General features: G+C 45.3%; 2 protein-coding genes and 1 pseudogene across 2 annotated transcripts; 1 reads left to right on the plus strand and 2 right to left on the minus strand.

Moving 5' to 3' along the window:
* The first annotated feature begins 842 nt into the window (after nt 1–842).
* NMNAT2 (nicotinamide nucleotide adenylyltransferase 2) lies at nt 843–136,500 on the plus strand. Its single transcript, XM_069459737.1, has 11 exons — nt 843–927; nt 101,075–101,163; nt 101,993–102,060; nt 104,384–104,462; nt 107,831–107,957; nt 108,970–109,050; nt 111,203–111,247; nt 115,505–115,581; nt 128,348–128,449; nt 128,588–128,655; nt 136,398–136,500. Exons 1-11 carry the CDS (start codon nt 843–845, stop codon nt 136,498–136,500), a joined length of 924 nt encoding a protein of 307 aa, XP_069315838.1.
* Nucleotides 123,475–124,774, minus strand: LOC138375853 (small ribosomal subunit protein eS1-like; annotated as a pseudogene).
* Nucleotides 136,501–143,245: 6,745 nt separating the features above from the next.
* On the minus strand, nt 143,246–198,286 carry LAMC2 (laminin subunit gamma 2). Its single transcript, XM_069459334.1, has 23 exons — nt 198,134–198,286; nt 179,796–179,984; nt 171,993–172,128; nt 169,910–170,008; nt 167,515–167,651; nt 166,599–166,721; nt 165,548–165,737; nt 163,283–163,395; nt 162,112–162,330; nt 161,295–161,477; nt 160,395–160,640; nt 157,885–158,030; nt 156,350–156,506; nt 155,837–156,042; nt 154,725–154,804; nt 153,466–153,615; nt 152,810–152,954; nt 151,942–152,091; nt 151,322–151,436; nt 150,237–150,436; nt 148,419–148,577; nt 148,226–148,325; nt 143,246–145,174 (listed from the first exon to the last, which is right to left on the minus strand). Exons 1-23 carry the CDS (start codon nt 198,210–198,212, stop codon nt 144,921–144,923), a joined length of 3,576 nt encoding a protein of 1,191 aa, XP_069315435.1. The 5' UTR covers nt 198,213–198,286; the 3' UTR covers nt 143,246–144,920.
* Nucleotides 198,287–229,038: the final 30,752 nt, after the last annotated feature.

The raw sequence follows: 229,038 nt of genomic DNA on the forward strand, positions 1-229,038 counted from the left end.
GCACCTAACACATAGTGAGCATTCAAGAAACACTTGTTTAGTGGTAAATCTTTGTCTCAACTTTGGTAGCTTATGTAAGATCACAATAGTTTTCTAATACAGCGTTAGTAACTTTGCCCCTTCCCTGTTCTCTGAAACTGATAGCATTGCTTCACCCACAAAAAAGACCAGCATAGCAGAGGAAAGGTTCAAGTCCCCCCAGTCTCTTGGTAGCCACTAGGTCAAGATTTGGATTCAGCTCAATAGTTTGGAATCATCAGATAAGGGGAAAAGGTTAAGGCAAATTCTACTGAAATTAAAAGTCATTTCTCATTTAAAATTTTGAGGAAGAGAGAAAAAAATTCTTAAGATCAAACATTTTTGCAGTTGAAGATGTTAGAGAAAGTAGATGGGGACAGACAAATGTTAGGGAGGAAAACTAAATCAGAAGGAGGCAAGAGAAAGAGCTCACATCGTGCTGTAAGCATTCGTGGTTCTGGGCTTGGGTACGACTTCTTGCCTTTTAGATAAATTTCAAGCAAGAGAGAATGATGGAGTGAAGTGCGGTGGGGACCAGAGAAGGAGTAGGGTAGGGCACCAGGACGAGAGACGAGAAAGAAGCTAGAAGAAGAGAGAGGGACGAAGGGAGGAGAGAGGCGAGCAATACAAAAGCAGCCTCGGATCTCGCCGGCGCTGCAAGCGTTAAGGGGAGGCGGGGAGTGACGCGGTTTGCGTCTGGAGCGGCTCCTTGGAGTCCACAGCATCCACAGCCCGAGCCTCGCCTTCCTTTCTCCCTCTGCAGACATATCGAGACACAAAAAGAGAGGCAACCCCTAGACCAGCGCTAGGGACCCACCCGCACCATGACCGAGACCACCAAGACCCACGTCATCTTGCTGGCCTGCGGCAGCTTCAACCCCATCACCAAAGGGCACATTCAGATGTTTGGTGAGTCCTCCCGCCCACCCCCGGAGGCTGCTTCCGCTCCGCTCGGGTCCTCGGCACCTGTGTTTTCCCGGCGACTGAACGGGAAGGCGTGCGCCCCTCCGGAGGGGTCTGCCGGCCGATCCCGCCGGCGGGGGCTCAGCCCTTCTCCTCCCGACTCGGGGGAGGGGACGCAGGCTGCGTTTCCCGGGCGTCGCTCGCTCGCTCGGGCCAGACCCGGCTCGCAGGGGCGGCCGGGGGTGGGGGAGGGAAGAGGGCCGGAGGTGAGTGTCGTTTTGGGGTGGGTAGGGGTTCGAGGTTGGAGAACTGGAGTGCCGCGGTGCGGTGGTTCGGCTCCGTGGCCGGCGGGGACCGGGATGGGGGCAGAGGTTGGGGCGCGGAGAAGGGAGGAGGGGGAGGATGGAGATAACGTGCTGTTTGTTTAGGATGGGCTGGAAGCTCGAAGGAGTTAAATGATGTATCAGCCTCGGAGACATACGCTGGCACACAACACGCCAGTGACAGGGGCTGAGGCTTCAAGGAGATTGATTCAGGGTTTGGCTGATGGTTCGGGGCGGCGCAGGGGCGAGTGTTGGGGACTGTGGACCGTGTATCGCCCGCGCGAGGCGGACACTGAGTGAACGGGGAGGGGAGGGGGCCTTGGTCCGCCCCGGCTTGGCCGCCGGGACTCGCTGCCCAGGAAGGGGAGGAGGCGGGGCGGCTGCTGCGGGAGGCCCTTCGCGAGCCGGTGTGGACGGATTGGGGCCCAAGTTGGCGGAGGCTCTGCCCGGGGAGGCGATGGCACCCGGAAGGCTGGCGGCGTGTGAGTGTGTGTATGAATGTGTGCGAGTATGTGCGTGTGCGCGTGTCGGGGGGAGGGGAGCGCATCATCGAGCGTTTGTTTCTTAGAAGCTTTGGGGCGTGGAGCGAGAGGCAGCTATGGGGGCTCCTGGCCGCTGGTTTGGGGTCCAGCGGGGGCAGGGGAAAGGCGACTGACCAATGCCCATTGGAGATTTCGCGCCACGGGTGGGGAAACCACGCGGTTTCGCAGCTGCTCCGGTAGGACCCAAAGGCGCGGGGGCGTGCGCGTTTGGACCCTTACAGAGGGACACGGAGGTCACTTTAGAACCAGGAATCGAGGAGAAGTTAGAAGTTGGAGGTGCCTTTTCCTGGGCCTGAGGGCAACAAGGAACAGGGGAGAGCGAGGGCTGGGATGGATGAGACCGGCGAGGGCCTGACCCGGCCGGCTGGCAGGCGCTCTCCGGAGGCGGCGGTGCTGAAACGCAGGGCGCGCAGCAGCTGGCTGCGGACACACGTGTCCTCCCCGGGCCTGAGCATTGCGTGAGCCCTCCTAGGGCTGTTTCATGAAAGCCACGACATATTGGTAAGGACCAGGCGAGGTAGCCTAGGCTAAAAATATTCATCTTTAAACCTAAAAGGTGCGCCGAACTGGGCCCGCTTGTTATTACAAAAACCTCATGAAAAGAATATAGAACTACTTTGAGCAGAGGGCAAATCAGGTAGGCACATTTACACGATCGAAGGAGGGAAACGGAGAGAGAGCCATCCCTTCCTCGCCATTCCTTCAGCTTTTAAAAGTGTTTTATTGGGAACTAATGCCAATTTGCCTATTAAATAAAGACTTTTGTGAAAGTATCAGGGTAGACCAGAGCATCCGTCTTCTAAAGGAATATCGGTACCTTAGGAACATTCTACTTTCACTTTCTTTTCATTCTGGTGTCTTCACCCCTCTCCTTCTTTTCCTCAGTGTCCATATTTCCTCTAGCCATTTAACGTGGATGTACTTTATTCCTCTCTCTTGACCAGGCAGGGATGGGCTTTCCTTTGGACCTCCTTGGCTCTAGGAATCTTCAGTGACCCAGCAGGTACTCCCCCTTTATCCCTGAGCTACGGACGTAGTTATTCCCACTTGTTTTAGATTAGAAGAGGAACAGATCTGATTGAGAACCAACGATTCTGTCTTGCAGCAGAAGATACTTCGGTGACAGTGATAAAGGCTTTTGTTAAGTGGATGCTGACCTGCCAATTCTCCACGAGCTCCGAGGATAGAATATGTGGAAATAGGCATGGATTTCAGCAGAAGGCTTTATGACACAGAATAGGTGAAAGGAGACTTGGACAGTAATGATTCTTTACTTGGTATTAGAACTGAGGACTACGGGAGAATATCTGTCAACAAAGCCCTTTGAGTGTCCATTAGTTACGTATCGTCCAAAGAACATCAGGGAAAGAGGATGTGATGTGCTCATTATGGCTTTAAGGAGCTTCTCACTTAATGAAGAATTCAGCACATAAACACGTGAAAACCAAGCAAGACTAAGAACACAAAATGCATATTAAACAGGTTTTTTTTTGTAGAATCTCTTATTGAGCTCTTCATAAATCTTTGAGCTCTTGATAAATTTTGTGCTTTATTTTTATAGAGCAGTTTCTGGTTAACAAAACCTTTTCATATATGCTACGTCACTTATTCCTATTAACAACCTTATAAGAAAGGTGTCATTATCTCCATTTGACAAATGGGAAATTGGCAAAGGTTAAGTGACTTTCCTTTTTTTTTTTTTTTTGAGACAGAGTCTCACTCTGTTGCCCGGGCTAGAGTGCTGTGGCATCAGCCTAGCTCACAGCAACCTCAAACTCCTGGGCTCAAGCAATCCTTCTGCCTCACAGCCTCCCGAGTAGCTGGGGCTACAGGCATGCACCACTATGCCCAGCTAATTTTTTTCTATATATATATTTTTTTGTTGTCCATATAATTTCTTTCTATTTTTAGTAGAGACGGGGTCTCGCTCTTGCTCAGGCTGGTCTTGAACTCCTGAGCTCAAACAATCCACCCGCCTGGGCCTCCCAGAGTGCTAGGATTACAGGCGTGAGACACCGCGCCGGGCTTAAGTAACTTTCTTATGAGCCCACAAGGAGGGTGGGTGGCAGAGATGAGACTTGAGCCCCACATTCCTGATTCTTCTTGCAGAGGTCTTTGTACTGCACCAAAGGCTGGAGGAAGTGCCCATAATCTTATGACTGCATAATTCCATGAACACTCTATTTCCTTCAAACATATACTAACAGATTAGAATTAAATTGGCCATCAACTAAATGAGATTCCTAAATATGCACTTCCTTAATATCTTTTCCCCATCTCTAGAGAAGCTAGAATGATTTCTGCTTTTTAAATCGCTTTTAAAAATTTCTCCCCAACAACACAGAAATAACTAAAGTAATTAAATTACCAAACTTTCTTTAAGATGCCCAAAATTTGCAATAAAATTTTTTAAAAAGACACAAACAGGACTTTGAAATTAGATACTTTTAATAGAACTCATATATTTTGAAATGCAATTGCTTACCAAAAAAAGAGAAAGACCATACACAAAAAGAGAAGTGGCATTCAGAACTAAAGACTCACTCTTTATCTTTGGAAAGTAGCACTGGTATAATTCTTCATATTTGTAAAATTTTTTAGAATGAGATTTTCTTTTACTCTGAAAGGGAAGTTGATATTATTCCTCCTTTTGTGACTATAAAAACATATAGAAAAAATAATATTTGTAATAGAGATAGTTGACAGGAATGTTTTCAGGGGTGAATAAAAGTTTTGGCAAAGGAAACCTATAAACTAATGATGTCATATTTCATGGGTCCACTTAATTACATAAGGAAATGTGAAGCTAGAAGTTGTTTTTTACATACAAGTTCCTAGTTTTTAAGTACATAGAGATTATACTTTAGTATAACTTTCTTTACAGTTATATTGCTATATTTGTCAACAAATGCACCACTAGGAAGCCAGAAAACAAGTTTAAATAGAAAAGTAAGAAAGGACTAATAGATTGGTTTGGCCATAAAGAATAGAGGAAATTGGGGGATTTCATCACAGCAGAAATACATCCTGTTTTTTGATGATTGCAAAATAACTGAATTTTTCAGTTTTTGTATTTCAAAATACTTTTGCTTTGAACAATGGAATCTTTTCTGTTCCTCTTGAAGGATAATGAAGAGGGCTCTTTACTTGCTATGGAATTGGAAATGCAGCCCCTATTGCTATAGCAAGAAATCATAAGAAAAATGAATTTGAGTTGCTGCTAATGTAAAGGGAACTACCAGAAATCAAGAAATTGTTTAATGTGCTTGAAACGCTTATATAAAAAAAGCCAGTAATCACAGTATTTTGTGCTTTTGTGCCACTATCTCATTGGATCCTATCCTACAAAGTAAACTGGATAATATTATCTTTCCCCTTTTACAAAGGCAAAGCAGAGGTATATGTGTAAGTCATTAGATCAAGATCATAAGAAAAAAATCAGCATAGAACCAGTTTATAGGTATCTGGACTTTCTCTCTCAGTCATGGTGCTTTTTCTTTATTCCCTTGTAATTGCAATGGCACCTATGAAAGAAGGAGCCATCTGAAATTAGCTGCCAATATAAGGTAATGAGAACCTCACAAATTTTTTCCCTTGGCCAACAAAATATATTCAACAAAGACATCTGTACCCAATATCATATGCTCATGACAAGAAGAGACTATTTCTTTTCTCAATATTTTATATTTTCCATTTAACTGTGTCATCAGAATATTCCTTCCACAACTCCCCCAACCCCCTCTTTTCTCCCCACTCTTTTGTTACCCCAGTGAACACCTATTCATTCTTCATATTTTACCATCAACAGTACTTTCTCAGGGAACCTCCACTGACCCCTAAATTAAGTCTGGCTACCCAGAGATTTGCTCCCACATCCCCTTACTCTCTCCATGCTATAACTCTCATCTCATATGTTTCATGACTATTTTCCATGCTAGACCTTAAGCTCTATGAGGACAGAAACAATGCCTGGTGTCATAACTGATGTATTTCTTAGTACCTAGTATGAGATATGCTCTCCATAATAATTGTTGAATAAATTTAAAAAGTGAATGTAAAGAATCTTTTTCCAGACAGAGGAATCAGCCACGTACAAGGTCAGGGGTGATGAGACAGTCGTGGTATATGAGAACAAAGAAAAGTTCAGGATGGCTCAAGGAGGAATGGAATGAGAGATAAGACTAGAGAGGTATGTGGATGTCTGATCAATTATGAAGGCTTGTAAATCATGAAGAATTTAGAATTTATTGCAATGACAATGAGAAGACATTGCATTGTTTTTTAAGTAAAAAGGTAACATAGCCATACCTTTTAAATTATTATTTATTTATGTATTTATTTAGAAATAGGGTCTTGCTTTGTCACTCAAGCTGGAGTACAGTGGCATGATCATAGCTCACTGCAACTTTGAATTCCTGGGCTCAGGCAATCCTCCTGCCTCAGCCTCCTGAGTAGCTGGGAATACAAGTGCGTACTATTTTATCTGGCTAATTTTTTGAAAATTTTTTTTGGGTAGATACAGGGTCTTGCCATGTTGTCCAGGCTGGTCTTGAACTACTGACTTCAAGCAATCGTCCCACCTTGGCCTCCCAAAATGCTGGGATTACAGGCATGGGCCACAGTGCCCAGCTTAAATTATGATTTAACTGAATTTTGAACATAGATTTGTGAGGGGCAAGAATGTGATGACCAGTTAGTCACATATTTCAGCAATAGAGTTCAAGCCAGAGAAGGTGGTCACCTGGCCCAGGTTGGTGGCAGTTGAAATGGAGAGTGAGTGTATTTGAAGGTTATTTAGCAGGTAAAAGAGATCCTCATTTGGTGATTTGATGAATGGGTGATGGTGAAGCAGTCCAGAGTAATTCGTAGATTTCTGTCCAGGGTGGATGAGTAGAGAACCCTGGAGGAGAAGCAGGTTTGATGGGGAAAGATTTATATTTCTTACTCTAAAATTTTGGAAATATATGTTCTAACCAAGCACTGATATAAAAGAAAGAAATACCTGAATTCAAAGTGTCTCTGTAGCTTGGAACATCTGAGTCTTGTAATGAAAGATTCCAGTGGGTTCCAGTTGACTTATTCAAATTTCTTTATGTAAGAAAGATATTAGGCTGGGCATGGTGGCTCATGCCTATAATCCTAGCACTCTGGGAGGCCGAGGCAGGAGGATCGCTTGAGGTCAGGAGTTTGAGACCAGCCTGAGCAAGAGCTAGACCCTGCCTCTACTAAAAATACAAAAAATTAGCTTGGTGTGGTGGCAAGTGCCTGCAGTCCCAGCTACTTGGGAGGCTGAGGCAGGAGGATCTCTTGAGCCCAGGAGTTTGAGGTTGCTATGAGCTAGGCTGATGCCATGGCACTCTAGCCCAGGCAACAGAGCTGAGACTCTGCCTAAAAGAAAGAAAGAAAGAAAGAAGGAAAGAAAGAAACAAAGAAAGAAAGAGAGAGAGGGAGAGAGAGAGAGAGAGAGAGAGAGAGAGAGAGACATTGAGATTCATTAATACTATGGAAATAAAAAGATAATAGAAAGGTTTTCTGGGTTTTTTTTTTTCCTATTGGAGAGAATCGAGATCCTAAATTTGACTGTTTTTAAATGTGAGATTGGAGACAGTTCACAAAACCATTGCAAAACAAAACTTGTCCATCACAGTGATGATGATTGTAATATTAACTCAAGTAGATGCTTGGGAATCCTACCTAATGCATTAGTAAGTTGAAGGTCCACTAATGGAAACTCATGGATCACTCACAGTAGTTCCACCGGCAGGAGCTATGTCTACTCATGACACAAGAAAAATGGGCAGAGAAAGAAAATTTAGACATTTTTGTTCACACAGACAGGTGGCTTGATTTACTTTCTTCTGCTGCATTGACTGAGCCGCATATGGACACAACTTACCTGTACGAGGCAAATCTCCCATCTAGGATTCATCTCAAACCAGGATATAATCAAAAAGAGCATTGATGGTCTATGAGTTTTGCAATGAAGAAATATTTATTTTCAGTTTCTCTTCTCTTTTTGTTTTACTTGATTCTATTCTGTATACCTGAGCCTTTTTGCTTAGAACTATCAGAATTAAGATAATTCAAAATATTTAATTCAAACTCTAATTCAAAATGGTTTAAATTATTGCTTAGTAGGAACATCCTTTGAATGTTATGAATCTCAGAGAAACATTTCTATACAAATTTCCAATTTTAGATCGAGTCAAATGAACGCCTAAAGTGTGGAGGCAAACTAAAAAGCATAACCTGCCAACACTCAAGTTTGAACCTCTCTGTTTCAAAGATATCCTCAGACACAGAGAAAAATACAAAAGTAGAGGGATTACATATATGTTAATATATATATTTTGTTAGTTTTCTATTGATAGGCAATAGCTGTGAAAGTAGTCTATGCATGACTGGAAAAGAGAATGAAAACCGTTTTGAAAGTGTTTCTTTGAAAATATTTAAGTCTAAATTTTACAATATCATTTTCCTTTCAGCCACCAGTACAGTTTCTGTATGTGGTGGTTGCTTAATTAATATTTAATGATGCTGTGGATTATACTTTCTAGTACAGTTCTTGCTCAATCTTAGCATTTTCAGATTATCCTGAATTGCTCAAAAAGCTCTTAACTATACAAAAAAATACATTAAATATTTTTTTCAGTATCTTTTTTTTTAACAATACTCAACACAAAATTTTGGTTAAACAAAGACATTTAAAATAATTTTTTAAGATTTGATGTTACAGACTAAGACTTGGGATATAGGAATTCATTTTATAGAGAATTGCATAACTCTATGGATATGTTCCATATCTCAGTATATGTAAACGCAGCATCAGTTTACAAGGAAGAAAGTTTTCCATTGCTAGAGATCTTCCAATTGTAAGCATTCTGTTGCATGGAACACATTTACTTTTTTTGGATACAGTTTGGCAGCCAGCCTCAGAAGTCTTTCAGCTTAAAAAGACGTTTGAATGGCTTACTTATATGGTGTGACCAAGGCCATCCTCCTGACGTTGGTTCCCTCCTCCTTTTGTATCTTGCAATATCTTCATGATTTATGAACTCTACAGCAAAGGCAAATGTTATAACCACTACCAGCATCATCATCTTCTCCATTATCATTCTAATAATGGAACAATCTTCTTTGAGCTTCTTTAAACCCTACTGCCATTAAACTGTTTTCCATTATATTTACCACATAATTCTTTTTCGTTTTGGATGAGTGAGCCAGCCAGGAAAATTCTTATAATTCTGGGGAAAAGGGCTTAAGAGGTTAAGGTAGCAAGGGAGCAAGACTCTGAAGCTAACCCCTGGAAGTGATGGCAGCTGAACTGCATCCGTTTCCTACTCTTTCTCCTGCATATTGTCTCCACGTGATTAGCCGTGCTGCAGCATGCTGACTTCATTTAATATTTATCAGACATTAGGAGGGTGAGTAAAATATAGCCCCTAGATAAGACTAAATGCCTATAGTTTTTCTCTTGTTCCAGTTGCTTAGGCCAAAAACCTTGGACTAATTCTTAATTATTCTGCCTTTTGCACACCCCATCTATGTCAGCAAATGTTTTGGAATCTATTTTCAAAATATGACTTAGACCAACCATCTGTCCCCATGTCCAACCCTGGTACAAACCACTCTTATCTTTCATTTGAATTACTGCAGTAGCCTTTTACTGGTCTTCCTGGTCTACTCTTGGCCTCATCACTCAATTCTTAACAAATAACTAGAGTGATCCTTCCAAAATTTAAGCCAAATCTAAGGCAGATCATATTGCTGCTTTGCTCAGAATCCTCCAATGGCTCCTTGTGTCACTCAGAGTCAAAGTCAAAGTCATCGTAATGGCCTCCAGGCCTCCATGATGGGCCACCTTCCCTCAACTGCCACCTTAACTCTTTCTGCCACCTCTTTCTGCTTCATTCTTAGCCAGCCCCACTGACCTTGCCTTAGAGTCTTCCTACTGAATATTCCTCTGCCTGGACTGCCCTCCCCCATGTCTCCCCATGTCTCATTCACTCTCCTTCTTGAAGTCTTTGCTCAAATGTAACTTCTCATTGTCCACTTGGCAGGTCCTACTCCCTTGATCACACAATTTAAAATCCTACCTCACACGCTCCCAGTCCCCCTTATCCTGCTCTATTTATATCTTTTCCCTTTAGCTCTTATCACCTTTTAACAGAGTATGTTATTTCCTTAAATGTTATGCGTATTATTTAACACTTGTCTCCCCAGCTAGAATGTGAGCTCCTCAAGGGCAGGGCCCTTTGTTTACTCTGCTCATTAATGTATCTCAGGCTCCTAGGACAGTGCCTGGGCCATAGTGAGTGCTCAGTCAATGTTTGTTGAATGAGTGAATGAATGAAATGTTAGAATTACCTAACATCCTTACCTTAAGTCTATAGTAGACTTGTGGGCAGGAAGGGTAGAGTCAGGAGGGCTCCATGGTGGTTGACTTGTTTGACAAGTGTCTATTGAGTTATGAATGAATGTGCTTCAGGCACCGTGCTAGGCCTAGAGATATGAAAATTGATGACACTCCTTCCCATGCCTTGGGGAGACCATTTTCTAGATTATCTCTAGAGGAGAGAAACAAACAAATTTAGCAATGTTATGGAAGAGGTGAGAATGGGGTGAAGTGGGAGCATGGGGGAAGAAGTTATCACTCTGGACATGGTAGGAAGGCCATCAAGGCAGGTGTTAGTGAGAGTTTGAGCTTGAAAGTCAAAGCTGCGTAGTGGAGAGGACAGAGCATGGCATTCTGGGTAGAGAGCAGGATATGTTTGGAGGCCCCAGTAGCACTGCACGTGAAGGAGTCTCCAGGGAGCTTGCTATATGGCTGGAGGGTAGGTGGGCACAGGGAGAGGCAGGAGATGAGAGAGCCAGAAACAGGTTGCGGGGGGCAGTGCCAAGTGGTTCAGACCTTCCCAGCACTTTTAGTGAGCCTTGAAGGGTGATGGGCAGAGGGGTATATGGCCGATGCTGGGCTTGCACCCCAAATGTCAGTGTTCCCCCTATTAGCAGTTCATTAGGGATCTGCCAACATGCTTTCACCTAAACATTTTAAAGTTACTATTTCTGCATTACTCTTTTAGATAAAGAGAGTTTTTTTCTTTTCTTTGTCATGATTTTATTTTTTGAAACGGAACCATGGTACAAGCCATATCTACTGATGGAATAAATATTAAATAAGTGAAAGATTACACTGCTGTACAACCTACCAAAATAACAACAAACAAATCACTCCCTGATGAGAAGTTGTTCTTGTCTAGGTTCTAAATTTATCTCTTATTGTGCTTTAATGAGATGCCCCTGTTTTTCAAGTATTCTCAGATTTGGTGAACTCAATTCCCTCTAGTTTTATCTTCTATGAGTTTTTGGAATTTGGATATGTGCCTGCCCTCTTTTCCACAGGCTTAATTGTCTGAAAAGTAAGTTCTATGGAAGCTTTCACACTTGTTTTTAGCTCTAATCCTAGAGGTCTTGAGCAAGTATATTTGCATTCTTGCAATAAAAATCTGGTTTTCTCTGACTTTTAAAATTATCATTATATCGTTTTAAAGACTCAAATAAGTTAGATTGCAGTGAGGGGTTGGATTTTCTGATGCTTTATTCTTCGACAATTTTCCAACCCTTTATCTGGGTACCCACAGAGGGGTGGAATATTCATTCCATGGAACTGAGATTAAAGTACATCAGTGACTATTCACATGTCTTTTGAAATATGTATGTGCTGATAAATATTTAGCAGTATGTGAATTATCACAAGAACTACAACATTTTTAAAATAAGGCATTTAAAAAAACTTAGAGACTGCAACTCATTATAAATTAAAATTAAGAAAGACAATAAAATAGTGTCCATGTAAATTCAAGCCATACTTGCTTCATTTACCATGAACCAATTTTGCTAAGCATGATTTAAAAATTATTTACTTGTTATGCCCCAGGGAATCAATATTAATAGATAATATATGTTCCCCTGCTGGGAACAATGTTGATAAAGGGTGGGTAAATGTCCCAGTTTTTCCTATCACTTCATTTTTTCTCTTTATATGGAAACTAATAAACTGAAGGGCTATTGATGGGAATACACTTAATCTCTTGGAGCCTTATTTTTTTCATCTGTAATAAAGGGTGATTGATATAACTCTGAGGTCAACAGACTGTGGCCTGCCGGCCAAATGTGGCCTGCTGCCTGTTTTTGGAAGGCCTCAAAGCTAAAGATGACTTCTACATTTATAAATGGTTAAAAAAATGTAAAAGAAGTATAATATTTTGAGACACACAAAAATTTTATGAAATTAAAATTCTAGTTTTCGTAAATAAAGTTTTATCGGCCCATAACCACACTCATTCACACATGTCTTACCTATGGATGTTTTTGCACAAGAACAACAGAGCTGAGTAGTTGCGACAGAAACTTCACGACTACAAAATCTAAAATATTCACTGTCTGGATATTTACAGAAAAAGTTTGCCGACTCCTGATAGAACTTAACTCTGGGTGTTGGAGTGAGAGTGAGTCTAAAAAGTTCTTAAAATAGCAAGTCCATGGAAGTCCATTACCCAGAGGAACTGTTTAATGAACAATTTTCAGTCTAAACCGAATCTCTAAAAAGACTCATTTAAGGAGCAAATGTAATTTCGATATCATAATTGTAATTTTTCTGGCTGACTGGGTAAATGACCATGCTCACAGTGGGGATGATTTTCTGGTGTTTGGTTTGCAGTAGACATTGACCGCCCACTCTGGCTAATGGTGGACGTTTATCTGCTGTTGAACGTTGGATATACTTTCCCAAAACACGTTTGTCCTTCTCTTGATTCACAGCTTCCTCCTTCTTTAAATTTAATATATTCATACCTTATAGTTGAGGATTAAAAAATTAGCACACCAGTGGCATCAGGCTTTTGCGGGCTGCTCTGGCAGTCACATCTAGATGTTTTTCTGCAGCGTGTCACCTCCCTCTGAACTTTGATAGCACTTGATTTGTACCTCTCTTATAGCACTTAGCACATTGTGCTGTGGGTTGTAGCTATTTCTGTTCGTGCTTCATATTCTCTATCCAATTTAGGCTCTTGCCAGGGTTGTATGGCTCTTTGTATCTATCTCCCAAGGTGCCTAGCACAGTGTCCTAGGAACATGGAAGATACTGTAAATATTGAGCAAATGAAGGAATGATTAAATTGTAAGGAATATGCAGAATCTCTACATCTAGGCAAAAGAGTTGATCAGAAAAAAGACAAACATTTGGGAACCAGGAAATACAGGAAAAGAGATTCAAGGAAGACAGGGCCAGAAAACAGGACAAATAGCAAACATGTGTTGCCAATGGCTTAGGGACTTCAAAACTGAGACAGTTCTTGCCTCCAGATAGGAGGGCTCATGCTTCCTAGAGGGGAACCCTGTCCCAGAGTGTAGTCTTTGGTATCCACAGTGGGACCCGCAAGTCATGGTTGGGAGCTACGAAGGATGTAACTTGGCAGGACTGAAAAATGTGGGGTGACGGGTGAAGGTGAACCCTGATATTGTCCACTGGCTTCTTCAGTCAGGTGTGCAGGACGTCTGGGAACGGTTTCCCAGGGAGGCCAAAGGAAGTTTGAGAGTGGCAGAGGGGTTGAGTTTTATTTTTATTTATTCACAGTTTGAAAAAGGTTCTATGACCATGGCACCTGGTAAAGGGAAGTTTTGTAAATTATTTACTCTACTTCAAACAAACAAAATGAACAAAAAACCCTTGGTTTATCAATTTTAAGTTTTCACCTTCAAACATCACAGAATCTCCATTCGAAGGAGATTTCAAAATCATGCAGATATTTGCCCAGTTCTGAAATCCCTTTATAAAATCTTTGTAAGTGTCTGTTCAATCTCTGCTTGAGATCTTTCAGGTCCAGAGAATGCACTGTTTTCCAAAGCAACCAAATAGCCTTGGCACAACTGTACTTTTTTCAAGATTGTTCCCTTCACCAGCTGACACTGGGCTTCCTGATACTCCTAGGTATTCCTTGACATCCCTGGGGCAGGTCTGATCTCTCTTCTACTCTGACACACAGCTAGCTGCTCCGTCCTTTCCACTAGACTTGTCCTTGGCTTGGCAAGCCATAGTTCCTTCGGCTGGGCATTCATTACCATTTCTAGTGTTCGTAGCACCCCCGGCTCATCTCCTTTAAACATATTCTCGCTGTCTGTATCCCTTTTACGTCCAATTCATGACACGGCAGTCTGATATGATCTGACTGTGCTGTCGTATCTGTTATTGAGCTTAGCATAGGGAATATTCCCTTTACTTGGGATGCTGTGTCTCTTTTTTTCTTTTTATTATTTACGTATTTATTTATTTATTTTTGAGACAAGGTCTCACTTTGTCACCCAGGCTAGAGTGCAGTGGCATTATCATAGCTCACTGCAGTCTCAAACTCCTGGGCTCAAGTGATCCTCCCGCCTCAGCCTTCCGAGTAGCTGGGACTACAAGGCACACACTGCCACACCCGGCTAATTTTTTCCATTTTTTTAGAGACAGGGTCTCGCTATGTTGCTCAGGCTGGTCTTGAACTCCTGGCCTCAAGCAATACTGCCTTGGCCTCCCAGAGCACTAGGATTACAGATGTGAGCCACCACGCCTGGCCTATCTCTTTCTAATTGAATTAAGTAAAGCAAGCTATGACGACCTGTATGCTAAGATGTCCTCACATTGTGAATAATTGGTCAATTTGGTGAACTAAACTGCTAAACTAGTCCAATTTATTAAAAAAACTAACTAGTATATTGCTGAAATGTGCTATCTTTTAGAACATTGCAGGTCAGAGCACATGCTTAGTTGTATGAGATGTTAACCACACACTAGGAGTGACAGCCTACCTGTGGAATAAGAAAGAAACTTTGTAGTTCCCAGCCAGGGCTGAGACTAAGAGTTTCTGAATTCTGAAATTATCAAGTTTTTTGATATTTTGCTGGAGGGGCTGTTGTATTTTCAATGAGTTCCTTTGAAAGCTCCAAGTCAACTTGTCTGTGTTTAAAATTCCTGCTTTTGTCAGACTCCTCCCCTCATGGCCATGCTGTGGACACTGCCCTATCCCCAGGGCTCCCACAAGAAAGCCCTTGTTCCCTGCAATGGTGACTTTGTCCCAACAGAATCATATTTAAATTGGGTAAGATAGAATCTTCAAAAAAAAACCCAAATAATAAAAAAACATTTTCTTATGAAAAATTCCAAACATCTGCAAAAGTAAAAAGAATGATACAAAGAACCCTGATGTATCTATCACCTACCTTCAATAATTATCAATTCATTGCCAATTTTGATTTATTGACATCCTTACCTACTCCGCCACCCCTGCCCTATATTATTTTAAAGCAAATCCCCAGAATCTTATTGTTTCAAGGTGAGCTCTTTTCAGTGGGTGCATAATTGCTTCTCTGTCTATCTGACCTCCAGTTACAGACAGAATCTTTCTCTTCCCCGTCTCATGTTTGTTTGACCGTTCAGGTTGCAGACAGATCTGGCACGGGGACGATGTCTAATTCCTATCTTTGAGCAGATATAATAATGCCTCCACGCCAGTCAACAGCGGGTGACACTTTAGCATCCGTGTTGCCTTTAAAGCATGGGATTTGTGGTCATTCCCATCTTTGTCACGTCATAGAGGACCTGGGAGGCTTCCCTCCAGAGTGGAGCTCCCACTGGCCACCGTGGGTCATTCTTCCCCTGCGTGGAGCACGGAGCTCTTCATCCCCATCTTTCAAAGCCATCGGTGTCTGTGTTAGATGTTCCTGTGTCAGTGGTTCTCAGCCTGAGGGCCCTCCACAGCCAGGGTTTCTCATAAATCAGAAATGTTTCCAGGATTTCTGAGCCTGCGCATTCACCCCCAATATGGCACGGGCTCGCTGAGTATCAAGCTTCTGGGCTTTTGCTGGAATTATTATCAGTTTGGTGACATAAACTCCTACTGGCCAGGAGTCCACATTGGTAGCTATAGATATCTTTGATGAACAAAAAAAAAAAATGGGACCTTTTTTCCTTCCATTCCTTCCCAAGAGGAGAAAAATAATTAAACGGATCCTGTTTGGTGACAAGGTTGGCCCCTTGTAATAGCATTTAAATTCTTGGCTTCTATTTGGCCCAACTCTAACCTCTGTACAAAATTAAAATAAAATCCTTCTTGCTGGTCCCTTAATCCTTCCCTTATGCTGCATTAAACCACCTTTTCCAAGTGTGTTATCATGCGATTTTGTCATGCTTTGCATTTAAATGTAGTGAATAAAGAACTCCCCGCTGAACCCCTTAAGGAATCTTTAAACCCAACATCCCAGTTTGCCCAGTAAATCTTACCGCTATGAATATTCATAAAAAAGGCCCAGAACAACTTCTCCACGTGGAATTTGCCCTTCCTGCTACACCTACTTGGTTAAGATTGGTTCTTTGTGGTTTCATCTGTGGTCATGTTGAGCTTGCACAAAGGATGGGGAAAAAATGGGGAGAGAGAGTAAGGGCAGGCTCCCCAACGGCTACAGAGGTTCCTTGACACTATTTTCCTGGCTTTGTGTCCCACCCCTACCTGCTCCCGCCCCCCACTCTGGACAACCTGTGGTCATTTACACACACACATTTCTTTTAGATGCAGATTGGTTTATTTCAGGCTGCTGAATGTAAAAAAATTTTTGTTCTTTAAAGAAATGCAAAAATGATGTGGTTCTGCAGTCTTGAAAAGTCAGGGAAGGGAGAAGGAGGAACAAGATAGGGCATTTATGAGGAAGCCATGCATAGCGGATGTGTTTCTGCAGTGACGAAAAGGCTGGGAAGTGGGGAAGAGGAAGAAGATACCATGTTGTTTATGGGGTATTGTTTTCTTGCATGATGACAGCTTTGGGGTAAAGTCTAAACTTTAGAAATTAAAGGGATAGGGAAGTGGAAAGAGAACTCGACTTGTCAATTAGGTGAGGTTCTCTTGCCAGCCTTCACAGAGCACAAGAGCCGACTGTCAGCCCCAGACCCTTCAGCAGGCAGGTTTGGCGCCCCTGTCGGTGGGGGTTTGGGGAAGCGGCTGAAAGGCAAAGGAGGGCGGGTTATTGCCATATAGGGACATTATGAGCTGGCTGGGATCTCAGAGAGGCCTGCGGACATGTAGACATTGTCAGTGAGCGTCCAGAAGTCACCAGAGAGGCAGCTTGGAGTCCAGGACAATTTGCCCTTTTCTTTTCTGTAACTGCTGGTGGCTTAATTGTCAGTGGGAATAGGGTGACTGGTGAAGACATCTGCCTGGGCCCACTGGGCAGAGGACCTTGTTGAGACGCCAGCCCTTGGTGGGTTCTGTAGGAGAAGGCTGGGGGAGGCTATGCTCCTAAGCTCCCTGGAAAAGAGGCAGGTTTGGCGCTGCTGAAGGGTCTGGGGCTGACAGTCGGCTCTCATCCTCTGTGAAGGCTGGCAAGAGAACCATGGTTTTTGGCCAGATTTCTGCTCCTGCCCTTACCCCCTTGCCTTTTCTCACCCTCACAGAGCCTCCTGCTGGAACTGATGGTGACTTAGGGTAGAGAGAGGCTCCGCAGAGTGGAAAATAATCAGATTTGCAGTTGGAAGAGACTTCTGAGGTCATTTCTTTGCCTCTTGGATACTTTCCATGACAGGGAGCTCATTTCCAGTTTCTTTCATTGCTAGGCAGCTTCATTTGCTAGAAAGCTCTTCTGTCATGAACAAAATCTGTGCTCATAAAACTCAGCGTTTGTCTTAGTGCTGTCTTCTGAAGCCGTCAATCAGGCTCTGTTTTATTTAGCTTTACTATCACTCCATTCCCTAGCACCGGGACTGGAATCTTGAACACCTTTGATACCCAAATGCACAATAATACATTTGTAGCGTCCCTGGCCAGCATTTCCAGCACGGACCATCCCAGTATGAGATGGAGGATTTGTGGGCAACAACTTAGTAAGTTATCACGGGGCATCTCTAACATAGCTCACCTGCTCTGCTCCCATTAACCTCCAGCCCTTTCCCCTTGACAGCACCATCATCCCCTGACATATTTTCGATGATTTATTTATTTGTCTATCTTTTCTCTAAGAATATAAACTCCATCAAAGTATGACCTGTCCTGATTTGTATCATCCTGCACTGTGTCCCATGCTGAGAACAATGCTGGAATCTAGGAAGTGCTGGATTAATATTTGTTGAACGAAGCAGGAGCCAAATTAGGGGAGTGAAGGTCCCAGAGCTGTCAGAACTCATCTGAGCACTGCAGAGAAGGGCAGGGTGTTATTTTAAAGGTCGACTGGTACAAGCAGCAATGGCCCTGGAGTCAGGGGACTTAGGTTCACCCTGACTTTGCACTCACCATCAGAGTGACCCTTAAGCTGGATATTTAACTTCTCTGAGGCTTAGCTTCCTCATCTATAAAATGGGATTGGCACTCTCTGCCTTGTTTAACTCACAAGGTTGTCCTGAGGATCAAATATCACTATAGAAGAGAAAGAATTTTGTAAGCTAGAAAAAACTATATATATATATATATATATGAGTTATGATGATGATGATTGAAGTTATAATATATACTCTTGGTCTAGTGAAAGTATATTTAGCCTGAGGATGAATTTATCTTCCATTTGAGGTGAATTAATTTCTGGAGCAACTAGAGCTCATGTGATTTCCAGAGATGCACTTTATGAGCTTGTTAACCACCACCAACCAATAATTGAGCGCCTACTGTGTGGAAGCATTAGTCTAGTTGCTAGAAGTGCAGCAGAGAATAAAATACACAAAAATCCCCGTCCTCGTGATGTTTACAGTCTAAAGGAAGCAGAAAGACAGTTAACAAGTAAATTAGTAGTATGTTAGGGCGTTAGAGTTCTAAGTGTTGAGAGATTTAACAAAGGGAAAAGCAGGATAGAGGAATAGTGAATGTAGGGGTGGGGATTGCAGTTTCAAAGGGTGGTCAGGGGAGACGACATGAGAGGTGACACCTGGCCAAAGACTTGAAGGACATGGGGGACTTAGCTCTCTGGATTCTCAGGGAAAAGCATTCCAAGCAGAGGAAGCAGTAAGCGCAAAGGCCTTAAGCTGAGAGCTTCCCTCCCATTTCCAAGAGGAAAATGAGACTCGTGAGTCCAGTGTGGAGGAAGAGAGAGGGAATGGCAGATGGGGTGAGAGAGAGAATGATGGTCAGAGTGTGAGGCCTCACAGGCCATCACGAAGGCTTTGGCTTTTCCTCCAAGGGAGAAAGAGTCATTTGAAGGTCTTGGAAAGGAGTGTTACATGATCTGACTTCCGATTAGACTTAATCTGGCTGTAAGGATGGGAATAGACCATCAGGATTGGGCATAAAAACAGCAAACCCAGTTAGGAAGTTGATGCATATAATCTGGAGGGCAGATGATGGTGGTTTGGACCAGGGAGGTGGAGGTGAGAAGTAATAGGGTATTAGGTATATTCTGTAGGAAGTGGCCACAGGATTTGCTGATGGACGTGTTTTGGTGATGGAGAAAAAGGAACTAAGGATGAGCCCAGGGCTTCGGCTGGGACCCGGGAAGAACGGAGCTTCCATGTGCTGACATGGGGTGACTGTGGAAAGAGCAAGTTTGAAGGGAATAGCAGGATCTCAGACTTGGACATCTTCTGAGAAGATGATGAGACATTCACGTGGAAATGTTGAGTAAGCATATTCCAGCCTGAGCCGAAAATATAAATAAATAAATAAATAAATCCGAAGTCTTCATGTAGAGCTGGTATTGAAAGCCACGAGACTGGCTGAGAATCCCAAGACAGTGAGTGCAGCTCGAGAAGAGGTCAAGGACTGAGTCCTGGGATGCTGCCGTGGACAGGGACCGGGGAGACGGGCAAGAGGCAGTGAGTGACGTTGGCTGTGAAGAGCAGCCGGTGGGTAGGAAAACCAGGAGGGTGTGGTGTCCCGGAAGCCAAGTGAGTCAGTGTGGCAAGGGGCGTGATCAGCCCCGTCAGACATTGCTGAGAGGTGAGTTAGGGGAGCGTGGAGAACTGACTGTTGGTGCCTCCAAGTGGAGGCCCCTGAAGGCTTTGGCAGGAGCAGAGCTGCCCGAGTGGTGGGGGCAGAAGCTGGACTGGCGTGAGTGTCAGTGAGCAGGAGGACTGTCACGGAGAGAGCGTATTCTATACTCTTTACTCTATAGGGGTGCAGAGATCCGGTACAGCTGGTGGAGGACAGGGGTTAAGAGAAGGTCTTTGGTTTTTGTTTATTATTTTTTTTTTAAGATGGGAGAAATAACAGCATGTCTTTATGCTGATGGGAATCATCCAATAGATGTGGAAAAACTGCTGTTGCAAGACAGAGAGGGCAGAGATCTGGGAAGAGTGTCCTTGAGTAGGTTAGGGGAGTCGGGCGAAGGCAGAAGGAGGAGCTGGCCTTGCCCACGAGTGCCGGCCACTCTTCCAGAGCAGTAGAAGAGAGTAGAGCGTGTGGAGTCCCATGCAGGTAGGTGCAGAGATGTGGTGCTGGCGGCATGGCGGGATTCTCTTCCCAGGGCTCCTGTTTCCTCAGTGAAATATGCAAAAGGAGCAGGGACAGCGCCCAAGGGATGTGGCCGTGCAGGCAGTCCTCTGAGGCCCTCGGCATGTCACTCGTGTGTGGGAACTCTCCTGTGCTCATCGATGCTGGGAAGTGCCAGACGTCCCTGTCCCTCCTTCAAGCTTTCGTGGTCAGATTTGTATCGATTTTTAGGCATCAGTTTTGCCTAAAACTGACTCATGCGTCACCCCAAATGATTCCAGGTTGTGGAAGGTGTCAGAATTGTCATGCTCTTTTCAGAAATTGACTCCAAATAAAGTAAAAAGAAGCAAATGTTATGCTCTGACCCAAGCTGACCTTCACAATGTTCCAAAGGGATGTGGCATCACGTGGTTTAATTTCGCCTTCACGTCTCCAGTGAGGGAGTCAGTTCTGGCCTGAGAGAGGAAATATTTATTTCTTTTGTTTTGGACAAATGTGTTTCCCTTTACATTTCTCCCTGGAAAAACGACTTTGGTTTATCTGGCCAGGCAATCTGAGTTATTATTTTATGTTTTTTTCAAATTGTACATGTTCCCTTGAATCACTACCTTTTAGATAGCGGCCAAGAGTCTTCAATTTTGGTTTTAAGTATAATTTGTATAACTACCATTAGGATCAAGCAGTCAACAAGTATTCGGGAGGCAGAATGATGTGCTGGCTTGGAAGTCATGCTGCGCTGGGATGGCATGGACGCACTTGGCATGAACACAGTGCCCACGAGGGTAGGACGGATGCCTTCTCCGGCGCAGCTCCTTCATCACAAAGAAAGTGAGGACTGAGGGAGTGGTGACAGGATGAAGATGCGAAAGTGACCTTGGCTTTCGATGTTTTCTCACTGTAAGCACAAAAGCATGTTCTTTTTGGTCATTAGGATCTGTGTGTCTCCCGTTCCAAGGCTGGCTGGTACCATGTGCATTTCTGATTAACTGTTTTAACAGTGACGTGCATGCAGCTCACCCTGGTCAGTAACTGCTGATTTATAAACAGCGCACGCAGGGAGAAAGCAGCCATCTCCCCCCACCTTCCCTCTCCACCACTGCCCACAGGCACCCTGGCACCAGTGTTCTAAAGGGTGGTGGGTATCTATTGTGCTATTCTGTGAAACCCCAACTCCCCTTGGTTCATGGGTTCTTGTAGATAGTTGAGAATATACTTCGAGGACAAAGAGAGGATGAACATCATCTTTCATACCTACTCTGCACCAGGGGCTTTGGCCTACTTTGTCCCATTTAATTCTCAGCACAGTCCTGGCAAGTCGATTTTAGCCCCATGTTTATAAGATGGGAAGACTCGGGTGGTGAGAGGTATGTAATTTGACTGAGTTCGTGCAATTGCAGGATGGTAAAGCTTGGATTCAAATTCAGGTCTTTGTATGGGACAGAAAAAATAAAGATTTTTTAAAACAGAAAAATTATTTTTCATTCTCATGTTTCCTTCTTAAGAGGATGGATCCCGAGGGGGCATGTCCTTTGCTCAATAGGAATGACGGGGGGAGGTGAACTGGAGCCCCCACATTGCTCAGCAAAATAAGGAGGCCAATATTGGGTCTAGTGCGGTGGCTCACACCCGTAGTCCTAGCACTCTGGGAGGCTGAGGCTGGAGGACTGCTTGAGGTCAGGAGTTCGAGACCAGCCTGAACAAGAGCGAGACCCCGTCTCTACTAAAAATAGAAAAATTAGCTGGGCATGGTGGCACATGCCTGTAGTCCCAGCTACTTGGGAGGCTGAGGCAGTAGGATCACTTGAGCCCAGGAGTTTGAGGTTGCTGTGAGCTAGGCTGACGCCACGGCACTCTAGCCTAGGTGACAGAGTGAGACTCTGTCTCAAAAAAAAAAAAAAAAAAAGAAGGGAGAGATAGCAAGCCTGCAATGCCAGAGGGGTGGCACGGTGAGAGGGTACTGGGATGGCCAACCGGCAGGCAAGGAGCTCGCTGGGGACAGAGATGCCCTAGTGGAGATTTAGGGACGAGCAAAGTGCTGCGCTCTGTGTGAGGTTGCTTCCCTCCTCCACCCACTAGCCTCCTCCCAAAATCTCCAGAAAATACCCTTTTTTTCTTTATGCTTCATGGCATGGCATTTGCTGTGAGGATCATGCAATGTGTTGATAAGCTAAGTCAAGGCTGGCTGGCAGGAGCAAAGGCTGCCCACGAGGTTCTGGTGAGCATCCTCGAGGTCCATTCTTTTTCAAGTATTCACTGCATGAATATTTACTGAGTGATTTCTATGTGCCAGGCATTGTTCTAGGGTGCCAGAAATACAGTGATAAACGAGAATGAAGTCTCTGCTCTTGGGTAGTTTATATATGAGTTGTGGGAAATAGACAAGAAAAAGGACGAACAAGGAAGTGCTATAAAGAAAAATATAACAGAAAATTATTTTGAAAGTGTGGCATAGAAATCTCCTTAAACATCTTTGACATGTGTCTATTTTATTAAAGAAAGACCACCAAACTGAGGACTAATGGTTTGTGGACATTTGTTTGACAGAGTTTTATTGATTAATTGCAGTGTGCAAAGTCCAGTTCTAGATCCTGTAGGAAGTGAATTGAACATGGATTCTCAAGAAGCACCTGGTTAATACGGGAGGTGTGACAAGTTTATTAGCAATTTAAAGAGTGATGAAGTATTATATTTAAAATGCTACGAACCTTCCAATGCATTTGGCAGGGGCGTTTTTCTTTGGACACTGAAATCAGCCCAGAAAGGGGAGAAAGCCCTAGATGGACACCCCCAGCCCTACCCCTGTGCCCTCACTTTGCTACATCCCTGCCTACTCAATGGTTCACCTTTCCTTCCTCCAACTGAATGTATGTGCCTCTGCATTCCCCAGTTTGCCAGCCTGTCTGCCTGCTCACAGCTGGTCTTTTCTTCTGGTTAGTCTTCACTAAGGTAGGAGAGCATAGTGGTTATATCTATTCAGTTCTGTCACTCGTAGTTGGGCCACCCTGGGTAGGTTACTTAACCTGGCTGTAGTTTCCTTATCTATAAACTGTAGCTATTATAATATTGTATCTGCTTCATGGTGTTCTTGTGAAGATCAAATGAGTTAATTTATGTCAAATGATTATAAGAGAGTGCCTAGCACATAGCAAATTTTGAGTTAGAGCTAGCTATTATTACTATCATTCTGGTGTCATCAAAATGTTCACTATTGTTATTTGGACTGATCTCACTCAGCAGGGCCTTAAGACCACCTCTGCTGAGAATCTACCTCCCCGCTCCCACCCAAGCAGAAAGGCCACCAGGGCTGAGCTCTTGACACTTCAGATTTGGGATTACAAAAAAGAGGTTTACTTGTCTTTGAGACATGAAATGACGATGAAGTGGTATTTCAGCTCGGTCTTGGAGATGGGAAAAATGCAGAAATTTGGTGGAAGGGGCGGGGAAAGCCATGGGCGTGCAGAAGCCAGGCAGGTGGGGCCAGAACTGAAATGCTGAGTGGTTTGATTGGTCTCAACACTGAATGTGCAAACTTAAGAAGGAGAGAGGTGTGGAAACGTGGTAGGTTAGTTGACAAATGTGTAGGCATTTGAATGTGAGGGTTGGTATCAGACTTTGTAGGCAAATTGTAAACTACTGTGGATTTTTAAGGATCTGGATCCTTAAAGAGGTGTGTGGGTGCGAGGGTTGTTTATCCCAACGTTAAATGACTCTGTAATTTTTTTTGACTCTGTAATTTTTTTAATTCTCCAATTTTTTTTTTTTTTTACTGAATTTGTCCACAGGGATTGGGTAAGAAAACCTAAATGAATTAATTACATTTTCCAAATCAAGAGCATTCCATATTTTCTCAATAAGATGTAAAACATAGGGATTTTCCATCATAGATATATAAACTTTTAGAGCTATAGATGACATTTTAAATAACATTTAATTCATGAATATAACTACTTATGCAGATTTAGAATTATACACTCTATGAAATAATATATTAATATATAAATATTGCCTTTCTTCATGCACATTTCATTAAACAATTTTGTTCAAACTCATCACAGACATCCTCACTGTTTCTGTCATCACTAAACTGAATTTTTGAATCATCAAAACATTTTTGAATAGTTTTCCAGAGCATAATATCTTCACATTTATTTGTTTGATATATAGTACTTCTTGCATCTGTGTATAATAAAATTTTGTCCTAATTACAAGTGTCCATTTGCATAACATAAAAACAGTTTTGGGCCGGGCGCGGTGGCTCACGCCTGTAATCGTAGCACTCTGGGAGGCCGAGGTGGGTGGATCGTTTGAGCTCAGGAGTTCGAGACCAGCCTGAGCAAGAGCGAGACCCCATCTCTACTAAAAATAGAAAGAAATTATATGGACAGCTAAAAAATATATATAGAAAAAATTAGCCGGGCATGGTGGTGCATGCCTGTAGTCCCAGCTACTCGGGAGGCTGAGACAGGAGGATCGCTTGAGCTCAGGAGTTTGAGGTTGCTGTGAGCTAGGCTGACGCCACGGCACTCACTCTAGCCTGGACAACAGAGTGAGACACTGCCTCAAAAAAAAAAAAAAAAAAAAACAGTTTTGATTTTTCATTTTAACTGTTAGTATCTTTTAACTACTATTCATGATCACCACAACATAACTACATACTATGTTGCTTTTTGTAATTGTTAAAGAATTTGTCGTTTGTGCAAAATGTTGACACAATAATGCCAAATGGAAAAGGCAAAATAAATTACAGAAAGGTAGTATCACCTCACTTATGAAAAAATAATATTCAAACACATTAATTTGCTTTTTAAAAGTGATCTTTCAAAAGCTCATACACAATGCCCAACCCTTCCTATAGTGAGAGTATATCGCCAAGAATATTTATTACACTTGTGTTAAATTGCTTTGCTTTTGCTTTCAACCAATTTCATCAGACGTTTTCTATAAGCACCCAAACTTAGCATAGGTAGAGGCTTTCTTTTTTTCTTTCTTTCTTTTTTTTTTTTTTTTTTTAAGGTTTTGCGTCTTCTGACATAGATAGAGGCTTTCTTAGGTAAAAATAACTTCCCCCAATGGGACATCACACCATTCAAAATAAAGTAATTGAAAGAGCACCTAAAAAATACGAGAGACTTTGTAAGGATTTATACATAAGATAACCCTCTCTTTCCTGAGGGACTTTTTTAGTGGGGGGAGCCTCACCTTGTATTGGACGTATACATACAGTCCCTTCTCTCCCCTCGACAGTGGCTCATCTTGTGATTCCTTTGCTCACGGCTTTGATTTTCTTTCTCTAAGTGGGTATAATTTTTGCTTAAAATTATAGTCCTTCAGGTAACAAAATGCTATAGGAGAGTTAGATAAAAAACACACGCACACAAAATTTCAAGCCCCTAGCATAATCCTTCTGAGGGGTATCGGGTCTCAGTTTTTATGTCTCCCCAACATTACGGCTCAGTGCCCTCCTGTGCTCTCGGCACCCAGGACTTGTCCCCTCGGGCCCTCATCAACTGACCTCATGGCCACCGATTTACTCGCCCGGCTCTGTCACCAGACACGAGGTGGGTGTGCCCCAGTCCCTGGCACAGTGCCCGAGAAATGAATGAACAAATAAGAGTCCAACAGGCTCACAGAATCAGGACTCTTTCCAATATCTTAGAGAGTTGGTACAAATTTCAGATGATACCATATGCAGACTTGAACGTTTGTTGATTCCAACTATGTACACACATTCGGATGGCTCCCATCTGCTGTCTAAATGTATGGGTGGCCAGATCTCCTGCAGGAGGTGAGGGAGGGAGGGCAGTTTAACTGTGGAGGCTTTTCTGAAAAAAAATCCAGGCTCTTTGTGTTAGTTTGTATCACATGGCTTTGGTTTTGTGACGGTGCCGGGCCAGACCCCTGTCATCACAGAATATGTGCAAGTTCAGCATGTCTATGGACTGGTAATCCACTTTGGTATTGTTTTAATCTCCACTAGACTTGTGCCCACCGTCTTCCAAGATTGTCTTATGTAGGTGTATTTTTAGATTGTTAGATAGCTGGTGAATGTTTTTCTAGGAATTTCTGATGTCTGTGGGTTTTAGGCCATTGCTTCAGCCAACCTCAGCCATCGCCCAAACACGCAAGCACACCCATGCGCATGTACACCTGTGGGTGTTCATTTTCACGATGTCTTTGTTGCATCTGTTGCATATTTTGTAATGGTCTTAGTCATTCTATATACACAACATCCTGCCCCGCGGTCTGCTGAGTCGTGCCTGGTGGCTGGCAGGGCACCAAACACACCGCAGACATGAATCTTTGGTGCCTTCTCTCGCCCTTTTGTTATTCTCCCAGCCGGGAATATCAGCGCCTTCTGTCTCAAAGGAGTGAGAGACACTCACCACCTCAGTAAAGATGTGAGTTGGGCAATTATCACAGGACCAGAATCATCAGCATGAGAGCATCACGGCAGAGCGTGGACTCTGGAATGAGGTGCCTTGTTTGGGTCTGGTTCTGCTGTTTACCAGCTATGCCATCTGGGGCAAGAGTCTTCAATTCTCTCATCTCTTAATGGGTATATAATAGTTCCTGACCCCTAAGAATTCAGGATAAAATATGTGAAGTGCTTAGAACAGTGCTCACACGAGTAACTGTTATTTTAAGTATCAGTTATTATCACTTTCTTTCTTTTTTACGGAGGTAAAATAGTAGCTATTATTATTATTGTTGTTATTATATATGCTGTTGGCTCTGCTTAGCTGGAAAGGAGCTAAGCATGACCGGCCCAGATTGGGTTCTTCCCTCCCTGGGAAAGTAGGGGTTGGTTTTTGGTTGGTAACTCGTGCTTTCTCTGCTTGCAGAGCTTGGGAGGGAAGACCCAGGGCTTGTCAGTCTTCTGTTCAGAACAGGAATACATGGGAATGCCCATCGTCCTGGCCACATATGTAATCACTGTCTCTGTCATGCATCCTCATGACCGCCATTTGACTCTTCCTGGGCATCTCCTGCCACAGGGTATCCCATTTAATCTCTTCCACATGCTCACAGTGGTTGGTCCAGGTCCTCATTCTGCCGCCCCTGGACCACTAAAGATGCCTCCCTTCTATCTTCCCCACCTCCAGCCTCAACATCTCCTCCACTCCTCACGCCGCCTCCAGAGTGGTCATTCTAAAACACAAATCTCATTTTGTCTCTCCTGAGCTGGGAATCTTCGCTGGCTCCCTAATGCCCTCACAGTCCCGTGAGAAGACACTGTTCGGCTTTAAGAACCTCCTGCACTATGACAAGAAGCTCATTTCTCTATGCCGTTTTCCCGCTCCCCTTCCAATCCAGCCAAACTGAAAGTGCCTATCTCTTGCTTCATGCTTTCATTTAAGCTATTTCCTTTTTCCAAATGACCTTTCTTGCCACTTTGATCTGTTGAATGTTCCCTTTCAAAATTTCAGGAGAGATTTGCTTTTTATAATGAGAGTTATTTTCCAAGATCTCCACCTCTTCCACTCCCGTTACCTGTCCAGTCAGAATTGTGCATCCTCTCTCATATTCCCACGGTCATTTGTTTGTATCTCTATGACAATGCTTAGTGCAGACTGCCTTGTGGAATTTATATTTTCTTTTATTTCAGAACTGCCTTTAGGTGGCTAACAAAAAATGATATGGTGGGCCGGGCGCGGTGGCTCACACCTGTAATCCTAGCACTCTGGGAGGCCGAGGAGGGTGGATCGTTTGAGCTCAGGAGTTCAAGACCAGCCTGAGCAAGAGCGAGACCCCATCTCTACTAAAAATAGAAAGAAATTACACGAACAGCTAAAAATATATATAGAAAAAATTAGCCGGGCATGGTGGTGCATGCCTGTAGTCCCAGCTATTTGGGAGGCTGAGGCAGGAGGATTGCTTGAGCCCAGGAGTTTGAGGTTGCTGTGAGGGAGGCTCATGCCATGGCACTGTAGCCTGGGCAACAGAGTAAGACTCTGTCTCAAAAAAAAAAAAAAATATACATATATATGGTGATACTTGTCAAAACTTATTCAACCGTACACTTAGGATGGATTTGTTTTATTATATACAAATTATATCTCAATAAAATTGATTCTAAAAGAAAAAATACAGTAAAGGCATAGCAGAATAAAAATAAACAGATGGGAAAATTGGGATGAAGGAAAATAAAGATAGGAAAGTAAAATAAATTCATTTTTTATACTAACCAGTTAGTATAAAAAAGTGCCATAAATTTCCATTGACTAAAAACTTTCCTCTGTGCTTCCCAGCTGCCAAAGGAGATAGAAAATTATGATCAGAGAAATAGAAATTTTCCTAGGTCTGACACCTGAGCAAAATCTCTCTCATGGGCCCTTGTGAAGAAAACACTGTGATCTAAGGGACAGCTTTGTCAATAATAACCCTATTGGCAAAGGGTTAATAATAACCCTTAAACTCAATGAGGAGTTGTATACATTGTTTCTTATAACATCTATCAGTTCAAGTTGCCTGTAAACACAATTGCAACTAAAAAATCAGTTCCATGAAGGACTAAAATAGTACAGTTCAAGTGCACAGCTTTCTAATGGTTTGGCTGAATTAGAAAATAAAATTTATTTGTTTATTTATTTATTTGTAGAGACAGGGTCTCACTCTGTCACCCAGTCTAGAGAGCAGGGCCCTGATCACAGCTCACTGCAACCTTGAACTCCTGGGCTCAAGTGATTCTTCCACCTCAGCCTCCCGAGTAGCTAGGACTACAGGCATAGGCCACTACCCTTGGCTAATTTTTTTTTTTTTTCTGTAGAGACAGGGTCTCACTATGTTGCCCAGACTGGTCTCAAACTCCTGGCCTCAAGCTATGCCCCTGCCTCAGCCTCCCAAAGTGGTAGGATTATAAGCATGAGCCACCACGCCTGGCAAGAAAATGAAATTTAAAGTAACTATAGAAATGGGTAGACTGCTTATCTTTCAAGGAATCCCTTGAATTAATCTTACTATATAACTGTGAATATATCTTTGTTAGTATTTGAGAGAGTTCAAAGCTATAATGTCTCTGATTAAACCTTGGAGTGCAGGTGACTGACTATTAGCAATTAAGGGCAGAATTTTGTTTTGTTTTGTTTTGTTTTGTTTTGAGACAGAGTCTCACTCTGTTGCCCAGGCTAGAGTGCCGTGGCGTCAGCCCAGCTCACAGCATCACAGCAACCTCAAACTCCTGGGCTCAAGCAATCCTCCTGCCTCAGCCTCCCGAGTAGCTGGGACTACAGGCATGCACCACCATGCCCAGCTAATTTTTCTATATATATTTTTAGCTGTCCATATAATTTCTTTCTATTTTTAGTAGAGACGGGGTCTCGCTCTTGTTCAGGCTGGTCTCGAACTCCTGAGCTCAAACAATCCGCCCGCCTCAGCCTCCCAGAATGCTAGGATTACAGGTGTGAGCCACCGCGCCCAGCCCAGACCTTTGTTTTTGAAGCTCTGTTGTTAGGTGCATACACATTTAAGATTGTTATTTCTCCATGTTGACCAAATCCACTTATCATTATAATCTCTCTTTATCCCTGATAATATTCTTTGACGTGGAGTCTACTTTGTCTGAAATTAATAGAGCTACTCCAGCTTTCTTTTGGTTCATATTTGCATGTATATCTTCCTCCATCCCTTTACTTTTAACCTATCTATGTCTTTATATTAAAAGCGGGATTCTTGAAAATGCTATAGAATTGGATCTTTTTTTCTCTTTAATCCAATATGATACTATCTGTTTTTTAACGGGTGTGCTTAGACCATTTACATTTAAAATGATTATTGATGTAGTTGGATTAAAACTTACCACCTTGTTCAGTGATGTCTATTTGTTCCAGTTGTTCTTTGCTTATATTCTCTAAGTTTGAGAATTTTTTTGTGATTCTACTTTTATCTTTTTTTTTTTACTGATGTATTATTTATATTAGTGATTGTCCTAGGGCTTATAATACATATTTTTAAAGTAATTTGCATCTACCTTAAAATAATATACCACTTCAAGTGAAACGTAAGAACCTCATAACAGCGTATTCTCAATTCCTTCTTCCCATCCCTGGGCCATTGTTGTTATATATTTCACTTTTACATATGCTACAAACATATAATACATGGTTCTCTTTTTGCTTGAAAACGTCAAATATCTTTTAGAACAATTAAAAATAAAAAAAATATTTTTTTTTCCTTCTTCATTTCTTTTTGTACATTCAAGCTTCTGACATATATTGTATTTCTTTTGCCTAAAGAACTTTCTTTACTACTCCTTATGCTGGTATTAAATTCCCTAAGTTTTTGTTCATCTGAGAAAGTCTTTATTTCTCCCTCACTTTTGAAAGCTGTTTCAGTTGGGTATAGAATTATGGGTTAATATTTATATTTTTTCTTTCAGCAGTTGGAAAATAGCACTTCATTGTCTTCTTGCTTAAGTAGTTTCTGACAGTAAGTCTGCGGTAATTCTTATCATTGTTCCTGTGAGGTAATGTGTCTTTTTCTCTGGTTATTGTCAAGAATTTCCTCTTTGAGCTTCTTGGATCTGTTGTGGTTTGGTATCTCTCACTAATTTTGGAAATTTTGGGTCTTTATTTCTTCAAATATTTCTTTTGTCAATTCTCTCTTTTTTTTTTCTCCTTTTTGCATTCCAAATACACATATATTTAATACTGTCTGTTTAATATTACCTCACACCTCTTGGATTCTCTTGTCTGTTGTCTTACTCTTCTTTCTCTTTGTATTTTAAGTTTGGGAATTTCTATTGACCTATTTTCAGGTTCACGGATTTACTGATATGTCCACAGGTGAACTCACTGATGACATTGTTTATCTCTGTTCTCGTGTTTTGGTTTCTAGTATTTTCATTTGATTCTTTCTTATAGTTTTCAACTTTCTGATGAAATTACCTATCTAGTCTCCCACGTTGCTTGCTTTTTTATTAGAGCTTTTAACACCCCAGGTGTCTTTGAGGCTGGGTAGAGCTTGGATATATGGATGTGGAAGAGGGGAATTTGCCGCTGGGAACAGCCTGGTAAAGGCATCAAGGAGGAAAACGCAGGTCAGGATCAGGGAATAGAAAGTGATGAAGTGGGCCGGGCGTGGTGGCTCACGCCTGTAATCCTAGCACTCTGGGAGGCCGAGGTGGGCGGATTGTTTGAGCTCAGGAGTTCGAGACCAGCCTGAGCAAGAGCGAGACCCCATCTCTACTAAAAATAGAAAGAAATTATATGGACAGCTAAAAATATATATAGAAAAAATTAGCCGGGCATGGTGGTGCATGCCTGTAGTCCCAGCTACTCGGAAGGCTGAGACAGGAGGATCCCTTGAGCTCAGGAGTTTGAGGTTGCTGTGAGCTAGGCTGACGCCACGGCGCTCACTCTAGCCTGGGCAACAGAGAGAGATTCTGTCTCAAAAAAAAAAAAAAAAAGTGATGAAGTGGGGAGTAGGGGGGTGGAGAGGAGGGGGTGGAGTAGAAGATATGGCTGGGGAGGCTGGCCAGGACCAGACCGTGGCTGGCACAGAGCAGGTGCCTGATCAACATTTGTCAAATGATTGGATAAATAAATAGAAGCACTGAACATGGGTTGTTATTGTTTATTTATTTGTTTTGGTAGCTAGTGGTGAAAGATTTTGAATAGGGAGGTGATATAAGATGATTATATTAGGATGGCATCTCTGTGGAGGACAAGTGACAGACAAAGCCGACAAGGGGTGGGGACATGAGTCAGGAAGCTGTGGCGATTGTCCTGCGTGGCCTTCCTGCCCCAGCCCCAAGGCCTGATTCTCTGCCTCTGTGCAAAGCCAGGCTGGAGTGCTTCCCTCTTTTGAAACAGTATGGATCGATGCATGTCAGCACTCGAGCTAAATGCAGAGTGAGTTTGGACACACACTGGGAGCAGCAGCCACATCCTATTCCTAGGGAGGGGACTGAGGTCTCCCGATTGCATTTGTGCCAAGGTCAGCCTGACTGCGAGGGAGCATCTGGGGAGCTGACGGCTAGTGTGACCGTCAGCCCTGAAGTGTCCAGGCCTCTGAACGTCCTGGGCTTGCTGGTTCCCATCCTTGCTTCCTAGAGGGAAGAGGAAAGCCATCTGAGGCTCCTGTCTCAGCACTCCTCATCTACTCGGTATTGACATCAATAAACAATGAAGTCACAGGATCCTGATTAAGTAAATCTATTTTCCTTGCATGTGGTGCAACATAGTTTGAAAATAAAAATAAATCAAATGCTCTGAAAGCAAAATGCATGCAAATTAAAGTCTGGAGAAATCGGTCAGCATTTGAGCATTTATTTTGCTTTCATCTCCCCTTTAAATTAAACTAACACCATTTTCCGAAGCTCAGATGTGAATCACAGCCCCTTCTGGAATGAATGCTTATGACTCTGGCCTAGTTGAAGCAGATGATCCCTTGTAAGTGGGGAGAGAGAGGCTTTTCTCCGCTGGGTAGGAGGCTTTCGGGCTCTTGAGGGCCTGATGTGGGATCGCACAGGTGAGGTGCCCGGAGCCAGGGGCGTGAAAACACAGCCCTGAAATTTGTCTTTCCTTTCGCTGAACCGTCACTTGTGCTTTTTCCTCTTGTTAATGCTTTTTGCTCAAATTCTTAAGTGGTGCAATAGTGTACTGATTAGGAGGATTAGAGAGAACTGGTTCAGGTTCTCATCCCTAGACGTGCGACCTAGGGAACATTTATTTAAATTCTCGGGACTTCAGTTTCCTCACCTAAAATTTGGGGGCAGTAACACCCAACATAAGGGTTATATGGAATAATACACAAGGTGTATTTAGCAAAGTGGCACAAAGTGAGTCCTCAATACAAGGTAGCCCTTTACTTTTAATAAATAATAAGCTCAACCATCACGAAGGAGAAGGCAGAGACCTTAGAGGAAGTGCAGATGCTTGTTCTGGACACTTATTCTTTCCTTGGTGACTCTGGAATTTAGTGCATACTCTGAAGCTTTTCCTCCAGCAGTCGTGATGGCAGGAGCCCAGGGGGCCCTGTCAGCCCTGGGGCTGCCCCAGGACCGTCAACCCTGCTGTAGTTACTCTCTCTTTACTGGGTCTCGGAGGGGAGGAGAAGGGAGAAGGAACTGGGGGTGCACTGAGCCCCAAGTTAAGGGACCCTTTGCAATCAGGCCCCACAGACAGGACCTCAGGTGTCTGATTCACAGAGGGAATTCTGAATTTTAAAGAGAGCCAGACATTTTATTTGGCAATGATGCCCTCCCTTTTCCTATCAAAGACCACCAGGAGATGACAACTTGAAGAGCATGCTGGAGTGGATAAAGAAGTTACTCTCAGCTAGAGGGGACGGCCTGGCCTCTTCTCATCAGACCTAGGACCGAGTGCCTCAGTCACTCAGCTCACCTGGCCCTGTCCTGCGCACTCTGGCACCCAGTGGTTCTGTTTAGGGTCTGGCAGCTGCAGGAGTGGGACATCTGGGCTTTGAAGTGATGGCCTCCTTGGGGGAGCTGGTCCTTCCTACGTGGAGCCCAGAAGATGTAAGACACTTGGGCCCTCTGGTTCACAAGCAGAATCCATGGAGAGTCTCCCCCACCTCCAGGGCCTGGGGTATTAACCTTGGACACTGGTTCCTGCCCCAAGTCCCAGGCTGAGCTGCGCACATGGCATCAGGGCCACATTCTCTTTGATGTCATAGAGTATCTGATCTCTATGGTAACATACCTTCAAACCCAGTTGTTCAGCTTGGTCAATTTCTGGGGTCACACTTTTAGATTTTGATTGCCAAAAATCTCTTTGAAAATTCACCATTAAATAAAAGAGAGGGGGCATTTTTGCTGTTTTGTTTGTAGAAGCAAAACATCTGAAGAAGAGGACAAGGGACCAAGAAATTTTGCAGTAGCTTCTAAACGGTAGTTTCACTGCAAATTGGAATGTGTTTCATTTTGAGGAGCAGGAAGAACCTGGGCTTCCATCTGCGGTTCCACACAGGTGACTCATGCAGCCGATAGTCAATTTCTGTAGCTGAAGGCCAAGGCTTGTTTGTCTCACTCTCCCCAGCTCTGTGTTGCTGCCTTGCTGCGTTCCCTTGCTCCGTCTCTACCGCTGGCTTTGCCGTTCCCTCCTTTGACACCCCCGTGCCCCCACTTTCTGTAGGGTGCAGCCCATTTCTCTGTCGTCACTGTTCTGCCTTCTCTCTCTCTTTCCCGTGTCTCTGTTTTTCTGGATTGATGAGCATCTCTTGCTCCTATTTTTTTCCTCCAGCCAAATGACCAGCAGCCCGGTTCCTTGAGAGGCACAGCCTTGTCTCCGGAGCCCTTACTTGTTTCAAACGTCCTCCTGAAGCTGCCCAGTGTTTTTCCAGAGAAGCCACCATAGCTCCCCTTTTGTTTCTTTAATACCCCGCCTTGCCAAGGAGAGGAGATACCTGGGAAGCACAGCGGCTTCCTCTCTCCTTGCTCTCTGGCCACCAGCAGCCCCAGCAGGTTCATAACACCCTGGAGTTCCAGGCCCTTCCAATTCCTTGTTAAAAAAAGACTTTATTTTTCAGAGCACTTTTAGGTTCACAGCAAAATTGAGAGGAAGGTACAGAGATTCCCACATCCTCGCTGCCCAGCCAATGCACAGCCTCCCTCGTTGTCAACACCCCCCACCAGCGGGACACCTGGTGACAGCTGATGAACCTGCAGTGACACGTCATCATCGCCCAGAGTCCACAGTTTATGTTAGGGCTCACTCTTGGTGCTGTGCATTCTGTGGGTGTGGACAATGTATAATGACATGCATCCACCATTATGGTATCATACAGAGTAGCTTCGCTGCCCTGAACATCCTCTGTGCTCTGCCTGTTCATCCCCTCTCCCCTCACCGCCTGGCAACCACTCATCTTTTCATTGTCTCTATAGTTTTGCCTTTTCCAGAATATCATATAGTTGGAATCAGATGGCATGAAGCCTTTTCAGTTTCAGATTGGCTTCTTTCATGCAGCCGTAAACTCCTTGGATTTACAGTTTCAGGAAGTTTGTTTCATGCCCCGGGTGGCTTGAAAGCATCCATCAAACTCAATCTCTTCCCCGCCCCCTGGCCTTTTCTTTTTTCCTTGTGGAGGGCACAAAGGAATTTATCCTGAAATATTTGTCCAGGTATTAATAGTTTGTTTGCTTCCCCCCCCCCCCAGTAAAAGCACGTGGGCACCGTGATCAGGTGACACGCATTCCCTCGCTCGCTCACTCATTGGCTCAGCACGTATTTACCACGCCGGCCCCTGTGTGCCAGCCCTCTGGGAGGCACCCGGATACAGTGGGAGGTGTCCGGGGCTGGGCAGGAGCTGTCCAGCCTGCCTGCTGGCCGAGGGACGGACAGTCAGGGGTTTGGCTTTTTACAGCATTGATATTTCTGGGGGAGCCACCGGCATCCCCTTGTTCTGATATTTCTGCTGGTACTTGAGATGCACGGGGCAGCACGTATGTTTCTGGGGATGGTGTTTCATTACTGGGTCCCAACCAGTTCCTCCCTTCAACCATGCCTCTTCCCCTTCCCCATTCCCCGCTCCCAGCGCAGGTGATAGCGAGAGCAGCCCCGGGCTGGCCGGGCTCCAGGGCGTTCGTGCAGGTTTTTCGGTTTCCTTTCAGGGAAGGGTGACGTGGAGAAGGGGCACTGGAGTTCACAATTGCTGAGTTTCTGCTCTGCGTCAGGCACTGTGCCTGGGGATTTTACAAATTCATTTCATTTAATTCTTGCTCTCAGCTTACTTGTAAGATATTATAGATATTGAATAATATCATTCCCACATTAATGAAGAAGAAATAGAAGCTCAGAAAGGGGCAGACAAATTGTCCAAGAGCAGACATTTAGCACATCACGGAACGGCACCTGGAACCCAGGTCTGCCTGGATCCAGAACTCAAACTCTTGCCACTCCAGCCTGCGCGTGTGCATGAGACTGCGGGCAGGTGTGTGCGCGAGCGGTGGGTGTTGGTGGCACCGTGGGAGGCGCTAGAAGGAACTAAATCAAGCAGCAGGAATCATCCCAGGCTCTTTCTCCCACCTTGAGTCCTGGACCTGTGGAGCCCCCTACCACTCTCCTGCTACTGGTCAGGCTAAAGCCATGTATCTGGGACACATGAGCCTTTTTTTTTTTAATTATTTAATTAATTTATTTGTTTTTAATTTCAGCATATTACAGGAGTACAAATGTTTAGGTTACGTATATTGCCTTTGTCCCACCCGAGTCAGAGCTTCAAGCGTGTCCATCCCCCAGACAGCGCGCACCGCACGATTAGGTGTGGATACACCCATCGCCTCCTCCCACTCCCACCCCCGACACCCAATGGATGTTCCTACTATACGTGCACTTAAGTGCATGAAGCTTTAAGGAAATGAGGCACCTGTTCCTCTCCCCAGAGGGACCTCTATTCTTTTTCGCCTGGCCAAGTGGGCTCCAGAGCCAGACTTCCTGAATTCTTACCCCAGCTCTTCTGTTCGCTAATGCTGTTACCGTGGGCAAGTTATTTAAACTGTCTATGCCTCAGTTTCCTCTTCTGTAAAGAGGATAATAGTAGTAATACCAAACTCATTCCTAGAGTAGACAAGTTCACAGGGACAGAAAGTAGAACTGCCAGGGACTGAGGGGAGGAAGGAATGGGGAGTGACTGGGTACAGAGTTTCAGTTTGGGAAGATGAAAGAGTTCTGGAGCTGGACAATGGTGATGGTTGCTGAACAATGTAAATGTACTTAATGTCACTGAACTGTTTGCTTAAAAATGGTTAAAATGGGGGGGGGCATGGGCAATATGTATAACCTAAATTTTTGTACCCCTATAATAACCTGAAATAAAAAAAAAATAAAGAAAGAAGCATTCTCAAATAAAAAAATGGTTAAAATGTTAAGTTTTATGTTATGAATATTTTATGACAATTTCAAAAATCTCCTCGAAGGATTTGGGGAGGCTAGAATGAAATCATACATTTTAAGCACTTAAGACTGTTGTATATGCTCCATAAATGTGAGCTGTCACATACTGCAGGCTTCACCTCCACAGAGGCCCTGGAAACGGGGGCGGGGGTGGAGCTTTGTCGCTTGGCTCAGGGTTGCCGCGAGGAGGGGCCTCACAGCCGGTGTCTGGAGCGGTTCCCTGTGCCCGTGATTAGTCAGCTGTTAGGACAGGGACCGGTGGCTGTGCATCCTAATGGCAGAGCTCTCGCTGCCGTGTCGAGTGTCGAGGTTATAAATGGAACACTACTTGCTAAGTGGCCCCATTTTGCACAGACTCATTCCACGCGTTGCCGGCTCTGACGTGCGGCTGCACTTGGTGGTTAAGCTAGAACAAAAGAATTATGAACCGACTGAGGAAAGCATCCAATTAAATGGCATCAACTCAGTATGTCTGAGAAGAGAATGATGTTTTAATGTTTTCACGGGCCCTGTCAACAAATATTTATGAAGTGTCAAGAGAGAGGGTGAGAAGGTGCAAAGTACTTAGAGTTCAGATCAGGAATGGCAGGTGACACATCATGGAACAGAGGAGGGAAGGCAGACGCACACAGTTGATCTGGGGACAGGATGAGCACCCCTGGAAGGGGCTGAGCTCCTTCCAGCCTGCAGACTTCCTGCGTGAACTCTTCCCAAACTCCTCAATTCCGTGCAGACCAACAGCATGTATTGCGTGGTGCACGGAGGCCTCAGGACCTTGGAGGACAGCAGGCAGCCCCGCCCGGGGGCCGGGAGCAGTCAGGAGAAAAGACTTCCCTGTCCTTATTGCAGCCTCCAGGAACCCTCCCCAGCCCGCTGCAGCGGCCATGCTGCCCCCCAGTTCTGACCCCAGGGGACCCTGCCACTCTGCGGGGACTTGCTCCCCAGGGTCCTTCCAGCTAAGGGCTCTCAGACTGACCGTCGGCTCTGGAGTTTCTCAAGCTCTCTGTGGTGAAAGGCCAGGTTTTTACCTTGTTTTATTTTGGTTTTAGTTTCCAATCCATGGTGGGACCAAGGCTTTTATATAATAAACACAAATTATTAAATTTATGTAGCGAGCAAAGAAATAAGTTAGAAAAATGAAACAAGAAACAAAGAAATACAAAGCACAAGACTATGTTTTTTAATTATTATATTCAGCAGAGATACGATGATCCAGTCGTATTGCTATAGAAGTTTCCAGGGGCTTACTCTCCATTTTTGTGCTTACATTGTTGCAGACTAGCAACAACATGGGTTATGCCTGGTGGGGGGACCCCCTTCTGGATGGCTGTGCTCTAGATCACTGGTCTCCAAAGTGGTGTGCCTCGGGGCACAGGAAGAAAATATTGGCCCTTCTACTTATATTTTAATAGCATTCTCTTTTAATTTTTATTTTCTCATATATTTTAAATGTACACAGCACAATAATAAAATAAGACACATATATAATTTATAAGTAGATAAATTATATATGGTGAGTTGTACCCAGAATCTTTTTACTGAAAGAGTTATGTGGTCCACATTGGAAGTTCCTTGCCCTCAACTGCTCAGGTAGGAGTTATTGCTGTGCCTTTTTGGAACATCTCCTACCTTGCACTGAGCTCCTATTATTTAAGATTTCATATAGTTATGCTTGTCCTAAAAGTATACATTCTTTAAGGAACTGTGTCCTATTTATGCTTATTTATTTATTAAGCTGAGAAAAGCATGGATATGATCTGGGCTCTGTGCCAGGATGTGGAAATCTGAAGATGGGTAGAACTCAATCTCCATTTCTCAGGATGGACATGTCTAAGTGAGGAACAGAGATTTGCAAATGGATCATTGCTTTTAGTGATGTAACATGAGCAACCAAGTGAGCGTGTGTAAACGTGCACACCTGAGGCATAAAGAGTGGTTAACTCTATTGGGTTTGGTGCTCAGATAAAGATGCCCAGAGAAGCAGATGCCTGAGAAGATGTTGGGGAATGACCGGGCTTTGCAGGTTGACAGGAGGAGATAGGATATTTTGGGTAATATTAGCACGTAAAAAAGGCATGGAGGTGTTCACTCCCTTTGCTGGCTCTCATTCCCTCCTGCAATGGTTTAAATTTCTGGGACTCCCAAAGCGACATCTCTGTTCCAGCTCTCTCATCTAAGCATAAGATCTGTTTATCCTCCTGTCTCTTAACTGTTTCTCGGTGAGCTCACGCCCAGCGTATCAGTGGCACCACCATCGATCCCTGCACCCCCCCAGACTCCTCCCCTGTCACCCCCACACACCCGTTCTGTTAGTATCTGTTCAATTCTACCTCCTCACCATGTCTCAAATGCATTTCCTACAATATCAACAATACTAATACTTTTCATAAAGCTACTAGTTTTGACAATTGTGTGCTCTTCTAAGTCAGGGACTGAGACTTAATCATTTTGGAATCCCCAGTGGCCAGCAGAGTGCTTAGCCTACTACATAGTACTAATATTAATAAATAATAATAGTGATGATTATGATAATATCTAATGCTTCTATGGTGCCTAACGTGTGCCAGTCAATGTGCTCTTCACATGAATACCTCACTTTATTCTAAAAATAACCTTATGGGGTAGATACTGTCATTATCCCTTTTTACAGGTGAAAAAAACTGAGGCACAGAGGTTAAGTGACATGGCCAAGGCCTATAGCTCATTAAAGCCCAATGTTGAATAAATGAATGAATAAATCAGAACATGAGTGGAAGAATGAATGAACGAGGCCAGAAAGACGGGCTGGGTCATACAATGATCATTCTGCCAAGAGTGTAGTTGGTAGATTTGGAGCCATTTCTTGGGTTTCTTTCAAAGGAGGCAGTAATCGTTGTTGTAGTTGGACCCAGGCTGTAGTGGTATATCAGAGGGAGTAGGACTCTGATGTGTATGATCCAAAGAAATAAGGGCATGAAACATTCTTGGTGGAGAAGGAAAGGAAGTTGGCTGGCTCAAGGTGTTATTTCGGTTGGAGATATGAATCAGAAGTGGTTCATCTGCAGTCTGGGCCTGCAGAGTGACGTTGGCAGCCTGCCGCATCCAGCCCTTGCTACAGAAACATCGTGACAAGTGTCCCCCAGGGAGCCACATACCTGGGGTTTATATGGCAACTTGTCCCGGACATCTACTGGGGGCTAAGGGCCACCTGTCATTGTCCCTTATTTTTAAAACCCATTCTTGATCCCCACATCTCTTCTATCACGTTGGGGCCCGGTTACCACAAACTGTTGGCTGTACATTTTCCTAATCTAGAAAAACGATGCTGCTGGACCTGTTTGCTGCCTTCCTCAATTCCTAGTCCTCCCTCAGCTTCCTCTCAGTTGCCACAGGGCTCTGTGCTTCCGCCCCCACTATTGAGAAAAGCAATGAAAAGGGTCCTTCTGGGCAATCAAATTAATGTCAAGACAACCCCACCTTTTCTGCTATTCATATTTCCTTCCTTTCTCCCAGCTATAAATAAATACATGAATACACTGCCCACTCTGATTCATAGGCTGTCAGAACTATAAGGAATCTAAAGGACACGCTGGTTCAATCTCTTCATTTTAAATATGAGCAAACAGTCTGGGCGCGGTGGCTCACGCCTGTAATCCTAGCACTCTGGGAGGCCGAGGCGGGAGGATAGCTTGAGCTCAGGAGTTCGAGACCAGCCTGAGCAAGAGTGAGACCCTGTCTCTATTAAAAATAGATAAAAATAGAAAAATTAGCTGATGTGGTGGTGCGTGCCTGTAGTCCCAGCTACTCAGGAGGCTGAGGCAGGAGGATTACTTAAACCTAGGAGTTTGAGGTTGCAGTGAGCTATGATGATGCCACTGCACTCTGCCCAGGACAACAGGGCATGACTCTGTCTCCAAAAAAAGAAAAATGAGCAAATGGTTTAGAGAAGGTTGAGGATCCTATCCATGGGGCATGGGCTGGATGGGAACCCTTGGCAGGTTCTGGGGAACATGGGAGTTAGAAATCATTCTCCCCTTGCCTAAATTTCTCCCTGCAGCTTCTACTCATATATAACAAAATTAAACTGTGAATTGACTTTAATACTTTCCTGTGATTTTTATTTTTCTATTTAGAAAAACCATTCAAAAATCTGTTCCATTTCATTTCTTCTCTTCTGATTTCCTTCTCCACAGTATTCTTTAACGCAGAATAAGAAGAAATGTGTTGTTTTTCAATCCTCTCTTCTAATGATAGTATACAAATGGAGAAATTTCCCATGGGGCACCTGAAGAAAGATGAAACTTCAGTGTCTGCTATTCTTCCAAATCCTACCCTGTGAGCTCCAATGGTGAAAATTGCTTTAAAGCAATTGAAATTGATATTTCAATTGAGCATTGAAATATCATGTCATTTGTAAATATATGTTTACATGCCCATTTTGCTCAACGCATTATGAACTTTTTGTAGACACAGACTTTGTCATACCCACTTTCGTTTTCCTAACACATAGCACAATGTCTCACACATAGTACATGCTCAATAAATGATTGCAGGATTAGTGACTGAGTGTGGTTATCAGTCTGGCCATGCATTCAGTGCTTATCCTGCCCTAATTGGGAAGACTACTTAGAGGAAATGGCCTTTGAGCTGTGCTTTAATGGAAAAAAAGACAGCACATGATAGAGGGAGGAAGAAGGTTTTTTTTACGCATATGGAACAAGCCAGACAAAGACTTGGAGTGGGGAGACTAAAATTACTAGGTTGCCCATCAGGAAATTAAACAGCCTATCCATTCATTAGAGAAAGAACAAATGACAGGCCTTGTGCATTACCAGACTGTTAATAAGCAGGAGCCAGACTGCTCTTATGGGAAGCCACGTTCTGAATGTCATGTTACCCAACCCTCTCAAGCCACCCCATTCTTAAAGTCTTGCTATTCAAAATTGCAAAGATCGTACAGAGTACTGGTGCTGGAATAAGGGGTTACAATCCCTCTTTCATCATTGTCTCTTTCCTCCTATTTCTCAAGCTACTGAGATGGTTTGTATTTGTCCAAATGATCTCATGCTGAGTGGAGGCATTGTGTGTGCATGTGTGTGTGTGTGTGTGTGTGTACACACACATGTGTGTATGTATATGGAGGAGAGACCTCATAATAAACTCACTGACCTCTTCCAATTGGGGCCCTGCTCTTCAGACTTCAACTCACTCCACTGACCATGTTGAAATTGATCTGCCAGGGTCAAGTACAGCTTCCTGAGGGAAAACGTGTTTAAACTGAGGGCAGAGGGATGAGAGTGTATAACAAAATGTTGAGTGTCTATTGGGTGCCCCAAACTGTGCTTGATGCTTTATACATCTCATTTGTTCCTCATAACAGCCCTGGGAGGGAGATATGACCCCCTTTTATGTAAATAATAAAGCTAAGGTTCAGAGAGATGAAATAATTTTTCCTGCGGTCACATAGCTGAGTGATAGAGCCAGAATCAAATACGGGTCAAATACAGGTATGCCTATGATCCTTCCAACGTATCATATTTACAACAGCAGTTATAAAAATATCTGAGGCCAGCAAATAACCCAATTTAAAAATGGGCAAAGAGTTTGAACAGACATTTCTCCAAAGAAGACATACAAATGGCCAATAGGCTCATGAAAAGATGTTCAGCATCGTTAGTTGTTAGGGAAATGCAAATCAAAACCACAATGAGACACCACTTCCCACTCACTAGAATGGCTATGATAAGAAACACATAATAACAAGTGTTGGTGAGGCTGTGGAGAAATTTCAGCTCTCATACGTTGTTGGCTGGAATGTCAAATGGTAAGCAGTCTGTCAGTTTCTCAAAAAGTTAAACATAGAGTTACCCTAAGTCCCAACAATTCCACTCCTAGGTATATACTCAAGAGAATTGAAAACACATGTCTGCGTGACAACTTGTACATGAATGTTTATAGCAATATTATTTATAATAGACAAAACGAGAAAACAACCCAAATGTCCATCAACTGATGAAAACAAACTGTGCTGTATCTATATAATGGAATGTTATGTGGCCATAGAAACAAATGTAGCACTGATACATACTACGTCATGGATGAACCTCGAAAGCATTATGTCTTAAGGGAAAGACGCCAGTCACAAAAAGCCACACGTCGTATGATTCCATTTACATGAAGTGTATAGAATAGGCAAATCCATAGAGACAGAAAATCATTAGTGGTTGCCCGGGGCTGGGCGTAGGAAAGAATGACAAGTGACTGCTAAGGGGATGGGGTTTCTTTTTGGGGTCATGGAGCATTCTAGAATTAGATAGTGGTGATGGTCGCACAGCTCTGTGACTACACGAAAAACCACTGAATTGTACACTTTAAAATTAAGGATCAGTTTTATGGTATGTGAATTCTGTCTCAATAAAGCTATTATAAAACATGTATCTGAGGCCAGAGGGCTGGCTTGAGCAGGTGTCAATACTTACTAAGCAAGTAACCATACTTAGGAAAAACTCTACACATTAAGCACATGCTACCAAGACTTAGGATTTAACAATAAAATGCCTGACAGAATGCTTGCTGGGAGTGTCTGTACATGATAGGTTTAGAAATGAGGTTCTTGATAAACAGCCACCAAGGAGAAAGAAAGTCACTTTTGGTTTGGTTAGGAGACACTTCACTCAATAGCAGTGATATTAATGTATCTCACAGAGATTAAGGGGTTAGGGGATATGCAATCACCAGGAGACACAGCTGTCACTTATAATACAATAATGTCATAAAGGTAAACTTAGTTCTAGGATCCACTATTGCCACCTTCATTTCTTCATTTATTTTAAAAATATTTCTTGAGCATCTACAGTGTGCCAGGTACTTTGCTAATTGTGTTATAATTTGTTACATTTCTTCCCTCACAGTCACTTCATGAAGTATTAGTCTCCCCATTTTACAGATGAGAAAACTGAGGCTCACAGAGGTTAAGAAAATAGCCCAAAGTCACACAGTTGGTGAATGGTAGAGACATAATTTGTGCCAAGATTTGTCTGACTCCAAAACTGAGGGTCAGAGGGTTGGGATGGAGAGTCAAGAGCAAGCAGTGGCTTGCCAAGTGGGGACGACCTAAGGACAGGGGACAGGGGCAGTGGGGGAGTGAGGAGTGTCCAGCCCAGACTCTGTGGTCACGTGTATGGGTTTGAATCTTGCCTCTGCCAGCCCATGGGAATGTCGTGCAGATTTAATAAGTGCACGCATGCAAGAATGTGCACAACAGGGCTTGGGAGCCAGGTGTGGCGGCCCGTGCCTGGAGTCTCAGCTACTCCACAGGCTGATGTGGGAGGATGGCTTGAGCCCCGTTTGAGGCTGCAAGGAGCTATGATCGTGCCACTACACGTTCCAGCCTGGGGCCAAAAGTGAGACTCTGTCTCTGAGAACAAAAAGTGGTTGGCACATAGTGAACACTGAATCTACAGAGGTTTTATTATTATTGCCTCTTATGCACACATGCTTGATGCCAGGGACTGTCACGAAGACGGAAAAGCCTCTCTCAGCTTTGCAGTTAAAGCAGGATTAACTCTGGAGAATGGGTCCGGAGGAGGTTTAGGGTAAATAAAGAAGAATGTTTTCTCTCTTCCTTATTTTTCTAAGGTTTAAATATTTTTACAATTGTACATTACTTCTTAAAATAAAAAAAATAAACACAGTTGATAAAAATGCTTCTACCAATAAAAGAACACTTGCACTTGGGGAAAAAAAAAAACCCTGGGGGATCTGTGTTTATCGTAATTCTTGGGGAAGCCCGAAAAGTCAGCCTTGAATATGCAACCTACATACAGCCAGAGTCTTTGCAGTGAGGGGCACAGTGCCAATTTGATAGATTCACTTACTTTGCTCCTTCAGCCTGTTTTCCACTCTAGGCAAATTTGCTGTCATTTGATCTTAATAGATGACCTGGTAGATGTTTCTAGACCTCAGCTCTGCACAGGGCACCTCTCAGATTCCTTTCTGCTGGATACTCCTAGAGGGGTGATGTTTACAGAGTTTGCAAGCAGGGTCTTCCTCTAGGAGACCCGTGGGTGGGTGGGTGGTGCAGACCTGTGGATTGGCAGCCTGAGAATTTTCTATCATGAGTAGAATCTGGGGCTAAGCAGAGGGAGGAAGAGGAAGAGGTGAGCAGCTAGTATCCTTCTGGATGTGAAAAGACAAGCTGTCTTCATCTTCTCACCCTGGGGCACCAAGTGAGGCTGTGTAGCTTCCATCTTGTCCAGCCTGAATTTTCCGTGTCAACTTCAGATGCCTGTTTTTCCTTGGCGGATGTTTGGCTTTCTCATCTATGAAATGAGCTTCATATTTCCTCTGTTCCTAGGATTTGGGGAAATCCATTTAGCTTTGGCCTGAAATGCATTGTCAATCTTCTGGGAGCAAAGTATTGAGCGTTTTCATGATGACAGTGAGATGATAGTGCATTAGGGACAGAGTACAGTTGAGTGACTCGTTGTCAGACTTGGAGAAACCCAGGGGTGTGAGAAGGAACTTAACTCACATTTAGACTTAGCCCACCAGAATAGAATCCAAAGCCAGCAAAAATGCAATGTTTTACACTTAACATTGTGTAAGGACAAGGGTATGCTTGGAGCCAACATCAGGGACCCAAAAAGAAAGGTTCTGGAATATTGTAAGAAAAAAAATCCATCATCTTGCAGGTCTTTCTATAAGAGTAATTAGACATTTTTACATCCAAGCTAAAGTTTTAAGAACAAACACCTCCAGGGCTTCCTGCCTTTTCAGCCACACCTGTATTCTGCTTCCACTGGACTCTGAATCATACCGTCTCCGTGTCCCCTCTTCTAAAGCTGAGCCAGAGCTTGGCATGGGAGCAAAACAGAGACAGCCCCGAGGGCTATGTTCCACCAGCCTGAGCTGTCTGCATCTCACGCATCCCTTCCAAGGACCAGATGCCTCTGTCCTGCTCGCCTAAGCACAGACAAAGGTTTGCCCAAGGCCAGCGCAACCTTGCACAGAGGAGGAGCAGAGTCCAGAGACCACATGGCTCAGGTTTATAAAATGATCCCGGACATCAAGAGACAAAGACCATTGACATCTGCTTTTCAGAGCTTTTCTTCCGTTATCTCCCCACGTGCAAGCGGACGGGGCGAGATGGGCTGGAGTGTCGGTCCAGCTGACAAACAAACCTGGTGGTGCACACACCACTGGGTTTTCTTTTCTTTCCTGTCTGTTGGGTGGGCGCCAGGGGAAAGAGGGCATTTCCTTTTCCTGACTTCTTCGTCTCCTTATGGAAATGTTCCCAATGGCAGCACAATAAGTGTGTTATGAAGTTCTCATCTTACTAACATAATCCGTTGGTGAGTGTGGCACTGGGCAGGCCTAAAGGAACCTAGGATGTGCCCTGGCCTCCATTTCCAAAAGGAGGGGACAGTTTTGGAAAAGTGATGGAATTATTTATAATTATATAATAAAATCAACTGTACGATGAAATCAGTTTCATGTGTCCAGTAATTGGTACTAAGTCAGGCTTTAAAGAAAAAGTCAAAATAGAAGGAAATCCCGTGAGTCCATTTGAACCACTCAACCAGCAATGACACTTTAAGTGAACCATCTCTGCCCAGTGGTTTTCTACCGGCCTATCTGTGTGAGCTTTGTCCAGATTAGCCTGTGCTTAGCTCTGTGTCATCAGGATGGAATGTGAGAAGGCAGAAAAAGAGGAAAGCTGCACACTTTTGGCATGCTGGAAGATTCTAGAAACATTTAGGACCCATTATACTTAGGAAACTGAAATTGGCAGATGACATCATGAGGGGAAAAAAGTGATGGGGAAAGTGTCCCTGGAGTTCCCTCTGGTGGCTGCCTCCTCCCGTCCCTTCTGGCTTGTTCTCCAGTTCTCGGCTCCAATCCGGACACTCAGATCATGGATGTTGCAGATGTTCAGGATGATGCAGAATGTGTTTGCAACGTTTTCACCTTTGCCCTTTTACTTGAACCTTCCCTGCCTCCTCCCCACCCTTGGAGGCTCAGTTCAGAAAATCCTGTTCTTCATCAGGGCTCCCTTGAAATATTCTGTTGAATTTGATGTCTCCCTCCCCTGAGCCACCAACGCCCTTGGCCTTGGCACCTATATTCTGCCGTATATTATTTAGTGTGCTTTTTCTACACCTCACCAACATCCTTCACACTCTGCCCCCTGCCCCACCACAGCCATCCCATATAATCAATTATAAACTTTTTGAGGACAGGAGTTATGTCTTACTCATTTTTATGTTATCCGTCGTATGGTATACTTTTTAGTGTCCAGACCACTGTGGACACTAAAAGGTAAATATGAATTCTACTAGTAGGCCTGATTTTATTAGTGAAAGTTGCTTGGATTTTAGAGGCTCATTTTCAGACAGATCTAGTTTGATCTAGAAAATTCCTCTTGCACTGCCCATCAATGGCCTGGCAGCCTGAAGAAGTTTCAGCACCTTCCTAAAGTTAACATTTCTCACCTTGTTAGTGAACTCAGCTTGTTTATATACCATGAACACAGATAGTCATAACCAGTGGGCTCAGGCCCATAGTTTATCCAACCGGTCTTGTCCCTGGCGTGACATTTGGGAAAGCCGTGGTCTAATGGGAGTTGGGTCTGAGCTCCAGTTTAAACAAAAGGTTTGAGATCCAGGACAGTTGCACATGATGCTGGTGCTACATTTTCATGCTCTGTAAGTTGGTAGGTATATGCTAAACTGCACACCTGGCGGGGTGGTGCCCAGGTGCCCTGGGTCCTTCCCTAGTGTTGCCAGGTAGAAGCCCTCAGGAGCCAATGAGCTGGCTGGCTGTGCATCTGAGGTGGCTCTAAGCGTCTGTGGCTTTCTCTGACGTACAGGGAACAGGATAGCATAAGGGCCATGCATGAGGAGTCTTTTTGGACAGAACTAGGTTAAAGTCCTGGCCCCACCACTCCTAAAGGATCGATGGAAGACAAAATATTTAATCTCTTTATGGCTCATTTTAAAAACTCTGTAAAATGGAGAAATAGCCCACTTCGTGGTATTGTTTTGAGGATTATAGGAAGTTGTGCGTCTCTCAGTAGTGTCGGGCACACAGTAAATGCTCAATACATGCTGGCCGTCATGAGCTGACCAGCCCCGGGGGCTGGATGACAGATGCCACACCTCCTGGCGGCAGCTCTCCATTGGCTCTGGCTTTTAAGCAGGAGGCTCCGCTCTAGGGAGACTCTGCTGAGCTCGCTGTACCCTCAGTAGAGCTCTGATACTTCCAAAAGATGGATTTAAAAGGTGAAGGGGATAAGGGTACAACTCTGATTGTCAAAAACCTTTCCTTGCATGTCTGAGTGTGGGGGAAGGGCGGCAGGTCCGCTGTCTCTGCAGCAGAGGCTCCACGGGTCGGAACAGCAGCACGACCTGTACGGGCCCAGAAACAGAATCCGGGCGGGCACCTGCTGGAGAGGCAGCCATCAAAGTCCGTGGAACAGAGTAAGTTGCAGGAGCAACTGATCTTGGCCTCATTAGCATTTTTCCCAACCAATCAATGTCATTCATTCACTTAGCAAAGTTTTGTTTTTTTTTTTGGAGACAGAGTCTCACTCTGTCACCCCCGCTAGAGTGCCATGGCATCAGCCTAGCTCACAGCAACCTCAAACTCATGGGCTCAAGCAATCCTCCTGTCTCAGCCTCCCAAGTAGCTGGGACTACAGGCATGCACCACCATGCCCAGCTACTTTTTTCTATATATTTTTAGTTGTCCAGCTAATTTCTTCCTATTTTTTAGTAGAGACAGGGGTCTCACTCTTGTTCAGGCTGATCTCGAACTCCTGACCTCGAGCGATCCTCCCGCCTCGGCCTCCCAGAGTGCTAGGATTACAGGCATGAGCCACCGTGCCCGGCCCCTGCTTAGCAAAGTTTTATGAAGCGCCTGCTCTGTGCCAGGCCCTGAGCTCATGGAGTTTTCATTCAAGCAGGGGAGACGAATGGAATCAGTTTGCCATAGGAATGACAACATAGCACTGGTTCTCAAACCTTAGTGTACATCAGAATCACCCGAAGCGTTTGTTAAAACACAGATCGGGGGCCGCCCTCAGCTTCTGATTCAGTCCGTGTGGCACCGGGCCCAATCATTTGCATTCCTAATAAGCTTCCAGGTGCTGCCGGTCTAGGAACCACTATTATATAATAACAAACTGTGATAAGTTCTCTGGGAGGAAAGACGTAGGAGCTTCTGGGTGAGCATACCAGGAGGTCCTAACTCAGATGGGAAGTGTCTTAGGAGGCCTCGCGGAGAAAATGGCACTTAGACCAAGCCCCGGGAGATGAGCAGGTGGGGAGAGGATACGGAGGCTGTGAGCAGGAAAGAGGCCAGCATGGCTGCAGCACGGCAGGTGGGCAAGTGGCACAGGTGACGTCTAGGGGCCAGGGGCAGGCGGGACCTGAGGGCCTGTGGACGAGCAGAAGGGCTGTGGGTCTATGCCAGGCACATGGGGAGCCTTTGTTGGGCAGAAAAATGACATGTTGTGATTTGTGTTTGTAAGATTTAACTTAGTGCCATTGTGTGAGGATGGATCAGAGAGAGGCGAAAAGGAAGCTTCTTTATAGAAGTCTTTATAGAAGGTGGCCTGGACAGGGTGGTGCCCGTGGTGCTTGAGAGAAGTAGGTGAATCTGGGATATTGTTTGGAGCTAATATCGGTATAATTGAGTGATGGATTGCATATGAGAGAGAGAGAGAGGAAAAGGAAAGAGTTAAAAATGGTTACAGGTATGTAAGATGAACTTATAGGGCCAGGTGCAGTGGCTTGCTCCTGTAATCCTGACACTTTGGGAGGCTGACTGGCAGGAGGATTGCTTGAGGTCAGGAGTTCAAGACCAGCCTGAGCGAGAGCGAGATCCCGTCTCTACAAAAAATAGAGAAATTAGCTGAGTGTGGTGGTGTGCACCTGTAGTCCCAGCTACTCGGGAGGCTGAGGCAGGAGGATCACTTGAGCCCAGGAGTTTGAGGCTGCAGTAAGCTATGATGATGCCACTGCACTCTAGCAGGGACAACAGAACAAGGCCCTGCCTAAAAACAAAACAAACAACAACAACAACAACAACAAAAAAAACAATTATAACAGCAGGACAAATCTGATGGTCTTCCTCAGAAAATGGTGAAAAGTTTTTGTCCACACCTGCTGACAGTCTTTAGTTAACCCTACTCCTTGTCTTTTCTCTCTTTTTCCTCTCTCGTCTCTTTGTCTTCAAGCCAGCCTATGTCCACCTGCCACTTCTTTGGGCCAGTTAAGCTATTTACGGTGGCAAGTTTGGCAAGACCTGTGGGTTCGGGCTCCCAATTTGACAAACATGGTGGGGAGAAAGCATTGTCCAGACGTACACACTCTGCATCCCTTTCACACTTTATCTACTAAACTCCTGAAACATTCATCAGAGAAAGCTGAATGTTGTCATCCTCTAACTGCGGCAACACTGCACCGTAGAGCGACACGCGACCTGCCGCGCTGTCTGCTGGAGAGGGAACAGAGCAGGGATTGGGCCTTCCTGGCTCCCAGGTATCTCACCGGGGCCTCGCGCTCCAGCACGTAGAAGTAGGTCATAAGCTGCAATCAGGGACAGGAACGGGATGTTCCCAGCTGGAGGTTTGACTAAAAACTGGTGAGTCAAAGTGGAGGTTCCCATGGCAATGGTACTGCCACCTCTTTTTTGAGACCAGCCACCCGGCGATATGGGGGTGAGTCAACTGCTGCTTTGAAAACCTATTGTATTTCTTCACTTTCATGTGTCAGACTGGAAATATCTGTGATGACTTGGGTGCTGGGCATTTGGTAGGGTTTCAGATGGTTTTCCACGTGGTGGTGTGGTCTTAGGACAGAAGCCCCTGGCAGTGTGTCTTTCTCCTCGTCCACTGCGTGAGCCCCAGAGAATGACTGACCGTAAGGCTCCAGTGGAGTGAGTTTTTCTACTAGCTTACGCTTTCAGGGCATTTCAAAACCTTTGAACTTTTCCGATTTTAAAAAATAGCAAGAAAAGAGGATGAATGGAAAAGATCCTTCTGGCTGTTTCCAAAAGATCTCTGAGAACCTTTGCCCTGGTCTCCATCTGTTTAAGAGGATGTATTCAGAAAAAGACGGTGTGAGCCTCCTCCCCCGCCCCCTCTTCATATCCCTTTGCTCATCTGGTCAGTTGCATGCCCAGGCCTTGCAGACCCCTTAGTGTTCCATTTCAGGACGAATCAGGGAATTCTTGAATCGCCAAATCTCAGAGCTGGAATCTACTTCGGTCAGAGAGAGGTGGGCACAGAGCTGCCTGAGACTCTAAGGCTTCAATCAGGTGAGGCCCTCCCCACGGCCTTAGTGTGGTCCCTGTGTTCCTGGGACCAGCCATTAGTATTATAGGTCCTGGTCTCATAGACTGACTCACAGTAACCAGGCTTGCAATAAACTGATCTATAAACTCAAATGTCCACATTTGCATCTTACAATGCAGGATATTCTATTTCAGTGACCAGAAGTCTCATACATCTCTCATCCAGTGTCAGATATTCAGAAGATTGACTTGGTAATCAGAAGCTTGCTTAGTGATCAGAGCCTCAGAAAAAAGGGAGGTGGATGCCCTGGAAGGATCCTTGATCTGGAATAGAAACCCCTGATGAAGTATCCCTGCCCAGCAATGGACGATGTTTTGGGTTTATAAGCAGAATGCTCGGGTGCCCCTGAACTAGCCATTCTCTTCCCAGGACAGCCCTGGGAAAATAAGTACTGAGAAGTCTGTTCCTTTGGACTTACATGGGAGCCACTCAGACCGTATCCCTGTTGGTAGTACTTACATTTCACTGGGTTTCAACTGTCTTGATACTACTATCATTTGCAGTTATATCCCCTCAAATCGCACACTGGTCACCTGTCTCCTGATTTACTGATGTTCTCTTAGCATGAGTTGATTATTAATAGCATCCCTTCGAAGGGTACCCTATTTCTATATTCTTACAGGGAGCCTAAGAGAGCCTCCTCCAGGCCTGCGGGGGGACCAGCGGCTCACCCAGTCCAACACTTTAGGACATGAGTTCCCAATGCCATATCCCCAGCCTGGCTTGGCTGGAGCACTGTCAACAATGGGAGTTCACCACTCTCCTGGAGCCTCAGTCCTTTCTGCCAAGACGCTAGGCTGAAAAGGGTGAACCAATCAGAAGATATTATCCAGCACCTACCCTGTGGAGGAGGTTTTCTAGGTGCCGTGGGGCGTACAGAAGAAGAGTAAGAAGATCAGGAATGGGTAGCTGGCCTGTTTCCAAAGTCCTGCAGGCGAGGAGGGTTCAGACGTTCACAGACTTGGCAGTTTGTGTCCTCAGCATCCCTGGAGCTCATTCAGTCACCTAGAGCGACACTACTCCTGTCCATCCTGGGCTCTGTCCGTCCAGGACTCTGGGTGTCTGTCACTTTGGTGGGGAAAGCTGAACGGTGAGGCCCATGTGAAGAGTTGTAAGGGCAAGGTTGGGTCTAGCATGGAGGGAATGGCCTTCTGCTGGGGACCCACGAGGCTTGTCACAGTGTCTGAAAACCCCACCGGGCCTTTGGACTTTTTTACTTGTTGTTGCTGTTGTTACAGCATTGTTTCCAGAACATTCCTAATACAGTGCAAATCATTTTATATGAAATCAGAAACAGATAAAGGCATATGTGGCTGTGCAAAGAGCAAGACCTCAAGAAATGGGACCTGCAGTAGGAGGCACCGTTCGGAGGGGAGAACGGAGGTTTTGAATGATGATCGGTTGTCTGATAACGGTGACGGGACGTGCGGGACATGGTCCCTCGGACCTCCCAACCCCCAACACAAGATTGCACCCTGAGATTTTATTGTCATTTCTGCTGACACAGTTCTAGAACTGGGGAGTTTTTCCTCCAGATCCATCTTGCACTCAGTGAACGAGCTAATGGGTCAAATCTCAGCTTTGCCACTTGATAACATTGGGATCTTAGAGGAGGTGCTTAATTTCTCCGAGCCTTAGTTCACCTCGGTGTGAAAGAGAGAAGAGAATACCTACCCAGAAGGACTGTTTGCGAAGATGCAGTGAAGGTACGCGCGATGTGCGGCACGTGGTAGACACGCCATAAATGGGAATTATTATTCCTCCTTTTATTTCTATAGCAGCTTCCGTTAATGATGTCCATAAAGAATCCCTTCTGCTCCTCTCCCAAGGGTCTTATCTAGATGGGAAATTGTTCACTCGAGTATTCCAGGAACTGAGTGATGATAGCCTAATAATAAAAGCGAATTTTGACAAATGAGCATTGGCCTTTGAAAGTCCGACAGTGCATGTTCCTTGCTAAAGACAACTTACGTGCTTTGAAGGGGAAAAGTGTGCTAATGACCTTTTTCTCTTTCTGAAGGAGGATGCCATTCCTTCCTTCTGCTCTCCTTTCCCCTTTTCCCTTCTTCCTCTTTGCAAGCTCTCCAGCCTGCAAGATATATCTTTGGACAGATTTCTCCCAATTTTCCCTCCCAAATTGATAGAGGCTGGCTAGGACAGTTCCCTGATCTCCCCCAGTGAGTAGGAATGGGGGTTCCCTGTTCTCCTGGACACCCTGGATCACGGTTCTTGCTTGGTGTGTGCAGGAAGAGAAGAGAGGACCCTTTTGTGGCTCTCGAGTTATGTATCCATAGCACTTACCCCTCCACAGGTATCCCTCTTGGAAGGGGAGCTCCCTGAGGGCAGGGACTGTGTGTGTCTTGGGTATCTTTATATGCTCAGTGTCTGCACAGTGCCTGGCGCATAGGAGGGACAAATAGATTGAGCAAATGCACAAATGTGTGGGATTGTGGCCGGGGGGGTGAGGGCAGGGTTACACAGCAAGCCTGGGAAAGAGCCCAGCTCTGAGCCCCAGGCTCCACTCCGCTGGTCCAAGCAAGGGAACCCCTATTTTGGTCTGACACTCGCATCTTCTAGCAAGGTCAGCAGCGGGATGGCTCCTGGGTTTTCCTTCCCAGAGGGGTGAACCTTCTAGTTCTCCCTCCCAGGCTCCCAGTCGGCAAGACCAAGACCCATTTCCGGGAGGAAAACATTATTCGATGTTCCCTTCCTTCCCCCGAGTTGATCCACAGCTCTAGAAATCTCATGCTGTCCTCACACCACCCAGATGGCTTTTCCCTGCTGGCCCAGGCCACCCACTGCTGCAGTGGATTTTAGCCATATTATTTTCTGCTGCTCCGAGTGCCAACAGTGCACTCAGCACTAGACACAAACATGCAAAGAAACAGCTCTCGCCCGCCCCAGAGGCTCGCTGGGTAAGTTAAACAGACAATAAAATGCAGACTTCAAATATGCCAGAGGAGAAGGCATTTAAAATTCTCAGCGGGGGCTGGAAAGAGAATGTGTTTAAAGTCTTTTCATTTCTTTCTCTTCCCTTGCCTTCAGCATCCGAGCTGCCTGAGAGTTGTCCTGCCTCTTCTCCGTCTGTATGGCCATTTAAGGATGACTGGTTCTTTTGTGAGCAGGCAAAGGCTCTGAGATGTTGGCTGCGAGTGTGGACAGCTCCTCCCAGGTTGCCCGAAGGAGCGCAGGCACCTAAACTTGGCAGCAAATATTTCCAAGCCTATTTTCCCTTCTACCATGCCCAATGTTTTTTTTTTTTATTAATAAATCGATGATTCAGGATTGCAAACCAGCAGAGCTCTGTCCTTTGGGAGAAACTTAATCCATATGACAGATTTCACTTGGGCTATTTCTGAACACCAGAAATCAGTGCCTAGGACAGTGTAGATCCAAAAGCAGGTGCGCCAGGCCCCTTGGGTCAGGAGCCATCTGGGCTGGACATACTCTGGTCAGCCTGGTGGGCTGAGTCCACGCTGTGTCCTTTTTGATGTCCCTTTCTCCTAGCGAAGACCTAACCTGGTGTCCTCTCTCTCCTAAGCAGTGTGAGGAAACACTACAACTTCCAAGGATTTGCTTCCTGGTCTTTTGGTAAGGATGTCATTCCAGGGAAAAGTCATGCTCACTGGCTAAAGAAAGGATCAGGCCTGAAACAGTGAACTCCGTAAGTTAGGCATCAAGATCTCACCAAAACCCAAGACCTCAGAAAGCATAATCCCGTCCTCCCATCTGGAATGTGTGGCAGATGGAGTATAGGAGAGGAGGTTTGTTTTCTGTTTTATTAAGGCAAAGGGACCTTGCCTGAAATGCCCCTTATCATGCATGTATCAGGAAGCAAATCCCCAAACACTGGGCTGCAAGGCTGGCCTGGCGTATTATGCAAAAACATTTACATTTTCTCTGTCATTCCCTTACCCCCCACCCCCAGCCCCCATCTCCTTCTCTTATTTTGTTTCCGGGATATTCACATCAGCACCAAGGTCTTAGGGGCAAAGAACATAAATATCTCGGTGACTCTAATATTGTCTGTGCTTGGTGCACGCCTTGGTACAGAGGGGAGCTCAATGGGAGGGCGCTGATGGTGCGGGAGATAGAAATGATTTAATAATAGCTCAGCATTCCCAGATAAATTATCTCTATTCCCATCATGGTCTGTGCACCGCCTGTGGGTGCAACTCACACACTCACGCCTGCGTACACATGCACACACGCACGCACAGCTCAGGAGCAAACAACCGTGTTGCTTATTCAAGGCACTGAAAAACCTCTAAAACATGCCTTTGCTGGGTTGACTGTTTTAACTGACATTCAGGTCAAATTGAAAAGGGGAGAATGTATCATCCGTGTTGAGAAAATAAGGGAGCAGGGTGTTTTATATATAGGTCCTGTCTTTTCCAGAAAGGCAGCGGTGGACAGACTTTTCTAAATGGGGAAGGGGAGCCTGGGGATGGGGAGATGCATCAGGAATCCCCTTGGGGGCACCTGTGTTCATGTCCCCATTCACTCTTCCCAGCCCGAGCCGCTGTCGAAGGGAGCACGTGCTATCTCTCAGGGCGTGTTGTGGGATTCAAAAAGAAGGTTTGAAGTCAGCTGGTCTAAAGCAGCGTGAGGATTCGGGGCCATCTAACACGAGGAGAGTGGTAGCACTCGAGAAAAAATAGTTTCTGTTCAAAGATCTGGGACTTCCTGGGAGCCCCTGCCACGTGCTACACAGACAACGTCAAAGGACAGTGCTGCTGCCGTCACTCCCTGAGTCAAACAGATTGTTGATATTAACAATTCCTATGTCCAGTGCTAAGTGCTTCGGGGACACAAAGATAATACTGTACTAACAACAGCAGACACTTTTATAACCCTTGCTTTGTGTCAGCACTTTCCCAAGCGTTTCCATGTCATAATTTATTTAATCTCGTTTAATCCTCTCAACAGCCTGGTGAGGGAGGTACTAATTATACCCATTTTACAGATTATGAGCCAGAGTCTGTTTTCTATAGTAACGACAGAACAGTTACAGGAGAAAGTAATAAAGTGCCAGAGAAGATACAAAGGAAGTGCTGTAGTTGTTGGAAGGAAATATCACTTCCCACCTGGAAGGTCAAGGAAGGCTTCACGGAGGAGGTGACATTTGAGCATGGTCTCAAAGGGTGGGGAAGGTTTCTTTGTGTTAGCTCTTTGCTTTGTCATAGAAAGAAAGGCGGCAGGAAATGACTATCATGGGGGTAGAGTGGGGCGCAGGGCTGCTCCAGGCTGTAAAAGACAAAATTACAGCAAATTTAGCTTAAAGATCTTCATTGGGGCCGGGCGCAGTGGCTCACGCCTGTAATCCTAGCACTCTGGGAGGCCAAGGTGGGTGGATCGCTCAAGGTCAGGAGTTCGAGACCAGCTTGAGCAAGAGCGAGACCCCGTCTCTACTAAAAATAGAAAGAAATTATATGGACAGCTAAAAATATATATATAGAAAAATTAGCCAGGCATAGTGGCGCATGCCTGTAGTCCCAGCTACTCGGGAGGCTGAGGCAGGAGGATCGCTTGAGCCCAGGAGTTTGAGGTTGCTGTGAGCTAGGCTGACGCCACGGCACTCACTCTAGCCTGGGCAACAGAGTGAGACTCTGTCTCAAAAAAAAAAAAAAAAAAAAAAAGATCTTCATTGGGCTTTATCTGCGATTCTAGAATCAGGCAACACCTCATTCTATATGAAACAGAATGAGTATTCCAATGAGCGTCAGCTTTAAAGACAGGAAAGGAGAAACAGAACAAAAAGCAAGTTGGTTGTTTCCAAGTTACTTTCCTCGTAAAGGTTAAGGCAGAGGGACTTCCTTATCCTGCTGGCTAAAACTAGCCTGTTGGGGGATTTGGCTCTCAGCTCGCTCTATCCTGATTTCTGAGGTCAGACAGCTGAGCTTTGGCTCAGTGGCGTGAAGCTTCAGTGTGCGTGACTCCACTGTGCTCGGGTCCGCTGTGCTTGGTGCAGGAGCTCAGCTCAAACCAACGGCCGCGGTGAATTCCATTTAACAGTGCGGAGGGCAGTGAGAGCAGGGACGCAGAGCCGTGGGCCACCGGGGATGACAAAATGTTTGCTTTGGCCGGGGAGTAGCAGGACAAGAGGCTGGAAAGGTAGAGGAAGGGTAAGTCCAGGTGAGTCTGGAGTGTGGACTCAATTGTGCTGACCTTGAGGGTGAGATCGGAGGTGTTCGGTTTGGTGGCAGAGGGTGTGTGGAATCCAAGGGGAAGAGCTTGGAGGCAGCCGCAGAGAGGGTCCACCGGTAGTCCAGGAGCGAGGGAGGAGACCCCCACAGCAGAACTGGGGCTGGCAGTCAGGGACAGATGTGAGAGATGACACATGATTGGATGTGAGGGGACAGATTCATTCCTTTGCTGTTGCATATAGCACAATACCTGGAACTGGGTTATTTATAAAGAAAAGGAATTTATTCCTTACAGTTATGGAGGCTGAGAAGTCCCATGTTGAGAACCTTCTTGCTAGTGGGGACTCTGGAGGTTCCCAAGGCAGCCCAGGGTATTACGTGGGGAGGGGGCTGAGCGTGCTGCCCCGGTTGCCCTTCCTCTTCTCGCAAAGCCGCAGTCTCATTCCCATGATAAGCCAGTAACCCATGAATCTGTGACCCTCAGAGCCCTCATGGCCCAGTCACCTCTCAAAGGCCCCACCTCTGAATACTGCCACACTGGGGACTAAATTTCAACGTGAGTTTTGCAGGGGACAAATACTCAAACCATAGCAGAGGTTGTGCTGAATCTGAGCTCCGCCATCACTAGCTGCGTGGTCCTGGGAGGGGGGCTCCGCCTTCTCAGCTTCAGTGTCCACATTTGGAAAACAGGGTTTAAAAGTGATAAGGTACAAAATGCCTAGTACAGCGCTAGTACTCAGCGGAGGCTCTAAAAATTCCGTTCTGCCTTGTCTGGAAATGTTTCCGGAGTTTATTTATGTTTATGCTGTTAAACATCTTAGATGCGCAGGACGCCCCCACAGCAAAGAATTATCCGGTGCAAAATGTCAATAGTGCTTAGGCTGAGGAGGCCTATATTAATCTCCTCATCTATTATTTATAAAGCACCTACTAAGTGCCGGCTCTGAGGAGAGTGCTGAGAATATAAAGATGAAAAGACGAATGTGTATTGTCAAGGGCCTGACAGTTTTGTGAGGAGACAGGCACACAATCAGACAGTTCCATCGAAACGAGACATGTGTCACCGCGGGGCCCATGCAAAGGCCAGTGGGACAGCGGAGAAGCCACCCGCATGGTGGCTGAAAGCAGCCTCTTTGGAGTTGGTCAGCCCCGGGTTTGAATCCCAGTCGTGCCCTTTTTTGTATCACCCGGGACAAGCTACCTAACCCTTATGAGCCTCGGTCTCCTCATCTTAATACAGATAGTGATACTTGCGTCACGGTGCGGTTGTGAGGATTAAATACGTTGAGCGCAGTGCTAAGGCATCGTGATTGGCCAGTCGGTGGTAACGATGATGATGAGGAGGAGGAGGAGGAGGATAACATTGCTGCTGGTAATGATGATGAAGACGACGTCTGCCTGCCTGGGGACCCGGGGAAACTCCATAGAGCAGTGTGTGATCTGAGGCTTGAAGGGGGAGTAGAAGTCTGCTAGGTAAGCAGTGAGGAGAGGCATTTTATTTTATTTTATTTTTTGAGGCAAAGTCTCTCTGTCACCTGGGCTGGAGTGCTGTGGCGTCAGCCTAGCTCACAGCAACCTCAGACTCCTGGGCTCAAGTGATCCCCTGCCTCAGCCTCCCCAGTAGCTGGGATTACAGATGTGCACTACCACGCCCAGCTAGTTTTTTTTTTTTTTTCTATTTTTTATTTGCCCAGCTAATGTTTTTCTATTTTTAGTAGAGACGGGGTCTTGCTCTTGCTCAGGCTGGTCTCGAACTCCTGACTTCAAGCAATCCTCCTGCCTCAGCCTCCCAGAGTGCTGGGATTACAGGTGTGGACAACCACACCCCACCTGAGAGGCATTTTAGACAGAAGATCATGGACAAAGACCCTGAGAGAGGACAATTACAAATAGCTCGGTGCACCTAAGTTTAAAGAAAGTGGGCTGCTCTAAACTTTCTTGTGCAAAAAAAAAAAAAAAAAAAAAAGTGGGGTTATTGGCTAAAAGTGGGGTTAGGGCCAGTAGGATAAGAGGCTGAGTAGGGAAGTGAGTTCCCATGATGAAGTGTCTTTTGGTTGATGCCAAAGAATGCTATTGTACTTTTTGTACTATACAAAAATATAGCATTTGTACTATAAATTGCGGAGTCACTGGAATATTTAAAACAGGGAGTGACAAGATCGGACTTATAAGTTGGGGAAAATAAATCACTTTTTCTGAAATCTGGAGGATTGACTGGAGGGGACCAGGAGACATATGAGGAGACTTGCAAAAGTCCAGGAGAGAGGAGTGGTAAGTGGTAGTGCCTTATCTCCAAGTGTAGTCTCCGTTCATTCCAATAATTTTTATTGAGCGTCTCTGAAGTTCTTGGTGTTTGGAATACTGAGAAAGACATCTCTGATATCACAGAAACTGCATTTTGGTGAGATAGACATAGAGTAAACAAGAAAACAAATGAAGACATTAAACATTGAGCAAAGGCTTGGTGCAGTGGCTCACGCCTGTAATCCCAGCATTCTGGGAGGCTGAGACAGGAGGATTGCTTGAGCTCAGGAGCTGGAGACCAGCCTGAGCAAGAAGAGCGAGACCCCATCTCTGCTAAAAATAGAGAAATTAGCTGGGTATGGTGGCACATGCCTGTAGTCCCAGCTACTTGGGAGGCTGAGGCAGGAGAATCGCTTGAGCCCAGGAGTTTGAGGTTGCTGTGAGCTATGATGATGCCACTGGACTCTACCTGGGGACACAGAATAAGAGTCTGTATTAAAAAAAAAAAAAGTTGTCGAAAAATTAAACTGGGCAGTATGAAGAAAGTGACCGGGTTAGAGAAGCAACCTAAGACAGGATGGTCAGGAAAGGTCACTCTGGGCAGGTGACAGGTAGACTAAGACATGCATGATGAGAATGTTGTGGTTTTTCCATAGGTATTTGTTGAGTGAATGAATGACCACATGAAAGAGAATGAGTGAATTGGAGCGTACATGACCATGAGTAGTGGTAGTGAGGAAGGAGAAGAGGGGACGTCTATTAGAGAGATTCCGGGAGAAGGATCTCTGGTACAGGACTTGGTGACTGCTTGGATGTGGAGTAGGAGAGAGCATCCAGGACAGCTGGCCTCAATGGCCCAGTGGCGAAATCCGCTGAGATAGGAAGGAGAGTGAGACACAGACATGAAGACAAAAGGTCTTGCATTACACTTTAGTTAAAATGAGTTTGAGGTGACTTTAGAATGCCCAACGGGCTGTGTTAAGCAACCATCGGAATTGTGAGTCTGGATACCAAGAGAGAGAACTGTCTGGGGAGGAGGATTTGGATTGCCAACATAGAGGTGGCCCTAAAGTCATAGTGTGTAGAACAGGCAGCATGTATAGGGTAAGCAGAGAGTGGAGGACAAAACCCTGGAGAACCTGACAGGCAAGAGGAAGCATCTAGTTCCTTCCTAGAAAAGTCTTAAGCAGTGCCCCTCACAGAGGTAACACACAAAAGAAGGATGTGCGCTGTTGTTTTCTGGCTGTGGGTTCAAGCTTCTTCCAGCCTGTCTCAGAAAGGCTTTACGTAGCTCTCTTTAGAAGTTATCAAGTACAAGCCTGAGAACGGGGAGCCACCACTGCTGAGTGTGGCAGGTTTCTCCCTCGGAGATACTGCTTTGCAGGTTTGGGCCACAGCAGGGGAGCGGGCAGGGGTCCCTAAGTGGCAGAGGGGTGGTGGAAAACATGAGGAGGGAAGATAAAGCAACCACATGGATGTGATCGATCTGGAAAGACCCCCCGGCCCCCGCCCCCCGGCCCCACAAAGAATTCATCGATGAGCTTCTACCCCATGTAATTGTCTCTGGAGCAAATCGCCTGAAAGAATGAAACCCAGGTTCTATCAATTAGTTTGGTAATCGTGTGTCCAGACAAAAAGCATGTTAACAGAATTGAGGGTCTATGAATGCATATTTTGATATGCTTTCCTGTGTGTTCCTGAAATGACTTTTTTCCTCTGGGTGCTCTTGATGTGAATTAAATAATCTTAAACATACAACTCTGGAACGTGAGCTAAATTGGAGGAAACAGTTTCTTATATTTAACAACAACCAACATTTATTGGATGTCTATCATGGGTGGCCAGTTGGCCCCAAATGCTTCACTGCTATTATTTGATCATCTTGCACTTGCCATTTCCGAGCTAGGGCAACTGACCAATAGGTACCTAATAAAGACCCAATATTCCCGGGGTCTTGAAGTGAGCCACAGTGACAGGCCTTCCTGTAGCTCGCAGCACTGGGCCCTACCAACGTGAGCAATCCCCCCAGAGGCAAGGTCCTAGGACTTGGAGTGAGCAGACCTCGGTTCAAGTTCTTGCCCAGCTGCCCATTCACTGCATGACCTTGAACACATCACTTAGCCTGTTGAAACCTCAGTTTCGTCCTCGGTAAAATGAGGACAAGTCTTGCTTTAGTGCACAGCTTGTCATCAGGATCTAATGAAGTAATGCACAAGGAGCCTTGAGAACTACAGCCTACCCGCAAGTACAGGATATTAGTCTAATAACCACTACCCCACCCTTTGTATAAATCCAGGCTGTTAGGTGGGGTTTCTGGGTCACAGTCGTTTTGCTCCCCTGCCATTAGGGCACTTGCTGGATGCTGTAATTAAACCAGCAACCTGGCAGGTCACCTTTGGATTATGCTTCCTCAGCCCAGTGTGGTAGGCCTGGGAGAGCAATAGCTCCTAGCATCCAGGCAGGTGTGTTTACATCTAAGCCAAGCAAGTATTTACAAAAACTTCCCAGTCTGGCTGCACATGAGAAGCAGCTAACCAGGGGAAACTGTGTCAGGATCCAAATGGCCATCAGCCACTTCACCTCCTAGGCACTAAGCAGCTGTGGCTATCTGAGGTGTGTCTTCTGAGGAAGCCATCGTGAGAGGCTGGCTTTGCTAGCACAGCTGCCTGCTCTTCAGCACTGGGGCCCCCAGCAGGGAGGCAGCCCCCCAGGACGGGGGGGGAGCCAGAAGGTGTGATTCTCTAGCCTGAGGCCCCGTGCAGGACTGGATGGCAGTTGACCTCAAGGAAGGTGACGGGACCAGGCTCTCTACGTTTTGGCTCCCCTGACCTTCCAAGGGCCTAGGGCCACCAACACTCCCCTTTCATGTGTTTGTGTTTCCAGGATCTTGATCTTTAATAATAGTAATGGTCTGACCTCCCAGGACATGTCTGGGGGTTCCAGGCCTTAATGAATGCTTCCAACACGCCCCTGAGGCCTCTTGCCGGGCCACCCAGAAGGCAGACAGAAAGGTGCTCCCTCAAAAGGAGCTTCATTTGAGGGTGCACATGGTACTTCTCTGGCTGCCAGGGCAGGTATCAAAAATGCATCGTGTAACAATTCATTGAGATAGTCCAGCACATGGTTAGTGTTTGATTAATATTGGCCATTATGATTACCTTTCTCACAACACCCCTATAAAGAAGGTACTGTTATTAACCCAACATTAAACGGGAGGACATTGTCAAGGGGCCACTGGCAGGACCCTGTGAAATTAGCCAATGGTGAAATAGGGCACGTGGCTCTGATCCCCTCAGACATTTGTTCTCTCCTCCCAGCCCTGCCCTTCCCTCCCTCCCACCCCAGTCTCAGGGTAAATAACAGATCGCCCTCTGAGGTCAGCTGGGTAGCCGAGGAGCAGTTTTTCAGGCAAGTGGAGTGCACCCAGGAGACCTGAGTTTGAGTTTTCACCTTCCCATTTACCAACTTGGGCAATAGCAGTAACAAGCATTAATATAAGGTTGATAAAGCACCTTCTCAAACCTTATTTCATTTGATTCTCATAAGACCGGGTGAGTAATCAGGACAGGCTCTCTTATTTTCATTTTACAGGTAAACCGAGGTTAAGCACTTGCTCAAGATTGTACCTCTAATAAATCAAAGCCAGGGCATAAACCTAAGATTTTTAAATGGAAATTCCAATACTATTTCCACACTATTGTCATTTCTCCCCCTCCCGCATACGTATTTTTTCATGTGTAAAGTGAGGGTTTTGGAATAAATGATCTCTGCGGTCTCTACTAGCTCTCAAACAGAATCCAGTGTCTTGCAGTTTTCCGAAGCACCCTTGTTCATCTGAAGAACTCGAAGTTAACAATACCTGTAATGGGGTTATGATCTTTCAAATCTGTTCCCATCTGTATCTTGTAACATTTCCATTTTTAATTAATTAACTAATTAATAAATTAATTCAGAGATGAGGTCTCCCTATATTGCCCAGGCTGGGTTCCAACTCCTGGGTTCAAGAGACCGCGCTGCCTCAACCTCCCTACTAGCTAGGACTACAGGCATGTGCCACCGCACCCAGCAATATGTTCCCATTTTTACAGTTCACAGCATACACCTAATGGGAGGGGACCTATTTGAAATCAATAATAAGAGAACTACCAGTTTGTTCCTTAGATTTCACTACCAACTAAATACACAGCCCTACCAGTTTGTGCACGCCCTAGCATTTCCATTACTTTCGCATTCAACATCTAAGCACAGCCCAGGCCTCTCTCTATAAAGAAGCCAGCTTTGTGACATCTTCTAGAATCATCTACAAGGCATTTAGATCCTTGGGAAATGGCAGTGAACGTGCAAATGGATGAAGAGTATTGATGGCACAAGGTATCTAAGTGATTAAGTATTTAAAAATGGAGCAGGAAGTGATTGTTGGCAGCAGAGAGAAGCTTCGGCTGAATCCTTGGTGCATTACTCTTGAAGGAGTAATTGTAAAAGCCCACAAACTGATAGCAACTCTCAATTACAGATGCTTCTCAAACATGTGGTATTTTTTGCTGCGGAGAGGAGGTGGTTCAGATCATTGCTCGTAAAAAAGCCTAGATTCGAGAACTTACTTTTTTGTAAATGACTTAACCTCTTTATGTCTTAGGTTTTTGGTTTACAAAACCTATATTATAATGATAACGCTAAATAATGTATCAAATAGTGATGTGAGGATTTTGAAGTTTAAAGAGATAAATTTGTATGTGTATTTTCATCAAAGCAAAACATACTCATGTTTTAAAAAGTGTAATACAGCTGACAGTGAGCAGCAGGCTGCTTCTCTCTTTCTCTGTCTCTCTCTCTCTCTCTCTCTAATTTTTTTCCTTAATTCATTCCCTCCATTATCTCATTCTCTATCTCACTGTAAAAACCTTTTTTGCCCATTCTTTTCATTTTTAAAATTGAAGGAAAGATTTACATAGAGTGGCAAGTATAGATCTTAAATGTACAGTTCAATGAATGTTGATAAATACAACTGTGTCACCAACTGCCCACTCAAGATATAGACCATTTCCATCACCCCAGAAGGTGTTCTTGTGCCCCCTTCCAGGCAATCCCTATCCTTAATGGCAGCCATTGTTCTGATTTGGTCACCATAGATAGCTTTGCATTCTTCACCCTCAGATAAGTGGAATTACGCAGTATGTATTGTTCTGTATTGGGCTTTCTCTGCTCAACAGTTTTATCTATGTTCTTGTGAGTAGCATAGTTTACCCTTTTGTATTGCCGAATAGTATTCCATTGTACGAATCTACTACAATTTGTTTATCCATTTTCCTATTGATGAACATTTTGTTTTTGCCGGGTGTGGAGCTATTGTGAATATGGCTGCTATAAACATTCTCATATAAGTATTTTTGTGGGCACATGTTTTTATTTCTCTTAGGTAAGAATTTGGAAATAGAATTGCTGAGTCATCTGGTGTTTGTTTAACTTTGTAAAGAACAACCAGGTGGTTTCCAAAGTGGTTACCATTTTACTATCCCACCAGCAATGTATGAGAGTTCCAGTTTCTCCATATCACCACCAATGTTTGGCATTCTCAGTCTTTTTAATTGTAGGTCTTCAAGTTGGTATGAAGTCATATAAGACGTAACCAGTGGAGGACATTGGGTGAAGAGTACTCTCTCTGTACTCTGTTTGCAACTTCCTGTAAATCTATAATTTTTTCAAAATAAAAAGTTTTTAAAAGATATTGTTTTTTAAAAAAACTGGTGTGAAGTGGCATCTCATTGTAGTTTTATTTTGCATTTTTTTGATTTCTAATGATGTTGAATACTTTTTCATGAGGTTATTGGCTGCTTGTATATCTTCCTTTGTGAAGTATCTGTTCAAGTGTTCATACATTTTCTTTTAATTGGGTTGTTTATCTTGTTATTATTTTAGGAAGTAAGTAGCTTCCTAATCTAGTCTAGTAGGGTTAGGTTTGATCATGGTACTACTCTAGTAATACCACAGTGCTGCTGCAGGTTTAAACAAACAGACTGAAGTTCACTGTGCTGATTTAGGAAATCTTAAAATTTGTTACCAGGGAGTAAAGGTGTGAGAGGAAAGCACTTAAATTTAGGGAGTTATTTTTGACTATGCTTTAGTGCCTCCCAGAAATGAGTTTCATAGAGTTCAGATACTCTTATTGTGAAAGTCTCTGCCTCCTACTCTCCTTGGAAGCCTCCTTATCTCCTGAGATCATCCTGTGCAATAAGACCAGCTTTTTGTATTCATAGATTATTTATCCAGCAAACGTTGATGAGTACCTATGACGTGCCAGGCCCTGGCTAGGCTGGGGAGTCCAAGATAAATTAGACATGGTTCTGACTTCTGAGAGCCTACAATCTAGTTGGCAAACAATATATAAAAAATAATGAAATAACTGGTGGTACACAGGGAAAACTGCAAAAAGGGGTGTGCACAAGTTAACGTGGGAACACAGAGGCATGATCAACTAACTCCACCCTGGGAAGTCAAATTTATTCCCAAGCGCCAGGAAGGAATCATAGAGATGGGAGAAATGTCCATCCCAAGGAGACATAGCCACGCTGTAACTGAAGATGACTAAAGCAGAAACATCTTCAAGCTTGGCTGCAGGAAAAGCATCCATGGATCAGAAAAAGAGCCTCCCCACTCCCACCCCCTTCACCTCGCCACAGAGCGGGGTGCAGAGGAAACTCAGGCACTGGCCATGTAGGTGGTGGTTCGTTCACATTTTACACTAGCAAGTGAAGGGTTATCTCCTTTCCACCTGCATCCACAAGAAGAGATGTGGATTTCCCAAGGCACAGGGATGGCTTAGTGGAGAGGTGCAAAGTTGGAGGAGGCCACATGTTTTCTACTAGACATTTCTAACTTGGACATCTGAGTAGATGGTGCTTTTATTAACAGAGATGGGATCTAATGAGGAGGAGGAGACTTGTCATTTTGGGAATTATTTTGATTGTGGCTATTTGGTGACTTTTCACAGAAGCCCAGTAAAATAGGACTAATGGACTAGTTGAGTGGATTAAATGAGAAGGCGTCTGTAAAGTACCTGGTAGGTAGTACTTGGCAATTATTAATCAACAGGGTAAGAAGTTGGGAGACCTGGTTGAGTCAGATTTTTATGGCAACCTAATTCCAAGTTGTGCTCTAGTTCCTTAATTCTCTCTGCTGACAATAATATCATGTGATCTATTCCTGTGCCCCTGACCAGAGCAGACAGGAAGTAGGCCCGGAGCTTCCTCACTGGGGCACCTGGACTCTCCCAAACGCCAGTGCTCAGCTGTCCATGGGTGTTTGAGTCAGGACTTGAAGAATGGGTGGTCTCACTCGTACTCACCTCAGCTACCTTCCATGGGGGCCTATAGCCAGGGCAGATGCATTTAGACTCTTGAGTGTGTTGAAGTGAATTCAGTTGAATCTCGGTTGTCGGACTCAGTAGGCTCTCATGGAAAGCATGGAGTATGTTGAAATGCAACAGGAAGCAGCTTTGTTGGTGAGGCCCTGCGGGCTGCGAGCTGCCGGCTACAGCGGGAAAGTTGGAGTAGAAGACTGACTTGAGCCAGCTGCAGCTCAGAGAATCCTGAGACGGGCTTCAGCCTATGCCGCGGGGAATAGAGACACGTGCCTTTCCTTTGAGGAGGCTGTGTAGAAGGCCAAGGAAAGTCTCCTTTGATATTTGTTAAACCAGATTGCCCAGGCGATGGTTGGGAATGAAGTGGGGATGGGGGAGTCTGGAGACACATAAGCTTCTTGTCCCAGCACATCTCTGGGTTGGCCCTGGGCCCTGCACATCCCCAGGGACAGCAGTGCCTGACAGACAAAGCGCAGTCTCCATGGCGTGGCTGGGGTGGGTGGTAATGGAGAAATCTTGGGTAAGCGGTTTTGCTGGAGGGGATCCTTCTCAGAGCTGTCTTTATGCAGGGAGGAGTGGGCACCGTGCGTATTTCCCAAAGTCTCTGGACTCGTGTTTATCATCTTCTCCTTTCAGCTTTCTTCCTTACTGGGAGCAATTAGACTATACTGGTGGGTCCCTGAGATAGCTGAGAACAAGTTCACAGCTGACAATGACAGAGCTAAGGGCAGTGTTTCTAAGTCAGGGGGCAGCACCAGCCACAGAGCATCAGTGAGGAAGGCAAAGAGCAGCACCTCGCTCCAGGGTGACCCCCCAGTGACTTGAGCCTTGGGGAAGTCGAGCTATTTAGCAAGTGTGTTGGTTTCCTATTACTGCTGCAATACGTTACCACAAAGTCAGTGATTTAACATATACATTTACTATCTTACAATGCTGGGGGCCAGAAGTCTGAAGTGGGCTGCATTCTCCAGAGGCTCTAGGGGAGAACCCCAGAGGCTGCCTGCATTCCTTGGCTCATAGCCCCACGTCACTCTGACCTCTGCTTCCTTCATCACATCTCCTCTGACTCTGACACTCCTGGCTCCCTCTTATCAGGACCCTTATTTTAGATCGGTTAGGGTTAGGGTTAGTCATCCAGGATAACGGCCCCGTCTGAAGGTCCTTAATTTAACCATATTTGCAAAGTTCCTTTTGCCACGCAAGATAACAAATTCCCAGATCCTGCGGATTAGGATGTGGACGTCCTTGGAGGACCATTATTCTGCCTGCCACTGTAGAGGTGACCTTCTCACCCCACCTCCAGTGTGAGTTTTCTTTTGGCCCAAAGGCCTATCTAGAGGTGGTCAGTAAGCACCTGAGCACTAGGGGTATTGGGACCTCTCCAGGACAGCACTTTTACCAGCTCTGAGTGTCTTCGGAAGGGTTCCCAGGGCACTGGCTTCCTCCTGCGCTTTGTTCCTTCCCCTCAAAGGGATTTGTGGAGCTGGTTGGAGTCCTTCTCTATGGGATTTCCCGGTGGGAGCCGGATGCATCCTGGCTCCATGCCAGAGTAGGTGTCATCACATGATAACCATGACATCACAGACTGGCCCTGCCATAAGGCCGAGGGACAACTTCCTGTGATCACTCTGAGTGCTGTTCCCCGGGGTTCTCAACAAGCTCGTGGCCATCATTGCTGCAAACCAAACGAGGAGAAACATGCAGAGTTTTCAAAGGCCCCTAAACAAGCAGGGAGGGTGGGAGGGCGGCGCAGCCAGCCCTGGGAGAGGCTGGGAATTTTCCGTGGTGAGTTTGGATTCCCCAGAGAAATGGGCAGATCCAAGGAAGCTGTGGAATTTCCTTCTGGTCCAGAATAGTTTAAAAGTGACTCTGGGGTGGTCCTCCCAGGCTTGGCCAGCACGTTGTCGGTCACGCTCGAAGGCAGGCAAGTGTCTTTTCAACTTTTTAGAATCTCTGTCCTGCCCTCTACTTCCCCTGCAGGGCTGGCTGGCAACGGTATCTGACTGAATGTCACTTTTACCCCACACGCTCATGCAGGTCCCAAAACTCATTGTAAGTCTATTCTCCATCGTATGTGTCCTCAGTTTCCCCTCCCTTTGGTGCCTGTCTACATGACTGAGTACTCTAATCTATTCAGCATTTGGTGCTTTTTCAAACTGAGTATTCTCAGTGATGAATATCACATCCTGCCTTTTCTAATTTAATCCTGAGGTGCATCCTGGGTTATCACTTCCCCAAAAGACAGTTGATAAGATAAAATAGTCTATAAAAAAAAATCCCACATTGTTGAGATCAGGGAACACAGAAAGGAGAGCCTTAACCCTAAGCCTGTGGTCCCTGTGTACAAATTCTAGAAAAGGCCCACTGGCCCTTTGTTTGTTCTCTATCAGAAAGCCGGCCCTTCTGGCAGGGAGGCACGTGCAGGGCCTTGGCAGAGCTCGTATCTGGGGATACAGGGTGAATGTGGAGGGTGACAAAAGGGTGCAAAGCGGGGTGTGCTGCCGGGGTGTGCTGAGAGAGTTGCCTGGTGCCGAGCGGCAAACTGTTCCCACGGGGAGGACAGGTCCTGACTTACCAGCGGCTGCATGTGCCTGGCTGTCCGGCCCGAGGCAGCAGTGGGAGCAAGTCACTGCCCCCACAGGAGAGAGCAGGGAGCCCTGGAGCAAAGAGGAAAACCTGGTGGCTTTTCATTATGGAAAAAAAGGTGTTTACATTCCGGGCCCCTGAGTCCCTTGGCTGCCCTTGAGAACAAACCTGCCTCTGCTTCCTCTGCCTCTCAGGTCCTGGCCTGTGTTGTCTGGCCCCTCTCCCGTGTCAGGGACCTGCCAACTCAGTGTGCTCCAGTGGCCGGAGTCTCGCTGCAGTGCCAGGCGGTCTTCAGTCCCGAGACCAGGTGATGGTTTCCTCGTGTGGCCCCTTCCTCTCTGCTCTCTGGCCCGCGTGCCGGCTGCAGCAGCCTCCCCGCCTGCCCTGGAAGCTGCGAGGGCCGCTGACGTTGATGAGCCACCGACCTGGAGACTTGGCAGGAAAGCTGCTTGCTAAGGCGGAGAGGAGCCAGCTCTTCCGAAACCTGGGGGAGCTGGGGAGGAGCAGGGAGGGAGGCAGTAGCTTCCCAGGGCAAAAGAAGAAAAACAGCAGCCAAAAGGACTATTTTCATTTCCAGTTCTCCAGAGAGAACTCCCAAGAGATCTGCCCAAGTGACTTCAGAATGTCCTTGTGGCAGGGAGCAGTCGCCTGGTGTGTGAACACAGAGACCTCTGTGCTGGCCGGTAGACACCCCCACCCTTCCGCAGCCACTCACCCCTACCCGCCGCTCCATGGGGAACGATTCTGGGAAGCGCTGGTATCCAAACTTGTTACTGGAAGCACTGGGACAAATGAACTATCACGGTAACAAGGAGGAACGCTGCAGTAGGGTCCATTTGGCGTGCTGGGGTGGCGATTCTTGAGGCAGCACATCTCCATAGTTTGCTCTGGGAATTTCTGTCTCCACTTTTCTATTTCAAAAAGAAGAAACTATGAACAGTGTTGGGAACTGATAATGGGGGTAGCTGTTCCTACTTTTTCTTTTCTGTGTTGGGCGATTGGAGACTAATTCTTTTTATTTATTTATTTATTATTTTTTTTAAATCAACCCTAAATGTCCATCAGTGGAGACTAATCCTAGTCATCTCTTTCTCTTGAACCCCCTAACCCTGCAGGCAAAGCTTCAGCTCCCCTGGCGATTCTTCCTGCAATGTGTGTCTTAAATCCACTCTCTCCTTTCCAGCTCCATGACAGAGCTTCAGATTGTCCATTGCGGCCTCATTCCCCCGGCTTCCCAGCCCACTCTCCTCACAGCCCGGGGCTCTTCTTAGGAAATAAGTGGATCGCATCACTCCCTTTCTTAAATCTCCTCGATGATCCCACTCCTCCCTTAGAGCACGCACGGCGCGATTCACTGCCTACCGACCACTCCAGCAACGCTGGACTCTTCATGTTCTAGAACACGCCAAGCTCTCCCCCGTCCTAGAGTCTTTGCACACGCTGCCATCTGCACTTGAAAAGCTAAGCTCCTCAGTCTCTGCCCCCTGGATCTTCCTCCTCATTCGTTCATCAAAGCGCGATTTATTTCTTCCAACTTATCTCCCCTGACAATCATATCTGCATAGTTCTTCTCCCCCGTCCCGTGCATGTCCGATTACTGCATGCTATTCAGTACTTTCACACCATTTTCTCAATTTGTATGTATGTGTGTTTGTGTGTATACCTACAAATAAATACCTGTGCTGTCTCCCTTCCCCATTGTAAGTCCCACAGGGCAAGGACCGCATCAGTGTGGCCCACCGCTGAACACCCAGGCTGAGCACCCAGGACGCAGAACAAGTGCTCGATAAATATTTATTCCCTCCTTCTTTGAGCACCTACTATGTGCCATGTGCTGGTAGTGAGGAAATTAAACACTTAAGCACTTGAGCCCAGGAGTTCTGGGCTGTAGCGCACTATGCCGGTCGGGTGTCCACACTAAGTTTGGCATCAATATGGTGACCTCCTTAAGCAGGGGACCACCAGCTTGCCCAAGAAGAGATGAATCGGCCCAGGGTGGAAATAGGGTAGATCAAAACTTCAGCACTGATCAGTAGTGGGATCGAGCCTGTGAATAGCTACTGTGCTCCCACCTGGGCAACACAGCAAGACCCTGTCTCTAAAAAAAAAAAAAACCAATGTACTTGCTTTCCAATCCTGCTCTCTAAGCTCATCCCCTCGGTCATCTATACCAGACAGTCACTTGGAGTATGGCGATGGCCGTGGAGATGAAGGGATCTGATGGCTTTTACAGGCTATTGATGGATCGGATGTGGGGGTTAAGGGAGAGGGAGGAACCAAGGCTGACTCCCTGGCTTCTGGCTTCAGCAGCAGAGCGCTGGGTGGTGTCGTGGTCGCAGAGAGGGAGGGAGTGGTGGTGCAGATTCAGGGATGAACCCCAAGAACCTAGTTTTATGTGTATTGAGATGTTTGTGAAAGACACCCAAGGGAAAAATGTCAAGCAGGTAATTAGATTTCTGAGATTAGGGCTCAGAAGAGAGGTCTGCAAGGTGATATAAATTTGGGAGATGTCAGCAGACAGATGGGATTTTAAATCATGGGAATGAACCTCAAATAGTCTCAGGACTAAGCCCCTTGGGTGGGGCTTCGACTTTGCTGTGTGGTCCTGAAAATCTCACCCTGTGATCTGGGTAAGGAGAAGAGCTTAGGCTCCAGGTGGTTTCTGCAGCGTCCCCGGGGCCCCAGGTGTTAGATCACAGATCCCCTGACAGCCGCGGCTGCTCCCTCTGTGGACGCCGGTCTGGTGATGTGTGGGAGCTCCCAGCTGTGGGCAGCGGTTGGAACAGGCCCGGCTTTGGAGGAGCAGGAGTAGGACAGGGAGAAATCTGCGCAGCTGGACGGGGCAGGTGAGGAGGGTATGTCTAGATGAGGAGGCAGCAAGCCCTGTGTGGTTTCAATTTTTCATTGAGCTGCAAGGCTGTGGGTGCAGTCCAGGCTAGTGAAGGACCGTGCACCTGGATGTGTCCTCCCCTTAAGGATCTCAGTCAAATGACACTATCCCCTACAATCGTAACCCTCGTAAATCCAGAAACCCACACAGTTCAGTCTCAGAGGGGTGTCATGTTCAGGAAAGTCAGTTCAATCTTCACTTATAATTTACAAGGAAGTTCATCTTTACTGTGAAGGATATTAAAGGCATTCAAATATATCATCCAAGTATATTAATTACAATCTTACATCCGTTTCTATTCATGTATTTTACACACTAAGCGGCTCTGGCGCTACCATTCTCTAATGTCTTTCACTCACCTAAGTATTAATGGACTCCTCTTCACCCCAGCCTAGCAGGCTGCTTCTCTCCTGCCTTTCTCTTTCTCTGAGGCCTTTGTTATGCAAATGGCTTTGGCCCCCATAAGCATAACAAAGGAAAGAGTAAAGGAAATGGATGAAAGAATTCATCATTTAGTATGTGAGAAAAGAGGTTTATGGAATTAGGTTGAAATTAAAGGATTCTCTCTGCTGAGATGAAGGAATGGGCATTTTTGTTTCAGCACCCACTTACAAGTCGAATTACACTTCTATGATCTCATTTGAATGTCCCCCAAATCTTGCGGGGCTATTCTTATTAATCCAATTTTACAGAGGAGGACGCTAAGGTTCAGATAGGAGGCGATTTGCCCAAAACCACGTAGCTTAAAAAGGGCAGAGAAAGGACTAGAACTGCTTGCCAGCGTGAAGGTGGTTGAGATGTGAGATGTGCCAATGAAAGAAATAAAAAGAGATCTCTTCCCTCGCTTCTCTCCTCTCCTCTCTCCGTCCTGCTCACAGGCTGCCCTTCTTCCCTTCAGCAGCAGCAGAACAGAAGCAGTTGCAATCTTTGGTCAGGAAAGAAAGAGCTGGCACCTGCCTGGCTCCCAGCTTCCTTATCTGCAGAATGGAGAGTTTAGAAAGATGGCTTTAGATCAACCTGAGTGAATGTTGGTGCGACCACATCAAACACAGCTGCCTCGTGACTCAGTCCTGACGTGGTAATAATGTGCTCAGAGAAACAACTGTCAGGTATCCAAAAAAGTAATTCACAAAAAAATTCTAATCTCTGCTAACATCTCTCAAAGAACACCAAAAATGTATTCTGTTCAAACTAGAGCAGCACTTCAAAGCCTTTTTCTTTCTCTATACGCTTCAGATACACTATCTCTCAAATACCGTCAGCTCTCTCCACACTCCTAAAAACTCTCTGTAAACCCAGAAGGTTCTCATCTTTCTTCTCCTCTCATCTCGCCCTCAGGATCTGTTTATTTCTCCCCACTAGTAACTCAGAGAGTTACTTTCAGAGGAAATCAATTCACCTGGTCTGGTTCCATCAGTTCTCTCCTTTCCCTTTGTCCTGGGTCAGCCAGGGAGACAGTGGCTATCCCAGAATTCCCACCCACAGGCAGAGGAGGGGAGAGCCTGTTAATAGAGATGAAGAAAGAATTTCCCTCCCACAATGGGACAGGTCCAGAAAAAGGCAAATGAGAGGAACTCTTTTACATTGCAGATGCTCAAAGACAGGGAAGATCATGGGAAACTCCCTCCTAGGGTCTCCTTAGGTTGCATCCAACCCTCAACCCCACAGCTTTGTACAATCCCCGGCTGCCGACTCTTGTCGGATGGAGGAGGAACATGCTGCTGGTTTCCCTGATGAGGACTCATAGAACAGTGGGAGCAAAGAAAGAAGGAAAGAAGGAAGGAAGGAAGGAAGGAAGGAAGGAAGGAAGGGGACAGAAGATGGCACTGTCATTAGGGCAGATGAAAGCTGGAGGCAGCCCTGGCCTTGGTGTCCAGAGGCACAGCTGAGAAGGGAAGGATTGCCCTGAGATACAATTGAAGAGTGTCCCATCCTGCTCTTGGTTTTCCTGCTTTTGAGAGAGCTGGCCCCGCCTCGGGGAAGTCAGGGCAATCCTTGGATTTGCTAAACAGTTGCGTGCAACGCCTTGTTTAGACTTTACAGCCACTGGGGCATGCAGGCGTTGTGCTGAAATGATCCGCTTATAAGTTGTTCTCCCTGACCTGTATATAAACTCCTCCAGGGCAGGCCTTTCATTTTATAAATCCCGCATTTCCGGCACCTGGCCTTGTGCACGGGCACGTGGCAGCTGCTTGGTGTTGGTGGAATGGAGGTGCGCAGAGCAGACAGTCCAGAGCCACCAACTAGTTTCCGGTGGAGTCAGGACCAGAGCTCAGCGATCTTGCCTTCTACCTCAGCGTAGTTTCCACTGTGCCGCAGTCCTGGGCAGTCAGTGTGTGTGTGCGCGCGAGATGCGGGGTGTGCACACACCTGTGTCCCCACGAGGCAGTAGCAATAGCAGCAAGGATAACGTTTGGGCTCTGAGTCCAGACCTGGTACGATTCCCGTTTCTGCCCTTATAAGCAAATCTTTAACTTCTCATCTGTAAACTGTGCTTGATGATGCCACTCCCAACAGAGCTGATGTGGTGACCCAATAAATAACAACGACAAAGGGTGATTTGGAAAATCCTCAGCTGGCTTGCACTTCGTAGCCCTTCACTCCCTCCTGTCCCGGGCTCCCAGGCCCCAGACCAGGCGGGCATGTATATGCCTGGTCGCAAACACCCTCGGCTCCTGCGGCAGATTTTAGGGCGTCCAGCAGAGGTAAGAGCGGAGGTCAGCAGCGCGGGGTGCGTTTGGCGTGTGTCTCTGTAGGCCCTCAGCAGATGGAGCCCGTGGTCTCTGGCTCACTCGGAGCAGGAAGGGCTCCAGGGCTTTTCCCAGGGAGGAGCGGGTTGTTCAACGGTTCTCCTGCCCTGGCCTCCCTGACCCTTCGCCTTGCGGCTCTAGAGAGTCCCTGCCCTCAGAAACTCCTCCCCTGCCACCCTATCTGGGGGAGTCCAGGGAGAATAAGACGACCTCTCTGTGGTTTTGGAATTCCCAGACTAGCTGGGAACAAATCCTCCAGGGCTGCCCTGGCTTCCAAACGCAGGACTCAACTTAATTCCCCGGGGGGCCGTCGCCTCCACATCCCCCTTCTCCAGCGCCAGGGACGGAGCCCCGTTTCCCCAGCTAGCCTGGACGTTTCCTCTGACCCTCTGGGCCGGGGGCTGCAAACGGGCAAGACGAGATGTCGTGGGGGGGGGGGTCCCGAAGGCCCAGTGTAACAAAAGCGAGGGGAGCTCGTGGGGTCGGGGCTCAGGTTATGCCCCTGGGGCCCTAGGGCCCGCTGGGGAGGGGATGCAGAGACCTGGTCAGCCCAGGGCCAGTGCTCGCTGCCTGGGATTTGAGGCTCAATGTCCCTACTCTGTAAATGGCACTCAGAGCTCCCACGGCGCCAGGAGTTTACCTCTGTCATTCAGATAACTAGTCCGTGCAAAGCCCGTGCAACAGTGCCCAGCACTTAAAACTTCTGGCTGTTATTGCAGAAATTGTGGCTGTTACAACAACCCTGCTAAGACTGCGCTGTATTTGTCTGAGTGTGTGTCTCTCACACTGGGCCCTCCATTGCATCTCCAATGTCAGCACAGTCTCCAGCTCACAGTTGCTCTAATTAAAAAAACTTTTTTTTTCTTTTGGACACTGGTCAAGAATCTTTGAATAGCTCCTGGCATGAACCTGGGTAGAAGCCTGTCTAGTGGCTTCTGACAGGCTAGTGACAAAAGCCCTGGGGTTAATAGACTTGGGGCGGGAGGTCATGAATCATTTTCTAACCCTTGGGGTTACCTTAGGGAGTCTCTGGGCCTTCACTTGTCTGTCAATAAAATGAGGGGGAATCGGAGTCACTCTAAAGGGCCTCTCTGCTTCCAAAGACTGACAAGAGGTGACTTGACTGTGGGCAAAGAGGGAAGGGACCAGGGAGGGCGTAGAAAGCCAAGGTCAGGCTCAGGCTGGGGGTGGGGGTGGGGTGAAGCTGGGCCTACGTTCTGGGAGGAAAGGGCGGACCAGCCCGGCCCACACCACCCCTCGGCTTCCGCTTTGAGGAGCCTACACCACTTTGACACAGGTGACTGAAATTCCCATTTTAGAGTCACTCTTTTGGGGAGATACATAGGGGGCTCTTGTTAAAGTGTATGCATTTGGGCCGGGTGTGGTGGCTCATGCCTGTAATCCTAGCACTCTGGGAAGCTGAGGCGGGAGGAGCGCTTGCGGCCAGAGGTTCAAGACCAGCCTGAGCAAGAGTGAGAACCCATCTCTACAAAAGATAGAAAAATCAGCCGGGCATGGGAGCATGTGCCTGTAGTCCCAGCTACTCAGGAGGCTGAGGCAGGAGGATCGCTTGAGCCCAGGAGTCTGAGGTTGCTGTGAGCTACGATGATGCCACTATACTCTAGCCCGGGCAACAGAGTGAGACTCTGTCTCAAAAAAAAAAAAAAAAAAGTATGTGTTTGTCACAGATCAGATAACGTTTATCAAATACACACATGTCAGGGATTGGTGGTGTCAGATTACTAAGTAACAGTTAGCTGAGGGCACGGGGCACAGAGGTCTGGAACCCAGGGATGCCCAGGGTGCTGAATTAGAGTCCCCAAATGCAGGGCCAGGGACTGGCCTGAGGCCTCAGTGCTGCTGGGGAAAGACCTCAATTTCTGTAAGTGGACAGAAGGGGAATCAGATAAAGAGCTACTGCCTACAAATTTTGCCTGTTCCCCGTGGAAGGTCTGCTTGTGTTCACGCACTCAGTGAATCGCCGTTGGTTGAGTGTGGGCAGTATTTCGGGTGCTGTGCTGAGGGCTGGGGCTGGGCTGGGCAGCAGGCGGGATGAGGTGCAGCTCCTGCCCTCCAGGACACAAGCAAAGCGTCCACACCCCTCGACCATCCATCAGGCACCCACGCCTGGCCAGCGTGGAGGCCCACGTTGCCCAGCGGGCTGGCCTGCCCTGGCTCTGGAGCTGGCTCTCCAGCAGCCTTGGAAGAAATCTGGGGCTGTCGTTTGGCCTGGCACATCTCCACAGCCGTGAAAGAGAAAATGGGTCAAAAAGAATGCGTGCTGGGGCGGGGAGCGAACCTGCTCCCTTTTCGAGCTGGAGGGCCTGCAGGGGAGAGGGGTCCAGCCCTCCCCTCTTGACTCCCCACCCCACAGAGCAGCCGTTGATCTCAGGGAGGAGTTGGGGGTGACGGACCCCGGGTGACACAGATGCTCAGCCCTGCCACCCTCTTCTTTTTCACACGGCTCTCCATGACCCGTGCCAAAATGAATTCCAGATTCCAGGAAGGAAGGTTCCTGGGAACCAGAGCACTCGAGGGACTCTGGGCCTGTGATGTCACCACCAATCCTGAGGAAATCGAGCCTCACTGCCTCAGAGCCCCCACGTGCAGACGATGCCAGGGACGGGCAGAAACTGAGCCCGGGAGACAAAGCCAGGCTGAGCCCTTCCTCACCATGGCTGTTTCATTTCAATAGTCATTAAAGAGAAAAAAACTCTAAAAGTCAAAGATTAAAGACTTTGGTTTATTCCACATTTGGTGGTTTCCTCAGTTCATGGGCTACTCTAATATTGTAAAGTAGTTTGGATATGATGTCTTTCATTTGAATTGGATTACACACACACACACACAGCTTGACCTCTGTGGATTGTACCCTCTAAAGCAGTGGTCCCCAGCATTTTTGGCACCAGGGACTGGTTATAGAAGACAATGTTTCCATGGATGGGGGTGGGTGGCAAGGAAGATGGTTTCAGGATGATACAAGCGCATCACATTTATTGTGCAGTCAAACCTCTCTGCTAATGATAATCTGTATTTGCAGCCGCTCCCCAGCGCTAGCATCACCACCTCAGCTCCACCTCAGATCATCAGACGTTAGATTCTCTTAAGGAGCCTGCAACCTAGATCCCTCGCATGCGCAGTTTACAGTAGGGTTCACACTCCTAAGAGAGTCTAATGCCACTGCTGATCTGACAGGAGGCGGAGCTCAGGCTGTGATGCGAGCGATGGGGAGCGGCTGTAAATACAGATGAAGCTTCACTCCCTTCCCTGCTGCTCACCCCCTGCTGTGCAGCCCGTTCCTAACAGGCCTGACTGGTACCTCCATGGCCTGGTGATTGGGGACCTCAGCTCTAAAGGAATTCATGACTAGTTACTGCACATGCTACTGAACAACTGTGATGCATTTCTGAGTGTTTACTAACATGGAAATACTGTGTCAATGGTGAACTTAGTGCCTATTCTCTATTTTGTTAAAACAAATTGAGATATAAGTGGACTTTTTAACATGTTTTACTTCTACCTATACGTCTGCCCCTAGTGATTTCAGAATCAGGTACCAATGGCCGTCACAGCATGATGGATGGCCCAGTGAATATTTGCTTCAAATTTTTTTTTTTTTTAGCAGTAGCAGCACATTTTTGTTGCGGTAGATCAATGGTCTGAATAACAAGAGAAAAAATATAATTAGTTGGAATATTAATATGGAGTGTTAATATCAACTTTTGATTATTTTATCTATCCTTAAAATCTGCATGAGGTGATGTTGGGAATTTAAATTCACAAAACTAGCACATACAACGTGTATAACTTTTTTTTCCCCCATAAGATACTACACTTGTATGTGAAAAACTCCCCTGTAGACTGGGACTTCTAGTTTTTAAGATGCCTGCACTTTTACACACATATGTGCTATAGTTGAGCATATGGCTGTGCGCATGATGAGTGCTTATTAAATATTGTCGCATGTCTAGTTGATAAGAAGGGATCAGAGATAAAGAAACGCATGGCCAAGGCAGCGTTGCCCCTATCCTGGGTGTGCTCTCTAGTGTAACCCAGAGAACCGTAATGGAACATCAGTTGGGTGCCAGACACTGGAGCAGGTGCTGGGGTTGCAAAGTAGAATAAACCACAGCCTTCACTTGGAGTCCCCCAGGACACTGTGATGAGACCTGTTATGGAGAGACATACAGAGCTCTGGAAGGACAGAATCGATTCCATCTCTGAAGGTCAGAGACGGGGTCTTGGGGAGTTGAGTTTTGACGGGTTGGCAGGTGTTACCAAGGTGTAGGAGGGCATATGAGGCAGAAGGAACCCAGGGGTGAAGGCATGTGCTTCTGGGAGGAAAGAGCATGCAGGAGGGACAGAGAGAAACTTCTAAATATGCTTCTCGGGAGTTTGGCCCTTGTCCCGCAGGCAAGCGGTTGTGGAAGGTTTGTGGGCATGTACAAAGGCGAATGGGCACCTCTGGAAATGGGCAGAAGATTCCACCTAGGAGACAGCAAACACTGCTTCTGATGTTCAACTGCCATTGCCGTTGGTAGAGTCCGCCTCGTAAACATGTGGCCCGAAGCTGTTGCTTGGCAAGAGCCACCCTCTTCCCAACAGCAGCAACCTAGCAGGGCCCTGGGGGCAAACCCTGGCTGCAGCTGGGGCCCTTCAAATCAGAGCTTTCTGCTTCGAGGCCTTTCTTCCAGCCTTCCTCTTTGGGGCCGCCCACTGGTAACAATTAGTGATTAATTAGTATGTGCTGTTGCTAGATCTTAGAAGATGTATTTCTCAAAAAGAAATGCTTGGAGGTGAAAATATCTAAATGTCTAGTGGAAGTGGCAGGAATATTATAAGTGTATATTAAACATTGGTTTTCTTTTTTTCCTTACTAACCAATTACCCAGCTCTCCATGCCTAGGGAAAGAAAGTTCCAAATGCCCAAACACCCGGAAACCAGGTGTCTCCCTCTCTTCAGTGGTAATTACTCAAATGGCAGCCTACTGCCTGCTAAGGGGTATGTGATCTCAGGCGTGCTAGATTCTGTGTGGCTGTCCTGCTTTAAAGCACAGGTACTTTAATGACCTTATATGAATGACTCTTCATTCTTTGACAGTCCTTTGTATGCTTACAAATTTCTAGATTTGTCGTGGTTAAATGGAACAGAGGGCCAGGATGTGTGCGTGTTGGGGAGCAGGGGCAGGGGTGGGGAGCTGGCAGTGGGACAGAAAAATTAGGGAAATTATGTGTTGAGTAACAGCTCCCCCAGTGAAAACTGGGATTGGGCTTCACCTGGACAGGATGCTGGTTGGGGAAATATTAGAGAATAACAAGCTTGAATAATTCCAAGAAAATGAGAAGTAGAGAGAAAAGGAGATGCTAGTATATGATAATGAAGCAATGTTGTTATTGGGCCTGGTTAAACCTGTCTGTGTTTATTTAGTGACTTAGTTCGTTTGATCCTCACAGCAACTTGTGAGAGAGATACTGTGATCATCCCCACTTTCCAGGTAAAGAAACCGAGACTTAAGAAGGTATCCAAAGTCGCACTTCTGCAAAGTATTACAGTACAGTCAGGATTTGAGAAAATCCCATCTTGCAGGCCCAGACTTTTAAGCCCTTTGCCAAATGTTCATCCTTTCCTCCACTGGAAAAAGACAAGGCTGATAAACTGTCATTACTATGTCCTCTTCCTCAGGAAATACACATTGAAGTATTTAGGAGTAAAGAGGCAAACTTACTGTTAAATACTTTAAAAAGTAATAATAATATCAATATACAGACAGCAAAAATGATAAAATGCATGTGGTAAGATATTAACAAATGGGAAAGCTAGTATGAGAGTTCACTGTACTATTCCTGCAACTTGTTTAAAAGCCTGAAATTATTTAAAAATAAATTACAAAAAAACCCCACAAAATTTGTGGCAAGGTACGTCTAGAAAAAAAATGACTCTTTGTCCTTCTCTATTTCATAGTATGTTTATAAATTTCTAAATTTGTCCTGGTTGAATTGGGCAGATGCCGGTGTGTGTGTGTGTGTGTGTGTGTGTGTGTGTGTGTAGGGGCCAGGAGTCTGAGATGAACTGCACGACTCTTCCTTTCGCTCTTCGGAGGAGAAACCCACTGCTCAGGCCGGTGTGAGAAAAGCAGTGAGATTTCCCAGGGGCTGTTGATCCCCCAGGTTATAGAGCAGATCCCCCTGCGAGGGGTAGGCAGGTCCCGTCAGAGAGCTCCACTGGGGACAAGCCTCTTGACCACCCCTGCCCGGACGGTGCCAAGAGGTCCCTGCCATTTGCACTTTCAGGAGAACAAATAAATCCTTGCCGGCAGAGTGCCAAGAAACCCGTGCAATGACTTTCACCTGATTATTATACAATAATGTTTTGCAACTGGAAAGTAGAAGACTGCTGAAAAATCCCTTTACTGCTGTGTGTCTGACACAGTTTCTCATAAAGAACCAATTAATTAATTAGAGCCTGTAAGGAGAATTCCCCAAATCTCCTAGTCTGCTTGTTCCAAAATCCTGTGCTCTTAACTACTGGGCCCGCAAACCATTCATCCTGTTGGGGGTTGGGGGGGATGGGGGGACACCCTCCCTGGGATTTGGTTTGTGAAAGCAAAGGGGAGGGAGCAGACAGAGCAGGAAGAATTCAGGGGAGCGGGAGCTTGTTCCAGATCATGGCCCTTCAGTCAAGCGGGAGCGAATCTCCATGTGCAGCCTCATGGGGAGAGTGGGGACCTTAGAACTGATCTCTTACAGCCTCTGGGATGGCTTGGAAATCCCTTTGTCATACAGGGCCATTTGTCATCATGCTATTTGACTGGGTCAGTTTTTCCAATAACAGTCCCTGTGCTAAAAGGGGCGCAAAGGCAGATTCTGAACTTCCAACGCCCTTGTTTTTTCTGTTTGTTTGTGTTTCCTCTGGGGCCATAGTTCTCCCATCAGTGTTAGCATTCTGAGTTTGCGCTTCACCTTTAAGACAGAGGCCTTGTTTTTTGTATGTACAACAAGGTTTTCAACCTTGGCACTATTGACAGATTGGACCAGGTGATTCTTGGTTGTGGGGCTGTCCTGTGCATTATAGAACGTCAAGCAGCTTCCTTGGCCCCTGCCAACTAAATGACAGTAGTACTCCCCTTTCCAATTGTGACAGCCCAAAATGTCTCCAGATATTGCCAAATGTCCCCTGAGGGGTAATCAATGATGGTTGAGAGTGATTGATCTAGAACCTGCTTAGGACTAGAATCTTTGTGGTCTTCTTGGGAAACCACTGGAAACAGGAGAGAGACCGGAGCAGGCTGGATGCATTTGATGAAAACTCGGGCTAGTGGAGGGAAGAGAAGTCGTTTTGATTTGGTATCTGGGGTATTCTGGAAGACGAGGTTTGCTGTATTGCTCTGGTGCTAGTTCCAAAACACTGGAACTATGTTATACTCCGCATTTGCTGTGAACGCAAGGAGTTTTTGAAAGCAGTCCCAGCATCAGGGCAGTACAGGCAGCTGACCTAGAGATATTAATACTGCGGTCCAGATTGCCAGGCCAAGGTCTTTGAACAATTGGAAATACGGCATCTTAAGAATGTTCGGGAGAGTCCATCTGAGCCCCACCCAGGTCGATCTCCAGATCTGCCTAATCCGGGCAGTCTTGCTCCTTCCTCTCTAATTAAAACTCCCCTCTCGGTGAAAGGTCACCAAATTAATCTTTTACATTCCAAGAACAGAGCTGTGGACCGCCCGGGGTGAATTTCCATGATTCTTCCGATGTCCACCCTGTATTTTCAGGAAAGTGCTGAAGAGTTTCACCTGAGAGAAAATATTTGCAATGCTTTAAAATACCGTGAAAAAATAAGGTCTGTTCTTCTAGGGGGCACTGCAACTTCAGCTAAAAAACGAACAAAAGCAAAGCCAGAGGGAGAAGTGTGCTGAAGCGCATGCGTAATCCACCTGAGAGCATGAGGACGTGGGACCTTGCTCCTTACTCGGGAATTGTGTGCAGTTTTCGTAGGGTCCCCTTTTGACTCTTGGGCTGGGGGGCACAGCGCTGCCATCCATTTCATAAACCAACAACATAAAACCAGGCTGTTGGATAAACTGTTCTGGGGACAGGATTTGACCAGGTCAGATACAGCCGTAACAAAATAATCTATGTAACTAATGAGCTGTAACAAAATTCAGTTCTACTACAGCAGTACTCTCCACTTAATGTAGATCTTTTTACTTTTTTTTTTTTTTGAGACAGAATCTCACTCTGTCACCATGTGTAGAGTGCAGTGGCCTTATCATAGCTCACAGTAACCTCAAACTCCTGGCCTCAAGCATCCTCCTGACTCAGCCGCCTGAGTAGCTGGGACTACTGGCATGCGCCACCACGCCCTGCTAATTTTTCCCTTTTTAGTAGAGATGGGGTCTCATTCTTGCTCAGGCTGGTCTCAAATTCCTGAGCTCAAACGATCCGCCCACCTAGGCCTCCCAGAGTGCTAGGATTACAGGCATGAGCCACCGCGCCCGTCCTACTTTTTAAAATAATATAGTTGTCAACCACTTTCAGATGCATATTAATGTGTCTGGTCAGAGGCAGGTGCCGCAGGCCTGGATGTGAGGGGCTTCGTGCCTGTGTTGTTTCTCGCCGGGACTCCTGCAGTCGGCTTCCCATTGCTCCCCTACAATTCCGTTTCCACCCACAGTCAAACGATCTTTCAGAAATGTAACTCAGGTCACTCTGCTGCTTCAAACCCTCCAAAGGCTTAGACTAAAACCCCAGCTTTTCCCCAGCGCTCGCCAGGCCCTTCCTGTGCGCCCCTCCGGTCCTCCCTGACCTCGGTGTGGACCATTGTCCCTGTGCCGCAGCCGCGGCGGCTCTTCCGCCTCGAGGACTTGGTGCCAGCTGTTCCCTCGCTCTGCCGTGCTGCTCCTGATGGTCGTACGGCTGACACCTTGTCCCTCACTTCTCAACCCACTGTCACTTCTGCAGAGAAGCCGCCCACCCCACCCTATCTCCCCGTTTTCTTTCTTCACTCATCTGATTATCACTCTCTGAAGTTACTTCACATTCCCATAGTTTTATTTGTGTCACCAGCCCATAGGTATTGTTCTGTGACTTGATTTTTTTCCCCACCTAACAACGTGTCTTGGAGATCTTTCCGTGTCAGACTAGATGGGTCTACCTCATTCCTTCTAATGGCTACATAACACTCCTTCAAATGTGTATACCAAAATTTGACAGCTTCCTTATTTATTTCTGATTTTTTACTGTTACAAATAATATCGAAGCGAGACCTCCTTTGGGATGCATTTCTGTGCACATGTGCAAGTTTTTTCTGCAGCATAGATTCCTGGAAGTGGAACTGCCAGGTCAAAGGTTATGCCCATTTGTCATCTTGATAGGTGCTGACCGCCATATCGCTCTCCTAAAAGGCTTTATCAATTTACTCTCATCACTGTGTATTAGGATGTGCACTTCCCCTCATCCTCACTGACACTAATTAATATCATTTTAAAAACTTGTGCCTTAATCAATACACGACAATGGTATCTTATTTCACACCATAGCCCTTAAGGCCGTTCCGAGATCGTTGCACGCTGGTGTCCCCTGGAATCGGGCCTTCAGGTCAGTCGGGGGAGAGGCAGCAAAGCCCTCTGTGAGCTCTGAGAGTTTCAGGAGACAAATGAAACCTTTCCAAGCAGCCTCATCCATTGCAGCTGAAACCTCCTCTGTCCCGCCGCCAGCAGAGCTCAATCAATAACCCCAGAGCAGTGGGCCAGCCCGACATTTCCTGCATGCGGCTCTCCCTGCCATCCATCATCCACACACCGCAGCTGAGGCTCTAAGTCAGCCGGAACCTGCCCGAGTGCAGCACAACCCCCTCCCCCATCCCAGCCTTGGCTTCTCTGACCTCACTCGGAACCCACTGGTTGGTTTCACTTAAAGACAAGAGAAGATCACGGTCGCAGTCAGACCCTCAGTGTCTGGAGGTGGTTTTCCAAGCCAGGAAGGGAACATCTGCTCTCTCTGGGGGAGGGCAGGACAGAAGAGCAGCGAGCACCAGCAAAACATCTCACTGGGGCCAGGGACAAGCAAGGCTGGCCAAAAGTAAGGCTTCCTAGACTTAATACTTCCACACGAGCAAGCTGCTAATTTTCCCCATGAGTCTCTGAGTTTTTCTTGTCCCCCTCTGCCTTCCTCCCCGAAGGAGTTGTTGGACTTCCCCAGGAAATGAAACTGTCCCCTGAGTGCCAGTGCTCTGCTCCACTCTTTGCGTCATTTATCTGACAACAGTGTGAGCCAGATAGCATCACTATCTCCAGCTTAGAGACGAATCAACAGCCGAGCAGCTGAGTAACGAGTTGGGTACCCGAGGTCACCCAGCTAGTCTCCCAGAACATGGGCCGTTTGATGCTCAATTCAAGAAAGTCCCATGCAAACCTGGACAGCTGGTCACCCTAGAAGGGAGCTCTCATTCCAGAAAGATACTTCTACTAGGAGAAGTAGAGAGGGAAGAGGAACACCAGTAACAAAGCTGTAAAGGAAATGGTGTTTTTCCAGGAACATTCTTTAGGGGAAGAGCAACGTTCAACGTTTAAAAACTCCCAGCACCACAGCCTCAGCGTGACCCCATCCTCACAAAAAAGGAAACTGCCATGCTGAACGCTGTCCCGCCTGTTTCAACTGATAAAAACCAAGCTATTTCCCAGATAAACTCTCTTCCAAAGCCTGAGTTATCCCTAAGTAAGAAGACTACGGTAAACTTGTATGCAAAAAGGTTAATAAAATGTAGAATAACAGAATCATAGTTAAAAACAGAGCCGGATGCCATGCAAATGACACAGATTTGACACCCCAATGTGAAGCCACAGTGAGTTTTCTACATCGAGTGTCCCCTCCTAGTCTTTGTTCCTCCCCCTCACCTTCCATTCTGTCCCCCCGGCTGCCCCCCGCGCAGTTATATTTAGTATTACAGTCTATGGGGCTCTAAAATAGTTCTCGCGTGCTTTGGAGTCTCACTGAAGGGGAAACCTTCATTCCGTGTCATATTTTTATGTATATATTTAGTTTGTGTCATAGTTTTACATATATATTTAGCTTTCCATTTTTAAAGAAATAAATACAAAAAAGCACTTTTTCAACAATGGGTGAAATCCAAGAAGCTGGGAGCCTGGTTTGGAAAGGATGGGGGATGGGATCAGGGAAGCTTTTCCAGTGGGAAGGGTTGGACGGAGGCCAGGCTGCCGGGGCGTCGGGTACCTGCTGGGGACACGGGAGAGGTTCCCTGGGCGCGGTCTGTCAGCAGTGACAGCGGCGGGAGTGGGGGTCATAAATCATTCCCCAGCTGTGAGGACAAAGGGACTCCAGTGCTCCGGAGCTGGATGTGGTGGAGCAGATGCCATCAGCAGTAACGAGGGAGCAGCTGGGCCACTCCGTGTGATTCCACGACTGCCACTTCGGGGCTGCAGGTGGGGGCTGCAAAAGCCAGACGCGTGGACGGGAATCCAGGGACCAGATGAGGGGTCGTGGGCAGCCTCTGTTACTCTCGGGTGCGTCCAGACAGCCGGAGGCACACGCAGGGGGGCTGCCGCAGCTGGGGGGCACAGACGGTCAAGGAAGTGGGATTCGGCGTCTCCAGGGGAGCTTCCGAGCTTTGCAGGGCTGCTCTGTGCACGAGTCCGCGAAGGTCTCTCAGCCTGATCCCACGTGCCTCCCAGCCTAGCCCACCCCTCCTGCCAGCTGCCACTGGGCCTGCATAGTGGCCCTGAGTGTGACAGCCCAACAGAGGAGGTGGTTGGGGCTGTGCTTCCTCCCGAGATTGGCTAGTTTGCATTTGAAACGTGTGCTCTAGCGCCACTTGTTTTCTATCTCAAGGAATCACTAATTCTGAGAGGGGCAGTACCCCCAGGGTCAGCAAAGCCCCAGGTGTCAAAGCATGGGAATACAGAAAATGAAAAGCCATGGTTAATACACCTTCCTCTCTGCTGTCAGTTCCCAGCTCAAGTCTCATCTAAGAAGACTCCCTAGGCCACCCCATCCCACTGGGATCGCTCCCTCCCTGAAGTCCCAATGTCCCTGCTGTTCATTTTGGTATCTACTATCTAAGCAAAGCATATGCTGTGCTTCCCTGCCAAATCAAAAACCTAAGCTCCTTGGAGATGGGGATTGTGTCTTTTACTTCTCTGTGTTCCTTAGAGCAACCGGCACAGAGCCTGGAGCATAAGCACTCGTTACATTTTTGTTAGGAAATGCTCAAGGTTCAGTTTGGTCAGCCACAGGGATGACTCCTTTAAAAAATTTTTTCCTAACCCCTAAGCAGGAATAACCCTCCACTAGAGGCACGCACAGCTTGGTTTCTTCCTTTTTTATCCAGTTCTTGATCTTTCTACAATCTAGAATGTTTAAAAATCCAGACAGCCTTGGTGAAACTCACAAACAAGGAAAATACAGGCAGCTCCAGCTGTGAATACAACTCGGAAGGGGTCATTTCTAATTGCCACTGAAAAGGAAAAATTGAGTTAGTATTGATGCCCTGACCAGTGTCTCCTCCATTAACTCCCTGGAAGGGGAGAGTAGATCACACGTGTCAGCCAGGTTTGCTGAGTAGCCAGGAGGCAGATGAGACATGTCTGTCTAATACATTTTTATTAACGGGCAAATCATCCATATTGTATCCATTCTCGGCTGCTCAGTCCAGCATAGGCCACCAGGAAGGGAGATTTACCTGGTTCCATGTGGCCTGGGATGAGCTGTGAGACGCAGCGGATCCCCAGGGTACTGAGGACAGGATGGGGCCCTGCTGCTGCTGGCCATGGGCTCCTCCTCCATGAGCACAGGTGCAAAGACTGCGGACCAAATGCAGAGTGGGTCAGCCCCGAGTGTAAAATGTTAGAGTAATCTGGCTCCTTCCCTGGGGCAGAACTGATGGACAAAAATAAAACACATTTTGGGAAGTCTGGCATGAAATTAAATTCCAGGGCCCCTAGCTACAGCTTTGCCAGTGGGCTGGCTTCCTCCCAACGTCCGGAAATGTCCTTGTCACTCGAGTTAGAGGTGGCGGAGGAGTGGGGGAAGGAGGGGAACTTCCTCTGTGGGTGCCCTGACGTTGCAGGGCCTGCCCCAGCTGTCTTTAGTCCCCTTGCTGTTCACAATGTCGTCCACAGCCCAGCAGTGCTGGTCTCGTTTGGGAACTTGGTTAGAAATACTGGATCTCAGGCAAGGCTGGTGCTAGGATGAGGCAAGGGGCATGCCCTTCTAGTGCCCCAACACTCAGTAACCAAAACAAACAATATTTTAAAATATCCAAATCAATGCAAAAAAAATTCAGGATGAACAAAATATCAGAGTTTTCAATAAGGGAAGGATGTGACCCTGTGCTTGAATGATCCCACCTTACTTGCCTCATGCCAATCTTGGCTCTGATCTCGGGCCCCAACCCAGACCTACAGAATCAAAATCTATATTCCAAAAAGACCTCTGGAGGATTCACGTACACATCAAAGTTTGAGAAGCACAGCTTTAGACAACATCCTGGCCCACATTATACCAACCCCAAATCTTGGAATCCAGACAGTAGCAAAAATGGAAAGATACAAGCAATGATAACATTCCAGAAGCAACTCCACCAGCTGGCTTGCCACTGGTCTGGATTTGCACACCACCACCCTGAAATTGTAGTGCTTTGTAATTTACTATGAACTTAAAAAATGTTTTATTGTGAAATTTTTATAGATTCACAGGAATTGCAAGGATAATACAGAGAGATCCTGTATACCCTTCACCCTGTTTTCCCTGGTGGTTACTGTCTTAGTCTGTTTGGGCTGCTATAATAAAATACCTTAGACTAGGTCATTTGTAAACAATATAAATTTATTGCTCACAGCTCTGGAAGTTGGGAAATCCAAGATTGAGGCCCCAGTAGTGTCTGGTGAGGGCCTGGTCTTCATAAATGATGACATCTATGTGTTCTTACGTGGTGAAAAGGCACAAAAGAAGCAGATGAACTTTGTCAGGCCTCTCTTGTAAAGACAGTAATCCCATATACAAAGGCTCCACCCTCATGACCTAGTCACACCTAAAGGCTCCACCTCTTAATACCAACACTTGGGAGATTAGATTTCAACATATGAATTTTAGAGGAATGCAAACATTCAGATTCTACCAGTTACATCTTATGTAACTATAGTACAATATAAAGATGAGGAAATTGACATTGCTATAAGGCACATGTATAGTTCTATGTCATTTTATCGAATGTGTAGATTCACACAACCAGCACAAGTAAGATACAGAACTAGTCCATTACCACAAAGATCTCCCTTGAGCTACAGTTTTATAGTCACATCCACCCTCTTCCCTGACCCACCATCCCTAACCCCTGGCAACCACTAATCTTTTTGACAACATCTTGACAATGTTATATAAGTGGAATCATATCATATGCAACCTTTTGAGATTGTCTTTTTCCGCAGTCAGCATAATAAACTTGAGATCCATCCAAATTGTTGCATGTATCATTAGTTTGTTCCTTTATATTGCTGAATAGTACTCCATGGTAAGAATGTTCCATAGTTCGGTTAACCATTTACCTATTGAAGGACATTTGGGTTGTTTCCTGTGTTTGAATATTACAAATAAAGCTTCTATGAACTATTCTAGTTCCTTTAACTTTCCATATAAGTTTTAGAATTATATTACCTATGTTTACATGAAAAAAATCTTGCTGGGATTTTGATTTTGATAGAAAGTACATTAAATTTATATATCATTTTTGAGGAGAATTAACATCTTTACTGTATTGAGTCTTTTAGTCCGTAAATATGGTTTGTCTCTACATTTATTTATATATTCTTTGATTTCTTTCCTCAGCATTTTATAGATTTTAGCATATAAAACCTGTATATATTTTATTATTATATATTTATATGTAAGTATTTCATTTATTTGAGTGATTACAAGTTGGCTTGTATTTTTTTTTTTAATTTAAGAGATGGGGTCTTGCTATATTGTCCAGGCTGGACTCAAACTCTTGAACTCAAGCAATCCTCCTGACTCAGCCTCCCAAGTACAAGTAGCTGAGACTACAGGGACCTGTCACTGTTCCTGGCACCTTGTGTTTTGATTTCAATTTCAACATGTTTGTTGCTAGCATATAGAAATACAATTAATTTTCTTATGTTGATCTTATATCTTATGACCTTGCTGAATTCATTTATTAGTTCTAGGAGTTTTCTTACAGATTTCTTGGGATTTCTAAGTAGAACATAGTGTCATCTACAGTTTTTTTTTAATTTTCCTTTTTTGATCCGGATGCCTTTTATTTCCTTTTCTAGCCTTATTCTGCTCCCTAGAACTTCTGGTACTATGTTAAATAAGAGTAATGAAAGCAGACATCTTTCCTAGTTCCTGATCTTAGGAAGAAAGCATTCAGTGTTTCACCATTAAGTATGATGTAATTTGTAGGTTATTGCAGATGTTCTTTATCAAGTTGGGAAAGTTCCTTTCTCTTTCTACTTTACTGAGAGTTGTTACAATGAATGAATGTTGAATTTTTTCAACTGCTTTTTCTGTATCAGTTGATAGGATCATGTGATTTTTCTTCTTTAGCTTGTTGGTGGATTACATTGAACGATTTTTCAAATGTTGAAACAGCCTCGCATCCCTGGAATTCACACCCCTTGGTCATGGTGTTTAATTCTCTATATATACCTGGATTCTATTTGCTAACATTTTGCTAAGAATTTATGTGTGTATATTCACAAGGGATATTGGTCTGTAGTTTCTTTTTTCGTACTACCTTTGCCTGGTTTTGGGTACCAAGGTCATACTGGCTTCATAAAATGCATTGAAAAGTACTCTTTCCTTTCCTATTTTCTAGAACAGATTATGTAGAATTGATTTTAATTCTTCTTTAAATGTTTGGTGAAATTCTTCAGTAAAACCATCTGGTGTTATACACTTTTATATTCATAATTTGACTTGATCATCATAACAACCTTGCAAAGAAGGCATTTTACAGTTATGGAACTTAAGGCTCAGCAAAATGAAGTGACTCGCCTGAGATGTAGACATCTTCTGATCCCAAGTTCAGTGTCATTTCCACTATACCACAGTTCCCAAGTTTGTCCAGGCAGAGTTTCCAGGCATTTGCAATCTCTTTGGGACACAAGGAAAGAGAAAAATCTTACCCGCTCCTGGCCACTTTTGTTAGCTGGATGCCAGTTTCTTTCTTGCCTGACATTCCATTCAAGTTAGAGCATAATAAGGCAGCTAGCAAACTGCAAAGTATAAAACCTAGTACTATTAGCACAATGATGAAGTTACAGTTTAAAAGATTGGTGGGAGAGAGGGGGTGGAGCAAGATGACCAAATAGAAACATCCAGAGATCGTCCCTTCCCATGAACACCAAATTCAACAACTATCCACCCAAGCAAGCACCTTCAAAAGAACTAAAAATCAGGTGAGTGATCATACTATCTGGTTTTACCATTATATTAATAACCAGGAAAGAGGCACTGAAGAGGACAGAAGAGACAGTCCTGCATTGCGTATGCCACACCTCCCCATCCCCCGGCAGTGCTGCACCAATACACCCAGTGGAGAGAGAATCTGTTTGCCTGGGGGAGGGGGAGTGCAATGATTGAAGGATTTTGCACTGAAACTCAGGGCTGACCTGGCACAGGGGAACACAGCACAGGGCAGAATTCTGCCAGTACCCACAGGGGGAGCATTTAGGCCAGATTTCTCTGGCCACAGAGAAATCCCCCATCCCAAAACTTGAGTTCCAGCTAGTCCTACCGCTGGCTGACAAAAAGCAGCCTGGGGCCTGGACTGGATTCGTAAGGCAGTCAGGCCACAAAGGCTGCGGTCCTTGGGCAATTCCTGCAGCTGTGCTGGCTCGGAGCCAGTGGACTTGGGGTGCATGTGACCCAGTGAGACACCAGTGGTGATGGCCAAGCCAGTGCCTGTGTCACTACACCCCACTCCCAACTACAGGCAGTGCAGCTCAGGGACTCTTCTTCCACTTGGGGAAAGGAAAGGGAAAAGTTCAGAGGACTTTGTTTTGTAACTTGGGTACCAGCTCAGTCACAGCAAAATAAAGTACCAAGCAGACTCCTGAAGCCCCTGGGTCCAAGCCTTAGTTCCTGGAGGGCATTTCTGGACCCACCCTGGGCCAGAAGGGAACATGCTGCCCTGAAGGGAAGGACCCAGTCTGGACAGAATTCACCACCTGCTGACTAAAGAGCCCTTGGGCTTTGAATAAACAGCAGAGGTAGCCAGGCAACAGTCACCATGGGCTTTGGATGAGACTGGGCTGGCTTCAGGTGTGACCTGGCACTGGTGGCCATGAAGGAGATCCACAGCACTCCTCCCCCACCTCCAGCAGCCCAGCACAGAGAGGGAAGAGAGTGAGAGACTTTGTCTGGTAATTCAGGGACCCAAGTCCACCAAGGTGGGACCAACAGGATTCTGCAAGAGTCACAGCTTTAATGGGCATGGGACACCCCAGTGCTGATATGGCTACAGTGACCAAAGATCTAAATGACAACATTCAATTCCTTTTAACTATCTGGGAAACCTTATCAAGGAGGATAGGTTCAAACAAACCCAGACTGTGAAGATTAAAATAAAATTAAAATACCTAATTCTTCAATGCTCAGACACAGTGAATATCCACAAGCATCAAGAACACCCAGGAAAACATGACCTCACCAAACGATCTAAATAAGGTACCAGTGAGCAATCCTGGAGCAATGGAGATATATGACCTTTCAGACAAAGAATTCAAAATGGCTGCCCTGAGGAAGCTCAATGAACTTCAAGACAACACAGAGAAGGAATTCAGAAGCCTATCAGAGAATTTAACAAACAGATTGAAATAACAAAAAAAATCAAGCACAAATTTTGGAGCTTAAGAAATCAATTGACGAACTGAGGAATGCATCAGAGTCTCTCAATAGCAGAATTGACCAAGCAGAAAAAAGAATTAGTGAGCTTGAAGACAGGCTATTTGAAAATACAGTCAGCAAAGAAAAATGAAAAAAGAATGAAGCACACCTACAAGATCTAGAAAATAGCCTCAAAGGGGCAAATCTAAGAATTATTGGCGTTGAAGAGGAGGTAGAGAGGGAGATTGTGTAGAAAGTTTATTCAAAGAAGAAATAACAGAGAACTTTTTCAAACCTAGAGAAATGTATTAATATTCAGATACAAGAAGGTCATAGAACACCAAGCAGATTTAACCCAAACTACCTCAAGGCATTTAGTAATCAAGCTCCCAAAGGTCACAGATAAAGAAAAGGTCCTAAAGCAAGCAAGAAAAAAATAACATATAAAGGAGCTCTGATACATCTGGCAGCAGACTTCTCAGTGGAAACGTTACAGGTCAGGAGGCAGTGGCATGATGTATTCAAAGTGCTTAAGGAAAAAAAAACCCTTAACCCAAGAATATTATATCCTGCAAAAATATCCCTCAAACATGAAGAGGAGATAAAGACTTTCCCAGAGAGACAAAAGCTGAGGGATTTCATCAACACCAGACTTTTCCTGCAAGAAATGCTAAAAGAAATTCTTCAGTCTGAAAGAAAAGGATGTTAATGCACACAATAAATCATCTGAAAGTATACAAATCATGATAACAATAAGCACACAAATACACAATACTCTATCACTGTAATTATGGTGTATAAACCACTTATATCTTGAGTTGGAAGACTAAAAGACAAACTTATCAAAAGTAATAGCAACAACTTTTTGAGAGATAGATAGTATAAAAAATATGGATGGGAACAACAAAATGTTAAAAAGCAAGGGGGGGAATGGAGTTAAAGGGTAGAATTTCTGTTAGATTTCTCTTTGCTTATTTGTTTCTAAGCATAGTGGTCATATGCTTCAAATAATTGGTTATATTAGGTCACAAAATATGAAATGTCCAATTTCGAATCAAAAGTGTAGTTTATTATATCTCAAACTAGAAGCAGTGCAATTAATCAAAGTATATGCCTAAAATATTATTTATTTATTTAATTTTTAATTTTTTTTTTTTTTTTTGAGACAGAGTCTCACTCTGTTGCTCGGACTAGAGTGCCGTGGCGTCAGCCTAGCTCACAGCAACCTCAAACTCCTGGGCTCAAGCAATCCTCCTGCCTCAGCCTCCCGAGTACCTGGGACTACAGGCATGTGCCACCATGCCTGGCTAATTTTTTCTATATATATTTTTAGCTGTCCGTATAATTTCTTTCTATTTTTAGTAGAGACGGAGGGTCTCGCTCTTGCTCAAGCTGGTCTCGACTCCTGAGCTCAAACGATCCGCCCACCTCTGCCTCCCAGAGTGCTAGGATTATAGGCGTGAGCCACCGCGCCCGCCTGGCCGTGCCTAAACTATTGACACAGTTTTGCCATCTTAACGGTAGCTTGTTTATGCCAGCAGCAAAGAAGGCTAGAGAGTCAGTGGTGATGAATCACAAAAGGTGTTTTCCACCGCTTGTTGAGAATTGAATATTTTTCCTTGCAAGAAGTGGTCCAAAGCCTGGAAGAAGTGGTAGTCAGGAGAGAGGTGCAAAGTCTGGTGAATATGGTGGATGACAGAGAGTTTCCAAGTCCAGCCTCTGTAATTTGAGCAGTGTTGTTGTGCAACATGTGGTTGAGCTTGTCTTGCAAGAGGATTGACCTGTCTCTATTGACCAATCTCAGCTGCTTAATGGCAAGCATTCTCATCATTTCATCCAACTGGTTGCACTAGACATTCACTGTAATCTACTTTCCAGGTTTCATGAAGCTGTAGTGGATCATACCAGTGCTGGACCACCAAACAGACACCATTAGCTTTTTTTGAAGAATATTTGGTTTTGGACTGTGTTTTGGCACTTTGTCTTTATCCAACTCTTGTGTCAAATGCTTGCAAGTTTCAAAAAGAGTCCATTTTTCATCACACATAACAATATGGTGTAGAAATGATTTGCCTTTATGTTGTGACAGCAAAGAAAGGCAAGCTTCCAGACGATGTCTCTTCTGATGCTTGTTTCATTCATGTGGAACCCGTCTATCCAGCTTCTTTACCTTGCCAATTTGTTTCAGATGGTCCATTATTGTCGGAATAGTAACATCAAACCTTGCTGCTAATTCACACATAAGTAGAGATGGATTTATTTCCATTACAGCTTTCAGCTCATCATTATCCACCTTGGTCTCAGCTCACTCACATGGCTCATTTTCAAGATTAAAATCACCAGAATGGAACTTCTCCAACCATCGACGTACTGTGCATTCATTAGCCACATCCTTCCCAAACACTTCTTTGATATTTTGAGCTATCTGCACTGCATTGGTTTCATGACAGAGCTCATATTAGAAAATAACACAAATTTTTTACTTATTCATGGTTTCACAAAAATTGCTCTTAAAAAATGTGAAAGATAATCACAAGCCAAAACATGCATTTTCAAGGCTGAGGATGTACCTTCACAATAAAAATAAAACAAGAAGTGTCAAAGTGAAATGTCAGAGATACCAACTGTCAAACTTAGTACTTAAGGAAATTGGACATTTCATACTTAATATCCTAAATAAAAATGTTTTTTCCAAGCCTCATAGTAACCTCAAATCAAGAAACCTACAACAGATAAAAAATAAAAAGCGGGGGGGGGGTGGGGAAAAAAATATGAAACTATTGTTTTTAACTTGCACTGTTCACTTAATAATTTATCATGAATATTTCCCATATTATTTCATATCATTGTACAAGAAATAATGTATACATTATGAGGACATACTGTATCTAACAAGATATACTGTTAGACTCTTTGATTCTGTAAAATTAAATTGAAAAAAAAAAGAATAAAAATAATACAATTAAAAAAAAATAAATAAAATACAAAGCAAGAAACTAAAACACACTACCAGAGAAAATCACTTTTAACAAAGGAAGACAGGAAGGAAGAAAGAGAAGGCCACAAAACAATCAGATATCAAATTATAACATGGCAGTAGTAAGTACTTATCTATCAATAACCACATTGAACGTGAATGGACTAAACTCTCCAACCAAAAGACATAGAGTGACTAAATGGATAAAAAAATAAACAAGAGCCAACCATATGTTGCCTGCAAGAAACATACTTCACCTATAAAGACTGAAAATAAAGAGATGGGAAAATATATTCCATGCAAATGAAAACCAAAAAAGAGCAAGAGTAAATATATTTCTATCCGATAAAATAGATTTCAAGACAAAAACTGTAAAAAGAGACAAAGAAAGTCATTATATGGTGAGAAAGGATTCAATTCAACAAGAGGATATAACAATTCTAGCAAATGAGGAGGGTGTAAAAAGAAAAAAAAAATGCAGAATGTTAAATCCCAACCGCAGAGATTCTGATTCAGTTACCCTGGCCTAAGGCCTAGGGATCTGCATTTTAATAACCTAACCTTAGTGATTCTGATGCAACTAGTCCACGGAACACATATAACAAAATAGTGATCTCTGAGATAAAGAGACATTCCTTGGCCTGGCTTTCAGGGCCCTCTACAGTTTGATTTCAACCTACTTAGCCAACAGCACCCCTCCCTCACCCTCATCCCAACATCCCAACCACAGTAGTTGAGACTAAACCAGTTGGAGACATGCTTTCCATCCTACAGTTTCTGGGTATTTGCTCGAACTCCTCTCTCTGCTTGGAAAGCTCTCTCTCACTTTGTCTATTGAAGCCCTTCCTTCCCTCAAGGCCAAACGAAAAGTATACCCCCGCCAAGACGCCATTCTCAACTTCCCCAGGCAAAATTAATCTCTCCTGTCCCTTTTTCTCCTTGCCCTAGTATCTCAACTATAGCACAGAATTGTTCAAACTATAGGTTGTCACCCAGTAGCAGGTTGTGACCAGATTTTTATTTAAATGTATGATTACTAGAATGTAATACACTAGAAAATATCCATGTGTGATACCGTAGTAAGAGGATTGTAAAATAAATTTATTTCAGTTAAATATACATAGGTATGTTTCGTGTTATGATATAAAATGTATTTCTTGTGGGTTGCAGTAAAATAACAACAGTGAGAGCCACTGCTATAGTGCTCATCCCAATTTGCCTCCCATGAGAGCCAAAAGTGTAGCCTTCTGTTTCCCTTTACTGTGAACCTTTGGAGAATAATAAATAAAGTCATCTCTACCCCCTTATCACTCTAACTCCACCATGGTGTTTTGTGCTCAGTAAACATTTACTGAATTGAAATGGAATTCTCAGGAATGGAGTGAATGTCTCTCCCGGCCGAGATGGCTCAGTGGAAGCACACCCTAGAGGCCAAGAATAGGGACCAGCAGCTACATGAGCTTTCTAGGTGTGGGCACTTACTGAGCATCCGTTGCTCAGTAAACAAGTCACTTTGCTGGGTGCTTTTGAGCCAAAGAAATCTTCAGCATAGGTGATAGACTGGGCCACATCTGGAACAGGGATGCATTTTCTGAAGCACACACAGTGGTTCAAAAGGCAATGTCAAGGTTGTTTGACCTACAAGTAGCTGAATGCAAATCCTCTTATATCCAGCTTGCTTCTCACATGCATTCATGTCAACTGCGCATCTCCATTAGTTGTGAGTTTGGGACCTCTTATCTACAGCAAAGCCCCTGCTTTTGCAGAACCCATAGTACAGAAGAGGAGTTGAGACAGAAACTTCCAGAAACAGTTTTCAGGTCCCTTGCACTGGATGCAGGGCAATAAGGCCAGAGGCGGAGAATGATGGGCAGGGCAGGCATGCCGGACGTGGGGCGGAGCTGGGCTTTGAATGCAGTGCTCGGGTGAGTGGAGAGTAAGGAGAAGGTACTTTTTGGAGGACAGGGGAGTCAGGGAGGCCTGGCTCATTGCAGCAGAGAGTCTGTGACAGCCATGGGCCAGATGTAAATGATCCTGAGGAAGACTGGGGTGTGAAGGGCCACGAGAAGGAAAGAGGGGCTGTGGAGTTTATCCAAATATCAGACAAGTTTTGCTACAAGGCCTTTAACTTGGTCCCAAAATAAGACTTGAAAACAAGCAAAGCAATATTACTCTTTTAAAAAGCAAACGTGACACACCTATTAGAATGGCCAAAATCCCCAAACTCAAATGCTGGTGAGGATTTGGAGCAACAGGAGCTCTCATTCACCGCTGGTGAGAATGCAAACGGGCACAGCCACTTTGGAAGACAGTTTGTCAGTTTCTTGCAAAGCTAAACATATTCTTACCATACAATCCATATGGCTCCTAGGTATTTACTGAACTGAATTGAAAGCTTATGTCTACACAAAACCTGCATATGAATGTTATATCATCTTTATTTATAATCACTAAAAACTGGATGTAGCCAAGATGTCCCTCAGTAGATGAATGCATAAACAAACCGAAGTACTTCCACACAGAGGAATATTGTTCAGGGATAAAAAGAAATGAGCTGTCAGTCCATGAAAAGATACGAGGAACTTTAAATGCATACCACTTAATGAAAGAAGCCAGTTGGAAGAGGCTACATACTAGTATGATTCCAACTATATGGCATTTTGAAAAAGGCAAATCTATAGAAATAGTAAAAAGATCAGTAGCTGCCAGGGGTTGGGAGGAAGTGGAGGGGTGAATGGGCGAGCATAGTGGATTTCTAGGGCAGTGAACTATAATGATGGATTCATGTCACACATTTGTCAAAATCCATAGAACTGTACAGCACAAAGAGTGAATCTTAATGTAAACTGTGGACTATAATTAATAATGTGTTAATATTGATCATCAATTGTAACAAATGTGCCATACTCATGCAAGATTATTAATATAATGGGGGAAACTGTGGGTGGGGGAGGTAAAAATGTGTGGGGGCAGGTGCTGAGTATATGGAACTCTGTGTACAATCTGCTCAACTATTCTATAAATCTAACACAGTGCTAAAATTAGCCTATTAATTTTTTTTAAATCTAAGAAATTTCACATTGGAAGAAAAAAAAAAAAAGAAAGAGGCAAGTGTGGTGAGAATTCTAAGTGTTAAGGGAGCTAGCAAGTTAATCCTGGAAACTTGCTTGTAAACCATACAGCCAGCCTTGCTGCTTAGGCTTTTGTTCACTTAAAAATTCCCTCACTGTAAAATCCATGCCAAATTTCCTCTGCAGTACAAGCTCAGGCCGTGTTGGGTTTGTACAATGAACCCCCTGGGGGGGGGTTCATGTTGGAAGGCCGCATTAATTTAGCCGTAATCAAATAAGGCCATATTCAAGAAATTTCAGTTAGGTATACTTAAAAATGTACATTATTTTGTAAAAATCTAACTTAATAATTCCAAAAAATGAAAACTATTTGTTAATTTTAAAGTTAACTGATCTTCAGTGTCTGCTTTTTGTTGGAAAGCATGTGAACATTTGGCTGCAGCATGGAGGGCCACTGTTTCAGTTGATCATCTAGATAGATATTAGCCATTTGTGACGTCAGGGGCATCTTGATTTGGGTTAGGTAGGAGAATGTAGATTCGCAGCAAGAAGTGATTGAAAAGCAAGAAAGCATTTTTTAGGCATGTTGCCCGAAGGTGTGGATATTCCACTGCATGTTTTAGTGTTTCAGCTGGATCTTTCTTAGCATCAAACAATGACTTTAAACTCATCTACTGCCGGGGCATGGTGGCTCACGCCTGTAATCCCAGCATTCTGGGAAGCTGAGGCAGGAGGATTGCTTGAGGTCAGGAGTTCGAGACCAGCCTCAGTAAGAGCAAGACCCCATCACTACTAAATATAGAAAGAAATTAGCTGGGCAACTAAAAATAGAAAAAAAAATTAGCCGTATATGGTGGCGAACGCTTGTAGTCCCAGCTACTCGGGAGGCTGAGGCAGGAGGATTGCTTGAGCCCAGGAGTTTGAGGTTGCTGTGAGCTAGGCTGATGCCACGCAGTCTAGCCCAGGCAACAGAGCCAGACTCTGTCTCAAAAATAAATAAATAAAATAAAATAAAAAAATAAAAGGATTCTTCCTGTAAAATTTGGGTTCAATCAAAAGGCCGAACTTAAGGACCTAGAAGGTCACATGTGGCCTTAAGGCCCCATGTCCCCCACACCTGCCTTAGGAAGTGAGATAGAAGTAGACTTTGCAGCCCCTTCCGAGTTTGCTGAACTTTATCACAAAAATGAAATTGGGCTTGTCTGATACATTTGGAAAAGCAACATCGCTTTTCTTCCAAAGGGAAAAATGGTTTTTCTCTAGTCAAACTTTTTTCTCAACCAGCTGTAATGGTGGTGGTCTTCTGTGTTGATTGCCAATTCTCCATAATCATGTGCAAAGCCCTTTAAATTTGTTTGGGTGGTTTTTCTCTCCTGAATAATTAGGGGAAGCAATCAGCACATCTTTCATATTATAAGGAGGCTTTTTTAAAAAGAAAACATTCCTCCACATTGACAATAGGGGTAAATTCCAATCTGTATCTCTAATGGTTCTTAATGAGGTGCTTGTTTTAAACCCCTCTGAGCTACAGAAAGGACCCACAGAGGACCTTTAAAACAGGATTAATCCCCGTGAGTTCTAAATCCTTTTGTGCTGAAATCTGGTTCCTTAGTTTTTTGAATCACCAGTGTTTGCTTTGAAAGTTGACACTTTCTATTTAAATGGCAAGAAAGATGGGAAATAAACCTTAGCCTTACAGAGCTGAACATATTGATTTCAATTATCACCTTTAATCCACACTTTTCCTCTTTATAATGTGTGGGTTTCTTCTCCTCCTTAGAAAGAGCCAGAGATTATCTGCACAAGACCGGAAGGTTTATTGTGATTGGCGGGATTGTCTCCCCTGTCCACGACTCCTACGGAAAACAGGTGGGTTCCTTCCTTTGCCCCCTCTCCTCCTTTCCCCCCTCCCTGGCCTGATAGCTCCTCCAGCGTAAAACTGCCCCACTGCCAGCTGTGCTAAGATTCCTGGAAACACAAAATGCCCCTGAGCAGCGTCCGTCCCGCCCCCCATCTCAGGACCCCAGTCGGACCTGAGCGGGTGGGTGTCGGAACAGCAGCCGGGAGGCCCCACTGCTCACAGCGCCAGGCTGGTCTGGACTCATCAGCGGAGGAGCAGGCGCACCTGCTCGATCTGACTTGGCACGATGGATGCCATGTTGGCAGCTGCCTATGGGTTGAGCTGCATTGAGCAAGTCTTCCTGGGGATTTTAGGAGAAAATGGCTTATGCCTCTTCTAATCTAATTTAAAATTCATTTCCCTGCCCCTCCCTCCCTGCCACATGTCCCAGGAAATCTAGGAGTTCTACCAGACATTCCCCCTTTCTCCCGCAGATGCAAGTTGGTGGGCCCCCCGGGGAAGTCACCTAACCAGCCAGACTGAGCCATGAGACAAGGCAACATTTGCTGAGTTAAGTCTCATCTCTGTGCAGGGCACACGGGGCTGCTTCGTAGATGGAGGCTCATCTGTTGGCCCTGTTGGGGGGGTATATGCCGCACACCCTCCATTCCTTTGCCTTCCCTCTGCCACTGCACGCCTGTCTGTGTGGCAGACGGACAAGCGAAGGGGTCACGTCCCTCATTCCCTCTCACCACCGAAAACTGGCTGCACTTTTATACTGGGCTGGCTTGGGATGGTGATCTGGGGCGCTGTGGGGAACAGAGGGAGTCTCCCAATGATTGCTCTGTCACTCCCCAGGGCCTGGTGTCGAGCCGGCACCGTCTCATCATGTGCCAGCTGGCGGTCCAGAATTCCGACTGGATCAGGTAGGGCTGGCCTGGTGATGCCAGGGGCAGGGGGTCCTGGGACTCACGGGGCAGTGGGAGGGGGGGAGGTTGGAGAGGTGGGGGGCTGAGGAAGAGTCCCAACAGTGATTTGGATCCCGAAGAGTTTGGGGGGGGATGTTCACTCAGTTCGGGCAATAATTAGGTAGACCTCCAGGGGTGGCCCAACTGATTATTTTTGAACCAAGCTATGGGGCCCATGAAATTAAAGGAGGAGCTTTAAGTGTTTCATCTGCTTTGGCACCTCTGGGTCCTGGAGTGACCCTTAGAGCTTCCAGAAACATCACTGGGTTTGGGATGAGGTATGGCCAGAAAATCCAAAACGCCTCCCACTCCCATTCCCACTAACGTCCATTAACCTTCACTACCTTTCAGGGAATGTCCTCTGGCCTCAGCAATTTTCCGTTCCCCAAACTCAGGCTCGCTAAGGGCCCAACACGGACTCCAGACAGTGGTGCAGCGTGGGGCCTGCAAGCCCTACCCTTTTTGGCAGCCAGAGTCCTACCCAGCAGGTCCCTATCCTGCTCACTGCCTTTCTGGTCAGAAAGTGCAGCTAAGATGGCAGCTCCCCCCACCCTCACCATCAGCTGAGCTTGCAGTGTAATTAAAGCAAGCTTCCGCCAATTATGCTAATTATGCTCCCCAAAGTTCCTACCATTATAATTTGCATTAGAAGATGACGTTTTGAAAAAATAATGGCACACCATTTGTGCTGTAATTTCTCCCTGTGGAAAAATAAGCAGCACCTAGAGGCTTCCATGGAAGGGGAGAAGTGATGGGAAGCCGACCTCAGAGTGAGGGATGCAGAGAGTCAGGCCAGGAAGAGACAGGGCGGCGGGAGCGGGAGCGGGAAGGGAGGGGACGATGGTAATTACACAGGGATCCGTGCCACTTGTGTGCAGTGATGTGTGTGAGAAGCACATGCCCTTCGCAGACTTTCTCCTCCTTGAGACAAAGGTCAGGGTCAGGTAGGGAGACAGCCGCTTTTTCTTAGGTGAGAAGCAGGCCTGGAGAAGGCAAGGGGTTCGAGCAACAGTATGTGGGTGGTCGAGTCAGGATGAAAACGAGGCCACTTAATGTTGTAACTCCTGGTCGCCTGGGGAAAGTGGGGTCCAGTGGGGAAATCACTGGGCAGGAGGCTGTTACTGCTTGGATGTGCTTAGAAGATTCTAGAATAATTCCCTCATTCATTCAACAAATATTTACTGAGTGCCCGCCACCTGCCCCGGGCTGTTCTGGGCACTTGGAAAATCATAATTCCCAGAACTGAGATCACTGGGGATGCCCAAGAGCTCGCACCAGAGATGGGGTGGGCTGTGGCCGGGCCCCCGACACAGGGGTCTGGTTTGGCCGGGTCAAGTGTTTGTCCATCTCTGGGGACGTGTGCACACCTGGGGCGGGGCAGGGGGCGGTCAGGGATTTGGGAGGAGCCAGCTCAGAGCAAGCTGACTCTCTAAGGGTTTTCAGCGAGTGAGATCCCATCTCTGGGAACCTTAGGTGTGCATATGTGTGTAGGGGCGGGGGGCGAGGGTAGATAGGGAATGCTTGACTGCTAACAGAATGTTTGAGAAATATCCCGATTTAGCGGCTCATTAAATGGCAATTAAGCCCAAGTGCTGCATCAGGCTGGGGCTGGGTCCCTGCTCACTTTGAGACCGGGTGTGTGGTGGGGGGCCTGGCTGGCCTGTGAGTCCCTGCCTGCTGGTCTGCACGCCTGGCCGCCACGCCCACAGGGCACCCCGTGCACAGGGAGGCAGCCAGGGCTGATTCTCCAGGGCTTGTGGCCTGGCAGGGACAAACACAGCCACCGCTCCATGAGGTCCTGGCTCATTTAATCCTTGTCAAAATCCTAGAGCGCCCAGTGGAGAATTTCTATTTGATGGTAAGAATAAGAGCAAGAGACTGTCCTAATCACTGTATAGGTAAAGCTTCCTGAGCCTTTCTAACAGAGCCGTAAGATAGTTACTGCTGCTGTTCACATTTTACAGATGGGGAACTGAGGCACTGAGAGATCACGTAACTTTCCCAAAGTCACCCCCTGGAAAGTGCTGAGGCTGGGTTAAACCCAGGCAGACTGGCACCAGCGTCTGTCCTCATCAGCGCCTGCCATGCTCCTCTCATTTTGAAGACGAGGAGACTGAGGCTCAGAAAAGTGTTCCGTGCCCAGGGTTTACCTGATTTGTGATCTAAGCTCAGGGTATGGCTAAGGCTGCAGGCTCCCTGGGCTACGGTCTTGTGCAGGAGACGGTAAGGAAGGAGCGTGGCAATGGAAACCAATGGAAACTTCTCTCTCTGATGATGTTAGGGTGGACCCCTGGGAGTGCTACCAGGACACCTGGCAGACGACCTGCAGTGTGTTGGAACACCATCGGGACCTCATGAAGGTAAGCGGGGCCACGGCCGAAGGGTGAGTGAACCACTAGGGTGCAGGGGAGGGGCCGCGCCCTCAGGAGCCGGGCAGGGTGAGGAAAGGGTGCTCTGGCCTTGCACCCGGCCTGGCCTGCTCTTTCTCTGCCAGCTGTGGGAGAGACCAGCCCGTGAACGGCACGAAGGAGGGCCGTGAATTAGGAAGCTGGAGCTGCCCCCGCCTCCCACCCCCGAACTTGGTCTCCCATGAGGGCGCAGCTGCTGGGTGTGACTCAGACAGCTTTCCCCACTGGGAGCAAGTGGGGTGAAGGAGAGCACAGCTGTAGGACTTTAGAAAGTGCGAAGTAGAGACAGGGAAAAGAAAGGCAGGAAAAGGGAGGAGCACTCGGAGGGGGTGCAAGCAGCCAGGCCCCCTGCCCCACCTGTTGGGGACCCCCTGGTCCCCTAACTCCAGGACAGGCTGCCGCAGCTGTGGCTGGGGCACTTCACGCCCGCCAGTCATCACACCCTCATTCCCACTCATCACCAAAGCCCCACGGGCCGAGGGTGGCAGAGCCCTGTTGTGTCGTTGGGTAGAGAGGAGCCCACGTACCTGAGGACGTACTTGAGGGCCTCGTGACACAGGTGGGGAGAACGCCTGGATTCCCCACTGGAGCCGGGGCCTGGGGCGGCTGCTGACACTCCAGGGCAGTTTGCCAGGTTGTAACAGGCCCCGCGCCAGCCAGCAGCGCTGCCAGAGCGAGCAGAGCTCTGCCCTCCCCAGATCAATACCAGCCATCGGCTCCCGCAGTGACAGGGCAGAAAGCAGAGCCACCAATGACAAGAAGCCTGACCGCCCAAGACAGCAGTGAGTCCTGATCACCCCAGCTGCTGCGGAGCCCTCCCCAGCCCCCGGTTCCACCCAGCCTGGCGTCACTGTGCACAGGGAGACCCTCTTCCCTGTCTGTGTCCTTGCTGTTAGGGGGCCCGTCATGATCTCCTTGGGGAGCAGCCCCCAATGCTCCACCAGCCACGCAGCCGGGCTTCACTTTAACAGATGTGGAGCTTCAGGCTCCAGACCCTCCTGGGGCGTCAAGGGCAAGAGAGGCAGAAGGGACCAGCTGGCTGTTGCCACACTTAATCTGTTAAGTTTTTCCCCCGTGGAATACTTAATCTGTTAAGTTTTTCCCCCGTGGAATTGAAGAAAACATTTCCCTTCCTTTGGCTTTTAGAACGCTTCATACACATCCTGTCTCTCCTGGTCCCCCTGAAAGGACTCTGACATGGGGTCACACTGACTTGCTCTCCTGTGCTGGCCTCCACGACAGCCACGACAAGAAACGCCCATCTTACTGTAGAAGGGTGTACCAGTCAGAATAGGCCAGGATATGCCATGGAACAAGCATCCCCCAAGTTTCAGTGGCTTCACACAGGTTTATTTCTCAGGCTACATGTCACATCATCTCAGGGGATCACCTGGGGGGGCACCTGGGGGGGTCACTTTGGGGGGTCACCTGGGGGGTCGCCTGGGGGCCTGTGCTCCTTGTAGTCACACAGAAGCCTCAGGCTCCGTGGAGGAAGGGAGGAACCTGAACCCTGCAGGCACCCCCGAGCAGTGGCTATACTGGCCATAAAGCCCAGCCATTGTTTGCTGTCCAAATGTCTGGGCTCCCTGAGCTCTTCCTCTGTCACTCATGCCCTGGGCGTGAGTCTGGGCCAGCGAAGCTCAGCGGGAGCCCCAGCTGTTGCAGTGATGGGCAGAGGCTGGCGGAGAATGTAGGTCTCGGATGGCCCCGGCCTTGGAGAGAGCTCGGAGCTGCTTCCTAGTAACTCCCAGCCCTCCCAGTCCTAGCGTGAGGCCAGACCTGCCAGGGAGACAGACATGTGACTTAACGGGTGACTCAGGGCAACGTAGGGAAAGGCCTCTGAGAAGACGGGAGCCTACGGGGACCGATGAGGGCAGGAGCAGGTGTGCAGCCAGCCGTTTTCTCCTCTGGGACAGCACAAGTGGAATGGGACTTACAAGGCTGCAAGAGGAAGAAATTCTTCAGCTACTGCCCAGTCATTGAAGGGGAATGTGGTGTTTTCTTTTCTGGTGGGGAAATAAAGGAGGCAGACCACTCCTTCCACCCCAGCATCCGCAGCCGGGCAGAGACGCCCACAAAGCAGGCTGAGAAGGTCCCACGGTGCCCGTCCCAGTGGCTCCCAGTGGCTCCCAGATGTGGCTGCTGCTGCTGTGCCCTGCTCCTGCCAGGAACATTACAAAGGTGACAGCTGATCCCACGGGACAAACGCCTGCCCTGCCAGGGCTCAGAAGAACTCACTGCAGTTCTGCTCACAGGGTTGTCTGTGGAAGAGGTGCCCAGAGGGTCACCCCAGCCCTGGGGTCGGGGGTCCTCTGAGCAAGACTCTAATCCGGAAAGAGCAGCGGCAGGAGTGGGTGGTGGGTGCTGCCCCATGACTCCCGAGACACTGGCTTTCGGGAAAGGAACATTGAATAAGCGGTGGCCCTCGTGAAGCTAAGCAGGCTGGAAACTCGTCCTTTGTTTTTCTGTGGCCCAGTCCCCACTCTCCCTCTCTCCCCTGCGAGTGGGGTTGCCTCTGGGTCAGCTGGGAGGAATGAATGCGGTCTTATCAGCGCTGTGTTTTCTGCAGCCCTGGAGAGAAGCACCCGGGCAGATAACGCGAGACAATGGATAATACACACAGAATTTCCGTTTGGCTCTGGAATGTGTGTTCACACTGAGCAGGCGAGGGGGCGCCCAGAGCCCACCCACCCCCCTTCCTGCAGCGCAAACACATCCTGCTCTCTTGCTTGGCTGCATTACTGACATCCCTGGCCCGAAGTAGCCGCAGGTGGTGGTAGAGCCCTGTGTGTGTGTGTGTGTGTGTGTTTGTGTGTGTGTGTGTGACTTTTCCCGAGCTTACGAGCCCTTTTGCAGACATGATCTCATTTGAGCCCCATAAACCGGGCAGGGAGGCTAGAGATTCGTGTTACAGGGAAGGTTGCAACATTGGCTGCTGTTTGCTACATTCCTCTCGTGCGTCAAGAGCTCTGTAGGCACTTTGCATACGCTCGCTTGTGCAATCTAACCCGATTGAAAAGGCAGGCATATCGTTAGACTTATGAATTGAAGTTCAGAAGAGATTAGGTGACTCTCTGAGGTCACATAGCTAGAAGGAGGCAGAGCCTGAATTCAAACTCAGGACCCCGTGTAGCACCACGTTCTACGCTTGAGCTACTGTGTCTCCTGCCAGCCTGGTGACCACGTGGTGCAGCTGGGTCTAAAACCCACCTCAGCTCAAGGTGGCCTCACCATGATGGAGAAGCCTAGAGAAAAATGGGAAGCGCTTTGCAGAGTCACTTCACTAATGACACTGATTTAGCACTTCTCTCTCTCCCTAGAGGGTGACTGGCTGCATCCTCTCCAATGTCAACACACCTTCCATGACACCTGTGATTGGACAGCCACAGCATGAGACCCCCCAGCCCATCTACCAGAACAACAATGTGCCCACCAAGCCCACTGCAGGTAGGGGGATGTTGACACTGTGGTTCTCAAACTTCAGAGTCGTCTGAAGGGCTTGTTTAAATACTGACTGCTGGGACCCACCCTGGAATTTGATTCAGGAGGTCTGGGAGGGTGAGGAGGACTTGTCTTTTTAATAAAGAGACGCTGATGCTGCTGGTCCCGGGATCATGCTTGGATAACCCTTAATATAGAGCATCAGAGCAACATAGTTGCAATCGCAGTGAGAGAGAGAGCGGGGCGGGGAGAGGCAGACAGGTCGGGGGTAGTGTGCACTCTTCTCCTGTATTCAAATATAAATATAATATTGCCTTAATTGGGAATTAAATATACAAAGTAGAGCGTTTTTCTCTGCCTCTTCCAGGGAGGTTGAGGATCTTGCCCAAGGTCTCACCGGGAGGACTAGCAGGGCCATGAGTCACACCCTTGCAGGCTGTACCCAGAATTCCCACACCCTTAGCCACCTCCACAGTGACAGAGAACAGGGGCCACCAACACTTACCCGACATCGAGGACGATGTGCCTGGATGTGCTCAATGCTTTACCTGTGTTCTTATATAACGCAGTAATGTTGTGATATAAGATGTTATATTCCCATTTACAAATAGAAAACATACCTGCACAATATCCAGTTAAAAAATGAAAGAAAATAAGTAATATACCACCGTGTTAGCAGTGGTTACCTCTAGGGGTGGGATAATGGTTGTTTTTTTATTTTCCTCTTTATATTTCCTTCTCCTATATTTTCCAATTTTTTTCAACAATGTAATAAACATGACCAGAAAACGGATTCCAGTCTGTGGCTCACCACACTCGTGCCTTGGACTGCGAGTGAGAAGGAGGAATCTTTGCTGTCATATTGCTGTTCTTTCTCTCCACCCTCCTCTGCCTCCCACTCCCCAGCCCCTGCCCGCCCAGTGCGCCCTGTTGTTTACGGCGGCCCCGGTGCCGGGCTGCGTGTAAGTTGTGCGTGGTTCTCTCCCTCCGTCCCTGTCTGTCTTGCTCTCTCCCACAGCCAAGATCCTGGGCAAGGTGGGAGAAAGCCTCAGCCGGATCTGCTGTGTGCGCCCGCCCGTGGAGCGCTTCACCTTCGTGGGTAAGGGAGCGGCCCTTCCCCAGTCCTGTCTCTTTTCTTTCCCTCCTCCCTTTTTTTTTTTTTTTTTTTTTTTTTGAGACAGAGTCTCACTTTGTTGCCCAGGCTAGAGTGAGTGCCGTGGCGTCAGCCTAGCTCACAGCAACCTCAAACTCCTGGGCTCAAGCAATCCTCCTGCCTCAGCCTCCCGAGTAGCTGGGACTACAGGCATGCGCCACTATGCCCGGCTAATTTTTCTATATATATATTTTTAGTTGTACATATAATTTCTTTCTATTTTTAGTAGAGACGGGGTCTCGCTCTTGCTCAGGCTGGTCTTGAACTCCTGACCTTGAGCGATCCGCCCGCCTCGGCCTCCCAGAGTGCTAGGATTACAGGCGTGAGCCACCGCGCCCGGCCCCCTTTTTCATTCATTCAGCAAAGACCCCCAAGCCCAGGGCTATGGTCTAAACGTTTGTGCCCCCAATTCATATGTTCAAATCCTAATGCCCAAGGTGAACGTGTGAGGAGATGGGGCCTTTAGGAGGGGACCGGGTCACGAGGGTGGAGCCCCCCTGAATGGGATTAGACCCCTTGTAAGAGGGACCTCAGGGAGGTAGCAGTCCCCTCCACAGCTGGAAGGAGCCATCACGAACCAGGAAACAGGCCCTCACCAGACACCAAATCCCCCAGTGCCTTGATCTTGGACTTCCAGCCTCCAGAACCGGGAGAGATACATTTCTGTTATGAGTCACCCAGTCTGTGGCATTTTATTATGGCCTTCCAAATGGACTAGGATAACCTATTATGGGATGACCACATGCAGAGCAGTGATTGAGACCAGAGGTAAACAGGAGTGTCACCAGGCCTACCGTGCCGATGACATGAGAGCCCGGGGGCATGTTCCACCTGGCCCGGGGACCTCCTGCTTCGTCTCCCCTCCCCAAGCTGTGCCTATAACCCTCCCTCCCGTTGCCCCAGCTCCGGTGGTGTCTGGGCTCCGGCCCGGAGGCAGTGCCCTTGCCTCCATTCCCTCAGTTCTTGGCTGCTCCCCCGAGGACTCAGCATGGTTGAGAATATCAGAGTCCCTGGGGCACATTCTCCTACAAACCCCAAATTCAGTCCAAGAGCTGAAGGCCTAGACCTCATTCCTTTTACTCTTTGGACCAATGACTTCTGCCATTTCTGACATTTCCAATTTCAGGCATCCTGGAAAGGCACTGAGAGGGGTTGAGGAGAGAGGCAGGGGACTAGACAGCATCTCCGTGGTTTTGGGTGTGTGCACACGTCTGTGTGTACCACACCCTTAAGAGCAGATCAAAAGCTCTGCCTTGGCCGGGCGGGGTGGCTCACGCCTGTAATCCTAGCACACTGGGAGGCCGAGGCGGGTGGCTCGCTTGAGCTCAGGAGTTCGAGACCAGCCTGAGCAACAGTGAGATCCCTGCCTCTACTTAAAATAGAAAGAAATTAGCTGAACAACTAAAAATGTATAGAAAAAATTAGCCGGGCATGGTGGCGCATGCCTGTAATCCCAGCTACTTGGGAGGCTGAGGCAGAAGGATTGCTTGAGCCCAGGAGTTTGAGGTTGCTGTGAGCTAGGCTGACGCCACGGCACTCTAGCCTTGGCAACAGAGTGAGACTCTGCTCCCCGCCCCCCCAAAGAAAAAGCTCTGCCTTTCACATCTTACTGTCGGCTCTTGCTACATCCTGCCACGTGAAAAATCTCAGCATCCCCAGTTTTGCTTGTTGTTTAAACCAGGTAACCCCTAAGGAGAGAGGGCCACCTCCCCTGACTCCAGAAGCTGTCTCCCTAGGCATGGAGGATGTTGCTCTTGCGGGCAGCCTCCCTGAGACAGAGAAACAGAAGGCACTCAGCATGAGTGTGCATGTGTTCGTCATCGGTTCCCCAGCGAGGCTGTCTAATTCTGAAAGTCCCAGAAATGTGACGTCCTGCTCCTGGAGCAGGAAAAGATGCTCCCTCTCCGTTTAATGCTGAACTGTGCTCTCCGTTCACTCTCTTCAGATGTCACCCGTGCAGGGAGGCACACAGCCCCCCACATCCACCCTCCCCACCCCATCCCAGCCACTCCCACCGAGGAGGCCCCTGGGCAGACCGCGCGTTGGGTACCAGAAAGCCAGCTCCCTAATGCCTCTGCCTTCCGTCTTTCCTCCTCAGATGAGAATGCCAATCTGGGCACGGTGATGCGGTACGAGGAGATCGGTGAGTGGGACTGCAAAAGCGGGGACATTGGGAGCCCTTGCCTCCAACACAGGTGACACGGGGGAGGGGAGAGGCTGGAAAACCCTGGGCTGCGGTTTGCAGCAGTGTCTACTACAGGGAGCCAGCGAGGGTGGAGGGCGGTCACACCGCTGTCAGGGTGGGAAGGAGCTCACAACCCTAGAAGCTAGCGGAGAGGCAAATCAGAAAATTGACATCTTTTCCGGGTTCCAGAACGGATGAGAGACACAAGTGGGAGACCCAAGTGTCTGAAGTTGGGGAAAGGGCAGAGAGACACCACACTAGAGCTGGAACTGGCATAGGTACCAGGGGATAAGAAGTATCAGTGACAACAGGAATGCTTGGATCTCTAGGATGAGAGGCAGATTGGTGTCCCTCAGACACGCTCCGTGTTCCACAGTGACCAGGTCTATGCAAACCTACCCCCAAAGGCCGAAGGGGCTGAGAGGCTGAAGAAAGAGGCTGACAAATCCAGTTTTTCAAAAAGAAACATTTAATATAGGGACTTAGAAGCAGAAGCCATGTCTCCAGTGGCTATAAGACGGTGGATCCCTGCACCCACCCTCCGGAAAGGATTCTTTATGGAGCAAGCTTCTTTTGGTAAAACATGTGCAGCTGGTCATGGCTCAGACTTTCTGAAAAACTCATCACCACTGGGGAGGTTCGATAAACATCTTCCTGAGGGGTGATCTATGCTATAGGCACTGTTTCTTGACCTTGCTGTGGGAACACCTTGGTATGCAGGAGTCAAACATCAGTCCTTAGGGCGGTTTTGCTTCAAGATGGTGTTACTCTTGCCATGCCACAGGCTGTTTTCCTACACTTAATCTTAAACTTCCAGCTGAAAAGATATCCCCAGCATCCCCCTCCTGGAGCTCCTCTGTCTAAGGACTAGAGGCCAGGCCTCCTCCCATGATCCCGGCAGGCACGGAGTTGTCCTGAGCACCTGGTTCTCCCAGCAGGCCCCGCAGACGTGACGTCATTTCAAGGGGCGTCTCTGAGTCTCGCCCCCCGATCTGAGGAGCAGTGGTGTGCCTGAGTCAGCTCACACTAGATTGCTAGAACTGTTTGTAAAATTTTCAGGAATGTTGTGAACCAGTTGTTAAATACAACCATTACTAAAAATTGTTAATATAGCTTAAATAAATTGTTCCCAGGTGTTTCTCCGTGACCAGCAGAGCTCAGAACCGTCATTAGAATTTTAACAGTATTCCAGTGTATGCTTCTCTCCTGGCTTGTCCCAGAGAATTTATCATGCCAAACTTCGGCCGTGGCCTGGCCTTCCCAGGACCCAGGGCCATATATCAGACCATCCCCGCCCCGACTGGGGGAGTCCCCTCCTGCAGAGGACAATGCCACCACGCTGCAGAGGGCAATGCCACCACACTGCACAGGGCACTGCTGTTGTCACTTGCAGCCTTGTAGGGGCAGGAGCAGTCGGCCCCCTCCTGCTCACTCTTCTCGCTCCATGGCGGTTATGGTGAGAAGGCCACCACAGGACCCAAAATGGAGCCGGGGGGTGGCCTGTCACCTCTGGCTTCTCCGAGGCTCTGCCTGCCCACCTCCCCAGCCCCCGTGTCACTGAGAAGGAAGGAGACTCCAGGATCTGCCGGGAAGGGACTGTGGCGGGTAGGGAATGGAGGACACTTAGGTTCAGAGAAAGGAGCTGGGTGGCCACAGCTGTGAGATGAATTCACGGCCCGCGTGGTCTCGGTGGCGGCTGCAGGGGCTGCAGGGGCAGCAGGGGGAGCTGGGCTGGGCCGTACATAGCCAGGATTCCTGGGAGGGGAGTGTGGAGGGAGAGCCTGATTCTGGCTCCAGGCCCTGGATCAGGGCGCCCTGGGGAGATGGGGGCCCAGGAGGGGGAAGGGGGCTCCCCTGCTTCCTGACCCCTGTGCTCTGGGAGGTCCTGGGGCTCACGTGTCCCCCCTTTTGAAATCCCCTTTCACACTAAACAAGAAGGAAAAGCCATTTTCTCCTGGCTGCATTAGCCTCTGTGACCCCATTTACACGTTCCTGGGGCTGCCCCAAGCCAAGGACTGGTGGGCTGGAAAGGGTTCGGCACGTCCCATAAACGGAGGGGAATCCCTGCTGCCCTCCAGCGGCCGCACGCGGCACCGCGGGCCCTGCCCGCCGCCGTCTGTGACCAACGCGTCTGTGTTGGTTCTGCGGGGAAGGCGGAGGAGACTCCACCCTTTAACTTTCTGTGTTTTGCCTTAAAAAAAAAAAAAAAAAAAAAAGTCCCACATTATACTCGAGTGGGAAAGTGAGTCCCTGGCTTGAGTATACAAAAGAGATTCATTGTCTTTGCTCTAAGCAGAGTTTCTCAACCTTGGCACTACTGAGATTGGGGACCAGGTAATTCTGAGTCGTGGGGGGCTGTCCTCAGCAGCATTCCCGGCCTCTGCCCACTAGATGCCAGCAGCATGCCATCTCCCCCTCGGTCCTGATGCCCCAAAATGTCTCCAGACATTACCAGATGTCCCCTGGCAATTGCAAAACTGCCGGCAGCTGAGAACCCCGGATGTGGAGAAAGCTGAGGGCCAGCACGTCCTCTGGACGTGACGACCTCGCTGAACGTTTAGCAGCCAGAGTCACGGAGCCTCGCCCTCTCCACAGATAACTGGCCTAGAGCACTGGGGGCGCTAAGGGGAGCATGGGGACCCACAGAATCCCAGGAGTGGGCCCAGTCTGGCTCCTCTCAGCCCTACCTGCCTGGTCCAGCTTCACAGCTGGGGAGCCAGGCCAGCAACCTGGTGGTGGTAGGATGGGGGGAGGGGGTGCCACAGACTCGGGCAAGCATTTCCCACCCCACCCCCCCGTGTCGCTATGCTGTAAGAGCAGAGGCCATGGTGACCACCAGGGCACCCCCAGATTGCCCTATAGGCTCTCAAGCAACCTGCAGGGCCTCTCTTGTCAGCTTGACTGTTGGCTCACCCATGCAGCATGTCTGAGCACCTACTGTATGACGGTCACTCTGCCACACTCTGGGGATGTAAAGATAAATTAAGGTCCCTGCACATAAACAGATCATCAGACTATGGTACGAGAGAGAGGAGGGAAGAGAGGCTGCAGGAATGTTTAGTAGATAAGATCCTAGCCTTCAGTGGGGCTCCTTGGGGTGGGGGGGGCTGCCCAGACCGGGGAACGATGAGACAAGATGCTGGCATTGCCCATTGTCAACATAGCAGCCTCGCACAGGCCTCAGAACCATCTGGAGCCTCCTTCCGCAGCAGGAGCCAGCTCACCATCTGAAAGTCCTCGTCAGGTGCCTGGGCTGTGGGGTCTGGGGCAGGCAGAGCTGTCAGCAGCCTCTCTCACACCTCTCGTGCTCAGGGTCCTTGGCGGCCGCTGTCTCTGGAAGGCTGGTGGTGAGCTCAGTGCGGGGCTGTCTCCCTGTTTCAGATAAGATGCCCACAGCCTCTGCCTGTCGGGGGAGGAGATTGCAGCTGGGGTGCCCGGGAGCCAGATACGGACAGCACTCTGAGTCACATCCTGGGCGAAGAGTCTCCCCACGGTATTCCAAATCCCAGGCTTCTTTTTTCTCCATTGCTCAGTTTTAATAAGGAAATCACTTTGGTGCCTGTTTTAAATGACAATGGGCCTCCCTGGGATAATTCAGAGAGGGCTTAATGAGGGAAGAAAAACAACTGACAAGCAGGAAGTGTGCCTGGGTGCCAGGAAGAGGACAGGATGGGGCGGGGGCCTCGCTTCTCAAGCCCTTTGCTGAGGACAGTGGCCGTGTAGAGGACACATCTGATAAACTCAGCTATCTCATGAGTATACTGAGGGTCCCCCCACTCCCCCTACCGTGCCGGGGAGACAAGCCCCAGATAATGCACAACAGCGGAGCATCCAGACTTTGCCCACCCTTGAGCTCAGTAGGGAGCAAGAGAGGGGCCCTTAGACCTTAGACAAGGCATGTGGCTGGCTTGGTCTTTGTTAGGGTGACCAACCATCCTGGTTGAGCCCTGAAAGACCTGTCCCAGGCAACCCAGGACACTTGGTCACCCTCTCTGTTCACTCTCTGCACGCCTGATTCCTCCCACGGGGTGGAGAGAAGGAGGCGAGCAGAGGTTTCTGCACGGCGTACACCCTGGCGCAGGGGTGCCTGGGAGAACGGGGCCCCGTGGCTCCAAGGGTGCAGGACTTCTGTGTCCATCAGGGGCAGAAGGCTGAGAGTTGAATGCTTCCCAGCTCTCCACTTACTCCCTTTGCAAACTTTGCTCCCCCTCCCAGAGCTGCGGATCTTGCTGCTGTGTGGCAGTGACCTGCTGGAGTCCTTCTGCATCCCAGGGCTGTGGAACGAGGCGGATGTGAGTAGCAACGAGGTTTGGTGCGAGCGGCTCGCAGCTGGGGCTGGGAAGGCTGGGACGGGTACCCTAACGTAAGTCTCCCACCCCCCCCTGAGTTCCTAGGCGGGCGATCCATTCACATCACCAGAGAATTCTCGCCTACCCCCAAGCTGCTTCTCCTGCTGTGTTTGTGCACTCGCTCCTCAAGCCTGCCCCTGGAGAGCCCCTGGGGAAAAAGCAACCTGAGTCACAGAACGCCATGCTCCAAGTAGAGTAGGGCTTGCAAGGGTGTGTTGGAGGCGGGAGGAAGGGACGGACAAAAATACCTTTGCCCTTTTGAGATTATTGTGTTCTGTTTTCCTTTGGTTCCTTTTGAAGAGGTGGTAAATACCAAATACCACCCTAGAATTCCCTCAACAAGAAAAGGGGTCAAGAGGGGAGAAGTTAATGGCAAAAGGTCAGTAGGATCCTTCTGGCAATTGACTTGGCTTGAGGGAACCAAGCAGTTAAACTTATACCACTTAGAGGCTTAATTGACATCTTTTGTTGCCAGATCTTGATTGTGATGGTCTTACATCAGCTAATCCATAAATTACTCACTCTTCACACATGCATTCATTCTTATGCTTTCATTAATTCATTCATCTGCTAGCCTGAGCTAATGCCGGCTCTCAACCCCATAGCCCTCTGCAAGCTGAATTCCCAGGGCAGCAATTCCAGACGTGGTGGACTTTTTATTATCTTGCTGTGTGACTCTGTGCAAATCAGTCAACTTCTCTGGGCCTCAGTTGTTTTTTTAAATGTATAAAATGTTAGGCCAGGTACAGTGGCTCATGCCTGTAATCGTAGCACTCTGGGAGGCCGAGGTGGGAGGATCCCTTGAGCTCAGGTGTTCCAGGTCAGCCTGAGCAAAATTGAGACCCCCATCTCCATAAAAATAGGAAAAATTAGCTGGAGCATGGTGGCGTGTGCCTGTAGTCCCAGCTACTCTGGAGGCTGAGGCAGGAGGATGGCTTGAGCCCAGGAGTTGGAGGTTGCAGTGAGCTATGATGACGCCACTGCACTCTAACTGGGGCAACCGAGGGAGACTCTGTCTCCAAAACATAAAAACAAATAAATGAATTAATAATAATAAATCTATAAAATGTTATCTACAGCATTCTGAGATTCTAAAGTAATATACAGTACAACCCTTGCCCGTAAGTATTAGGTGGCATGACATATACATATGAAATCTTTTCATGTATATTTATGTGTCTCTGGAGTAAGAGGCAGAGAGAGAGAGAGACAAGAGAGGCAACCTTCAGGGTCAGACCCAAGATTCCAGTTTTACTCCAACATAGCTCATGACAAAATATATTCCGAGCTTCAGTTTTCCCTGTCTCTAAAATGGGTATAATGGGAAGACTTAAATGATGTTGTCTATTTAAAGTGCCTAGGCCAGTACCTGACACACAGCCCCGTGCAAGAATCGTCAGTGAGTGAATTTACAAATAGACACACAGAGGTACACCCACAGCTATTCGAGGTGAAAGGCATAAATGCTAGCATGCTGTGGGATAACTGAGACGAGGGGAGGGACAGTTGCAAAGAAGCGAGCGAATTATGCTACGTAACGCTTTCATCTCCATCCTGGAACAACTTCCTGCAGGTGAAATTTTAAACCTCCTTTCAGTTCTGGATTAAGTGGATTAATTGGCTTTCACTTTCCTCGCTGCTTCACAGGGTGCTGTGAAAGTAAAAAGTAACGGGGGCAAAGTTCTGTACAAGATCTCAGCAAAGCTCTTTCAAGAATCCAGGCAAATCTGCGCAATTGCCCAGGGCCCCATTTTATGGGGAGGCCTGACAGTCAGGGAGGGATTTAGAGGGATGGAGTCAGCAGCCCACAGGGAATCCCTGGGGCCTGTTTACTACTAAGTGTGTGGGGCGAGCAGGGCAGACCCAGGCGTTGTGGAGCCTGAAGCTTACAGAGTTTGGGGCCCTGGCTGTAGGGCAGTCCCTCTCTCTGCTCCCGGTGACATTGCTGACTTAGATCTCGGGGCCTCTGACTGCTCTGCAGAATGGCTGCTCCTGGAGAGGTCAGATATTAACACCAACATTTGAGGACCAGGGAGAAGAACTGTAGGTCTTTCCTCTTCTGGTTGGTCTCTGGTATTGAGGCCAGGGCTGGCTGGTTAAAATAGAAAATCTGAGAAACTCATAGCTGTTGATTTAGATCCTCCTCTGTTCAAATGTGTTCTTATTCGACCCCTTGGCCACGGCTCAGCCCTGACTCTCTTCCCTTTCTGGATTCCCGAGGGGGATCATAGAATTCCAGTACTTTCTGGGTGACTGTGGAAAAAGGAAAGGGATTTTCCTATCCCAATCCCAACCCCCAGTCTGAGATGGATAATTTTGGAAGCTCCAAAATAATGGACTGACAGCACGGGAGAGTGACCAACTAGTCCCAGTTTCCCCGGGACTTACCCAGTTTTAAAACTAAAACTTCAGGATGGTTGTCTGCCTTGGAGACCCTGGGCACCCAGCCTGGCTGTGCTCAGGGGGCACCACCGTCCCAGGCCAGCAGGGACCCGCATCTGACCTGTCCAGGGTGATGAGAAGTCCAGTCCCCTGCCGACGCAGCAGAAGGGTCGGGTGAAGCAGACCCTCACGCTGGCTCCAGAGGGCTTTCTAGAACCTGGAGCAGACTCGCCTCCCCCCACCCCAGTCGATTGCTCAATCCCCCACCTCAACCACAGCCTGTCTATGAGGTCCTTAGGATCGTTGCGTCCGACATAGAGTGGGGGAAATGTCTAAAGAGCTGTTTCCTCACATAACGAGTGTGCATCTCGGCCTGCAACAGAGGTGTGCTAGAAGTACCACGTGAATTTACTTAAATCAAATTAAAGTTCCATTCCAAACCCCTATCCTACAGGGATAGTGGCACTTTCGTGTTAGTCATTATTGATTAGCAGAGCTGAGAGGCTCCTATGTGCCCCAAACGTGAAGACAGTCCTTCAATCTTAGTCCCCCGGAGTCACCCACAGGCATCTTCCCTGTCCAAGCCGTCATGGTCCCTTAGAGTGCCACACGCAGCCGGGACGGAGGACTCCTGGCCCAGTCTGGAGGCTGGTGCTGGACCCCGCCTGCCTAAGGTCACCAGGGCTGTTGACCTCTGAGGCTTTGTCCCTGGGGTGCGCCCAGGTGGGCTGCACAGATCTCTAGCTGCTTCTTACTGTGAGGAAAGTTGGTGTGAGGGCAACGGAGACTCTTCCCTATTTTCTCTCCGCTCCTCAGGACTTGTAGTGAAATTTCTTCATCAGTGAGTTCAAAGCCGTTGACTTCAAAGAGTTCTGGTTTTGTCCTGCAAGTTCCTCTCATGAAGGGTCTGGCTCTGCTAGAAATAGGGTTGGGGGCGTGCAGGGGGGGCGCGGGGAGCATGAAACTGGCTAGCAACTCGGTGAACTCTTCCGTCCGTATGTGGGGAGATTGCTCTCAAGGTCTGGAAAAGGCACATCTTCCAAGACCGGGTACAGGTGAGCCCTGCTGGGGAACCAGCAAGTTCTATCATCTGTCTGGGATTTGCCTGGAAATGGACCATTTTAGGAATTTGAGTTCCTAATCACCAGACTCCCGGGGGTGAGACAGGTGAGCCCTGCTTCTGTCCCAGGCTGGTTTCTTTCTTCTTTCTCATTCTCTTCCCTTTGTCAGACTCATTTCTCTTTGTTACCTGGAGCCGCACCTGGTACTTGTTGCCGCACCTGGTACTTGTTGCTCCGAGCCCATGAGCCCAGAGCCCTCGGCCTACCCGTGCCTGGGGACAGGCGTGCGGGGAGGAGAGCAAAGCTGCTTTCTGGGAAAGTCCTGGGCCCTGGCTCCTCACTCCGTCCTCCCGTTCTTCTCCGGAACCCTCAGGAACAAGGCAGGAGAGAAGCCACTGTTCAAACAGGTCTTGGAGAACTGGGAGCCTCGTCCCGTCTAGAGGGGGCTGTGGAGCAGCCATTCCTCCAGCCTGGCTGGACAGCAGCCCAGAAGGTCCATTCTGTGCGACAGCAGGACTGCTGAGGCCTCTTCCAGCACAGCCACACCCTCCCCACTGAGTCACTTGTGCTCTTTCTTTCGCCTTGAATTCCTGAACCAAAACTCTCCATCCAGAAATCTAATGACACAATCAAAGGGACAACGCCACCCCCACCCCAAACACAGCCTTGTGGCATTTCCCATTAGGCACTGAGATCTATTAGCCCACGGCGAATTCTGACCTTCTCTGACCAGTGACACACCCTTCCCCTTACATTCCATGGGGAAAAAAATTGCATTCATGTTCACCGAGTGTCTCTCAAGTGGAATACAAAAGAGCCGCTGTGTGGTCTGGCAATTGGCATTTTCGTTCTCGAATTCTAAGAGAAATCAAGATCCAGCCCCCTGGACCAGCCTGGGAGACCAGGACCCAGGCCCTGATCCTACTCATCCCTGGCCCTTCGTTAGGGAACTGGTCTCCCCCAAGCGACCTGATGCCTTGCTTCACCGCATCCTTTGAATCGTGGGCAGGACTGGGTTAAGTGGGGGCAAAGAGAAGAGCTTTTTTGAGTAGGGAAGATCCAGTATTGGAAATGAGACCTTTTGGGGAGATGGTTCTGGTTGTTTGAAATAGCTTTATCTTGGTTTTGGGGGGGGAAGTTATTAACTTTTGAGCAAGCAGCAAAATCATTAAGTTTAATGATCCCATGCATTAGCTGCTCTCAAGGGTATGTGCATTTTAAATGAGCAAGGGTCAATGTTTAACCCAAAGGAGTGACATGGAATGTTAGGCGCCAGAGGTGGGCCAACGAGGAAATTGTTTTTCCTTTTTTCTTTTTCTTTTTGCACTCCTGAAAGCCCCACGTTCCGCAGGCTGGTTCTAATTGGCTGCATCCTAAATTTTTCCAGCCAACCAGCCATGAGCTAACTGCTTCCTGCATCCATCAGCGGTGGGAAAACAACCAAAGAAAATAAACAGAGGAAGAGCCTAGGGCATTAGCCACTCCAGAAGAAATCCCAGGGCCCCAGGATAAATGGAACAAAGACAAACATCGGGTTATTCAGGCTCAGATGGTTTTTATCAGACAGTCCCGCCCCAGCCAGGAAGCCTGGTGGACTCTCGCACCCCTGGGATTAGGCCCTCACACTGGTGAGACCGAAGCCGGGTTCACAGGCTCAGGATGGGAGGCTCAGCAACTACCATGGGGGATTCTGGTTGTTCTCATGCGAAAGGCGCCATTGGTTTGGTTTTCTGGCTTTTGCCTTGAGTCTGGAATCCCCTGCCTTCTGGCCTCCCCAGTCAGACGGGCACTGGGAGTGTGGATGATTTCCTCTAGGAAGCTCCTCTGAAGGATGTTGTTTTTCTTTAAGAGAGCCATCCTGGAAATGCATTCCCACCGTCTTGACTCCGGGCGGGCGGTCAAGCCTCCACCCAGCCTTCCTTCCAGAGACAGGCAGGGGCCAGGGCACGGTGGAGACTCTTCTCTGACATGCACGGAGCACGGTGCAGAAGCTCCTCACGCATGGCGTGGCTTCTGCTGGAAGCTTTCTCCCTGTGTCTTTTTCAACCCACCCAGAAGTATACAAAATTGTGTACTCTAGGCAGTGAGGTAGAGTGATGAATTGAGGACTTAACCTGTGGAAAGCTGGGAGAAAAAAATAAAATAGGATATATTTGTCAAATCAAAATAGTTTTAAACCCTAAATGTTTCAAATCACTAAAATGTCTTAAAAATGGATCTAGAAGAGGTGTGCTGTGGCGGAAAGAGCCTTTAAGAAAGACCAGAGTGGGTTCAAATTCGCTTACTGGCTGTGCAGATGGGACAGGTTATTAAATTTCAATGAGCCTTGGTTTCCCCATCTATGAAATAAGAACTGAGGCACATGTCTCAGAAGACAGTTGTTGTAAGGGTTAAATGTGATGTCAATAAAGCTCCTAGTACTTGTGCCTGGCACATAATAGATATCTTCATGAATATTTCTTGCCTCATTCTTGATGGCCCCATGTTTTCCCTGATCACCCTCATTTGGATTGGAAACACCATGGGTTCAGTCCCGGATGCTCTAGACCTTGAGAAGAGAGCACTGTTTGGGAGAAAAGGTTGGGATTCTGAACTCTGATCTCAGAATGACCTTGCGAGGATCTTACCAGTTAGGCCTGCCAGGATAAATCAGTTTCCATTGGATCCTGTTGCTAACGGAAGTCAAGCCCTCTGTTTAAAACACTCGAATGGCTTTTCTTTGCAATTGGAATGAAACCCCATCTCCATCATGATCTGGTCCTTGTCTACTTTTCCCACCTCTCTGTGTTCCTGTCCACTTGGTGTATTTGAATAGTAGCCTTTATATTAGCTATGGCCTCACTGTGGATGCTCTTCCCCAGATACCCCCATTCCCAGCCCTTTCTTGTCATTTGGGTTTCAATGTAAGGGTCACATTTTGTTTTATAATCAGTTTTGTATACTTAGCTCCACCTGGTGTTTTCTTATTTACACAGGTATTTGTTTATGATCTCTCCCCCCTTTGAAGATAAGCGAGTACAGGAAACCTGCCTGTCTCACTCACCAATGCCAGGACAGTGACCCACTCTCCATACACACTCAGTAAAGGTTTGCTCAATGAAAGAATGAAAGGCACCTGGGGACCACCTGGAGGAGTTCAGCCCATAAGATAGTTTGCCTCCACCATGAGATGTGGCCCACACTTTTGCCACTTCCCCTAATATATTAGTCACTATAAGATATTGGCCATCCAGTAGTAACCTGCCCTTATCCTTCATAGCAGTAGGCACAGCTGGAAATAATCGTTTGCTTAATGATTCCCACTAGATACTGATCTAAGAGATGGTTATCTGCCTTGCTCAACACTGTGTCCCTAGAGTCTAGGACACTGCCTGGCAAAGACCACAAGGCATCCATCCAAAGTGTCCCCTGAAATCCAGCAGGGAAGATCTTGAAATTCAGCCTTTACAGGGACGATGACAATTCCACATTCCTTCCACGAGATTTGCTGCCTGGGTCATGAGGGTTCTCTCTCCCAAGGCCAAAGTGCTTCCTGCCTCACCATGTCTCATATCCTTCCCTCAGATCCCCCTCATTTGGGGAAGTGGAGTCTACCCCCTCCCACTTCCCTTCCCCATCCCCACCCCCACCTCCCCTGGGGAGCCTTTGACCAGAAGATGAAAAGATGTGATCAGAGCTGTGCGTGTGAGCAGGAAGCTGAAGCAGGATGAATGTCCCACCTCTGAGGCATGACACAGGCCAGAGCTACACTGAGAGGGCCCTGCGTGCTGCAGGGGGAGAAGATTGGATCCCAATCCTGTCCAGTGGGAGGTCACACTGGCCACCATCGGGGATGAAATCTACCAATCAGGACAGCTCTGCTGCACTGGCTACCCCCTCACCCTCCACCCAGCACCAAGAGTAGACCCACAGAGTCTTCATGAAGACGGGAGGTGCTGGACCAGGAGCCCCGTCCCAGGTGGCTGGGCACGCTCCTGCAGGCTCCGTGGGGAGAGGGGTCTGAGGGCCCCCTGCTTCCTGGGATCAGGTGTCTGCGCTTACACCCCCACTCCCCAGGGCCCAGGGGGAATGTCCTCATTCTTGCTGGAATTCCCAGAAGTGCTGATGTGCTTTTCCTATAGGCATAGCATTTTGACCTCATCCCAACCCAGCCCAGAGTGTTAGCAGCTTAGGCGACTGTCCATGTGATTTAAAACAACACTTCCCCAGGTGGGTGCACATCAGAAGCATTAGGGGGCCTTACAAAGAGAGACTCCAGCGCATTGACACGTACTGCATCAAAATTCCCAGGGCAAGTTCTGGGAAATCCGCTTTGTTGTCATTGATTTGATTTGATCTGATTTATTTTTTCACAAATAAGACTTTTTACTTGTCACCATTAAAAGTCTATATTTTAAACAGATTCTTGGTCCAGTGGCTCGTATCCATCCACTTATTCAGCCCCTGTCTCTCCCTCGGTAGCTTTTCCAGAACTGCTGCCTTCACCATGAAGCTCCACGAGTTTTCCCAGTTTAAACTTGGGCTTCTTCAGCATTTTTACTTTTCTAATGAAGACATCACAGGGAGGACAGATTGACAAGCCCTTTCTATGTTTTTTCCAATGCTGTCCAGAATCAATTTAATGACCATTTCTTTCAAGTCATTTGTCTGCACCTCTTTAGTCGTGATTTCCATATCTTCTTCCGGATCTGGCATATCTGTTGGTACTGACGGCTTCCATGTCTGATGCTGTGTTTTTCAGTAAAACCAACACAGAACAGACAAAGCAGATGACCATCCATGGTCTTGATATCAACATGAGCTTCCGGCATGGTCTGCCATTTTTTGACCACAGAGCACAATTTGTCGTGGGTAAGATCCATGCCATGGAAGTTAGGCAATTTTTTAACTAAACATTCTCAGTAATTAGCTTGCAAATTTTCTAAATGCAACTTCATAATTTTTCAGATTAGGAAGGTTGGTTCAGACACATGACCCTTGAGGCTAGAAGTGAAATTTTGGTTCCTTGAGTGTTCGTGACTAGTGCTTTTCCAATAGTTCTTATATTGAACACAGCTGGTGTGTTCCCATCATACCATTCTTAGAGAATGGAACGGCGCTTTCTTCTTGGGCTGTTTTTTGCCACGTTTTATAAAGTGGTTGTTTTTGCCGACCACCTTGGTACTGCTCAGAGAGCCTAAAGGGTGGGAATGCAACTCTCAGGAGAATTTAGGTATTGGGGGTGAGTGGGGGGCAAGGGATGCAACATTAATTAGGGTGGCCAGAGAGGGTCTCACCAAGCAAGTGATATTTAAGTGAAAGGTTTTGAGCCAAGGAGCAGCATAATTTTACTTATATTTTAACATTATCAGTCTGGCTGTTGGGAATAGACAGGGAGACCAGAGCAATCCAAGGAGATATAATGGAAGTGAACTAGTTTCCCTGTTGCTGCAAACTTGGTGGCTTAAAATAACACATATTTATTCTCTTACAGTTCTAGAAGCCAGAAGTCTGAAATAGGTTTCACTGGGCCAAAACCAAGTTGTTAGCAGGGCTGGACTCCCTCGGAAGGATCTACAGGGGAATCTTTTTCCTTGACTCTTCTAGCTTCTAGAGCTGCATTTGTTGCATTCATTGGCTTATGGCCTCTTCCTCCATCTGCACGGCCATAGTACAGTGTCTTCAGATCTCTCTCTGTTCCTTCTTTACGTCATCTTCTCTCTTTGGTCTCAAATCTCTCTGCCTGTCTCTTATAAGGACACTTGTTACTCCATTTAGGGCCTGCCCAGATAACCAAAGATAATCTCAAGATCCTTCATGTAATCCCATCTGTAGAGTCTCTTGCCATATTCACAGGTTCTAGGGATTAGGAAGGACCTGGATATCTTTGGCGGCCGTTCTTCAGCCTATCAGAGGAGGCTCGGATCAAGGTAGAAGTGATGGAAATGGTGAGAAATGAGCAGATTCTTGGATTTGTTTTGGAGATAGAGTCAATTAGATTACCCTGTGGACTAAATGTGGGATGTGAAAGAAAGAGAGAAATCAAATAAAATACCAAGGCTTTTGGTCTAAGCAATTATAAGAACAGAGTTTCTATTTATTGAAATGAAAAGAACTATAGGAAAAGCATTTGCAGGGGGCAGTGTATCTATTTAGTTATGTTAGCAGGTCTAGGGGCTCATGGACGTATTGAGATTAATAAGTATGAGATCCAAGTGGGCATATTGAGAAGGCAGCTCATGTATGAGTCTGCGGTTCATGTGAGAAGTTTATGCTGGTGATATTAACTTGGAAGCCTTTAGAGTGTCTTTGAAGCCTTGAGATTGAATGAAATCATTAAGAGTGGGCGTGTAGATAGAAAAGAAAAGAGGTCTAAGGACAGACAGAGTCCTGGGAGACTCCAGGGGCTCAAGGTCAGAGAGAAGAGAAGAAATTAGCATAGGGAGAACAAAAAGTCGCATCCAGAGAGGTAGGAGACAGACAGGTGGCGGTGTCAGGAGGCCTAGTGAAGACAGGGAATGAGGGTAGGGTGGGAAGGACAGCCCAGCCCCCGGAGGGAGATGGGACCGATGGGACCAAGGGCACACCTCACCAACGCTAGCACCTAGCACCTCCGCAGCCCTGAAACACACACACTAATACCCTCCAGAGTGAAATCACATCCATACCCTGGTGTCTGGCCAAAGGAGCAGAGAGCGTCTGCAGTCTCTGGCCTGAACCCCTGCAGTGAGGCCCTAAAGCCCTCACCCCATCTGTGATTCCCACGAACAAGCCTGCCACTTTTTTCTGGAAAAGGAAACCATCTCAAGCAGCCGGGTCTCCACCTGCTTGCCACCCACTGATCAGCCTGGCACAGTCATTGACTGGGTGCTCAGATCATTAGGTTCTTAGTGGGGAGCAGCAGCTGCACTAATGTCGCCCACAGGAGGATTCCCCCGTGAGCACAGACTGCCGCTCTGAGCTGTTATTTTCATGCTTTAAACTAGAACGCTTGCTTTAAATAGCCCCATTATCACACCTGTCATGTATGAAACAGCCATCAAGTTCTCAGAATCAACTTGAAGGCAGATCCTACATTATGCAGTCTACACCAGATTATTTTGAAACATGTACATAATGAGGCAGCTTAGGAATCTCCATGTTTACCAGCTTGGATAGATTCTCTCTCCTCTCCTCTTCTCCTCCTTTCTCATTTCTCTTTTTCGTTTTTCTCTGCCATACCAATTTCCCTGGAGTTTTGATTTAGTACTCAGACCACTGGGGCTCAAACTTGCATATTGGAATCACCTGAGGAATTAAAGAAACTACTGCTGCGTGGGTCCCACACCCTTTGTTAATTGATCTTGAGTGTGAGCTTGGCTTTGGGATTTTTAAAAGCCCCTCAGGTGATTCTGGCGTGGAGCCAGATTTGAGAGCCAGTGTCTGAGTAGTGAATCCCAGTGCAACATTCTAAAAGCTGTCGCAGAAGGAGCTGACTACCCCCGACTCCCTGCCCTGCCCCTCCCTGTCATTCCTGGTTTACAGGACAAAAGATTCCATGCCAGTTTACTTGATCTGAACACTACCGATGGACGCAGCATGTTGTGTAATACTCTATCTTCCAAATGACATGATCCAGTGGGGGCTCTGATAGTCTACACCTAGCTTTTAACTTCTTTCCACAACTTCACTTTTAGGGCACCTTTGGCCAACTTTTCATTTCAGCAACATCAGAGTTCCAGCCGCAATTCTAGGCCTAGTTGTAAGGAATGGGAGAAGCAGAGTAAAGGTGGAAATATTCAGGCTGTGCACACCCACCCACCCCCCAACACACACACACAATGTACACAAAACCAAGCTTAGAAATGGAATTCTGCTTGTGCAGAAATCCTCCGGTGGAGAAGAAGGGGCCACACAGTGCTCCAGAATATCTGTTTTTGCAGCATTTGTTTAGAGAATTATGGGAAAAAATCTAGGTCCCTTGTCTGCAAAGCAGGTCTTGCTCAATGAGCACGGCGGCTTAGAAGTCACCCATCTCCTCCTCCCTCTCCCCATCCAGAGTCCATAATTGGCAAGATCTAAGTGGTAATATGCCCAGGCTAGATTAAATGCCATAACTTTCAGGCTCTTTGAAAATAAAACTTGGCACAAATTTTCAGAAAGTAACTTGGTAATATGTCTCAAGAGCTTGAAATATGTCCAGTTCATATCCTTTTATCCAGTTATTTTACTTCTTATCCAAAGGAAATAATCAGAGATATGATAAAAAGATTTATGTACAAAGATCTTCATCAAAGTGTTGTATATAATTGCAAAGAGTCAGAAGTAACCAGACACTTTCCTCAATATAGGACTGGTTTAATATATCATGGTGTGAAATATATAAAATATTTCAACTTATGTTTTCAAGTAATTTTTCATGATGTGAGAAAATGCTCACAATATAATGCTTAATGAAAAAATGCAGGGAAGATCACTAATTTTGCAGTTTAATCCAATTCGGCCTATATACACCTATTTGGAAAGAGAAGAACACTAGATAGAAATACACTAACGTGTTAACAGTTGTTACCTGGATTGTGTGATTATAATTTATTGCTATTTATTTTGTGTGGATTTTCCAAGCTTGTATTACATCTATAATCAGAAAAAGAAAAGTGGTTTGTTTTTTTTTTTGTAATGAAAAGAAGGGTTCATTCCTCATTATGGCACCAAGCTTCTAGCAAAGGCTAATCTCAGAAGTAACCCCAACAATCATCATCATCATCCTCCTCTCACTGCCTGGGCTCACAATGATACCTTCTAAGCACCTCTCTCCTCTTGGCTACCTTGAGTCCAACAGCTGATTTTACATGGGTGAGCCAGGGGAACCTTTCATTCCCTCTCATGAAGTCCAGCTGAGGGCTGAGGTATGCTTGCTGGACTGTGGGACCTGTTTCACCCACGAGGGTATCTATCAGGTAAGGATCATATGTCATTCATGTAATTCTGCAGCATTATGAACTCAACAGGAGCCTCAAGAATTGAAGAGATCCTGCCCAGACATGTGAGAGTGCATTCATTCACTCAATGTAGAGTATTTATTAAGTGTCTTCTATGTGCCAAGCAAAGTTTCCACTCCTTCTACTAACACAGTTATGTCTGGGTTGTTACTTGAAGGATCTGCCTGATGGGGCCGAGAAGGCCAGTTTGGGACTAAAGCTTGGGTTCCGCATGGAAGAATGGAAGATGGCTCCAGCTTGCTACATAGTCTCTTGGTAGGAGTTTAGGGTCATGGTGTCACCAAAGGGCTCTCTCTGTTTCTTCAGATGGAGGTGATTGTTGGGGACTTTGGGATTGTGGTGGTGCCCCGGGACGCAGCCGACACAGACCGAATCATGAATCACTCCTCAATACTCCGCAAGTACAAAGTGAGTCTCCCTCTCCCTGCGGGTGTATCTCTGTGATGTGACCCTTTTCTGAGAGTCCTGGGAGGGCTGGAGGGGTGAGGGATCAAGAGGAGCTTGGTGTGAGGGACTGGCAACTTACTCTGTCTGCTCTATCCTCAGAACAACATAATGGTGGTGAAGGATGACATCAACCATCCCATGTCTGTTGTCAGCTCAACCAAGAGCAGGTACGTTTGACAGATGGCCAGAGAGACTTTGGTTAAACTGGCTTACAAGTTTCCATGCAACTTTCCTCAGTTAAAGGTGACCCTCAGATTCAGGCAGACACCTGCTGCCCCATATTCAGCCTCCTGTTTGGACCTCATTTATTTGTCCTCCCCCCCATTTACTGTTGAAAGGCCGGTCACGGTGGGGGCAGGCCATTAGCTAGTCTTAGCTAGTCTGAGGAGAGAAGAGGATGTTTTTAATTGTGGACTCTTTAGTTTGAGGTGCTTATGGAATCATGTATTAGTAAGGATATAGGCTAAGCTGCCATAGCAAAAAGATCCCAATATTCAGTGTTTTAAATAAGTTAGATGTTTAGTTCAAAAGGAATTGAATCTATGACCTCTTCAGTAGGAAGCTTCCATCTCTGGGTCCACAGCTGCTGCAATGACAATTCTTCTCAGCCAGTGGGAAAAGGCAAGGTGAAGCCCATGGCAGGAAGCTTTGTCTTTAAGAAGGTGACCCAGAGTTGTTCATATCACTTCCCTTTGCACCCCACTGGCTCAAGGATGGAGGGACCCTGGGAAATAGACTTTATAACTTGACAGCCATATGTCCAGATAAAACTCGGGAGGTTCTATTACTAAACCAAAGAAGGAGAGATTGGATACTAAAGGCCAGTTAACAGTCTCTACCTTGAACCCCAAGTGGAAATAGCCAGTGGAATGGTGAGATATATGGAATACAGAGGTCTGGAAGTGTAAAGCTGAAAGCCATGAGCATATAAGTGTCAATTAAAATTCGAGGTATGGATGAGCTCACAGAGAGAGTCAAGAAGAGAAGAAGGCTCTATGGAATATGCAAACATTCTAGCAGTTAAAAGAAGGCTAAGTAAGGAGCAGTCAGAAACTACCAGTAGTGGTGGCCCAGAAACTAAGGCAGGAGAGGGTACAAAGATGGGAAGCATTGTCATCTGTGTCACATGTTTCAGAGAAATCAAAGGAGCACAGGACTTTAAAAGTCCGCTGGACTCTTCCCTGGAAGGCAATTACAGGACACTTGCAAGAGTAGCATCAACTGCAAGGTGAGGGCAGAAACCCAAGGATAATGGACAGTGAGGGGAGAGGGGCAGGCTGTGATTCCAAACACAGCTGCACATTAGAATCACCGTGAAGAGTTACACAACAGTACAGATTCCTGTGTCCCATTCAGCTCCATCAGAATTTGTGGGGTTTGCACTTAGGAATCTGCTTCTTGGGTGAATCTGATGAAGTTGGGATTGGCATTTGGAAACTACAGGTGTAGACACTTTTTCCAAAAAGCTTTACTGTGCAGGGAGGCACTTAGAGACCTAGCTTGCAAGGTCAAGACAGTGTATGCATTGCAAGGCAGTGAGCCATTTTCCAGGGAGATCTCACAGGCAGGGCTCAGACGCCTTTCAGAATCTAGACATCTGGATGAGTAAATGAAGTTTTACAAATAGCTTATTGGGGCCTGACATTCTCAAGACTATCATATGAGGAGAGAACAGGAAGCAGCTAGACTAAGGCTGGAGAAAAACTGCAGAAACCAAAGTTTATCACTGGAGTCCTTCATACCTGTGGGTGCCTCCCCTGCACGGGCTAACAGATGAGGACTCCTACAGGAAGGAAAAGATGTGGCCAATCACAAGAACCCCCAGAAGATTCATTTTCTTGAGACAATCATGCAGAGGAACACAAGAGATTAAATAAGAAAAGCTAATACAGTTCTAAGAAGGAAGTTTATAGCAATAAGTGCCTATATTAAAAAAGAAGAAAGATCTCAAGTCAATAGACTAACATTATGCCTCAAGGAACTAGAAAAAAAAAAAAAAAAAAAAAACTAAAACCAAAGTTGGCAGAAGGAAGGAAATAATACAGACCAAAACAAAAATAAAGCAAATAGAGAATAGAAAAACCATAGGAAAAATTAATAAAAGCATTGGTTTTTTTGAAAAAATAAATAAAATTGATAAGCCCTTATCTAGACTAAGAAAAAAAGAAGTCTCAAATATATTAATATAAAATCAGAAATGAAAGTGGAGACATTACAACAGTTGCCTCAGAAATAAAAAGGATCACACAAAATTATTATGAATAATCATATGCCAATGAATTTGATAATCTGGAGGAAATGGATAAATTCCTAAAAAACAAAAAAAATCTTCCAAGATTGAATCAGGAAGAAATAAAAAGACTCAACATACCAATAACAAACAAAAAGATTGATGTAGTAATTAAAAACCTTTCAACAAAGAAAAGCCCAGAACCCGATGGCTTCATAGCTGAATTCTACCAAATTTTCAAAGAAGAATTAATACCAGTACTTCTTAAACTCTTCCAAAAAATAGAGCTGGAAGGACTACATCCTAACATATTGTGTGAAGTCAGCATTACTTTGATACCTAAGCCAGACAAAGACACTGTAAGAAAGGAAAACTATAGGCCAATATCTCTCATGAACATTGATGTAAGAAGCCTCAATAAAATATTAGAAGTGGTGTCTGCCTATAGTCCCCGCTCCTTGGGAGGCCTTGGTAGGAGGACGTGTTGAGCCCAGGAGTTTAAATTCAGCCTAAACAACATAGCAAGACCTTGTCTCTTACAAAAAAATTCAACAACATATCAAAAAGATTATACATCTGATCAAGTAGGAAATATCAGTCGCATGCAAGACTGGTTTAACATATACAAATCAATCAATGTGATACATCACAATAACAGACTAAAAGACAAAGAACACATGATCATATCAATTGACACAGATAATGCATTCAACATAGGTCAATATCCTTTCTTGACAAAAACTCGTTTAACAGTATAGATATAGAGGGAAAATTCCTCAAAATAATAAAATCCATTTATTTAAAAACCCACAGCTAACATTATAATCAATGGGGAGAAACTGAAAGATTTTTCTCTAAGATCTGGTACAAGACAAGGATGTCCATTCTCACCACTTCTATTTAACATAGTACTGGAAGTACTACCAAGAGTATTTAGACAAGAAAAAGAAATAAAATTTATCCAAATTGGAGAGGAAGAAGTAAAATTATCTCTATTTGCAGACATGACCATATATTTAGAAAACCCCAAAGACTTCACCAAAAACTGTTAGATCTAATAAATGAATTCACTAAAGTTGCAGGATACAAAATCAACATACAAATTCTATACACAAATAATGACCGATCTGAAACAGAAATCAAGAAAATCCCGTTTCTGATAGCATCAGAAGAAAATACTTAGGAATAAATTTGACCAAGGAGTTGAAAGATCTGTACACTGAAAACTATAAAACATTGATGAAAGAAATTTAAGAGGACACCAATAAATGGAAAGATATTCCATGGTCACGGATTGGAATAATTAATATTGTTAAAATGTCTAAACTACCTAAAGCAATATATAGATTCAATGCAATCCCTATCAAAACTCAAATGGCATTCACTTTTCACAGAAATAGAAGAATCAACCCTAAAATTTGTATATTTGTATGAAACCACAAAAGACCCTGAATAGCCAAAGCCAGGGGTGAGGAACCTTCAGCCTTAAAGCCACATGTGACCTTCTCGGTCCTTAAGTTTGGCCTTTTGATTAAACCCAAATTTTACAGAACAAATCCTTTTATTTTTATTTACACATTTTTGTTCACCTTTTATATTTTTATTTTATTTTGTAAATGAACATATTTAAAATACCAAAGAATAAAATAAGTTTCAACAAAATAATCCTCCCAGATTGACTGGACAACGGTGCACTGTGTTTCTCTTTGAAGTGGAATTTGTGAATAGTTGCACCACTTGACAGCGTATTGAATTCTGTCTGCTTAACAGCCCATCATGTCAAACAAGACCAGAGAAAACTGAAGGAAGAAAATAGATTTTTTAATGAGGATTGGGAATTGCAATATTATCTTGTTTCTGCTAATGATGAGATGATTTGTTTGCTTTGTGATACTGCAATATCAACGTTAAAGAAATTCAACGCTCATCAGCATTTTAACATTCATAAGGACCACAAATATTTTAAACTAGAGGGAGGAGCCCAAAAGGTTGTATTGCAGAAATTAAAAGATGAAAAGCAAAAGCAAAGACAATTTTTTCAAGCAGGAATAAGACCTGGAAATAATGCCACTGAAGCAACTTATAAAGTAGCTTATACACTGGGAAAAAGGAAGCCATCCAGTGATGCAGAAATGGTGAAAGAATGCATTGTCGAAGTTGTAGGAAGTGCAAGCAACTGCCTCTTTCAAGGAGAACCATAACTGATTGGCAGCATGAATTAGCCTTCAACTTAACAGAACAACTTCATGCAATACTTCAAAAGGAAAATAGATATTATTCAGTCACTTTGGATGAATCAACTGATACTACTGACTCAATGCAGGTTTTGTACTTCATTCAGGTCATAACAGAAGATTTTCTTTCCTACAAAGAGTTACTCACTTTGGGTACTCTTGTGAACAGAACTTGGGGAATAGATATGTTCAACAACTTTCAAGATAAATGTGAAGTAGGACTGAATTTGGTAAATTTAGTGAGTGTATGTACAGATGGTGCACCTTCCATGGCAGGAAAATATGAAGGGTTTATTGCACAGATAAAAAAAAGTCCTATCAGATCCAGATGCTCTCATTTCTTTTCACTGTGTCTTGCATCAGCAAAATCTCTATGCTAAAGCTACTATTTTAAGTGACACCTTGCCACAGGTTGTGAGTACTGTTAAATATATTCGTGCAAATGCAACATGACGTCATCAGTTTTGTAACATGCTAAAGTTGAAGGATGAGGTATTCAGTGTAGATTTGCCGCATCATCCTAAAATGCATTGACCATTGCAGGGACAGGTGTTGGCCAAAATTTTATCTCTGCGAGAACAAATAGTTAAATTTTATGAAGAACAGCTATGTGAATTATTGAAAGAAGATTTCTATAGGAATGCAGTATTTCTGTGAGCTATGTCAAATCAAAATTACTTGAATATTTCTTTGCAAGGTAAAGCTAAATCTACATATGATATGAGGCCAAAAAATCCAAGTATTTCAAAAAACTATTAATATCTCTTTTCAAAACATTTCTTCTTCAAAAGGAAATTTTGGATGAACATTTTCCCCAGTTAGCAAAGGTCATTGGTGAGCAGGATGATATATGTGAATCATTTAAAGAATACACAGCTATTATAGACCTATTAGTTGGAGAACACAATGAATTCACTGACTTTGAGAATCATGACATCACACTCAAATTAGCATTTTGGCCTCACCTAGTTGATATCACCAAGGCACCTAAAGAACTATAGATGGAATTGAGCTCTCAGTAGATGACATTTTAAAGTCATTGTTTGATACTAAGAAAGATCCAGTTGAAATATGGAAAAATGCAACATGCCCCCAAAATGCTTTCTTGCTTTTCAACCACTTATTGCTGTGAATTTATATTCTGTTACCTAACCAAAATCAAGATGGCCTTAAGGTCACAAATGATTGATACCCATCTAGAGGATCAGCTGAAACTGTGGACCTCCATGTTGTCACCAACCATTTGAATGCTTCCCAATAAAAAGCAGACACCACAAAATCATTAAAAGGTTAATTTTAAAACTAAGTGGTGTTCATTTTTTGAAATTATTAAGTACATAGTAGTTAGATTTTTACAAAATAATGTACATTTTAAAGTATATCTAATTGAAGTTTCTTGAATGTGGCCTTATTTGATTACAGCTAAATTAATACAGCCTTCCAATATGAAAAGTTTCCCTACCCCTGGCCAAAGCAATTCTGAAGTGGGAGAACCAAAAAAACCCCAAAGTTGGTAGTGTCATACTTCCTGATTTAAAATTATATTACAGAGCTATAGTAATCAAGCCAGTATGGTACTGGCAGGAAAAAAAAAAAAAAAAAAAACCCACCGCACGAGGGGAACAGAGTAGAGAACCCAGAAATAAATTCAAACATACAAGATTGATTAATTTTTGACAAAACCACCAAAAAGACACAGTGGGGAAAGGAGTCTCTTCAATAAATGGTTCTGGGAAAACTGTATTTCCACATGCAAAAGAATGAAATTGGACCTTATCTTATGATGCACAAAAATAAACTCAAAATAAATAAAAGACCTAAACATAAGATCTGAAACCATAAAATTCCTAGAAGAAAACAGGGGAAAAGCTCCTCACCATTGGCTTTGCCATTATTTCTTGGCTATCACACCAAAAACTCAGGCTATAAAAGCAAAAATAAATAAATGGGATCACATCAAACTAAAAAGCTTCTGCACAGCAAAGGAAACAATCAATGAAATGAAGAGGCAACCTACAGATTAGGAAAAAATATTTGCAAACCATGTATCAGGTAAGTGGTTAATATCCAAGATTTATGAAGAACTTACACAACTCAATAGCAAGAAAACATATTATCCAATTAAAAACTGGACAAAGGACTTTCTCCAATGATGACATAAAAATTGCCAACATCGCTAGTTACTAGAGAAATGCAAATTAAAACCACAATGAGTACCACCTCTACCTGTTAGGACAGCTATTTAACATCGAAAAGACTAGGGATAACAGGTGTTGGCAAGGATGTGGAGAAAAGGGAATCCTTGTACATTGTTGGTGGGAATGTAGACTGGTACAGCCATTATGGAAAATAGTATGGAGGTTCCTAAAGAAATAAAAATATAGCTACCACATGACCCAGCAATCCTTCTTCTGGGTATATACCCAAAGGAAATGAAATCACCACCCTATAAAGATATCTGCATTCTCATGTTCATTGCAGCATTATTCACAATAGCCAAGATATGGAAACAACCTAGATGCCCATCAATGAATGAATGGATAAAGAAACTGTTGTAGATATACATACTGGAATATTCAGCCCTAAAAGAGGAGATCCTGACATTTGCTACAACATGGATGGAATTGGAGGACATTATGCTAATTGAAATAAGCCAGACATTCCACTCATAATGTGGAATCTTTTTTTTTTTTTTTTTGAAAGGTCAGATACATAGAAAATAAAACAGTGATTACCAGGGTTGGGGCCGGAGGGACAGAAAATGGGGAGATGCAAGTCAAAGGATACCAAGTAGCAAATATGTAGAATGAACAAGTAGAAAGTTCTAACATACAACACGAGGACTATAGTTAATAATAGTGTATGTATTGTATTCAGGGTTTTTGCTAAATGAGTAGATTATAGCTGTTTTTGCCACAAGGGGAAAAAGTAGGTAACCACTAATTTGTTCCACTATAGTAACCATTACACTATATATGTATCTTATAACATCATATTGTATACCTTAAATATACACTATAAAATTTATTTAACAAAAGAGAATAGTTTATACATTAAGATACCAACTGTGTGCTTGGTGCTATTCTAAGTGCTTTGCATAATGACTCATTTAATCCTGTTAATAACTGAATGCTATTGGTCCAAATAGTACCCTTATTTTACAGAGGAGAAAACTGAAGAACAGAGGGCTTAAATAACTTGCCTGAGGTCTCTTAGCTAGAAAGTGGTAGAGCCAGAATAAATGGTGTCATCAGGGTTGGGGAGGAACTGTGGGAGGAAGAGGGCTTCTTCTAATACACATACCTTTACTCAACCTAAGCACAGGCTAGTCATGGATGTTGGGGACACACCGGTATACCCTTTCCCCCAAAGACAGAGGTCAGACCAGGCTTCCTCGCTTGCTTCAGGTTTGGATGCTCATCTGACGACCTCTCTTCTTGTGCAGGCTAGCCCTGCAGCATGGGGACGGCCATGTCGTGGATTACCTGTCCCAGCCGGTCATCGACTACATCCTCAAGAGCCAGCTGTACATCAATGCCTCCGGCTAACAGTCGCACAGCCCTCTGCTCCACTCTCCTCTCGTCCTCTGCCAACACACTGGCCCCTCCAGTCTCTGTCAGTCCCCCTGTTTCTCTCTTGCCTCTGTTTCTCCATCTCCTCATCTTGACTGTTCTCCCACTTGCTGACTTAACCCCCCACAGTGTGGGGGACCTGCAGAGAACCATGGCATTCCCTACTCTTCAGTCATCTTTGGACAAACTTTCCTCTAGTCTCCAGGTTGGGGGTGGGTGAGGGAATAGGGGTGGGAGTTGGGGGAAGTGCAGTCCTTGGAGATGTACTGGTGTCTGTCTCCCAGCATGCTCTAGAGAGGCGGCTCTGGCGCCCATCCTCCCAGCATGCTCTGGGGAGGCAGCCCTGCTGCCCATCCTCCCAGCATGCTCTGGGGAGGCGGCCCTAGTGCCCATCCTCCCAGCATGCTCTGGGGAGGTGGCCCTGGTGCCCATCCTCCCAGCATGCTCTGGGGAGGTGGCTCTGGCTCTTGCCTTCCCAGCATGCCCTTTACTACAAAGGGCTATTTTTCTTTTCTTTCTTTTTATTTATTTATTTTTATTTGTCCACTCCTCATAGAACTTGGATGAATCAGTGTCCATGGTTCTCTATGTCTGTAGTCTTGATGCACTCCTGTGGTATCATTTCCCTTCTGATGGGACACTGTAGCCAGCCTTAGCACTCAGTAAGTGCGTGAGGGCCACACCCAGGAGAGAAGGCCAAGCCACCTCCACTTCTCCAACACACCACACACACACACACACACAGACACACACACACGCACACACACACACACACACATACACACTCACACAGCAGCAGCAGCAGCAGCCTTTGGTCAGGAGTGAGATTCTCAGGTTCTGAAACCTGGGAGGCAAGTCAGGGAAGAGTAGGGTTTCTCCGAAGAATTTGAGTCCATTTCCTTTGTTCCCAAAGACCATTTTTTCTGATGCTCTGGCCTGTGGTCACACAGAGCCAGTCCATCCTCATTTCCTGGTGGCATCTGCTCATTGACTGACGTGGGCTGTGGCTGGTGGCCCAGTGTGTTCCCCACCAGCCCAGGCATTGCCCAGGAACCTGCAGATCACCACCTCAGCCAGCGGAAGCCATGCTCAGCCACATTCCTGCATCTGAGAAGAATCACATAGGCAAGGCCAGATCCTGACAATGTGGTCATTTCTTAAAAAAACAAAACAAAACATGCTAGGAATTCACTCAACCCTAGAGATCTTTGCTAATTGGAATTAGTTATTGCCTGTTTGGCTGGGAAATGTCTCTGTCATGATGTAAGTTTGGGATGACCTAGGAGAAAGCAATTCGTTACCCTGCTGGGATTTGCTGGTTCTTACCCTCTCTCTAGCTGCTGTGACACAGGCCAGGCCTGAGGCGGTTCCTTCCTGAGAAGCGGTGCCTTGGCCTTGTTTCTGGGGCTGGTCACAGCTCCCCCAGAGCCCCCAGCCAGGAACCGCTGGAGGAGATCCGCCCAACAGGGGAATGGGTTCCCAGCAGAAAGCTCTTGGATGGGTTAAGAGCCACTGAACTGTCTCACCCCCTTTCTCCCTAATTTCCTACCTTCCTCTCTGCTCCTGGAAACAGTTTTGACAGGTTTTGTTCAGGTTGTTAAGGCCTCACTCATGGCCTACTCAGAGAGCCACAAGGAAATTACTCTCTTGTGTTTTGCTGTCCCTCATCCAGTCCCTTGGCTTTTGGGTTCCTGGTTGTCTTTGAGGAATTGTCCCCAAGTGTTAGGATACTTTTTATCAAAATTGAGTACCAGCTGTAAGACAGGAGGGGCCAGATGGGACGCAAAGCCAGGGACAATGTTCCTTTCCACACATCTCACACCTGCAACATCCTCCTCTTATTCCACGAAAAGGAACTGGATTCAACACAAGAACACGGCAGAGTAGCATCCAAAGGGGGTGCTATTCTTCTTAGATTATGGAAATCTCCAGAGGAAGAAAGGAAGATCTTATTCTTGGGTCTCAGTGTTCGACTAAGGATCATGAAATAATTAACTGAAAAAACCTTTAGAGCTCAGTTGATCTAACACTCCCCTTTAAAGGTGAGGGAGCAGAGGACCATTGGGTTAAATGGCTGGTCTAAGGACACACAGCAAGTGTAGGGCCTGACAAGAGGGTATCCTCTCCCTGGCCCTCAGGCCATTATGCCATGTGGCCTCTGCCCCGCCACTCTCCTGTGAAGCTGACCAGGGGCACATGTGATCTCTACTCTTCCCCGGCCTTACTCTAAATGATGTTTGTCCCAGGTGTTTTCCATACGTGGTGGGCTCATGCCAGGCCCGGGGCAGGATGTGATGGTGAGGAAGACCATAGCTAGGTTTCCTGCAGAAATCAGGAGATCTCAACAGTTTGGAGGAAATCCCAGAAACTGACCCTCTGAATCCAAGAAAGATTGGCTCTGGGGAAGGCTAAGGAAGACCCAGAAAGTGCTCAGGATATACTATTGCTGGAGACACAAAGAAGGAGAAGGCTTTGTCCAGGCAAAACCATCATAAACCAGGAAATGAGACAAAGGGAGACGGGGTTGTGTCCCTGGGGAAACACAGCTTTTTCAAGGATCTGGAGTCACGGATAGAGTTTTTAGGATCCCCATGAGGAGATCTGAGGAAGACTTGACTTCCTTTGTTTCTCTGTCACTCTGCTGGCCTCTGGTCAAGCCCATTTGGTCTGCAGCCCACGAGAAGGCCCCGGGCCGGCTCTGCACGCTCAGCATGAGGCGGGCGCGCATGTGGGAGACGGAAGGGAAAGTGAGAAGAGCTGAGAAAAAGAACAGGTGCAATAGAAGTAGATTTCTGGGAAAGAAATGGGGCAGATCTTATCTTGGTGGATCACAGGGGTTGTATTAAAAACAGCTTTGCAATAAAAGGAACCTAAATCCCCTTTTGGGTACAATCGTCCATGCCCCACCCCGCCCTACTCGTCATTTGTTGGGGGAAGGTCAGAGCACCCCTTTGAGTCCAGGGCAGGACACTGTGACTGTGACTCAGCCACAGCCAATGCCAGAATGATGACTCAGAGTCTGAAGTGGTGCCCTAGGTGTCAACAGGATAACCTCTAGGGCCTGCCTTGGCCTGCTCCTTCCTACAAAGGCCAACCCAAGATGGCGTGGCTCAGAGGGTGTGAGGAAGGCAGGAGGAAACCCCTTTGTGTTAATGACTCTCTCCTAAGGAATGGTCCTCCGGGAAGTCTGTGCTGCGAGTGGGTACCTCGGTCACACACACACCCCGTCCCCAGGTAGCCTCTAGGGCCTTCTGCTTTCATTTTCCTTGAATGTACCTAGGAACAGGGGAGGAAAGTCTCTTACTGAAGTGCCTGAAACCCAGAGCTAGAGCTTCTAGAGACGCCGTTCTTCCCGACTCAGTTTGCCCAGCCTTTCCCCAGCGTTCTCTGGTTTCAAGCTCCAGCTTCTTGGAAAGAACTACAGAACTTGCTATTCGAATGAAGTAGAAATCAAGATGCAATCATCAAACGACAGCAAAAGGCAGAGCATGGCAGGGAACAACGACGTGTACTTTAACAGCCCGGATTGACTCTCCCCAAACCGACACACACACACACTTGTAGGGGACAGAGAGAGAGAAGCATGTTATTCTATTTTACTCATCAAAACAGTAATGCAAAAATAAAACAGTAGACTATGAAAAGCTCAGGATCTCTCCCTAGGCTACTTACTGCAGGAGGGCCGACAGGTGAGACGGGAAGGATGGAAACAGGGACGTTTGTAGCTCCTACAACTAGGACACCTTAGGAATAGTATTGTAGCAATGATGACAGATGTGCCCTGCCAGGTTCGTCCGGCTGCACCTTCCTGTAGCTGCCCAGCAAACGCGACTCTTCATGTGGTTTCTTGGTAGTGTGAGTTTGGCGCGTCCTGTTAGCCGCTCTGGTTAATTAGGAATGAGTTACAGCTTTTCCCCTCCACCTTCAGTCTAGTCCCGGGGCTGAGAGTTCAGCTGGAGCCACGTGATCTCGAGGGTTGGCGTGGGGAGGGGGAAGCTTTTTTTTGAATCACTTTTTGGTCATATAATCTGCCATTTTAAGAGTAAGACTTGCTTTATGGAAATCAATTCATTAATAAAAACTATATTCAAGTTGCAATACCATTTCACAGTGAAATATTTTGAGTAAAATTTTGTTGCTAGGATAGTCATGGACAAGAGTTTAACAGCAAAATGTTTTTGATTATGTTAATAAATAAGACAATGCTACTGGAGTCTGGTGTCTCGGTCTAGAACCTTCTCTGGGAGTTGCAGAAGTAATCACTTTTTCTTCATAGTCTTTACAGGAGACGACAGTTGTAAAAAGGTACTTGGAACAGGAGATTTTCTGCCTGGGTCAGCTCATGCCACATGTGTGATATAAGTTTATAAAGCCACACCGAGGATGATAAGGGGAAGAATAATTAGCAAATTTGTAAATTGTGCCTACATTTTCTGAGTTTTAAAAAATTAAATCTTAGATCCTGACTAGTCTGCATAGTTCGTTTTTGGTTAACGTTGGCTCTTTAATGCAACTAGTACTTTCTGAAATAAAAATATATTTGTGAAAATTAAAAACTACCTTTTTGGCATGAAAGATCTTAACGAAAACAGCAATTGTTACACTTACAAGTTGTTCTGGCAATGTAAACAAGCAAAAATGAATAATTTGTTGATTGTTCAATCCTGCTGTGATTATTAGTTCTTATTTCATCTTTAGTTCTAACAGACATCCTGTATTGAGTAAGGTCTCGGTGATGATTGTCGTTAGCTAGTCATCAGTTGTGATTCAGAAGGTAAAATAGTAATCCCCTGTTAGGCCAGCTCGTTTAAAGGTTGGTTGCTTATTTGTTAGATTAGTTTTTTCTTTTTAAATCATTTGGTCCTTAGAGTTCTTTGCTGTTGTTTTTTTTCTGTTTAAAATTGAGATTAGTCAGCTTTGTGTGTATCCATGTGGATTTCGTGGCACATCACAAAGATGTTTGATATACTTGTAATTTGATTACTTGTGTTTATGTTTGCAATTTTGTTCACAAAGCTAAACACTGCTTTTTTTCCTTCTGTTCTGAGAGTGCGTAATGATGACAGCTTGTTTAAAATGGAGTATAAACACTGGCTTAATTTGCTAACATACTAACTTATAAAATGTATATACTAAATATGAATTAACATACATGTACATACACATTTCTTCCCTTATGACTCAGTAGAAGCTTCAGATCTTGGGATTTTGTAGGAAGTTCCATGTAGCCAATAAAGAAAGCAGAGAGAAATATGTTTTCCAAGTGGGAAAACTGAACCACAGCAAGAATCCATAACATTCCCATGACCATGCAGACCATTAAAAGAAGACACGGTAAACATGTTCCTGGTCCTTGAGACTTGTTCCAAACATTGGACAGTACAATCTTCTCCAGCCTCCCAAGAGTACTGAAAAGAAACCACATCCTGGAGTAAGATCAGGAATGCAGCTGCTACAAAGTTATAGTCTAAGGGCAGTTTTATTTCGACCCCTCTCTCCAAACAGAAAGCCCTAAGAGTCAAAGTAGATGATGTGTGTAATAGGCTACCAACAACACAATTAATCAGAAAACTCTCGGAGGAGAAGAAAGCTTTCACTACAAATTACAAATACCAGCAAGAAATCAGAAGGAAACCTCTCTTAACTTGGCAGTGTCAGGTCAAGGACAGGCAGCGGGAGGCTAGGTTTGGGTAAGCGATCTCTAAGCCACATCCCCTTCTCTCTTCTCAGGGACAGTTTGTCAGGTCAGAAATGGGGGAATCATTTCTATACCGAGGGAGTCCCATGAGTCACTTTTCTATTCCTCATCTCTACTCAGGTATCATCTCCTATTTGTCAGGGAAGATAGTCTTATGACTTTCTTAACAACCTATCCATGAGGAATCCTGTTATGATTGAATGTACTATGGTTATTAACTAATGGGATCCCTCACCAAGTTCCCTAGAATATGTACAGTCTAATCCCATACTCAGAGAAAACATCCAGCCATACACCAACAATGCATTCTCCCCCTTCATATCGTAGAAGTGTCACAGAGAAGTGGCTTTCCACTAAGAGATGACATCTTCCAGACCCCTTGCAAATTAGGTGTGGTCATAATACTGGATTTTGGAATGTGAGGCCTCCCATGAGTCTCCTTCCTCCATGTTCTTTCCCCTTCCCACCCAGCCGGAATGTGGACGACTCCCCTGTCTACCCCAGACAGCCTTACAAGTCACATGTTGTAAATGAGCAGGGCCTCTGACATGACTCTACAGAGGGCCACCCTGCCATCCTGTTCCCCACCCAGTCTGTATAGGATCAAGAGGAAAAAAGTCTACTGTGTTTGAGTTATTGCATATTTTTAGGTGTTTGTGATATAGAAGCTAATCTACTTTAAGTAATACACATACATTTTCTGGGCACTAGTTGTTAATTACAGTTAGAGGTCTGTAGGATGTGTGACTGAGTATGCCAAGACAGGATTATAACTTCACTTCCACAGAAGACAAAGCACAGTGGTCAGACCTATCAGAATTGGGGGCCAATGTGGACAGAAGCAGAATCCTTTCCTCAGCCACTTGGGTAGATGGCCCAGTTGGGATCTTCATTTATTATATTTTAATTTATTAAGAGGTGTGACATATGTACCACAAGCTACTGACTTTACCTTTATTTTATAGCTGATGAACAAAAACAAGAATACCAACTATACCCTCCACCCAGCTTGGTTTGTTCCAGAAATAAATCTTCACTCTTAGGAGGCAGCATCAGTTAAATCTCATAAAGTGCTCTGGTGGTTGGAAAGGGCAAAATAAGATGCTCAGAAATAGGAGTTGAAGGTGTTAACTCTAGGACCCATTGCCATTTCTGGTATTTTCACTTCCATTGCTTTGGTACTTCTACCTTAGGCTTAGAGTTGAGTAAATCAGAAACTAACCCCAGGCATCTAACAATTGTTCTTTATCTTAAAACACGTCCATGAAAAACCAAGGAAATGCAGAAGCAAGGCAGCAAGATGTCTTCTGAGCCAAGGTGGAAGTGCCTCTGGTCAGCAATTCCCACTGGTGTTACCATGACTCAACAGTCTGTTGCAATCTGTTGTGGAAAGGGGCAGAGTGACAGCTGGAATGCAAAGAAGTGTGTACAACCCAGAGCTCTCTCGGCTTTGCCAAAGCTCGAGGGCCCCCATGGGAGGGTCTTGCAACATACGTTCTGTTGAGCAAAGAGGTTGCAAACCAAGGAGTTATTGCAATAAATACCACTTGTGATGAACAAGGTTTGTAGGTTTAACTTTATTTTTTAAAAATGTTTGCCTTCCTCACTAGACAATCAACTCTACGAGGGCAGAGACTATGTCAGCACTGTACTGCCAGCCCCTGGCACACAATAGGTACTCAATAAATATATGCTAGAAGAATGGATGGAAGGATGGATGGAAGGATGGATTCTACCCAGCTCAAGTGTGGGTAGGAACATTCTCTGCTATAGAGGGAAGGAGAGAGAGAGAGAGAATATAAAATAAAACACATAGATGCATACAATTTTTAGTGTTGAAAAGTGGGATTGAATTAGGACTAATACATCTTCTAGGTAATTTCACTTCTTTCAATGCCCAAGCCAGTTTTCTATCACTTTGAAACTCGAAAGTAAATACCTTCCAAATGTTTGCTGTGCTGGTAGGAAATGCTTTAATGAAAATGCAGTCTCTAAGCTGCCATGGCATCATTAAGAGAAAGGATATCATTCCAAGGCCAGACTCACAGGTGGCAGAGCACCAGCCGGCACCATTGCCCCAGTGGGCCTGCCTTCCAGCTCCTCCCTCCATCACTGCTCACTTCTTCCAGCTTGAAAGTGGAGTGTGTAGTCACGTCCCAGTGGTAAGGAGCAGGAACTCTGACCAGCAAGAAGCTTGCAGTGGATGGTATGAAGCAATAGTGTTTTACTGGCCACAGTGTGACTGCGTTTCACTCTCTGTTCTGACATTAGGAAGCATTTTATATTCTGGGCAAAGTCAACAATTTTTCCTTCAGTCACATTACTCAGAGAATAAGCTGACTATAACCCAGCAGCACTTGTCCAAATTCCAGGACTCCGTTTATGACTATTCTGAGGCAAACATCTGCCCATGCAGTTTGTCCTTCCATCCGGTCTACTCTTTGGGGTCCAGGTCCTTGGTCGGTCTCAAGGCCAATGCTTTATGCCTCATTGCCCAGTGTCAGGAAGCAAGTAGTACACAGGTGCAATAAGACATCCACCTGGCCACGATCTCAAGGATGGGGTCAGATTCAGTTGACCTGAACACACCTACTGAACATGTTCAAATGTCCCCATCCCACCCCACCCACATGAGATGGCTCCTGAGCCCTGAGGTCCGTATCCTAAGAACCTCAGTTGAGAAATCTCTCTGGCAGCTTCACTGTTGCTCAAGAGCCTGAGTATTGTAGCATCCTGGGGGCAGGTTGTCCCTAATATTCTCCAGGTTCTTCACGTCAGCCAGAATCCCATCTATGTTTGTTTCCAGCAAACGGAGATGGCCCCTTTGCCGGCGCGCCCTCTCTTCCAGCTCGGACATCAAGGGCCGCAGTTGGCTGTTGATCTGCGTCTTGGCTCGGAAAAGGTTTTGCTCCAGTAAGATCAGCCCCTCTTCATCCACATTGCCAGGCTTGTCTATTTCAGGGACAGGAGTTAACACAGAAAAACTGTGGTTAGATCTCCTCGAACACACATGTGCCCTTCTGTACCCCTAACTAATTCTTGTGTCCACCTGCCCAGAGCAAATAGTATGTCCTGAATTTAAAAGGCTTATTTTATTTTATTTTTTTTGAGACAGAATCTCACTCTGTTGCCCAGGCTAGAGTGAGTGCCATGGCGTCAGCCTAGCTCACAGCAACCTCAAACTCCTGAGCTCAAGGGATCCTCCTGTCTCAGCCTCCCGAGTAGCTGGGACTACAGGCATGTGCCACCATGCCCGGCTAATTTTTTCTATATATATTTTTAGCTGTCCATATAATTTCTTTCTATTTTTAGTAGAGACGGAGGGTCTCGCTCTTGCTCAGGCTGGTCTCGAACTCCTGAGCTCAAAAGATCCGCCCACCTCGGCCTCCCAGAGTGCTAGGATTACAGGCGTGAGCCACCGCGCCCGGCCTAAAAGGCTTATTTTAAATGAGAAATAATCTAGAAAATGCTCCAAGACCACTAGCCTGGTTACTGGTTCAAGCTCAGTTCAAGACTCTGAGCTCTATAGCTCAGCAACATGAAGTTTTGATTTCTCCTTTCATGTTAGGGTCAACAGTTTATGCTCTGAAAAGATGAAGACTGAAGGTTATAGTGGATCTAGCACTATCCAAAGTGTCTGCCTAAAACAGATCACCCCTAGGATCAGAATCAACGCCAAAGTTTGCTTTCTGAACCACCCTGGAAATATCTTGCTGTTTTCTATTAGAAGACCTTTAGACACTGGCGAGCTTCAGGGTTTAGAGAGGCCAAGGTATGCTTTGCTCTTTGGGAGATGGATTCCAGCTGTTAGACAATGATGTAAGACTTCCTTCTGGCCTCAAACCGTGGGAATCTGGCTAGATATAATTTCCAATATAAAATGTAATCACATTTGTTCAGGTATGTTTTACCCATAAACTATCTAAAACTAATGTCAGCATAAAGGGCGTCTGGTCAGGCCCGCTTAGTTCCAATAGGTTTGAGTGGTCCTTGGTCAAGTCAAACTCAAGGTGAAGCTGCCTCATGTACCTGCGCTGCAGTGATAGATAGTATTTGACTGTATGCACGTATTATACCCAGAACAATGGATCTGTCACTGTTCCAGCCCTCAAGTGCACGTAGAGTAGAAACAACACTGTAACAAAAATGTGGGTCCAATGGATCCGTCCTTCACCCGGGGGTAAGGAAGAGTTCAAGAATGTAGGGTTCTATGACATGCAGAGAAAGTTAAATAAGCTTGGGAACAAAATAACCGTGGCTGTGAGGAGGTGGCGTGAGTTGTTAGAATAGAACAGGGGCACTGGAGACAAAAAGACGTCAGTCTGAATCTCGCCTGCACAGCTATGTCACCTGTGGGGGATTATTAAGCTCTCTAAGCCTCAGTTCTTTCCTTTGTGAAATAAAATAATGAAAATAATAAAACCCATCTCATAGGACTTTAAGACTTAAATGATATTATATCATGAAGACACCTGCCATAGTACCTGACATACAGTAAATGTTTACCAGTTCCCTCCTCCACCCTCTCTTTCCACTCTCATGTTCCCTTTGAAGGCCCATTGGTTTCATGACCTCTCTTAAGAACACTAAACAATGCTGCTAAAGTCTCAACTGGGGAGGTTTTTTTTTTTTTTTTTTTTTTTTTTTCATCCTTAGAGGGTATTTTTCTCCTTGGGGCTCATTGAATCCCAAAGCAGACCCATGAGCATAAGCACACAGACAATATTGGTGTCTCAGGGTAACGATACACTCCACAGGGAAATCCGGTTTTAAAGTTGTTCTACTGAACTGGAAAAGTAGAGCCAAGCCTTTTCCTGAATGTTGCTGGGATCTGTGAGCAAATCCCTAGTTCCACATACGCTGGAGTCTAAGCTCTTAACACAGGCCAAAGGAGGGCTCGCTATCAGCTCTACCTAAATCCAGAATTTTAATTAAAATCAGTTTTCCTGTGGGAGTGACTCTGGAGAAACCTGATTCACCACCCCACGGTGCTGTCAAATCTATTTTATCCTAAAATTTTGCAATATCTTGTACACCACATTTCTTCTGGGTTATCTACCCAGGTAGCTCAAGTTTCTCCAACTGGTCACATCAAGATATATCTTTGGTTTGGGAAGGAAGAAACAGCAAGTGATTTTTTTTTTTTTTTTTTTTTTTTTTTGAGACAGAGCCTCACTCTGTTGCCCTGGCTAGAGAGCAGTGGTACCATCATAGTTCACAGCAACCTCAAACTACTAGGCTCAAGGGATCCTTCTGCCTCAGTCTCCCTAGAAGCTGGGACTATAGGCGTGCACCACCATGCCCAGCTCATTTTTTTATTTTTTGTAGAGATGGGGTCTCACTCTTGCTCAGGCCGATCTGGAACTCCTGACCTCAAGCAGTCCTCCCTCCTTGGCTTCCCAAAGTGCTAGGATTACAGGCGTGAACCATTGAGCCCGGCCAGCAAGTGATTCTTAACCTCACGGCCTGGGAGAATCCTTCACCACTTTCCCATCACTACTCTACTGCCTCAGAGCAGGCTCCTGGGGCCTCTCCCCTCGATTATTTCGGTAACATCCTAAGTGGTCTCAGCCTGCCTTCTGTCTAATCCTGCTTCAAGCTCTCCTCAACTCAGCTACCCTAGTGATCTTTCTGAAATATACACTGATGAATTTATTCCTCTGCTTAAAACTGCCCACTGCTTTCTCAGGATCAAGGCCAGACTCCATAGCGGGACACTCAAGCTGCCCAGTCTTCTGTAAGTTTCTTGGATACGCCCAGTTCTTTGACCCACAAACCTCCACCCCCAACTGCAATCAGTGCTCAGTCCCATCTTAAACACGGCAAAATGGAGTCCAGAAAATGTAGAGTAACCTCCCCACAGTATCTGGGTCTGGAAACACACCAATCTCCTGCTATCCTTAAGGAAAGCTGAGATTCCCATTCATGGGGGCCAGGTGTAGGGGGTCTTCTGGGGAAAAGCCCTGGAGTGTGGGGCTGGAAGGTTGTGGACACGCCACATACCCATCAGGTGGAGGATGCCATCCAATGTGTTGAGTGTGTCTTGGATTGTAACTCCAGCATTCTTGGCTCTCGCATCGACTCTCTGGGCTTCGGTAATCACCTGAGGGAAGAAAAGCACAAATGGGCCTTGAGAAGGCGTTTTCTATATTGGCAGGTTTCAAGGCATCGCCCGTGGGAAGCGACAGGGACTCACCATCTGCACTGCGTCCATGTCCATGTCAAACTCCAGCTCCTTCCGCGCCAGCTCTCCTTCCACTTCCCTCATCTCGCTCTTCAGAGTGGCCAGTCCCTTTTCCATGGCCAAGGCCCCATCTGCTGTCACATTGGCTTCCAAGTTCAGACTCCCTATCTCCTGGGAGGAGAAAAGGAGCCAAGGACGGAAGGAGAGAGAGGGGTGAGGCACAAAAACATCCCAGAGACAACAGCAGAAAAAATACAGCTGCAGTCAGGCGCTGATGGTGTCAGATGAACAATGAGAAAGTCAGACTCAGGGACGCACCCTGCCCCAAGCTCTGCCTCACACAAGCTAATTTGGGGTGTGTCTCTAGGGACTAGGGGTGTTAGCCCTGAGATCCTGTTTCCCTCTCAGTTCAATGCTCACTAAATGTTGAACACAGTTTGGAACCCTTTGGGGAAATCCAGAGGACAAAAAACTCACATCGTTCTCTGTCATGTTCCTTTGCTGCTGTGGCCTTTTGAATGACTTTCCTAGGACCGATCCCTGAGACAGTTGAGTTTGGAATGCAGAGAATGAATGGGCTATAGCATTATTGATAAACTTTTAGTTTTGTAAGGACAGAGTTTATTAATATCTTTATCAATAAGCTATTATTAAGCACCAAATTGCAGGTGTCTCTATGCTAGAAGCTGTTATAAAGACAGACACGTGAAATTGGTCTCAACCCTCAAGGGACTTAAAATTACAAATTATTTTTGCAAGTTACCAAGTGGTCTAAAAGTGAGGCCAAATAGTCCAGATACCAAGAGTTCACTCTGCGTTTTTTAGAGTTGCACAAGATTTCTAGAAGTCATGCTTCATTAAGAGCTAACAAGCTCCCTTCCAGCTGAGACGCATCCTTCTCTTGTAGCATTTAACATGTGGGTTGTAAGAGTAGCTTGTCTGTCTCCCCCTGTTGCATTGCATGCTCCTTGAGGAGAGGGATTAGGTCTTTCTTATGTCTGCATCCCCAGCACCAAGCATATCGCTAGCACATTATGGAAGGAAAGAGAAAAATGAATACAGGGAACTTAGACATAGGACATTGACTGGGACAAAGGATCTAGAACTCCAGAATTTCATAATCTAGAATCAAAACATTGATGATTATTGCTACAGGTTGAATTGCATCCCCCTAAAAGATACGCTGAAGTCCTAAGAATATGACCTTATTTAGACAGAGGCTTGCTGCATATGTAATTAGGTACAACGAGGTCATACTGGAGCAGGTTGGGCCCCTCAGCCAATATGACTGGTGTCCTAAGAAGAGATGGAGCCATCCTGGAAGAATGACACCACGTGACGACAAAAGCAGAGGCTGGAGTGATGCAGCTGCAACCCAAGGCACACCGAGGATTGACGACCTCCACCAGATGCTAGGAAGAGGCAAGGAAGGCTTCTACCCAGGCTCCAGGGGAGCACAGCCCTGCTGACACCCTGCTTTGGGACTTCCAGCCTGAAGAACTATGAGAGAATAAATTTCTGTTTTTTGAAGCCACCCTGTTTGTGGTGCGTTGTTGTAGTAGCCCTGGGAATGTAATATAATAGTCTATATAAAAAAAAATCTTAGATGGTTTTTCTCATGGTGTTGTCCAAAAGGGAGATGAAAACAGGGGCTCTAGCACTCAGTTACAGTCCGTGAGTCACAGAGCAGGCAGCCGTGTGGCTCTGGAGCTCACGTGGGCCACGACAGGACCCTGAGCCACAGGGATCAAATGAGCCCAGAGCTCTCCTCCTTCCACACCACCCTTGCTTGGTGCTACTTGCACCAACCGCATCTCGATTTCTCTCTACCTGCTCGATCTCGCTGGAGATGCCCAGGGCCTCCCTTGCCGCCTTCTCTGCCCGCTGGGCGTCGGCAGCAGCACTGCCCAGGGCTGTTTCCGCTTGCTGGGTCTTGTCACTGGCGTCTTTAACCTTTTGGCTGATGTACGAGAGTCTCTTCATGGCCTCTTCAGCTTCTGCTTTTCTGTCTCCAACCTGCAGGTCAAACTCTGACAGAAGAAAAGAAAAAAATGGTCACAATGATGACAGTAAATTTACAAATGAGTGAGAGCAGCTGATGTTTTCAAGAAAAATTCCTGAAAGAGTGTTATTACCGACTGGGGCTGGGGGTGTGGGAAGTTGTGGCTGGGATTACTCTTTCTTAGCTAAGAGAAAGCACCTTAAAGGAGGCACGGATGGGGACATCACCAGTCCTTTGTGTAGAGAAACTGACAACCAGCCTTCCCCGAGTCCCCAGCACTGCAGAGCCTTAAGCCCTAAGCTGCCAGTGACAAGAGCTGGCCTTTGGGGAGGACGGGTAGAGAGGCACTTTCTGTAAAGAAAATCCCACGACTTTAGAAAAGTTTCTGTTTCGTTCTTTAGTGAAAAAATCTGAAATTTCACACAAATCTCTGCAAGGCATAAGCCCAAATCTCTTGGAATCTAGACACAGTGACAAAGGTTGCTCTGTCATCACCTCAAAGCAATTGTATCGGTTCCATGTTGGAACCAACCAGGCTACAAAAGAAAAGGAAAAATATCTAGACAATAATGATGTGTTGAATCTGTGATAGACCTCAGAGATCACTTAGTTATACCTTTTCCCTTTGAAGAGGATGATATCAGGGTCTGGGAAGGCTGTGTAACTTGTCTATGGTCACACAGCTCACTCGACCTGGTCCGGTGGCCCAGCAGAGATCAGAACTCAGGCCTGCTGACATCTAGTTTAATTCTTTCCACTACATTAAACATTAATGAGATTTTTTTTTCTTTAGAAAGATATTTACTAAGCATCTATTAATATTCTAATATACCTACCACTTAGAGAGATATATGAGGATTCAAAATAAATCAGTCAATCACTTTAAAAGTGACCTGAACCATGAAATACTAACCTCTGAGATTCTTTAGGATGCTCTCAACTTCATAAAAGGTGGCATTGCCCATACTCAATGCTTCTTGTGCTCTGCTTTTAGCAAGATTGGCCCGGGAAAGCAGCTGATCTGATTTCTGTAAATAGGTAGACACAATCAGATTAAAGGAAGTACATTCCTGCTGGCAAAATCACTCTGATACATTTCTCTTTCTGGTGATTCACCATAAAGTCAAGGGGTGCTGCAGCAAACTCCTTTAAAATCTGGGAAACAGCAAATTTTATAAGTCAACAACACATCCTGTATAAAGAAGAGTCTCAAACTCTAGTCCACTATCAGGTACAGGAATAGTTTTGCAAATCATAATTTCAAACTCTGGATACTTCCTGAAGCCAAGCTCGTAGATAAGAGTTAGACTAAAATTAAACCTAAGAGGCCTGGGACCTCTTCTTAGGTTTGAGGGCTGACTCAGTGGGTGTAGCTGCGCTAATCCCATCAAGATCTCTGCCTCTCAGTTACTTCCTCTATAAGCAGTGGCACCGTGACCTTCAGAGAGCTTTTGATGATGCTTCTTCCCATACTGATGCCCATGGTAGGCATTTAATGCATGTTTATTGAATGAACAAATTAACAAAGGATACCTGTCTCCCATTCTTTCCATTCAGTAAGAGCTGCTGGGTTTCTTCTTCCCACTCTCCCAGATTGCTGTGCACACGCTTGAACTCATCCATATGCCTGGTCACCAGGCTTGAGAGAGAATCAGCTTTTTGTTTGATCCTCTTTGCTTCCACCTGTGAGCCAAAGAAATCATGAGTCTGACTCTCTGCTCACCAGTTACCACACCAGCCTTCTCAGGACCTGGCATCACTGTTTAAAAACAGCAACAGCCTTAAGAAGCCAAAAAAAGAGTCACTAGCTACCCAGGCCCAAAGCCTAACAGAATGAGGCAGTGTACCCAGTGAAAGTCAGGCGGCAGGTCCCCTAAGTGCCAAATAGACTTTGTCTCTCTTCTTTTTTCTTTTTTAAAATTTTACATGTTAGTTTATATGTTCACAGGAACATATGTCCATGGGAATCATGAGTGTTTTTTGCTGTAGGTAACAAGCTGAATCTTCTTAATTTAATAAGTTTGGAATAGTTAAGGGAATTGAAGGCAGAAACAATGCAAAACTTTTGAGAACAAAAGATTTCTAAGTGGTTATACATAGAGATGTACTATGGGTTGACCCAAGTGTAAACATAAAACTTTATAATAATTTCCCACAGTTTTCAACAGTCCAATAAACTAGGGAAGAGATATAAAACTCTTAACCACTAATAGGTTCCGGATGGGCCAAGGCCTTTCCAGAAACTAGTATGGGGGTTTAAGAACAAGGAAATGGACAATGGGAAGGCTAAATACTCTTCCTACTCTAAAGCAAGAGAGGTTAACAGGAAGAAACCCCCCAGAGAGGAAAGCATTCATGGCCCTTCTTCTGGACATCAAGCACATCGGCCAGATGCCCTCACCTGAAAGGACTGGTCGTTGACTCCCTGAAGCTGAGACACTGAATCCAGGAGGCGGAGGCTATGTCGATAAGACCTATCGGCTTCAATGTCAGTTTGAGTGGCCTCCCTTGACAGCTGCTGGGCCAGGGACTTGGTTTTCTCCAATCTACGGGGGGAGGGTTAAAAAAAAAAAAAAATAGGACTTTGAGAATTCACCCTTTTAATGAAAGCCATAATTCATCCTGTTGCAGTTGGTATAACCAGAAGAACCTAACAAAGTAATGTGTCAGACATGTGTCCTTCCCCACAATCTCAATATAAGCCTTTCAGTTTATACAGGTTGCATTACAAAAATTCAACCTACGTTTCCCAATTTTGATAATAGAAACCTATTATCTTTATATCTGCCACGCCATCAGATGGATTTACTCACACCCTTCAAATACCACAGAGGGTGACCGTACCTCCAAATACTGCAATGTCTCAATGAAAACACAAACTTTACTAGATTAACCAACTTTATCTTCTTCCAGTCTTAAAAATATCTGCTTCTCCCAAAATAACACTCTAGCGTTAATATTTTTTAAAGAAACATGGCGCCCCTCGAGTACGGTTCGCACTAAACCCTGGGCGGATGCAGGGTCTGCTGGTCCACGTGAGGACCCGTCGAAACATACTTTCCCACAAGCCCTTGCGCCACAGCGCTATCTAGGCTGCCGCTTCCGCCTCCTTCACTCCGAGCCTTGCTTGCCAGTGAGAGTGCTTGTTTGGAGTAGTCCTCAGTTTCCCTTGCCAGTCGCTCCATGTTACTGGCTGCCTCAACATGACTGAAAGAATTAAACACAAAGAATCAGAGTTATCATAGCAAAGGGTTTCCTTTAGGCTGTTCAATTAAGGGCTACGTAAAGGAACTGGTTTGGCTTAGAAAAACCTAACAGAATTGACCCAGGCTAGATGGAATTAGAGGAACTATCAAGAAGCAGAAGGTGTTTGGGAGAATTAGACTTAGACTCATGTCACAGACTTTGTGGTGATCTTTACTGTTTGTGGCACAATCAGTGGAAACCCAGACTGGGGTGGGGTGGAGATGGGTGATAAAACATTGCATCTCTAAATTCTTTTCTGCGGGAAGAAACTCCTACGTCTTATTATCTCCCAGGATCCAACCCCTGCTCAATTTCGCTGCGACTCTAAACTGGGCCCACCACTAGGGGGACAATGCATGTCAATAAAAGTTCTCCAGGTGCTTTTGTACTCCTGGTTCTAGAAAGTGATTTAAAAGGGGGGTGGGGTGGGTGGTGAGGAGGCAGCTCATGCTACAAAAACACAAGCCAGCCCTCTTCCGCTGACTGAATTCCACTTGGGATTAACAGAGCCTGCCACCCTGCTGAGCACTCCTGCTATGAGCAAACCTTGAGCAAACCTTTTAAAACATGATAGGATTCATAGTTCCAGGCAAGGATGAAGGGAGCTGCCTGTTATCATTGGGACCCTGCAGAGCCGGTTTCCAGGAGGAAGTCCCCCCTCTGCAGACGTAGCCCCCACATGCTAACAAACAACTTGTTGCTACTTGTTCCCAGGCTTGGTGTGGGAGCCTGGGAGTCCCTGAAAGCTGCAGAGCATTCTTTTCCAAGGGCTGATTCATTTCACGTGACCCAAGGAATCACATCTGACATACACCAAAGCCATATTATGAGTCATCGGGAAACTGGGAAAGGAACACCCCGACCCCCAACTCCTGCCAAAGGACCCTGCAGGGGCCACTTGCATACACTAAAAGGCCAGTGATTAAAAACTGGCTTTAAGGTAGGGGATGGCTGCAAAGGAGCCTGGAGAGAATGAATATGGTGCTTCGGTCTTGAATACCCTACAGTCTTAATCAAGTCTGGCCTTGCAGAGACAGCCTGAAGCAGAGGTACCCTCTAATGCTGCTCACCTGTCTGCCAATCTTGTGGCCTCCTGAGCCAGACTTTTAAAGCCATTAGGCCCCGCGTAGTGCTCTGAGGGAGGAATGTTCTGTGGAAAAAGGAGACTTGGTTAAGGCTTTGCACTCAGCCATGGAGCCTAAGTAGGTGCAGCACCTGACCTATCAGAAACACTTGTCATTAGCCACACAGGGTTCTACACACTGACACTTACACCAAGAGTCTCTGTCCACCATGATCATTCCATTAATAAGAAAAGTATGTATAGACAAGAACAAAGTAGAAATCGAAGTTCAAAAAAGGTCTGCATATAGATACAGATGCATTTAAAAATATACACATGTACCTATTTTTATATATATTTAAAGTCCAGTAGAATATACACCAAGTTTTAACAGTGGTTATTTAGTAGTAATGGAATCATAGGGGATTTTTACTCATTTTGTACATTTTCTACAGTAAACATTTTTATAACAAGGGAAAAATCAATATGCATTATTTTTTAATGTGCTTTCCTCATCATAGTATCTGATTATCTCCCAATTTTCTTTATTCATCTCCAACCCATCCACCTACATTAGTGTCACTATAGTCTTCTTAATTCAGAAATAGAAGCGTGTTCAATCAACTCTCCCTCTCCTATCACACCAAAAACTACATCGTTGAGAAAATCATACTGGCAACAATTCTTTTCCATTTTCAAAACCATGTCTTCATTGGGCTCCTTCCTTCCTTTCTTCCTCCTCTTTTCATCCATTCATTCATTCATGCAGCATTTACCACAGCCACACGCTGTGCGGTGGGCTGAGAATGCAAATATGAACAGAAGTAAACCCTGCCCTCTGGGGGTTAACAAGCTAGGAGATAGGCAGAAAGAAGGAAGGACAGGCAAGGTCAAGGTGAGGATGTGGTTAGAATAAGTGAATTCGGGAGAAGAATATAATGCAGTACAACGGGCAATTGCAGGAGGCCAAAGATGTAAAGAATAGGAGTGACTGTTGCAAGGAAGAGAAGTCCAACCACCTGGCAGGGAGATCAGAGACAGAAAGCGAGCCGGTGAGAGCTACAGGTGGGTCTCCCAACACAGCAGTGATTCTCAATACCCCAACCCAGCAAAACCTACCGTGTTTTTCAAGGAAGCTTCACTTTCCGCCATGCTCACTCGCATCTGAGAGATGAGCCTGCGTGTGTCCTGAACTCGGTTCTGATACTGACTTCCCAGGGCCCGAACTCTTTCCACAGTCATCTTGAGGTCATCCAGGCGGTTCCGATAGCTGTTCTCTTGGTTCCTCATCTTGGCCAACTGGAGACCGAGGGATCTACTAGCTCCTGAACACAAAGGAAAGGGATGAACACAAAGAAGGATGAACACTTTCCGGGTCAGTGTGGAGTTATGAAACATAACGGAGGGTTGACTGGCTTATGGCAAAATGACAAAAATGTGCATGCAACCATTCTTTTATCTCCATCATTCAGGTACTAGGGGAATGTCACAAACAGTCCTTCTACCTCTGCCAGGGCTGGCTGGAGATACCTGCTGGACTGATGTCCACAGAAGTTTCTGTGACCTAGTGTAGCAGTTCTTTCTAGGGCTATGAATTCTCTCCTGTCTAAAGAAGGAAGTTGGCGTCATCACCTTCTGAAATCTGGGCTTCTCTCAGGATGTCCCGGAGGGCCTGCTCAGCCTGCTGCATCCTGCCTTCCAGCTCCGTGTTGGGTATTGCTCCACCACCGGCCTGAGCCTTCGAAACCAGGGCCTCCAGGCTCTGAAGCTGCTGCACGAACTGATCCATCTGAAACCACACAGGAAAGAGGATCACAGGGAGGATGGAGACAGCGGTCCAATACCAGGCACCCAGAGGATAGCTAAAAGCCCAGAAATGTTTGGCATGTCATGGTGGTTAAAAGTTTACACTCTAGAGCTCAGATTCCTTGAGCTTGAATCCTGGCCCCAGTACTCACTAGCTGTATAAGCTTGGACAAGTCACCTTCTTTACATATGAAAATGGGATAATAAAAATAATAATACTACCTCCTAGAGTTATTACTTGGATCACATGAGTTAATAACTGTAAGGGGCTTAGAACAGTCCTGGCACAAAGAAAGTGCTATAAAAGACTATAAATAGGTATATTTAAAAAGAACAGGTTGAGTTTGTTCTACATTTGGAGCTCTGTTTGGGCCTTTTCCTCCCCCACCCCTCATTCCAGAAAAATACTAATTAATAATTAACAACAACATCAAGCTCATTCTCCTCTGGAATTCAAATGGGAAGTTTCTGGAGGCCATTCCCATTTGGAAAGTCTTGATACCTTCTGGACTATTCATATCTTTTATGTTTATTTTTTTTCATTTGTTTTACAAGAATATCTCTGGGAAAAAATCTAGCTAGAGTCTGGGCACGGTGGCTCACGCCTATAATCCTAGCACTCTGGGAGGCCGAGGCAGGTGGATTGTTTGAGCTCAGGAGTTCGAGACCAGCCTGCGCAAAAGCGAGACCCCATCTCTACCAAAAAAATAGAAAGAAATTATATGGACAACTAAAAATATATATAGAAAAAATTAGCCGGGCATGGTGGTGCATGCCTGTAGTCCCAGCTACTCGGGAGGCTGGGGCAGGAGGATTGCTTGAGCCCAGGAGTTTGAGGTTGCTGTGAGCTAGGCTGACGCCACAGCACTTTAGCCCGGGCAACAGAGTGAGACTCTATCTCAAAAAATAAATAAATAAATAAATAAAATAAAAAATCTAGCTGGAAAGTGGCATATTATAGTGGAGAGCAGGGAGCTCAGAGTCAGGAGATGTGGATGGGATTCCTGGTTCCACTTAGCCATGCCACTTTGGAAAGTTGCAAGTATTTTAAGATTTTGACCAGTGAAAACTGAAGTCAGAATACTTTTTCTTTCAACTCAACTAAGTTATCGTGAGTACCAAATGCGGCAATATTTGCAAAAGGCGTTTTGAAAGTGACATATATAAGAACATAAACTTGAAGTATTATTAAACAGAATTTTTTTTTAAATAAAGCAATTTTTAAAGAAAGAAATAGTAAGCTCCACTCTATCCCCAGGAGATCAGGAGGGTCCTAGATTCATGATAGAACCACCCAGGTCAAGGGCACTTGAGGCTTTGATTCTGTCAGGACAGAGGGTGGTAAGCAGAACCGTGCGTACCCGAATCTTCACTTGATTATAGCACGCTGGACAGCTGCTCAACGCTGCATGCTCACAGTTGAGGCCACCAAAGCCTGGCTTGCAAACACAGCTGCCATCACTTCGACACTCTACAGGCTCTGAGCCCACGGGGTTGCAGTTGCAAGCTAGAGACAGGACACAGATGGAGCATTCACATCAAACTAATCCCAGAAACTGGAGGTATAGCAAAGATACAAGGAAGAAGATTAAATCTCTAACGGCAGAGAATCCTTCTTTGCCCTTGTCAACGCATTTTTGTGTTGGAGTCATCTGGCCATGTGCATCTTCAAGCGCATTCCTAATACACATCTGGCAGGTTTGTTTGGTGCACGTGGCTGCAGAGAGATTACAACAGTCCAACCTTTCTGGCAGGATTCATTTTCTTCCTCCCGTTACACTGAAACCCTGTTAGATATTTCACAGGCACTCTGGCTTTGTTCTCAAGGTGAATAACGTTTCTTCCAGGCCCATTATGTGCTTGATGTAGACATTTCCCTCTGTTTTACAGATGAGGAATATGAGCTCAGAGAGGTTGAGTAATTTGCCCAAAGTCACACAGCAAGTAAATGCCAAGCTGCAATGGGAGCTCGGAAAGAACTAATGTTCTTTTCTTTCTGGCCTGCTGCCTTGATGTAGGAAAAGCAGTAAGAAAGCAGCACCTTCACTCATTCAATAAAATTGATTGAGCACCTACTATAAGCCAGGTTCTGTTTTAGGAGTTAAGTATGTAACAGGGGGTGAAACACTGCTGTGATGGTCACAGTGATTCTCTGGGTTTTTCTATCTTCAGTGCTCATTAAACACTGATCACGTATCTAAGTGTAGTGCCATTATTTGCACACATATTTGCATGCCTTCCTTTTTAGCATATAAGCTCCATTTAGGAGCTGGGATGACTTATTCATAATTATGACTTCAGCATCTAGGTCCACACTGGGTACATGGTAGGCACTTTGATAACAGATAGTTGAGTGAAGAAATGTGTGGTCTAAAGCCAATGAAATCTCTGTTAATATTCTAGAACTGTAGGCCGGGCGTGGTGGCTCACGCCTGTAATCCTAGCACTCTGGGAGGCCGAGGTGGGCGGATCGTTTGAGCTCAGGAGTTCGAGACCAGCCTGAGCAAGAGCGAGACCCCATCTCTACTAAAAATAGAAAGAAATTATATGGACAGCTAAAAATATATATAGAAAAAATTAGCCGGGCATGGTGGTGCATGCCTGTAGTCCCAGCTACTCGGGAGGCTGAGACAGAAGGATCGCTTCAGCTCAGGAGTTTGAGGTTGCTGTGAGCTAGGCTAACGCCACGGCACTCACTCTAGCCTGGGCAACAGAGTGAGACTCTGTCTCAAAAAAAAAAAAAAAAAAAAAAATTCTAGAACTGTAGCTAGAATTATGGTTAGAATATATGGCTGGAACTATAGAGTTTACAGTGTGCTTTCTCATATCCACCACCTTGAGTTCAACATTCATTCATATGACAAAACAGGCTCAGCGGGATTAATTGGCATAATTAGCGTAACGCAGTAGGTATGCTACAAAACTGGACTTGAACTCAGGACTGCTGGGTGCCACGTGGGCTCCTCTGCTCATGGGTGCTTTCCAGCACATCACGGCTAACCCGGAGGCTGGGGTCAGGGCCGGTCTGGGCAGAAGTCCCCAAGGGACTGGTGCCCCTCGGTAGAAGCCTCAGCTTGCACAGAGGTCTTCATGCACGTCCAGGTGGAGACTCCAGTGTGAATGGGAGGCTGGGAGCTCCCTGCAAACCTCTGGGCCTTCCGATCTGGGTCCCCAGAGCCACTATGGACCTTACGATAAGCAAGCTCCTGAGTCCTGGGCACCAGGGTCAGTTGGGGACTAAGGGGTGAGTTGCGGCGCAGGCCGGGTCCTCTAGAATATAACACAGGCGAAGGTTTGAAGGGACAGCTGGGCAGGAGGACCAGCGTGCACGTTCATGCTTTGATCTGAGGCCCTCAGGAACGTCCGCAAGAGCTGCTGCTTTGAAGCCCTCGGTCAGCAAAGCTCTCAACTGTTCCCTTTCTGTACATCAATTCCACGGACTTCCTGAGAGGGTCTCTTAAACTACTTTACAGCCCGCTCCCCTCCCACTTCAGTTTGTTCAGGCTTAGTCTAGAGTCATTTATTACTCTCCCGTCGCGGGTTTGCAGCCATTTCCCTGCCCACCCGCCTTGGGATTGGGCACAGGATGTGGCCCCTTTTTATCTCCTCTTTCACTTAGGAATGTAAACCTGACCGTTTCCACCTCCCCCACCCAGCTTTCGCCCAGCCCAGCGCTGCCTTCCGCAGCTGGGAACCCAGCCTGAAGGTCTTCGGGAGGGGACAGTCCAGGCCACTCACGGGCCAGTGCGGTCAGACAACCAAAGCAGCATCCTATCAGCGGCCATGTCCCCTTGCTTACACGTGTACACGCCAGCAAGCTCACTCGCACACGGACACACACAGACACAACCTCTCTGGGCTGCGGTCCCACCTCGACACTTGTCCGCTGGGTTGGGAGCCAGTGGGTCCCCGAAGTAGCCTGCTTTGCACTGGTCGCAGTAGACGCCGGCCGTGTTGTGGATGCACTTCAGACACCTGCCCGTCAGCCGGTCACAGTTCCCGGAGGCACCGGGGTCCACGTTGTTGTTGCACTGACAGGGCTGACAAGGCCTCACTGGGCCACGTTCCCCGAAGGGGTCCCCAAAGTAGCCATCCGCGCAGAGCTCACAGCGGGCACCTGGGAAGGGACAGGTGGCCATTCATTGGCAACAAGGCCAGACCCTCGAGAAGAGCCAGGGAAACGCACTTTCCCTGGGACGCCAGAACAGCGCTCTCAGGAGGAGGTGCACGTGGCAGGCGCTGGCCCTGTCACCCCCTGGGCACCACAGAGTTCAGAACCGAGCGGCCCCACTAGGAGACTTAACTAGCTGCTTGGGGAAAAGCTAGCAGCTCCACAGAAGTGGTAAGATGCCACCCAGCTGCTGCTGAAGAATTAATTCTTCTTCTAGAAGAACAGATCAGCAGAGGGATAGGACATATAAGAGGTCGCTAAGTTTTCCCTCTTTACTTTGGTTCGTTAAAAGAAAATAAACAAAAAACTTAAATCATGTACCTGGTCTGAAAAATGTTATCTCTTAATTATGATACAAACCTCTCCAAACTGCTTTAGATGTTTCCTCCCATAATTGTACACTCTGCCCTGCTCGATCCACTCCACCCCCTGGGCATTGCACGATCTGATCTTTCAGGTATCATCTCTAGAATGCGCACCTTTAGATCAACTCTCCGTAATTATAATTTCCTAGAAATTCTTTGGAATAGAAGCTATTGACATGAATTCATGACATCGGGACAGGAAGAAGCAGGTGGCAGAGCAGGCCCGGGGGCTTACCGGTGACCCCGGGGGGGCAGTTATTGCACACCACCTCCTCTGTCTCGGGCATCACCGAGCAGCTGAACCCGTTGTGACAGGGGCACGGCTTGCAGCTGCGGGGGTCGTGTGGGTCATTGTAGAAGCCAATGGGGCAGTCGGCACACTCAACGTCAGGATTCTCATCCCCTGAGTAGCAGTCTCCTGGGGGGCAGAGGATGGAGGGAAGAGAAGTGAGCACGGTCAGACAATCCATTTCCTTCCATAGGGATGATGCGTGAGGGTCAGACGGTGGAAAGGCAAAACCTTCTTTGCTGAAGCTTTCCCCAAAGTGTCCGAGCACCGGCATTTACCCGTGCCCGGGTTCTAAATGCAAACCAGCTAAGACCAGAATCTCAGCCTCACTCTCCCATGCAGTGTAGACACGCTTCCTTTACTAGCCATAACTTAACACTGTTCCCCTCCCCACCGTGGCCCGACACCATTTGTGGGCTCATTCAGGCACATTCATTTAGAATACTACCTGCCTTTGATCTCCCCACACAATGCTTGCAATTTGACACCAGCTCCTCCACCCAGCACTGAACCATGACAGCCATTTCCTGTAACCCAGCACCTTTCTCACAACCCTGTGGCATTTCCAAAATGAAAAGGATTGAGTGTGCTAAGGCGCCATGTCCATCCATCTTCCTGACTCCAGCCCTACTCTCCTAACCCTTCCCCGTCTCTGAAGTGAGGTCAGGCATGGCCTTTCTTACACAGCTCTATCTCTGCCACGGGAGACCCCAATCACCAGGCTGCACCCCGGCCCACCTGATCCAGGTACCATCTCACTCACCTGTGTCTGGGTCACAGGCGCCTCCCCCTTGGCAGTTACATGGAATACAGGTGCCAAAAGGCCCCAGTCTGGCTGAATCTCTTTTGTAGCCAGAAGCACAGTCCTGGCAGAACTGGCCCTTGTACCCAGCGGGACATACACAGTGCTCAACCCAGGGTGCTGGGGCTCCAGAGACAGGGCGGGCTGAGATCAGGGTCACGTTGTCAATGTACCCAGTACCTGCAATAGAGAGAACAGGTCAGAAGAGTAGCAAGCGGTAAGGTCTAAGGATCTAAAATCAGACATCTCTTGGGATTTTATTTTTCTCAACTCCCTATCAAAGACAGGTAGGTTCGCACATCATGCCACATGGAGAGGTGTAGCAGTCCAGCAACATGACCAAGCGCACAGGCTTTGGAGTCAGAAAACTCAAGGCTTAAATTCTGGCTCCACCTTCACTAGCTGTGTGAATTGGTCAAGTCCCCTAACCTCTCCATGACTGTGTTTTCTCAAGTGTACTAGAGAACTAACAGTGGTATCTATCTCCTATGGTTGTCGTGAAAATTAAATGAGATAACACATATATGATAATGTACCTGGCATATAGTAAAGGCTTGATAAATTGTTAGTAAACACCTTTTCTATTTCCTGCTTTATTTGTGCATCAGTGACATGGAAATGGTGCATGCTAGCCATGCTTTCTTTTTGCATGGGTGCTAAAAACTTAAGGGACTCTTGTTAAATAATTCCATTTGGGATTAGGAGGACCCAACACATGAAGTTCAAAGAAGGGGATTAATAGAATACATAATGTCCAAACATGATAGCATCGAGTATAATCCCCAAAGGAAAAGCGACTTAAGGAATAAATAGCACTGTGTTGTAGATGCCATTTCCCAGCTAAGGAAATGTGTCCATTTGTTGTAGATTATCTTTCTCAAATATCAGCTTTAATCTAAACTCAGAGACTCTTTCAGCAAGGTAGCATCATTCACTCTTCATTGGTGCTGACCTCTTTTTAGAGAAACATTCCTTTTTTAAAAACTTCTAGACTGTAAAAAATTCAGACTCAGTTAGAGACTCTAAGTCAAGACCATCAAGTAGTTTATCTACTTGTTTGGAGATTGTCACCACCTTAGAGAGCTGAAATAAAGGAAACCAAAACCTAAGAAGAGAGAATCCATTTACTTACTGTATTCTCCATACGTAGCTCGAATCCGGAGGGCTGTGAGGTTCCGCAGTAACCTCCGATACTCAAAATAACTCAGCTGGGGGCTCCACTTACTGCTTGGATGCTCATTTAACCTGCATAATTTAAAACCAAAGCTTTAAAAATCTGACTCTTATCACAACCCAACCTGATAGCTAAGCCCCTTCACAGTCCTGCTTAGAGGGGGGCACAGGACTAGTAGCCACCTCCCCGTGGCCATGAACTTGGAGCTTCCTCACTCCATGGGAGGGCAAACCCCCCAGGAAGTGATGGAGGGCATCCCAGTGTGGAAAGTCTAGATCTAGGGGCCATGTCACCAGAAGCAAGGTTGGTCTCAAGTCCTTAGACACCACTTTCTGTTCTTGGCCATGCAAAACCTAATGTTAGAAACATCTGTGAGTTCCAGAAGTTCTGACCCTCAAGAGCTACCATGCATTTTTGGTTTTGTTTATTTGAATGATGTATTTGTTATCTGAGGCCATTACACTTGCTTTTCTCAAAAATCAGTTTCCACTTTCTACATTGTCTGTATCCAGTACGTCTTAATTTGAAATCATGCTCCTCACTGCATTGTATCATCAGCCCCTGTGCTATTCTTTTAAATGTTGTTCTGTTTTTTACTGGAATATCTCTTCCAGGAATAACCCTATCCTTTTCGTTTCATTCACTGATTTGTTAAACAAAAATTGATGGTGCACGTGGTTTAGGCTAGAAGCTGCGTCAGGCTGGAGGATGCAAAGACAGCCAGGGCAGTGAGGTGGGCAGGCAAATGGTTATAATATAACACAATGCAGTGGACCTATAACAAATGCATGCACAGAATGCCACAGAAACTCTACCTGGGCTTCTGAGAAGGCTAATCCAAAGGAAGAACATGTAAGCTGAGTCTCAAAGAGCAAGTTCACCAAGCCTAGAAGGTAGGAATGGTATTCCAGGCAGGAGAGCTGTGTACGTGCATCATTAGAATCAACAGCACTCGGTCATCTAACACACATCTTGTGTGTGTGCTGGGGTCTTCTTTTCTCTATTCCCCTCACCTCTGCCCTGGTTAGGCCCCCAACGGCCCTCATTTGAGCTACAGTGAAAGTGCTCAGATGGTCTAGTTAAGGACCCCACCAAAACTATCCTCCACATGGTACCCGTATTTGCACCCAGCCTTCATACCTGACCGTGACACTTTTCAACTTACACTCTCTCAGTGGCTTTCCATCATTTTTCTGGCATGGACAATATCTAAGCACCTTGACATGACATACAAGGCCCACTATGACGAGTCCTTTTCCAACCTTTGCAAACTTATCTACCAATCTCCCCGATATATGCTATATTCCAGCCATAACAGCTTGCCGGTCCCCCCTAGTATCATGCCTGTCCACACCACACATAATCACATGTGGAGGCTGCCCTTCTCTGACTTCTTTCCCTGGAGAAGCCCCATGCGCCTTTCTAATCTCAGCCCACTCGTTGCCTCCTCTGTGAAACTTCCCCTGACTCCTCCAGGCAGAATTAGGCCAATTCCAAGACCCCATGAACATGCACCACCACTCAAGAAACTGTCCTGCTGTATTTCATTTCATTTTTGACATGTTAGATATCCTACTAGATCAGGATTTCTTGGAGGGCAAAGACCATGCTCCATCCTTATTTCCCAGCCTCTAATGCAGTACTGAGCACTCGGTAGGCACAGCTCCCCTCCCTGACCTCCCTGAATGAGCCACTGTCCCCGTGCTACAGGATCCCGTGCAACCCTGCAGACACACACCCGGCCACCCAGGACCTCACTCCCACCTCCTCCTCCGCCCTCACTTCTCGGTGCAGTCCTCTCCCCCACTTCACGCTCTACTCATGCTCAACCACTCGGAATTTCCTAAATGCACAAAACTTCCTCAAGCATGCTATGTGTCCTGTGCCTTGTTAACCTTTCCCTCCTTTTCTCTCTTTAGGGAGCTGCCCCTCACATCTGTCATGTCTTCCTGGGAAGCTTTCCTTGATCGTTCCAGTGTGAGTCAGTCAAAACACCCGTGTCCACCTTGTCCCTCTCTGTCCCTTGACAAACTGCACTGTAATCTGTTTATCTTTCTTTCCCATTGGCCTGTCAGCTGTTCAAGGAAAGGAATCACGTCCTGTCTCAGCACAAAGCGCCATGCCTGGTGCTCAGAAAAGCTTGTTGAGTGAATGAATGAACAAAGGAACTGAACTTCAGTCTCAGTTTGCTCTACTTGACCTACTTGGGGTCTCTCTTTTTACCTGAACGTGTAAGTCTTGGTGATCCCACAAGGCAGCGTCTTGCCAAGTGGCATCAAGGGAGCCGTGATCCGTAGACCAGCACCTTCCAGGATCACATCGTGGGCAGACGGGTGTCTGCCTCCTCTGTCCACGCGGTAGTCAAACGACAGGCTTTGCCCATAGCTCACCTGTTGATTCCCAAGAAATTTGGCTGTGAAACAGAGTTTTAAAAGATTGAGATCAGTAGTGAAGCTGGAGAGATAAACACGTGTGCAAGTTGGCATTAATGTCAGCAATTTCTGTTGGAGTCCTAAGTTCCCCTGTCCAAGCCACCCCACCAGAAGAGTCAGAACTGTCACTTTTGGCATGGCCACTGGTTACTGAAATGCTAAAATGGCATCACTGTAAGACAATTCCATCTACTAGATGATTCGTAGCATGGCCCTTATGACAGGCTATTAGGTAAAGACCTCAGGTACATCAGTAATGGTGCCACTTGTCACATAATGCTTGATAGTTTACAGAATGCCTTCACAAACGCTATCACATTTGATGGCAATCATTCTTGGAGGTAGGTATTACTATTCCCACTTGCCAGTAGAGAAAACTGAAGTTCAGAGACGTTAAGGAACACCTTGCTCAGGAATCATATTAGCTAAGGATAGGAACTAGGATCAGAATCCTAGCTGGAGTTTTTTCACTCAGGCACATATAACTGACTAATACATTTTTAACTTACAAAAGTTTGAAGCTTTAAGAAGTGCTTTGTGTTTGCATTTCCATCTGCTTCTCAATAGACCCACAGATTTGACCACAGTCCTTGATTTGGTGGCAAACCTAGAAACGTCCCATTTGATTAAAGCAGGCACGTCAGCCGGGGTCTGACCTCCAGGACCCCATTCTGCTCCACTGGGCCATGTCTTAGTGATGGCATCAAATTGGGCTCAAGCCCCACTGTCTTCTGGAGACACTGCTCCCTTGAACACTAAGTGATGCGGTTTCCACATTTTCTATCTTGCCTTCCTATAGTCCTACAAATTGCCATCTACAGGAAAAATTATCCCTCACATACCAGGAGCCACGAAATAGACAGGGTCGGATCGTCGGGCTGAGCTAAACACGTCCCGATGGCGCGGCGACCACTGGAGCTTTGCAGGAGACCCATTTCTGTGGACGGCCTTCCAGCCGTCAACATCTGGAACACAAATAAAGCCAGTGTGCACTCGAGACAAACCCTCATCATTTCGGGGTTAAGCCAGGCAAGGCTTGCTTGCCAAAATGTCCTAGTGGTGAGTGGTAAGTGGGGTTTTCTCGATCTTTCTACATGTGCATACAGCCCTTAAAATGCCCCATGTGCCTCTCTACTTGGATCTCAGCTTCACCCACTTCCACCCCACAGCTTCCAGACTGCTCTCCTCTTTGAGTTTGGCTCTTGTGATAAGAGAGCAGGTTTTCGTCTGTCTGTAATGTGCATTTTTATGTATTTACATAAACGGGGTCTGGCCTTGATGAGGTGAGAGGGTTCAGTACCTTTTAAGAGAAACCCAGAGGTAGAGTTGAAATAATATCACTTGCCAATATTTTTATAGTGCTCTGTAGCCTGGTAACTAATTTCATATGAATTAACTCATTTAATGTATGTGAAAGCAGCATTAGTAGTGAACGTGAATGCCAGGAAGACCCATAAACTCCCCGATCCAAAGGAATACTTCTCCTGTGGCTTTGAAATAGATGGGGACGGGACATGCAGGGAGATAAAAGGCTAATCTCTTTTTATTTTTGTAAGTTATTCCTACGCTGGTGTGCGTTAACTGTTCAACTGTAACTTGTTGAAGACACCAGGGTACGCCTTATTGCCCTGCCAAAGCAACGAGCATTAAACACTGCAAGAGAATTGCTAAAGATGAGGCAAGATGAGGTTTGTGTCTGTAAGCACAAACCCCGGTACCACGTGAAAAAACAAAAGCCTAGAAAACGGAAGGCTTTACCTTGATGGAAGGTGGAGGTGACCTTGTGGACGCTGTAGTCCGCGGAGCTGTGGCAGGTGGCTGAATGCCCGTAGCAGAAGCACTGGGTGCAGCCCTCAGGGTTCCTCCCGTCCAGGTGATAGTAGCCGGGGCGACACCTGCGGTGGCATTGTGGAATCGGGACGACGTTATGGGTTATTTTTTATTCCATATAGAGAGGATGAATTCCATATAGGATGGATTCAGCCTCTTTCTACCTTCTCTCCCACTCGGCCCTACTAATTCCCGGAGGGAGGAAATGCCAACTCTCATATACCACCTCCACTCCCAGACCCCCTGAGGGACAAACAGTCTCCCAGATGCGAGAGCGTGAGGAGCACTCACTCGCTCTCCCTGAGTCACGTCTGTCTGGGGGGGGAGGGTCTGAAAACGTAGTGATTCGCCATCCTTGGGGAGAAACTGAGTGGAGGTCAGCTGGGCAGGACAGGGAGGGGTGGGGCAGGCGTATGCAGAGCTGCCCAGTCCTGGAGCAAGTGCTTCATGGGGACACAAGAGGGGGACGTGGGGACCAGGAAAGGCAAGGCCCTGCCTCAGCACCACGCAGTTCTACTGAGCCCTCCACAGACCACCAGGTGTCGGTCCCCATCCCTGCCCCTTGTACCTGGGCTCTGTCCCACACAGGAAACGGGCAGAACATATTAACAAAAAAAGGATGGCTACAGACACTCTCCAAAAGCCAAGTGCAGGCTTGCATTCCACCCCTGTTCCCAGCGACCACAACTGCTGGGGAGTCTTAGATGTTGGGGTCACAGAGAAGAGGGCAGGGGAATCTGGGGAGACTTGTGTTTCCTGTCTTCAAGTTAACTACCTCCTTTCACATGAAATAATGTTAGTTTTCCTAATCATTTATTTAGCACTTACATTGTGCCAGGCACCTTATGTATACTCTCCCACAGAATCCTCCCTACCACCCTAATGATGAGAATTATTATTTCCAGTTTTCTTAGATGAGGTGACCAAGGCTGGAGAGGTTCAGAAACTTGTGCAAGGATATACAGCTGGTTAGGGGCTGAGGTGAGAGTCCAACTGCTGAGCACGTGCCTCCAGATCACGTGGTCTAAGCCACTGGGCCATATGTTGGGGGCGTGTCCAATATATAGTATCACAGAAACGCAGGCTAGCTGCGATCAGGACATGCTTCAGAGAACAGTTGTAAATGAACAAGCATTGGTTTTTCTCCAAGAGCAAGGGTTAAAAAAGATTATTACGGTTTCTATGGAAAGGCAACTTGCAGATTAAAAGAGATTAAAAAACAAGGACGGGAGGGAGGGTGGGGAGGGGAGAGAAGAGAACAGAAGGGAAAGGAAGGGACTTGGGCAAAACTGAATGATAGTGTTCAGGAATGTACCAGGGTAATAAATTATGAAGAAAAGCAAGAAAGTGATGACCATAAAAGTCAGAATAGCGGTCACTTCTAGGGAGGAGGGAAGGCGTTGTCATGTTTAGCAGAGGTCTATTTCTTGTTGTTGGTGACAACATTTGTTTTATGTGGCTTTCTAGTTCTGTGTTACATTTTGAAATTAAAAAGGCTTTCAACAAATGACGTCTCTTTTAAAACTTGAACTATGTTTCCCTGCCCTCACCCGGGCAGCAAGGAAGCCCTGAAAACACAAGCCAGGAATGTATTTGGCATTTCCTCCGCCCAGGTAGCAGTGATTGGCAGGGTGCCACAGAACTGCTTTCTTACTTTTAAGGACACAAGGAGGAAGCCTTCGCCCCTGGGGCCAGCCTCACAGCCCTGCTCACAGCGACCTCAGGGAGGGAAGGGTTTCAAGTCTAACAGTTTGTCCTTAATGGAGGTCCTGCACCGGCACCTGAGAGGGGATGGCCCCCCACGGCTCCACCTGCCCCAGTGTGGTGCCACCCAAAGGCTCCTGCGTCGTCCCCAGGTCATGTGTGTGCATGTCACCACCAGCCCATCCCTGGGGCGGTCCCTTTGCTGTACGCCATGGTTATTTATGGCCATGTGCTCTGATATTCCCTCTTACAAGGATTTTCCCAACATGTCTAATTAGGCCAGGCCTTTCCTGGGACCAGCCTGAGTCACGTGACCTCATTACTGCATACCACCTTCCACAGAGCACCTGGGGTTCCGAGCCAGCTGGCGGGGGGGATCCCTGGGGCCCGGTGCCTCTGCCAAAGCACAAACAAAAGAAGGGGCCCAGAGCAGAGTATGGAGTCCACTGAGATTTGGGGGCTCAGTTGTATTTTTTTTTTTAAAGCTCAGTTTTTGAGGACAGGGAGCAGGAAGGTGCTCAACATCTGTTAAGTGTCCCTTTCCACAACTGCACTCAGAGGACTGATTTTCATGCTGGCTGCCAAGGCACTTTCTGCCGTCTGCAGGGTTCGCACAGACCTGTCACAGCGTTCTCCAGTGACAGCTGGCTTGCAGACACAGCGGCCTGAGTCACAGGGCCCCGCGATGCCAGCTGGGTCACAGTCACACTTGGAGTCTCTGGGAAAGAAGTAGAAGAAAATTAGGGATGTGTTTCCAAATGCTTCACAGCTATGCACATAAGGACCATCTGCTCTCGAGCAAACATCACTCTGCTGGGCAAGTCCTTCCTCGATGAGACTTCTGGCAATCCTGTCCATGTGGCTCCCTCCCGACTCACTTGTTTGTGCCAGGTGCAGCCCAGAGCGTGGGCTGCTGGCAGCAGCCAGGCCACGAACTGCCTGCTTCCAACCCCCAATGTGAGGAGGGGTTTGCACCAGGACGGAAACCAAGTTTATCACTAAACTCTTTAGTTTACTTTGCTTGACTATTGGATTCACTGACATTTTCAAACATTTTATCATTTGTTTCTCTGTTCTGAAATTCAATGATGTCTGCTTTTTATCATGATTGATTCCATGTATCTGCTATTTTAGTTCATTCAGTTCTTTGTTTTGGTAATACCTTTACTGAGATAGAATTCATTTCCTATACCATGCAATTTGCCCATTTAAAGTGTTCAATTTAACGGGTTTTAATCAATTCTCAATTTGTACAGCCATCGCTACAAATTTTTTTTCACAGATATTAATTTTAGAACATTTCCATCACTCCAAAAATAGAAACCTCTGCCCTCTAGCAGTCATTCTCCCCACTCTCCCAGTTTTCCCCCCATCCTGCACCCCGCCCCCACCACCGGCCCCAGGCAGCCACTGATATACTTTCTTTCTCTATAGATTTGTCTGTTCTAGACATTTTCTATAAGTGGAACCATACCATATATGGTCTTTTGTGATTGGCTTCTTTCACTTAGCGTAATGGTTTCAAGGTTCATCCATACCGTACCACGCATGTACCAGTCAGTACACACGTTCTTTGGATGGCTGAATAAAACTCTATGATATAGATACAACACATTTTGTTTATTTTTAGCTATTATGAATAATGCTGCCATGAACATGTGTGTACAAGCTTTTGTGTGGATATATACATCTTCATTTCTCTTGGGCGTCCACCTAGGAGTGGAATTGCTGGGTTTGATTGACTTTTTTGTTTTGGTGGCAAGACTTTCTCCATGAAGGTGTCATCGCTTTCCTTTAATTCTGGCACAACCTCCCAGTTCTGGGCTTCGCTGTCTCTGTCACACCTTCTGCACACAATCGTGCGTCTGCCTCATGGGTGTCAACCCAAGTGTGTCAGCTCTTCCCTACTGATCTGTTGCTCCTTTGCCTGCCCTACGACCCACCCAAATCCTGCCCAAACCGGGAGTGCCCTTGGCTCCTGCCCTCCCTCGCCCAGTCAGACACCAGATCCAGTCCCACAGGTTCCTTCCTGTCGTAGCTCCCTCCGCACTACACATCTGGACCGTTCGACAAACACACGCTCCGCATCTACTGGGTCCCCGGAGCTGGGGATACTAAGAGAAACAAGAAACAACCCCCCTTCCCTAGGAGTCTCCAGGCAGCACTTCCTCTGGGGGCGGCCTTCTGGCAAATGCTGCGCTGCCCACCTCTCTGCCCCGAGCCATCCCCACACCCTCCTGGCTCCGCATCTCCAGACTGGTTGTGTAATTTATACTGTATACTCCCTCTTCTTCCAAAAAAGAATTTGAGGAGGGAGACGGGATACTGCAAACTAAAGGTGATAAACGTTACGCAGGCAAATTCTTCTCCCCCAAACTCACTGGAGTCAAAATGGGCCCCAGGTTGGAACTGGAAGGACTCTTTGCCTCCATCCCGGTTCATTTAAAGGGAAGCAATTGTCACGGCAAAGAACCAAGAACATCAGGCAATTTACTTCACCTCTTGCGGTTTAAGTTTCTTATCTTTAATGAAAATCCCAACCTCTCAGGGTCATGATGAGGACTAAATTAGACAGCCCACAGGAAGCACTCGAAACAGTGCATGGAGCACAAAAGGTGCTCTGGAAATGCAAATGGTGGCTGATATTAATAGTATCGCCATTATCTGAGTCAGTGGCAGCCGCGGCGGGTGCGCATGCTCACCGTAGTCTCTGGTCTCGGGCGCACCCAGCATCTGTGAGCATGTGGAAGCCCGGCAGACAGCGGTCACATCTGTCTCCTGTCACACCCGGTTTACAGCTGCACCGTCCAGAGTTGTCACATCGAGCACTGAGGGAACCTGTAATCCACAAGGTAGGGAAAGGAAAGACGAAAAGGAAATATTTGCTTTATACGGCATCAGGAAGCAACTGTCGCCCTATGGGAGCTCAATAAACACTAAGTCATGACCACCCCCTGCTGCCTTTCACAATTATTCCCCAGCCCCTCAGTGCTCTTGCACAGCCAGGGAAAGTTCTGACAGCCGAGGTGTCTTCTCCAGGGGGAGAAAGGGAACTACTCATAAATTTTTTGAGACAGAGTCTTGCTCTGTTACCCAGGCTAGAGTGCTGTGGCATCAGCCTAGCTCACAGCAACCTCAAACTCCTGAGCTCAAGCGATCCTTCTGCCTCAGCCTCTCGAGTAGCTGGGACTACAGGCATGTGCCACCATGCCTGGCTAATTTTTTTCTATATATATTTTTAGCTGTCCAGCTAATTTCTTTCTATTTTTAGTAGAGACGGGGTCTTGCTCTTGCTCACGCTGGTCTCGAACTCCTGACCTCAAGTGATCCTTCTGCCTCGGCCTCCCAGAGTGCTAGGATTACAGGCGTGAGCCACCGCGCCCGGCCTAAACAGTACTTCTCGAGAGAAACTTTCTCTGACTCCTGTATCCAAAATACCCACCGCACCCGGTGCCCAGGCGACACAAAGAAGGTGTCCAGAAATCTGCCGGATTAAAGTGTGGGTGCCAAGGACGGGGACAGGGCTGGTGTGAAAGGAGCTGAGAGAGGCCAGAAGATGACAGGGAAGGCTAGCCAGGAATACCTCAGCTACTTTTTAATTTCTCTCTGCTGGCAGAATTAGAAAATAATCCACATGTCTGAAATATCTGTCGTAATTAGGCTATCCATAATCTATGAAGCCAAGAGAACACCAACCAGTCGCTACATGTTTGATTGCTTTTTAAGTGTGTTCTTTTTCTGCAAACTTTTAATTCACTGGTAGAATTCAAATCAATAAAAGTATTGGTTCTGTGCCTATATAAAGGCTTCTGTGCAGCGTGTGGACAATAAAATAAATTAGTCACATTCACAGTTAGAATCTGTGAACATTTCCTTGCCAACTTTGCAAGGCTTAGAAGGGGCCTTCAATGTCACTGATGATAGCGTCAATGACATTTTTGAGCACCAATTCCGTGTGACAGACATTAAGTTAGGCACTTTATAGGCATTCACTCATGCTATCTAGTAGTGAATCAAAAGGTCGCAGCACAATAACAGATTCCTTTCTAGATAATAGGGAGCTCTCAGAGGTTTAGGCAGGCAATGACAAGACCAGACCCGCAGTTTGGAAAGACAAGTCTAGAATCATCTGCAGGATGGCTTAGAGAGGGCAAGACCAGCACGTACCCTCCTCCCGTGCTGTGACGGCCTGGCTTAGAGGAGTCTGGGTGGGAAGGAAGGACAGAAGCACTGTGAGAGCCACAGCGGATGTAGAATGAACAGATTTGGGTGAATCTTGGGTTACAGGTGATGAGGGAGAGGGGATCACATGGATGACACCCAGGTCCCCAGCGTGCACACCTAGCTGGACCGTGATGCTATTGACCAAACCAGAGAGGGCAAAAGCAGGAAGAGCATCTCAGGCAGAATCTTCGAGAGAAGAAAATGAGTTTAGTTTTGGATATAGGAATTTGAGTTTCTAGGGGCATACAAAGGTAGAAACGTTAATCTGAAGCTCAAGGAAGAGGCTGGGGATGAAGATCTAGAGGGGCCCTCAGCACCCAGGCAGAATAGGAAGCCACGGGAAGCACGTGATCACCCGGGAGACGACAGAGAGAGGAGCGGAAAGAAGACAGAGCTGGAGCCCCATCGACTATTTGACTACAGGTGGGCGGTCCGAGAGGAAGAAGTCTCAGAACAGAGTCTAACCAAGCAGCCAGCAGAGGAAGCCCAGGGAGGAGAGGACTGCGGAGGGTTAGGGAGGAGGTCAGCGGGAAGGCTTTCAGAGCCTAAGGCAAAAGAACGTTTAGACAAGATGAGCAGAAGAGAGTTTACTGGGGTTGGTGTTGCGAGCAGGTGGCCCACTGCGCCATACATGGTCAGCAGACTGAGCGAAGAAGGAAAATTCCTTTTTGAATTATGCTCTGATAAGTAACATTAAAGTAGAAGAGGTCTCTCTGTGATGAAACTTGGGTTTGTTTTTTTTAAACATAAATGGGTGTCAATTTGGGGACCCAGAAATACATTTTTTTTTCCATTCAAATTAATGATAATTACACTTTCAACTTCAGAAAACCCCTCCTGCAGTGGCTTCTCAGAAATGAATTATTCTTATATGGTGGAAAAGACTGAAATTTACTTTTGGGTTTGGCCCAAAAAGCCAGAAGAGGTTATTCTCCAGAATGCTCTTCTCGGAGGTAGTAACCACCATCCCGTGAAGAATAAGTATTCTGTGTTCAAAAGAGGGAGAAATGGTACATACTAAATCTTTCAGAGATTTATAACAATACATTCAGTAGACACGAAGCTTAACTTTTTAACGCCAATGTCTCCAAACATTACTTGATACTGTTAGGGCAATATCTATTGTTATACTGAGGAGCATAGTGTTCCATTGGACACAATCTAGAAAATACTGCTCTAGAGGAATCTAAGGGAAGTGGAAAGAGCCCAGGCTTTGAAGTCCAACAGATCTCCACTCAAACACCAGCTCTGGCACTTATTAGCTGTCTGTCCCTGGGCAAGTTGCATACTTATCACTTCTTTCACACGAGGATAACAACATATGCATTGCAAGGCAGTTATAAGACTTTGAGCTAATATACACAAAGTGCCTAATTCAGTGTCTCACGTACAGTAGGTGCTCAAACAATGTGTTTATACTACATTAATATACCATACTGGTATACAGTCATACATCGCATGACATTTTGGTCAACGAAGGACCGCATATGTGACAGTGGAATAACATTTTAATGGAACTAAACAATCCCTATCACCTAGTGACGCCATAGCCATCATAACATCATAGCACAGTTGCTTTACGTTTGGATAACTTTACTGTAGCCTAAGTGTACAGTGTTTATAAAGTCCACAATAGTGTACAGTAACCTCCTAGGCCTTCACACTCACTCACCACTCACTCAAGACTCACCCAGAGCAGCTTCCAGTCCTGCAAGCTCCATTCATGGTGAGTACCCTATACAGGTGTATGTTTTTAATCTTTCGTACTGTGTGTTTGCTCTGCCTTTTCTATGTTTAGATGTGTTTACACAAATACTTACTCTTGTGTTATTATCACCTACAGCATTCAGTGCAGTAACACGCTGTACAGGTTTGTAGCCTAGGAGCAATAAGCCACACCATATGGCCTAAGCCTGGAGTAGGCTCTACCATCTTGCTTTGTCCAAGCACACTCTATCATGTTTCCGCAACCATGACATCGCCTAATGACACATTGCCCACAATGTATCCCTGCCTTTAAGCAACACATGGCTATGTGACCACTGAGGCTTTCTTCAAGCCCTGCAAAGTTGCATAGAGGAGGCCACAGGCTCTAACTGTGAATATGACTAATTTATTTCATGCTCCAAAACTTCTCAAGTAATAACAATGGGTTTTGAAAGTGTCTCACTAAGATAAAAACTCCTGCCCCCATTCCCACGTTATGAACTACACTTAGGGATTGTGAACAATGGGGTTTAAAGAATAGATGAAGGCCGGGCGCGGTGGCTCACGCCTGTAATCCTAGCACTCTGGGAGGCCGAGGTGGGCGGATCGTTTGAGCTCAGGAGTTCGAGACCAGCCTGAGCAAGAGCGAGATCCCATCTCTACTAAAAATAGAAAGAAATTATATGGACAGCTAAAAATATATATAGAAAAAATTAGCCGGGCATGGTGGTGCATGCCTGTAGTCCCAGCTACTCGGGAGGCTGAGACAGGAGGATCGCTTGAGCTCAGGAGTTTGAGGTTGCTGTGAGCTAGGCTGACGCCACGGCACTCACTCTAGCCTGGGCAACAGAGTGAGACTCTGTCTCAAAAAAAAAAAAAAGAATAGATGAAGAATTGCGTCCTATTTCAAGTTAGTGTCCCAATAATCACTTTCAGGGCTTATATAGCTATAGTCTACGTGCATTTGAGGACTCAAGAAAGTATTAAACAATGATTGACATTAATATTTAAACCAACAGAGTTTGCTTCCTTCAGAGAACTCTTTTAAAAATATATACACTTGCATGTAAAGACATGTTTTAAATAATAACTCAAATGTTATAGTCTGAAGAATACACTATCAGCATCATAGATATGTAAAAAATAATAAAATTAAGAGAATAAGTCCAGTATCACTGATGTCCACACAGACCTCAAGAATTTAGGTGTCATGGAGGAAAAAAACATGCACACACACAGTGAATTTCAAAGTATCCGCAAAAGGTTATCAGGGCTTAGACATGTGGTTATAAGAGGTGAAGATAACTCAGCCCTGCTGCTGAGCTCACAGAGTCATCACCTAAAAATAAGCCTACTTGCTATATTTATGGGAAATTGATAAGTCTAAGATCTGTGACCACTTTGGGATTTATTAATGCTGTTGGCCTCTTTTGCCATATTTGGAATGATGGCATTTTTTTTGCAAGGCATGTTCTTCTGCATTTGAAATTGAATGGGGAACAAATTCCCTTATCAAGTTATTATTTGAAAGTGAAAAACATCCTCTGGCTAATTGGGAGCCTGATGGCATGTAGGAAATTAAACTTGTGCCACTGGTTTAGTGATCTATGCAGCCGACGGGTAGCTGGGGACAGTAGGTGGTGGGAACAGCCTCTGCCACTAATGCGTCACTCAGCCTGGGCAGGCTGGACCCTGAAGCTTCAGTTTCTTCATCTCTATAACAAGGGATGCAGGATGTGTTAGCACATACAGGTTGCCAGGCCATTATGAGAACTGAGGAGGGCATCGTCCAGGACAATGTTTTGGAAAAGTGGAAAGCATTAGTCCGATTTTAGGAAATAATATCCGCGAGTTTTTTCATGGACACCTAATTGTCTGCCTGTGGGCACAGAAGGACACCATTCTGATTTCTTTGTTCTTTCCTACGGAGGAAATAAGAGAGAACTGTTCTTGGTCAGAAGACCTGGATTACAACTTAAGTTCTTGCAACCACTTGCTGGGAGACTTAGGCCATTCATTAACTTTTCTAAATCCCAGTTTCCCCACAGTTAAAAAGTGCCAACTCAGGAATGTTCCTATAATAATAAAAAAAAATGTTAATAGTTTTAGACCAAATATACGGCCTGTACAAGGCTTCTTTCTAAGCTGAAACGTATTTCAAAAAAATGGCCAGTGTTCCAGAAGATTGAGACCCTAATCTCTGTTTTAATAAGAAAAACAACTGCATCAACTAACAATTTACTAAATTGTCTACCATGTGCTTAACAAACATCATTTTATCTTTGCATTTTATCTGTGATGTAAATATCATGAACCTCCTTTCACACATGAGGGCACTGGAGCAGGGAGAGGCTAAGGAACCTGCCCAGAGTGACACCGTGGTGGTGGCAGTGCCAAGATTTGAACCCAGGCTGTCTGGCTCCATAACCCACCACTGTATTCTATATATACCATCTTTGATGTCAGCAAACCTGGGCTCGAACGCTTGCTCTGTTCCTTTCCTTAGCTCTACAACTTTGGACAAATTTCTTCCCCTCCCCCTCTAAGTCTCTGTCACCTCTTTTATAAAATGGAAAAAGTAATAGCTCCCTCTTCATAAGGTTATTTGTGAAGATGAATTAATTACTGGATGAGACACACCTAGAAAAGAGTCCGTGCACGGTACATGTTAGCTATCACACAAGATAGAAATCGCTATTGTGCTCCACCACTTCCTGCCAGGCTGTTCACACTGAGTCTGGGAAATCTATTCCCCGAATAAAAAGAAAGAGCCAGGCTCACTATTGCTGGGTGAGCAGAAGCAGTAGAAACAGAAGAGAGAGCATGGTGAATCCTTCATTGTGATCTCTCCTTGCTAGGTAACAGGCTCCTTGTCTACTGGGAGACTAACAACCTTGTCTTCAGGCCACACTTTCCAGCTGAGCCAGTTAAACTTCTAATTTCTTTCTCACTGATCACTGTGCTGGGATGACCCAATTCCAGTGACTCACAATAAAGCTGCGTGACCTGAGGGCACAGGAGTTCTTCAGAGAGGTTAAAGGCCCATTAAAATGGAATACTTTTTCTTTGAATTTTTCTTTTCTTTTTTTTTTTTTTTTGGAGACAGAGTCTCGCTTTGTTGCCCGGGCTAGAGTGAGTGCCGTGGCGTCAGTCTAGCTCACAGCAACCTCAAACTCCTGGGCTTAAGCGATCCTACTGCCTCAGCCTCCCGAGTAGCTGGGACTACAGGCATGCGCCACCATGCCCGGCTAATTTTTTTTGTATATATATATTTTAGTTGTCCATATAATTTCTTTCTATTTTTAGTAGAGACGGGGTCTCGCTCAGGCTGGTCTCGAACTCCTGACCTCTCGAGATCCACCCGCCTCGGCCTCCCAGAGTGCTAGGATTACAGGCGTGAGCCACCGCGCCCGGCCTGAATTTTTCTTTATGAAGTTCTTTGATTCATAGGGGAAACTGCTAAATCCGAAAGATTCTGGATGCTGATTCTACACCACAAAGCTAAGCAAATCTGACTCAAACTACTTCACAACAGCAACTTAGTGGTCCCTTTCGGAGTGACCACTGGCATAGGGGTCTACATCTCCGTGGGATCACCCCAGTTTTCTGTAAGGCTCCCAACCCACTCTACCAGCAACTCATAGCTACACCAAAATCTGCCCATGTTTAGATTCTTTCATCTGCTGCTAGGAATTGGTTCCATAGACCTACACTGAGTCATTGCCATGCAATAAGGCTGCACCCTTTAAGTGGATTAATATTTATCATAGGATGCTATTAAACACTTCTAGCAAAGAGAAATAGATAATGCCAAAAAGATAATAGACAAATAAGTCAGAAAAAAAACAAACTCAATTTATTTACAGAACCACCTCTCCCTCTTTTTATTTACTAACTTGTCTTTACTGTCTGCCCACAGTGACTACAGCACAGCGTATCTGTGTGCACAGCAAAGACCTGTGGTTCTATGGATATAGCACTGGGTGGGACACTTGCAAAAAGCCAACTAGTTCTCCTAGGAACCAGATACCCCGTTAGGTGCTTCCTATTTGTTATTTTATTTTGTCTCGTTGACAACCCTAGGAAAGACGCTAATCCTCCTATTTACTTATCTGTCTCTTTTATTAGTACCATTTCATATTGTAGCACCTAGCATAGTGTGAGAAACAGATCTTTCTAATCCCTTATTTTCTGAGAGGTTGGTCAAAGGGATGGTTATGGATAGGAAGAACTATCGCTGGAAAAGCGCAAGCTTCCTTTGTCCCTGGGTCAAAGACTGTCATCTACCTGGAAAAGCTAATAATGGGACTCTTGGTACTAGAATTCAAGCCAACATGCCCTAAAGAACCCAGCTGGTTCCACCAACCCCAGCTTAAGAGAAACATGTTCGCTTTCAGATTGAAATTGCCAAGAAGACCAGTGCCTGGTAGATTCCCAATTATTCCTGAAGTTGAACATCTCCCTCTCGGCCTGCTCGCTTCCTCACCTGCTCTTTCTCCCGCCCTCCTTCCTCCTCTTGTCCCCTCCCGCTCCCCAGCCCCCTCTCCCTCTCCCTTTCCCCTTGTCTCAGCTACCTTTGGAGTTGCAGTTACAGGGCAAACAGCGATCTCGTTCTCTGTGCCGGTAAAACCCTTCCTTGCACCTCTCGCAGTGAATGCCGGCAGTGTTGTCATCGCAGTCCAGGCAGCGGAGTCCCTTGCCCGTCTGTCTGTGAAGCTCCTGATCGAAGATGCATTTCCTGGACTTCCCATTGCAATCACAGGCTAGGGAGGAAGGGGAAAAACATCGTAAGAAAAAAACAACTCAGGGGCAATTCTCTCTGGCGTCTTTTGTTATTATTAATAAAGATTATGCACGAGGTGCTCCATGTCCCTTCAAACTACTCAATGGATAAGGTCAGGCAGTGCAACCGCGGAGGTGCGGGTGTGGCGGCTCGTGCTCCACCTAAAAGAAGCAGCCATTACATAGTGCTGGCGGGGTGCTCCCTGGGAGAACACGGGTTCAATGTTGCCAGACTTCCCAATTCCTCAAAAGAAACCAAAAATCTTAAATTACGTTTTTATGTGAAAAAAATTCCTGACTTAAATATCTGCAAGGAGTTCATTTTAAAACACTGAGCAAGTCTACAGGCTGGAGAAGACCTGAGGACCACCAGCTGTGGCCTCCGCACAGACGTTACAGTCAACATCCACACCTGTCCCTCCAGTGACGGTCAAGGTAAGGAGGTGACCGCTACCTGCACAGGGATCTCCTCCCCCCTCACTGTGCCTCAAATGTCCCTCCCAAAGCCAGGCGCCAAGAGAACCGTACTCCCATGAAGAATGACTTTTCCCAAGTGTCTAGGAATTTCATCCTGAGGATGTTCCAAAGAGACTCGTGTAGTGACTAACATCTCCATGTGGGACCTAAACAGCCAATGAGACAACACGTGGAAATACTTAGCATAGTGCCTGGCACACTGGAGACACTCAAAAAAATATTTCAGGCCGGGCTCGGTGGCTCACGCCTGTACTCCTAGCACTCTGGGAGGCCGAGGTGGGCAGATTGTTTGAGCTCAGGAGTTCGAGACCAGCCTGAGCAAGAGCAAGACCCCATCTCTACTAAACATAGAAAGAAATTATATGGACAACTAAAAATATTTATAGAAAAAATTAGCTGGGCATGGTGGCGCATGCCTATAGTCCCAGCTACTCGGGAGGCTGAGGCAGGAGGATCACTTGAGCCCAGCAGTTTGAGGTTGCTGTGAGCTAGGCTGACGCCACAGCACTCTAGCCCGGGCAACAGAGTGAGACTCTGTCTCAAAAAAAGCAAAAAAAGGTTTCAATCATGGTTTAGATGCGAAAAATCATGGACGTTGGGGTTAAAAGAATTGGACCAAATACCAGTTCTGCTATTTCCTGGGCAAGTCATTTCAATGTTCTGAATCGTGTTTCTTCTTCTATAAATGCAGACCTCATCATCAGCCTCCCGGGATTGTAAGAGCATCCCCCCCCCCCCCGCCCCCTCCAGAGGAGAATGTCAAGGCCTTTGCACATGCTACTTCTCCCTCGCTCACAGGAGACAGCTATTTCCTCAGAAGAGAAAAAGGCAGCTTGGAAAGGTTAGGTAGCTTCACCCAGGGGAGACCTGGGATTTGAACTTCTGTCTGATGCCAAAACCTGCTTTCCTCCTGCTGCAAGCACTGTCTCCACTGGCCAGGCAGCCACACTGACAGCCTGTTTCTAGCGCCCTGACTAAGCCAGAGTACCGACAGTAACGTCAACACATGTGCCGACACATGCTGGGCAGCTGTCCTCTGCGTGCCCTGTGTGTGTCAGGCTCTGAAGAAACAAAAGCGACAGAGTAAATCTAACGAACTTGCTAACTGCCTGCCTTACGGTAATTTCTACTAATAAAACACTCTCTTGCTACTTTGGGTGCCACTGAACCTAGGGGAACTCCACTGATATCTATCCAAAGCCCACTCTGTTTCTGGGACTTTACATTCATCTGCTCAGTTAATTTTCACAGTAACATTTTTAACATGGGTTTTATTATCCGCATCTAACAAATGGAAAAACCAATACTCAGAGAGGCTAGGTACCTTACCTAAAGTCACACAGCTAAGTGGCAAAGATATGTAATTTGCTCCCAGGTCTGTCTGACTCCAAAGGCTTCATCTTTCCATGTTATTCTACTTCTCAAGCATTGAGTTTACCGTTGCCTATAGGCATTCTTCTTATAAATCCCTAATACAGGGTCATTCAGCCTCTTCTTGAATCCTTCCTAATATGTGAAATTGCCCTGTCCCTCCTTAAACAACACTGGTTGTTACAACCAGTAACTTTTTTTTTTATGGTGTTTTAAATCTACCTCCATCACTATAATTTTCATCATGCATTTTTGTACTTCCCTGGAAAACAATACACACTCAACACACACACGCACACACACCCTTACTCTCTTTTCATTCTTTCGTTTATTCAACAGACATAAACTTCAGATGTTGTTTCACAGGGCCCTGCATCGGCCAAGCATTTGAGTATCTGAAGATGACTACGGCATCTTCCTCCTTAGTCTCCTGTTCAAGTTAAACTGGAGACCTGTCACCTCCAGGTCCTTCAGCCATTTCCCATGTCATAATTTCTGAGTTCTTCTTGACTGCCCTCTTAGGAACAAATTCTAATTTTCAATGTCCTTCTTAAAATGGCCACTATTCAAGTGTAGTTTGAGTAGCTCAGGCTACAACAGGACTCGATGTTTTTATTCCACGATGAAGACTAACATTTCATTAAACTTACGGTGTATGAAATTTGCACTCGATGCAAACACCCAGGGCTTCTGACAGAACTAGTGCCAAGCTGAGTCTTTCCCAACTAATTGCTTGTGAAACTGATTTTGTGGATCTCCAACAGATGTGCCACACAGCTGTCATGTGCTGTGAAACTCCTACCGAGTACATGGTTATGCAAGTACAAGGGCCAAATTCACCAGCCAACGATCTTTGCGAGGCTCCCCAACTAGATAGCCCAGGGAGCCGATGTCCTCCCTCCCTGCATGCCTTTTGGAAGCAATCTCAAAATAACCACAAACTTTTCATTGTGCCTTTCTTGTTCGGAACCTACTTTTTGCTGGTAATAATTAACTTCGTAAGGACAGCTCATGATGATATATTTATTCAGAGCAATCTTTTTTTTTTTAAAGAAACAGGATCTTGGCCGGGCGCGGTGGCTCACGCCTGTAATCCTAGCACTCTGGGAGGCCGAGGTGGGCGGATCGTTTGAGCTCAGGAGTTCGAGACCAGCCTGAGCAAGAGCGAGACCCCACCTCTACTAAAAATAGAAAGAAATTATATGGACAGCTAAAAATATATATAGAAAAAATTAGCCGGGCATGGTGGCGCATGCCTGTAGTCCCAGCTACTCGGGAGGCTGAGACAGGAGGATCGCTTGAGCTCAGGAGTTTGAGGTTGCTATGAGCTAGGCTGACGCCACGGCACTCACTCTAGCCTGGGCAACAGAGTGAGACTCTGTCTCAAAAAAAAAAAAAAAAAAAAAAAGAAACAGGATCTTGCTCTGTTGCCCAGGCTGGCTGGAGTGCAGGAGAGCAACCATACCTCACTGAAGCCTTGAACCCCTGGGCTCAAATGATTTTCCCACCTCAGCCTCCCACTCTTTAAGAGAGGGGGCCTTGCTGTGTTGCCAAGGCTGATCTTGCACTCCCAGCCTCCAGCGATTCTCCCACCTTGGCCTCCCAAAGTGCTGAGATTACAGGCATGAACCACCATGCCCAGCCCAGAGCAATCTTTTTAAAATAGACAAACTTGTTATAATCTTTATGTGCCACTCCCCTCTTCTTCTGTCCTTTCTCCTTTAAAGCTCAATAGTATTGAAAAAAAAAAAAAAAAGGATGTCCTTCCTTTAAATTCACAGCCTTCGATGGACTTGCATTACAGTTCCAGCGAGGGAGGTCCTTAGCCAGCATTTCCCACTCTAGAGCTTGCTCAGCAGGTTCCAAGCCTGTTGCCAAAGTACCCCCTTCTCTCTTAAATGGGTTTCCCTTAAAGCCAAGAGCTATGCCCGGTAGAGTGGGGGAATGTATGGGCCTCCTGTCTGGGGAGCGCATCGGCCTTGTGTGTCTGCATTACATGAGAACTCCATGAAGACACTCTCTCTAGCCTTCCTGCAGGATCTTAAGTTACCAAGCTGTACTGAGCTCACACACTTAGCTGCACTGCGTTTAGTTCAATACTGAGTCTTCCACACATTCACACCAAGGGAATGAGGGAAGAGCTTGTTCTAGGCTTATTTTGCATGAAATGATTCTTTTTGTCATTGATGTATTTGAAACATGGTCTCTTTCAAATTATCTCCCAAGGCGGGGCGCGGTGGCTCACGCCTGTAATCCTAGCACTCTGGGAGGCCGAGGCAGGAGGATCACTCGAGGTCAGGAGTTCTAGACCAGCCTGAGCAAGAGCGAGACCCCATCTCTACTAAAAAATAGAAAGAAATGATCTAAATAGCTAAAAATATATATAAAAAAAAATTAGCCAGGCATGGTGGCACATGCCTGTAGTTCCAGCTATTCGGGAGGCTGAGGCAGGAGGATTGCTTGAGCCCAGGCGTCTGAGGTTGCTGTGAGCGAGGCTGACTCCACGGCACTCTAGCCCGGGCAACAGAGTGAGACTCTGTCTCAAAACAACAACAACAAAGAAAAGGAATCCTCTTTCTTCCCAAGGTACCTCATTGATGGATTTTGTTTTACTGATGCTTACTCCTTTTTCCCCTTCCTCCTTCTGTCCCTGGTCCATGAGACATATATTTATTTCATTCATTTAATAAACAACATCACTTGCATCTAACAGGGAGGCTGTTCCAGGTGCTTGGACACGCCGACTTCACGAGCCAGCAAAATTTCAAATACGAGGCCTGCTAATGTTTTCTTTTGTCAATGAAGATCTCAAATATATATTTATTTAGTATCTATTTGGCTGTGTCTTATCACCTTATCCACGTTTTCTTATTTCACCATGAACAGGCATGGGTCCAGGACCTGGCGTTAAGACATCACTGCATCAGAAAATACAGAAAACAAATCAGACTGGAACCCTGACCAGACCTGAAGCACTTCTAGGGTCTAGGGAACAAGACAGGCAGGTGTTTCTCCGTCTTTCACTGAACGTGGTTTCACTGGTGCTAGGTCCCATTCGTCACTCTTCTTTCACTAGTCATTTGCACCAAACCAGGGGCACCTCTTCATCGTCACCTCTCTGTCCCCTCACTCCAAATCCCCCAGGGCCTCGGCTCTGCCAGCCGGGGTTCTCTCCACAGCCAAGGGAATGAGATTCAGCAAGTTCACCTCCAGTCCTACATAAACGCATCTGAAACGGAGTCATTTTACTCCAATTTTCACCCATTTCTTTTTAAGTCTAGGAAAGCGTGGGTGGTAATTGTGTCTGACTACGCTGTACGCATCTTCTTTGGCACTTAAGCATTTATTATAATAATAACTATAATAGCACACCGTCGCTGACCCTCAAGGTGCTTCTTAGGAAGGCCACCAGGCAGCCAGACACAGGCTGGCCCGCCCGCCACCACCCACACTCACGGGAGACAGATCAAAGGAGCTGGAAGCCTCTTTGAACAATGGGGCGGGCTGTGGAGTCCCTTGGGTTCACTTCACAACACTCCCACCCCTCAGTAAAACGCAGAACTCCAACAGGTCAGGACAGGAAGCGAAGGGGCAAAGGCTGTTTCCAAGCTTAGTCTTAGGAGAATGAAAGGAAACGGAAAATATTTCCTGGGGCTGTACTCGGGGCAAGGCCTGGGAATGATCACCATCAGTGGTGGCAGTTCATCACGACCTCATTTTAAATTTCCCATAAGAAATCTTGCCCTTTCGAGGCAAGCAATTACCAGAAATTATAATGGCTTGGCATAAATGTGATCACTTGTGTATAAGCAGATCCTCTTTCTATTGTTCTAAACTTACAAACATGCTCTTGTGTTTCACCAAGGTGATCTGACTTCCATCTTTGTCCAATTTGTGGAATCATAGTGCTTTTTAGTGCTTTAACGGTAATAACAAAATTAGAAATCCAAACTCCTTTCAAAACTCTGCAGATCTGGCCCCTGCAAACCTCTCAAATCCTTCTCCCTTGTTCACTGGCACCAACACACAGATTCTTGCCGTTCTTGGATGCGCCAAGCTCTTTCCCACCTCTGGCCTAAAGGAATGGCTACTTCCTAGCTATTTCCTTTTTCTGGGGCACTCTCTCTGCTTCTGCCCTCCCTAGATCCATTTTCCACAGAAACGTAGATCAGATTGTGACTTCCCCGCTGTGCCCTTCAACAGCCTCTCCCTCCTCTGAATGCCCCAAGCACTTCATCCTCACCTCCCACATAGCACCTCCCACTTTCTCTGCTGTGTCATCATTTGTGTGCATAATTTATTTCCTCTATAGCATTTCTCACTTCTGGATGCCCACAATACCTAATATGGTGCTTGGAACTGTGATTGTTGGATGGATGGGATGGATGGATGGAAGGATGGATGGATGAATGGAAGGAAGAAGGAAGGGAGGGAGGGAGAAAAGGAGGGAGAAATACAGATAGTCTGACTCTAAGAAAAGCCAAACAAAAACCAGAACATACAGAAATCTTCCAGAAGTCCAGGGGCCCACTTTCAAATTTTCCCCACACAATACACAGTTTTCTTTGTCTACATATATGGCATTCAGTATAAAAAAGCTAATGTTTCAACAACAACCAAAAATCCCTAGTGAGATGGGAACAGAAAGCATTGTGAGAGGAACGTGCTCTTTTCAATTAGAAGGAGTGTGTGGACTTTCTTTAGGGTTGCTGCTCACACCAGATGAACTATTTCCGCTCCAGGCCTGTCTGCCCATCTGCGTTCTACGAGCCTGGGGCTGCGATGGCTCCCTGCCCACATCTCCAAGGGCAGCAGGCCCAGGGCTGTGTGGGAGGAGGGGCAGAGACAAGGCAGGCTGGAGAGCATGAGATCAGTTTGCAGTGAGCAGGCAGCCTTGACAGGTAGGCTACTTGGCTGGTGTGTGGGACGATGTCAGGAGCTAGGAATCTGGGCGTCGTGTTTGAACCTGACAGTGTGTGCTGGTTGCTATTACGTAGAGCTTTGCTGCTCTTGCTAACATTTCAGCTGCTTAGTGCACTAAAACTGATTCAGTTAGACAGCAGCAAGTTTATATTAATATAATGTTACCTGTAATCTCTTGTGAATGAGTCCAAGTACAAACTGTTTAAAGATGACACTCAATTCTCTTCCTTATTTGGAGGAAAGGTGTGTGCCCTATGCTTCCTTTCCTGCATTTGTGTCCCTCATTCCCTTTCTGAGACATCAAATCTTTTTCCTTCCCCTTCCTTTTTTTTTTTTTTTTTTGTGAGACAGAGTCTCACTCTGTTGCCTGGGCTAGAGTACCATGGCGTCAGCCTGGCTCACAGCAACCCCAAACTGCTCCTCCTGCCTCAGCCTCCTGAGTAGCTGGGACTACAGTGTGCCACCATGCCTGGCTAATTTTTCTATTTTTAGTAGAGATGAGGTCTCGCTCTTGCTCAGGCTGGTCTTGAACTCCTGAGCTCAAGCGATCCTCCCACCTTGGCCTCCCAGAGTGTTAGGATTACAGGCGTGAGCCACCGTGCCCGGCCCCTCCTTCCTTTGGGAAACTCTCTTCCCTTAGATACTATGAAGCCACATTGCCAGGTGCCCTCCTGACTTCTGACCTTCCCCGCTCAAGCCTTTGCTGGCTCCTTCCGTAGCCCAGTGCTAACGCTGGCGTTCCTCCAGATGCAGGCCTAAGCCTCCACAGCTCCTCAGTCTGTAAGTCCCCCCTTGGGCGATCTCGTCCAAGGCAAGGGTTTCAGTAGCCATGAGAGGTGTTGACATCCCAAGACAGTTTCCTGGCCCAGACTCCATTCTTGACTGCAGGCCCTCATGGCCAGCCATCCACTTCCCATCTCCAGCTGGTTATCTCAAAAGCTCTTTACACAAAACATGTTTAAAACCAAACTTGGGATGATCATGCCTTCAAACCAGAAAGCTGGAAGCCATCCTGACAGGTTCTTCATCTTTCTCACCTGCCTATTTTCCATTCAACACTGAATTTTATTGCTGTAATCCACTAAATATCTCAAATCCATCCAAGGCTGTCTCCACTGTGGCCATTCTAGACCAAACCCTGATGATCTCTTGCATGCCATTAACTTCCTACTGAATTCCCTGCCATTTCTCTTGCCTCCCTCTGTTCGGCAGACAGAAAATCTTTTCAAAATACGAATTTTATCAATACCTATATGCTTAAAATTCTCTGCCACCTTTCCTTTCTTTTTAGGTTAAACACCAGAATGCCTTAACACTGCCTACAAGGCCTACTGCAGTTTCATCCTATCTATTTTTACAGACTAATTTCACGTAACACTTCCCACTGGGGCATCTCCATTTCTCTCCCATTCATTTCACTTATACTTCAATGCATGTCTTCACTTCCTCTGCGTCTTAAAATTCTTGCTCTACAAAGGAAAATCATCATGGTGGGGGGAAGTGAGCTGGGGCTACCAATCTCAACCTGCCCACCTTTTGTCTGTTCAAAGAAGTTACACAAAAAATTAAATCTTAATTTACCTTATTGGATACCATTCCCTCCTTCTGAGTCAAAGGGCTGGTTTCATATAAACTGACAACCCTTTTGCGCTCAAAGATGGCAACTATCATCTCTGTGAAATCAGCTATAATGAGGCCCTTCAATAAGACGTATGAATGTAAATAGCTAGACTGAAAATGGTGAATAAAATTTGAGTATACTCACTTTGAAAAAACCTGGCAAACGTTGTTCCCAGTACAAAAGCTATTACTGAGAGTGTCCTTTATGTAGCAATCTATCCTAATGTATTTTTTAAATTATTTTCACCAAAGCTAAATAAATAAATAAAATTACTTTTACAAATATTCAAACTGTATACTACTTACAAAGTCTAAAGCAAGATACATCTGTCATCTATCAGTTTGGTATCAAAGGCATTGGAAGCTATGATCCGATCTGAAAAATCAAAGTCTTCACATCCGAGCTACCCAAGATGAAAAGATGAATGTTTTCATTATATTATACTTAACATCTGATGATGAAAATGCTTATATGTATTTTTCTAGTTTTAAAACATCCTCATGGAATTTTTTTTCCTTCCAAGGTTTCATACATGTCTCAGCTTAGGTGAATTCTTTGTGACAAAATCTGAACATTTCATCATTTACAGTGGCCTTGAACTTCATGGTTTCACGTGTGAATATCTGCTTCCAGTTTCATCTTTTTAAGGAATGGCACAATATATTTCCTAACTAGAACAAGAGAACTGAAATGATACTTCTCTCACTAAGAGTCTTTTAACTGAATTTAGTTTTCTCTCTCATGTTTTTCACAGCCACATTTTAAGCCAAGACAGCCAAGACTCACTGGTGCTGATCCATTTGCTTCCCAGGACATTTAATTGTCTAAGCAGCGTGAGTAATGCCGCGGCATGGAGTGCCAGGAAGAGAGGAACAATAGAGCTCCGTCCTCTAACCACACGGGCAGTTTTAAATGGTAAAATACAGGTAAATCTTTTCAGCTCTAAATAGTCCAAAGTCATCAAGAGTCAACGAAACTCAGAGCACCACAATGTCCTTTTGAATGACTATGGCTTAAGAGGAGACACCTGTTTTCACTAAGAGTTCATAGTACAGCGTATCACAACCTGGGCTCGGGAACACGCATGTGGCCTGCAGGTGACTCAGCCTGGTGAGGACTGCACCAGGAGACCACACCTGGAGACGCCTTTCCCTAACACTCCACTGCAACACTGGGGCCCGGGCAGACAGTGGGGAGAGGGAAAGAAAGTCCCAGTGAACAGGAAAATTGGGGACACCAATTTTTGTCTGACTAGCAAAGGAGCTGAGGAGCCGACGGCTCAGTCTGAGTGAATTCAAAAGTGAAAGGGAAGAGGAGGTTAAAACACAGGAGATACAGCGGGTACTTTGAAAGGCTTTACTACCAGACAGCCCGTGTCAGCGGTACTACAAGACTTAGTAAGTGTTCACGGTAGGATCCTCTAGGAAGGCACTCAGCCACCCACGTGTAAGTCCCCACCCTTCTGATCACAGATACAGAGGTTTTGACATTTCTGTGAGGTCATCTGTAAAGAAAAATATTCCAGTACAGAAAGGATATTTGACTGTTATTCAAAGAGCACAGTATTTTTTGAACACGTCCTATATGGTCTTGAAAAAGGTGTCATCTACCCCTTTAAAAAGTAACTGAAATAAAGGAAATTAGAGAGTCCAAGGCAGCTAGAGGTAACACCTGAAGCCAAGAGGACTAAAAGGAGAGAAATCGCGCATGAGGAGTCTGAATAAAGAAAAGTTAAAAAGGAACTTCTGGTTTGTACTGAAATGCTCCTTTGGAGATCACTGGAATATGAGTTTTTTTTAAATCATTTAAATTTGTGTTTTGTTGGCTCCTTAAAAGAAAGCAACCTATTAAATCTTCCTCTTTAAATATATGATTGCTTTTATGAATGATATACTTTTGTACAAGGAGATAAGCCATGGACTTTTTGCCATCACTACATCCCTTCACAAATATACAAGCATTTACGGATGTGTGTGGGCTTACTATGTACCATTATATAGTTTGCAGTTTTGACAAAAGAAAGATGCTATTATAATTCATGTGCATTTGCAACTCTGCGAAAATATGTATAGAGTGCAAATTTATAGTATCTTCCTTAAAGATTATTTTCAGAAAAAAAAAACTATCTGAAAAGGATAAATTAAAACTGTATTGGCCAGGTGCAGTGGCTCACACCTGTAATCCCAGTACTTTGGGAGGCCAAGGTGGGAGGATTGCTTGAGGCCAGGAGTGTGAGACCAGACTGGGCAACATAGTAAGACCCCATCTCCAAAAAATTTAAAAATTAGCTAAGCATGGCAGTGCGTGCCTGTAGTCTCAGCTACTCGGAAGGCTGAGGTGGGAGGATTGCTTGAGTTCGGGAATTTGAGGCTGCAGTGAGCTATGATCACACCATTGCACTCCAGCATGGGCAACAGAGCAAGACTCTGTCTCAAAAAACAAAACAAAACAAAACAAAACAAAACAAAAAACTGTATTGCCTGAAGTCAGAAAAATGAATTAAATGGGCTCTTAAGAGTCAAACCATCTTTATATATCCATAAAGAGAAGTAACCAATATTCCAAGAAGAGACTGGATCATGCAGACTCCACCACGGAGTGGAACGACGTGCCATGCATCAAATGCTGCTTCTCCACTACGACTTCCCATGCCAGGTTGGCTGGGGCCTCGTCCCCGGTCCCCACAGATCTCAACATGGGAAGAGCCCTCCCATCACGGTGGGACTACCTGGATAAGGCAGGAGTGGCAGCTTCAGATTCCTGACAGACCCGCTGCTATCCCAAGTGCTAGTGTATTTGAAATGAGAAATGATCTCTAAACACTAGGAATCCTAACAAGAGCAAAATGGGTAGTGATTTGAAAGAGCGGTAAGGATGTGTAAAGCTTATGTGGTCCATGTTCTGGCCATGAAACTGACCCATTCCTGAAAGACTCCAAGCCCTGTATCAATAGTCCCTAGCAGGGTGAGAAAAAATAACCTCTGGACACAACTATGTATGTATAGACATAAAATGTCATTGAAGATCAATGACTGGTAAAACAGAAAGTTTTATCACCGTCTTATCAACTACCCTATTTTTTTAAACTAAGCCACTTGGTCAAGTCTAAACTGTGTGATAATATGACAACAGAGTAGAACAAAGGAAAGAGAAAATTTGATGATTTGACTGTTTTCCTGTCAGTATCTCACATACTAGAGCTGCGCTTGGTTTCAACCTGTTGTTCTCTGACATTTTTAAAGGAAAGGTTACTATATTGATTCATACACACAAATAGAAACTTCTGAACAGATAGGAGACAGATGTCTCAACTAGAGATACAAGGGACGTTCTTACAATAGATCAAGATTCCACCAAGCCTAAAAATTAATTCAGATGAAAATTCATAACAGTGAGAAATAAGCCAAGGAGTTATCTTGGAAAAAGAGCATTAAACCAGCAAATGGAATCTGACTCTGTTACTAACTGCACAGCTCTGAACAAGGCAATCACTCTTCATGCCTCAATTTTCCTACCTATAAAAGGATTACACATGCCGGAGTTCAGCTCTGCCATGACCAACTGCGAGAATTTAGGCTGTTAATCTACCTCCCTGGGTGTCATTTTCCTCATCTATAAAAGGAGAGGCCCTTGTGGAGAACCCCTAAGGTCCACTCTCATGTTAGTTCTATGATAATGAAATGAGAGAAAAAGCTGGTGAAACATTTGAAACTTTTTACATGACATGTCCCACATGAGTGCAGCTAAACATTTGGATAATTGTCCAATTTTAAAGTTAGTTGTGGGAAATGATTTGGGTGCATTATTATTTTTTTCTAATGTGGAGACTCATATTCTCACAATAAATAAAAATAAAATCTGGAAAAGACACAGTTGGAATTCTGTAAATGGTCTGCAAGCCCTGAAGAAGTCCTGGATACCTACACCTTTGACCAGTTGATCTCCACCTCTCCTCTGGTACAACAGAAATGAAAGACTCGAGACCTTATGTTGATCAGGGTTGGAGGAAGCAACCATTCTTTTCTATTTCCATAACAGTGACATAAAGAAGCACATGTTTGTTGGAGAAGCATATATTACAGACATACAGTCACCCACAGACATAGAAAAGACTTAGCCTTTGGCTTTGGATATGATTCAAACATTACATCATCCATCTGGGGATTATATTAGAACAGAGCTCTGTAATGATTCAGTAATCTACTAAGTTTAATTTGTGACTACATTAGAGTATTCCAGAATCTATGGAGCTCTTATTTCCTTTTAATTTTTTTTTTTTTTTTTAAGAGAGAGGGTCTTGCTCTGTCACCAAGGCTGGAGTGCAGTGGTGCTATCATAGCTCACAGCAACCTCAAACTCCTGGGCTCAAGCAATCCTCCTGCCTCAGCCTCCCGAGTAGCTGGGACTACAGGCATGCATCGCCATGCCCAGCTTGGAGCTCCTATTTCTACACTGGTCTGTAATAGATGATTCAAGTCCTATCCTTACAAACTTCTTCAAGAAAAAGCAGTGTCAATATGGTTTAGCCATTAAGAACTTAAATGGGAAAAATATGCCCAAGGTTGCCTCAATACCTTAATTTTATACTCTTACTTCCCCATAAACCCTGATCACAAATTGACAATCTTTCTCAGCTTTTTGGACTAGTGGGGCTAAAATCAGTGGCTGCCCCCAGTTCAGGACACCCAGAATTTGAGCCCACATAGGAATGTCCAGCTCATACACCAACCCGATTCTATATTCTTGTTTACTATACATGCTTGGATATGAGGTGGAGGTTTTTATTTTTTCAAAATTATTCCTCAGTAAAAAAAAAAAAGGATCATATTGAAGTCCTTTCAAAATCTTGAATATTATAGGGTACGTTCTCAATTGTCTTATTTTAAAAATAAAATATTGTTTAGGGAAGATATATTAAGCTGAAATGGTCTCAATCGGATACTTATCATTAAGAAAGAGGCCAAGTTACCTAACACAATTCTCATAATGGTGCATTTCTTACAACTGTGAGCGCTGAAAGTTGTCATAAATAAGCCTTTGAGGATGATTATGCTGTGTACACTTAGGATAATTTTTATATCTTTTAAATGTTTTGAAAATGATGTACTTTCCAATGACAACATCCAAAATAGATTCAAATAGGACTGTGTCTCAAGCCATCTAGTGAAGAAGAAACTATATTAAAGTGGCTTTAGGAATGACAAGTGAGTGAGTGCTGAAAATGAATGGAAAGAGTGTGAATATAATTACCTTATGAAATGTGAATGCACAAATCAATACTTCTAAGTTAGTATATTATTTTATAAATTATATGACTTTAAAGGTATCTGTATAACTAATTTACTAGATTAAAATAAAGAGACATTTGACTGCTACATCTGTATTGCTAAATGTTTTCATAACGAAGTTGGACGTGGGAGAAGACCTTCCCATTGGGAAGTATGAGACCATCTTACCTGGGGTCATCTCCTATTTGGGCCTGTTTTAGAGAGCAACAGATGTGCTGAATCTGTGTGTGATGAGATCTGGCACGGAGCAGAAATGATGAAATCTAATCCTAAAATTCCAACCTGCTTTGGGTTCCTTGTCAAGTATTCCACTTGTTTCCTTGGGTAAAGCTTGGGGCTCATTTCAACCTGAGCTGAAGGGCTCCTAATCACCTTTCTTGGGCTGATGAAAGGAGAGCAAAAAGGAGCCCCTTCAAAAACTTCACCACTGAAAAGTCAAGGCAATGTACTAACATTCAGTAACGACAGGGCAGTTACTTGCAACCGTAACAATGATACTGAACACATACTGAGTGCTTACCAGGCATGGATTTACTACCTGCAGTTTAGAGATGCAGAAACTGAGGAACAGCTGAAGTAGCTTGCCCAAATCCTACAGTGTAAATGTCCCACAGCGGTAAGTGATGGGGCGAGGATTTGAACCCAGGCCGTCTTACTCCACAACCTGCACTTGCATACATGATGTTATACCACTGCAATGATTTAAATAACAGAATCCAGGAGAGAGCGTAAACATTTCCAGGGATCCTTTCTGCTATCCACAGCACCTCTCTTCCAAGATTAGGGCATAGGAAAAACCAAATTAGTGATCTGTAATAATCTTGGATTCAGAATTCACCATTCTAGAAGAACAATTGCTTCAAAACTCACCTGCTGGCTGAATCCAGCAGTGTCGTTGTAGCCCTCATTCTTTGTGAATATACATTTGGGTATCCAAATACCAGTTATTACTCCCACGTTGTTGCAACTCTTCCTTTGGCTAACAAACACTCCCTTTTCTCCATCTCCTCTACCTCCCACCCCGTGCTCCATCCTTCATTGCTCCTCCATCTCTTTTTCAAATGTAGACATTTCTACCTCTATATCCTAGGCAACCTCATCTGTGGCCAAAGCTTTGCTTTCTACCTATGGGCTCCCAAGTTTATATTAGAAATTTCTCTTCTAAACATCAAAATCATAGTTCCAGCTGTTCACTGGGACCATGGGACATGTCCGCTTGCATCTCAAACTCAACATGTCCCCGCAGGAACTCACTCCCTCCTCTCCACCCACTGCCCAACCTTGTCCCCAAACCTGATCCTCCTTTTATATCCTCACTTCCTTAAATGGCATCACTGTCTAACCAATTAAACAAACTTGAACCCTTGGATCCATCCTGGACTCTTCCTTACCTCTCAGAATTTTCCTCTACTCCTTAACAGCCCACACTCATTGGATCAGCAAATTCTTTAGATTTCTACCTTCTAAATGTCTCTGTAATCTGTTTCCTCCCCCAAGATGAAAGCCTCCATCATCTCACATTTGGATTACTACAGGGATCATTTAATTGACTCTCCTAGCTCCACTCCGTCCTCCAAGCCCTTGAGCACGACATTTCTAACACATGAATCCAAGCACATTCACTCCTGCTTACAGACCATCCAGAGCTCATTTTTGCCTATGGGGCACAGCCTGTCACATAAGGCCCTTCACAACCAGATTGGTGGCTACATTTCTAGTCTCTTTCCTATCTCCTTCTCACTCCTTCTCTGGCCATGTCTCCCCCTGTGAACTAAGACCCAGACCACTGGAGCTGCCTGCCAAGTTATCTCACACCAAGCTGTGAGCTGCCGAGGGGGAGCCTTTGGCTTTCTTACTGATCTTTGGACATCTGAGTTCACTGTACCTGTATGTTGCCTCCAGACTTTTTAAAGAAATTGGGTTCCTTGGCCGGGCGCGGTGGCTCATGCCTGTAATCCTAGCACTCTGGGAGGCCGAGGCAGGCGGATTGTTTAAACTCAGGAGTTCGAGACCAGCCTGAGCAAGAGCGAGACCTCATCTCTACTAAAAATAGAAAGAAATTATATGGACATCTGAAAATATATATAGAAAAATTAGCCAGGCATGGTGGCGCATGCCTGTAGTCCCAGCTACTCGGGAGGCTGAGGCAGGAGGATTGCTTGAGCCCAGGAGTTTGAGGTTGCTGTGAGCTAGGCTGACACCATGGCACTCTAGCCCGGGCAACAAAGTGAGACTCTGTCTCAAAAAAAAAAAAAAAAAAAAGAAAAAAAAAGAAATGGGGTTCCAGGCATTTTAAGGTACTTTACAATAATCTTTCATCCTCTCAACAACTCCGTAAGGTTGCACAATACTATTACCTCCATTTAACGGACGAAGAAGCACACTCCAGGTTAGGAGTAACTAAAAAGGTCACTAAAAAGGAACTAGTAAGTGAATGAGCTAAAATTTAAAGCCAGGTCAGGCTGACCCTAAAGCCTGTGCGTTAGCTGAGACCAACCCGGAAAGTCTTGCTGCTATTACCTATTACCATAATTTCATCAGCAAGGGGATGACGGGAAGCCACATCCCTGCTTTCGGCTCTCCTATGTGCAGCTCACAGGACCCTCGGACCTGGTCACTTTCTCAGACGAGGCAGGTACCATACTTTCAGTCCATCCCAGCTTGATGGAAAAGCATGCACACTTTACCCTAACGCTAAACTTTTCACATTCCCATTGGACCCCAAAACGAACCCCTTTGAGGAGGGAACATAAAACTTTAAGCAGTCTGTCTCCAAGGAAGGGGAAAAACTAGAAGTAAGCATGAACACGGCTTCCGATTTCATGGTCTAGACACAGAAGCTGGTCTGTCCTCTTAAGTCTGATTTTATTAAACAGTTGATAGCAGCTTACCTATTTATTTTGTGTTACCTAAGTGTGCTGAGAAACACATACACATTCAACTATAGCCAAGGAGAAAATTGCTTCAGTAATTACTTATCAAGTAAAAAATATGTATCTTGTTCCCTTATGACTTTTATAATGTGGTCAAAAAAACTCCAGTCTAAGAACCCCTGGATCAAGTGCTGGTTCTGTCTCTGCCAATAGCTGCCTGTATGGTCTGGAACAAAGACATTTCCATTTTCTCACTTTTTAAATCAAGGGATTCTAAGTAGTTGTTCTATAAGCAGTCTCTTTTATTCCTAATATTCAGAGACTAGTCTTACTTTTAAGGTGTTTTGTATTAGGCTAAAACTACTTATCCTAACCCTAAGGGAACCTACCCTATAGGACCATTTTCACACTTTTTTTTACTTTTTTTTTTACTTGTATATATTTAAGGTATACAACGTGATGTTTTGATATACCATGCATAGTGAAATCATTACTATAGTCAAGCAAATTAACATATCCATTATTTCACATAGTTATCCCTTTTTTTGGTGGCAATCATACTTGGTTTTTAAAATGGTAGTCAGAGATGATGGGTTGAAAGTTAATTCCAAGACTATTTTAGGAAAAAGGACTATAGCAATGCATTCAAACACATGCTCAAATATTATTCATGCCATTCAAATCCAGGCCAAACTACACAACAATACTCGGAATGTCTAATATACTTCCGTGCGCACGCGAGCACTGTCTCACACTCAGCCATGCACATGTGTGAAAATGGCTCTTGGCCTTGATCTATTGAAATGATTGTTAAAATACCATTAGGTGCGGATGCCATAAAAACATAAAAACTCAGGGTAATTATACAGGCAAGTATCGATAGAACTAAGCGACAAGAAAAACACCCGTTATGTGTTGTCATAGCTGACACATGCACAGTAAACAGTTGCTAGGTTCTCAGAAAGTTGTGTTGACATGAACTTAAGTTCCCACACATGACAGCCACTGGGTGCCCTAGATAAGATCAAACGATACATCACACAGGTGCCCAATAAATACCTGTTGAATGAAAATTAAACGAAAATACTATGAAAAGCAATGTTATGCAAAAGTTAAGAGGTTTGCTAATACTCTTAAGGCTCACTTTCCATCCCAAAGATTAAAACATGAATTATTGAAGGATTATTGAAGAGGTTCCTTTTCAATCTTTGCGGCGTTCCCAGTCATGGAAAACACTCCCAGCCAAATCTCTTAATAAAAACACGCTGGGAAAAGAATGTATATACCCACATATTCCTGATTAAACAGGAACTCAAGAAGGAACATGTTTAAAGTAAGGGAAACTTGGTTTGGCACAACCCATTGGCTTCGCATGATAAAAACCAGACAGCTTTCTATGCTATTAGTCTCATTTCAAACCGATCTCTGGAGAAGCCCTGGACAGGGGAGGGGAAGGGAGCCCTAAAGAGGTTCTGGACCAAGTGGGCGTCCTCGGAGCTGTGTTCGGGCATCAGGGTCTGCAGAGACGGCAAGCCCGCAGCCCGGGGCCGCGACGTGCGCGGGGCAGGCCGACTCACCTTCCGTCCCGGCGGTGGCCCGCGCGGCCGGCAGGAGCAGCGCGAGGCACAGGCAGCAGCCGAGCCAGGGCGCAGGCATGGCGGGGCGGGCCGAGCTCGGCAGGTCGTGCCCGGCGCCCGGCGGCCCGGAGTTCTCCCTCTGCGCTCCGCTGTGCCTGCCTTTTCCTTGATCAGGTGGTTTTATCGACTCTTCTACCTGACTCAGTCCTGACAGGAAGAGAGCCCGCGTTTCAGGGTGTGACTCACCTGTGAATAAGGAGGACCCAGCCCTCCGGGGGCAGACAAACACGCGGCGCACACCGGGCTGCAGAGCGCGCCCCGGCCGCGCGCTCCCCCCGCGCCGCCAGGAGGACGCACACCTGGCCGGGCCAAGGGCGTGGCGCCGAGGCTGCGGCCGGGATCCTTCTCCTGGAATGTGCCACATCCCTCCCATCTCGCCTTCTCTCCCAGGGTGGTCTGCAGCAGAATCCGCAGAGGCAGCTGCTAGCAGCCCGCCCCGTCCTCAACCTGCGACCCCCAGCCTCAAGGACCCTAACTCAGAAACAAGCCCTCATCAGCTCTGGTCTAAAAGACATCAAGGAAGATGAGCCAGTCCGAGAGTCACGACAGGGTCCTCTCCACCTTCTGACTTAGGGTCAGCCCCTCTCTCAAATACAGCAAGCAACCTCATTCTTTCCCTCACAATTACCAGGCTGGACCAAGGGTTCCTCTCCTGGGTTCCCATAACTTCCCGATCTCCTGGACTAGCAATTTATTAAGTTGCTTGTTGACGGTCCAGCCTCCCTATGAAGACCCGGTGTCACTTTGTATTCCCAACAACTAGGGCAGTTTCTAGCTTGCAGCTGGTGGTCAGTAAATATTTGGTTGAATTGAATAAGAAAGAGGATCCAGAATCCGTGCTTTTTGTATCTTGGAGCCTACTTCTCACGCCATTCTCTATGGGCCCACTGGAAAATGCTCATTGACACCAACTGTATCATCCGCTGTGCTAGGGGAAGTGAGTAATATCTAGAAAACTGCAGATCTTGGTATAACCTATATTGTCCCTACCCCTAAGGAGGCTGGTGGCAATAATGCAGAGAGGTGGCTGTCAAGGAGAAGACTTTGTTTCCTGCTAAGAGATTTAAAAATTACCGGAGGTTTAGACGTACACAATCTGCCCAAACAACCACTCCTTCTTCCCATTATCAAGACCCACAAAGGTCCCCAACAAAGAGCTGTTTGACTAAATGAATGAATGTTCTCTAGATTATTCTATGGATGATAGCAACATAAGATAATTAACAAACAATGTAAGACGTACATAATGTCACAGGATGTAAGAACTTTATGCGTGTCATGGAGACCAGTGTGGGCTGACTGGGATGGCCAGGGATGGCTGTGTACAGAGCCAGGAGTGTGAACCCGGTGTTAGGAAGAACTGGAATCGGAATGCAGTGCCCAGGAACCGCAGGGGCAGGACAGGTCGCTGCAACCTCCTCTAAAATATCCAGCAAAAACAATGAGGAAGAGAAAGGAAACTCCCACTTCCTCATGCCAGGCTTGATCCTCTTCTACTCTGCCCAGGGTTCAAACGGCATAAATACTCTTCTCCCTCAAAACTCAGAGTACCCAGCCACTGCTAACCTCTCAGTTCACAGAGACCTGGTTTTTAAATTTAGAATTTTCTCTCCCAGTAGTTGGTGTCTTGTGGACGCCGAGATCCCGTCCCTGAGTCCCATCCGTGTGTGCAATTCACCATAGTCCTGCAGGAAAAGGAACAGTGCCCTACAAAATAAAGTCTTGGAGGTAAACGTCATTTGAGTACAGATAGCTATAGTTTATTATATCTCAAAAGTTGGAACAGATATTTTCATTTTCTATCACTTTTGGGCAGTGATAATATTATAATAATAGTGAGCACATATGTAATACTATTTGTCGATCACTGTTGTAAAGCCCTTATACGTATTAAGCTTTTAATCTTCAAGACAACCCTATGAATTAGGCATACTATTAATTTCCCCATTCTACAGATGAGAAAATTCAGGCTTGCAAAGGTCAAGTAACATGCTCAAAGTTACACTGCTAGTAAGTGGCTGCAGAGAGGACCCTTGACATAAGTAACTCTACCTTAGAGAAAGACTCCATCTTGCATTTTAAAACGCATCATGTCAAGGGACCAGATGTTTACCTAATCAGTAGGGACTACACCCAACCAGACAAGGGTGTAACCAGACACTCCCTTTACTATCAGTCCCAACCAGAGGCCTAAAGACAATAAGAAGAGCAGGATTTCAGCAGTTTAACAATGTCATCTCACTGGAGACCATCCTGCTGTCACTTGTGATCAGCACCCAGCATTTGCCCCTCGAAGACTTTGTCCAAACCAAGGACTTTTCCTTGCAAGACGTTGATGACTGTCTGGATCAGCCCAGGACACTCCTTGTCCATTTCACTCTTTAGACTGGTTTTCCATCCCTCCCCTTTTCTCTTGATGTTAACTGTTACTCTGATGTGAAAATTTTAATCTATGACATTTATGGATTAATATTAAGTATACTATAGAATAGTATAGTATGTAATACTATATATTATTTACAATATTAACTGACTTGTGGATCGGCTTGAGCCTGTGTGCCGGTGGCTATGACTACTGAGTGAATGGGTGGTGCCAAGGGGCATCGCCTCCTTGGGAACTCCATGTAGCACTTGGCTTTTATGAATAAGTAAGCACCAATCACAGTCTGATCTTGTAGAAAGACACAAACATGCATGGATCTGGTTATATCTGACCTTGTGCTGCTTCAGACAGTAGCAAAATCAAGATTCAAAACCAGGCAATCTGATTCTACGATCCCTAAATTCTTTCTTAGGTCAGATTAAAAAGCATCATAAAAAAAGACAAATTCACAATACTAAATTAATCCAACATGCATTCAAAGGTTATTTATTACAACTCAGCCAGACTGTAGACTAATGGCATATGTCAATAAAGCCAAGTCACAAAGGACTCTGAACAAATATTTCTGATTTTTCTAAGATGTTAGCTCTGAAAGGACCCCCAGAGAGCAAGCACCTGGACCAGGGGCAGCAAATGGACAACAGGTTTCTGGGCACTAGACCAACCAGCAGCCACTTTTATGTGAATAGTACAGGATTTTAAACACTTTTTTAAAATGTAAATGCCTTCAGGCAGGCACTCTCCAACCTTTCTCAGTTCCCACTTCTTTGCATTGCCTTGTTCTGGGCTTTTTCTACACATCTAAAATACCCCTCTGGCTCAGACTTGAGAATCCTGCCCTGGCTTCATCCCTTACCTTGCTCAGGGATAATATCAACCCCCCTTTACCAACTTCGGGATTCTTCTCCAGTGCATTGCTGGGGTTAAGAGTGCTCTAGTGGTCAGAGCTCTGGACCAGACTCCCAGGGCCACATCTTGGCTTCACCATTCATCAAGGCAGATTACTTAGTTTTCCCTGATCCTCAATTTCTTCATCTGTAAAAAATGGGGGTAATAATAGAATACTTACCTAGTAGGGCTGTTGGGAAAATTAAATGAGTTAATGAAATATCTAGTGCTCAGAACAGCACCGGGCACATAATATGCACTGCACAGGTATAGCTATAACAATAATTACTGTTCTTGCAGTTATTATTATTATCACTAAGCACCAGTTTTTCCTTGTTATTATTAATAACTAAAAGATGGAATTTTTCGCTTCCACCCTTCCACTAATTGATTATTGAATCATAATTGTAAACTTTTGTGGAACTGTTGGCCAAATCCAGGTTGACATCCAGATTACCAACCTTGACCTGGAAGTTGTTAATTAATTTGCTACATATCTGAAAATTTCTTTCACATACACATTTTCTTCCCTAATGTTTCAAATTTTTTGCATTTCAACCTTCACTTAAAGGCAGGCTGGGATCTTCTATTTCAGGGAAAAGGTAAGAAGGATTCAAATATATTTTTAGGATTACCTTTAGTTAACACATGCTTTTCAAAAGAGTAAGAAAAATCTATTTCCTTTTTAGAATGGCCCCAATAAATATATTTTTTCAAATCCAGACAAAAGTCAACTTGATACCATGTAGCAATAAAAAAGGAATAAACTACCGGCACATACACAACGTGAATGAACCCCAAAGCATAGTGCTCAGTGAAAACAGCCAGACACAAAAGATCAGGTTCTATGTGATTGTATTTATATGAAATTCTAGAAAAGATGAAACTACAAGGCAAAAAAGCAGATCAGTGGTTACCAGGGGTAGGGGCAGTGGAATGAGGCATGTGGATACTTTCGGGGGGATGAAAGAAATGTTCTGGCTGGGTGCAGTGGCTCACAGCTGTAATCCCAGCACTTTGAGGGGGCTGAAGCGGGAGGATTGCTTGAGGCCAGGAGTTTGAAAACAGCCTGGGCAACATAGAAAAACCTCATCTCTACATAAAATAAGAAAAATTAGCTGGGAATGGTGGTTTACACCTGTAGTCCAGCTATTTGAGAGGCGAAGGCAGGAGGATTGCTTGAGCCCAGGAGTTTGAGGTTGCAGTGAGCTCTCATGATGCCACTGTACTCTAACCTGGGCAATAGAGTGAGACTCTGACTCTAAAAATAAAATAAATAAATAAAAGGAAAAAAAGAAGTATTCTAAAATATGATTGTGGCCAAAAGTAATCAAATTGTGTGTTTAAAATCAGTAAATCTGACTGTATATAAATTAAACCTCAATAAACTGATATAAAAAAGAAAAATCTCAAAATTATCAAACCTATTTGATAATTATGATACTTCAATTCAAATGTGCTAACTTAAAACCACCACTGGAAACATGCCAGTGTCTTCATAAGCTGTGACAGAGCCACAAAGTCATAGCTCGGAGTCTCGCCCTGACATCTCTGCAGGTTCTGATTAGCTCTAAGCTGCCATCTCAGGCCTTGAGGCAGAAATACCACCCACGAATTGCTAGAGGAGCCCCTCTTTTGGAAACCAGTCTGTTTTGGCAATTTGCAAAAAGACATGCCTTTTTGAAATGTTTGCTTAGGGGCACAAATTTTAAACTCATCTTGGACTTTTATTCTAGAAAGTCAGCACTTATATTTTCATCTGATCCTCCCCGAAGTCACATTCATTTAGAGTGTAAGCCCTGGTGTCAGCGGGGATAATGTTCTATGCAGAGGTTCTCCAACCACAGTGCTGGAAAGGTTCCGGGACATTCCCACAGGGTGTGGCCAGGAAGGCTGATGCCCTGGAAGTCCCCTTGCTTCATTATTGCATTTGCAGCTCAGTTACTACCTAGGGGACTTTTCTTTGTACCGGGCCGTGTAAATCATTTCACAGAACGGTCATCTCTCTACCCCAACCCCCCAAATAGAATCACGAGTAACATGTTGATTTTTGCCTTGAATTCCATCATTACCTTAGTTAACTTTCAGAAGGAATGTTTGGCATGTCACCCGCTTTCAAACTCACTTATGATAACACTGAAGCACTGGCTGTTCACATGCCAGCCAAGACAGGGCTGTTGGTCCCAATTCCCTGCCCTTTAAAAAATCTCCCCAGAGAGCTATAATTATGTCAGCATTCCCATTAAAAATTTAAATGTAAAATATAGCAATCGGAGAAAAAAAAATTTTTAACTTCTCTTTGTTCTTAATTGGTAAAGGAAAATGTCCATACATGGAAATGGTGCAGTGTTTCCTGGACCGTCTGGGTAAATTCTCTAAGGCTGGCTGGACTCCAGAAAACAGTGTTCTCTGAAGCAAAACCCTGGCTGCAGTAGCAAGCTTCCATTTCATGCAGAGATATATATGGTGTGCCCACAGCTGGTTTGCAGGGAGCGGTAGAGGCCAGACCAGAACTAAAGTAATGCCTTTATTTATTAAGGGGAGATGGTCTTTTTTCTATGTGGGAAATCAAAACACAAAGAAGAACTTCATTTGCATCCTGTTTGGTGTAGCTATTAAAGACAGAAATATTCAAACCAATGATTTGTTTAACAATACAAAAATTAGGAAGGAGGGGGGCGGGGGGGAAGGGGACACATGCTTAGAAAAAGCAAAATAGACATAGAAGAAATAAAACACAGGTCAAAAGATTGTGAGAGAGGGACATGGGGTAGATTTCAAGGGTGTGTCAGCTGTCGTATTCCCTTAGACTGAAATTTGTTTGTTCGCTCCTCTGTGAAATGTTGGTTAGTAAATGAATCACTGCCCGTGGCTCCGCAATCACGCTTGTACTTGAACGACAGATATTCAGATATGAATGAGAGACGCAAGGCAGTGACAATTCTTCTCTGGATTGCAACAGTCGGGGTCAGGGCTCTATCACCTGCAGGCTTGACACGAGAAGCTAGAAATGACAGGTGGCCGTCCTTGGATCAGAGAGCCCACCCTTGTCTTTGCAAAGAAGAGATGAGTCCAGGAAATAATGTTTCTAAAGGTCCTTCTAAATTTATTAAATTTAAATCTGAATCTTTTCCACTTTCCGTAATTCAAATTGTAAAATCTGAAAAACTATATAGCATTTAGAGTCCAATTTTCTGCCTTTAGATAGGAAACTCTGGATGTATTTTAAATGTGCACTAATAATTTTGACAATTACGGTACTGACAGCCGAGCTGCAGTGAATATTGCGCATGCGCCCAGCTCAGGCTGGGAGCCCAGACGGGAATTATGAAGTTCATTTTCACCACCGCCCCACGAAGCAGGTGGTATTATTATTCTCATTTAGGGGTTACCCAGGCTCCCTCACAAATCCATGCCAATACCTCTCTCTAGAGTTATTATTATTCAACTACAATATAAAAACAAATTAAGCCTCTCACTGAATAAACACACTCTTCAAATAAAAAAAAAGTTGAAGTTGGATCTTCAAATAAAACATGAAATGCCTAGTCCTTATAACATATTCCACATTCTGCAGTGACCCCGCTCCAGCAGATAAGCAATAACCAAGGTTTGGCTGTTGGAGGATCATTTCCTTTCTGTATTACCTTTTGTTATTCCTCAGGCACAATGACTTCTCATTCTTATGCAACATCCTTTTAGATCATCCAGTCGGCTCCTGCGTGGTTTTCTGGTGGTTTTGATACCTTAATCCAGATATAAGAGCACTTTATTAAGTAACTCAATTCTTGAACTCCTTAGAATAATTAGAAGTTATTTTCGGCACAGAGGAAAGAGTTGAGGAGTCTGAAAGAGCTCAAGAATTTCATAGCTATATCCCTGAATTCAGCTTTTCTAGGGGATGCTTACACAGAAATCCCCAAACATTCCTGGGTGGTTCTTTTGCAGCCAGCCTGCAGATTGGCTCTGACTTTGGTTTTTCCACTACACTGCAATTATGCAGAGAACTACAAATAAACACAGAAAAATCTAGAGACCCTCCTCACTAACCTAAAAATTTCTCAGAGCTTCAATATGTTTATTTAGATTAAGTAGGAGAATTAATTTAGCGATTCAGACAACTTAAACCAAAATGACACATTTGCCTCAGCCCTCTAGCTATTTTGGGTGAATATATTTTAGGCCTGAATTATTTGGACAAGAATTTCAATGCTCTGCTTTTTATTGTATGAATACACAGCAGAACAAGGCTTAATTGCCATCGCTTTAGCAAAGTTACTAGTGCTGCTGTTATTTTCTTGTCTCAGGGACTTCTATTAATAGAACCCTTGGAATGAACTTAGAAAATTTCAGCTAAAGCAGAATGTGGCTACTTGGTTTAGCAGCAGAATTGTTTACATGGAACTGAATAAATCTTATGTGCCTCAAGTAATATAAAATGAATTACACCTCTGCTAAAAATTCTACATACACTTGGTTATATATTACTTGAGCTTTAGTTAGAAAATCACCTTTTGAATAAGATTTGGGGGTTTTGTTTAGTTGATTCGGTTTTTAGCTTTTAATCTTGCATTTTATTTTCTTTAAAAAAAGAGGGAGATTCTAAGTCGTCTGACCCTTCAAGGCCTGACGCAAAACTCGTCTTAAAAGAAATTGTCCCAATATCATCTGCGTTCTAATCTTTCCTGGCGGAATTTTCAGAAGCACTCTTATTAACTTGATAAATAAATTAATTTTGATAAAAATTAATTTAATGAGCTTCCTTTTGGAACCAGATCTTGCCTAACCAGTCAACCACACTGTTGATTTTTCCTCTGGGCCACAGATGGAGCTGAAAGAGTGATCACGTATAAGATGCCATGGTGACACAGACCAATGTCCCCTTTCACAGAACCAGGCTGCATCTGACAGAAGCACCAGAGGATGTTTTGGGAGTGGGCTGCTTCCATGACACTAACCTCAAATGTTTAGGAAAACAGTCTAAAATATCCAGATAGCTCCTAATTAACATACTGTGGACTTATCCATAAATTTAACCAACTCTTTTAAATACCTATATTTTCTAGAAGTTTTTGGTCTGATACATAAAATAGACTTTCTTCTGTTATTTTACAAGGACCTCATCATTGTCACAGGTTCTAGTACTTTAGGATTTGCTAATCCATTTTCCTAATCCAGTATGAGTTTATAAACTTTATCTATATGGCCCTTTGCCTTTCTGGCTGAGAAATCCCATTTTTAGACACTTCTAATTGCCTGTCGTGGGGATGAGATTGGTTGCTCTTCTTAGGAAGTTTCCAAACTTTCCGACGTCTTGACAAAGAGAGACCAGATTTTAAATGCTTCTTACATTTGGATGAACCACGGCTTGTATCCTGACAGCTTGTACAATGTTTTGTGATGGGAAGCTCCAGGCAGATGAGTAGCAGCAGGTTCTAGCAGAGGAGGGCTCAGGGGCAGTGTTGGCTAAGTACTAAAAGCAGAACAGAGCTTCCCTTGCCAAGCCGTGCACCCTGGCACAGGCTGCATGCATCTAGAGGAAAGACAACTTTTCCCTAATTGGGCTGCCAAGAGAGTCTCTTTTTTGTCACCTTTCATCGGCACATTTTCTGATTTGCAGAGAAGTGTCTACTGAGTTGGCCTTGGCCCTGCCTCTAAAGCCATCAACAGCAAACAGGAACCAAAGGATCAGTCTACAAGACTCCTTGATTTTGTCTTTGATATAAAGCCAAGAATTCAGATCCCATCATTGAATAATTTTAATTTGAATTATTTTTTCCTAAATATAATACCAGTTTTGATTGAATTTCACATTTCATCTTTCTGCTTACTCCAATTCTTGTGAGCTTTTCCAAAAAGTTTCTTTTCTCTGCATTGATTTGATATTCAGCACCAACTTCAGTGAGGTACCATCTGGAAGATTAAACCATGTATTACATGCTCCAGGTAATTTATAATCATTTTAGAAGACTTTGCTTACCATACCAATTTGGGGGGGATAGCTTTTCTAGCACATGTTATTCCATCCAAAAACCTGCCCTTTCTTCTCTCTAAGCAGTTCCACATGTATAACAAAATATACCTCTGGTTCTAGGGTACCGAAAATTTTGAAATAATTTCTGGCATGGAAGTTTAGTAACTTTTCTGAATGTTCAAACAAACTACTATCGTTTTATCTTATCGTTACACTTATTTATGCTCCCAAAGAGCCATTCTAGTGTGATTAGATGTTCTTTTCCCAGAAACCATGCTTCCTTTTCCAGAGTAAGTGGCTTGCCTACCTTTATGGAAGATTCTATCAGCCTAACTCCCCTATCTATACTCTCGCAGGCAGCACTATCCAGTGGAAATTTCTGTAGAGATGGAAATGTTCTATATTTGTGCTTCCTAATAGGATAGCCACTAGCTACATGTGTAATGCAATTGAGGAGCTAAACTTTTAATTAATGAAATTAAATCTTAATTTGAATAGCCACTTGTGGCTAGTGACTACCATATTAGACAGTACAGGTCCAAGGCCTTCTGGGAACACCTTTCATCAATGGACATCATACTAAGTACCTTCTTCTCTGTGATTGCCTGTAACAAAATGTTGTATCTTATGGTCAGCAGTCCCATAATTTCACCCTCAGGTTCTTGCAAAATTAGTGAGTAGATAGAATCACTTCTGATGGGAAAAATCATTTTTGAAAGTAGATACATAATAATTTATCATCTGAGGCCGGGCGAGGTGGCTAACGCCTGTAATCCTAGCACTCTGGGAGGCCAAGGCGGGTGGATCGCTCAAGGTCAGGAGTTCGAGACCAGCCTGAGCAAGAGTGAGACCCCGTCTCTACTAAAAATAGAAAGAAATTATATGGACAACTAAAAATATATATATAGAAAAAAATTAGCTGGGCATAGTGGCATATGCCTGTAGTCCCAGCTACTCGGGAGGCTGAGGCAGGAGGATCGCTTGAGCCCAGGAGTTTGAGGTTGCTGTGAGCTAGGCTGACGCCACGGCACTCACTCTAGCCTGGGCAACAAAGTGAGACTCTGTCTCAAATAATAATAATAATAATAATAATAATTTATCATCTGACTATCACAAGAAATTTTTCTTGTATGTTACCTAACTTTTCTGACCCTGAATTTCTATTGGCAAATATAACTTTTATATTAACAAAGCCGCTGTAAGCTAGATGCCTGGAACTCAGGGGTAAGTGCCCTGCTCTGATTTTTAGTTTTACCTTCTTGACACTAAAATTTGGAAAGTCACACACATTTTTGTTTCCACAACTGTAAATTAAGGCATTCACATTGCTATAGTTGAAGTATATATTCCGTGAGAAATGAAAGGGCTAGTGTTTGTAAAATACGTATACCAGAAAAATGTGTTTAGAATTGCTTTCTAGGACACTTTTGAAAACTTACTCAGGTGTTGTAATCATCTACAAATGGAATTTACCTGCAAAAACAGTCATCACAATCACAGGTTTCAAACGTCATCTTTTTAAGGAAAATAATACGACATGAGAAAGAGGAAAGAAGTGCTTATAACCTATCTTTTTTGGTGACTCTCACCTAAATTCTTCATATTAAAAGTCTGACAAATTTATTTTACTGAGATGATTTGATAAAGAATCATCTATCTCAATAAAATATTTTGCTGTGCCATTTCTTTCATTTACGTGTTCAATTAACTTTTTCGATTACCTGCTATGACCAGGCAGACATTGTGGTAGACACTTGATAAATAACACATCTCCAGTCCATAATCTATGGAAAAGGATGATAAGACATGTGCTATAGAAACACATTTTCTAGGTCTGAAGGGAAACAAAGAAAAAGACAGTATTATCAGGTACAGTTTCAGGGTTTGTCCTTATAAAATAAGTTGCATTGAAAGAGAACAGTGAATTCGTTACTTCAATCTGTCTACTAAATGGCTACTCAACTGTTAGCTAAGACCATAAATGGGCTTGATGAACAGTAAGGGATGGGTAAATATCGCGGTCTGTGGTGTTGCTGGGGACAGATGGCTTGTCAGACAGTCTTCAGGCCAGTGACATCTCCAGTGGTCCCATCTTTCTCATCTTTCTCAGAATAAAAGCCAAAGTCCTTCTGTGGCCTCTGAGGTTGTATGTGGTATGTCCTGTCCCACCTGTCCAACCCACCCTCTGCGGCTCTCTCCCATTCATTGTGCTCCAGCCACTTTGGTCCCTTTGCTGTTTCTCAAACAAGGAAACATGCTCCACCTCAAAGCTCTTCCCCACCTGAAGATGGCTGTGATCAGATGCCCCCTCCCACCCTTGCCCGATCACTCTCTATTCCTTTCCTTCGCTTTGTGTTTCTTCTCATTACTCATCACCATCCATCATAAGATTCATGTATTCATCATCCGTCTCCCACTACAGAACATGAGCTTCCTGATAGCAGGGACCTTGTTATAGTAGCAAGGCATAAAACAGGGCCTCTAACTAGGCCTTCAGTAATATCTTTTTGAATGAGTGAATGATACATGTTTCGTACTTGTTTTACAAGGCCAAAATCACTCACCTCTCCATATCTCAGTTTGAACATTAATATAATGAGGGAAATTATATCTTATTAAATTACCCCCTAAGAATGTTAGGAAGATAATTAATACTATACAGATTTGACCTACTTGGAGGACAAAGAATTCTAAAACTCAAGTTCTCTTATTTTATTAAAATAATCTAAAACTATATATTCATACTACTAAAATGAGTATAAAAGAATGGCAAATAGCTACGATAAGAATGGTGTAAGAAACAGTAAACCTCAGAATGAGATGATGCTTATGAAAAATGCTTTCTATGTTTGCAGCTTGAAGATTAAGAAGAGACCTGCGGGTAAGACCAAGGCTGTTAATGCGAGACAAGGAGAAAGTCCAAATCCTCAGTGCTGCTTTGTATCCATCTCTTTGGTCTCATCACAGAGCAAGTGTCCTCCAACCCAGATAGTCCACAGTTCCACAAATTAAAGGTTATTTAATCAAACCTTCTGCTATGGTTTGAACGTTTGTCCTCTCCAAAGCTCATGTTGAAATTTAATTGCCATTGTAACAATATTAAAATGTAAAACTGTAACAGGTTACTAGGCATTAATCTGCCCTCATGGGTGGGTTTAATATCTTTGGAAAAAAGGGCTTCTGGCTGTGGGTTCTCTTTATCTTGGCTCTTCTGCTCTTCTGCCACTTGAGGAAGAGTGTTCCTCCTTTCTGGAGGACACAGCATTCAAGGTGCCATCTTGCAAGTGGAGACCCGGCCCTCACCAGACACCAAACCTGCTGGCGCCTTGATCTGGGACTTCCCAGCCTCTAGAACTGTGAGAAGTAAATTTCTGTTCTTCATAAATCACCCAGTCTCAGGTATTCTGTTATAGTTGCACAAAACAAACTAAGACATCTTCTGTGTCCCATGGGTGACCCACGCTCACCAATCTAGGCAACTAAAAAGAGTCATAGTTGTTTTTATTCCCTATTTTTCACCTTTACTTTTAATGATGGAAAGGAAATTTTATGGCGGCAGGTGTTAACTCGTTTCAATGTTTGCAAACTTTGACAGCCGTAAACTTATTTTTAAATTTCCCATCAGCTAGGACACATCTATCTGCAACTAACAAATCTCAAGAGTGGTTTTCACAATAAGCACATTTATAGGTTTACATACGGAAGATCCAGAGGTTGGGTGGGGGAAATAGTTTTAAGTTAAATGAATACACCAAGGCCAGAAGGAAAGCCTGTATTTTTGAAGTCTATTGATACGTCCTCATTTTGTTCTTCCAGATCGATTGGTATCAGTTCCTCACATTGATCTGTGTTCCAACCTTGGCTGTGTGTCACTTTGCTGAATTATCTTGAAGTTATTTGTTAGTTCCGTGGAACTAGAGCACCCAAACCGCCTGCCAGATCGTCAAGCCACCGACAGCGTCAGATGGAATTCTCCAGAGTCCTGCTGCATTCTCAGAAGAAACATCCCTAAAACCAGGGCTCTGCTTTGCAAGCCTGGTCACAGGCAGGACAGCTCCTGTCACGGTCATGTCATGATTTTCCAGGTGAGTGATTTCCTGCTCAAACAGCAATCTGACATTTCTTTTGAAAATAGCTTTTGTTGTCTATTTTTATTGTAACAGAAACAATTCATGTCCATTGTAGAAACATTAGAAACACAGATAACCAAAGGGAGAAGGAAAAAAAAAAAAGAAACATTTTCACCATCCCACACTCCCAGGGAACTTTGACAGCAAACAGCGTGTTCTGGAAGTGCAGTCTTCCCTCTAAGTGGTCTGAACTAGCTTTGACTTCTCCAGCAGGAAGTCAGAATGGAATATTTTATGTTTTTAGCCTCCTAAATTTATGAGGTTACTGAATGGATCTATTCTTTGACTAGCCTTCCTGAGGGTCTTTATTAAATTGTGAACTTTCTATTTAAGGAAATTTATAGAAAAGGGCAGAGTTTGAGAAGTTGCCATTTTCAAATAACTTAATCTTATGCACATCTTTTAGAGTCTTATGTACATCTTTTGCAAACATGAAAGAGAACCTACTTTGCTCCGTTTGGGCTGGTATATACAATTCCGTCTTATTTTGTAAATAAAAGGGAGCCAACCTTTTTGAAATATAGGGCTGGGAAAGTATGCTCAGCTCCAAATCCTCACTTAGGCACACCTGCGGGTTTACTCATGCTCATTATAGAAACCACTTGAAAAAGGCCCAAGGTTGGGTTGTTTCCAAGACTTCAGATGGGTACGATGTTAGGTTTAGGGCTAGAATTGACTCTAGGTTGGGATTCGGGATCGCTCCAAGTCCCTGGGGGATCTGAGTGTAGGGTTGGGCCAGCACTGTAATTAGAAGCCAGGCTTCACTGGAGAGAGGGCGCTTTTCCTGCCACAGCACCCACCCCCACCCGTTATTTCTCTATGGAGCCTACACGTACAGCTGACACCATGGGTCATGATGAACTTGACCATTCATATCCTAAGGATAATTCCCATGAAGAGTACGAGCCCCTGAATGCCTGGAGGAGAACGAGTGAATGGGGGAGGAAGTACACAAATGATAGAGGTTAAAAGTGCCCCGGCTCTGGGGCCCAGATGGTCTGAATTTGAATCCCAGCTCCACCCTTATAGGCAAGGTGATTTGGGGCAAGGTCCTTAGCTGCTCTAGGTCTCATTTTCTTTATGAACAAAATAATGCTAATAATAGTACCCACCTACTTCATAGTGTTGGTTGCCGTGAAGGCAAAAGGCGACACATGGGCTACAAACTTAGCACAATATACTACGTTAGCTCTTATCTTTATGAGGGGAAGGGGTCCAGAAGGGGGAAGCCGGGAGCATTGAAACAGACTTCTCTTCCAAGGATCACCTGCCTGTGTAGCCCGTATGTACGGGGTTCCGACTACCCAGAACTGCCAATTCATGATCAGACTTTCTGCATCAGAATGACTCCATGAGAGCAGGGGAGGACGTTATCTTTCAGGAAGGTAATTTTTTTCTTACATAGATTTTTTTTTTTGAACAGCCATAGATTTACATAAAATTGAGAATATAATACAGAGAATTCCCATCTCTACCACAGTTTCCCCTATTTTTTTGCATCTTACATTAGGAAGGTAAGTTACCATTCATAAACCAATATTGGTGCATTATTAACTAAAGTCAATACTCTATTCAGATTGTTTAACTTTTTGGCCTACTGTCCTTTCTCCGTTCCAGCATTCCATCCAGGATACCATATTACATTTGCTGTCGTGTCTCCCGGGCTCCTCGGGGCTGTTACCGTTTCTTAGAATGTCAGTGTTTTTGATGACCCTGATAGTTTTGAGGAGTAGCAGTCGGGAGTTTTGTAGAATGGACCTCCACTGGGATTTGTCTGATGTTTTTCTCATCATTAGACTGGGGCTATGGGTTTTGGGGGCCCATAGGGCCGCAAAGGTAAATGCCATCTTCCTTTCGCTGCATCAAGAGTACATGCGATCAGCGTGGCTCATCACTCCCGCACCTGACTGTAGTAGCATCTGTCAGTTTCTCTGCTGTGACGTCACTCCCCGCCTTCCATACCGTTCTCTTTGGAAGGAAGTCGCCATGAGCTGCCTACGCTTAAGGAGTGGGAATTGCCCTGCACCTCCTTGAGGACAGAACATCTACATAAATTATCTGGAATTCTTCTGTTTGGGAGATTTGTTGTTTCTCCTCAAGTAATTTTTCTAGTCTAGTCTTTGCCCAGATGAATTATTTTATTTTTCCTGAACACCGCTGAAAAATAGTCCAAAGCTAACTTCCCTCACATTGACGGAATTTTCTGCAACTAGGTATTGATATCTGGAGTGTTAGTAAGCTGGGCTTGGGGGAAATGGGACAAAACCAAGATTTCTAAAATCTGACTTAATCTTCTAGTTGAACGTCACAATTGGCAGAACCAAAATTAGTAATTCCTTGCTAACCCTACACAGAAAGACCTGGAAAGGAATAAGGAATTAAAAATAAAATGAGTGGGATGGTCAAAACCAATATAAATAAATTGCTGTGAGCCAAATGGAAAAGCATCCCTTGGCATGTTTAAACGGGTTACCTCGGCAGGCCCTGAAAATGAGCTTTCAGTGTTCTCGGGCTCGCTGTGGGCCTAGATCCCACCACTCAAAAAGGAGGCTATCTCTACGCCTCTCCTAAAACACACACATTTAGATTGATCTAGCATTCATATACTTTTAAAAATCACACACACACCCCCAAACAATTTGAGAATAAAAGCCATGTCTTAAAATTAGAATAATTAGAATCAATTTACTGGGTAGCTGAAAATCCCCTTGAACTTGTCCTTGGAGACATGCCTTGTAAAACTAAAAAGTGTATGTTCGGGGCTGTTCATTTAAAAGAAAATGGGAGAAGGTTATTGCTGGATTAGCCTGTAAGGTTTCTACGTCTGTGTGATCAGATCAAACTTTAGCCACCACTGTCTTCATTCTACCAGGATATTTTTTTTTCTCTGAAAGCAATTCATAATTTGCTTCTAAAGCACGGACTTAGAGAAATAGGCTAATGTTTGTACATTTCTGCAAAGTTCACCTCCAGACAGAAAGACCTCTAAGGTGCCCGGCGTGTTCCTCACGTTCCTCCTTGGGCCGGGCACAGCCCGGTGGCAGCATTCCATGACGCTGACACATCTCCTTGGAAACCCACCCATAGCACGGTGTATAGCAACCTGCATTCCCCGCTGGTGGAGGCCCCGATTCCTGTCTCATCCTGTTCTGCTTTCACACACACCTGAGGACAGGCCTTCATTTTGCTCTGTTAATATTATCTTGGGCCATTAAAATGAGCAGAAGGAAAAAAAGCCCTTGAACAGCTCCAGTGTGATTGTGGTGAAGATTCTTAAAAAGAGTGCCATGGTGTCAGCCTAGCTCACAGCAGCCTCCACCTCCTGGCCTCGAGCAATCCTCCTGCCTCAGCCTCCCGAGTAGCTGGGACTGCAGGCATGTGCCACCATGTCTGGCTAATTTTTTCTATTTTTAGTAGAGATGGGGGTCTCACGCTTGCTCAGGCTGGTCTTGAACTCCTGACCTCAAGCGATCCTCCCGCCTCGGCCTCCCAGAGTGCTAGGATTACAGGCATGAGCCACCGTGCCTGGCCTTGCCTTGATTAAATAGAAGAAGATATTGGAGTTGCATTTGGTTTCTGCCCAACTAAACCCCTGCTAACAGTTTTTTCTAAAATATGGCACTTTACTTTCCAGATTAGGCACATTCACACCTTCATTTAACAAATTAGGTATCCTCACTGCATCACCCACATTTTCTGAAGCATGATTATTATCATCTTTCTGAAAGATTTTGGATCTTGTTCATTTCTTAACCATTATATTTATTTAGCACTATAGTTAATACAGATAGTATAGGTCTATATTTTTTTCTTACCCTTTGGCCTTACTTGGAAATTTTGGGTCGTTCTGTATCTTCTCTTTTTAAATGAGATTATTGATACGATCTTATATTCTTGAGATATTTTCCTTTTTAATTAACTCAATTGCTGGGGGGAAAAAAAATCCAGCCAAACTAAGGTTTTGATTAAGGTTTTATGAGTATGTGGTTTTCAAATTCTTTGCCTAGAGAGATGCACGTAAAAGAATGCCAGTTTGCAGAATGCACATGGCAACCACAAAAGGAAATACAGTAATCTGATATTTGGTTGGAGTAAATCAAACATCCCTGTTTAAACTACCGGGCTTACAGAAATTACTCACGTCTACTTCATCAACCCCAAGTATGCATGCTAGGATTCATCCGGACTCGGACCCAGCCTTTCGCATCAAGGAGTCTCATCAAGTGTCCGTCATGTGTTCCGTGTGCAGGATGCAAAGAGCCGGGGCCTCTGTGAGTCACAGTGGATCATTGGCGGCCTCTGGGCTGCCAGCGAACAAAGATGTCATTAGGCTTCACTAGAGGAAAAAAAACTTCAGAACCATTTACTCAAGTGGCTTCAACTGAGACAGGATTGAAAGAGAAAGACAAGTGTGACTATTCAACCAGATACATTGTCTAGTAAAACACACCCGACCTCAGCTACTCACTTCCGCGATCACGTCTAGATGATGCTATTCCAAGTGGCCGTACCTCTTCCGTAACCTCAGTGTCAAGCACCCAATCTTGCAACACCACCTCTCTGATTTTTGAAGCTCAGACTTCAACAGTACCTGAACCCACGGGGGCCTCCAATCCACCGAACCTGCCCGCTTTGCACTTCTCCCGCCCTCTCCTGCCACCCCAGCCCCCTCGCCCATCGTCAATCCCCTCGTCAGTCAGTAGAATCGTCCTTCGCACATACCCACGACTTACTGCCTCCCTTTGAATCCATGTTCATGAACTTCAAGAGGGTTCTTCATGCCACCTGGCAGTCAGACCCCATCTCCCCAGTCCCTTGCCTCTTCTGTGCTCCTGGAAGACTATTTCATACTCTCCCTCTGTCTTCACACCGTCCACACCTCCTCCCCCACGTCACCCTCTGCTGATGGCCTATTTCCTAAGACACTGAGAAAACAGAAGCACTCGGACGAGAAGCTCTGCCACACACATCTGCCGCCACATCCCCCGATCTGCCCCACCTCTACCTGCCCCCGTCACCTACGCCATTGAAGGCTGACAGAAGGACTCATCCCCCACCCTAGGCAAGGACGGCACTCAGGGATTCTCTTCCCACATCGTTCATTTTTCTGGATATTTTGTGTCTGCCTACAAATAGACCGTTATTTTTTCCATCTTAAAAAAACAAAACAACTCCCTTGAACCCTAATGTTACACTTCGGCTTCTGCCCTATTTTTCTGTTCCCCTTTAGAACGAAACAAAAGAGTTGTCCATACTTGCTCTTCCCAGTTTCTTTCCTCCTAGTCTCTTTTGAAACAGCTGCAATTAGGTTTCAAGAACCTTCTGCAACCACTGCAATTAGGGGTGGACCTAATTAGATACCCATGTGGTTCCTGTCTTCGCTCAAACACCATTTCCTTACTGAGGCTTTCTCTACCATCTTGTATAAATTTGCAAGCTCACCCCAATCCCAAACATTCTCTTGCCCTTCCCTGTTTTCTTTTCTTTTCCTTTTTTTTTTTTTTTGGTACAGAGTCTCACTCTGTCACCCTGGGTAAAGTTCGGTGGCATCATCGTAGCTCACTGTAGCCCCAAACTCCCAGGCTCAAGGGATCCTCCTGCCTCAGCCTCCCGAGTAGCTGGGACTACAGGCACATGCCACCACACTGGCTAATTTTTCTATTTTTAGTAGAGACAGGGTCTCACTCTTGCTCAGGCTGGTCTCAAACTGCTGACCTCAAGCGATCCTCCCGCCTCGGCCTCCCAGAGTGCTAGGATTACAGGTGTGAGCCACCGCACCTGGCCTGCTTTGTTTTTCTCATAGAACTTTCCGCCATACTAGACATTGGTGTGCCACCTCAGGGCAGTATCATGTGGTGGCTGAGATACAGGTAGGTCCTGCAGTCAGTTTGCCTGAGTCCAAGGCTTGACAGAATCTCTCTATTCTTCACTTTTCTCATCTATAGAATGAGAATAATAATAGCCAATGAATAGTAAGCCAACCTCATCAGGTTGTTGGCTTAATCTTTATAAAGTGCATAGAACAGTAGTTGGACCATATTAAATGCTACTTGGTGAGCTACACTGTTACATATTTCATCTATCTTTTGTTTATTATGCCTCCCCCCACCCCACGAATGTAAGTTTCATAAGGGCAGGGATTTTTTGTCTATCCTTTACGCTGCTATAGCCCATCACACTGGACAGAGCTGGTTCTGTGTATTTGTAGAATGACAGGTCATTACACTCTTAGATGCTCAAGAGTTAGTAGGCCGGGCGCGGTGGCTCATGCCCGTAATCCTAGCACTCTGGGCGGCCGAGGCGGGAGGATTGCTTGAGTTCAGACCAGCCTGAGCAAGAGCGAGACCCCATCTCTACTAAAAAATAGAAAAAAAATCAGCTGCTAGAAATTTTTTTAATACAATGATATGGCTATGAACAGAAACTAGAGTTCCTCTGTTGTAGATCTTGGCACTGGCCTGGATACATGTGTTAATCATTCACAGGTGGCAAGCCTCTCTCCTGGGTCATTGCAGAGTCACAGGAAAGACGCTCAGCACGCTAGGTGGGCACGCACTGGTCTTGCTGTAGTGTGAGATCAATGGCTATCAAAAATAATTTTTCTTTGATAAGAGAGAGCTAAACGGAAGTGTTCTAGTTGTAAACTGAGACTCCAGAATATTCTTCATGGTGCCACTTAGGAGAGTAAACATCCACAGAGTACTCCGGGGCCCCAGAGACGTGGGACACCAGCACTCTGCACCATCGTCACAGGCTCCAGGAAACAGACGCAGAAGGGTAAGCTTAAGCATTTAGGTCTTCAGCTCATTGGAATAACATTGTTTTGGTGGTGGTTGCTGTTTTGTTTTGCTTTAATCAAAATAAACCCAACATCAAGTCCTGGCCATCAATCAGAGTCTGTGTCCTTGCTATTCAGTTTATGTGCTGTTCCAGCACGGTGGCAGCTCGGAGCAGGCTCGGGCGTGAGAGCAACTCAAAACTGCTGTTCCTGGTATGCGATTCGATGAGGACGGGGTTCTTAAAGAGAAGTGATCGTTAAGACTTGATTTGCCTCCTCCGTTCGCTGCTGATGTTTAATGGAGAAGATAGTGAAGGCTCCGCCCCCCGTCGAGCCACTCACAGCTGCCCAGCGAACACGTGCCTCGGGGCGCTCTTTTTTCCTTTGGCGAGAGTCTGATTCTGCAGCCTGTGGCCACATTCTGGAGCAGCCACACCCGCCGTCGTCAGGCGGTGAGCACACCAAACAGGTTCGCCTGGCTAGACGGAGGCTGAGGTGTCTGCAGCGGGCGGGAAGTACAGTCATGCACACGCCCGATGACAGAGACACAGGCAGACACCGTGCCTCGGAGGAAGCCACTGCTGTGCTCTCCTCCGGCTTCAAAGAAATGCAGTGACCACAAAGACGTGGATTTGCTGTATGATGATGGCGGAGCTCACGGCCCCTTTCCAGCCCTGTGCTTACTTTTGCATTTGTAATCGCTATATTCTATTTTTTTTTAAGAGGACCTCCAAATTGTACAAGCTTCAGGCCCCCCAAAAAACTTGGTTGGCCACAACTATACTAAATTTTGTATGTTGTTTCACGTACTTACCCATTATGTGATCTACTCTGCAAGTTTGTGCCATCTCCATTTGCAGAAAACACAGGCAAGGTTGAGGGACTTAATCCGAAGTCACACAGCTAAATTGTCCACAAACTGGCCACTCGGTACAGCCTAAGGTTTAACTAAACATGTTTTGATGTCTTTAGGCATATTTATGGGTTATCCCGATTTTAGATGCATGTCCCACATGAAATGATTTGGCTTTCATATTTTATGTTCAGAACAAACTTGCCAGATCCTAGCATGAGATGATAGTGGTGAATCGCAGAGAGCCCAGTCCATCCCACGATCTTTCGGCCGGTTCTCATCTGGTGGATAGGAATTACTCATCAGATCTTGTGAGAAGTGGAGAAATTGATCAGGAACTAAAATACTTATATTCAAAGATTTTGAAAATAGATTTGTCAGTCTTCATCTACTTTTTAGGAAGGCCTTTGTGCTGCCTAAAAAAAACTGGATTAATGAACTAATTCAATGTTTATGGAATACTTGAGTATCTTAGTCATTTTAAGAAGCTCAGAGAAGAGTGAACATTGATTGTCTCTAATCCTGTAATTAGCACAGACACATTCTGAATTTCTCTTTTCCTAATTCAAAAAGGCTCAGTCTGTCTCCTAGCAAAGGTAGCTGAAAGTAAAGATGATGCCCGGTTGAGTGCAATATGCAGATACCTAGGACACACAAATAATGAAGGTTAACACCAAGGGGGAAATTGTTGAGAACCAGTACACTGGTTGCTAGTTATATTAGCATCAGAATCACCTGGGGGAGGGGGCTTGTGAAACGTAGATTACCCCCATCCTTCCACTCCTGATTTCTCATTCAGTAGGTCTGGGGTGGGGTCCGAGAATGTGCATTTCTAAGAAATCCCAGGCAAGGCAGATGGTGCTGGGCCCCGGGCCTCACTTTGAGAACCACTGCTCTAGTGTCCACAATCCTGTGTGACATAACCTTTATTTTGTTACCTATTCATTCCCCTAAAGTTCAGTACAAGAGCACAATAAGGACCTCAATAGTTTTTGACAGCCCTTTCTTAGACTCTAATAAGACACCAATAGACTCTCCATGGTTTGGTAACTATGCTTTTGATGTCAACATGGCAAGATCTTTATCGTTTGGGCCCCGATTAATGACGAGGCACTTCTTAGAGCCTCACATAAGCAGTGAGAGCTTGAAATAAACAACAGCGTGTTGTGTTGACATTGGTCTTAGGAGATGACAACATCATACTGCAAGAGTAGCCAACAATAATTAATCAAAACCTAGAACATGGAAAATGAGCACAGGAAGCATAAGCGTTCTCCTTGGGTTTAGAGACCACAGGGCTGGGGTTCCAGAACATCTTCAGCACACAGAGAGGAATGGATGGGAGGAAAACCAGAAAACCTCAGCTTCTCAAGGGCATATCATTGACTCTCTGTCCATGCATTTTCATATCTGGATCAATGTCCCCAAGCTCGTTTCCAGATTATATTCTCCCCACCACAGCTAAAATTATACTCTCTCATCCAAATACAACTTGTCCTTCAAAGACTTCCCATAATGAACAGTCCTGAGCATCCCTGAGCTTTATTTTTTACCTATATGCTCAGTATTCCTATTTTATGAAAACACATCTTCCTCTGTTTTTGTTTGTACAGTAGCCCCCCCTTATCTGTGGTTTTGCTTTCTGTGGTTTCAGTTAACCTGAGGTCAACCAAGTTAAAAACATTAAATGGAAAATTCCAGAAAAACAATTCATAGGTTTTAAGTTGTGTGCTGTTCTGAGTACTGTGATACAATCTCATGCCATCCCACTCCGTCCCACCCAGGACATGAATCACCCCTTTGTCCAGCATACCCATGCTGTATATGCTACCTGCCCATTAGTCATGTGGCAACCATTGAAGTTTTCAGATTGAAAAAACATGGTATATACAGGGTTTGGTACTGTTTGTGGTTTTAGGCATTTACTGTGGGTTCTGGAATATAGTATCCCCTGTGATAAGGGGAAACCACTGTACTGTTTCATATGTTTTGTTTTTTTCCTGCCTTCCCTACTTAAATAAGTTTATCAAAGTAGAAAGAATTGCCTTTGTCACAGTGTAAAACCCAGGAGTACCAGTACTAGGTAGGCTAAGAGCAATGGGTGCTCCAAAAACATTTGTCAATAATGCATAAAAAAAGACAATCATCTGTGGAAAGAGAAGAGGCCATGTCCCCTAAGGCTAATTAGTCTAATGAATAATTTGCTTAAAAATTCAGCATCATTTTTGGGACTTTTTTCATCCATTTGGGCAACCAGGTTTTTGTTATTGTGGTTACTTTTGGCTGTTGGCATTTTGAGAATTAGAGAAACCTAATTTTGCTTCTTGTAGAAATAGCTGATTCTAGGACTAGAACAGGGAAAGTACAAGGTTAGCCTGAAATGTCTTGATGTGCCAAAAGTAAGACAATGCTCAAAGAACGATGGGGATATATCAAAAGATCATAGGAACCAGCTTTAAGATACTCCCACTGAAAGGCAATAATTAACAGAGTGAAGAGACAAACTATAGAATGGGAGAACATACTTGAAAACTATGGATCTGAAAAGGGGTTAATATCCAGAATATACAAGGAACTCAAACAATTCAATAGCAAACACAGTTGGTCCTTGAACAACACAAGGCTTAAGGGTTTTGACCCCGTGCACAGTTGAAAATCTGTATGTAACTTTTAACTCCCTAAAATTTTTACTACTAATAGCCTACTGTTCACCAGAATGCTTACCAATAACATAAACAGCTGATTAACACATATTTTGTATGTTATGTGTATTACATACTCTATTCTTACAATAAAGTAAGGTAGAGAAAAGAAAATGTTATAAAGAAAATCAAAAGAGAAAAATACATTTATGATACTGTACTATTAAATTTATCAATACCACTAAGTTGACATCATCTGTTTACATGACGAATCATCTTTCTAAAATGGTAGGCAACTAAGCTGCAGACCTCAATCTATGATAATATCAAGAATTCAAGTTTTTCATGTAATGTCATGACTTTGCTTCTTGGGAGCTCTTCCATCATCACTAGTGGCACTTCATATGGGTCCCATGGTGTTATTCAAGGTTTACAGTATAGCACTAAACACAATGAAAAATACCTGAGAACAGTGAGAGATCACTTTTTACTGGGATATACAATTTAATGGAGTGATGAACTGCTCACTCCGAGATGATTAGCTTCACACAGTGTTTTAACCATTTTAACCAGATACTGGCGACACTTGAGCTCACTGAAATAGCAACAGGAGGTGGCTACGAAATTATTACAGTAGTATAGTGTATACTATAGTTAATTTTATGCAGTTATGATTTAATACTGTATCTTTGTTTACATTTCTCTTGACTGTAAATGGTGCCATGTATGGTCTGTGTTTGTGTGCAAGTCGTAATAAATTTTAACTTTTTATTATAGATTTTTAATATTTTATGATAGTTAATGATAAAACAGACTAGCATCTACATATATTTTATGTATTCATGCATGCCTTTTTCCTTCCTATCTCTAGACTAAGTGACTCATCTGCAAGTTTTTTCAAATTATTGCAAATCTCCAAAAAGTTTTCCAATATATTTATTGAAAAAAATTCGCACATAAGTGGACCAGTACAGTCTCAACCTATGCTGTTCGAGGGTCAACTGTAGTCTGATCAAAAAATGGGCCAAGGACTTGAATAGATATTTCTGAAAAGAGGAGAAATAGCCAACAGTTACATGAAAAAATGCTCAACACCACTAATCATAGGGAAATGCAGATAAAAACCACAGTGAGATATCACTTCACCCCAATTAGAATGGCTATTTTCAAAAAGACAAAAAATAACAAATGCTGTTGTGGATGTGGATAAAAGGGAATCCTTGTACACTGTTGGTGGAAATATAAATTAGTACAGCCATTATGGAAAACAGTATGGAGGGTCCTCAAAAAATTAAAAAGAGAACTACTATGTGATACAGCAATTCCTCTGCTGGTTATTTATCCATCCAAAAAAAACCTGAAATCAGTATGTCGAAGAGATATCTGCACTCCCAGGTTTGTTGTGGCATTATGCACAATAGCCCAGATATAGAATCAACCTGAGTGTCCAGCAGTGGATGAATGGATATAGAAAAATATGGCATACAGTATATACACAATGGTATACTTCTCATCTATAAAAAAAGAATGAAATTGTTATTTTTGGCAGTATAGATGAACCTGGAGGACATTATGTTAGGTGAAATAAGCCAGGCACAGAAAGACAAATACCTTATGATCTCACTCATTTGTGGAATCTAAAAAAAGCTGATCTCATAGATGTACAGAGTAGAATAGTGGTCACCAGGGTCTGGAGAGGGTGTGGAGAGGGGATGATGGAGAGAGACTGGTCAATGGGTACAAGATTACGATACAGTTAGAAAGGAGGAATCAGCTGACTATAGCAGAGTCGGGTGATTACAGTGAACAATGTTATAGTGTATATTTCTAACTAACTAGAAGACAGGATGCTGAATGTTCCCACTGCAGAGAAATGATGAATGTTCGAGGTGATGAATATGCTAAATATCATGAATTGATCTTGACACAATGTGAACATGTATCAAAAGATCACACTGTATCCTACCAATAGTGTACAATTATTATGTGTCAATTAAAAACAAAATTAAAAAGATATTCCTACTGGCCAAATAAAGGACAAGAACCAAAATAGATATCAAGAATGATATATTGTAACCCATTACATAAAATAGGACTTCATGAATCTAAAATAATATAGACAAATATGTAAGTAAATAAATAGGGGAGAAGGGAAAGCTCTACCCTCACGTTCTGATGCCGATTCATAAATATGGGAAGAATGATGGAATTAGAAAATCTCCATTTGGCAGCCATCATCACTGGATACTAAAACAAGTGGATTAAAATGTGGGGAGTAACACGATATGTATATGGCTTCAAAATACCTTCTCACAGATACTTACTGCAAGGATAACAGAGTAACTTTACAATGAAGAGACGTGGAAGACAACACCCTAACCAAACATCGAAGTTAGCATTGTCAGTAATGACTTAGGTGCCTCTCGATTCATGTATTATTGAAAGGAATTCAGCATCACTTCTGTGATCTCGTTGCCAAAAGTGTATAACCTGAATCCAACCAAGAGAAAACGTCAGACAAAACTAGGAACATTCTTCAAAATAACTGCCTGTATTCTTCAAAAATGTCAATGTTATGAAATAAAAGACAGACCAGGAACTGTTCCAGATGAAAGGAAACAAAGGAGACACGACAACTGAACACAACACATGATCTTGGCTTTTCTTATGCTATAAAGGATACTATCAAGGCAAATGGTATATGAATTTTCTATGGCAGCTATATAACAAATTACCTAAAACTTAGTGGCTTAAAAGAACACAGATTTACTATTTTATGGTTCTATAGGTTAGAAGTCTGATAGGAATCTCCCTGAGCTAAAATCACAGCATTAGCAGGGCTGTATTCTTTCTGGAAGCTCTAGGAGAAATCTATCCTCCTGCCTTTTCTAGCTTCTAGAGGCTGCCTGGATGCTTGGCTCCTGCCCTCCTCCTCCTCCTCCAAGCTGGGAATGGTGCGTTGAGTCCTTCTCACACCGTCTCACTTTGACGGCCTTTTCTGCCTCCCTCGTCCAATGATGAGAGCCTTCGTGATTACATTGGGCCCACCCAGATAATCCAAGATAAACTCCCTATTTTAAGGCCAGCGAATTAACAATTTAATTACTTCAATAACCAAACACATTCACAGATTCTAAGGATTAAGAAGTGAACGTCTTTGAGAAGCCATTATTCTGCTTACCAGACATAGCAAAATCTGAATACTGGCTGTGGATTAAAAAATTGTATCAATGTTACTTTCTTGATTTTAATAATTATACTATAGTTATGTAAGAAAGTTCTCTGTCTTTAGGGAATACGCATTGACATATTTATGGGTAAAGGGGCATCACCTCTGCAACTTAAAACAGTTCTCTCTCTCTTTCCCTCTCACTTGTGAGAGCAAGAGAAGGCTAAAAACAAATGAAGTAAAATATTAACAAGGAATCTGGGTAAAATAATCTGGGAAATTTTCTACTACACTGGCAATTTTTCTGTAAGTCTGAAATTATGTCATAATAAAAAAATGTAGAAACTTAATCTAAGTAAAGGTCCTATATCCAGTAAATAACAAATTTGTGGCATATTATGAACATGTTTATTCAGATGGATATTTTTAAATCTCCTTTTGAAACTTTAAGGATATTTTATTATGTTGTTTAATGACATTATTTGCAATCAACTATGAATAAGTTTACATTGGGAAGTCTTGAGCAATGTAAAAGTAAAATAATTTTGGACTTCATACTTCTGTTGCCTGACAATGTTGAATATTCTCATTTTCTGTTCTAAAATCCAGTATGACCTTAAAGAGGAGGCCTTAAAAAAGATATTTAAAAATAGGCAAAAGATTGTAGTTTTGTTAATAGTATTATACCAATGTTAATTTCTTATTTTTGATAAATGTACCATGATTATATCAGATGCTAATGCTGAGGAAAGTTGGGTGAAGGGTACATGGGAACTCTGTACTATCTTTATAACTCCTCTGCAAATTTGATTTATTTCAAAATAAAACATTTTCAAAAGTAGAAAAAAGGTCTTCCATAAGAATAGAAAGCAATCTCATAAAAATGCTGTGACAGATAGAACTTAAAGAAAAAAACTACAAAATCTAATTAAAGTTATTAAAAAGCAAAAGGAAGAGGGAAATAGAAATGGTGCAAAAATGTTGCAAAGAGAGTTCAATTTTAGGTGAGTTCTTCATTAGGCAAAATTATCCGGGTGACCTGGCCTCATGTGCTTTATCCCCGAGCCTAAGCAGGGGGAGAGAAAAGGAAAGAGAGACCAAGGCAGCAGGACGAGGGTGTGCAGCCCAGCCTACCTGAGGACAGTCGGGTTCCCAGGAATAATTCCGCCACTGAGTGGTTCCTTAATATTGGGAAAGTTACTAATATATTTAAATCTTGCCTTGCTCCCTCCAAAAAAAGGGATTTGAGGCAGCTTTTAATAAAATGCAAGTATATTTTTTTCTTAGAAGGTAAATGTATCAAAATTATGAACGAGAATAAGGCAATGAGCTAAAACAACGGTAAAGGTGGTGAACAGCAAACCATGCTTTGAACTCCTCCCTTGGTCAAAGGGAAACTCTCCCCGAATGAAGCGCAAATGAAAGGAAATAATTATGAAAGTGCCTTAAAACATACAAGCTATCTGGACAGTGCAGGTCCTTCCTGAGTCCCTCAGAAACTTAAAAAGGGCAGCCTAGATGAAGCCTACGTGGCGAAACTCATCTCTCTGGCCAGGTCTGATCCTCTGTATCAGCCCAACTGAGACAGCACACAGAGCAGACTGTCTGAGCCAGGAGGATCAGCAAGTTCTAACACAAACCCCTCTGACCACGCTGAACATGTAATCATCAAAATCATAGCTGTGTCTCCTGGGCCTTTATCTTGGACGCTGTCTCAGCAAGCCAAGAACTTGTAATCCACACTCGGACAGCACATCTTCCCAGACGTTTCTGCTCGTGGCTGAACTTGTGCTTACTCTGCACTAACCCAAACACAGAGACCATAGTCAGGGGGAGAGAAGGGTCGGTGGAAAAAGTAGGTGGGATCCACTAACAGAGAAGAGTAAGGAAAATTAGGTCATGTATCCTGGAAGGCAGGCACTGAATATTCAGGAAGAAATTGCACTAGAAATTCTTGACACTAACAAAATTAACATGGAACAAAATTCGATGGTTGTGTTTAGTTATGAAATGACAAAGGATCTCAGTATTAGGGCAGACACCATGGGATGGGCCCGAAAAGTGTTGGTCTAAGGTTCAAGTAGAATTTTTTGTTACTAGCCATGGTGAAAAGGGTTATGGGAAGATGGAAGGGATGTCCTCAAAGGTATAGCCAGGCACGTTTCATGGAGAATCACTTAAACTGACTTGGACTTACTCCTGGGAACAATGATGTAATAGAAGATTACTTCTTGATCAAGGGCCTGGTGCTCAACTTTGATAGAAATAAACAAACTATACTGAATTAATCGTAAGTAGTACCTTTATCGCCTATATTAATTACAAGGCTTGCTAAGGTACACATGCAAACAGGACAGAACACCAAGTAATTGGTTGAAATTTACTAGGATCATTTCCAACAGTTAAAGGAAAAAAATGGAACTAAGGCTACAGCTTGGACTGGGCTACAGAGCGTGGGTAAAACCCGCAGACACAAGTGTATAGCATTGGAGTGACAGGTGCAAGGCTGGGAGCCAGGGGAATGGGCCTGAAGACCAGATCGCACTAGCTGGCTGCTGGCCACACAGCAGTGTGTGGTGTGTGCTGTGCCACTTGATGCAACACAGCGGCTTTGCTTATCTTCCTGCAAACAAGAGGCCAATGCATGCTTGGGTGGGAGTTTAAAGGAGTAGATTGCTGTTGGAAGGAGGTGAGTCATTAATAAGGATGTATAAACCTCCCTCTCTGCTCACAGCAGGAAGAAGTAACAAGTGTGGGAGAACAGGTGGATGAGAAAGGCTGATTACCTTCACACCATCATACAACCTGAGTGACTACTGTATGCTTCCTATCCCTGAAGCAGTGAACATGAATAATATAGACCTTGATCTTGGAAGGGTGGGAGCGAAGTTGGGGCAAAAGAGGGGTGAGTGACACCTGAACAATAAACATGTGTCCAAGGGCCAACTTATTATAGAATCCAGTGCACGGCTGGAAGCAGGGGGTGGACTGGCCAATTTCAACAGAGGAGGTGACACTGTGACGTTAGGCTTTACTGTACTGGAGAGAGGAAATAAAGGACATTCAAGGCAGAGAGAAGAGTTAAAGCGAAGACATGGAGGAGTTACAACATCTGAACTGAGGTTTCTCATATCTGAATTCCCAATCAGGGACTTTTGGCTTTTCATTAGACTTTTGCTAAGTATTTCCCCTTTCTTAAGCATGCATTTGATTTCTACTATTTATAATTTCATTCACTAGTGTGGAACAGGTATAGTCATTTTAGGAGACTCCATACAAATTATAAGGCACTATCGTTGATCATAGCTCTCTAGAACCACTGGAGCCTCTGACAGCTGAAAGTTTCTCATTTCTCACTCTATTCATACTCACTTTGTTTAAACCTGCTTAGTGTGAGCAGGCAAAATTACCTGTCATTTTAATTGTCTTGTTTGTTTCCATAAGCTATGGGCCTGGAGAGATTTGATCTCACTTTGGACCGGGTTCTTCCTTCTTCACTTTACAAAGGTATCACCTGCTTTCCTGTGACCCTCCCGGGTGCCAGGGGTCTTCTTCAGGCATTTCATTTTGAGCTCAAAGGAACTAGAGCTGGTGAGTTCAAACTTATTAAGGAGCTAGAATGTTTGTATAAAGAGTAAACGTCTGGGGATATTTTGAATCAGATGATGATGGTAGCAACTTTTGAGAAATTGTTGTCTCTAAAGTAACAGATGGAATACGACCAGAATTTAAAAGTCCCATTCACCACTCTGACATAGTAACCATGAAGGAGATATAGTTGCATCTGAATGAGATCCAATATATGGAAGGAAACAGTCCCAGGTAAAGGTTAAGAACAGGGTGTGTAGGAAAGCTAGGAACTAGTGCCCTCTAAAGCTTCCTCTGAGGAAGATCTAACGAGAAGAGTTCAGGTTCTTTACAGGTACCACAGCTATAACAAACTACAAGATTGGAAAGGTGGCATTGAACCCACGGGGACCCAGGGCAATAAGCAGGGCACTGAAGAGTAAAGGGAAGGCCTTTGTAGG

Source organism: Eulemur rufifrons, chromosome 27 (assembly GCF_041146395.1).
Source record: "Eulemur rufifrons isolate Redbay chromosome 27, OSU_ERuf_1, whole genome shotgun sequence".
NCBI classification, from domain to species: Eukaryota; Metazoa; Chordata; class Mammalia; order Primates; family Lemuridae; genus Eulemur; species Eulemur rufifrons.

Coding starts and splice junctions, on each gene's coding strand:
- LAMC2 (XM_069459334.1), bottom strand. CDS start 198,212: ATGCCTGCGCCCTGGCTCGGCTGCTGCCTGTGCCTCGCGCTGCTCCTG. Junction 153,616..154,724: donor GCCACAAGATTGGCAGACAG/GTGAGCAGCATT, acceptor TAATTCTTTCAG/TCATGTTGAGGCAGCCAGTA. Junction 152,955..153,465: donor GCGCAAGGGCTTGTGGGAAA/GTATGTTTCGAC, acceptor CTCCCCCCGTAG/ATTGGAGAAAACCAAGTCCC.
- NMNAT2 (XM_069459737.1), top strand. CDS start 843: ATGACCGAGACCACCAAGACCCACGTCATCTTGCTGGCCTGCGGCAGC. Junction 107,958..108,969: donor GCCCACCAAGCCCACTGCAG/GTAGGGGGATGT, acceptor TCTCTCCCACAG/CCAAGATCCTGGGCAAGGTG. Junction 128,450..128,587: donor CAATACTCCGCAAGTACAAA/GTGAGTCTCCCT, acceptor CTCTATCCTCAG/AACAACATAATGGTGGTGAA.